Raw genomic sequence first — 288,358 nt, forward strand, 5'->3', positions numbered from 1 at the left:
CTTAATGCCCAAGTGGGCGTGTTTTACGTTAGACCAAGTGGGCGTTGTACAGAGGAGTGTATGACGCTGACCAATCAGTGACCAGTCAGCGTCATACACTTCTCCCCATTCATTTACACAGCAGCATCGCGTTCTTACTAGAACACGATGTGCAGCCACATACACAGACATTAACGTTAATCAAGTGTCCTGATAATGAATATACATTACCTCCAGCCAGGACGTCATGTGTATTCAGAATCCTGACACTTCTGAATCTTTTCTGTGAGATTCCAGCAAGCCACGCGTAATCTCGCGAGATTACTATGTAAACGAGATTTCTTTCCCTTGCCGGAAATCTCACAGAAAAGATTCAGAAGTGTCAGGATTCTGAATACACATGACGTCCTGGCTGGAGTTAATGTATATTCATTTTCAGGACTCTTGATTAACGTTAAGGTCTGTGTATGTGGCTGCACATCGTGTTCTAGTAAGAACGCGATGCTGCTGTGTAAATGAATGGAGAGGAGTATATGACGCTGACTGGTCACTGATTGGTCAGCGTCATACACTCCTCTGTACAACGCCCACTTGGTCGAAAGTAAAAACACGCCCACTTGGGCAATAAGAAACTCTTTAGCATAAAGCTAAAAATCGCTAATGAAGTGGTTTAAAATAGATCGTTTTTCTAAATAAAAAGCATCACTGTCACCTACATTATAGTGCCAATCTCCTTATATAGGAGATAGGGCACTTATAATATGGTGACAGAGCCTCTTTAATTCAGATCTAGTCTTTCTAGGATTGTTTTCCTTTTGCAATGTTTTACTATCCCCTTAATATAAGCACACTTTGTAAGCCATGCATTATCTATAGCCTTGAAATACATAGGCAACCCAGAAATAATTGAAAATATGTTAATGGTTAAACACGGACACCTCGGAAGGTAAATAAAAGTGATTGAAACGTGTGTACACAGCTTTACTCAAGAGATAAGGTTGGCTAAAAAGTCATATAAAGCATCACTAGAAAGACTACAGTGGGAATGAATGGTAGGTTTGTGAGAGTGTACTTTCTAATAAGCCTGTCTGTGTAGTCTTTGTCAACCTGTTTCCTACCAAGGGGCCCCTAATTGTTGAAAAAGTAATGAAGTGTCCCAACAGTGGTGTTAAAGGAAAAAAGTTATAACTGTGCACATCGGAAACCTATTTGACATGCACGATCGAGGTGCATAAAAAGCTGCCTCAATAGATTACCTATTGTTTTTTAATTTTCTGTAATGCAAGGTTTATTATAAAGACGAATCATGAACTCATCTTTCTCTATTTTATATGAATTCATCTTTCTTTATTAAATACAGTTAGGTCCAGAATTATTTGGACAGTGACACAAGTTTTGGCATTTTAGCTGTATAACAAAACATATTGAATATACAGTTATATAATCAATATGGGATTAAAGTGCAGACTCTCAGCTTTCATTTCACATCCTAATTTGAGGAAGGGTTTAGGATCTACAGCTCTTTAATATGTAGCTGCCTCTTTTTCCAGGGGCCAAAGGTAATTGGACAATTATCTCAAAAGCTATTTAATGGGCTGCATAGGCTATTTCCTCATTAATCCATCATCAATTAAGCAGCTAAAAGGTCTGGAGTTGATTCCAGGTGTGGCATTTGCATTTGGAAGCTGTTGCTATGAACCCACAATATGAGGTAAAAGGAGCTCTCAATGTAAGTGAAACACACCATCGTTAGGCTGAAAAAAAATGAAGAAATCCATCAGAGAGATGGCACAAATGTTAGGAGTGGCCAAATCAACAGTTTGGTACATACTTGAAAAAAAAGAGAGCACTGGTGATCTCGTGAATAGAGATGAGCGAACCGGGACAACCGAACCCGGTTTCGGTCCGAACTTCCGGTAAAGTTCGGTTCGCAGCGAATCCGAACTTCACCGGGTTCGGCCGAACCCGTTTTGACCGAACCCGGTCAAAAACATTATACAAATCGGCAGCCACTTATCTCTATCAATCACTGATAGAGAAAAGAGGCTGCTGATTAAAAATAAAATAAAAAGCATTTCATACGTACCCGGTCGTTGTCTTAGTGACGAGTCCCTCTTCTTCCTCCAGTCCGACCTTTTCTGACGCGGCAGCCTGTGATTGGCTGCAGAGGCCTCTGCAGCCTGTGATTGGCTGCAGAGGCCGCGGCAGCCTGTGATTGGCTGCAGCGCTCACATGGGCTGCATCGTCATCAAGGAATGTCGGGCCGGATGTCGAGAGGGACGCGTCACCAAGGCAACGGCCAGGAGACCGGACTGGAGGAAGCAGAAAGTTCTCGGTAAGTATGAACGTCTTTTTTTTTACAGGTACTGTGATCGGTAGTCACTGTCCAGGGTACTGAAACAGTTACTGCCGATCAGTTAACTCTTTCAACACCCTGGACAGTGACTATTTAGGGTATGTGCACACACACTAATTACGTCCGTAAATGACGGACGTATTTCGGCCGCAAGTACCGGACCGAACACAGTGCAGGGAGCCGGGCTCCTAGCATCATAGTTATGTACGATGCTAGGAGTCCCTGCCTCTCTGCAGGACAACTGTCCCGTACTGTAATCATGTTTTCAGTACGGGACAGTAGTTCCACGGAGAGGCAGGGACTCCTAGCATCGTACATAAATATGATGCTAGGAGCCCGGCTCCCTGCAGGATGTTCGGTCCGGTACTTGCGGCCGAAATACGTCCGTCCATTACGGACGTAATTAGTGTGTGTGCACATACCCTTACTGACGTCGCCTAGCAACGCTGCCGTAATGACGGGTGCACACATGTAGCCACCCGTCATTACGGGGCCTCATGCACACGACCATAAAAACACCCGTTATCACGGGTCGTAATTACGACCCGAAATAGCGGGCCCATAGACTTCTGTTAGCCACGGGTACCTTCCCGTTTTCTCACGGGAAGGTGCCCGTGCCGTTAAAAAGATAGAACATGTTCTATTTTTTTATTTTACGGGCCGTGCTCGTAATTACGACTCGTAACTACGAGCACGGCCGGCCGGCCACGGGCAGCCGGCCGCTTTTGCGAACCGTGCTGTCATTATAATTATAGCAGCACGGCCCGAAAAATAGAACATGTTCTATTTTTTTAACGGCACGGGCACCTTCCCGTGAGAATACGGAAAGGTACCCGTGGGTAACAGAAGTCTATGAGCCCGTTATTGCGGGTCGTAATTACGACCCGCAATAACGGGTATTTTTACGGTCGTGTGCATGATGGGAGCACGGCTCGGAAAAACGAACGGCTGCCCGTGCTCATCTCCTGAAATAATCTGTGCTGCCTTAAACTTTGTGGACAGGTCAGGATCCTGTTTCTTTTAAATGCTGCTAGGGAACCCGCTCGATCCACTATATAAGGCTACGCTACAGTGCAGCATTTAAAAGAAACAGGATCCTGACCTGTCCACAGAATTTAAGGCAGCACAGAGTATTTCAGGAGATGAGCGTGCAGATTCAGTGCTGCTGTGAACTCTGCTCTTACCATTACGTAGCTCTCAGTCTGTTATCTCTCCTCCACTCCTGTCCTCAAGAACACCTTCACATGATTGGCAAGTCACCACGTAATGGTAAGAGCAGAGTTCACAGCAGCACAGAGTATTTCAGGAGATGAGCGTGCAGATCTTGTGCGTGGTGGTGACTTGCCAATCATGTGAACGTGTTATAGAGAACAGGAGTGGAGGAGATGTAACAGACTGAGCTACGTAATGGTAAGAACAGAGTTCACAGCAGCACAGAGTATTTCAGGAGAGGAGCGTGCAGATTCAGTGCTGCTGTGAACTCTGCTCTTACCATTACGTAGCTCAGTCTGTTACCTCTCCTCCACTCCTGTCCTCAATAACACCTTCACATGATTGGCAAGTCACCACCCCGCACAAGATCCGCACGCTCATCTCCTGAAATACTCTGTGCTGCTGTGAACTCTGCTCTTACCATTACGTGGTGACTTGCCAATCATGTGAAGGTGTTCTGGAGGACAGGAGTGGAAGAGAGGTAACAGACTGAGAGCTACGTAATGGTAAGAGCAGAGTTCGCAGCAGCACTGAATCTGAACGCTCATCTCCTGAAATACTCTGTGCTGCCTTAAACTATATGGACAGGTCAGGATCCTGTTTCTTTTAAATGCTGCACTGTAGCGCAGCCTTATATAGTGGATCGAGCGGGTTCCCCAGCAGCATTTAAAAGAAACCGTGTTTGTGTATGTGTGTGTTTGGGTATGTGACTTTGTCTGTTTTTGTTTTTATATGTGTGTTTGTGTATATGTGTGTGTATATATGGGTGTGTTTGTGTATATGTGTTTTGTGTATATGTTTGTGTATATATGGGTGTATTTGTGTATATGTTTGTGTGTAGATGTTTGTGTGTGTTTTTGTATATGTGTATATGTGTGTATATGGGTGTGTGTTTGTGTGTATATATGGGTGTGTTTGTGTATATGTGTTTGTGTATATGTGTGTTTGGGTATGTGTGTTTTTGTTTGTATATGTGTTTGTGTATATGTGTTCGTGTATGTGTGTATAACTGTGTGTGTGTGTGTGTGTGTGTTTGGATATGTGTGTTTTTGTTTGTATATGTGTGAGTTCGTGTATATGTGTGTTTGTCTGTTTATGTGTGTGTGTGTGTGTGTGTGTGTATATCTTGTTGTGTTTGTGTATATATGTGTGTGTCTGTGTATGGTTGTTTGTTTGTGTGTGCGTGTATATATGTGTGTAGGTGAGTAGAAGTATTGGTATTGTTCACATTGATAACTGTTTTTTTATGTTGTTGCAGATTTTGATGTACCGATTGGACTACATCTTCAATTCGTTGGACTACTGCGTAGATCTGCGTTTTTTCAAATTTTAATAAAATGGTTAACGAGGGTTTTGTTGGGGATTTCTTATTTCAATAAAAAAGAATTGTCTTTGTGTTTTTTTTTCAAACTTTATTAGTGCCTAGATAATGGCAGTTGGCTGATTGACAGCATCCATTATTAAGGCGGTACTTAGTGTTAGCCGGTGCAGAGGCTAGCACTAACCACCCATTATTACCCCGGTACCCACCACCACCAGGGGTGCCGGGAAGAGCTTGGTACGATCCAGTACCCGACCATCTGTTGTGATGGTCGGGTACTGGGGCGGCCGTAGGCTGGTATTATGAGGCTGGGAAGGGCCAAAATCAGTGGACCTTCCCACCCTTGTAATGCTAGGCTGCAGCTGCTGTGTTGTATCGGGCTGGTTATAAAAATGGGGGGGACCCCCACGTCGTTTTTTTTTTTGAATTTAACAAATTTAGCAATAGACGGGTCCCCCACATTTTTAATAACCAGCCATATACAAGGCCGCAGCAGTCTGGCATTACATGGGTGGGAAGGGCCACTGGTTTTGTCCATTCCCAGGCTAATAACACTGTGTTGTATGTGGCTGGTTATGATAAATTGGGTGGAACCCCATGTCTTTTTTAAAAAAAAAATGTAAATAAATAAATAATTTAAAAAAAATGACGTGGGGTCCCCCCCACTTTTATAACCAGCCAGATACAACACAGCAGCAGCAGCCTAGCATTACAAGGGTGGGAAGGTCCACTGTTTTTGGCCCTTCCCAGCCTCATAATACCAGCCTGCGGCCGCCCCAGGGCCCGACCATCACAACAGATGGTCGGGTACTGGATCGTACCTGGCTCTTCCCGGCACCCCTGGTGGTTTTGGGTACCGGGGTAATAATGGTGGTTAGTGTTAGCCTCTGCACCGGCTAACACTAAGCCTCGCCTTAGTAATGGATGTTGTCACTCAGACAGCGGCCATTACTAAAGTGGTAATAATAAAATTTGAAAAGACAAAGATATAGATAAAATATTTTATTGAAATAAAGCACCCCCAACACAACCCTCATTAACCATTTTATTGTAGAAAAAAAAAACGTCATCTAAGTAGTCCTCGAAACCGACGTAGTCCAAACACCAAACCTGTAAAAAAAAAAAAAAAATGAAATAAAACATGTCGTAGGCTTAGATTCAGTTTAATGTGTGATACTGACTGTTATACCATGTATAGAAGCCTGCCGTGAAGTTGACTTAGATACAGGGCGCCAGCAGACAGTATCATACATGGCCATACATACATATATACAAATATACATACATACATATATACAAACATACATACATATATACAAGCATGCACATATATACATGCAAATATACATACATGCAAACATACACACATATATACATGCAAACTATCATACATACATGCATACACACACACATGAAAACATACATACAAACAAACATGCAAAGATACATACATACATATATACAAGCATGCACAAATATACATGCAAACATAAATACATGCAAACATAATTACATACATGCACATATATATAAACATACATGCAAACATACATGCAAAAATAAAAACATGCAAACATACATACATGCACATATATACATACATACATGACAACATACATACAAACATACATGACAACATACATACATGCAAACATACATACATGCAAACATACATACACACATGCAAACATATATACATGCAAATATACATACAAACATGCACATGTATACATACATGCCAACATACATGCAAACATACATGCACATATATACATACATACATGACAACATACATACATGCAAATATACATACATACACACATGCACATATATACATACATGCCAACATACATGAACATATATACATACATGACAACATACATGCATAGATGACAACATACATACATATATATATACACACATGCAAATATACATACAAACATGCATACATACATGCAAACATACATTCATGCAAACACACATACATGCAAACATACATACATACAAATATACATACACACATGCACATATATACATACATGACAACATACATACATACATGACAACATACATGCAAAAATACATACATGCAAACATACATACATACATACATACATGCAAATATATACATGCAAATATACATACAAACATGCACATATATACATACATGCCAACATACATGCACAGATATACATACATACATACATGACAACATACATACATGCCAACATACATACATACATGCCAACATACATACATGCCAAAAAATAATAATAATACGTTCATACTTACTTTCCTCCTGTCCGGCCTCCAGCGATGACGTTTCATTCATGTCGCCGCTGCAGCCTGTGATTGGCTGCAGAGGCGGTCACGTGGGATGAAGCGTCATCCTGACGTGCGTGACCGCCACTACAGCCTGTGATTGGCTGCAGCGGCGAAAGGGATGAAACGTCATCGCTGGAGGCCGGACAGGAGGAAAGTAAGTACGAACGTATAATTTTTATTTTTTTATTACATAAATAGTGTTTTCCGCGCGCCGAGCATGTACTGTGAAGGTTGCTGAAAGAGTTAGTGCAGCCCATTAACTCTATCAGCACCCTGGACAGTAGCATGCTCGGCGCACGTAAGTGACAGGTTCGGTCAGAACTAGTTCGGTCCGAACCGAACTTTTTTGTGAAATTCGGCGAACTAGCCGAACCGAACTTTTGATAAGTTCGCTCATCTCTACTCGTGAACTCCAATGGGCCGGACGTCCACGGAAAACTACAGTGGTGGATAGTCGCAGAATCTTTTCCATGGTGAAGAAAATCCCCTTACAACTTCTACCCAAGTGAAGAACACTCTCCTAGAAGTAGGTGTATCAGTATTTAAGTCTACCATAAAGAGAAGACTTCATGAGAGCAAATACAGAGGGTTCACCACAAGGTGCAAAACATTAATCAGCCTCAAAAATAGAAAGGGCAAATTAGACTTTGCCAAACAACATGTAAAGAAGCCAGCCCAGTTCTGGAACAGCATTCTTTGGACAGATGAAACTAAGATCAACCTGTACCAGAATGATGGGAGGAAGAACGTATGGAGAAGGCTTGGAATGGCTCATGATCCAAAGCACACCACATCCTCCATAAAACATGGTGGAGGCGGTGTGATGGCATGGGCATGCATGGCTGCCAAAAGCACTCGGTCACTGGTGTTTATTGATGATGGGACTGAAGACAGAAGCAGCCAGATGATTTCTGAAGTGTTCAGGGATAGACTTTCTGCTCAGATTCAACCAAATACAGCAAGGTTGATTGCACATCGCTTCACAGTACAGATGGACAATGACCGAAAACATACTGCTTTCACTCCTAAGCCCTGTCATATGTCCAGCCAAATGATAAATGCCTTGAGGGGTGTAGTTTACAAAATGGGGTCACTTCTCATGGTTTTACACTCTACTCTGGTACCTAAGAACACTCTGCAAATGCGACATGGCGCCCGTACACCAGTCCAGCAAAATCTGTGCTCTAAAAGCCACATGGCACTCCTTCCATTTTGAGCTCTGCCATGTGCCCAAACAGCAGTTTAGGGCCACACATGGGGTATTGCCGTACTCGGGAGAAATTGGGTAACAAATTATGTGTTGTTTTTTTCTCCTATTACCCCTTGTGGGAAAAAAAACTTGGGTGCAAAACTACATATTTTGGGGAAATTTTTTTTTTCATTTTTACTGCCTCATTCTAATACAATCTATGAAACACCTGTGGGATCAAAATGCTCAGTACACCCCTAGATGATTACCCTGAGGGGTAAAGTTTCCAAAATGGAGTCACTTCTCAGGGTTTTCTACTGTACGGGTACCTCAGGGGCTCTGAAAATGCGACATGGCGCCCAAAAAACAATCAACCAAAATCTACATGCCAAGTAGCACTCCTGCCATTCTGAGCCCTGCGGTGTATCCAAGCAGCAGTTTAAAACCACATATGGGGTATTGCCGTACTCGGGAGAAATTGCTTTACAATTGTTGGGGCGCTTTTTCTCATTTATTCCTTGTGAAAATGAAAACAATTCAACATTTTAGTGGAAAGAATATCGATTTTTCATTTTCACTGCATAATCCCAATAATTCAGCAAAAAAACTGTGGGCTTAAAATGCTCACTATACCGCTAGATAAATTCCACGAGGGGTATTGTTTCCCAAATGGGGTCACTTTTGCCGGGTTTGCACTATTTTGGCCCCTCAGTGGCTTTGCAAATGTGACATGGTGCCGCAAACCATTCCAGCAAAACTTGAGCTCCAAAATTCAAATGGCGCTCCGTCCTTTCTAACTTCCGCCATGTGTCCAAACAGCAGTTTATTACCACATATGGGGTATTGCTGTGCTCAGAAGAGTTTGCTTTACAAATATTGGGGTGTTTTTTCTCCTTTATCTGTTGTAAAAATTAAAAAATCTGAGCTAAAACTACATTTTATTAGATTTTCAATTTCACGGCATAATTCCCATAAATTCAGCAAAAACCGTGTAGCGTCAAAATGCACACTATACCCCTAGAAAAATTCCTTGAGGGGTGTAGTTTCCAAAATGGGGTCACTTTTTGGGAGTTTCCACTGTTATGGTCCCTCCAGGGCTTTGCAAACACGACATGGCACCGAAAACCAATGCAGCAAAATCTGCGCTCCAAAATCCAAATGGCCCTCGTTCCCTTCTGAGCCCTGCCGTGAATCCAAACAGCAGTTTATTACCACATATGGGGTATTGCCGTAATCGGGAGACATTGCTTTACAAATGTTGGGGTGCTTTTTCTCCTTTATTTCTTGTCAAATCTAAAACATCGTATGTTTTTTCAGAAAAAAAGTAGATTTTCATTTTTACAGACCAGTTCCAATAAATTTAGCAAAAAACCTGTGGGCTAAAAATGCTAACTATACCTCTTGAAAAATTCCTTGAGGGGTGTAGTTTCCAAAATGGGGTCACTTTTGGGGGGTTTCCACTGTTTTGGCACACAAAACCTCTTCAAACCTGACATGGTGCCTAAAATATATTCTAATAAAATAGAGGCCCCAAAATCCACCAGGTGCTCCTTTGCTTCTGAGGCCGGTATTTCAGTCCATTACCACACTAGGGCCACATGTGGGATATTTCTAAAAATTGCAGAATCTGGGCAATAAATATTGAGTTGCATTTCTCTGGTAAAACCTTCTGTGTTACAGAAAAAACAGTATTACAAAATGAATTTCGTAAAAAAAAAATTGAAATTTGTAAATTTCACCTCTGCTTTATTTCCTGTGAAACGCCGAAAGGGGTTAAAATAATTTCTGAATGTGGCTTTGAATACTTTGAGGGGTGCAGTTTTTAAAATGGGGTGTTTTATAGGGGGTTTCTAATATATAAGGCCCTCAAAGCCACTTCAGAACTGAACTGGTCCCTGCAAAAATAGCCTTTTGAAATTTTCTTGAAAATGCGAGAAATTGCAGCTAAAGTTCCAAGCCTTGTGAGGTCATAGAAAAATAAAAGCACGTTCAAAAAACGATGCAAACATAAATTAGACATATGGGAAATGTTAACTAGTAAATATTTTGTGTGGTATTACGATCTGTTTTACAAGCAGATACATTACAATTTAGAAAAATGCAGATTTTTGCAAATTTTCTCTAAATGTTGTTGTTTTTTACAAATAAATATTGAATTTAACGACTAAATTTTTTCATTATCATAAAGTACAACATGTCGCGAGAAAACAATCTCAGAATCGCTTGGATAGGCAAAGCATTCTGGAGTTATTACCACATAAAGTGACACATGTCAGATTTGCAAAAATAGGCTGTGTCCTTAAGGCCAAAACAGGCTCAGTCCTTAAGGGGTTAAAGGGGCTGCCATCTTTGGATAAAGCCTGCCCTTTAAAATAAGCAGATCATAAAGTGTCCACTGCAGCGCTACCAACTGGGAAATTAAGCATTCCACAGTGCCCATTCAAATCAATAGGCTGTCTGTGTAATGCAGGACAGGACAGGTCTTCCAGAGTTAAAGACACTCTTTGTAACTACTCTCCACTTTTTCCAAGAGTTGAGGATCCTGATTAGAGGACTTACCCTTCTATGATCTCAGAATTCCCTAATAGGGTTTATAGAAATTGTTTTTCTAATCTAGAAAACCACTTTAATTGACTTCATGTTTTGTAAAATATATCGTAATAATGGTGTGAGAAAAATAATTAAGCATGCACACATTAGATGAATGGACCAAAACGTTCCATCCCTTCCCAAGCATATTGTCAGCAAAGGACATTGATAGATAGATTCAACGCAAGAAAATAATTTGTAAATCCAAACAGTTGTCTGTTTTGAGATATGGCCCTTGAACACTAGTTACTGTATGACTTTGATTTTCAGATTAAGGGGCAATCCCGAGATGTGATACATCCTCTTTCGAATCTTCAACAAGCTTGGCGTTTTAAATCGGAGCCTTAAAATGAATTTGCAAGTTATATGTTACAAATCCAGCTGTTGTCATTGAGAGATTTTACTGAGAGGCTATCTCGCGTTATTAAAGTGTAATTTCTACTCACTGTAAATTCTCTTTCCTTTAGTCCAAGCAGCAGCACCAATGGGAATTTTATCCTCCTGGAAAATAGGACAGACAGTATCAATTAACTAATTATTGAATTAGGCATCCTATATATGATATCTGCTACTTAGCCACATTGTGTACTACCAAGTAATGTCAAAGTAAAACCTCAAAGCTTGCTGAGCAACACATAACAACCTTTATTGGGCGAGAAAGGAGTGCTGCTGCTTGGGCTAAAGGAAAGAGAATTTACGGTGAGTAGAAATTACACTTTCCTTTACGTCCACAGCAGCAGCACCAATGGGGATTTAGCAATTAATCAACTTTGGGTGGGTTACTATTAACCGCGGACTCTAACACCACTCGACCAAAGGCTGCTTCCCCAGCTTCTGATGTCTAGTCTGTAATGATTTACAAACGTATGAGGTGTACTCCATGGGGCAGTCCTGCAGATCTGGTCCATTGGAACATGATTTCTCTTGGCCCAAGATGTTGCATTTGCTCAATTTGAATGGGCTCTAATAGGCCATGGGGCCTGAAGACCTGCTTGGTTATAGCAGAGGGTAATCGCTTCCATTATCCATCTGGACAGGGTTGCCCTAGAGACCTTCTGGCCTCTACTTCTGCGATGGAAGGAGATACAAAAATTATCCGACCTCCTAAACGCTTCAGTGCGATTCAGATAGACTTCCAAAGTCCTACCGATATCCAAGCAATGGAGTTCTTCCTCTGAGGAGGGATCTGGGTAAAAGACAGGCAGTTCAATCTGCTGGTTAATATTCTGCGGTGAAGGCATTTTAGGGAAGAAATTAGGTAGGGCTCTGAGCAAGATTCGGTATTGAAGAAAAAATAAATAAACATGAAAGTACTTATAACATCCCCTATATAATTATTTTTATAAATACTAACCAGGTCATTAGGGGAACTGAACTGAATTACTTACACACATGCACTAAAAGGTTGAAACATAATGATACTCCTATTACAAAACCACCCTTCTCCTGCTCCCCGATAATCCACAGAGCAAGAGAAAAAGAAAACAGCATCCATACCTTCTGCTGCAACTATAATAGTAGAACCAACAGCCTGGCCAGTGGGGACGGTGGATGCCACAGAGGGTTTTTAAATACTGGCGCCTACTACACATGACAGGATGCCAGACAGACTCCAGGGAGTGTCAGGGGAAGGGGCAGAGAAGACACTCGGAGCCATGACAGATTCTGGCTATCAAAATGTCAGGGAGACCAGGATTCCTTACACAGGTGTGCAGAGGGAGGTGGATGCTGCAGGAAGGATGGGGGTGGGGGCTGTCAGAAGGATGAGAACTCAGACCAGCTTCCGTGGAGTCTGAATATCCACCCCGCATACACCTGGACCCAGGTTTACGCGAGATTGAAAGAAAACTCAGAAGAAGGAAATAAAGCAATACTTCCCAACATATACTGGATCTTCACTGTCTGACCTTCCAATGAAGACAGAAGAAAAAAACACAATGCGGCTAAGTAGCAGATATCCTATATAGGGTGCCTAATGAAATAATTATTTATCTGATACTGTCTGTCCTATTTTCCAGGAGGATAAAATCCCCATTGGTGCTGCTGCTGTGGATGTCAAGGAAAGCTAATATTAGAGTTTATTTTGCAAAGAGAAGAGTCCATAGATTCTGTTAAATAACTTTTCTTTTTAAATGCCACACAATTGAAATGTGTATACATGAACGAAAGGAGATCTATGACTCCAGGATAAAAAGTATAGTGTAAGTTTGCATATTGGTCACATTGAGTAGTTTTGCCTCTTTATAGCCACACATTGTAAGAACTCTATTGTTTTAAGAAACGTTGTGATTTATAGTATTGAAAAATAACAACTATAAACCTTTGTGTTTTCACATAGAAGTTTGGGTCACTTAGACACAATAAACCTGGCCATTAGCCCCTCACTCTCCTCAAATATTCCTCCAAGAGCAAGATTTTGACACTAGATTTATTTCCCTGTCTGTAGTGACTAGGAGAGGTCTAGAGAAGAAGCTGAACAGAACTACAATTGTTTCCGCACTGCTGGCACTGCATTCATAAATTACAAATGGTTTAATGCATTGCATATTTGTGACAAGCACTACAATCTTATCACAAATATCACAATGCTTATCACAAAATTACAAGTACTATATTGCTATACTGTGAATTTTATTGAGAAAATAGTCAAATGAATATTAGGCCTTTGTATTTAAGTTAGATATAAAAAAATATGTAAACAGACCGGTTCGCTTTAACCCCTTAACCCCTTAACCCCTTAGTGACCAACAATATGCCTTTTTACGTTCGTCAAAAAGGGGCCTTAGGCTAGGCTGACGCCTTTTCACGTTCGCCTAGTCTAACTCCTGCACGGGTCTCCCGTGCAGGCTGGAGCCGGGGCTCAGCTGTCTGATGACAGCTGAGCTCCTGCTCCAACGCCCGCGATCGAAGTTTTCTGCCCTGCGCCGGAGGCACGTCCTAACAGATTGCCTGTCAGATTTACACTAACAGGCAATAATGCTCTGGTATGCGAAGTATACCAGAGCATTATAGCAGCGATCAGAAGATCGCACAGTAAAGTCCCCTAGTGGGACTAATAAAATAAGTCATCAAAGTGAAATAAAGATTATTAATAAAAAGTACAGTAAAAAAATAAATAAAATTTTTTTTTCCATAAAAAGTGGTTTTATTTAGTAAAAGTAAAAAAAAAAAATAATAAAAGTACACATATATGGTATCGCCACGACCGTAATGACTCCATTAATAAAGTTAATATGTAATTTAAACTGCAAGGTGAACACCGTAAAAAAAAAAAAAAAAAAACAATGGCGAAATTGCTATTTTTTTCCATTGCCCCCCAAAAAAGTCATAATAAAAATGAATCAATAAGTCTCATGCACCCCAAAACAGTACCAATCAAAACTACGTCTCGTCCCACAAAAAAACAAGCCTAAAAAATCACTACATTGATGGAAGAATAAAAAAGTTACGGCTCTTGGAAAGCGAGGACGCAAAAACAAATAATTTTAATTCAAAAGTGTTTTTATTGTGCAAAAGTCGTAAAACAGAAAAAACCTCTACATATGTGGTATCGCCGTAATCGTACCGACCCATAGAATAAAGGTAACATGTTATTTACGTCGCAAAGTGAACGGCGTCAATTTAAAAACGCATAGAACAATGGCGGAATTTCAGTTTTTTTTTATAATCCCCCCCAAAAAAAGTTAATAAAAGTTAATAAAAAAATTATATGTACCCAAAAATGGTGCTATTAAAAAGTACAACTAATCCCGCAAAAAACAAGTCCTCATACAGCTATGTAGACGAAAAAATATAAAAGTTGTAGCTCTTTGAATGCGACTATAGAAAAACAAATAAAATAGCTTGGTCATTAGGGCCTAAAATGGGCTGGTCACTAAGGGGTTAAAGTGTAGCTAAACGTTTGACAAACTTCTGACATGTCATAGTGACATGTCAGAAGTTTGGATTGGTGGTGGTCCGAGCACTGAGACCCCCACCCATCGCTACAACGAAGCAGCTGAAAGGCTCGTGTGAGTACTCAGTCGCTTTTTGTCTGTTCGACTTTTTCTATGATTGGTAAGCGTCATACACTTCTCTCCACAACGCCCACTTGGTCAAAAAGTAAAACACGCCCATTTGTCTATTAAGAAAGTCATTAGCATAAAGTAGATAAACTCTGTCAAAAATGATAGTTTTTCTAAATAAAAACCACTGCTGTCATCTACATTACAGCGCAGATCAAATTATGTAGAAGATAGGGCACTTATAAAGTGGTGACAGAGCCTCTTTAACCGGTTAAGGACTAGGCTGTTTTACAGCTAAATGACCAGAGCAAATTTCACAATTTTGCTATGCGCTTCTTTACATGACTATAACTCAGCAGGTGAATAAAGTTCATCTTTGAATTTTACACTCTTTTTAAAGGACAGATAGGGCTTTGTTTTAGTGGCATTTGTCAGTATATATCATTTTTTTTTTTTTCACTAAAGTGGGCAAAATTGGAAAAAAATGCAAGAATTTAACAATTGCGTCGGTTTATGCTAGCATTTTTCACACACGGTATGAACCACGGCCAAAATTAATCTCCTTTCACGTTCTTCCACTTCTCCCGTGCATGGGGATACCAAATATGTGAGCCTTATTCACTGTGCGGGCATGTGCCAGGGCTTGGCATAAAAGGAGGCTTTTTGGCCTTTTCGGTCCAGGAATTTTGTATTTGATTTTAGAGCCGCATACTGTTTTCTGGGGGGCCTAATGCTGCTGAAACATTAGAAACACCCCATAAATGACTTCATTCACACAAGTAGACCCCACAAGGTTTCCTTCAAGGGGTTTATCATATTTTTAGACAGTCCAGTTTTCTTCTGAAAGTTTCTTGAATAAGATGGAACAAAATAAAATTACCTTTTTTTTTTAACAAATGCGTCAGTTTATGCTAGCTTTTTCACACACAAAATGGACCACGGACAAAATTCATCGCATTTCACATTCTTCCACTTCTCCCGTGCATGGGGATACCAAATATGTGTGCTTTATTCACGGGCATGTGCCAGGGCTTGGCATAAAGGGAGGCTTTTTGGCCTTTTCGGTCCAGGAATTTTGCATTTGATTTTAGAGCCGTATACTGTTTTCTGGGGGGCCTAATGCTGCTGAAACATTAGAAACACCCCATAAATGACTTCATTCACACAAGTAGACCCCACAAGGTTTCCTTCAAGGGGTTTATCATATTTTTAGACAGTCCAGTTTTCTTCTGAAAGTTTCTTGAATAAGATGGATCAAAATAAAATTAGCAATTTTTTAGCAAATGCGTCAGTTTATACCAGCATTTTTCACACACGGCATAGACCACGGTCAAAATTAATCTCCGTTCACATTCTGCCACTTCTCCCGTGCACGGGGATACCAAATATGTGGCCTTATTTATCACATAGAGATGTAGGAGGGCGGAGGATAGAAGAAGATTATTTCACAAATCGCTTTTTTTCAAAGCTGGTTTTACAAAACTCAACAGAGTTTCTATAACACTTCCAAAATATCTGCTCTTGAAGCAGAAATCCCAAAATATTCATCTAGGGGTATAATGGGAATTTATTTTTTGGGGTTTTCTAAAATAAGAAATTTCAGGTTAATGCAAATGGAGCTCTCCAGCAGATGAACTTTAGAAAACATCAAACATGACATCCACCCCCCACCCATTCCCTCCCTCACCCTTGGAGTAAAATCAGGGGAAAAATAAAAACGTAATGTAGGGCAAACATATTTTCAACAAATTAACTAAAATCTAATAATTCAGAACAGTGTGGTATTTTTTAAAACATGGCTCAATGCACAGGCCTGGTTGTGAGGGACATGAGGGACAGAAATATCGGGAATCTTTGCGGTGCCCGTCTTTTCTGCAGACGCGGCACTTTTTCTGGGGGTTGCTTCTGGTTGCTGTTGGGGGAATCCGACTGATGAAGTGTCTTTCAGTCAGTCGCGTGACATCCTCAGACTGGGGGCATTCTCGGGTGTCCTGAACATCAAAAATGAGGCCTTCAATAATTTTTTCCTGGAAATCCAGGTATGTGTCTCTGCCTCTGTTTTTTTTATAGAGCACAAATGAGTTGTGGATGGCCACCTGTAACAAATAAATGGCCACTTTTTTGTACCAGGTTTTAGTTTTGCGTTTTACTAAATAGGGCTGTAAAACCTGGTCGCTTAAATCCACCCCCCCCCATGTACTTGTTATATTCGGACACGCTCACTGGTTTGTGCTTGTCCGATGTTGCCCCTCTTTCCCTCACTGCCACTGTTCCTGCGGTATGAATCGTGCTTAGTACATACACATCTTTGCGATCCCTGAACTTGACCGCCAGCAATTCTTCAGATGCATAAGCACAGGAGTCCCCCTTTACCATGCGCTTCCCCACTAATTGCTGTGGAAAACCAATTCTGTTTTTGCGCATGGTACCACATGCCCCAGTCCTTGCAGCATGCAAATGCCTAAACAGGGGCACACTAGAATAAAAATTATCACAGTACAGGTGGTACCCCTTGTGAAGCAGAGGCTGCATTATCTCCCACACGATCTTACTGCTGGTGGAAAGATCAGGGGGGCATCCAGGAACATTTATTGTGCGGTCCCGCCCTTCATAAATCCTGAAGGCGGTGGTATATCCTGACCCGCTTTCACACAATTTGTAGAGCTTAACGCCATATCTTGCCCTTTTGGAAGGTAGATATTGGCGAAAGCTAAGTCTGCCATGAAAGTTGAGGAGGGATTCGTCCACACTTACATTCTGCTCAGGGGTGTAGAGTTGCAGAAATAAATTATTCAGGGAATTTATTAGCGGTCTTATTTTGAACAACCGATCCCGGTTTGCATCGGTACTTGGGGGGGCCTGTGCGTTGTCATTGAAGTGGAGGAACCTCATTATTGTCTCATAACGAGACCTGGGCATTACTGCAGAATATACTGGGGTGGCTTGGGCGGGTCTTGTTGACCAGTAAGACCTAATGGAGGGCTTTTTGACAATACCCATATTTAGGATGAGCCCCAAAAAATTTTTTAATTCCTGCAAATTGGTGGGCATCCAATCTCTGGCATGGGTGGATGAAGGTTTCTGCCTTATATATTGCGTGGCATATAAATTTGTTTCGTGGACAATCTGATTTAGGATGTCGTCCGTTATAAATAAATGGAAGTAATCCATTTGGACAAAATTTGTATTGTCCACGGTTATGCCAGGAGTGGCCGTAAATCCGTGGATTCTAGGCCCAAAAGATGGGGCAGGTGCCCATACAAGAGCCTGGACTGGAGGGACCAGGCTGTCCCGTGCTACAGCGCTACTTGGCCCTGCGCTTTCATGTTCTGCAGTTTCGACTGCATCAGGGACAACGTCCCCTGAAGATGAACCTGAAGTGACGCTGTCATCGTCACTACCTAAAACAGGTTCCATCTCGGACGCCATCTCTGATGCGGTCTCCGACTCAGACCACAGCATGGCGTATGCCTCCTCGGCGCTAAACAACTTCCTCGCCATAACGTAACTAACACTAACACTAACTAAACAAATTTTTTTTTTTTTAATTTTTTTTATAAAACACACAAACTAACTGCTATATATATCTACACTACCGCTAACAAAAAAATAAACCGCTATTGCTATATATATTATATATATGTGGATATATATATAATTATATACTCCCTACCTGCCTATTCTAATAGAATAAAAGAAAGAAAGGTAGATAGATAGAAAAAAAGATAGATGGATAGATAGATTGTATAGATAGATAGAAATCTATCTATACAGAGAATGTTTTAGTGTAACTGTATTTTTTTTCACTGTATTCTTCTGGCAGCAATTCTCTCGAGTCTCTTCTTCTCCTCAAACTGAAACAATGTTTGAGGAGAAGAAAAGAGGCAGGAGATTTACTGCCAGAAAAGTCAAAATAAAACAAATGTGGTCGCTGTGATAGGTTTTCACAGCGACCACATGATCAGGGACCATCAGATTGGTCCCTGATACTCTGCCCAGTGCCCAGAGCTGTTGGTAACAGCGAGGGCACAGGGCTGTGTGCACGCGATCGCGTGCACACTGTTTTCTATGCAGAAATGCATGTGATCGCTGTGATTGGTTGTCACAGCGATCACATGTTCAGGGGCCAAAAGATTGACCCCTGACATTCTGCCCAGTGCCCATGGCTGTTAGTAACAGCCAGGGCACAGAGCTGTGTGCACGCGATCGCGCGTGCACAGTCTCTGAAGTGCGGCCGTATATATACTATACGCCGGACTTTAGAGACCCTGACTGCTGGCCGTATATTTACGGCCAGCGGTCAGGAACCTGTTAAACGACCGGGCAATTTTGTGCGTTAATGACCAAGGATTATTTTTTGTTTTTTCACTGTTGCATTCTAAGAGTCGTAACTCCATTTTTATTCCGTCAACATAGCCGTATAAGGGCTTGTTTTTTGCGGGACGAGTAGTATTTTGCAATTGCATCATTTTTGGGTGCATATAAAATATTGATTAACTTTTATTAACTTTATTTTAGGAAATAATCTAAAATAAACGGCTATTCCAGCATTGTTTTTCACGTTATACATTTACGCCATTTACTATGCGGCATAAATAACATGTTACCTTTATCCTATGCGTCAGCACAATTATGGGGATATCAAATATGTTGCGGTTTTATGTTTTCTTACATTTGCAAAACAAAAACCATTTAAAAAAAAATTTACTTGCTTTTGCATCGTCGCATTCCAAGAGCCGTAACTTTTTTTTTTCTGTTGATGTAGCCATATGTGGGCTTGTTTTTTGCGGGACAAGGTGTAGTCTTCATTGGTAGGATTTTGGGGGTCATGGGACTTATTGATTAACTTTTATTTTATTTTTTATGGTGGGAATGGGAGAAAAAAAGGAATTTTGCCATTTGCAATTTTGTCTAACTCGACACTGTATAGTGCTGCTGCATTTATTGTTCAGGCACTTGCACTTTGCTGTATTTACCCATGCATTTTTTTCTATAGGAGGTTTTCAGTATTTATGTGAGGGGTCCTTGCATCATGGGTTTGTCGTTCCATTTTATATTCTGTATTGTATCTTGTATCTAATAAAGATGTTATATTTTGCATTATACTGGTTATCCTGCCTGTATTTTGTGATAGGAGTATTTGATTTGCTATTCAGGTGGGATCAATTATTGGTGGTTTTTGAGTCCTCCTTTGGGGGAACAGATTATCAGCAGGTCAAACATTTTTCTAATAGACATTTATTAAAACTTTTACTTTGTTTTTGCGCTGCAACGTCTATGTATCCACTTTCACGGCACGGGGTGTGGACCCACTGGGCCGTACCGCGTTGCAGGATGGCAGCTGGGCAAACAGATACAGTACAAAGTCTACAGTCCAGAAAGGGTACCTGAGGCAATGTAGACAGTAGCGGTGATTCAGGCTGAAGATAAGGCTCCGGCAGCAGACAGACACCCGGTGGGTGTAACACAGCAGATGCAGCGGAAGACACAGAACGACTCCAACTCTAGACGGCACAGAGGCACGGTAGCATGGGATACAGGGTACAGGCAGCAGGAACGTGTAACACTGGGAACTGGAAAAGACTAGGAGACCATTCGCAAGACAAACTTTAGGTACACAACAACGCTCAGGCAATGATCAAGAGGGCAGAACCATTTTTATAGTCCAGCAGCATTCTGGACTGATTGCAGACTTCCTGCAATTGTGCGCGCATTGGCCCTTTAAGGCTGTGCACACGGGGGCGCGCGCGCCCTGCGGGAGACAGTCTTGGATCCATTAAGTGAGTGCCGGCGTCTCACAGCAGAGAACTCACGTGTCCATGGCCGCGGTTGTCGGAGGGTAAGTCAGAACGACGGGCCGCGGCCATAGACGTAACACCCACTATACATACAAGATGCAGGATGGCACTGTAAGCTGAATTTGTCAGTCAGTGGACTGATAGCTCACCTGAAAGCGGCTCCTGTGTGTCTAAAACACACAATATAATCCTAATACCGATCAAAACTAAGTTCATGAACTATTATTTTTGCATCAACATCGCCAGGGTCAGACGTATAATGGGCTGGCCATGGGGCCTCCAAGCTGGGCTGACAGGAAATCTTTTCTAATGCTGCTGCCAATTCTAGCAATCGGCGGGGGTAATAGTGTTTAGACCTGCTCCGATCCAATATTAGTGGCATATCCTTGCAATATGACACCAAAGCCCATGATGAGACAACCTATTTAACGTTACTCATTTCCCAATTTCTTTTTCCTCCTCTGGTAAAATAACTTTTATTCCTTCTTTTGTAGATTTCGTTTAATTTGACTTATTTGTTCATATTATTATAAACTGTTCTTTTATAATGCTTCTGAGACAGAAGGTTAACCGACATTGTATTGTGTTGTATACAACCTTCTTTTGGAGAAATCTGTATGTCATTGTATAGTTCACATCCATAACATACTAAACTATGATACCAAAAACCATTACAATTTATTCTCTAAAATTACAAATTATTGACACCTTAATCAAACTGTCTACTTTCTAGCCCACCCAAATTGTATGAATATTTTTACACCTTCTATCACCTCATTCTAAAACAGTTCAGGGCATATGACAGGCTTGCAATTATTTTACTGTTTTCGTTAGCCTGCCAGTATGGTATATCACAATGTTCCACTAAAAAGGATTCTAGGCGGATTTGCTTTCTCTTGTTTCCTGAGCCCTGCATACTTGCATTGACCTAAGTAGATGTACAGCAGCTGGTCATGTCCATCATTCTAGCCAAGTCACAGAATTCCTGAGTGCACTTCCTGTCGCACAAACAGTCATTACTTTGCAGTACTTGAGCAAACCAGGGCTTAAAATGAAAGAAGCTTGGAATTTCCCTCTGGTTCTCTGAAGACGCCAATTTTTGGGAAATTAATCATGAAAGATTTACCACACATTCCACTTCTTTCTATCTTCACCGTGGCTGCTTTTGGCTTGGCTGAGAGGCTCCCCAAAGGTTTGAGCAACTTTATCTTGTAGCTTGGTCACGGCTATGCATTTTAAGAGGGATGAGGGAGGGCTGGAAGTTTTAAATGTTCAGCCCCACTATTTGTTATGTAGTTCTTCGGTCATTACGTTAAAACCTAGTTCATTTTTATGTGCAATAACTTTGTATATTTGGCAAAATTAACATTGAGTTATATTCAGTTGAAATTCGATTTGATGATCAGTTAGATATTGCATATGTTTCCAGTCTGTTAAAAAATTAAATATTTACAATTTTTTATTACATAATACTCTATTATTTTACCACACTTAACGTGTGAGTGTGTGTTTATATATATATATGTAGGTATTTATTACTTTGAAGGATGCATCAGATTTTCTAAGTGCCTATATTGTTAGTCCTTTATCTTCTCTGCCCCACATAATTTCTCAATTATTCTGTTATTAATCTCTGGTATCGAGAGAGATTTAACAAAGTTAAATCAGTCATCTAACACATTGTGGCTGCAATGTTCATTCATTGTGATAACTTATGGGTTAAAGGCTATGCACTTCTTTGAAATCTTTATTTATATATATATACATATATATATATACATATATATATATATATATATATATATATATATATATATATATATATATGTCTATCAGTGTGTTTTGTGCAACTTTCTAAATACTTTGTATTAAAAAATATTTTTACTTTTTGAGATACAGCTGCTTTGTATCTTGTATACAGAGCAGCTGTATCTTGTGCTGAGACCTGAATCTGTCAAGTCAGCGGCACTGACGGGTTCAGTGAAGGTGGGTCCTGCGTGTCTCTAACTCACAGGATTCACCTGTTATCGATCATATCTAAGTTGTGAACTCAGTTATGATTGGTAACAGTTCGATCCTGTGTGTCAGAGACGGATACAGGTTTCAGTGCTAGATACAGCTGATCTGTATACAAGATACAAAGCAGCTGTATCTCAAAAAGTAAAAATAATTTTTAGTAAAAAGTATTTAGAAATTGCACCAAACACGCTGATAGACATTTTTTTATAAAATGTTAAATTTTTATTGAATTTTCAAAGTCACAGAAAGAGAAAAAATAAAAACAGCAGTAAGGTCCATGCCAGAACCTTGAAGCATATACATCACTTAGTATATTATCATAATACAGGACCAAAGACATTATTGAAAGCATACAATAATTAATATAAAGAACAGTAAAACTAACAGTGTCCACATATAGCAGATTAATACCATAAAGACTGCATATAGAGAGATAAAAATAAAAAAGGATCCGAAGAGTAAGAATATGTTTAGGAAATTACCAAACCGCATGCTCAAATGAAATTACATTTCCACTTAAATAGGAAATAAAAAACAAAAAGGAATAAAATTTAAATCTCAAAGGGTTACACCATTATCACTAATACAAAATAAGAAAATAAAATATGATAACCAAGTACCAACATGTCCTAGCAAAAGTGGCATGAATCTGGTAACCTAAATTAAGAGCTTAAATAGCTGCATATTGTAACAGAAAAGTCAAACTATAGGTGGTAGAAGAGGTATAAGCTTAGCCCCCTGTGGAGAGGTGGAGAGATAATTGGTCCATGGATCCCATAATGAGATAATGTTAGGAAGCCTATGAGATCTCAAAGCAAACATACCTTCCATAGTAAAGGAGGTATTTACTTGATTAAATAGTTCAATTATATAAAAGTGAGTGTGTATTTTCCAAGATTTGGCTAAGAGCAAAAAACGAGCCGCTATAATAATATGACTGGACACCATTTGAGAGTGATATGGGATATTGTGAATATTAAGAAATTATAAGGCCAGAGCTGTATCAGGCTTAACAGTACAAGACGAAATGCGAGAGATGATATCAAATACCTGAATCCAAAAGGAGTAGACCTCCGGACATTGCCACCACATATGGAAATATGAACCTTTGCAGCCACATCCCTTCCAGTACAACTCAGAATAAGAAGTATCGGATTTTGCTAAATTTCAAGGCATCAAATACCCACGTAATAACAATTTTGGAGAAGCTTCCCAATGTTTAACCCCCCTGGATATTTTTTGGGTCCAAGAAAAGGCTATCTGCCAATCGGTCAAAGAAAAGGAGGATTTAAAATCCTCTTCCCATTTATCACAATAAGGAGGTCTGCTGGAAAGGAGATGCTTGCACAAATCACCATAAAATCCTGATATACCCTGTTTTTTACACATGGGCTCAATATATACCTGAAGAGCTACAGAAGGAAATGTTAATGTATTGACATCCAAGGAAGTAAATAAATGGCGAATACATAAATACTTATAAAAATCTCTATTAAGGATAGAATAAGCTTTTACTAAATCTGAAAAGGCCAATAATTTATGGTCGCTAAATAACATGTGGATGTGAGAAATTCCTGAAGTTATCCAATTGTCTAAAGAGACATCTGGTAATGATGTAAGCAAATATCGTAAGGGCAATTTCTTAAGCTGAATAAGAGCTAGTGAAGGAAGTTGGGAGGAGTATGTTTTCCAAACCTTCAGAGAAGCTGAGAAAGTCGGGGACGCAGAGGCATACGTTTTGGGAGAATCGTTCGGACAAACCCCTAACAATGAGATAAGTGGACGGTCTACTAGTGCCTGTTCAATATGTATCCACCTCTTCGAGGGAGATGGGACACACCAAGACTTTAAATGATCTAGTGAAACTGCCCAGTAATATATTTTGGACATCTGGCATCCCCATACCGTGTTGTCTCCATTGTCTAAATAATGTATGCATCCTCACTCTAGGTTTTTTGTGCGCCCATATAAAGTTATTGAGGATTCTCTGTAGATTTCTCAAAAAAGGACTGAGGTGAGGGATTATTACTGCACGGAACGTATAAAGAATAATGGGCAATCATTTTAATTATCGCTATCCCCCCCCCCCTGCCCAAGAAGTACAAACATTAGAGTATGTAGATAACAATTGAGGAATACTATGTAAAAGAGGAGTAAAATTATGTTTAAAGAGGAGATTAGTAGAATTAGTGAGATTAATGCCCAAATAAGAGATCTTAAGTGTATTCCATTGGAAAGGGAAGGAACTTCGAACTATATTCCTAACCCTTACAGGAAGTCCCACATCCAATAAGTGTTATTTACCAGCATTGATTTTATAATAGGCCACCTTTCCAAATAAGTCTGTGTTTTGCAGTTCCTTAAGGGAAGATAATGGGGTTGAAAGAGAGAGTATTACGTCTTCTGCGTATAAACCTATCTTATGCTGGACTTTACCGACCTGTATACCTGTAATGGAAGGGTTCCGTCTAATAGACATAGCTGGGGGCTCCATCACCATCGCAAAAATCAGGGGTGACAACGGGCACCCCTGACGAGTGCCATTAGAGATAGGAAACGAGGTAGATAAAAACCCAGAGGCCAAAACTCTAGCAGAGGGACTGGAGTACAGTGCCAAAATTGCAGATTTTATCCATCCGCAAAATCCAAATTTGTACAGAACTGCCTCCAAATATCCCCAGTGGACCCGGTTGAATGCCTTCTCCGCATCCAAAGCAAGAAGCACGGAAGGCACTCGACGGGTCCTGGCCCAATGATTCAAATTTATGAGTCTTCTAGTGCCATCCGCCGCCTGCCTCACAGCAATAAATCCCACCTGGTCCTCATGTATAAGTTTAGGGAGTAAGTTAACCAACCTACCAGATAATACCTTAGCATAAATTTTAATGTCTGTGTTCAATAGAGAGATTGGTCGAAAGTTAGCAGAAGAATCAGGATTTTTCCCTGGCTTCGGAAGGGTAACTACCGTTGCAGATAGCATTTCCTTTGGGAATGAGCCCGCAGCTGCGGCTCTATTAAACACATCAACCAATTTAGGAGCTAGGATATTAGCATACCCTTTATAATACAGGTTGGTAAACCCGTTTGGGCCTTGGGCTTTTCCTTGTTTTAACCGTTTAATAGCCTGTGATACTTCCAGTACAGTAAAAGGTGATTGTAAATTTGAGCTATCTTCTTCTGATAGGGAAGTGAGATTCAGGCCGCACAGAAAGTTATTTATGTCCAACGTTGATGGCTGGTAAGTGTCTTTATGCTCTCTAAGATTATATAAATTGTGATAGGAACTTCGAAACTGTTCACTGATTTCTTGGGGATGAGCAACCTTATTTCCGTGTTTGTCTATGAGAAATGCTGTTCTTTGCTTAGCGCTCTGTTTTTTAATCATTTTGACTAAGAGTGCCCCTGGTATATTACCATGAAGATGAAAAACAAATTGCAGTTTTTTAAATAAAGCCATGTGACGAGACATTAGATCAGTTTGAAAGTGGTCCCTAAGGACTTTAATTTTTTGCAACGTGTCTGGAGTCGCGTTAGTTTTATTGAGGGATTCCAGATTATGCAATTGGGCGAGAATATCGTTGGTGGTTTTCTGCCTATGTTTTTTCAGTCTGGAGGCGGCCTGAATCCCCATCCCCTGCATATATGCCTTGTGAGCATTCCACAAAGAAAAGCAATTATCAGAAGAGGGGGTATTAATGTCAAAATATGTTTGATGGTGGGTATCCATCAAATCTTTAGTAAGAGGATGATCTAGAACAAGATCATTTAATCTCCAGGAGGAGAAGGGAGGCGAAGGTACGTGATCCAAAACAACCATTGAGATAGGGGCATGATCAGACCACGATATGTCTCCAATAGAAGATGTAGAGATACAACGGAGGCTGATCCTGCTCACTAAAAACATATCTATCCGAGAGTATACCCTATGTGGTGCAGAGAAATACGTAAAGTCACGTTCATTACCATGATGACAGCGCCAAACATCATATAACTCTTCCAAATGTACTGTGTGATATAAATTGGAGCAGGGTCTATGGACATTGGAGGAGTCAATAGCTGGATGCATAAATTCATTAAAATCCCTCCTATGATCAATAGACCCTTCGCCACCTTATTAACCTTACAAAGTATTTTGTGAAAAGCCCTAAGTTGGTGAGAGTTAGGAAGATATATGTTAACTAATGTAAAAGTAATATTATTAATATCACCGACAAGTATCAGGAATCCACCTTGAGGGTCCGAAAAGACTTCATGTTTATGAAAGACAACCGTGTCTTTAATTGCAATTAATACACCCTTAGATTTGCTGGAGTTAGATGCCTGATATGTGAGGGAATTTAAAATGTGTACATTTGGGGGATTAAGTGAGGAGAAATTAGTCTCCTGGGCGAAGAAAATGTCGCTACGAAGGGCTAGAGCCTCTTTCCACATCTGCTGCCGTTTAAAAGGGCTATTTAGCCCCTTTACATTTAACCCCTTCCCAACATTTGACATATCCATATGCCAAAGTCGGGTAGGGGAAGTATGGAACGGGCTCACGGAGTGAACCCGCTCCATACGATGCCGGTGTCGGCTCTTTGTTACAGCCGACACTTCAGAGTAACTAGCGGCATCACGCTCGATCCCGCTCATTTAACTCGTTAAATGCTGCTGTCAATAGCGACCACAGCATTTAAGTTGTTAGAAAGAGGGGGGCGACCCCCTCTAACAGCTCATCACGCCCCCCGCAATACAATCGCAGGGGAGCGATTGTTGCTATGGCTGCCTGTGCACCTATTAAGCCCTGCTTTCGGCAGGGCTTAATAGATGCCTGTCAGAATCACGATATACTGCAATACATTAGTATTGCAGTATATCGTGCAAGTGATCTAACGATCGCTGGTTGAAGTCCCCTAGGGGGACTAATAAAAGAAAGTAAAAATTTGCTAAATAAAGTTTTATTTTATGTAAAAAAAAAAACTAAATTAAAAGTTCCAAAAACCCCCCGTTTCCCATTTTCCCCCTAGAGCATAGTAAAAAAATAAATAAATAAACATCATTGGTATCGCCGCGTCCGTAAAAGCCTGAACTATTACAATATATCATTATTTAACCAACGGAAAAATAAAAAAGTTATGGCTCTCGGAATTTGGCGACACAAAATAAATTTTATTTTTTACACTTAGGTTTTTACTTGTAAAAGTAGTAAAATATAGATAAAACAATATATATTTGGTATCGTCATAATTGTATTGACCCACGGAATAAAGTTAAGATGTTGTTTTAATTGCACAGTGAATTTCGTAAAAACTACGCACAAAAACCCATGGAGGAATAGTTTTTTTTTTTCATTTTCTACCCCACAAATAATTTTTTCCCGTTTCCTAGTACATTATATGGCTAAATAAATGGTGCTATGAAAAACTACAACTCGTCCCGCAAAAATCAAGCCCTCATAAGATTATATTGATGGAAAAATAAAGACGTTATGGCTTTTGGAAGGTGGGGAGGAAAAAACGAAAATGAAAATCTGAAAAAGGGCTGCGGCGGGAAGGGGTTAAAGATGATAATGTAAAAGGCATGAGGAAACATAAAGAAATGTGATACGACTAGCTTGGCATTGATCACTAAACTCTAATATGAAGGTATTATCTTGTGAAACTTGAAGTGGACAAAACAAATTGACCAAATACATTAACATAAACAAGAAAACAAAAATGTAGGAAACATGGCGCCTACTCTGCGCCGTACTAACCACCATGAAGAAGAAAGAAAGAAAATGTTAGAAACAAGTAGCATAATTACATGACCAAACAACCGGCATGAAGATCAGGTGATGGATTGTCCTTGTACCAATTCCCATTCCAGATGAAGACGTCTAGGTGGCTTACTGGCGGGTGCAGACTCTGTATTCTTGATAGGAATCTTCCACTGGCGAAGCAGAGTAACCCCATCAGATGGAGTAGAAATCACATGTGTAGAACCATACCTGGAAACTAAGATCTTGACCGGGAAACCCCACTTATATTTCAGATTTTGCTCTCTGAGTGCCAAAGTGATCGGTTGAAATTGTTTTCGTAACATCAAAGTAGAAGCAGATAGGTTTCCCCAATTTTCTGGATTCCTGAAGGATACGGTCCTTGGCTTGGTAAAAGTGTACCCTTGATAAAACATCCTTGGGGGCATTATCTGGTGCAGAACGGGATTTAGGAATCCTGTGTGTTCTATCCAAAGTCAAATCCAAGGGAGTGAACATAGGAATCAGAGATTTAAACATAACTTGCAGAAAGTTAGGTAATTCAGAGGGAGGATGTCTTCAGGAATACCTCGGATTTTAAGATTATTTCTCCTTGATCTGTCCTCTTGATCCATTCCGTTCAGCATGAGCATCCATAAGGTCATTGTGTGCTTTGGCATGATCCCTCGGACTGCATTCTATATGATCTGAATCCTAAGTCATCAACGGATGTGTGGAGTTGCGATAGCACTCTATCCAGTACCCCAGAGATGGAATTTTGCAGGGTATGCATCATTCCTTTCATGATAGCCGTGGTCAGAGGTGCGTCATAAGGTACATCAGTCAACCCAGATAAATCAGAGGTCGTGAGTTGAGCCTCATGGGGTGGCACCATTTGTGGGAAAAGTGCTTTTTTAAAAGCTGGGCCCTTACTGTTAGGTGAGGATGAGGCAGATCGGGTCACTCCCCATTTTACGGGGCCAGACACCTCTTCCATCCTGCCCTGTGAGTCACCATCCTCGTCCACAGACTGACCTGATACAGCCGAAGGTTGCGTCTGAAGCTGCCGAGCGTTCATCTCAGGCAGTGAGCCAGCGCCATGTTGGGAGCGGACCGTCGTGGGAAAATAATCAGGGAGCTTTTTTGGCTCCGTTTTCAACTGGCGTCGTCTGGTCATGGTCCACATCTATAGTGGGCAGTTCAGGGAACCTTCAGAGAAAAGTGGACCTCAGCAGAATGTCAGATGTCGCTGTGTGCCGCAGTATCGCTACCTGTGAAGCAGGAGAAAGTTCACTACACCGCCATCCCAGTCAGCGGCAAGCTCCGCCCCCCGCTGATAGACATTTTTAGTAGAAAACAAACAAACGATTTAAAAGGTGTACATCGTCTTTAAGATAATGCAATAGGTATATCTGCAGTCTTGTGAAAAACCATATAACACATCACTATGAGTTGAGTTATGCCAAATCACAAACTCAAATCTGTTACATCACTACTTGTATGGATGGTGTCTTAAATGTCCTGGATGCTACGTTATATTTACTTTTCTATACTAAACTATTCGGCAGCAAACTGAATATTTTTTTTTTCCTGCGTGAAGGAAGCTTAGCTATGATGCTGCGTTGAATATTATAAATAAAATATTAATAGTGTTATTTGTATGACCCAATCGTTTTCCCGGTATGTGTGGCATATGGTTTGCATACTGAGCAGTCAGAATTTGAGAGGAAAATGACACAATTCATTGATAAATATAGCATCCTTCCTGTGCCATGTTTCTGTACTTGTTCCATTTGTCTGAAATTGATACGAGAACTGATATATGTATACGTGCATTTATTGTTCTGCAGTTGCAACTGTTACACCACTTATCTAATCATGTTGTCTGTTGGGGTACAGTATATATATATCCAGGCTCATAACACACATTTAATAAAAGCCTCAGCAAACTAGGTTTGAGTAAATCAAACATTGGGCCACATGTATAACACCTATTGCAGCAAATAAGAGGAGCTGCTCCACTGTCTATCTACACCAGTTGTAATAAAGGGCCCAATATGTCTTCCTTTTATTTATTAAGACTCTGTTAAACACATTGGAAGAAATGATGACGATTCATCAATACTAGTATAAGGGAAAGTGGAGTAGCTTCCCATATAACTAATCAGATCCCAGCTCTCATTTTTTAGTGGCCCTTTGGAAAATAAAAGAGGCAATGTGATTGGTTACTAAAGACAACAGCTCCAATTTTCCCCTGGACTAGTTTTGATAAATTCACCCTATTATGTTAATTTTAAGTGACTGAGCATGGATCTTGGAGTTGCGACAGTAGGGGTTTTCTATTTATTACTTGCCTATGTCCATATATCAGTGTGTAAATATAGGCAAACAGTGTTCCTTTCACACATATTTCATCCATTTAGGCTACTATATGGACATTTCGAATTAAATAAATACAGCTCCCCTGCAGCCATGGTTTTTGAGTCTCACTCATGTACATTACTATCTCTATATATACTGTGTCCTTTTTAACACCTGTGTGAACATGACACAATCAATACCAGATATTATTATATAGATTCTACAAAGTTGGAGCAATGTAGAACATTTATCAATGGTGTGATAATAATGACAAAGGAAAAACAAGGCATCTAATGTATCAAAATCTTGGTAGAACATATTTTCCTTTAATAAAGCATCATGGCGAAAAGTACAATCTCCTCAATGAGAGAAGTCAATGCCTCTGCTTCGTGGCTTCCGAAATTTTGGGGGCCTGGAACCTGTGTCTCCAAGAATTGATTTCCAATTCTTGAATCACAGTTTTGGGTTGGAGTGAGGCAAAAAGAGCATCTGCAGAGTGTTGGATGTTGGTAAGGATGTTGGTATTACAGGCCGGCACCAGAAGGGGAGATGTGTTATAAAACAAATGTACCTACAAGCATTATTCAAGAGTGAAGAAAATAAGTAGAGTATAGAAAGAATTGACAGAGAAAGGCCTTGCTTATGGTGGTCTACTAAGATTTGAACCCATGACCCAAGTGTTCGCCAGCTCACCTAACTGCTGTGCCAGTATACCATGGTATATCTAATTCTAAATGATGGAGTAGGCATACAAAGTGATACATTGTTAATAATGAGTGACTGTGAGTTCAGGTCAAGGAGCTATTTCTTTAATATTTTCAGGCTGCTTCAGATAAGACTTTTATAAAGCTTAAAGCAAAAGTTCCAGTTTAAGTAATTCTGTAATATAGATTTATTTTATATATATATATATATATATATATATATCTATATATATATATATATATATATATCTATATATATATATATATATATATATATATATATAGATATATATATATCTATACATATATATAGATCTATATATATATATATATATGTAAAAAAAATGGCAGATAGATGGGGGTCCCCCCGCACGTATCTCTAAAACGGGGCTCTGTGTTGCGGCTGAATGAGGTGAATTCTAACCATGAAAAAGGTTATATGGTCGTGAGTTACGTAAACAGCGTAACTCGCTGAGCTACGCCTTTTCCGTAACTCAAATAGTAGTGAATGGCAGTTACAGAAGCAGCGTAGCATGCGAGCTACGATGTTTACGTAACTCATGACTATATAACCTTTTTCATGCTCAGAATTTACCTCATTCAGCTGCAACACACAGCGATTGAACAGGGTTTAGGGTGCACAGTTCTGGAGATAGTTGAGGGTCCCAGAGGTGGGACCCCCATCTATCTGACATTTATGACATATTCTGTGGATATGTCATAAATCTCTCTCATGGGGAAACCCTTTTAATGGTGTGTTTTTTAAAAAGTTTTTAGGTGCGTTTTTTACATTTTGATGCGGAAATAAATGCGGCTTTATGTTGCGGATTTTGGAGACTTTTTTTTACATGCGTAAAATTTTTGCAACGTATAGATAAGATTACTTGGAATCTCATTTACTTTGCTGTTACTGTATTATGCTGCAGAAAATATGCGCAGCAAATCCAAACGTAATACGCATCGTGTGCATTTGAACTAACAAGCATGTGAGGCTGCATTAAGAGGACAGCAGTGCAGTGACATTGTGGTGTCCGTATTATGGCTGTAAGACCTGGACCTGAACATAGGGTTTTATGGTGAACTAAGACCTGGACTTTAAACCTCGCATAGGAGATGGAGGATCCTGCGCCCATAATAGAAATGCTAAAATGCAGCTGACAATAATGTTGGGCCATCAAAAAAGCTATTCCGAGCTTAACACTTGGAACCTGTTAATAACAATCAGCCGGTAGAGACTAAACATCTTTGATGTATGTTGCAGCCCTTGGAGATTGTATTAACAGGTGACAGCAACTGTTTTTTGCCTCTACAAGGGACACATTATGCACAGAGATAAAATTAGCCAACTTGATTCGTTTGCTGGATTTCAGTGCATCATTAATTATAAAATAATACTAAATATAATATTATTATAATAGTAATAATAAACTATTTTTTCACTATAATTAAATGACATACTATGCTTCAGAAGGGCATTCTATAAATACAAATATTGTTCCTATAATTCCTTTAAATCTATTATATTTCATTGCAGTCATGCTATAGTGGGTACATGGACACAACAGGAATGTCCAGTACAGCAACACACTGTTAATGAATGCAAATTGGAAACCATCTGTGGTAAGTGGTGCCTAGCAGGTTCTCAATATCACCTTGGATGGTGCAATGCAGCTGTGACACTTGATGAGAAATGACATCATAGTAGTAAAGTATGTCCTTCTGGTCATAATGTGACACATATCTCTGAACATTTCAGATGCAAAAAAATGAAGGGGCGTTAAATGTTTACAATGCCTGTTTCCCTAAATAGGAGACATCTAGGGCCAGTTGGGCTGTCCTCACAGACATGACATTGCAGAGCCAATCTTCCAAAATCTGTGGGATCTGTTAACAAAAATGTCATGACTATAGGAAGCATTTACGGACATTGGCTCTTTGGAGCAAACCAATTTTTGTTTTCTTTTAACCTATTGTCATTCCAACACCTGATTTACATAGGTATATGACACCTTATGGCATTTTGAGGTACATATTCTTTTGTATACTATTTATATTGTGGGGAAGAAGGTAAAAATGCCAAATTACCAAATGTAAGCTAATAATTGTTTTGTTCTTTTATATGTGTTTTTCTTTTAATAAAAATGTATTGATTTCTACTTACTCTTATTAAAAAATGTCATCATATATCTAGGCTAATGCTAGGCACAGTAACCTATGCCTAAATAATATGCATTGTAAATGTGCAGAACTAGTGTCCTCGCTAAGAATCAACACTGTCCATTCATATTCGCATGGGTTTCTATGACGTCAAATAAGAGACCCTTTTTATCTCCCAGTTAAATATTGCAATCAGTATTGACCATGTCACTTAAAAGGTTAAACAGAGGAGGAGCTTATTCTGATCTCCCCTGCTAGGGTATGTGGCTGAATAAAGGGCCTTTTACACCTAGCCTCTGTATCTAACCACATGGTAGGCTTAGATACATGTCCCATGTGTGATACTGTCTGATGGACCCTTTATCTAATGCCTAGCACAAGGTAGGCTTCGATACAGGGTCCAGCAGACAGTAATCTTATACAGTATACAAACAAAACAAACGAAAATGAAAAACATTAGTGGTAAGCTTAGATACAGGCCCCATGTGTAATACTGTCTGTTAGACCCTGTATCTAAGCCTACCATAGGGTAGGCTTAGATACAGGGTCTAGCAGACAGTCATCTTATACAGTATAAGATGACTGTCTGCTGGGCCCTGTATCTAAGCATCTTACCATGACCACATGGTAAGCTTAGATACATGGCCCATGTGTGATCATGTCTGATAGGCCCTGTATTCAAAGTAGTAGGCTTAGATGCAGGGCCCATCAGACAGTATCATACATGGCCATGTATCTAAACCTACTATGTGGTAGGCTTAGATACAGGGCCCATGTGTGATACTGTCTGTTGGACCTTGTATCTAAGCCTACCTTATAATAGGCTTAGATACAAGGTCCAATAGACAGTATCAAACAGGGCCCTGTATCTAAACCTACCACATGTGTTACTAATGTTTTTGTTTTTTTATTTGTGTTTTTTTACAGGTTCGGTAGTTGTACTACGTCAGATTCGAGGACTACTTCGATGACGGCTTTTCTTGTTCTCAATAAAATGGTTAACGAGTTTTGTGTGATTTATTTTTTATTTAGATCAAAAAAAATTCTGTGTATTTTTTGGGAAACTTTATTACTACTACCTTAGTAATAGCCGCTGGCTGATTGACAGTGCCCATTAATAAGGCGGGGCTTAGCGTTAGCCGGTGCAGAGGCTAACACTAACCCCCATTATTACCCTGGTACCCACCGCCACCAGGGGTGCCAGGAAGAGCTGGGTACAATCCAGTACCCGACCAACTGTATTGATGGTCGGGTACTGGAGCCACCGCAGGCTGGTATTATTGGGTTGTGAAAGTGCAAAAACACCAGACTGCTGCTGCTATGTTGTATCTGGCTGTTTATGAAAAATGGGGGGGCCCCACATAATTTACAAGAATTTTTTTGGGGGAAAAAAACGATGTGGAGTACCCAGATTTTTCATAACCAGCCAGATACAACATAGCAGCAGCAGCCTAGCATTACCAGGGTGGGCAGTCCCATTGTTTCTGGCCTTTCTTAGCCTAAAAGTACCAGCCTGTGGCCACCCCAGTGTCCGACCATCACTACAGATGGTCGGGTACTGGATCGTACCCGGCTCTTCCCAGTACCCCTGGTGTCGGTGGGTACCGGGGTAATAATGGGGGGGTTAGTGTTAGCCTTTTAATCGGCTAACATTAAGCCCTGCCTTAGTAATCGATGCTGTCAATCGGCCATTACTAAGGTGGTAGTAATAAAGTTTAAAAAAATACAAGTACATAGAAAAAATATTTTATTGAAATTTTAAAAAAAAACACAACCATCATTTAACATTTTATTGAGAATAAAAAAAAAAAGCCGTCATTGAAATAGTCCTCGAATCCAAAATAGTTCATCTGAACCTGTAAAAAACACATAAAAAAATATATTACAGATTATATTTTCTTCAGATAAATTTTAACTATAGAGCTGGACTCTAAAAATGAAGTTCCAAAATTGTTGGAAATATTGGATTAGTCTGATTTACTTTTGATTGCATTACAGCAGGAAATAATACCAGTTATATAACAAGATTACAGACATTACAATAAATAAGAAATGGATTTCATCTGCTGTAGGTATTTGTTAGGGTGTTAAAATGTATTCAGCTTTAACTATTTGTTCTGGGCTCTTTCCTTGACCCAAAAATTAAAACCAAATCTCCCTCATCACAAGTAAATATGTAGCTATTTATGTATTTCAGATGCTTATGGAAAGATATGACTCAACCATAAACTGCTCCAGGCTCAGATTTTTTTGTGTTATCATGTACAAATATTTAAGCTTCAAGTACAATGCTTTTAGAAGCACAGATCATTGCCCATACATGGAACTTTTATAGTAGCCTAACATTAATGCGTTCTGGAAAAGTGAATTAGATATGATATCAAAGTGACCAGATTGATCTCATTTACACTATGCAAATCTCACACCATAGGAGATTCTATATCTGTTCCTCAAATGCTGACCATAGGAACAATGACTATAGGGAAGACATTGAGGGGGTGCATAGAAATGTGGCAAATGGCCCAAAAGTCGCAAATATTGTAGCGTTAATTTATTGCCGTAAAACATTGCGGAAATCTACCCAACCTCCTAGCTGACGAAGATTTTTATTCAGTGACTTTATGGACAGCAGAAAATGCAACAAATTTATTAAGAGGTTTGTGGGGAAAGTCATGGGGATCTGATAACTAAAATGCGGAAATATTTGTTTTCATTTAAATACACTTGACGGTGAGAGGAAAATGAGCAGATGGGGCAAATTTACTAAGACTGGCGTTTCATACGCCAGTCTTAGCTTTCTGCTCCGCTAGGGTGCGGAGCAGAAAGCTCCTCTTTTCTTCTCCCCTCCCAGAAAACTGGCGTAGAAATTCCCTCCTAGGGCTCTGTTTACATGGCTTTGATTTATAACAGAAGCCAATATGCTGTAACAGATCTATTTTAAGGGATCCAAACTGACACTGAGGAACCACATTGAATTTAACAACTAGAAGGCCAGGTTCACACGTAGCGAAAATACTGTGGAATATTCCATTGCGGAAAATCTGCTGCGTAATACAGTAGCAGCAGAGTGAATGAGATTTGAACAAACCTTATCAACACGCTACGTAAAAAAACCAACAAAAAAACATTAATAAATTGACCTGCGGTGCGTTTTTATTATTCACAGCATGTCAATTTATGCTGCGGATTTGCTTGCTTTTCTGTTGTGGGGTTTTCCCAATGAATTCAATGGGGAGGTAAAACCCACAACAATAGCAGATGTTGCGCTTTTTCAACGGAAAAGCTGTGATTCTTACCTAAAACTCTTTGCTCCAGCGTCCAACCCGGCCTCCAGGGATGACGTTTTATCCCATGTGACTGCTGCAGCCAATCACAGGCTACAACGGTCATACGGGATGAAATGTCATCCCAGGAGGTCGGGTTGCAGGACATCAGAGGGACGTCTGGCCATGGCTATGTGTAAGTATGGGCTTTTTATTTTATAGGCAGTTTTCCACAGTGGACATTCCAGCTGAAAAACTGCACCACAATTTAGTGTGGGTATTCGGATCGGATTCCCTGCGTAGACCAGGGCAGATACGATGTGTGCTTTTATGTAGGGTTTCCACCCTGTGTGAATATACCCTAATAGTGCTGCACACTATTCATGCCATCAAAATTGCCAGAACGAGAATATAGCCTTAGGCCCCATGCACACGACAGTAAAAACGCCCGTAATTACGGGCACATAGACTTCTATAGAAGAGGCTGGACGCAGCTGCAGGCTTGAGGGAAGCCGACATGACCGTCCTGGTAGGGAAAGGGTTAATGTTAAGAGGTGAGGGAAAGGTGAAGAAGCTGAAGGAGGGACGGGGAGGAGCTAGGGGGGACGGGGGGGCCGTTACTGCGCTTCCCGCTGTTTCTCGGCATTGAGCCGGAAGCAGCGGGAGGAGTAGTACACAAGAAGCAAAGCTCCCACCCTCCCACCCTTGTTTTGTTACTCCTTAGGTCTTCTGTACGTCCGTATATGAGCGTTGTGTTTTATTTTGTGTGTTTATTTAACATGTTTTTCTTTTTTCCGGAGTAGGTTCTGTTGTCATGGCAGCTGGCGGGGGGAGTCCTTGAGGCCAGTCAGTACAAAATGGTGGGGGGGTCGCATCGGGGGTATGCGTCCCCCAAAAAAGGTACATGGTTGAAGACTTCATCGGGTGTTATCCCTTTGAAGTGGTCTTCTGGTAGAAGGTATGTCACTTGAAGGCTTCATCGGGTGTTATCCCTTTGAAGTGGACTTCTAGTGGTCGGTATATCACTTGAGGGCTTCAACGGGTGTTATCCCCTTGAAGTGGACTTCTAGTGGGTGGAGCCATCTGCAGAGGTGAACGGTGCTTCCGAGCTGGTTTACGGCTGGAGGTAATTAGTGGTTTGCAGATGGCTAATTCGGTGTGTTCTTGAAAGGAACATCTGAAGGGGCTTCAAGGACTTCCTCTGCTCGGGTTAATGTTAACGTTTAATGGTTATTTATGATTCTGACCCATGTTGGGTCATGTGAATTATTAGGAGGAATTCTCTGGTGGATTCCTAACTAGTTATCCGAATGTTTCGGATTTAAATTGTTTTTATAAAACTGTGAAATTAATAAACGGCTGCTGTGGCCATTTCACATCCAACCTCGGTGTCATGTGTCGTTACTAAATGGGGGTGGGGGATAGTATGGTTTAAGGTTAACACACGACTCTACCTAGGCAGGTCATGGCCACGGGTACCTTCCCGTTGCTTATGGGAAGGTGCCAGGGCCGTTGAAAAATATAGAACATGTCCTATTTCATAGAAGTCTATAGGGCTCCCGTAATTACGGGTGGCTACGTGTGTGCACCCGTAATTACGGAAGCGTTGCTAGGCGACTTCAGGGGATAGTCACTGTCCAGGGTGCTGAAAGAGTTAAACGCTCAGTGCTGGATAGAGAGAAGGGGCTGCACTGATTGGCAGTAACTCTTTCAGCACACTGGACAGTGACTGCCGCTGGACAGTGAGTATCATGCGCAGCGCTCACAATATAGATTTCTAATGTTTCCTTCAAAAACCTGCAACAAAAAAAAGTTAATACTTACCCAGAACTCCCTGCTTCTTCCTCTAGTCCAGCCTCCTGGGATAACGTTTCATCCCATGTGACCGCTGCAGCCAATCACAGGCTGCAGGAGTTACATGGACTGACGCGTCATCCAGGGAGGTTGGACTGGATGTCAAAAGAGGGACGCGTCACCCAGACAACGGCCGGGGTATATATGAACTTATTTTTCTTTCTATCGCTGCGTTCGGCTGCGGAAACTCTGCCCGAAAGGGCTGCCCCATCTCTCTATCCAGCACTGATAGAGAGAAGAGGCTGGCGATCAGAGCTGGATAGAGAGAAGAGGCTGGCGATCAGTGCTGGATAGAGAGAAGGGGCTGCCCCTTCTCTCTATCCAGCACTGATCAGCAGCCTCTTCTCTCTATCAGTTCTGGATAGAGAGAAGGGGCTGGCGATTAGTGCAGTGCAATATGGCGGAGAAAACGGGTCCGTAAATACGGGTGGAATACGGGTGACAAAGGACCCGTATTTACGCCAGTATTTACGGGAGGGAAAAAATACGGTCGTGTGCATGGGGCCTTAGGGTGCAGTTACACTTGGCGTGAAATTATGACACAACAGTAATTCTGCAGTGGAACCGCTCTTTGCAAATTTTGTAGCGAATTTGCTGCATATTTGTGTTGCATATTTCAGTGCGGAATTTCACATGGCATTGAAGTCTATGATGGAATTCTGCATTCAAAATCCGCAACACATCCAGAGAATGCTGCGGAAGCTATTTCTGCAGTGGAAAAATTTGGGACAGAAATTTTAACAATGTATGTGTTATGGATTTTACTTCCACACATAGGAATACATACTTTAAAATTTTGCAGTGAGACCACTTTTTCTGCTAATACCACGTGTGGATGCACCCTAACTTTTAGGTTGTCAGGTATCCACAGTCTACTGCAGTAATAATTATTATCAGAGTACAGAATAATAACTATAGTAGAGAATAGTTCTGGAACGAGATGACATTCGCAAATTTGCGTACAATGTTCAGTCTGAATGTCACCTGCAAAGCAGTTAAAGACATTTTCATCTAAAAATTAGAGTAAGCACTAGCAAATATAAATCCCTCAGTTGTCCTATTCTGCCAAGCTGTTAAAAGTTATACTCAGGCATTATCTTGCTTCCATGCATAGACACTGAGAACTTCTTCATTTAAATATATACTGCAGAACTCTAATAATTCAGCACCAAGGTTTCATGTGACAGCAAATCCTGAACCATCAGATGCATGTGTGTATGTATGTATATATATATATATATATATATATATATATATATATATATACAGTGAAGGAAATAAGTATTTGATCCCTTGCTGATTTTGTAAGTTTGCCCACTGTCAAAGTCATGAACAGTCTAGAATTTTTAGGCTAGGTTAATTTTACCAGTGAGAGATAGATTATATAAAAAAAAAAAGAAAATCACATTGTCAAAATTATATATATTTATTTGCATTGTGCACAGAGGAATAAGTATTTGATCCCCTACCAACCATTAAGAGTTCAGCCTCCTCCAGACCAGTTACAAGCTCCAAATCAACTTGGTGCCTGCATTAAAGACAGCTGTCTTACATGGTCACCTGTATAAAAGACTCCTGTCCACAGATTCAATTAATCAGTCTGACTCTAACCTCTACAACATGGGCAAGACCAAAGAGCTTTCTAAGGATATCAGGGACAAGATCATAGGCCTGCACAAGGCTGGAATGGGCTACAAAACCATAAGTAAGACGTTGGGTGAGAAGGAGACAACTGTTGGTGCAATAGTAAGAAAATGGATGACATACAAAATGACTGTCAATCGACATCGATCTGGGGTTCCATGCAAAATCTCACCTAGTGGGGTATCCTTGATCCTGAGGAAGGTGAGAGCTCAGCCGAAAACTACACGGGGGGAACTTGTTAATGATCTCAAGACAGCTGGGACCACAGTCACCAAGAAAACCATTGGTAACACATTACGCCGTAATGGATTAAAATCCTGCAGTGCCCGCAAGGTCCCCCTGCTCAAGAAGGCACATGTACAGGCCCGTCTGAAGTTTGCAAATTAACATCTGGATGATTCTGAGAGTGATTAGGAGAAGGTGCTGTGGTCAGATGAGACTAAAATTGAGCTCTTTGGCATTAACTCAACTCGCCGTGTTTGGAGGAAGAGAAATGCTGCCTATGACCCAAAGAACACCGTCCCCACTGTCAAGCATGAAGGTGGAAACATTATGTTTTGGGGGTGTTTCTCTGCTAAGAGCACAGGACTAGTTCACCGCATCAATGGGAGAATGGATGGAGCCATGTACCGTCAAATCCTGAGTGACAACCTCCTTCCCTCCACCAGGACATTAAAAATGGCTCGTGGCTGGGTCTTCCAGCACTACAATGACCCGAAACATACAGCCAAGGCAACAAAGGAGTGGCTCAAAAAGAAGCACATTAAGGTCATGGAGTGGCCTAGCCAGTCTCCAGACCTTAATCCCATCGAAAACTTATGGAGGGAGCTGAAGATCCGAGTTGCCAAGCGACAGCCTCGAAAACTTAATTATTTACAGATGATCTGCAAAGAGGAGTGGGCCAAAATTCCATCAAACATGTGTGCAAACCTCATCATCAACTACAAAAAACATCTGACTGCTGTGCTTGCCAACAAGGGTTTTGCCACCAAGTATTAAGTCTTATTTGCCAAAGGGATCAAATACTTATTTCTCTGTGCACAATGCAAATAAATATATATAATTTTGACAATGTGATTTTCAGTTTTTTTTTTAATATAATCTATCTCTCACTGGTAAAATTAACCTATCCTAAAAATTCTAGACTGTTCATGTATTTGACAGTGGGCAAACTTACAAAATCAGCAACGGATCAAATACTTATTTCCTTTACTGTATATATATATATATATATATATATATATATATATACACACACACCGCGTTCCAAATTATTATGCAAATGTTATTTTTCGCTGATTTTCCTAAAAAGTCAATGCAAATGACAGTCAGTATAATCTTCAAGCCATCAACCGTTGGACTATAATGCAAATTTTATTGAACAAATCTCCTAATGATAACAGATTTTTTTTTAGAAGTAAAAAACTCAAAATGCAATGTTTCAAATTATTATGCACAACAGAGATCAAAACATTTTAAAGGTTGTAAAGAGAGCTAAAATTGTAATTTGTTGAATTTGCAGCATCAGGAGGTCATATTTACAGAAAACAAAAGCTCTTTCAATAAAAAAAAAACTTAACAGGCCAGGTTACATGTTAACATAGGACCCCTTCTTTGATATCACCTTCTCAATTCTTGCAGCCATTGAATTTGTGAGTATTTGGACAGTTTCTGCTTGAATATCTTTGCAGGATGTCAGAATAGCCACCCAGAGCTTCCGTTTTGATGTGAACTGCCTCCCACCCTCATAGATATTTTGCTTGAGGATGCTCCAAAGGTTCTCAATAAGGTTGAGGTCAGGGGAACATGGGGGCAACACCATGAGTTTATCTCCTTTTATGCCCATAGCAGCCAATGACACAGAGGTATTCTTTGCAGCATGCGATGGTGCATTGTCATGCATGAAGATAATTTTGCTACGGAAGGCACGGTTCTTCTTTTTGTACGACGGAAGAAAGTGGTCAGTCATAAACTCTAGTACTTTTGCAGAGGTTATTTTCACACTGTCAGGGACCCTAAAGGGGCCTACCAGCTCTCTCCCCATGATTCCAGCCCAAAGCATGACTCTGCCATCTCCTTGCTGACGTCGCAGCCCTGTTGGGACATGGTGTCCATTCACCAGCCATCCACTACTCCATCCATTTGGACCACCCAGGGTTGCACGGCACTCATCAGTAAACAACACGGTTTGAAAATTAGTCTTCATGTTTTTCTGAGCCCACTGCAAACGTTTCTGCTTGTGAGCATTGTTTAGGGGTGGCCGAATAATAGCTTTATGCACACTTGCAAACCTCTGGAGGATCCTACACCTTGAGGTTCGCTGGACTTCAGAGGCACCAGTGGCTTCAAATACCTGTTTGCTGCTTTGCAATGGCATTTTAGCAGCTGCTCTCCTAATCCTATTAATTTGTCAGGCAGAAACCTTCCTCATTATGCTTTTATCTGAACGAACCCGTCTGTGTTCTGAATCAGCCACAAATCTTTTCACAGTACGATGATCACGCTTACGTTTTCTTGAAATATCCAATGTTTTCATACCTTGTCCATTGGGCACACCTGGCAAACTCATTATCACAGGTGTCTGAGATTGATTACAATGATCCAAAAGCCCTAAGACACAATACCATACATGAGTTTAATTGAAAAACGAATAATTAAATGTTTATGACACTTAAATCCAATGTGCACAATAATTTGGAACACAGTGTATATATATATATATATATATATATATATATATATACATCTCTTTCTCAAGTACAGATCCACATTGTAGGTCCACAATGACTGATTCCACTATATTTCATATAATGTATATTTTGTTGATAAATGTGTCATCATAAAAGTTTAGCAAAATGTTCATTAATGACAGTGTTGGAGAGGGAAGATGAGATGTCTTCGACCCCTCAACCAGGGACTTCATGGACTTCACATGTTGGAGATATGTCTAGTGACAGTCTCATTCACAGTGTTGTATTAGGAGTGAAACAAGTTTTTTTCCATTTATACATGGGCAATAATGTATAGTTGTTAGACAGCTAGTCAGACATGTTAGACATTTCAAAGTATGTAGAAATGATGCTATACAGGTTTATGTTACCATATCACCCATGTGAAAATGCAACCACCCTCGTACAGGAAATGTATGGGCAGAAAATTACATATTAATTAAATCAAATTATCATTCTAAACATACTTTTTAAAACATTTTGGTGTTGTTATTTGTTTTTTTTTGTCTTACTATGTACATATTTTTTTTTTCCATGATATCATGCTGGACGCTAGAGCAGACACAATAGGTTTGCTGTATAGGCTGGGAATGGGTCAGCAATCATCTCCATTTTACTGCTGGAGACCTAAGCGGTAACTCTATACACTATATAAAGATAAGGCTCTGTATGCATCTCCCCTGTCACTTCCTAGTGACTGTAATAATCTATGACATTACTCTGTTAATTGAATCTCAGTCATTATAACTGCTATACAGCACACACTCACTGAGGTACTGTATATGAAGACAATACAGAAAGGAAGTGTGTGTCTCCAATATGGCCGCCCCAGGTAACATTTGAAAAATAAATAGCCATAACTTTAAAAAAATTTAAATAAGGAACAAACACTTAAATTCTCATCTACAGACTTAGATATCCGTAAAAAATGAAAAGTAGGACATGCGCCATAATTCCCGGCACGGTTTTACGGCATTGACACCTATCCGTAGCGATACGGAAAGGTGTCTGCGGCCAAGAGAACCGGACGGGTCCGTAATTGCGGACCGTATTATGGTCCGCAATTACGGAGATTGTTTACGGTCGTGTGCATCGAGCCTACAGCTGTATTTTGTTTCTACGCTACCATTTAGATGTTGTCCTGCCTATATTTTTTGGATCATTGCCTTGCTGCAAAACCCAATTATACTTTAGATTTAACACAGAAACATGTCAGAAGTTGTGATTATCTATGACCCATCTCCTAGGAGAGCCAACGGGAGTCAAAGGGACGCATTGCACAGTAAAACATCATAGCCACCCCTAATTTCTGACATGTCAGGAGTTAGTTGAAATGATAATGGCTGTTTATGAAATTTGTGACAGTGGCTCCTTTTTTTAAAAAAAATCTATCTGATCGCGCACACCCAGCTTCTTTCTCTCCCAGTGATCAGCTGTTAAAGCTGAGAAGCTGCCTCTAGGCTTATATTCCCATTGCAGCAGCCACTACATGTACTGTAAAATGTAGCAATAAATGGCGACCATTCAAATGGATGGCCAGAGTAGGAGACAGAGCATCTCTCTAGTCTGGCACATAGATGGACCCAAGCTAACCCCACTTTGGGGAACCCCCTCTATGATGGCCATATTCCCTGATACGTCAGATACGTGTAGAGCATCCGCGCACCATCACACTACCACCCCCATGTTTAACTGTTGGTATGACATTCATACTATGGTCTGCTGCTTTTTTCAAACAGGACATAATGAGACCAATGTTTTTCATAGCTTACTACTTGAGTCATCTATCCATAGAACATTATTCCAAATGCCTTGGAGATCATTTATTTGTTTTTGATGTTACTCTTGAAGAGTTGTGGATTTTCACCTTGTTAACCCTGGGGTAATTAATTATGTTTCAATAGGTCTGCTGGACATCTGATTATTGTGTCAGTTATAGTGCCGTTAAAATGTGGCCACACTGCAGCCCTCTGAAATGAGCCTTAATGTGGTGTCAAGTGGAGAGCCCTGCTGTCCTTTGCATGTTCTTTAGAGATACACAATAAGGCCAAAAGTATGTGGACACCTGTACTAATTATTGAGAAGGGATATCTAAACGCACAGAGTGGGGTGAGCTGTTATAGCTGTAAAAGAGGGAATGTGGACTGGAATGTACAACAAGCTCACATACAGTCAGGTCCAGAAGTATTTGGACAGTGACACAAATTGATAATTTAGCCGCTGTACACCAACACAATGGATTTGAAACAAAGTAAAGAAAATGTGATTCAAGTTTAGATTTTCAGCTTTAATTCACGCGGTATAACAAAAATATTGTTGGAGTTGGAAGTTTGGCTTACCAACTCCACAGCCCTGCTTACTAGCATTCACATTTTCTTTCCAATTTAGGCATAGATATTTTAACAGGCAAATACTGTTGCTAAAAATATTTTGAGAGTGTTGTAAATGGCATGTCTTTCAAAATTTTATAACATTGACACTTTCATAGATGGCAGCCGCTTTCCTTTGATCATTCTCTATATTTACTTTTACTATTTTAGGTATGGTATTATAGACTATCTTGTTTAATTTTATTTACAGTGAGCAGGGCAAAACAGGGAACAAATCTAAGTTATTGATAGAATAATAAGCCCAATGTTAATAAAATAATACTGGTAATATAAGTAAGTCGATAATAACATTGAAATTCCTTTTGCACAGTATGATTTATTCTGACTTCATGTATTGTAGGGTCACAGGAAGACCATCTAATATAAAATGTTACCTTTGATTGAAAAAATAAACGTATAAAAACATCTTATGTAGCCCGGTCACACAGGATTAACACTCAGTAGGACAGCTAGGGAATTAAATTGAAGGGATGGTATATTTGGAAAAAAGGGAGAAGAGGCCTCCAGCTCACCTTATGTGTAGACTTATACTGATAACCGCGCACGGGTCCTCGCGTCAGCACACGATGAAAAAGTAGTGAAAAAGAAATTGGATCCAGCGCTGATGTAGATAAAATGGAAACTTATTCCAAGTTTAATTCAGTCATATTAAAACAGGATCAAAAGGATAATGTCCTGAAGTGCAAGGAGAGGTTTCAAAAGGTATAGGGAGCCTATGCGTTTCAGACGCATCCTGCGTCCTTATTCATGGCGGATGGTATATCTGTTAGAATGGAAAATCTCACTCTATAGGCATCCCTATCTTAGAAACCCTGCCTGCAGCGGAACTGCCGCCCTGATATGGGCAATTCCACTATCTGGAACCTCCTAATTACACCCTATTAGGTCCTTATTAGATGGGATAGAGCAATGATAGTAGTAAATCTACTGTAGCTATATAATATCAAAAAATCAGGAATAGATACAAAGAAAAAAAAAAGAAAAAATGGAATATATGCCAAACAAAAATCTTCCTCTAAACTTGTTCTGATTCGTATAGTGCTCTATCAACAATGGCATTGTCAGCCCAATAAGGTAGATCCTACTACTGAACCTCCAAAAACCTTGATATTTCCCTCACCATGTAGTTGGCCTAAATAGATGTGGGTGTCTTATATAGAACAATCCCTCATGAAAAAAGCCTGGAAGCAGCCTGATACTATCTAAACAAGTAGTAGCTTTGTAAACAAATATAACCTATCGGTTTTGTGACTAATTGAATATGTCCTCAATTATAACTACTTCCTTTTTGATAACAAGTTCTTACATCAGCTCAGGGGCCCTACTTATGCAAATTTGCTCCTGGGCTGGTGGAAGGACAAGTTTGTGTTCTTGGACTAAATATTGAGTGGACTAAGTCGGTGGTTCTGTGGACGAGATATATAGACAACATTTTGGTGATCTGGTCAGGTAGAAAAGGGGACAACAACAACTACAACAACTGTGGATTACGTTTCACCTATGAAATTGACCAATCCTCTATTGCTTTCCTTGATGTGAGAATGTCTAGAGGTAAGAATAATAGCATACAAACTAGAAACCTACAGCAAGTAACAATTTTTTTAGCTGGGAGAGTTTTCATCCGACTGCCCTGAAGAGAGTCACCACTAAGGGATCATTTCTATGATTTCGCAGGAACGGTTCAACGGAGGACAGTTTTCAAAAGGAATCTAAGAATTTATCTAGAAGGTTTAGGTTCAAAGGTTATCCCACGGATGGGGATCATCAAGCTTTTCTCCAGGGCAGGAGATGGAGGAGTACTGGTGATAGGCTTGTACATAGTGACTTTGACCCACCGACGAAAGAACTTACGTAGCTAAGCAACAGTGGTAAGGGCACATTTCGATTTGGCCATTACAAAGCTTGTCCAGATGGGCTCTAAGTATAAGGAGCCAAATAGTGAAAGAGTCTGTGTGGCCAGGGTTTTCTCCAATTGCAAAACCTCAGGAATTGCCTATATCTGTCTGTGCGACTGTGGAATGAGATATGTTGGTAAAACCAAAAGAGAATTCAGGAGAAGGATCCTCGAACGTATTGGGAACATAAATAACAAAAGAGATAAGCCAGTATCATGACATGTTATGGATCTACATGGGGGTGATGCCCAAGTTCCCAAATATTTCGTCTTGGAGGTAGTAAAGGCTTCCATACATAGGGGGGATCTCGACATAATCCTTCTACAAAAGGAAGTACAGTGGCTACACAGACTGAATAAAGTACAACCCAATTAATTAAATGAGCAGATTAATTTGACATGCTTTATCTAACCCGCCAATATCAGGAATAATGAAGTGGGCTGTATGTCTATTTGCATTATGCATATATGGCCCTATTAATTACTAGATTTACTTAACCATCTTGCCATATTCCCTTGTCTTTCTTACTTGAATTGTCACTTAAGCCTGTGTAGCAGTGCAGCTACTGGACAGTGCAGAAACTGTCAGGTTTTAAACAACCAGGGAACATGTACAGCAGCGAGGGTTTTCTTTGCTGTTGCTTGGGTGTAAAGCCCGGAATAGGGCCTGGTTTGCTGGAGTGTGAAGGAGAAGGGCGGGCTTCCACTCCATATAGAGAGTCCATGTCTTGGGCTGTCTGATGAGCCTAGGTAGGCTTCACCTGAGTTGGCTCTTTAATTGAGGTGTGTGCTGTTCACACAGGGCTCTCAGTCTGGGGAAGACAGGCATGCTAGCCTGTGAGAGTCACCAACGTGTAAGGTACAAACTGCCTATGTTTTGAGGTGCTGGGCACAAGGCTCAGTGTCTCGTAGTGAGGGACACTGAATGTGTTAGTTGGAGGCTGGACAGCCTAGGGTTTATTTTGTATGTTTTTTTGTTGGAACACTGCTTGCTGTGGTGAAGACAATAAAGCTAGCTGCGGCTGGTTTAAACTTTTATTCAATGAGTTGGAGTGAACTTTATAAGTGTGCCAACCATCTCACCCTGGAGATGGCGATCCTGTGAGCTAAGTGGTCCCCAAAATGTCACACCTGATAATTTATTATATTATTATATATTTGTCGCTCCTGTGTTCAAAATCAGGATGGACACAATGTAAATTCTGGCCCCCCTTTTTTGATATTCTAGTTTATGATGGTGAACATGGCTATATGTTTAGCTACTGCATAGCAACGCGACATAACCGTCTATTGCGCCATTATATAGTGATTGATTGCTCTATGTGGGTTTCATTGTTGCCACTGCTCTAGGGTTGGCTGTTGAGGCATGTGTGGGCTCCGTTTCCCATTAAGACGGCTGTTGTGTTGGGAAAAAGAAAGAAAAAATGCAGTGCTGTGTTTGATTAAAAAGGAAAATTGTTCCCAATTTTATTGAAAAAATGGTTAAAAGTTGCACCGAGACGCAGTCTCAAGGTGTATATATAAAGCGGGCTGGATGACCTTGGCCTACGCGTTTCGAGCAAGCGTGTTGCTCTTAATCATGGCAAAAAGGATATGCTGCTGTGTTGATCGAGGGCAGCCCCACAGCTTAGCGAGTCAGTTCGGACTTAGTGTTGCGTCACCTCCAGTTTGACGTGGTGTCTGGACATCTCCGTACCTGTGCTGCCTGTGGTTGGCGCCACATATTTTTGGAACAGCAGCAGCATGGTTCCCTTTCGGCTGCCATTTATCTCATTGATTTTAATTTTAGTTGGTTGTCCGATCACGGTAGCTGATGGGCGGTGTCTAGGAGAGGTTAAAAGGCCAGGGACTTTGTTTTTGGGACAAAATTTATTACGTTGTTTAACGTCCACAACATCTATACCACATTAACAGCTGCTAGACTTTAGATATTTTGTTGCTGATATATCTATGTCATAACACTATCAATTATATCTAAGTGGATTGTTCTGTGGGTCGTTTGTGGTGACACACATGCTGCAACTTATCTTGTGAGATATTGAGGTGACTTGCATTATGTGTGACATAAGTAAAAAAAATCTTTATCATGTGTGAAATACTATACGTGCTGTTTCTTTACTCTGTATTAACCTATGTACATCCCCCCCTTCTTTTTAATATCAAGGTTCCGAATTAGGATCTCCCTTATTGGGGCGACAATCGCATTGTTTATAGAGCATTGTACGAATCAAGACAAGTTTAAGGGACAATTATTGTTTGGCATATATTTGATCTTTTCCTTTTTTTCTTTGCATCTATTCCTGATTTCATGATATTATATAGCTACAGTAGATTTACTATCATTGCTCTAGCCCCTCTAATAAGGACCTAATAGGGTGTAATTAGGAGGTTCCAGTTAATGAAATTGCCCTTATCAGTGCGGCAGTTCCGCTGCAGGCAGGGTTTCTAGGATAGGGGTACCTATAGGGTGAGTTTTTTTTTTCTACCAGATATACCATCCCTTCAATTTAGTTCCCTACCTGCCCTACTGAGTGTTTCTCCTGTGTGACCGGGCTACATAAGTCATTTTCATGCATTTATTTTTTTAATCATAGGTAACGTTTTATATTGATGGTCTTTCTGTGACTGCACTTATTGAAAGTGACCTCAATAGAGGTTAACGTTCTAGCTGCTGACGGCTTATTAGTGACAGTATTCATGTATTATAGTTGATGGAAGCCCAATTTTGATTTGCTAACTCTTAGGGTTTTTTTCTTCTAAGATATGTACTATATTTATGTATGTGATATTAATTGTTATGTGTTTCTCTATTTAGCTCCTTTCATCACAACTCCCCCTGAAACACTTGACGCATTAGTAGAAGATGTCGCCACTTTCATGTGTTCAGTTGATTCATATCCACAGTCAGAAATAACATGGACACGTAATAGAATTCCTATTAGGTAAGTAAAAGCCTTATATGTACAAAAGCTCATGATTATGTTTATACATTTTATCTGTGCTACGAGAGGCTTGGCGCAGACAGGTGGGATGACATCACTGCATTGCGCCTGTCTGTCCGAGACGCTCGCGGCTGCTTCACACAGTGGATGCTGAAGCAGGGATCTGACGGTTCCCTGCTTTAGCATTGGATCTACCTGTATCTGCGTCCTGAGGATGCAGATCCAGTTGAATCCGGGACATACCACCGGCCTCCCGGGACATCGGGACACTGCCCGCAAATCGGACTGTCCCGCTGAATTCAGGATGGTTGGGAGGTATGCCTTTAGACCAGTTGCAGTCATTAACTATAATAAATAAAAACGTACCACTTGCCTTACCTGTTTTGCCTCATTAGTCCTGTTTCACTCTTGGGTGTATTTGTAATGGTGTACAGCATTTTGTTTATAACTAGTGGATCCTGACTACAAATTCTTCTCTGTAGTCAGGCTCTATTTGCAGAAGCTACCCTTAGGCTCCCCAGCACACACACTTTTCTCTTTAGTGATTGATCCTACAGCTGCATTCTCTGTCAGATGTCACACAGCAGGCTACAATGACTTACCGTATTTCGGACTATAAAACGCACCTGACAATAAGACGCACCCAGGTTTTAGACCACAGAGAATAGGAAAAAAATAATTTGTTAACAAAAATTATTTATTCTGTTTCACCACATTCTGAGAGTCAAAACTTTTTTTATAATTTTCTTTATCGATTGAGCGGTTTGAGGGCTTATTTTGTTGCGGGACAAAATTATTTTATTTTTTACATTGTGCTTGGGGAAAAATGGGAAAAGGTTTTTGTTTTTTCACACTCCTAAAAATGTATCTAACATTTCTATTTATTTTTTTACACATTTTATTAGTTCCCCTAGGGGACTTGAACCAGCGGCCACTTGGTTACATGTGGAGTTACTGAAACAGCGTAACTACGCTGTTTCCCTAACTCCCATAGAAGTGAATGACAGTTACGGAAGCAGCATAGCATGCGAGCTATGCTGTTTCCGTAACTACTGTTCAGTTCCATGGGAGTTACGGAAACAGTGTAGCTCAGCGAATTACGTTGTTTCAGTAACTCCACGTGTATTCAAGTGGCCGGGAGAGCACAGAAAGCTAGAACGGGGTTTAGGGGGCCCCGTTCTAGAGATAGGTGTGGGTCCCAGAGGTGGGACATGCATCTATCTGACATTTATGATATATCCTGTGGATATGTCATAAATGTCCTTCATAGAAAAACCCCTATAAATGCCACGGTCGCTATTGACCACGGCATTTAACTAGTTAAAGGTGTTTGCCATAAAACACATGTATCCCCTATCCACAGAATAGGGGCTACATGTGAGATCGCTGGGGGTCCGACCGCCAGGACCCCCAGTAATAAGTCGAACAGGGGAGCGAAAGTCCCCCAAAGTGCTACATGAGAAGCCTGGACATCCGGGTTCTATGTCTGGCTTATCTGTTCTGTTGCTCCATAGAGATCAATGGAGAGCCGCTCGCGTATGCGCAGAAGAATCCCATTGATCTCTAAGAAGCTGCTGGACACAAAACGCGAAAGTCACATCTTCTCATGTAGCGCTCCTGGTAACTTTCGGTCCCCGTTCTCCTTATCGATCACACATGTATCCCCTATCCTGTGGATAGGGAATACATGTGTTTTATGGCACAAGCCCTTTAAACTGCCAGGAACAGCGAAATTGCTGTTCCTGGCCGCCGTTATAGCAGCGTGTCAGAAGCTGACACCTGCAGTGTATGGAGCGGGCTCAGTGCGTGAGCCCGCTCCATACATCACACCCCACCCTCCATGATGTGCCGGCATGTCATGGGTCGGGAAGGGGTTAAGTAATGAAGCGGTCATGGCACCCGGCGATGCCGGGTCCCTTGACTGCGTTTTATAAGACGCAGGGAATTTTTAGCAAGATTTATTCTTGCTAAAAACTGCGTCTTATAGTCCGAAAAATACGGTAGATAACAAAATTGATCAGCAGCAGGTATAAAGGGAGGACTGAAGAGACATTTAAATCTAGAGTGGTAAGGGTAGTAGGAAGTGGCGGCCTCAGTGTAGGAGATAATGATCCCACAATGCAGAAAAGGTAGAGAGTGTGTAGTATGTGCCACAATGTGTTTGCTGTAATAAGATAGTATTGCTTAGGCTTTGTTCGCATCTGCGTCAGGGTTCCGTTCATGGGTTCCGTCAGACCTTTCCGTCAGGGAAACTCATGAACGGAAACCATAGCTTTCCATTTACATTACCATTGATTTCAATAATAACGCTTCCATTGCTAATGGTTTGCATTTGTCTTCGTTCTGTAAGGTTTCCGTTTTTTGCGCAATCAATAGCGTAGTCCACTACGCTATTGATTCCGTAAAAAAAAACCTTATGGAACAAAGACAAACGCAAATCATTAGCAACAGAAATCAATGGTAATGTAAATGGAAAGCTGTGGTTTCCATTTGATTTCCATTCATGGGTTTCCCTGACGGAAAGGTCTGACGGAACCCATGAACGTAACTCCGACGCAGATGTGAACAAAGCCTTAGCAGGAAGAAGGGGAGTTTTTTTTTTTTCAAATATATTTTTTATTATTCAAAGCCAGAACAGTTACAAGTATGCAGTGTGTGTCACACATACAATAATACGTATATCAAATAACAATGTGTTCCAGCTTCAAAATTATTTTCCATTTTACTTGTCATCATTAAGTTACAAAGCAATTAATAAGGCAAAACAAAGCCAACAATTCCCTTCCCTCCCCCCAACTCTCCTCCATCTCGGTGAACATTTTCTTAACTAGCTATCAGCATGCCTAGCGTGCCCTGGATACTCTGTGAACTATACCATGATGTGTGTCGAAATGTGCGCATGAACACCCCTATCTCTGCTGTGGGATAATGTTGTTCAATGAATGTACGCCAAGTTTTAAAAAATTGTTCTGTAGACCTTTCTTTGTGTCTTTCTAGGTCCGTTTTATCATATCCCAATAAAGTCTTGAGAGTAGTCACGACCTCCGCAATTTCCGGGACCGATGCCTGTAGCCAGTGGCGCAAGATGCACTTCTTGATAGCCAATAATGCCATATGTATTCCTTTCCGGGCCACTATAGGTGGTCCCCCCCCCCCCTGGATCCAAGGGGATATAGTGAAACAACACTGCCTGTGGGTTTGCGTGCACCTCTTCCCCCCAGGTGTCTTTAATAAATTGTAGAGCAAGATCCCAAAACGTCCGAATTTGTGGGCACAACCACATCCCGTGAAGTAAATTAGCTTTGTGGAAGTCGCATTTAGGACAACTACGCAGATAGTGTGCTGGAGCGTCCCTATAGGATAAATAAATTAAAGGCGTATGTCGCTCTGTGCATAAGCCGGAAGTGCATCTCACGCCACTGTTCATTTACCATGACCTTCCTCACCCTCTCCCATCCATCTCGAATTTTGCTGGAGATTTCTGGATCCTCCAGCTCCACCTCCCACGTTCTAAAGCAGGAAGTACTAAAGGAATCAAGATGAGCATTCCGAAGTTTACCATATAAACTTGCAAGACTTCTTCCCGTACCACCCTGCGGCACCAACCCATCAAATGCTCCTCGCATCTCCACTACATCAATATTGCAGACTTTGGTTTTACATAGCTCTGTTACTTGAGCATATTGCAGATACTGATTTCCCCTCAGATTATATTTGCTAGAGACCTCCTGCCACGTAAGCCATCTTCCCTCCTCAACATTCATGAGTTGGCACAGGACATTGATCCCTTCATCTCTCCACTGCGAAAACAATTTATACTGACTCCCCTGTGGGAACATGGGGTTATCCCACAACGGCCAGAATTTAGAAAGACCAAAAAGCTTCCGCACCGCCTTCCAGGCGCCGATTGTATCTTTCAGCAACAGACTTGACTTAACATTAGTAGGCAGTTGAGCATATGGCAGATGTAACAGGGCCTGCAGCGGAACCGATCCCGCCAAATCCTGCTCCAGCTGAACATTGGAGTACAAATTAGTGTTATGTATCCAATCCCCTATATGCCTGCAGATGGCCGCTAAATTGTAATATCGTATAAGTGGTAGCTGAATGCCTCCATCCACTTTGGGCAGTGCCAATTTTTTATATGCAATCCTAGGTCTCTTCTTTTGCCACAAGAATTGTAGAAATGCTGTCTGTAATTTCTGGTTATCTAGATGCTTGATCAATATGGGTATGGTTTGCATTGGATATAGCAGACGAGCAAAGCTTATCATTTTTAAAAGAGCAGCTCTCCCAAACAATGACAATGGCAGTGACGCCCATCGATTTAGTTCCTTATGAATTTTTTCAAACAAGGGTGAATAATTTAGCTTATAGAGGGAAGAGGGAAATTTGCCTATTTTAATCCCCAGGTATGTGATATAAGATCTGGCTATTTCCACCGTACCCTGCAAGGGTGGTCTTGCCCCTGATTCCTTCAAGTAAAGTAATTGACTCTTTTGCGCATTGACTTTATAGCCTGAGAATGACCCAAAGTATCTTAGCTTCTCCAGCACCCCCCCCCCCCAAATGATCCCCAGGCGATTTTAGAAACAACAGAAGATCGTCAGCAAAGCATGTCAGTTTGATCTCCTGACTGCCAACCATTATCCCTTCAAAATCCCTGGAGGACAAAAGATGTCTCGCTAGCGGTTCCAAAGCCAAGTCAAACAGCAATGGAGACAGGGGGCATCCCTGCCTTGTTCCCTTCTGTAAATGTATCGGTGCTGACAGAAAACCTGTAGTGAACACCCTAGCTAGAGGTTCTGAATATAACGCTTCCAGGTAATTCCTAAACAATCCTTGTATCCCAAATCTATCTAGAACTAACCTCAGCCAATCCCAGTGGACATTATCGAAGGCCTTTTCAGCATCTAGCGTTAAAAGTGCTGGCGAATCATGTCCCTCCATATTAGAAGTCCTCATTGCGTCTTGTACCGCCAAAACCGTGCGTATGTTTTTGACCGCCGATCTCCCCTTAACAAAACCCACCTGGTGTGGCCCAATCAAAGTCGGGAGAAACATGGCCAACCTGTCGGCCAGTATCTTCGACAATATTTTAACATCCTGATTTATCAAAGAGATTGGGCGATAAGACCCCGGGTTAGCCAGGTCTTTCCCTTCCTTGTACAATACTTTGATATAAGCTACATTGCCCGATTTCAGGAATTCCTTATTTAACAGCATATGATTATACACCGGCAATAAAATGGGCGTGACTTCCTCCCTCATAAGTTTGTAAAAATCACTAGAAAATCCATCTGGCCCTGGCGCTTTGTTATTCGTCAATGATTTAATGGTCGATATGATCTCTTGTTCCGTGATCAATGCATTTTATGCTTCTCTATCAGAGTCCGAGAGAGATGGTAACGTTACGGAGTCCAGAAACTCCCTCCCCTCTGTCCTCTCCGAAGTGTCCTGTGCATATAGCGCAGTGTAATAATCTCCCAGTATATCATTGACGATCTTTGGATCTTTCTGTACTTCCCCGTTCCCATCTCTCAACCCCCCTATGTGAGTCGGGCGAAATTGTCCTTTCGCCATTTTGGCCAGCAGGGAGCCTGATTTGTTCCCATATCTAAAAAAATGCGCAGTTGTTTGCTCTCTCTGGAACCTTTCTTTTTTATCCAGCCACATTTCAAACTCTGCCTTAGCCGTGAGCCAGTCCCCCCTAAGCGCTAGTGTAGAGTTTGCCAAGTACGCTGTGTATTTCATGCGAAGATTCCTACTAGACTCGTTATAATGCTTGTTGGTTTTTCGTTTAAGCGACGCCACATAAGAAATGATCCTTCCCCTCAGCACTGCCTTGGCTGTGTCCCAAAACAAGTGGCTGTTCTCTCTATGAGCTTGATTTTCCTGACTATATTCCCATAACCACCCCTTCAAGCATGATTGAAAGGATTCATCAGTTGCCAAAAACGACGGAAATTTCCACAATATATCCGACCCCCTTTTAAATGTATCTGCCAAGATCAGAGAAACCGGTGAATGGTCTGAAATCACCAAGTCCTCTATTCGAGCACTAAGGATCCTAGGGAGGGGCACTGGAGAAGCCATAAAGTAGTCAATACGCGACCATGCGGTATGCGCATGAGAAAAATGAGTGAATTCTCTACCTAATGGAAATTGTGTTCTCCATACATCTACCATGCCCGTGGAAGACAGTAATGGGGCCAAGACTTTGTTGTGTGTTCTTTCAACCAATACCCTACCATCTCCCCTTCGCCTGTCATCTGTTGTGCATAAGACTGAGTTAAGGTCCCCTCCCAGTAGAATCTGAGGTTCTTTATCTGCTAAAAGTTTTCCTTACAGAAATTGAAAAAAGACCCGATTGTTGTCATTCGGTGCATATATACAGTACAAACTCACTCTCCCCATGGCGCCCTCTAAGATCACCTGCAAATATCTGCCCCCCTCATCCCGCTCAGAAGTAATCACAGAACATTCAATTCTTTTGTGTATGAGGAGTAAGACGCCCGCCTTGCCATTAACTGCTGGAGAACCCATTACTGTGCCCACCCATAATTTGCGCATTCTCTGGAAATCACGTTCCAATAGATGGGTTTCCTGCAAAATCGCTATATCCGCTTTCAGCTTTTTCAGGTGGCGAAGAACCACCATGCGTTTATGTGGGGACTGCAGTCCCTTCACATTCCATGTTATTACTTTAGGCATCTCACAGTAATGGCAAAGTAAACCTCATCCACCGAGACCGTTTCCCCCCCTCCTTCCCCCTCCCTAAACATAAAACAGAATTGAAGCCCCAACAACAGATCATTACTAGTTTCAGACTTTCCGTACATTCCACCACTAGAAACCCCTTGGTATACCATGAACCCCCTGTATACCCGGAAAGTATCAACAACACCTTACAATCCCACCCGACTCCTTGCAAAAATTTCCTCAAGCCTCACTTCAGCTGCACCCTCCCCTATCATTAACATCAGTAAACCTCAACCTCCGATGCACCGATAGGTATAACAATTATGTCTCAGACAATGCGAAACTTAAAATAACATGAGTCTCCTTCCATCACCGCCTGGGCATCTCCCTTCAATCCGGAGAAGAAGAGGTGAGACCCCTCCTGATACTCCTGTTTCTGGAACGTCCCCTGCGAGGCAGACCGTCCCTGTGTGTCTGGCTATCACCATTGTTGTCTTTGGACAAGCTTTCCACATATTTAGCCGCCTCCCCTGGAGAAGAAAACGATTCCACCCCACCACCGGGCTCGAAGATCCTGAGAATGGCGGGAAACATCAAAGAGAACCGAATGCGTTTCTGGACCAGTAGAGAGCACACCGTGCTAAAAGCCCGCCGCTTACGTGTAACCTCAGCCGAGTAATCTCCAAACATTAAGATTCTGTTGCCTCGCACTCTCACTTGTGCCGATGACCTTCGGTAGGCCTGTAACACATTCGTTTTATCCACATAGTCCAAGTACTTCACAATGACTGGTCGCGGCCGTGCTGGGGTGCCATCTTGGGTCACATTTTGCATCGGTCCCACTCTATGAGCTCTCTCCGCTCTCAGCGGGGCATGCAATCCCAGCGCCTGAGGCAACTCCACCGCACACAACTTTAGCAGCTGGCCTGCTGGTATAGACTCTGGGAGCCCAATAATACGTAAATTGCTCCTCCTCGAGCGATTCTCCAGGTCATCGACTTTATCAACCAGCTGTAGATTGCAAGCTATCACCTTCTTCACCTCCTCCTGTGTTCCCGCTCGCTCATCCTCCAATAAACCGTTGTTCCAAATCGTTAATTCGTTCCGCCTGAGCTGAAACATCCGACTGAATTTGGTGCAATAATTTCGACACCGTCACCTCCAAAGAAGCTGTGATATCTGGGGCTATAAGTTTCGCTACTTCCCTGGCCAAGACTCGACATGAAATGTCCATATTGTGAAACATAGACTCAGGCTCACCTTCTTCCACTTCTGGCTGCACCAGAGGAGGTTGTGATGCCGAGCGCGAGCTCGTACTCCTCGTGTTCCTGGCCGGCTCAGGCGCCATTTTCCCCAGCGGCAGCATGTCGTCAGTCTGCAGGGCCTGTGATTTTAATCCTGGGGTCCCGGTTTTCACCAGGTATCTCTCCATACGCCGGAGAGAAGCCTGTACGTAGGGTTGTCGGCCAGCAGCCTCAGGTCAGGTATCAAAGCCTCGGGACCCCGGTTTTTGAGTCGGGTTAACGGAGCTCTCCTTACTCGCGTCTACTCATGTGCGCGCCGGAACCGGAAGTCTCAAGAAGGGGAGTTTTTAACATATGTATCAATGAAAAGGAACAACTGCCATACTCTAATTTAAAACAAATTCTAAGGAGCCATCTTGAAAAGATACAAGTCAAAACAACATAAATAAAATAACAAAATATTGCAAAGAAAAAACAAATGCACCTTTTAAAGGTCCAGGTACTCTATAATCAATGTAATCCAAAAATAACATTTTTGAATGTAAAACTTAATCTTCACTTTAAATACTTTGCCCCATTTACCTCCTTCAGGCTTATAACAAGGTACTTAAATGGATCATTATACGTATTTACAATTTTATAACATAATGCATATTTTAAGAATGAATCTAGAATTTTATTAGGTGAAGAATACAATTTAATAGGTTTCACTAACATTAAGCACACAACTTTGCGATGATGTAAGGTCTTAACTGTATGCTTTAAGTGTCAAATCGGGTAACTGATTCTTAATCCAGTCCACCTTTACAAAAGCGTATGAATCTGCCAACTCTTCTATTTATAAGTGTCCCAACAATAGACGTTCCGCTCATGGATTACTCTAAACAGCCGCTGGATTATTTATGTAATGGATGAACATTTGGCAACGACTCTTTCAACTCTTGCACTCTGCATTATATTGTTATAGCAAATTACCACTGATCTGTCATGGATCATATTTTGGATGATCCTGAAAATGTGAAGCTTTAAATGTTTTCTTTAGTGATTTCAAAACGTTTTGCAATGCTTTGCAGTCCTTTAAGTAGACATTTCTGATGATGTAATGCCAAATGCTGGCTCCATTTAACAATCCCGGGAATGGAAATGAGGAAAGGGTATTGACTAGTTCCAAGGAAACACAATTGTTTCAATTGAAATGAACTCATGATTCTGTTTTTGTAAAAATAAAAATACAGCAATGTCATTTTTCTTAGTTTATGAACTCTACCTTCACTGAGATGTAGTTAGAGGTTGTTCTTTTTACAACCCCATATTAATTTTTAGGTTACCTTCATACCAGCTAATCATGGGTGGGGGGACTCTATTGCTGATATCACTGGGAAATCACTATGTCTTTGCAGGTATTTTGCGGCCCGTAAAGGAAAGAGGAGCTTCGAAGGGGGCACATTTAAATCAGTATGCATCCATTTTTGTCCGAGGATGCCTTCTGTCCTACATCACCTTCTATTTATTGTTGTTATTATTAATATTGCTGTTCATGATTTATAAAGCAACAAAATTTAACACAGTGCTGCACATTCAGGCTAGGGAGAAATTTAAAATTTGGTTATGTAACTGTAAAGGAAAGTGTGTCCCCCCCTTTAATGGAGATGGAGGGGGCATGTGTGTATATATATAAATGTGTATATATATATATATATATATGTATATATATATATATATATATATATATATATATATATATATATATATATATATATATATTGGCATGTCTTAATGTCCCATAAGCCAGGTCTGTAGAAAAACATGACAGGCCCGTGACAATTAGTCACTGTCCTGACTTGATGATCAGAGAGTGAGACAGGAGATACTACCTCTGATCTTCTGTCTCCACACTCGGCAGCGGGGCCGGAGAGGTAATTGGGGATGCATCCTGTGGTGCACTTGTGCACCACAGGACATCCCCCACTGATTGGACTTGCCTCCCGCCGCCGTGCGCTCATGAGCCAGCCGGTAACGTCATATCACCACGCCGACACATGTGAGCCGGGCGCGAGCTACACTATTGTGCCTGCACCTGGCTCAGGAGCGAGCGTGCCAGCGGGGACACATGTGAGCCGGGTGCGAGCGGCACAATTGTGCCTGCACCTGGCTCAGGAGCGAGCATGCCGGCGGGATTTAAATAGCCCTGCGCCAGTACGTTCGCTCTCTGTTTTCAGACATCTCCTCTACTGGTCTCCTCTTCCCTCCTGGTCTCCTCTCCCCTCGTGGTCTCCTCTCCCCTCGTGGTCTCCTCTTCCCTGGCTCACCGCTCCACCAATGTCCTCCACTCCACCAATGCTTCCCTGGACAACGAGCGTTATGTATATTTTCCCCTATACACCGAGCTAATACCTATACCTCCCCAGTAACCCTTTCTCCCCAGCTTGCAATCCTCACCTGCACATTCCCATACCCTGTTAACCCTTGTTGCACCGTGCTGTCCCTGAATAACCCCTTGCAGTAACCCTTGCTATCCCTGAGTAACCCTTGCAGTAACCCTTGCTGTCCCTGAGTAACCCTTGCAGTCCCTGAGTAACCCTTGCTGTCCCTGATTAACCCTTGCAGTCCCTGAGTAACCCTTGCTGTCCCTGAGTAACCCTTGCAGTTCCTGAGTAACCCTTGCAGTAACCCTTGCTGTAACCCTTGCTGTCCCTGAGTAACCCTTGCTGCCCCTGAGTCAACCCTTGCTTACCTGCATATCCCCTGGTACACGTTGTTAACACTTTTACCTGATTAACCCTTAGTGTACAGGGACAGTTATATTAGGAGGGAGTGGAACAGAAATAGTGAGCGTGTATTGTATTGTAACTGTATTCATATGTATGTTTAGGTAAGTGGGTGGTGGTATAAAGTAGGATTGTGATACCGTGTTTATACTGTACTACGTATAGTGTGAGTATACTCAGTATATATTGTTATATGTATTGGGGTATACTGATAATATACTGTGATCAGTTACTGTGTTCTGTGTATTTTATATGTAAGTGTGATTATTGTTGGTAATAAATATTATCTTTATTTACTGTACGGTCTTATTCCTTTAAGTAGCAGCAAAAGCAATTAGAGCGACGTTAACATAAAGGAAAGGTAGGGGAACTAGGCATAACCCTAGTGACCCTGATTATAAAGGAGGTAGTAATAGTGGGTGACACGAGTAGGTGAACCCCGCAATTGCATCAGCCCTTTAACAGTAACGTTTCTGTGACAGAGCATCCATAGAAGTTCATCGAGTCTCACAATTTGTTCTATCAATATGCCATAAATGTTGTTGCGAAAACCACTTTCATTTTAGCTTGAATGTATGCATTCTGTCATCAAAAGCGGTGAATTTTGAGTGCTCTGGAGTCCCTGGGCTGGAGCTATGAAATTACAGCAACTGAATTATGATGTAAGATACTGTGAGATGCTCAGCCGTTGAACTGTCTGAGTGTAAGGCTGGGTTCACACGACCTATTTTCAGACGTAAACGAGGAGTATTATGCCTCGTTTTACGTCTGAAAATAGGGCTACAATACGTCGGCAAACATCTGCCCATTCATTTGAATGGGTTTGCCGACGTACTGTGCAGACGACCTGTCATTTACGCGTCGTCGTTTGACAGCTGTCAAATGACGACGCGTAAATTGACTGCCTCGGCAAAGAAGTGCAGGGCACTTCTTTGCAACGTAATTTGAGCCGTTCTTCATTGAAGTCAATGAAGAGCAGCTCAAGATTACAGGCGTCAAAGACGCCTCGCATAATACGAGGAGCAGCATTTACGTCTGAAACGACGCAGCTGTTTTCTCCTGAAAACAGTCTGTCTTTTCAGACGTAAAAACCTCTCATCGTGTGCACATACCCTCAAAGTAGAGTTGAAAGCAATTTCATAGACAGCCCCAGCAACTTCATGGTTCCATTGCCTGTATGTAATGTAACAGGGGCCTATAGGCAACTCATCTGCCAGACCTGTGGGCAGCCTTCATTGACTCAAAACTTTTTTTTTTTTTTTTTATAATATTTTTTATTTGATTATTCCATTCTACAATTTTTTTTTCCAATAACATAATTCAATCATAAACAAAAAACAAAATAGAGTATCCAACCCCCCCCCCCCCCCACCACCCATCCCTTTCCATTCCTGATAAGAAAAAATAAAATAAAAATAAGGTAAATAAATATCAAACATGGGGCCTTTGGGGAATAGCTTTGTCCCTGGTATTCAGTCGGTCAATTCAACTTCTCCATCTATTGCAAAAAATATTCATACCTCCCTTTTGAGAGGTAGTAACATCTTTCATAGACTCGCACTCTAAATACTGCCTTTTGCCATTTGATCACTACCGGAGGATTTTTTACAAACCACTTTCTTAAAATCTGTAATCGTGCCAAGAATAACAACTTAATCACAAGATCACAGTCATTCCGCTGCTTCAGCCCCGGTACTTGTGAGGGGTCTCCCAAAATCATTAAGCCTTCGAAATTCCCCAAAGCCATACCTAAAATAGATTCAATGGTTTCAATTACAGAGGACCAGTATCGATGCAGTTTTGGGCATCGCCACATCAAATGGATGAGATCAGCCTGATCCATATTACACCAAGGACAGGTATCATCCTCTCTACAACCCATGCTGTACAGACATTTAGGAGTGAGGTACAAGCGGTGTATCAACATAAACTGGCTCAATAAATTGACTCAAAACTTTAATCTTCCCTTCTGGTCACAACTTTTATTGTGGCTACCACCTGGATCAGGAGTTTTTTTTTATGCTTTCAACGTTCATCCTTGCAAGGAAACAAAGAAAAAGTGGGCTACATCATTACCTTGCAAAGCAAACAAAAACTGGGTAATGGATGTACTAGTTATAGTGCAGCAAAATACTACCCTATCACCCACCTCCAAAACGGCTGGCTTAATAAGCAGCCCTGGAAGGACTATAACCATACAACAATAATCTTATCTCGGGATAGTCTCATAAGCAAAGCAAATGAGGCATAAAATAAATAAAATAAGTGACTCACTTGATGTTAGATAAAAAAAATTATATAGTGAAGGGTAGTTATATAAAACTATGATAAGATAATAAAGGTAATGATAAAAATTATAATGATGATGATGATGATGACACATATGTAGATACAAATTGTTTGATGTGCATTTTGCTTAAAGGGAACCTGTCACCAGCATTTCACCTATTGAACTTTACTCATCCCTCGCTGGCCGCTGCTGTCAAAAGTTAATTGCCGTTATCCCCTCTCCTAAACTCCTCCTCCGACCGCAAATAACGGTCTGCTAACATTTTGCGCCTTTTATGGTAATAATCCAGTGTCCCTTTGTGCGCACGCACCAGAACAGGACAACGATGCGCAAGTGCAGGATTTTGTGCATGCTGGGGGGAGACGAGGCCCTGTCAATCAAAAGTAAGGAGGCGGGGTTAACTCGGAAAGGCTTGAGGAATGAAAATATGACTCTTTTCAAATGAAGATTTGACTTTTTTATGCTCATTAGCATACGGTGCGGAAACACTAAAACACAGAATACTAAATGTACAGAGCCGACTTAGAAGATAATTATAGGTTACATAAAAATGATTTTTCACCCACTTCCACCAGGTATTGCTGGTTTAATAGGTGAAATGCTGGTGACAGGTTCCCTTTAAGCTTTTCCTAGAATAGAAAAAAAATATTCACATAAGTTTATCAAACACATTTTTGGCACTTATCATCACGTACATGTGTTTCCAATGAGTTTATCTAAATTGTGCTTGCACAGAACAGCTGAGCAGAACATTTTCCGTTTGCTCACCTTCTACTTGTCAAAACAGTTAAGTAAAAGCGCCATATCACTAGGAACTGAGGGATGTGTATAAATATGAAGTCATCCTATCCTATTTGACTGCTTCTGAACATAATACACACAGATCAAGCATCACTTGTGTATTAGTGAAAGTTGCAATGATAGCACAGACTCAACAAAACAAATGAAAGTGAAATCTGGTGCAAGCAAGGAAGGATAAAAAAAATATTAACTCCTTTCTCCATACACAGAAATTGTATCCAGATTCTTAGTAATTGTATTTATTACAGAACACAGGCACACAGGCACAGAACACAGGCACTAAAAATAACTTTTTGCCATTGTAAGTTTTAAATATATATTTACTAACCATACACTTGCTATTTTGTTACAGCTGTCTGTGAATTCTTCCATTCTTTTAACTGTAACAAACGGAATTTATGTACAGTAAATATATCTATCAATATAGATATATATATATATTTATATATATATATATATATATATCTATATATATATATATATATATATATATATATAGATATATATATATATATATATCTATATATATCTATATATATCTATATATATCTATCTATCTATCTATCTATCTATCTATCTATCTATCTATATATATATATATATATATACATAGGTATAGTGTAAGATATATAGTGTGATAGTGAGAGTAATAGATAAATTAATGTTATTATGTAATACTACCATGCTATGGCTCACAATAATAAAAACATTTATCTATATGGATTAAACAATATAATAATAAAGGCAGCTAATATGAATACAACTTATCCAGATATTAACCAGCAGAATTTACACTATACCTACAGGTTATTTGACACACGTTACAGCATTCGAGAAAATGGACAACTCTTGACCATTCTCAGTGTGGCGGAAGGTGATGATGGTATTTACTGTTGCCTGGCTGACAATGGTGTTGGAGATTCAGCAAATAGCTGTGGAGCTTTGCAAGTAAAAATGAGTAAGTGTCAGTGATAAGAAAAATGAGTTCCGTCTTTGCCAACAGTTGTTCACTCCTTAAAACCCAATTATCAGGTCTGTCAGTCTGTGAATGCTTTCTAAACATCTGAAACTGATCCAACTCTGAAATGTGTACATCAAGCAAAAAGAATGGATTCTCTGTGTCCCATTTCTAGTGAAGTTTAATTTAACAAAAGAGGACTTGGCAGAATTAGAGGAAACTAATCACCAATTGAATCACCAGTTTCATTAATTAGAGATATGTAGAAGAGAAATAATGTGTTGTACTAACGTGTTATTACATTTTAAATGTTGTATCTACAGTATATATCTATCATATCTATCATATCACTGTCCCACTAATGATAATGATATGATTTTTCTGATATGACCCCAGTCTACACAGCAAAGCTTAAAAGTGACCGGCATAAAATGTCAGCTTATTATGTGTGCTCCAGTGGTTAGTGTGAAAACTGGAATATTTGAAGATTTTTTTTAATATGAATAATCACATAATTATTATTTTTTTTAAATTGTGCAATGGAAATAAAATACAAACTAATAATTGCCATTTGTGTGTTTTATTTTATTTTATGAGGTTCTCTGGTAAATTTGGTTGAAATGAGCACAAGAAAAAAGAAACAGTTGATAGATTGCTGTTTATTCCAACACCTTTTTGTAAAATCTGGGTAAAGGATATTAGACAGAGGGAGTAAACAACCAATTTAAAAGGGATAATAATTAATGATGATTGATAAGGTTTTTTTCCCTATCCTAATTCGAGTAGAAACCAGTGCTATTCCGGTATTTATGTAACTTGGAAAAGAGGCCAGTTGCCCATATTAGAGCAGCATGTTGATTTTTGGAATCCTACTCTAACATGTTGCTTTTATACAGACAGATTTTCTCATTTATAAAAATATGAGATCGATTCTACAGGAATCAAATTTGTTGATTTCCCAAAAGTGTTGGATTTTAGCAAATGCAAAACTTTTAGGATTCACTCTTCATAAATCGGTTAAAATGGTGGCTGCTATTTTACAGATAAAAAAAAGACAAGAAGGCAGAGAAGAAGGATCTTATAACCCCAGGCAGCGGCCTGGCGGGCTTCCCCATAATGCCTAACAGGCATCCTTCCCTCTAGCACAGCCAATGGTATAAGGTGTGAGTTACTAATGACTAAGAGGATGGAAGTCATATCCACTATAAACAGCCCAACCAGGAAATGCTGCTACTTTGTGGAGATACAAAGAGGAAAGAGAGGACGTCATACAGAGAGTGGGAGGTGTGTAAAACACACAGAATACAGATAGATAGTGGAGTAGTGTCAGTGAGTGTGTTTTATAGTCAGGAGAAAAGGCCATGACACCAGAGGAGGAGGGTGTATATATTTTCTTTAAAATAACACCAAACCTGTTAACTTTGTACTCAACAAAAAGTGATCATTTTGGACCTCTTGTTATAAAGCCATTGCTTCTTTCTATATCACCATGTGTATAAACACCGGCAGGCAAAAAAGGGATAATTATTGCACTGCTTTTGAAGAAGCCTTGGCTTCTTCTGATAACATTGTGTGTATAGAAATACTGGCTGGCATCTGCCCCCAAAAAATGATAATTTCTGAACTGCTTTTAAAATACTGTTGCTTCTTCTGATACTATCTTGTGTGTATAAACACCAGCGAGCATCTGCCACGAAAAACAACAACATTTTTTTACCTCTTTTTAATTTTAACCCCTTAAGGACACAGCCTGTTTTGGCCTTCAGGACACAGCCGATTTTTTCAAATCTGACATGTTTCACTTTATGTGGTAATAACTCCGGAATGCTTTTACCTATCCAAGCGATTCTGAGATTGTTTTCTCGTGACACATTGGACTTTATGTTACTGGCAAAATTTGCTCGATACATTAAGTATTTAATTGTGAAAAACACCAAAATGTAGCGAAAAATTGCAAAAATTTGCATTTTTCTAAATTTATATGTATCAGCTTGTAAGACAGATGGTAATACCACACAAAATTGTTGCTAATTAACATCCCCCATATGTCTACTTTAGATTGGCATCGTTTTTTGAACATCCTTTTATTTTTCTATGACATCACAAGGCTTAGAACTTTAGCAGCAATTTCTCACATTTTCAAGAAAATTTCAAAAGGCTATTTTTACAGGGGGCAGTTCAGATGTGAAGTGGATTTTAGGGCCTTATATATTAGAAACCCTCGATAAGTCACCCCATTTTAAAAACTTCACCCCTCAAAGTATTCAAAACAGCATTTAGAAAGTTTCTTAACCCTTTAGATGTTTCACAGGAATTAAAGCAAACTAGATGTGAAATGTTCAAATTTCTTTTTTTTTTTTGCAGAAATTCATTTTTCATCTATTTTTTTTGTAATACAGAAAGTTTTACCAGAGAAACGCAACTCAATATCTATTGCCCAGATTCTGCAGTTTTTAGAAATACCCCACATGTGGCCCTAGTGCGGTAATGGACTGAAGCACCGGCCTCAGAAGCAAAGGAACACCTAGAGGATTTTGGGGCCTCCTTTTTATTAGAAAATATTTTAGGCTCCATGTCGGATCTGAAAGGCTCTTGCGGCACCAAAACAGTGGAAATCCCCCAAAAGTGACCCCATTTCGGAAACTATACCCCTTGAGGAAATTATCTAGGGGTATAGTGAGCATTTTGACCCCGCAGGTTTTTTGCAGAAATTATTGGAAGTAGGCCGTGAAAATGAAAATCTACATTCTTTCAAAGAAAATGTAGGTTTAGCTAATTTTTTCTAATTTCCACAAGGACTAAAAGGAGAAAATGCACCACTACTTTTGTAAAGCAATTTCTCCCGAGTAAAACAATACCCCGCATGTGGTCATAAACGGCTTTTTGGACACACGGCGGAGCTTAGAAGGGAAAGAGCGCCATTTGGCTTTTGGAGCTCAAATTTAGCAGGAATGGTTTGCGGAGACCACGTCGCATTTGCAAAGCCCCTAAGGGACCAAAACAGTGAAAACACCAAAAAAGTGACTCCATTTAGGAAACTACACCCCTTGAAGAATTCATCTAGGGGTGTAGTGAGCATTTTGAACCCACAGGGGTTTCATAGATTTTATTAGAATTGGGCAGTGAAGATAAAAAAAATCCTTTTTTTCCAATAAGACGTAGCTTTAGCTCAACATTTTTCATTTTCTCAACAAATAAAGGAATAAAGGAACCCCAACATTTGTAAAGCAACTTCTCTGGAGTACGGCAATACCCCATTTGTGGTCATAAACTGCTGTTTGGGCACACGGCAAGGATCAGAAGAGAAGGAGTGCCATTTGGCTTTTGGAGCACAGATTTTGCTGGATTGGTTTCTTGACACCATGTCACTTTTGCAAAGCTCCTAAGGTGTCAGTACAGTGGAAACTCCCCAAAAGTGATTCCATTCACAAAACTACACCCCTTGAGGAGTTCATCTAGGGGTGTAGTGAGCATTTTGACCCCACAGGTGTTTCATAGATTTTATTAGAATTGGGCAGTGAAAATAAAAAAAATCCTTTTTCTTCAATAAGACGTAGTTTTAGCTGAAAATGTTTCATATTCTCAACAAATAAATGTAAAAGAGCACCACAACACTTGTAAAGCAACTTCTCCTGTGTATGACCATACCACATATGTGGTCATAAACTGCTGTTTAGGCACAGAGTAGGGCACAGAAGGGAAGGAGCGCCATTTGGCTTTTGGAGTACAGATTTTGCTGGATTGGTTTCTGGGCGCTATGTCGCATTTGCAAAGTCCCTGTGGGACCAAAACAGTGGATCCCCCCCATTTTGGAAACTACACCCCTCAAGGTATTCACCTAGGGGTGTAGTGAGCATATTAACCCCACAGGTGATTGGCAGAAATTGGTGTGCATGTGATGTTGCAGAGTGAAAATGGTTTTTCAATAGATATGCCAATATCCAGCTTGTGCCACTGGGGAGACACACCCCAAAAATTATTAAAAGGGTTCTCCCGGGTATGGCGATGCCATATATGTGGAAGTAAACTGCTGTTTGGGCACACAGTAGGGTTCAGAAGGGAGGTAGAGCCATTTGGCTTTTGGAGCGTGGATTTTGCTTGTAGTAGTTTTGTTTGGAGTCTTACTGGTGTTTCCGTTTATAATGTGGGGGTACATGTAAGGCGGGCGGAGTATATAAGGGGCATAGTCAGGTGGTATAGTGGGGTAAAAAAAAACCAATAAAATAATCCATAGATGTGTGTTACGCTGTGACACAATCCTTTCTGCACAGGCCAGTGTCGCACTAATAAATGGTCTTTACTTATTCCCCTTTTGGTCCGCACTCGGCACCTTTGAAGTTTGGGGAATTTTGCTGGGAAGTGTTGTCCTGGTATAATACGAGCGCCCTCACTTCCAGCAGATATGTTTGGGCCCTCCCCTTCCTGGATCCCTAATTTTAGGGGCCTTGATAATTCGCCACTTGAAACAGAAGAAATGTTCCCCTCGGGCTGCACAACTGCATATTTTTATTTCCTGGCTTATTGGTGCCTTGACTAATTTTATTTTTTCATAGACGTAGTGGTATGAGGGCTGTTTTTTTTTGCGGGACGAGCTGTAGTTTTTATTGGTACCATTTTGGGGTACACGCGACTTTTTGATCACTTGTTATCCTTTTTTTTTTGGGAGGCCAGGTGACCAAAAAACAGCAATTCTGGCATATTTTTTTAGTTCTTTTTATACAGCGTTCGCCACGTGTTATAAATTAAATGTTACCTTTATTCTGCGGGTCAGTCCGATTCCGGTGATACCTAATTTATAGCACTTTTTATGTTTTACAACTTTTTGCACAATAAAATAACTTTTGTAAAGAGAATGGATTTTTTCTGTCGCCAAGTTGTGAGAGCCATAACGGTTTTAAATTTTTCGTCGGCGGAGCTGTATGAGGGCTTGTTTTTAGCGAGACGAGTTATAGTTTTTATAGGTACCATTTTTAGGTACATGCGACTTTTTGATCACTTTTTATTTCAATTTTTGGAAGACAAAGTGACCAAAAAATAGCAATTATGTCAGTATTTTTTAATTATTTTTTTTACGGCGTTCACTGTGCGGAATAAATAACATAATATTTTTATAGTTCAGGTCGTTACGGTCGCAGCGATACCAAATATGTATGGCTTTATTATTTTTTTCAATAATAAATGACTTGATAAAGGAAAAAGGGCGATTGTGTTTTGTGTTATTATTTGAAACTTTTATTGTATTTTTTACAACTTTTATTTTTACTTTTTTGACACTTTTTTTGACACTTTTCTTTAGTCCCACTAGGGGACTTGAAGGTCCAACAGTTTGTTTGATGTTCTAATACATTGCACTACCTATGTAGTGCAATGTATTAGAACTGTCAGTTGTTCACTGACAGCAAGCCGATCAGGCTCCGCCTCTGGGCGGGGCCTAATCAGCTTACGTAATGGCAGACAGGAGTCCATTGTTAGGGCTCCTGTTGCCATGGTAGCAGTCGCCAGCCTTGCCATCGCGTGGCAAGGCTGCCGATTTGCTACAAACCTCTAGGATGCAGCGATCACAATGGATCGCTGCATCGAAGGGGTTAATGCCAGGAATCGGAGCTAGCTCCGGTTCCTGGCGATAGATCGGGGTGTCCGCTGTAACATACAGCGGACACCCACTGCTGATGACGCCGGCTCAGCTTCTGAGCCGGAAGCTGAGCCGGCGCCATCTTGCCAATGGTACCGGAAGCCTCCTGGGCCCCGCCGACGACGGGGCATAGGAGGATTCCGTTGCTGGCGGACCGGGAGGTAAGCATTAGCCCTCCGATCGGCTTTGCAGCCACCGGCAACCCAGCGATCATGTTGCTGGGGCGCCGGTGGCTATAAACTCCTCACATGCTGCGATCGCTATTCAACGCAGCATGTGAGGGGTTAATCGGTCGGATCGGAGGCTAGCTCCGGTCCTGGCCGATACCTCAGGGTGCCAGCTGTAACATACAGCTGTCACCCAGCGGTGATGTCGCTGGCTCAGCTCCTGAGCCAGCTTCATCTCCATGACGTACAGTTACGTCAAGATGCGGGAACAGTCCATCTCCCATGAGGTAACTGTACGTGATTTTGCGGGAAGGGGTTAAAAAGCTCTAAAAAAAAAAATAAAGCGCAGTGTGTTTTTAAATAGGCTGTTTGTTATAACCGACACTGTCACTTTGACATTTCTAATGCTGTTCGGGTGTTATAGAGCTTAAAAGGGGTTGAATATAGTCCGAGAAGACCTCAGAGTGTTATACACGACTTTTCAGGGCAATCGGGGCACTTTCGATTCCCAACAAATTTATTCAGACCAAATCTAATCTGACGGCTGGTTCAAAAGAATCTGACCCGAAACGAATTTCGGGACATTCGCTTAAATCTCAAAAATATTTCACTGGGCCAACTAGAACAATAATGACGATCCACAGGTAGAGAACATAATCAATCATTTTTCATTTTCACATAAGGAAAAATACTGGTTTTAAAACATTAAATAAAATTCCTCTTTAACATACTGAAGACAGATTTTTCCTGTTAAAGGGGTTGTATCATGAAGACAACCCCTGTCCATAAACCCTACAAAAGGTATATGGACGTCACAAAGGGGGTACCCCATTTAGGACCCCCCTGTATGGGCCAGAACGGAGAATATGTTCTGGCATACTCAATGGCCGTTGTGTGATATTACATTGGCTGGCCAGAGAAGGCTTCGCCTGGCAAAATAAGCTTTTTTCTGGGGGTGCCGGGATCAGCTGATTTCCATGGCAGCTTCAACATAAAAGCGGTTGATACAACCCTTTTAATTGTTGTTGAAGCACAGAGAAATTTTGCAACAGCTTTTTTTATTGTCCATAAATGTATATACTATTTTTTTTCATTTTCCGCCTTCAGAGACTGCTTTTGTTTTTTTAAAATTTGTGTGTACAGCTAAAGGCAAACGAAATGTAGGAGGACGATGATGGATAAATTATTGTTTTAAATAATAACTTTAATGTTGCTGTTCTGTTCAGATTTACTTAACCCACTATTGTATACAATGGAGCAGATAAACTATCCAAAATACGCCAGAATTGTGGCTCAAATTGAGGCAGAATTCTGGCGTACATGCTGTGCGCCACATTTACATTTATTAACTGCTTTAAACACAGTTTTCGACTGGTATGACAATGGGGTGTGACTTAGCTGGAAAGAGGGAATGGTCTGACAGAAAGGTTGTGGCTTGAAATGAGACACCATGCATGGCAACATTTTGACGAAAAAAAAATGGTGTAAACTAAAACAACCAAGAGGTTGTACAAAGAAGAGAAAAGGGCCTGACATGTCTTACTAGATGCGCCAAATTTATCATAAAGCATGTTCCACTTTGATAAATTTGGCGCATTCTCTTGTCTAACTTTACATTGTCTAAAACTTAGGCCGGATTCACACGAGCGTGTTCGGTCCATGACATATGGACCGCATGTCAGCCGCATTTCCCAGACCGAACACACTGCAGGGAGCCGGGCTCCTAACATCATAGTTATCTATGACGCTAGGTGTCCCTGCCTCCCCGCGGAACTACTGTCCCAGACTGAAAACATGATTATGGGACAGTTGTCCCGCAACGAGGCAGTGAAACCTAGCGTCTTAGATAACTATGATGCTAGGAGCCCGGCTCCCTGCAGTGTGTTCGGTCCGGGAAATACTGCCGACATACGGTCCGTATATCACGGACCAAACACGCTCGTGTGTGGGAGGCCTTAGACAGTATTAGTAAAGTTATTACTGGGATCAGGCCCTCATAGTAATAGCCCAAATTATAACGTTAAAATAAGCACACAAGGAGTCAATTATGTTACTAAACCGGAGATTGCTGCAGCCGGAGAAAGGCCTGTGTAGCTTATTATGGAGTGGCCCTGACACGGTCGCAACACGGCCAACAACCGTGCTGGCACTATGTAGGAGCGGCTGTCAAATATCTCGTTAAGGGGTATTCTGGTTACATGCGCTCCATTCAGATAGCCGAGTGCAGTGTTCGGCTTTTTCCGGTCGCTGCCATAGAGAATGATTAGGAGGTAAGTTGTTGTAATTTGCAAAATCGTGTGGCTATAAAGGGTGTATTAATTCATGGCCACACGATTTTGCAGATAAAGGGACGGTTTACCCGCGTTAACATGCGGCCACTAACAGGCTTTTTGACAGTCGCACCGAACATGGTGCCGGCGCGGTTGTTAGCCACCTTGCGACCGTGTCAGGGCCGCTCAGTGTGGCCGTACCCTATCACTTCTTTGAAAAATGCCTTCCCGGCGTCCTGTGTCACAAAAAGAGTGTCCTTCTGGCATATATTGGTGGTATACATCAATATATATTTCGCTTTTTAACGGTATTGAAAAGCATAGTCGACTACACTTTTAAGTACAGGTGGAGCTCACAAAAAATGCCCAGTGTATGTTGTTTGTGTTTTTTTTTTTACAATGGAGTCAATGGCATATGTGTGCCACTGTATAGCCATAGTTGTATACGTTTAGTGCCACTCATAACAGGACTTTAATTAAAAATGATTTACTTAGAACAAATAAAAGAACATTATATCATTATTTAACTGGTTTCATTTATACATCTATACGATAGCTTCCAACCTGAACTTATTGTACATACCAATAAACAGCTACAAACTAAGAAGTACAATATCAAGTAAGAAGTAAAACATGATCTTTATTAATTAATAAATTGATTAAAACTCCTAGACGGAGCAACAGCAAAACACAGGTCGGGGCAGTGGGTGTTCTGGTCTGTATTTATCTATTAATTTATTCTTGGATTGCTATAAGATGTACTTTTATATTTTCTTTAGTTTATTGCAAATTATTCCTTGACGTATGATTAATACTCTCAACAATTATTTTGATTGTATATTCATTCTGTATACTCATATATTATAATGGATTATACACTTTCCCTCTGTGTTGTTGATGTCCCACAATATATTTTCTTAGGCATGTATTAATCTTTTATTAATAAAATGTTTTTTTTTTGTTTTTTTTGTTCAGTTTTAAAGGTGTATATTTTTATTATTTTTAATGTTTTCATTTATGTTTCTAGAACCAAAAATTACACGCCCACCGATGAATGTTAAGCTTATTGAAGGAGTAAAAGCAGTCCTCCCTTGCAATAACCTGGGAAATCCAAAACCCTCTATTTCATGGATTAAAGGAGAAAATGCTGTTAAGGTAAAAAACGGAATGTAAAATGATAAATATATTTTCATGATAAGTTGGGAAGATATTTAAAAAAACATGTCTTTTATTAAAGGGTAGGTCCGTCTTTGGGGAAATCAAACTGCATGTCAATGCTCAGCGTACGTCTGCTGAAGTTTCTGTTTGTGGTAGCCTGTGTTTTTTCTATACAGGTTTCTACAAAACGGACTAGGAAGCTGTCGGGAATATGAATCCCCCCCCCCCACTCACCTGGTCATTTATGAGGTCACTCATAAAAGAAAAATATGCTAGTTAATTGATGTAGGAGTGAGGTGAATCTAAACTTTAAAGTGTAAAATTGCCTATATATATAAAAAAAATCAAAGTAAAGAAATAACTCCACATTTTGATAGATAACTGAGTAAAAAAGACTAACAAGATTGTCCAAAATCTTGATTAATAAATAAATATGCCCGACTACTACCACGTTGTCTGCTAATAAAAAGCCATAGTCAAACAAGGTATGTTTCAAAGCAGTAAAGTAAAAAGGAGAAATCTTTGGACCTTTAGGCCACTTTTACACGCCAGTATTTTGGTCAGAATTTAGCTTTAGTATTTGTAAGACAAATCCAGGAGTGGGTCAAAATCACCCTTCAGCTAAGAAAGGGTAAAAGTCATGAACATAGTGCAAAACTGCAAGATACATAGATGACAACAATATGCGTTTATTATACTCACAAAAAAATCATGAGTAAAATGGCCTAGCGATAAAAAGTATGTAGTCCGACTCAGGGTCTCGCCACAGTAGCTTCTTCCCAGGCAAGTGCAGAAAACCTCTCTTTGTTCCGTGACTGTACTGCAGGATTACCAATGCTTACTGCGTATTACTTGTTAATATCATAGAAAGTAGGGCAAAAACTAAGGCATGCACATCCAAGAGATATCGATAATTGGAAAAAAAATTATTGACACCAAAAAGGCAAACAAGTTTAAAGCGTTGTATACTAAGATAACAAACAGTGATCCACAATAGGATACACAGTAAAGTATGCAGAACTCGCAAGCTGAATCAGATCTGCCGGACAATGTAAGAAGCACATGTAAAGGCACCACTTCAATACATATAGAAATTCTTAAAATAGGATAAGAACATCAGAGCCAGGGCCGGTTCTAGCTTTTCTGCTGCCTGAGGCGAAAATTTAAATGGCGCCCCTCAGATCTTGATTGACATCCCCCTGGCTGTTCTACATCACTAGGAGCCTTCTCCAACTCTTGCGGATGCGCCATTGCCTTGTACTCCCCTGACATGCACGGTGAAGCGATGAATCCGGGCAGAGTACACCTCGCTGCACGGTGGGTGCCCAAGTAGTACAAGGCAATGGCGCATCTGAGAAAGTTGAAGGAGTTTAGTAGTGATGTATAACAGCCAGGGGGATGTCAATCAAGCATGGAAAGGTGGCTTTGGATGTAGGACTATGTGACACTTCAGGATAGTGGCACCGCCCCATGAACCTTTAATGAGTAATTAGCATATATTGTGCACCATTTTAAAAGTTGATTTTTATAGTTTTTGCTGGATCTGAAATATTGTCAGGTCATGTATTACTGCATGGTGGCGGTTCAAGGGGTTAAAACTACCTGACAGGTTCTCATTAAATATACAATTAATTGAAAACAATTCCATCTGCTTTCAATTTTGTTATTCGAAATATATCCTATATAATTACAGATCCAGAACTAATCTCATACATATACACAGTACCAGCACCAAGCTCAATACATATATGCAAGACCAGAACAAAGATCAGTACATAAATACAACACCAGAATCAAGCTCAGTACATAAATATAACACCAGAACCAAGCTGAGTACATATTATACATCACCAGAACCAAGCTCAATACATATATACAGCACCAAAACAAAGATCAATACATATATACAGTACCAGAACAAAGCTCAGTACATAAATACAGTACCAGAACAAAGCTCAGTACATATACACAACTCCAGAACCAAGCTCAATACGTAAATGCAGCACCAGAACCAAGCTCAACACATAAATACAGCACCAGAACCAAGATCAGTGTCACAATCTGTGGGTATGTGGACCCACTGGGCCGCACAACCGTAGCAGAGTAGCAGCTGGCCCAACAGCAGTGTACCAAGTCAATATACAGTGCAAGCACAAGGGTACCTGTAATAGTCCAGACAGTAGCAATGGCTTAGGCACAGATCGGACCTTGGCGGCAGGAGATGCCAAACGTGACGGATGACACCAGACGTCGTGTAAGTTAGCAGGCAAAGTAGACGACACAACACGACTCCAACACTAGAGATGGCACAGGAACAAATACAGGATGGGACACAGGATACAGGTAGCACGGCACAGTAACACAGGGAACAGGATACGACTAAGGGACCATTTGCAAGACTAACATAGGAATACAAACAATGCTCAGGCAAGCAGTGAAAGGTCAGAGCCACTTTTATAGTCCAGAGCGATTAGGGCTAATTTGGAATTGGGGTTGAGTCAGAACGACGGTCCGCGGCCATGAACATTACCATCATGAATACAATACCAGAACTAAGCTCAGTACATATATACAGCACCAGAACAAAGCCCAATACATATATACAGTACCAGAACCAAGGTCAGTACATAAATACAACACCAGAACAAAGCTCGGTACATAAATACAACACCAGAACCAAGCTCAGTACATAAATACAGGACCAGAACCAAGCTCAGTACATAAATACAGCACCAGAACAAAGCTCAGTACATAAATACAGCATCAGCACATATACAGTTCAATTTAGTGCAACCCCTGCCGTATAGGTTTGTACGGAGAAAAACTACAGCTCCCAGCATGGCTCAAACAATGGTAAGGATATATTTTGTTTCACAAAAAAACAAAATAATACCACTCATCATCTCGCTGCAGATTATACAGTGTTCTTTTTCTGTTTTCTTTTCCATCCGGTCCAGAACTCTAGGACGACTTCTCCCGGCCACAGTCCATTTCTGCATTTTTCCGCTCAGATGTCTTCAGCTTCTCACTTTTCAAACATTTCTGCACCTATAAATTAAGATAAAATTCTCATGGTGCCACACAATATGCCCCTAAATAGAATAGTGCCATACAATGCACCTCAAATTATAATAGCACCATACACTGTGTACCTGATTATAATAGCAGCATACACTGTGTCCCTGATTATAATAGCACCATACAGTGTCCCACACACAGACAGAGCCCCTTGTAGATAGTGCCCCCCCATAGAGCCCCCTGTAGACAGTGCCCCAAATAGAGCCACCTGTAGACATTGCCCTACATACATACTGCCCCCTATAGAGCCTCCTTTAGATACTGCCCCATAGAGCCCCCTGTAGATAGAGCCCCCTGTAGACAGTGACCCACATAGAGCCACCTGTATACATTGCCCCACATACATACATACATACTGCCCCTATAGAGCCTCCTTTAGATACTGTCCCATAGAGCCCCCTGTAGATAGAGCCCCCTGTAGAAGGTGCCCCCCATAGAGCCCCCTATAGATAGTGCCCCCACAAGAGACCCCTGTAGATAGTGCCCTACATAGACCCCCCTGTAGATAGTGCCACACATACAGCCCTCTGTAGATAGTGCCCCACATATAGCCCCCTGTAGATGGTGCCCCACTTATAACCCCCTGTAGATGGTGCCCCACATATAGCCCCCTGTAGATAGTGCCCCACATATAGCTTCCCTGTAGATAGTGCCCCACATATAGCCCCCTGTAGATAGTGCCCCACATATACCTACCCCTGTAGATATTGTCCCACATATAGCCCCCTGTAGATAGTGCCCCCATATAGCCCCCTGTAGATAGTGCCCCACATATAGTCCCCTATAGATAGTGCCCCACATATAGCCCCCTGAAGATGGTGCCCCACATATAGCCCTTCTCTAGATAGTGCCCCAAATATAGCTTCCTTGTATATAGTGCCCCACATATAGCCCCCTGTAGATTGTGCCACACATATACCTACTCCTGTAGATAGTGCCCCACATATAGCCCCCCTGTAGATAGTGCCCCACATATAGACCCCTGTAGATAGTGCCCCACATATACCTACCCATGTAGATAATGCTCCACATATAACCCCTCACAATTTTAACAGAAAAAAACGTTACATATTCACCTGATCCTGTTTCCGCGCCGTCCTCTTGCAATGTAGGCCTGCTCTTTTCTGAGCACTTCTGCTGAGGCTGAACGACGCAAGCGGCGCGGTGACTTCCTCACGCCACTTGCGTCATAAAAAGGCACTGAACAGCAGGGCAAGGCATCCTGCCCAGCCAATCAGCGCCTTTCAATGACTAAAGCGGCTCCATGATGTCATCGTGCCGCTTGCATTTTTGAAAGGCGCTGCAATGATGTCATTGCGTCGCTTAGATCATTGAAAGGCGCTGAATGGCTGGACACTAAATGGTGCCCACCATTCAGCGCTTATGTGTGTAATTGTATCTGCGTCCTATAGATGCAGGTACAATTATAGTGCAGGAGGAGGTGACGGCGGCTGGTTTCAGGGGCACCACTGCCCTCTCAGAGAGGGAGATGCTCATCTCGCATCATAGATCAGAGCTCTGATCAGAGCGTATAATAACAATTTCTCAAATTGGACAGAACCATATCAAGAATGTGACAGGCAATACAATAAGGCACATAGTCATAAGTATCACAGAAATGTTAATTTTGTATATGTCCGTCAGGGGGGTGAACACTAAAAACCAGAGACCAGTCCCACGCGCATCGCCAGAAATTTTTTCCTATGGGGTATAGATAGGACTGGTATGGTGTCCTATTTATATATGCAGTATAGCAAGTGTGGATGATACAATATAATTATAATTACAACTTACTAGCACATGTGGCGGCGTCCCAGGCATTATGCTGCAATTGCATAGTGTTGAGAAATCAAACAATGAAGTACACCTGCAGGGTGTGGAGTATGTATGAGAAAAGTTTCAATGACGCGCAGACAACCCAGCGTACGCACCAAACACAGAGAGGAAGACATCTCTGCTGTTCTGGCCCCAGGAAGAGACATAATCCAGGGTCTGCACAGAAAGGCGAGAACCCTCTACGCTTAGTGGTTTACAAATAAAGAAAATGAACATGCGCCCAAGGGCATCGCATGCCCGGTAGAATTTCCTGCCCTACAAAATATGCCGGACATGAGGTCAATAAGAATCTGAAAATCCTCAGTGGCGCGCACGCCAGCTGGCATATGCGCCAAATGCAGAGAGGAAGTAAACCCTGTTGCGCAGGTGCAAGATGGAACATGATCCGGAGTTTGCGCAGAAAGACGGGACCCCTCAGACACAAGGTCAATAAAAATCTGTCAATATCTTATGTGCACCTGCGCTGGAGCCGAGCGCATGTGCAAAGGGCAGAGGCGCTGTCAGCCACACTGTGCAGGCGATGAGCATGAAACACAGCTCGGAGCCTGTGCAGAGGGTGAGGCACATCAGCCACACTGTCGAATGCAGCAGGATGCATGCACAACAGCGAAGGGGAGATTCAAAACCTGACATAGCAAAGGAGAGCGTCGCCCATATAGAGCACAAAAAATATAGCATATGCAAATATTTATAGAGAAAAAGCACAAAAAGTATATTGTAGGTGTAGTAGAACATATATATATATATGGATTAAACCTAGTATTGAATACACAGTCTCATTCATCCAAAATGGGTCTAAAGACACAAAGGTAACTATTGGGTTGCACCCATGGGTCAATAGAACATAAAAGTATCTAAGCCTCAAAAAAGTGATCAAATAATACAGTGTAAGAAATGAATAGATAAATATCCCAAAAATGTGATATGTAAAAATATAAAAGTTAATAGTGTATAGACCGGCTATATAACCACAGAGACACGCAGGACCTGCTGACACAGAACCTATCAGTGCTACTGACCTGATGGATTCAGGTCTCAGCGCTAGATAAAATGTAATTAGAAAGATACACCAAACAAACTGATATATGTTTTTATTTTTTTTAAGAAACACGTTTTAAAAGGTGTACATAGCCTTTAAATACTAACAAGACGAACATAATAAGAATATCCTTATTACTTAACTTCTTTTAAAACACTTACCCAGTATGGCTCTGTCTTTTTTTCGGTAGATGGCGTGTTAGCAGCGTTTTTTGTAAATAAATCAAAGGTTAGCGTAATAGCCAAAGTTTAGTTACTATGGCCCACATTTATTATGCAGTTTATAGCAGTCGATGCAAATGGTGACATAACAAATTTACAGTACAATTTGCCACTTTTCTCATCGCTCACCAAAATTAGAGAGTGAAAGGCATGGTCTCCAAGGAGACATGGTTCAGGAAACAATTATTTTTTTAAAAAATAGGTGAAAATGGAGCAAATCAACACCTATTTATATCAGGCATGCATTTTATTTTCTGACTGCCAAAATACATTTTGTGCAAATCACTCCAAATGTCTCCTTTACTTAGAATGTAAAGGAGACAGTAAATGTGGGACACATCTCTTTAATTCACAGAGATATTGTTATTTTCTAGAGATAACAGGAAATGCAGCTACATTGGTTGTCACCTTTGTATTAGCTTTTCAACAACTTGGTGGTAAAACTGTCACTTTGTAATTGATTGAACATAGTGACAGAATGAAAGTTGATGTCAGATACTGAGAAGCTAATGTAAAGGTGACAACCAATATGACAGCTCATCTTGTAAATAGGTAACAATTCATTTCTCCACACAGGATGCCCGAACCAAGCAGCAGTTTGTGGCCGAAGGATCTACACAGTTTTCTTTTATCCACTCTGATTTCGATCAGTCAGTACATGCCGAACATGATAGCAGTCTCTGAAACACACAATGAGGCATTAATTCATAGATGTTACATTTAACGCGTTCAATTAATACATATTATATAACTGTCTACTAATAATAACATATGCAAGGTAGGAAACAAAGGGAGAAATCCTCCAGCTCACCTGACACAAAGATTTGAGTGTCGCTGTCAGCGCCTGGATCTTTTTCGTGTCGGCACACGATACAGGAACAGAGGTAACAGAAAAAATGGTCCAGCGCTGGACCATTTTTTCTGTTACCAACATATGCAAGGGTTATAGCCCGGTATAAATAGGCAGATTAAGCATTCAGGAGTTTGGGACAGTTTGGTAACAATCTCTGTTAGAGCTTTCATAGGATTTATAAACTTTCATTTTATATTCAGCTCTATCTATGATATAAATATAAGACACTAAGTAGATGAGAAATAGTGGACACTGTAGTCAACACCATGGACTCCTAGGTATTCTCTTTAGCATTGCTGGGAAAAGATCATATCCATATGTAGCAGTAGTAGCGCTACATGAATGTGGCTAGAACAGAAGTTAATACACTTCTTCAGTTATAGAAATTATTTCTTGGCGCTTAGTGAAAAAAAAAAGTCACTACTTTCCCTAATAATTCAATGTGTATGAGGACGGTATATGGCTGTTTAATGAATGCATTAATATTATGGGAAGTTTCTCTTCAACCTTCCTACTGATTATTCCGAGCTGTACTCGGGCAGTAGGAAAAGTACAAAACTGTATTTACAAGAGAAACACACTTTCCGCTCATTTCTATTTGGAAATAATCTGTGCAGATCTAAAGCAGTTCAAGGACCATATGGATCTAAAATATGCTGTTTTTTTTTATCAACTGGGTGTTTGTCCTTGCCCCTGGTTCGCTGTTGGCAGAGACATGCAATCTTATAGATGGTGCCAAAATAGCCAATAATTGAACTGGGAAATCATCTGGAGTGCAGAAGGCAGCATAAACAATTTAAAGTTACAATGTCCACCATTTTTAATGTTTGCATAAGCTTTCAACTTACAGTACACAGAGGCACACTCCTCACTCAGGAAAGTTATCTCTGATGGTATCTGATCCTGTTCAAATTATATTGCTCCCATACAGACATAAAACATTCATCTGACTATGGCCATAGACTTAAACACTAAGTTGAAAACATACATGATTGTGTAAGTGTAACTTGTAGGCATCATGCACACTCATTCTGAACATACCCTATAAAAGTATTGGTATATGGTAAGAGTTGTAGACAATAGGGGATGTAGATTCAAGAGTGCAAAGAATGTATAAGTACAAATATTAAAAAATTATGCAAATGCTGTATATCTAACAAAGACTTTACTGATCACTGATCAATGATATTTTACAAGGACAAGATTAACACCATATGACAAGAAACATGTCACAATTTTCCTCCTTGAAATATTCACGTTCCTTAGCTTATTTTCTATATACTCTCATTGTACTACCTTTGTCTTTTTTCTATGACTAGTAACAAAATGTTTACTTTATTGTTCTTAATTATAATAATGGATATCTTTCATACATACCTGTTGCCTCTTTTTTATTCTTGCTTTAAAAATTAAAAGTTTATGTCTCTTGTGTAATAGTCTATATTATTTAATGTATTAGTAGATTATCTCAGTTTGAAGCAGACATACCAGAAGAAATGTATCAAAATATGTATATTACAAATTGGAAACCATAATATCTTATTGTTGTGCTGAAGTTATCTCAATATCTTAACCCCTTCCCTCTCTGGCCACTTTTGACCTTCCTGACAGTCTAATTTTTCTAATCTGATGTGTTTTACTTTATGTGGTAACAACTTTGGAATGCTCTTACCGATCCAAGCGATTCTGAGAATGTTTTCTCGTGACACATTAGACTCTATGTTATGGCAAAATTTGCTCGATACATTCAGTATTTAATTGTGAAAAACACCAAAATTTTGCCTAAAATTGCAAAAATTTAAATTTTTCTAAATTTGAATGTATCTGCTTGTAAGACAGGCAATTATACCACACAAAATTGTTGCTAATTAACATCCCCCATATGTCTACTTTAGATTGGCGTCATTCTTTGAACTTCCTTTGATTTTTCTAGGACGTTACAAGGCTTAGAACTTTAGCAGCAATTTCTCACATTTTCAAGAAAATTTCAAAAGGCATTTTTTTCAGGGACCAGTTCAGTTGTGAAGTGGCTATGCGGGCCTTATGTATTATAAACCCCCCAATAAGACACACAATTTGAAAAACGTCACCCCTCAAAGTATTCAAAACAGGATTTAGAAAGTTTCTTAACTTTTTAGACATTTCACAGGAATTGAAGCAATGTAGAGGTGAAATTTACAAATGTAATTTTTTTTGCAGAAATTAATTTTTATCAATTTTTTTGTAACACAGAAGACTTTAGAAGAGAAACACAACTCAGTATTTATTGCCCAGATTCTGCAGTTTTTAGAAATATCCCACATGTGGCCCTAGTGTGGTATTGGACTGAAGCACAGGCCTCAGAAGCAAAGGAGCACCTAATGAATTTTGGGGCCTCCTTTTTATGAGAATATATTTTAGGCAACACGTCAGGTTTTAAGTTTTTGCATCGTCGCATTCAAAGAGCTATAACTTTTTTATTTTTGTGTCGACATAGCTGTATAAGGACTTTTTTTCGCGGGACAAGTTGTATTTTATAATAGCACCATTTTGGGGTACATATAATTTATTGATTAACTTTTTAAGAACTTTTTTTAGCGGGGTACTGGAAAAAAACTTAAATTTTGCCATTTGTTTTGCATCTTAATTTTACGCCGTTTACCGCGTGGTATAAATAACATAATAACTTTATTACAATTGTGGCGATACAAATTTATACTGATTTGTTTATGTTTTCCTACTTTTACTACTTTTTTTTCAAAATTATTTGCTTTTGTGTCGCCATCTTTTAAGAGCCATAACTTTTTCCTTTTTTGACCGATGCAGCTGTATGAGTGCTTTTTTTTTGCGGGACGACTTGTAGTTTGTATTGGTACAATTTTGGAGTAGATGCGACGGTTTGATCACTTTTTATTAAATTCTTTTGAAGGCAGGATGAACAGAAAACAGTAATTCTGGCGTTGTTTTTTATTATATTTTTTACGGCGTTCACCGTGCGCAGTTAGGTTCGTTACGGACGTGGCGATACCAAATATGAGTAACTTTTTACTTTTTTTTTATAAAGTATTTTGTAAGGGGAAAAAGTGGGCTTTTTTTGTTATTTTTTAGTCCCACTGGGGGACTTTACTGTGCAGACTTTTGATTGCTATTATAATACACTGCAATACTTCGGTATTGCAGTGTATTATTGCCGGTCAGTGTAAAACTGACAGGCACCTGTTAGGTCATGCCTTAAGCCCCCAGGCTGCCATAGAAACCATCGGCACACCGTGATGCAGGCGGGGATGCCAGTGGGATGAGAGAGGGAGCCCCCTCCCTCTAAAATCACTCAGATGCGGCGCCCGCTATTCAGCACTGCATCTGAGGGGTTAAATATGATCGGAGAACACTGCTAGTGGTCTCCGATCGTTGCCCTGAAGCCCGAGGGTGTTACTGGGGAAAGTTCTTCTGAAGTGCCGACGTGGAAACGCGTTGCTTCAGAAGAACTACCCTGAACAGCCGACATAAAAACACTATACGCCGGTCGTTAAGGGGTTAAGGGGTGTAGTGTGCATTTTCACTCCACAGTCATTTCCATAAATGATTGCACTGCAGATGGTGCAAAGTAAAAATTTACTTTTTTCCCTAGATATGCCATTTCAGTGGCAAATATGTTGTGCCCAGCTTGTGCCACTCGAGACACACAACCCAAAAATTGTTAAAAGGGTTCTACTAGGTATGGCAATGTCATATATGTGGAAGTAAACAGCTGTTTGGGCACGCTGTAGGGTTCTGAAGGGAGGGAGCACCTTTTGGCTTTTGGAGCGTGGATTTGCTTCGTAGTCGTTTTGTTTGGTGTTTTACTGGTATTTTAGTTTAAAAACACCAAAAAAGGCCATACTTACAAATGGACACAGCCAGGTTAGAAACGCTGATGAAGGAGAGTGAGCAGGTGCTTTAAATAATAATAGCCACTTCCACTAGTCTTGAGGGGAGTGGTGTGTGTGGTGCATGGGATGTGTAGTAAGAAATAATAAATGATGGTATTTTGGTTTATAATGTGAGGGCATATGTAAGCTGGGAAGAGTACATCAGGGGCATAGTGAGGTGGTATAATAATAGGGTAAAATAATCCATAGATATTTGCTACGCTGTGAAACAATCCTTTCTGCACAGGCCGGTGTCAGACTGATAAATGTCTTTCCTTATCCCCTTTATGGTCCACACTCCGCACCTTTGCAGTTTGGGGAATTTTGCTGGGAAGTGTTGTCCTGGTATAATACGGGCACCCTCGCTTCCAGCAGATATGTTTGGGCCCTACCATTCCTGGTTCCTTAATTTTAGGGCCTTGATAATTCGCCTCTTGAAACAGAAGAAATGCTCCCCTCGGGCCTGCACAGCTGCATATTTTTCTTTCCTGACTTATTGGAGCCTTAACGAACTTATTTTTTAATAGACGTAGTGGCATGAGGGCTATTTTTTTTGCAGGACGCGCTGTAGTTATTATTGGTACCATTTTGGGGTACATGCGACTTTTTCGTCACTTTTTATCCTATTTCTTTGGGAGGCAAAGTGACCAAAAAACAGCAATTCTGGCATCGTTTTTTACAGGATTTTTTTTACACCATCTACCATACATTGTAAATGACATGTTAAGCTTATTCTGCGGGCCAGTACGATTCTGGTGATGCCAAATTTATTACACTTTTTTATATTTTACATCTTTTTGCACAATAAAATTTATTTTTTAAAAATAATGTATTTTTTCTGTCGCCATGTTGTGAGAACCATAACTGTTTAATTTTTTTCATCGACCGAGCTGTATGTGGGCTTGTTTTTTGCGAGATGAGCTATAGTTTTTATAGGTACCATTTTTGGATACATGCGACTTTTTTATTACTTTTTATTCCAATTTGTGTGGGGCAAAGTGACCAAAAAAAAAGAAATTCTGGCATTGTTTTTTAAGTTTGTTTTTTTTATGCCGTTCACTGCGTGGAATAAATAACATAATATTTTTATAGTTCAGCCCGTTACGGAAGCGGCGATACCAAATATGTATGGTTTATTTATTTTTTCAATAATAAAGGACTTGATTAGGGAAAAAGGGCAATTGTGTTTTATTTTATTACTTGAAACTTATTATATTTTTTACAACTTATTTTTTCACTTTTTTTTTTACACTTTTCTTTAGTCCTACTAGGGGACTTGAAGGTCCAACTGTCAGATTATTTTTCTAATACATTGCACAACCTATATAGTGCAATGTATTAGATCTTGCAGCGATCGCTTTTGAACGCTGCACTTAAGGAGTTAATGGTGGGGATCGGAGTAAACTTTGGTCCCCGCTATTACCCCACTATTACCCCAGGGTGTGAGCTGGAACATGCAGACAACACCCGGGGATGGTGGAGCAGACTCAGCTTCTGAGCTGGTGTCCACCATTTGTTGTAAAATGGTTTTCCATGACGTATCCATACGACAAATTTCGGGAAGGGGTTAAGGTCCTTTTACACTGTCCCACTAGGAGCTAGTATGGGGACGAGCGATTGTTACTCCGATCGCTTGTCCCTATACATTTCGATCATGTCGAGTCGACAACACATCTCCCTGGTTACACAACGACAACGATAATATTTTGGGCATTTAAAACGACAGAATCAGCCGATGTTTACACAGGGCAATTATTGGGAATGAGTGTTCTGTGAACGCTTGTTTGCCCGATAATTGACCGGTATAAAAGGGCCCTTATAAGTGCAGAATTAGTCTTTGGTCTTCTAACATAAAGCAGTCATCTCAGCATAGAAGTAGATTTTAACCCCTTAACAACCGGCGTATAGTGTTTTTATGTCGGCTGTTCAGGGTAGTTCTTCTGAAGTGTCGGCTTTTCACGTCGGCACTTCAGAAGAACTTTCTCCGCATCGTGCAGGGTGCTGCTGAAAACCGGGCTGCTGGTAACAGCCTCAGACTTCAGGGCAATGATCGTAGACCACTAGCAGTGTGTGAGCAACAGCCTTGGCTTCAGAGTGATGATCGGAGACCAATAACAGTGGTCTCCGTTCATGTGATCACTGTGAGAACCATTCACAGTGATCACAAAATGAAAAACTAAGTGTTTCTCCTACCTGTCTCTCTGTCTCTCCTCAGGGTATGTTCACACGATAGCAGGCATTTACGTGTGAAAAGACAGACTGTTTTCAAGAGAAAACAGCTGCCTCGTTTCACACGTAAATGCTCCTCCTCGTATTATGCGAGGCGTCTGTGACGCTCGTAAATCTTGAGCTGCTCTTCATTGAGTTCAATGAAGAACGGCTCAAATTACGTTGCAATGAAGTGCCCTGCACTTATTTGCCGAGGCAGTCAATTTACGCATCATCGTTTGACAGCTGTCAAACGACGACGCGTAAATTACAGGTCGTCTGCACAGTACGTCGGCAAACCCATTCAAATAAATGGGCAGATGTTTGCCGACGTATTGTAGCCCTATTTTCAGGCGTAAATACGCCTTGTTTACGCCTGAAAATAGGTCGTGTGAACCCAGCCTCACACTTGTTACTCTGTATGAGAAGAGACAGAGAGAGAATTTTACTGTGACACCAAAGACACAAAATTACAAAAAATGTAATATATACACTTTATATAAACTTCAATTGTATACCTAGGCTAGGGTTATCCTTATGGCACGTTCACACGTGGCGGAGTTTTTCCGCTGCAAATGTTGGTGCAGATTTGGGGCATTTACACAACGAATCTGCACCAAGAATTGCATATTTGACAGGTAGTTCAGACGATGCAGAAAACACAGCGAACTTGCCACAGATTTCAGTTTTTGCATTGCAAAGGCTGAAATCCGCAGTGAAATTCCGCCTCTTCTCCGCCACAGACAGTGCATGCTGCGGAGGGAAAATTCTGCACCGCAGCCTATGGTCCGCAGCTGAGTTTTCCGCAACGTCTGCACTAACTTTCCTAAAAATGTATAGGAAAAAATGTAAAAAACGGCCGCTGGAGAATTCCACTGCGGACTGTCCGCAGCGGAATTCCACAGCAATTCCGCCACGTGTGAACGTGCCCTTAGGGTTAGTCTAGGGTTATTCTAGGTTCTATTCTAGAGTTAGTCTAGGGTTAGCCTAGGTTTAGTCTAGGTTTAGCCTAGGGTTTTTGTGTAGCGTACGTGTGTGACGTCTGTGTATTTTTTTTTGTGCAAAAAAAAAAAAGTTTAAAAAAATACAGTGAAGGAAATAAGTATTTGATCCCTTGCTGATTTTGTAAGTTTGCCCACTGTCAAAGTCATGAACAGTCTAGAATTTTTAGGCTAGGTTAATTTTACCAGTGAGAGATAGATTATATTAAAAAAAAAACAGAAAATCACATAGTCAAAATTATATATATTTATTTGCATTGTGCACAGAGAAATAAGTATTTGATCCCTTTGGCAAACAAGACTTAATACTTGGTGGCAAAACCCTTGTTGGCAAGCACAGCAGTCAGACGTTTTTTGTAGCTGATGATGAGGTTTGCACACATGTTAGATGGAATTTTGGCCCACTCCTCTTTGCAGATCATCTGTAAATCATTAAGATTTCGAGGTTGTCGCTTGGCAACTCGGATCTTCAGCTCCCTCCATAAGTTTTCGATGGGATTAAGGTCTGGAGACTGGCTAGGCCACTCCATGACCTTAATGTGCTTCTTTTTGAGCCACTCCTTTGTTGCCTTGGCTGTATGTTTCGGGTCATTGTCGTGCTGGAAGACCCAGCCACGAGACATTTTTAATTTCCTGGTGGAGGGAAGGAAGTTGTCACTCAGAATTTGACGGTACATGGCTCCATCCATTCTCCCATTGATGCGGAGAAGTAGTCCTGTGCCCTTAGCAGAGAAACACCCCCAAAACATAATGTTTCCACCTCAATGCTTGACAGGGGGGACGGTGTTCTTTGGGTCATAGGCAGCATTTCTCTTCCTCCAAACACGGCGAGTTGAGTTAATGCCAAAGAGCTCAATTTCAGTCTCATCTGACCACAGCACCTTCTCCCAATCACTCTCAGAATCATCCAGATGTTCATTCACAAACTTCAGACGGGCCTGTACATGTGCCTTCTTTAGCAGGGGGACCTTGCCGGCACTGCAGGATTTTAATCTATTACGGCATAATATGTTATCAATGTTTTTCTTGGTGACTGTGGTCCCAGCTGCCTTGAGATCATTAACAAGTTCCCCCCGTGTAGTTTTCGGCTGAGCTCTCACCTTCCTCAGTATTTTTTTTGTGCAAAAAAAAAAAAGTTTAAAAAAATACAGTGAAGGAAATAAGTATTTGATCCCTTGCTGATTTTGTAAGTTTGCCCACTGTCAAAGTCATGAACAGTCTAGAATTTTTAGGCTAGGTTAATTTTACCAGTGAGAGATAGATTATATTAAAAAAAAAACAGAAAATCACATAGTCAAAATTATATATATTTATTTGCATTGTGCACAGAGAAATAAGTATTTGATCCCTTTGGCAAACAAGACTTAATACTTGGTGGCAAAACCCTTGTTGGCAAGCACAGCAGTCAGACGTTTTTTGTAGCTGATGATGAGGTTTGCACACATGTTAGATGGAATTTTGGCCCACTCCTCTTTGCAGATCATCTGTAAATCATTAAGATTTCGAGGTTGTCGCTTGGCAACTCGGATCTTCAGCTCCCTCCATAAGTTTTCGATGGGATTAAGGTCTGGAGACTGGCTAGGCCACTCCATGACCTTAATGTGCTTCTTTTTGAGCCACTCCTTTGTTGCCTTGGCTGTATGTTTCGGGTCATTGTCGTGCTGGAAGACCCAGCCACGAGACATTTTTAATTTCCTGGTGGAGGGAAGGAGGTTGTCACTCAGAATTTGACGGTACATGGCTCCATCCATTCTCCCATTGATGCGGAGAAGTAGTCCTGTGCCCTTAGCAGAGAAACACCCCCAAAACATAATGTTTCCACCTCAATGCTTGACAGGGGGGACAGTGTTCTTTGGGTCATAGGCAGCATTTCTCTTCCTCCAAACACGGCGAGTTGAGTTAATGCCAAAGAGCTCAATTTCAGTCTCATCTGACCACAGCACCTTCTCCCAATCACTCTCAGAATCATCCAGATGTTCATTCGCAAACTTCAGACGGGCCTGTACATGTGCCTTCTTGAGCAGGGGGACCTTGCCGGCACTGCAGGATTTTAATCTATTACGGCATAATATGTTATCAATGGTTTTCTTGGTGACTGTGGTCCCAGCTGCCTTGAGATCATTAACAAGTTCCCCCCGTGTAGTTTTCGGCTGAGCTCTCACCTTCCTCAGTATTTTTTTTGTGCAAAAAAAAAAAAGTTTAAAAAAATACAGTGAAGGAAATAAGTATTTGATCCCTTGCTGATTTTGTAAGTTTGCCCACTGTCAAAGTCATGAACAGTCTAGAATTTTTAGGCTAGGTTAATTTTACCAGTGAGAGATAGATTATATTAAAAAAAAACAGAAAATCACATAGTCAAAATTATATATATTTATTTGCATTGTGCACAGAGAAATAAGTATTTGATCCCTTTGGCAAACAAGACTTAATACTTGGTGGCAAAACCCTTGTTGGCAAGCACAGCAGTCAGACGTTTTTTGTAGCTGATGATGAGGTTTGCACACATGTTAGATGGAATTTTGGCCCACTCCTCTTTGCAGATCATCTGTAAATCATTAAGATTTCGAGGTTGTCGCTTGGCAACTCGGATCTTCAGCTCCCTCCATAAGTTTTCGATGGGATTAAGGTCTGGAGACTGGCTAGGCCACTCCATGACCTTAATGTGCTTCTTTTTGAGCCACTCCTTTGTTGCCTTGGCTGTATGTTTCGGGTCATTGTCGTGCTGGAAGACCCAGCCACGAGACATTTTTAATTTCCTGGTGGAGGGAAGGAGGTTGTCACTCAGAATTTGACGGTACATGGCTCCATCCATTCTCCCATTGATGCGGAGAAGTAGTCCTGTGCCCTTAGCAGAGAAACACCCCCAAAACATAATGTTTCCACCTCAATGCTTGACAGGGGGGACGGTGTTCTTTGGGTCATAGGCAGCATTTCTCTTCCTCCAAACACGGCGAGTTGAGTTAATGCCAAAGAGCTCAATTTCAGTCTCATCTGACCACAGCACCTTCTCCCAATCACTCTCAGAATCATCCAGATGTTCATTCACAAACTTCAGACGGGCCTGTACATGTGCCTTCTTGAGCAGGGGGACCTTGCCGGCACTGCAGGATTTTAATCTATTACGGCATAATATGTTATCAATGGTTTTCTTGGTGACTGTGGTCCCAGCTGCCTTGAGATCATTAACAAGTTCCCCCCGTGTAGTTTTCGGCTGAGCTCTCACCTTCCTCAGGATCAAGGATACCCCACGAGGTGAGATTTTGCATGGAGCCCCAGATCGATGTCGATTGACAGTCATTTTGTATGTCTTCCATTTTCTTACTATTGCACCAACAGTTGTCTCCTTCTCACCCAGCGTCTTACTTATGGTTTTGAAGCCCATTCCAGCCTTGTGCAGGTCCATGATCTTGTCCCTGACATCCTTAGAAAGCTCTTTGGTCTTGCCCATGTTGTAGAGGTTAGAGTCAGACTGATTAATTGAGTCTGTGGACAGGAGTCTTTTATATAGGTGACCATTTAAGACAGCTGTCTTTAATGCAGGCACCAAGTTGATTTGGAGCGTGAAACTGGTCTGGAGGAGGCTGAACTCTTAATGGTTGGTAGGGGATCAAATACTTATTTCTCTGTGCACAATGCAAATACATATATATAATTTTGACTATGTGATTTTCTTTTTTTTTTTTTATATAATCTATCTCTCACTGGTAAAATTGACCTAGCCTAAAAATTCTAGACTGTTCATGACTTTGACAGTGGGCAAATTTACAAAATCAGCAAGGGATCAAATACTTATTTCCTTCAGGCCGGATTTACACGAGCGTGTGCGTTTTGCGCGCGCAAAAAACGCTGCGTTTTGCACGCGCAAAAGGCATTTGACAGCTCCGTGTGTCATCCGTGTATGATGCGCGGCTGCGTGATTTTCACGCAGCCGCCATCATAGAGATGAGGTAGTCGACGCCCGTCACTGTCCAAGGTGCTGAAAGAGCTAACTGATCGGCAATAACTCTTTCAGCACCCTCATCAGTGAATGCCGATCACAATATACAGCAACCTGTGAATAAAAAAAGACGTTCAAACTTACCATGAACTGCCTGCTTCCTCCAGTCCGGTCTCCCGGCCGTTGCCTTGGTGACGCGTCCCTCTCTTGTCATCCGGCCCCACCTCCCAGGATGACGCGGCAGGCCATGAGACCGCTGCAGCCTGTGATTGGCTGCAGCCTGTGCTTGGCCTGTGATTGGCTGCAGCTGTCACTTGGCCTGAATTGTCATCCCGGGAGGTCGGACTGGAGGAAGGAGCAGGGACTTATCGGTAAGTCCGAACTTCTGTTTTTTTTTACACGTATATGTATATTGTGATCGAAAGTCACTGTCCATGGTGCTGAAACAGTTTAAGTCTTTGAGCACCGTGGGCAGTGACTGTCTCCTGACGTCGCGTACCCGAACATTTTTTGCCGGGTTCGGTCAAAACGAGTTCGGCCGAACCCGGTGAAGTTCGGTGCGCTCATCTCTAATTTGACACTCCGTTTGGATGTTTGTAACCAGAAAAGCACGTGGTGCTTTTCTGTTTACATTCATCCTTTTGACAGCTCTTGCGTGATTTTCGCGCATGCAACGCAGGACCGTTCGTGTGGCATGCGTTGTTTTCACGCACCCATTGAAGTCAATGGGTGCGTGTTGTGTGAAAAACGCAAGAATATAGAACATGTCGTGAGTTTTACGCAACGCACTCACGCAGCGCAAAATTCACGCATCGTCTAAACAGCCCCATAGACTATTATAGGTGCGTACGACACGCGTGAAAAGCACGCGCGTCGCACGCGCGTATAATACGCTCGTGTAAATGAGGCCTCACTGTATATGTAAAAAAAAAAGTTTTATAGTCTACGTGTTTGTTCGACATCAGTTTTATGCGAAGCGTGCTTTTGTGACGTCCGTGCATTTTTGTCTGTGAAAAAAAAAAAGTTAAGAAAAAATAATACAATTTGTCAGCGTTTGCGTCTGGTTACAGTCTTTGTCGTACGTATGTGTAATTACAATGGCCCATAGAAGGTTCACGGTGCAAGAGGCATACGCCATGTTAATTTATGACTCTGATGAAAGCGATACAGAAACCGCGTCCAAGGTAAAAATGTTGTCTACCAGTGATAGCGATGACAGTGATACGCTTTCTGAAAATGCAAGTGTCGCTGCAGAGTCCACAAGTACAGGGCATGCCGCAGAAGTACCACAAAACATGGCCCACTCTATTCCCCAAGAATATATTGAGTGGGTACCCTCAGAGTCATTTTCCCCTAATATCCCAGAATTTATTGCCACACCAGGGATAAATATTAGGGTATGTTCACACGCAGTGTTTTCAGGCGTATTTCGGGCATTTTACGCCTCGAATTACACCTGAAAAAACGGCTCCATTAGGCCTACAAACATCTGCCCATTGCCTGCAGTGGGTTTTACGATGTTCTGTTCCCACAAGCCTTTATTTTACGCGTCGCTGTCAAAAACTGGAGCGTAAAAAAACGCTCCGTAAAAAGAAGTAGCATGTCACTTCTTGAGGCGTTTTTTGGAGCGGATTTTCCATTGAACACTATGAAAAACGCCTCAAAAAATGCCTCAAAAAACGCCTGAAAAGAAGCCTCAAAAGAAGCTCCAAATTTAATTTTCAGCTTCAAAAACGCCTGAAAATCAGAGGCTGTTTTCTCTGAAATCAGCTCCGTATTTTTCAGACGTTTTGCTCACTGCGTGTGAACATACCCTAAGGCTGTGTTCACACAGAGTTATTTGCAGGAGGAAAATTCCTCCTGCAAAAACTGCTCCAGACGGTTTTTGCACAGTGGTTTGACAAAAACTCGTCAAAACACTAGTCGAGGCGTTTTTTTCCTCTTTCTGACTGATTGAAATGGGGTTTTGGAGGCGGAAACCGCCTCAAGATGGGTCATGACGCTTCTTTTTACCGCAACGCGTTTTTTTTACTCAGTGTGAACAGGGCCTAAATGTGGAAAATTTTACAGCCCTCGATTTTTTTAAAATATTCATTACAGATGAACTATTAGAGCTGGTTGTTAACCAAACCAATCTGTATGCTCGCCAATTCTTTGCTGTAAAGCCAACGTCGTCCTATGCAAAGCAGTGGCACCCCACAAATACTGGTATTTACTGGTATTTACTGTACATATTACTGTATATGTAAAAAAAAAAGTTTTATAATCTACGTGTTTGTTCGACATCAGTTTTATGCGAAGCGTGCTTTTGTGACGTCCGTGCATTTTTGTCTGTGAAAAAAAAAAAGTTAAGAAAAAATAATACAATTTGTCAGCGTTTGCGTCTGGTTACAGTCTTTGTCGTACGTATGTGTAATTACAATGGCCCATAGAAGGTTCACGGTGCAAGAGGCATACGCCATGTTAATTTATGACTCTGATGAAAGCGATACAGAAACCGCGTCCAAGGTAAAAATGTTGTCTACCAGTGATAGCGATGACAGTGATACGCTTTCTGAAAATGCAAGTGTCGCTGCAGAGTCCACAAGTACAGGGCATGCCGCAGAAGTACCACAAAACATGGCCCACTCTATTCCCCAAGAATATATTGAGTGGGTACCCTCAGAGTCATTTTCCCCTAATATCCCAGAATTTATTGCCACACCAGGGATAAATATTAGGGTATGTTCACACGCAGTGTTTTCAGGCGTATTTCGGGCATTTTACGCCTCGAATTACACCTGAAAAAACGGCTCCATTAGGCCTACAAACATCTGCCCATTGCCTGCAGTGGGTTTTACGATGTTCTGTTCCCACAAGCCTTTATTTTACGCGTCGCTGTCAAAAACTGGAGCGTAAAAAAACGCTCCGTAAAAAGAAGTAGCATGTCACTTCTTGAGGCGTTTTTTGGAGCGGATTTTCCATTGAACACTATGAAAAACGCCTCAAAAAATGCCTCAAAAAACGCCTGAAAAGAAGCCTCAAAAGACGCTCCAAATTTAATTTTCAGCTTCAAAAACGCCTGAAAATCAGAGGCTGTTTTCTCTGAAATCAGCTCCGTATTTTTCAGACGTTTTGCTCACTGCGTGTGAACATACCCTAAGGCTGTGTTCACACAGAGTTATTTGCAGGAGGAAAATTCCTCCTGCAAAAACTGCTCCAGACGGTTTTTGCACAGTGGTTTGACAAAAACTCATCAAAACACTAGTCGAGGCGTTTTTTTCCTCTTTCTGACTGATTGAAATGGGGTTTTGGAGGCGGAAACCGCCTCAAGATGGGTCATGACGCTTCTTTTTACCGCAACGCGTTTTTTTTACTCAGTGTGAACAGGGCCTAAATGTGGAAAATTTTACAGCCCTCGATTTTTTTAAAATATTCATTACAGATGAACTATTAGAGCTGGTTGTTAACCAAACCAATCTGTATGCTCGCCAATTCTTTGCTGTAAAGCCAACGTCGTCCTATGCAAAGCAGTGGCACCCCACAAATACTGGTGAACTTAAAAAAAAATTGGGGCTCATCCTCAACATGGGGTTAGTGAAAAAGCCCTCAATCCGGTCATATTGGGCAACAAGCCCTACACATGCCACACCTGTTTTTCCAGCCGTTATGACCAGAAGCAGATATGAAGTGCTAATGCGCTTCCTTCATTTTAAGGGCAGATACAGACGAACGTTGCGTTTTTGCGCGCGCAAACCACGCTGCGTTTTGCGCGCGCAAAAACCATTTGACAGCTGCGTGTGTCATCCGTGTCTGATGCGCGGCTGCGTGATTTTCGCGCAGCCACCATCATAGAGATGAGGCTAGTCGACGGCCGTCACTGTCCAAGGTGCTGAAAGAGCTAACTCTTTCAGCACCCTCGACAGTGAATGCCGAACACAATATCGAAAAACCTGTAGAAAAAAAAGAAAAAGTTCGTACTTACCGAGAACTTCCCGGTCGTTGCCTTGGTGACGCGTCCTTGGTGACGCGTCCTTGGTGACGCGCCTCTCTTGACATCGGGCCCCACCTCCCTGGATGACGCGCCAGTCCATGTGACCGCTGCAGCCTGTGCTTGGCCTGTGATTGGCTGGAGCTGTCACTTGGACTTAATTGTCATCCCGGGAGGTCAGACTGGAGGAAGAAGCCGGGAGTTCGGCCGAACCCGGTGAAGTTCGGTTCGCTTGTCCGGCTTCGCTCATCGCAAAGACACTCCGTTTGGATGTTCGGAAACAGAAAAGCACGTGGTGCTTTTCTGTTTTCATTCATCCTTTTCACTGCTGTTGCGCGAATCACGCTCGTCCCACGGAAGTGCTTCCGTGTGGTGCGCGTGATTTTCACGCACCCATTGACTTCAATGGGTGCGTGATGCGCGAAATACGCAGAGTTATTGAACCTGTCGCGCTTTTTGACAAACGCTGCGCAAAAAGCACGGACTGTCTGTACTGCCCCATAGACTTGTATTGGTCCATGCGTGCCGCGTGAAAACCACGCGGCCCGCACGGACCGAATACACGCTCGTGTGAATCCCCCCTAACAACAATCACCAGCCCCCCCCCCCCCCGTAGTGATCCAGGCCGTGACCGCCTGTATAAAATAAGGCCCCTGATAAAAATTTTGGCGGAGTCATTTATGTTTGGTGTACAACCCCGAAAAAAACCTAATGGTGGATGAATCGCTGATGAGTTAGGGTATGTGCACACGATAACTGCATTTACGTCTGAAATTACGGAGCTGTTTTCAGGAGAAAACAGCTCCGTAATTTCAGATGTAATTGCATGTACTCGCGTTTTGCGAGGCTTCAATTACGGCCGTAATTTGGAGCTGTTCTTCATTGGAATCAATGAAAAACGGCTCAAATTACAGCTCAAGAAGTGTCCTGCACTTCTTTTGACGAGCCGTCTTTTTTACACGTCGTCGTTTGACAGCGACGCGTAAATGACAGGTCGTCGGCGCAGTACGTCGGCAAACCCATTCAAATGAATGGGCAGATGTTTGCTGACGTATTGGAGCCGTGTTTTCAGACGTAAATCGAGGCATAAAACGCCTCGTTTACGTCTGAAAATAAGTAGTGTGAACCCAGCCTAACAAAGGCAGGCTCTCATTCCGCCAGTACATCCCCTCAAAGAGAGCAAAATATGGGGTTAAAATCTACAAGCTCTGTGAGAGCGGTACAGGCTACACATCTGCCTTTAGAATCTATGAAGGCAAAGACCGTGATATTACCGACATTATTAACTCATTTACTTTCACACTGTTTTTGTAGGGAGAACCAAAAGGGAGGGTTGCTTATTGGATTATGTTTCACTGTAAAAATGCAGCAATACAGTATTTTCTGGAAAAACCTATTTTTTATTTATTTCCACCTATTAAAAATACTCACTATACCCCTAGATGAATATTAGCAGGACATTTATACTTGTCAAAATGACCTGCAGTACAACGGCAAATATAGCGTGGTTCCCTAAAATCAGCTCTGGCGTAAAAAGGCCTCCAAAAGCCAAAATGGACTCCTTCAATGATGTGCCCTATAACGGGTTCATATAATAGATTAGACACACATATTTGGTATCGCCGTACACGGGAGAAGTAGCAGAATGTGGGAAGGTGTCAATTTTACCAGTATGTCATACGGTGTTTCAAAATGGCTTAAGAAAAGTGACACTTTTGTAAAAAAAAATGCTATAGAAATAGACTTTAGAGTGTCTAGTTTGTATAACACAATGTTTTTTTACTATTATTTATTGGACTTCAAGTCCATTATCCATACATTAATACCATGGTGTAAAAAACGAAATTAAGACATTTTAGTGCGCAATTGAAAAAAGGGGCACTTGTGTTTTATACTATATTTCTGGTAAAAAATAAATAAACTACACCTCCAAGTCAGGTGTCCTTATGATCAGGATAAATGAAAAAAATATTTCAATACATTTGTATGATACAATTACTTTTATTTTCCAACTGTTACAAATTATGAAAAATCTAAATTTTTCTTTTTTGTCTGTCTTTCCACGGCTATAAAAAAAAGTAACAAAAATGTTACCTATACATATATACCACAAAAAGGAAGCACTACATGTCCCAAGAAAACAGTGCAAAATTCACATGGATACATAAAACACATACAGAGTTAGGCTGGGTTCACACGACATATTTTCAGGCGAATTAAGCCTGAAAAGACTGCTTCAATAAGTCGGCAAACATCTGCCCATTGCTTTCAATGGGTTTGCCGACGTACTGTGCCGACGACCTTTAATTTTACGCGTCACTGTCAAAAGACGACGCATAAAATGACTGCCTCGGCAAAGAAGTGCAGGACACTTCTTGGGACGTAATTTGAGCCGTTTTTCATTGAATCCAATGAAGAACAGCTCCAAATTACACCCGTAATTGACGCCTCGCAAAACGTGAGTACGAGCAATTACGTCTAAAATGCAGGAGCTGTTTTCTCCTGAAAACAGCTCCGTAATTTCAGACGTAATGGTCGTTATCGTGTGCACATACCCTTATACTGCGTTACATCTGCGAATAGCAAAACTGCAAAAATTGCTCTGGTCACTAAGGTTTAAACACCTTCGGTATTAAGGGGTTAAAAAATGGTTCTTTAATGTACACTAAAGAGTTCACTACTTACAGTACATCACAAAAATGTCCAATGGTCCAAATATTCCCAAATAGACATTACATACATTTTTCTGTATGCGCCCCCTACATTATTTTTCATAGATAATCTTTAAAAATCTTTGGCTTCTTGATCCTAATAGACCCTTTTTTAGATCTGATTCTATACTTAAGTATTTGTTTTAACCACCTTCTTCAGTTTGACCTATTGACCATGTAATAGGCAACCTGAGTATTAACAATGCACATTATTTTCACACTTTTCACAATTCCTTTAAACTTAGGGTAGGACCACATGGCGCGGCCCTGACACGGGCGCAACGCGGCTAACAACTGCGCCGGCACCATGTTTGGTGCGGCTGTCAAACAGCCTGTTAGCGGCCGCATGTTAACGCGGGTAAACCATCCCTTTATCTGTAAAATCATGCGGCCATGAATTAATACACCCTTTATGGCCGCACGATTTTGCAAATTACAACAACTCATTCGTCATTCATTCTCTATGGCAGCGCCGGAAAAAGCCGAACACTGCACTCGGCTATCTTCGGCGCTCCCATAGAGAATAAATGGAGTGGCAGTGCGCATGCGCATGTAACCGGAATACCCCTTAACGAGGTATTTGACAGCCGCTCCTACATAGTGCCAGAGCAGTTGTTGGCCGCGTTGTGATTGTGTCAGGGCCGCCTCGTGTGGCCGTACCCTTATACTAGGAAAAACATATCATTGGTTATGATTATTGGGTTGTAGAAATGTTATAATGTCAGTTGATATTTAAAGAGCAGAGCTGACTGAACTCAGAAAATATTTGCATTGTAAATTATTTATATATATTTGCAGGAGAATGCACGTATCTCCATTTTAGATTCTGGAAGCTTGAGAATTCAGAAAGTACAAAGAGAAGATGCTGGTCAATACCGTTGTATAGCTAAGAATAGCCTTGGAACTGCAATTTCAAAACCTGCACTGCTGGAAGTGGAAGGTAAAACAAAATGTATTATTTATAAACAATATATATACATTATATATATATATATATATATATATATATACATACATGGCCGCCATCAGGAATTTCAGGGCCCCCTACAGCTAAATTTTCTGGGCCCCCCTACCGTGGCACCGCCTGTTAACGGTACTCCGTCCAGCACTATATCATGGTACCCAGGGCCGCCATCAGGGGGGGTATTAGGGGTACTGATGTGAGAGGCCCGGCCAAACCTAATTGAAAGGGGGGCCCGGCAAACTGCCGTGACTTGCCTTTGGTAGAAAAAAAACAGGCCCCTGCAATGGGGCCCGTTTTTTTCACCAAAAGAATGTCGTGAGCTGCGGGCCCCCCTTTCACTTAGGTTTGGCCGGGCCTCTCACATCAGTACCCCTAATACCCCCCCTGATGGCGGCCCTGGGTAGCATGGGGGTCGTCATGGGGGCCGTCAAACACCGCCGCCCGTGCGACCGATCACGCGCACCCGCAAACTCCCATGCATGCGCACCCGCGACCGCCTGGAACCGCGCACCGAATTTTGAGGCAGATTTTGACCTGCCCACACTATCTTGCCGCGTTTTTTGCCCGCGGCGATTGAGGACAGCAGACAAAAAACGCAGGGAAAAATGCATTTTCTGCCTCCCATTGATTTCGATGAGAGGTCAGAGGCGGAACAGCGGAAAGAAAGGACGTGCTGCTTTTTCTTTTTTCCGCGACTGGCTCCCATTGATTTCAGATTAAATCAATGGGAGGCGGTTTTGGAAGTTTTTTGGTGCTGATTCTAACGAAGAGTCAATATCAGGGCCCAAAAACTCTGTGAACTGGGCCTTATTGTTAGGGCTTATTCAGACGAACGTGTAATACGTCCGTGCAACGTGCGTGATTTTCACGCGCCTCGCACGGACCTATGTTACTCTACGGGGCTGTACAGACTGTCCGTGAGATTCATGCAGCGTGTGTCCGCTGCGTAAAACTCACGACATGTCTGATATCTGTGCATTGTTCGCGCATCGCGCACCCATTGAAGTCAATGGGTGCGTGAAAGTCACGCCCAGCACACGGAAGCACTTCCGCAGCAGTATAAACTATGAATGAATACAGAAAAGCACCACGTGCTCCAAACATACAAACAGAGTGTCATAATGATGGCGGCTGCGCGAAAATCACGCAGCCACGCATCATACGCTGCTGACACACGGAGCTGTTATGGACCTTTTGCATGCGCAAAACTCCACGTTTTTGCGCGCGCAAAAAGCACACGCTCGTGTAAATCCGGCCTTAGGGTAGGAACACACTAGGCATGAACACTGCAGATTTTATGCAACACATTTTATTGTGGAAAATCCGCAGCGTATTAGGGTATGTTCACACGAGGGCGTCCGTTACGGCTGAAATTACGGGGATGTTTCAGCCTGAAAACATCCCCGTAATTTCAGCCGTAACGGTATGTGCAGGCGCTTGAACGCCGCGTCAATTACGGGCGTAATTAGCGCTGCTATTCATTGGAGTCAATGAATAACGGCTCCAATTACGGCCAAAGAAGTGACAGGTCACTTCTTTGACGCGGGCGTCCATTTACGCGCCGTCATTTGACAGTGGCGCGTAAATATACGCCTCGTGTAAACAGACAAACGTCTGCCTATTGCTTTCAATGGGCAGATGTTTGTCAGCGATATTGAGGCGCTATTTTCGGACGTAATTCGGGGCAAAAACGCCCGAATTACGTCCGTAAATAGGCCGTGTGAACATACCCTTACAGTCGCAGCCGAGTGGATGAGATTTGAACAAATCTCATTCACACGCTGCAAAAAAAATTGACCTGCAGTGTGGCTTTTTTAGCCGCAGCATGTCAATTTATTCTGTGGAATCGCTGCTCCTCTGTTGTGGAAATGCTGCGGTTCTGCCGCAAAAATCACAAATGAGAAAAAAAAAAAGGCACTTTTTTAAATTTATAAAAAAATTTAGACTTGCCCCGGCCGTAGTCCTGGTGACGCGATCCTTGATATTGACTCGGACACTGCGTCAGAATCAGCACCAAAAAACTTCCAAAACCGCCTCCCATTGATTTCATCTGAAATCAATGGGAGCCAGTCGCGAAAAAAAGAAAAAGCAGCACGTCCTTTCTTGCCGCGGTTCCGCCTCTGACCTCCCATCAAAATCAATGGGAGGCAGAAAATGCATTTTTCGCTGCGTTTTTTGTCTGCTGTCCTCAATCGCTGCGGGCAAAAAACGTAGCAAAAAAACGCGGCAAGATAGTGTGGGCAGGTCAAAATCTGCCTCAAAATTCTTTAAGGAATTTTGAGTCAGATTTTTTTTCTGCCTGCAAAATACTCTGTGTGAACAGGGCCATACTTAAACAGCACTTTGAGACATTTTACTCACTGTGTTAGAAGAACTGCTCCCACTCCAGTCCTCTTCAGGCGATGTCTTCCAGGCGATGTCTTCGGTCCAGACGTCCAGTCCTTCACCTCCAGCCAGGCTCCAGGTAAGTTCTGTCCATGTGTGTCTGTCCATGTTGTCGCATCTGGGAGCGCCCGGGCTGTCGCATCTGGGAGCGCCCGGGCTGTCGCGGGTGCGCGCTTCCGGGCTCTCGCGGGTTCGCGCCTGCGCGGTCTCCAGTGCGGGCGCTCGTGGGTGCGCGCTCGCAAGTGCGCACGCGCGGGAGTTTCCTTGTGTGCGCGATCGGTCGCGCACGCGGGCGGTTCGATGGCCCCCATGACGAGAGGGGGGGCCCGCAGCTCACGACATTCTGTGGTGAAAAAAACGGGCCCCATTGCAGGGGCCCGTTTTCTTCTACCAAAGGCAAGTCGCGGCAGTTGCCGGGCCCCCCTTTCAATTAGGTTTGGCCGGGCCCCTCACACCAGTACCCCTAATACCCCCCTGATGGCGGCCCTGTATACATATATATATGAGGGGTTATTCAGACGAACGTATAATACGTCCGTGCAACGCGCATGATTTTCACGCGCCTTGCACGGACCTATGTTAGTCAATGGGGCCGTTCAGACTGTCCGTGACTTTCACGCAGCGTATGTCCGCTGCGTAAAACTCACGACGTCCTATATTTGCCCGTTTTTCACGCATCACTCACCCATTGAAGTCAATGGGTGCGTGAAAACCACGCACGGCACACGGACGCACTTCCGTGTGCCGCACGCGATGCACGCTACAGTAGTCAAAACTATGAATGAAAACAGAAAAGCACCACGTGCTTTTCTGTTTACAAACATACAAACAGAGTGTCATAATGATGGTGGCTGCGCGAAAATCACGCAGCCACGCATCATATGCTGCTGACACACGGAGCTGTTATGGAACTTTTGCGAGCGGAAAAACCCCGCGTTTTTTCCGCGCGCAAAACGCACCCGCTCGTGTGAATCCGGCCTAAAAGTGTCATATTTAACCCCTTGAGTACCCAGCTCATTTTGGCCTTGAGGACCAGACCCATTTTTTCAAATCTGACATGTATCACTTTATGTGGTAATAACTCTGGAATACTTTTACCTATCCAATTGATTCTGAGATTGTTTTCTCGTGACATATTGTACTTTAGTTTAGTGCAAAAATTTGGTCGATAAATTCATTGCTTATTTGTGAAAAACACCAACATTTAGCGAAAATATGAAGAAATTATGATTTTTCCAATTTTTAATGCATCTGCTTGTAAAACAGATAGTAATACCACACAAAATAGTTACCAATTAACATCTCCCATATGTCTACTTTATGTTTGCATTGTTTTTTGAACATCCTTTTATTTTTCTAGGACGTTACAAGGCTTAGAACTTTAGCAGCAATTTCTCATATTTTTAAGAAAATTTCAAAAAGCGATTTTTTCAGGGACGAGTTCAGTTCTGAAGTGGTTTTGAGTGCCCTATATATTAGAAACCCCCATAAGACACCCCATTTTGAAAACTGCACCCCTCAAAGTATCCAAAACAGCATTCAGAAAGTGTTTCAACCCTTTAGGCGTTTTACAGGAATTGAAGGAAAGTAGAGCTGAAATTTTCAAATTTCATTTTTTTTTACAAAATTCATATGTAATACATTTTCTTCTGTACCACAGAAGGTTTTACCTGAGAAACGCAACTCAATATTTATTGCCCAGATTCTGCAGTTTTTAGAAATATCCCACATGTGGCCCTAGTGCGCTAATGGACTGAAACACAGGCCTCAGAAGCAAAGGAGCACCTCTTGGATTTTGGGGCCTCCTTTTTTTAGAATATATTTTAGGCACCATGTCAGGTTTGAAGAGGTCTTGTGGTGCCAAAACAGTGGAAACCCCCAAAAGTGACCCCCATTTTTTAAACTACACCCCTCAGGGAATTTATCTAGGGGTATAGTTAGCATTTTGACCCCACAGGTATTTTGCTATATTTTCTGGAGTTAGTCTGTGAAAATGAAAATCTACTTTTTTTCTGGAAAAACTTAAAATTTTTTAATTTTTGCAAGAAATAAAGGAGAGAAAGCACCCCAACATTTGTAAAGCAATTTCTCGTGATTACGGAAATACCCCATATGTGGTGATAAACTGCTGTTTGGACCCACAGCAGGGCTCAGAAGGGAAGGACCCCCATTTGGATTTTGGAGCTCTGATTTTACTGGAATGGTTTTCAGTGCCGTGTCATGTTTGCAATGCCCTGGAGGGACCTAAACAGTGGAATCCCCCCAAAAGTGACCCCATTTTGGAAACTATACCCCTCAAGGAATTTTTCTAGTGGTATAGTTATCATTTTGACCCCACAGGTTTTTTGCTGAATTTATTGGAATTAGTCTGTGAAGATGAAAAGAGACTTTTTTTTGGAAAAAACACAGAATTTTCTAATTTTTATAAGGAATAAAGGAGAAAAATCACCTCAACATTTGTAAAGCAATTTCTCCTGATTACGGAAATACCCCATTATGTGGTAATAAACTGCTGTTTGGACCCACGGCAGGGCTCAGAAGGGACGGAGCACCATTTGGATTTTGCAGCTCAGATTTTGCTGAATTGGTTTCTGGGGGCCATGTCGCATTTGCAGAGTCCCTGAAGTACCAGTACAGTAGAAATTCCCCAGATGTGATCCCAATTTGGAGACTATACCCCTGAAAGAATTAAATTAGAGGTGTAGTGAGCATTTTGAGCCCTCAGGTGTTTTATAGATTTTATTAGAATTGGTCCGTGAAAATGAAAACATTTTATTTTTTCCAATAACCTGTAGATTTAGCTCAGAATTTTTAATTTCCACAAGGAATACAGGAGAAAAGACACCCCAAAATGTGTTACACAATTTCTCCTGATTACGGAAATACCCCATATGTGGTTGTAAACGGCTATTTGGACATACGGCAAGGGTCTAAACGGAAAAAGTGCAATTTCGTTTTTGGAGTGGAGATTTTACAAAATTTGTTTTTGACGCCATGTTGCATTGCGCTGAGGTACCAGTACAGTGAAAACTCCAGAGAAGTGACCCCATTTAGGAAACTACACCCCTCAAGGAATTCATCTAGAAGTGTAGTGAGCATTTTGACCCCCAAAGGTTTTGCAGAAATTAGTGCACAGTGGATGTTGCAGATTGAAAATTGACATTTTCCCCATATATGCTATTTCAGTGCCCAATGCGTTGGGCCCAGCTTGTACCACTGGAGACATACGCCCCATAAATTGTTAAGCGGTTCTCCAGAGTACGGTAATACCCCATATGTGGTCATAAACCGCTGTTTGGGCACACTGCCAGGCCCAGAAGGAGCGCCATTTGGCTTTTGGAGCGCAGATTTTGCTTGGTAGTAGTTTTGTTTAGTGTTTTACTGGTGTTTCAGTTTATAATGTGGGGCATATGTAATCTGTGCGGAGTACATACATTTTTTGCGTGACACACTGTCGTTTTTATTGGTACCATGTTTGGCTACGCGCGACTTTTTGATCACTTTTTATTCCATTTTTTTGGAAACAACGTGACCAAAAAAGGAAATTCTGCCATTGTTTTTTATGGTATTTTTTTTACGGTGTTCACCGTGCGGGATAAATAATATGATATTTTTTTAGGTCAGGCCGATACGAACGCGGCGATACCTATTATGTCTAGTTTTTGTCTTTTTTTTCATTTTTTTTCTAATTATAAAGGGCTTGATCAGGGAAACAAGGCGATTATTGTTTTTATTACGGTAAACTTGTATTTATTTATTTATCTAAAACTTTTTTTTCACTTTTTTTTCACTTTTTATTTTACACATACTAGGAGACTGGAAGATCTGATCTTCTGATCCCCTGCACAATACACTGCACTACTTCTGTATGTACTGATGTAGTGCAGTGTATTGTAACTGTCACTTTACAACTGACAGTTGAGCCTATTACGTCCTGCCTTGGGCAGGACCTAATAGGCTCCCGTACCTGGCAACCAGGAAGCCGTTGCTAGGCTTCCTGGTTGCCATTGCAACCATCAGTACCCCGCGATTTTTCGCGGGGGGGGGGGGGGCAATGGGGTGCAGAGGGAGCCCCCTCCCTCTGTATCAATCACTTAAATGCCGCTGTCGCTATTGACAGCGGCATTTAAGGGGTTAAACTACAGCGATCGGAGAGGACAGTGATCGCTGTAGTTGCAGTGGGATGTCGGCTGTATATTACAGCCGACATCCGATGAAGATGGAGCGAGCACAGCTCCTGTGCCCGCTTCATCCTCAGGGCGTTACTATACGCCCATTTTCGGGAAGGGGTTCATAAAAATAGTGTTTGTTTTTTTTACACCACTTTCTCTGATCTCCTCACGTATCTCACAGAAGTGAGGAGATCAGAGACAGTGACAGGAGCTTTCTCTTGCAGACGACGTCACAGACGGCTGTGATTGGTCAGTCTTCAGAGACTGACCAATCACAGCAATCGCCGGCATTGGGGACTGCTAATTGGTCCCCAGGCCGGTAGCAGAGACGGTTAGCTGTCAATGACAGCTGCCGCCGCTGTTCTGTCACTATGTGATTTCACATAGTGACAGTTTATTCCTGCGCCGTAATAGTACGTCGAAGGTACGCTGGAATAAGTGGCCAGCGACGTACTATTACGTCGAAGGTACGCAAGGGGTTAAATAAATGCAAAAACAAAGTCAATCCCACAAAGGAGTGTCTGACAAGATTGACAGGATGACTGCATTACAGCTACTGTACGTTGTTAGGAATGATTTGTACATGTATAAAAAATGTATTTTAGAAAAAGGTGGCTTTGTTGCCTGTAGCAATCTGTTTGTAAACTGCACTCTAGAAATTAAATGTGGACCCTGATTGGGTGTTATAGGTAATAGATAATGATATCCAACACTGCTCAGATGCTCTCTGGACATGAGACACAGCTGGGTTCGTGTGCACACGGGAAAACTGGACAATGTTTGCCCTGACGGAGTAAATACAGCAGATGGATAACAGCTCCGTGTACAATTTTCTGCAGAAGGCATTCTGAGCCCAGTGGTTCTATCTCCTACCACGTTTCGCAGAGTGGAAAAAAGGCCCTATTTCAGGCTAATAGAAAACTGCAATATTGCCGCACACTATTTAAAAGCAAAAAGGTACTTTATTAGAGCACATTCACACGTGGCGGAATTGCTGTTGAATTCCGCTGCGGACAGTCCGCAGTGGAATTCTGCAGCAGCCGTTTTTTACATTTTTTTCTATAAATTTTTAGGAAAGTTAGTTCAGACGTTGCAGAAAATAAGTGTATGTTCACATGGCAGCGTCCGTAACGGCCGAAATTACGGGGCTGTTTTCAGGAGAAAACAGCCCGTCATTTCAGCCGTAACGGCATCTGCAGGCGCTTGAATGCCGCATCCATTACGGACGTAATTGGCGCTGCTTTTCATTGGAGTCAATGAATAACGGCTCCAATTATGTCCCAAGAAGTGACAGGACACTTCTTTGGCGCGGGCGTCTATTTACGCGCCGTCTTTTGACAGCGACGCTTAAATATACGCCTCGTGTGAACAGACAAACGTCAGCCCATTGCTTTCAATGGGCAGATGTTTGTCAACGTATTCAAGCCGTAATTTCGGACGTAATTCCAGGCGTAAAACACCCGAATTATGTCCGTAATTTGGCCGTGTGAACATACCCTAACTGTGCGGAAATCAGGCTGCGGTGCAGAATTTTCCCTCCGCAGCATGCTCATTCCATTGTGGAGAAGAAGCGGAATTTCACTGTGGATTTCAGCCTTTGCAATGCAAAAACTGAAATCTGTGGCAAGTCCGCTGTGATATCTGCCACGTCTAAATTACCTGTCAAATATGCAAATGTTGGTGCAGATTCGTTGCATAATTGCCCTAAATCTGCACCAACATTTGCAGCGGAAAAATTCCGCCAGGTCTGAACGTGCCCTTCAACTCACAATAAGTATGATAAAAATCTGTATAAAAAATATCAAGCAGCACGCCAAACAGTAGCCGGACCCTGGTTTTCGCCCTATTTCAGCTTCTTCCGGGGCATGTTAGGCATGTCTTTCCCATGTGTTAAATAGCCATCAATCAAAGACAGAATGCATTACAGAGTGCTCGTTTAAGAGTTTTAGACATTACAAGTTTTTTACCAAAACAATAAAACATTTCAACATACATAAAAACTAGAATACATGCAGGAAGAATAAAAAATAGCAATACATGCAGAAAGTATAAAAATGTATATAAATAAAAAGGACCGATGATTACTAAAATTACAATATACTGCTTGAAAACAATATATATACAAAAAGGATTTTCTCCCTATTAATCCCATCATCCCAGCATATAGGTGTGTACAGGGACTTAAATTCGTTATTACTTTTTACAACGAGCAAAAGTATAGAATTAAGTTTTCATTTTTATAAATGTTTTATATATAGGCAAAAAAGCAAGTTCTATTAAAAAAGAAAAAATGTTGTTAGAAAAAGTTCAAACAGTCGGTTAGTCATGAAGGCAAATACCAAGGCCTTATTCAGACGAACGTGTTAAACATCCATGTGACGGCCATTGAAACAACGGTCGTCACACCGACCTATATAATTCAATGTGCCCGTTCACACGGCCGTCGTTTCATATCCTATTTTTTCACGCTTCACGCATCCCTCCATAGACTCTTATCTATGGGGGATGCGCGATAACGCATCCCGCAGCGCAGAGCACGGATGCACCTCGGACGTGAAAAACGCCCATTTTTCATGTCCGAGCTGCGCAATGCCCGTGTGAATCTAGCCTTACTTTGGATTAGGACATCCATTACTTATCATATCCAATGTGAATCTTAATCTTGTGATCACAAATTTATCATACTCTACCAAATATGAATGTCCCTATTTGGATATTAATATATATATATCACTATTTTTAATAATTTGTGTGGAATTATGTGAAAAATAAATAAAGGTTAAAGGATAAAATAAAATACAATATATATATATATTTGTCATGTTACAAAGTCAGTACAAGATGAATAATTTCCAAACTTTTTCCACCTTTAATGTCACCTATAATCTGTACAATTCAATTGAAAAACAAACTGAAATCTTTTAGGGTGGAAAAAAAATAATAATGTGGTTGCATAAATATGCACACCCTTAAAGTACTACTTTGTTGAATTACCCTTTGACTTTATGACAGCATTCAGTCTTTTTGGGTAGAAGTCTATCAGCATGGCACATCTTGGCAATTGTTGCCCACTCTTCCTTGCAAAAGCGCTCCAAATCTGTCAGATTGCGAGGGCATCTCCTGTGTACAGCCCTCTTCAGGTCACCCCACAGATTTTGAATGGGATTCAGGTCTGGACTCTGGCTGGGCCATTCCATAACTTTGATCTTCTTCTGGTGAAGCCATTCTGTTGTTGATTAGGAGGTATGCTTTGGGTGGTTGTCGTGCTGAAAGGTGAAGCTCCTCTTCATCTTCAGCTTTTTAGCAGAGGCCTGCAGGTTTTGTGCCAATATTGACTGATATTTGGAACTGTTCATAATTCCATTCACCTTGACTAAAGCCCCAGTTCCAGCTGCAGTAAAGCAGCCCCAAAACATAATGCTGCCTCCACCATGCTTCACTGTGGGTATGGTGTTCTTGTGGTGATGTGCTGTTGTTGGCTTTGCGACAAACGTACCTTTTGGAATTATGGCCAAAAAGTTCAACCTTGGTCTCATCAGACCATAACACGTTTTCCCAAATGCTTTTGGCAGACTTGATGTAGGTCTTTGCAAATCATAGCCGGGATTGGATGTTGTGCTTTGTTAGAAAAGGCTTCCGTCCTGCCACCCTAGACCACAGCCCAGATATATGAAGAATATGGGAGATTGTTGTCACATGCACTACACAACCAGTACCTGCCAGAAAGTTCTGCAGCTTATTTAATGTTGCTGTAGGCCACTTGGTAGCCTCCCGGACCAATTTTTGTCTTGTCTTTTCATCAAGTTTTGAGGGACGTCCAGTTCTTGGTAATATCACTAATGTGCCAACGGTAATCCACTTCTTGATGTCCGTCTTCACTGTCTTCTATGGTATATCTAATGCCTTGGAAATTCTTTGGTACTCTTCTCCTGACTGATGCATTCCAACAATCAGATCCCTTTGATGTGTTGTAAGCGGACATGGCTTTTGCTGTAACATGCAACAAGGAAAATGTCAGGAAAATCCTAATAGAACAGCTAAACTTTATATGGGGTTACTCAGAATCACTTTAAATAATGGCAGCTGTGTACTGACTACTACTTAACATGAGTTTGAATGTGATTGGCTAATTCTGAATACAACCACATCCCCAATTCACACTTATACATCCACATTATTTTTATTTTTTATTTTTATTTTTCCCCTCTATATGATTTCAGTTTGTTTTTCAATGGAATTGTACAGATTATGGGTCACATTAAAGGTGGAAAAAGTTCTGAAATGATTCATCTTGTACTGACTTTGTAACATGACAAAAACTGGCATTTTAACAGGGGTGTGTAGACTTTTTATTGTGAGACACAGGGTTTTGAAGATGTATGTACCCCTACTGTTCACTACTCCCACATATAGTTTATTGGTTTGCAGTAATTAATATTAGCAGATATATTATTTTCTGTTTTATTGGTGCCGTAAACGTGGGAGATTGCTCATCTGATAAGCTGTCGCTGGAGGCCTGGCGGTATTGCATCAGTGAATATTGAAAACCGGCCGGTACATAAGAAGCTTATTCTTACAAATCTTGTTCACTCATTCATTGCCGAGGCTGGAATTAGCTGTCATGACGTCACAGCTCCTGAAATGCAGTCTTTATCCAGCAGGTATGTTGGAAAGCTTTTAGTGCAATGAAAAAGATTGTCTCCACAGGAATTGTCTAACTGGGAGCGGAAGATGTGAAAACCAGATTCTAACAGAATAACGGATAAAGGAAGGTAAACCAGTAGACGCCAAGGCACTCTTGACGGCACTTGCATTGATGGTGTATGACCTCACATATGCCCCAAGACTGCAAGGATCGATTTGGTAAGATCTAATTGGTATGCCCCAGGTTTTTACAGCTGTTGCTGGTAAATTCTGTTAGAGCTGTTTGATTTGCCTACAGAACAGTCCTGGCAGACCGGTGCCAACTTTATTATACACGCCAACCACAAAGAAAAGATTACACAAGAGACCATGCTTGTATGCTCAAAATCCTTTTCTGATCTTTATTGATCCAAACAAGTATATAAGTATGATGACAGGAAAGGTGTACGCTTTGATTTCAGCCAATCATCTACAATATGATAATGACTCTGATTCAGCCAATGGGAATATTTCAATGCATTATAATGATTCTTCACACCTCAAGGCCCCCCCTCCCAGGTGGCCTGTCCTTTATCACATGGTGAAGACACACATTTCAGATACACAAGTTAATGTGTCTCTACTTCTTATCTGACTAGAGAATGGAGACTGCAAATAAGATGGCACAACATTAAATCATTTAAACAAAGCCCTTCTTCAAGGCTCACCCCTCCCTTATGGTAAACAATGTCATTCTTCCAGACTCAAGGACGATCAGCTCCTTACAAGAATAATAAAAATATTCAACATAGAATTGTTTCAGACAATGCTCACAGATATATTTTAGCTTTTTAACACCTCCCCGCCACAGCCCTTTTTCAGATTTTCATTTTAGTTTTTTCCTCCCCGCCTTCCAAAAGCCATAACGTCTTTATTTTTCCGTCGATATAGTACTATGAGGGCTTGATTTTTGCGGGACGAGTTGTAGTTTTTGTAGCACCATTTATTTTGCCATATAATGTACTAGGAAACGGGAAAAAAATTATTTGTGGGGTAGAAAATGAAAAAAACAGTGATTCCTCCATGGTTTTTTGTGCGCCGTTTTTACGGAATTCACTGTGCCATTAAAACAAGAAGTTAATTTTATTCTGTGGGTCAATACAATTATGCTGATACCAAATATATATAGTTTTTTCTATATTTGACTACTTTTACAATTAAAAACCTAAGTGTAAAAAATAAAATTTAATTTGTGTCGCCAAATTCCGAGAGCCATAACTTTTTTATTTTTCCGTCGATTAAGTGGTATGAGGGCTTATTTTTTGCGGGATAAGCTGTAGTTAATAATACAATTTTGGTGTACATTCGACAGTTTGATCACTTTTTATTTCATTTTTTGTGGGAGATTAGGTGACCAAAAAACAGAGATTCTGGAGTTTACAATTTTTTTTTTTTACGGCGTTCACCGTGCGGGTTAAATAATGATATATTGTAATAGTTCAGACTTTTATGGACGCGGTGATACCAATTATGTTTATTTATTTATTTTTTTACTATGCTCTAGGGGGAAAATGGGAAAAGGGGGGGGTCTTTGAACTTTTAATATATATATATATTTTTTTAAAACAAAAAAACAACTTTGTTTAACTAATTTTTACCTTTTTTATTAGTCCCCCTAGGGGACTTCAACCAGCGATCGTTAGATCGCTTGCACGATATACTGCAATACTAAATGTATTGCAGTATATCGTGATTCTGACAGGCAACTATTAAGCACTGCTGGAGGCAGAGCTTAATAGGTGTACAAAGATGGCGGACCTGGGGCCTTCATTAGACCCCCAGGCAGCCATAGCAACCATCGCCCCCCCCCCCCCACGATTGCGTCGCGGGGGGGCACGATAAGCTGTTAGAGGGGGTCGCACCCCTCTTTCTAACTATTTAAATGCTGCGGTCGCTATTGACCGCGGCATTTAACGACTTAAACAAGCGGGATCGCGCTCGAGTGCGATGCCGTTCGTTACTCTGAAGTGTCGGCTGTAACAAACAGCCGACACCGGCATCGTATGCAGCGGGTTCACTCCGTGAAAAACAGCTCTAAAAACGGGCGTAAAAAACGCTGCGAAAAACGCGAGTTGCTAAAAAAACGGCTGAAAATCAGGACCAGTTTTCCCTTGAAAACAGCTCCGTATTTTCAGGCATTTTTTGCTAAGCGTGTGAACATACCGTAATACATAGGTGTGTGTGTGTTTATACCTATACCCGCATGGTATTGTTTTGGTTACCTCTAAAGAAAAAGGAGAGAAATTTGAGATTTCATGATTTCTTGACATGCGCTTGTCAGGGAGTTGTATATGTATTGGAGTTCCCCTGTGGGCTTGCTTCACTATGTAGGTAAAACATGTAAGAAACTAAAAAAAGCAGAAAATGGATCATAGTGTCTCGGCACATTATGCATCAAAACAAAATAAAAACCCAAATGTACAACATTTTTCGTAGTTGAGGTTGTTGAGATGAGTTTAATGAAGAAAAAAAAATCGGTAAAAGGGAAGGTTTTTTTATTATTTTTTAATAAACTCTTCAGCACCTTATGGTATAAATGTTGATTTTTAATTAAAAGGCTTAATTTAATTTTTTCCCCCACATAATTTTACACATATTATTAAAGATAGGGATATAGTATTACAACATTTATTATTATCGAAATAGGGACATTCATTTTTGATAGAATATGGTTAATTTGTGATCACATGATTAAGATTCACTTTGGATGTGATAAGTAATTGTTGTCCTAATCCAAAGTTAGTATTTGCCTTCATGACTAACCCTCCCAGGTTGAACTTTTTCTAACAAAATTTTTTATTTTTTAATACAACTTGCTTTTCTGCCCAAGGAAAATTCCTTGCTTTATTGGCAGATCTCTCTGGCTATATATAAAATACATCTATATAAATTAAAACCTAATTTTATATTTTTGCTGGTGGTGAAAAGTAACAACGAATTTAAGTCCCTGTACACACCTATAGATGATGGGATTAATAGGGTGAGGAACATTTTTGTATATATGTAGTTTTCAAGCAGTATATTGTAATTTTAGGTATCATGGTGCTCTTTATTTATATATTTTTTTATACTTCCTGCATGAATTGCAGTTTTTATGTACATTGTTGAAATGTTTTATTGTTTTGGTAAAAAACTTGTAATCGCTAACGCTCTTAAACTAGCACGATGTAAGGGCTTGTCCACACATAACGGAATTGCTGCTTATTTTCCGGCCGGAATTGTGGACGGAAAATATGCAGCAAAATACTGTAGCAGTAAAGTGGTTGAAATTTAACAAATCTCATCCTCACGCTGCGTAAAAATTCCGACCAGAAATTGACCTGCGGTGCGTATTTTTCGTACTGCAGCATGTCAATTCCTGCTGCAGAAAGTGAACTGAATTGCTGCGTTTTCAGAGGAGATATCACCATCTCCCAACATTGAGAAAAACACAGCAAACTCTGCACCATTTTCTGCCGTAAAACACACAGGAAATATTGCAGTTTCGGAAATCCTGCTAGTTTCTGCGGAATTGCTGCAGACATTTTCTGTAGCAATGCCATTACGTTTTGGCAAGCCCTAATGCATTCTGTCTTTGATTGATGGCTATTTAACAAATGGGAAAGATATGCCTAACGTGCCCTGGAAGAAGCCAAAATAGGGCAAAACCCAGGATCGGGCTGCTGTTTGGCGTGACGCTTGAAATTTTATGTTCACATTTTTATCATACTTATTGTGAGTATAATAAAGTATCTTTTTGGTTTCAAATAGTGTGTGGCAATACTGCACTATTCTAATTTTCTATTAGCCTAAAATAGGGCCTTTTTTCCACTCTGCGACACGTGGTTAGGGGTAGGACCACAGGGCTCGGAATATCTTCTGCAGAAGATTGTACACACAGAGCTGTTTTCCATCTGTTGCATCTTCTCCGTAGAGGCAAACGTTGTCCAGTTTCCCCATGTGTGCATGGACCCAGTTTAGTCTCATGTCCAGAGAGCATATGAGCGGTGAAGTAATATATGTATATGGACTCATTTCTTAAAGTTGTGAAGACTCTTTAACTGTCACCTGCTCCATTCATCTACACTTGATTTGCTGTTTGTTCATAGTATTTATCATATCCAATGATATCCAACAGTTTTTTATCTTGAAGGTGACAGAAATACATTAATGTAAGTACATTGGTTTGAAGTAGTTGGCCTTATGATATTTTAAGAAGTTTTCGTATCATACTAAGTAATGTCATAATGCCAGGGTTTGTCATCACTATCTGATCGGTTGGGACCGAACGCTCGAAACCCTACAACACTTAAAAAAGAAAAGGCTGGTAAAGTCCAATTGCCTGTTGGTCTTCTACCAATCAGACAGTGATGTCATATATGCCAATACTTAGTATGGTGGGGAAACTTTTTTACAATTCTGTCAGATATTTCTTAGCTATAGACTGTAAATTGCCCATTTTAGTAACTTTACATGTTGACAAAGTACCAGCTTGCAGTCTGATTCTAAGAGGCATCTTCTAAAATGTTTTGACATCATGCAGCTAATCTCAGGGAAAGCAACATTTTCCATTAAAGCCTTATCTTCAGAATGAGATGGACCACAACCATGTTCTCTTGAACCAGAATAGAGAATATGGTTAATATGTAAATTATATGAGCCTACGAATAAAGTCCTAACAGAAAAATGCTAAATATATTTTAAATGACTTGTGGTCTTCTCCAGATCACCCTTGGATCTGTTCTAACTTTACTTCAACCATGTAAGGAGAGCAGCAGAGGTCTGCAGTCCTGACAGCTGTTTACACAAGCCTGAGAAAATGGGCTGAATGATCTCCTTCTATTGTTTCAATTTCTTTAAGCAGTAATGAAAATGCAAATGTCCTATTTATTTCTGTCACAGTTTTCTAGTTTCTCAGCGCTTCATCCACTCCAAAATGTCATGGTTGCACAATGGAGTAGGGTCCTTTCTGTACACTACCTTTCTGGTTCTAGGCAATAAACCTTCTCAAACCATTATTGGCATACTCTGCTCATTGGAATAAAAAAAGAAAATGTTAAAGGACAGGTAAACTTTTTAAAACAGTCTTAAATGAAATATCTTTTTGTTTTATGTTTATACAGTAGCCCCTATTCAGACCTATGTATCTCCAGGGTTACATGCCACAAACAAATTCTGTTTAGTCTGATCTTGCAGTCACGTGTTAGCCCCTGTTCACATCAGCATTGTCCTTCTGTTGAGGGGTTCCATAGGAGGTTTCCGTCGGGTTAACCACTCAACAGAAAGGCAAACTGAAGCCTTAGCTTCCGTTTCCCTCACCATTGACCTTGTTAAAGGTTTCCGTTTGTCACCGTTGTGGCAGGGTTTAGTTGTTTTGACGGAATCAATAGCACAGTTGACACGCATCCTAAAAAGGTTACATTTTTGCATTTTTATAGGTCTAAATTATAAAAAAAAATATTAAACAGAAACACATGAGAAACTCAATCTAAGTGTCATTATAATAACATGTCAAGAATGTATTGCAAGACGTAATATCAGTAATGGAAATTATTTTATACGTTTTTGTAAAATTCCACAGTTACATAATACCGTACAGAATCATCCAGACAGTTCTGATGTTCTAAAAGCAAAAATAGTGTAAATCTTTTTAGGCTCTTGTATGAAAAGTAGAACAAAGCAGATGCTCTTAGGGTTGTAACTATATAAGGGTTGGAGGCCATGTTACAGACTTTGCATTGGGGTCCAGGAGCTCAAGTTACCCTTCTGAGTGCCCTTCTTTGGCTTTCAGCCATCACATGCAAAATGTGAACTGTAGTCTGATTGGTTGTTATGTGGAAAATATCCGTTCTTGATAATATTGAATATATTAGTAATATACAATATTATGGTGTTTTGTAATTACATGTTTTCCCAAGCAACGCGTTGTACTCCATTTCCCGCAGGAATGTTCTGATCATAGTGATACTGTGTTCCCTCTTATGTAAGTTTTATAATTGTATAACTAAATGCAGAACAGCATCTCCTAATATAGACAAATAAATAAGTATATTAATTTACTCCAGATTTATGAGCATGATATATCATTTTTCTGTTAATATGTTATCTGCTTTAGGACTAAAAAAAAAAAGAGGTCAAGTTATGTGCTGATATTCACAACCAAAATCAGTACAGTGAGTATTTGACATTTCATGGGAGAATAAAGTTTCACTAAAGGTAGAACGGAAAGAGATAGAAGATGCCACACTGTCTTGGAATGACATGACCTTCCGTTTTGCTTTGGAATGTCAGTTTGCTCGATATAGCCTTAGGCCAATATTTGTTCTCAATATAGAAATGAGTTCTACTACAAATGGTTTCATACAGTGCCTCCGGATACAAACTATGGACTTGCATTTTTCTCACTGCTGGTTTGTGACGGAAAAAAAACATCTTTTTTTAGAATAGCATATTAGTGACGAGGCACAATTTATGACTTACATCATTGCTATCAGCCAATATGTATTACTGTGCAGTTGATACATTTTTTAAATGATTATCATATAGTCATTATGGACATTACCGGATTTCAAAACTGTAGGCATAGATTGTCTGGTACCTTATACTTCACCCATAAGCTAGGCTACACCCTAAGCCAGGCCTGGACAAATATTAGCCAGATCTGAAAGCCAGCTCCAAGAGTTAGGAGCCAGCAGTGCACCCTCCCTCCGTGCTTGGAGTAAAACATGTGTTCCCCACTCTCCTTTTCCCCAGTCATCAAGCAGGCCCTTCACTTCCCCATTAGGTACAGCCCCTTCCTAACTTCTCCAATAGTCACAGCAGGCATCCCCCACTTCTTCCGTAGCAACAGCAGCCTCTTTTTCACGAGTGATTACAGCAAGGCCACCACCTCCCTTCCAGCGGGCCGCTTCCCAACTTATCCAGCAGTCAAAACAGCCCACTCACTCCCCTAGTAGTCACAACAGCGCGCCACCACATTAGCCTAGTCACAGCTGGCCCCTGCCACATTCCCTCAACAGTCACAGCAGCTCAAAAGTCACAGCAGCTCTCACTCCCCACAATAGTCACAGCCGGACCACTTTCTACTAGTGGTCCCCTCAACTTAAACAGTAAAAAACAGCCCCCTACCCTCATATAGCAGTTACAGCATAGAATCCTGCTCAGGCCAGCTACCCTCATGCTGTACTTACCACAGGACAGCCCTTCTTAGCCTCCCCACACAGTAGTCGCTGCAAAGCCTTCTCTCTCCTCCACCACCTGTCCTCACCTCCCGACACTACTGGTAAGTATGCAGCTTTTTGCATCATCCTGTGCTAACAGTGACGATGTAGGTGAGGCTAAAGGTGCTGTCATTAAATAATAGTGTGCTCTCTCTGCCCAACAAGAGTAGTGTCTGCTATTGGCAGGAAGCTGGGTGCTGGCAGTGGCATCATACAGCTCTATTGCATTTGGCACTGGATAGAAGCACCCAGCAGTCAAATGTATAAGGGGTAGAAAGCAAAAACACCCACCTTATGGCATAAAATGTTTGTCTGCTCTAATAAAAATAAAGCAGAACAGCATTTAGCGTCTTCTGCAGCCCACCTCTTATCCCTCCTCTCACTCCCAAAGCACTGTGTCTACAATGAAACCTACCCAGAAGACCATCCCTTTGAGAAACCCCCCCCATCCAGACCAAATTTTTCTGTGAGCGATTTTTCCCACGATTATATTCTATGGAAGCTGCACCTTTATAAGCAGGCCACCCCTAATCCAACCAAATACTAATTTTGTAAGCAAATTTTTCAGTGGGAACTCATTTGAAAAGACCACAAGTTGGACTTAGATGGGCTGTAAATCATCGGGATGCGTGTGATTGCCTCGCTGCATCCCCAGACCAGAGGGAGCAGGAAGAGGAGACTTGCTTGGCACATCGGAAGAGAGAAGCTGCCAGAATTGTGCTGCATCATTAAGGGTTAAAAGGTCAGGAGGAGGAGCATTTATAGCACCATGGAGCATCATGAAAGGAGGGACGAGGAAAGAGGGGTAGGGAGGCTGTCAGAGAAGGGGAAGGTGCATCACATGTCATGCTGCACTGAACAGCCCATGGGATGGCTGAGCAAGGTAGCCTGCAGACTGCCACTGGGGTGTCAAGGTTAGCAGTGAGAGGTGATATAGGGAGGGGAGCCATGCTGGTGTACTGTACTGTATAAAAATGAGAGGGGTAGCAATGCTGGGGATTAGGAATGAGAAGGGGAGCCCTAATAGGGACCAGGATTGAGAGGGGAATAATGCTGAGGGACAAAGAGGGGAACCATACTGGAGAACATGATTTAGAGCGGGGACCAATAATAAAAGCGGAGCCATGCTGGGGAAAAAGAGGGGACCTATGTTGGGAAATGAGCGGGGAGCCATGCTGGTGTCCAGGAATGAGAGGCCTGTTTATTTGTGTGCTTTACATGTTTGCTAACTACATTACATACTATAACTTTTGTCTCGCTTCTTTTGGTGGGTATACCAGGTTGATGTTCACAAAAAAGTTTCTTTGTGCCAATTATGTGCCATAAACAAGACAACTCTAGAAGAACTTCAACCTCTTCCCATCTCTTCTTGTCACGGCGCTGGGTGTGGACCCACTGGGCCATACCACGTAGCAGAATAGCAGCTGGTCAAACAGGTATAGGCAATGTCTATAGCTCTGGAAAGGGTATCTGAGGCAACGTAGACAGTAGCGGTGGTTTCAGGCTGAGATGAGGCTCGGCAGTAGACAGACACCCGGTGGGGTGCAACACAGCAGATGCAGCAGAGAGCACAATACGACTCCAACACTTCAAGGCACAGGGGCACGGTAGCACGGGACTCAGGGTACAGGCAGCAGGAACGGGAAACACTGGGAACTGGAAAACACTAGGAGACCATTTACAAAGAAAAACTATGGTAACACAACAACGCTCAGGAAATGGATGGAAGGACATAGCCCTATTTATAGTCCAGAAGCATTCTGGGCTAATTTGCAGATATTCGTTTTTTCCACCGACGCATTCAAAGAGCTATAACTTCTTTTTCGTTTTCCATCAACATAGCTGTATGAGCTATATACTTGTTTAAAACTGACAGGCAATCTATTAGGCCATGTCTCTGACACGGCCTAATAGGTTTATAGCCAGGGTAGCCCTCGGGGCCATTGTTGGGCCCCCTGGCTGCAATGCCAACCCATTGGAAGCCCACAATCACATTTGCGGGCCGCTGATGGGTGACAGAGAAAGCACCCTCCCTCTGTAAACCTCTTAAATGCTGCGGTCGCTATTGACCGCAGAATTTAAGGGGTTGAACAGTCACGATCGAAGCAAGCAATGATTGCTACCATTAGAGCAGAAGTTGGATCTTGATTGACTTCCCCCTCCAACTCTTGCGGTTGCGCCGTTGCCTTGCATTCCCCTGGCATGTCTGGTGCAGCGATGAAGCCAGGTAGAGTACACCTCACTGCATAGAGTACAAGGCAATGGCGCATCTGAGAAAGTTGGAGGAGACTGGTAGTGATGTTAAGCAGCCAGGAAGATGTCAATCAAGCATGGATTGGTGGGTTTGGAGGCAGGATTATGTGATGCTTAAGGATAGCTTAAGGATAGCAGCACCGCCCCATGTCCATTTATAGGGTAAGTAGCATACAGCGTTTTAAAAGTTGATTTTATAGATTTTGCTGCATCTGAAAATAACATACTGGGGGCGGTTCAAGGGGTTAAAACTACCAGACAGGTTCCCATTAAATAGACAATGAATTGCAACAATTCCACCCCGCAATTTTGTTATTATAAATATATCCTATATAATTACAGAACTAGAACCAAGCTCAATACATATATACAGCACCAGAACCAAGCTCGGTACATAAATATAGGACCAGACCCAAGCTCAGTACATAAAAACAGCTCCAGAACCAAGCTAAGTACATAAATACAGCACCACAACCAAGATCAGTACATAAATGCAGCTCCATAACCAAGCTCAGTACATAAATACAGCACCAAAACAAAGCTCATTACATAAATACAGCACCAGAACCAAGCTTATTTTATAAATACAGCACCAGAACAAAGTTTAGTACATATATACAGCACCAGAGCAAAGCTCACTTTATATATATATATATATATATATATATATATATACAGCAGCAGGATCAAGCTCAGTACATAAATACAGCACCAGAACAAAGCTCAGTACATAAATACAGCTCAGTACAGAGATCATTTGCAAATTTAGTGCAACCCCTGCCATATAGGTTTGTACGGCGTAAAACTATAGATCCTAACAATGGTAAGGATATTCTGGCAGTTACTGTTTCACAAAAAAAATCATATCAACCATCATCTCGCTGCAGATCATACAGTGACTGCAGTACTGATTAAAGGCAGAATAAACATTTACATTGAGTGACTCACAGGTGACGTCTTCTTAGATTCTAGTCGTTATTTTTCTCTTTTCTTCTCCATCCGGTCCAGACCTCTATGATGACTTCTCCCGGCCATGGCCAATTTCTGCAGTTTGCCGCTCAGATGTCATCAGCTTCTCACTTTTGAAACATTTCTATACCTATAAACGAAGTTAAAATTCTCATGGTGCTACACACTACCCCCTCAAATATAATAGCGCCATACACTGCACCTCTGAAAATAATAGAACCATACACTGTGTTCCTGACTATAACAGCACCATACACTGTGTCCCACACACAAACACAGTGCCCCCTGTAGATAGTGTCCCCTGTAGATAGTGCCTGTCATAGAGCCCCCTATAGATATTGCCCCACATGGAGCCCCCTGAAGATAGTGCCTTTCATAGAGCCCCCTGTAGACAGTGCCCCTCATAGTGCCCACTGTAGATAGTGCCTATCCCGATCTGTGGGTATGTGGATCCACTGGGCCGTACCGCCGTAGCGGCATAGCAGCTGCCCAAACAGTGTACCAAGTCAATGTCTATATAGTCCAAGCACAAGGGTACCTGTAGCAGTCAGACTGTAGTAATGCCTAGGCTCAGATGAGTCCTTGGCAGCAGAGACCAGGCGTGGTGTAACACAGCAGGCGTGAACGGTGGCACAACATGACTAAGGCACAGGAACAAGGTAGCATGGGATACAGGTAGCAAGTACGGGAACACTGGGAACAGGATAACACTAAGGGACCATTTGCAAGACTAACACGGGTAAACACAACGATGCTCAGGCAATGAGAAAAGGGCAGAGCTCTTTTTATAGTCCTGGGTGATCATGGGTAAATTGATGATTGTTTTCATGTGCGTGCGCTGGCCCTTTAAGGCCAGGCACGAGCGTGTGCGCGCCCTACAGTACACAGCAGAAAGTAGCGGAAGTGAGCACTGGCGTCTCCTGGGGAGGAGTTGCAGGCCAGCGCTCACAGATACATGGCTGGGGTAATCCCAACGGTTCGCGGCCATGGACGCTACAGTATCCCCCCTCTTACGCCCCCTTTTCTTGGGACCAGAGCGAGAGAGGAACTTTTTAATGAGGGCATGAGCACTGAAGTTCTCTTTTGGCTCCCAGGACCTCTCTTATGGACCAAATCCCTTCCAATCCACCAAATAAAACCTTCTTCCTTAACCTCAAGAACCGCTGGGAACAACTGCAGAGCTAGGCGTTTTTGCGTAGCGGTTCAGGACCACAGGCTTTAGGAGGGACACATGAAAGGAGATGGGGATCCTGAGGGTAGGAGGCAACCAAAGCTTGTAAGAGACAAGGTTTATTTGCTGTAGGATCTCAAAGGGTCCAAAGGAACCTGGGAGCAAACTTGTATGACGGCACCCTCAGCCAGATTTTCCTTGGAGACTTTGGTTCCTGGAAGATACAGAGGTGGCTCTCTTCTCTTAGCATCTGCTTTTCGCTTCATGCGATCGACTGCCTGCAGAATAGAGGATCGGGTTTGCTACCAGACCTGTAGAAAATCTCCAAATGCAGAGGCAGCTGTGGGTATCAGGGATGTAGCCGGAACAGAAATAGGAATTTGTGGATGTTGGCCGTAGACAATGTAAATGGTCTGGAGGTGGTGGACTTACTTGTGTGGTTGTTGTACGAGAACTCGGCCCATGTAAGAAGCTGTACCCAATCATCATGCTGCATGGAGATGAAGTGGCGAAGATAATTCTCCATGATTTGGTTAATCCTCTCGACTTGGCCATTAGACTGGGGATGATAGGCTGAAGAAAAGTCCAACTTCACGTCTAGGAGTTTACAGAGGGCTCTTCAGAATTTTGAGGTGAACTGAACCCTCCGATCAGACACGATATGAAGAGGCAAACCATGCAAATGGAAGATGCGCTGGATGAGGAGATTCGCCAGCCGAGGAGCAGAAGGCAGGCCATTCAGCGGGATAAAATGAGCCATCTTGGAGAACCGGTCCACCACCACCCATACCATATTGCATCCTGCAGAGGAAGGAAGGTCAGTAACAAAGTCCATTGCTATATGCTGCCAGGGAACTTTGGGCAAAGGCAGAGGTTGGAGCAGACCTGCAGGCTTGGAGTGAGCAACTTTGTTGGAAGCACACACAGTGCAGGGCGAGACAAAGTCCACAATATCTTTGGGCAGCGTGAGCCACCAGAAATGACGGGCAATCAGATTTCGGGTCTTACGAGCACCCGCGTGCCCAGCCAGTTTGGAGCTTTGCCCCCAGTGAAAGATTCTCCTCCTGTCTGCCAACCGCACAAAAGCCTTCCCCCGAAGGGATGTCTCTAGCTTGCAGAGGATTAGCAGAAATAATACAGAATGGGTCAATGATACTTTGCGGAGGCTCCACGGTGTCCTCTGTTTCAAATGACCTGGACAGGGCATCGGCTCTCACATTTTTGTCCGCGGGCCGGTAGTGGAGCACAAACTGGAACCGGGCGAAGAACAGTGACCACCTGGCTTGACGGGGGTTCAGCCGTTGAGCCAACTGGAGATATGTAAGGTTCTTGTGGTCGATGTATATAAGGATGGGGTGGTTGCATGCATCCTCTAGCAGATGTCTCCACTCCTCCAGAGCCAATTTAATGGCCAGTAACTCCTGATCCCCAATAGAGTAATTGCACTCTGCGGAGGAAAAAAGTCTCGAGTAATAGCCACATATCACTCCCTTTCCTTTGAGGCCTCTCTGGAACAGAAGTGCACCTGCACCAACAGAGGAAGCATCAGCCTCCAACGAGAACTGTTGAGAGATCCGAGATGATGTAGCCCAGGAAGGGCAGAGAATTATTTTCAAAAGTGCATTTTTCCAACTAGGCATACAGGCGATTCTCCCTTAATCGCAGCAGGAATTGACGGACATCCCTCCAATGTGTCATCGGATCTGGGGAAAAAAATCAAAATTTCATCGAGATAGACCAAAACACAGACATAGAGGAGATCTCGGAAGATATCATTGACAAATTTTTGGAAGACCGCGGGAGCGTTAGACAGGCTGACGGGCATCACCAGGTATTCGTAGTTCCCGTCCCGGGTGTTAAATGCTATCTTCCACTCATCACCTTTACGGATTCGGATTAAGTTGTAGGTCCCATGCAAGTCTAGTTTAGAGAAGATCTTGGCTCCTTGTATGCGATCAAATAGTTCCGAGATCAGTGGCAAAGGGCAATTGTTTTGGACCGTGATCTGGTTGAGACAGCGGTATTCAATAAAGGGTCAAAGAGATCTGTCTTCTTTATAAAGAAGAACCCGGCACTGGCCGGAGGGGAGGATTTTCGTATAAAACCCCTCTCCAGATTCTCCTTGATATAGGCCGACATGTACTTAGTCTTTGGCAAGGAGAGCGGGTATACCCATCCACGGGGCAGTCAAGCAATAGGAACCAGTTCAATCGGGCAGTCGTACGCCCGGTGTGGGGGAAGCATCTCGGCCTCCTTTCAAAAGATGTCCACAAACTGTGCAAAATGAGTGGGTAATCCTGTCAAGGACTGAGACATAGGAGGCAGGACAGGCTGAATCTGTGACAGGCAGCGGTGGAGACATTTGGAGCACCATTGGAGAACTTCTCCGGAATTTCAGTCCAGAACCGGGGCATGAAGCCGGAGCCAAGGCAGATCCAGCAACACTGGATTGACGGCTTTGGGCAAGATGAGGAAAGTAATCTGCTCGGTATGAAGAGCTCCACTTGGAGCTTTAGTGGCTTGGTCTAAGAAACGATAGGGTCGGGCAGAGAAAGTCCATTCACCGAGGCAACAGCCAGTGGTGTCTCCAAGGGAACAGTCGGCAACTGGTGCTGATACACTAGGTCCTGTTGGATGAAGTTTGCCGCGGATCCGGAGTCCAGGTAGGCAGAGACCCGGTGCATCTTCTCACCGGACGCTATGGTCACAGGAATGGCCAATTTATTATTTTGTCCTTTTCCTGTTAGAGTTGTCTCTCCAACCAATCCTTGGTGCTGGAGTCTCTTTGGCTTTTGGGGACACAGATGCGAAAAATGGCATCCGAGGCCGCAATACAGACCGAGTTTTGAACTGCATCTGCGTTGTTTCTCTTGGACAGACAGCTTGAGACGGTCTACTTGTATAGGCTCCTCCTGTGGAAGCGCTGATGAGGACAGCAGGGGTTGCTGGAATGTAGGAGCCAGCCTAGGAAGTCTTCTGGCACCGGCGAACCTCTTGAGACCGTTCCTTGATCCTCATGTCAATCCGGGTGGCTAGAAAAATGAGGTCATCTAGGGTAGAAGGCAGATCTCGAGCGGCAAGATCGTCTTTGATATCGGAGCATAAACCCTGCCAGAAGGTAGCCACCAAGGCTTCGTTGTTCCAGGTCAGCTCTGCCGCCAAGGTACGGAATTGATTGGCGTACTTGCCCACAGAGGTGTCTCTTTGGTGAAGGGTCAGCAGGGATGCAGCTGCTGAAGAGACTCATCCAGGTTCCTCAAATACAGTGCGGAAAGTCTGTAGAAAACACTATAAGTCACATATCTCTGATCCCTGACGTTCCCAGATGGGGTTCACCCATGCCATGGACTTGCCAGTAAGAAGAGAGACTATGAATGTGATCCTTGTGCCATTGGAAGGAAATGCTCTGGCATGTAGACTGAAGTGGATCTGACATTGGTTCAGAAATCCCCTGCAGGTCCTCGCGTCTGCGTCGTAGCGAGGAGGAAGTGGCAGAGAGTATCGGGAATCAGTGATGCCAGGAGTTGTAATAGGAGCAACAGCAGGAGCTATAGGAGCAGGTGCCATGGCTGCAGCTTGCGTATCTAGCCGATGTGCAATTATGTTCACCGCCTGGAGGAGTTGGTCCTGTCGTGACCGGAGGTCTAGCATATCCGCCTGCATGACTTGTGATGTCATCTTGGTCTTGGTTTGACCTGCAGAGTCCATAGCCTGAAGGTACTGTCACGATCTGTGAGTATGTGGACCAACTGGGCCGTATCACCGTAGCGGGATAGCAAGTGACCAAACAGTGTACCAAGTCAATGTCTATATAGTCCAAGCACAATGATACCTGTAGCAGTCAGACAGTAGTAACGGCTAGGCTCACATGGGACCTTGGCAGCAGACACCAGGCGTGGTGTAATACAGCAGGCTTGACCGATGGCACAACATGACTCCAAATTTCTAAGGCACAGAAACAACGGTAGCACGGGATACAGGATACAGGTAGCAGCTACGGGAACACTGGGAGCAGGATAACACTAAGGGACCATTTGCAAGACTAACACGGGTAAACACAACAACGCTCAAGCAATGCAAAAAGGCCAGAGCCCTTTTTATAGTCCAGGGTGATCATGGATTAATTGATGATTATTTTCATGTGTGCACGCTGGCCCTTTAAGGACGGGAACGAGCGTGTGCGCGCACCCTACGGGACACAGCAGAACGGAGTGGAAGTGAACGCTGGTGTCTCCTTGGGAGGAGATGCGGGCCAGCGCTCACAGATCCATGGCTGCGCCCGTCGGGGGGTTAGTAATCCTGATGGTCCATGGCCGTGGACGCTACGGTGCCCCATATAGAGCCCCCTGTAGACAGTGCCCCATATAGAACCCCCTGTAGACAGTGCCCCACATAGAGCCCCCTGTAGACAGTGCCCCACATAGTGCACCCTATAGAGAGTGGCCCACATAGAGTCCACTGTAGACAGTGCCCCCATGCATAGTGCCCCCTATAGAGCTTTCTGTTTATAGTAACCCTATAGAGCCTCCTGTAGATACTGCTCCCCATAGAGCCCACTGTAGATAGTGCCCCCCATAGAGCCCCCTGTATATAATGCCCACCCTGGAGATAGTGCCCTACATAGATATCCCTGTAGATAGTAGCCCCCATAGATCCCTCTACAGATAGTGGCCCCCATAGATCCCCCTGTAGATAGTGGCCCCTATAAATCCACCTGTAGATAGAGGCCCCCATTGATCCCACTTTAATAGTGACCCACATACAGTCCCATGTAGATAGTGCCCCACATATAGCCCCCTGTAGATAGATCCCCCCTGTAGATAGAGCCCCCATCACTCACACTGGAAAAACAACTTTACATACTTACCTGATCCCGTTCCTTTGCCGTCACCTAGAAGGCCTGGTCTCTTCTGACCAAGTCTGCTGGAGCTGAACGACGCAGCTTGTGTCATTGAAAGGCACTGAGTGGCAGGGCAAGGCACATCCTTTCCCTGCCATTCAATGCCTTTTAATGACGCAAGCTGCGCAATGATGTAACATCATTGCGCTGCTTGCATCATTGAAGGTAGCTGAAAGGCAGGACAAGGAACTAATGTTCTGTCCTGCCAGCTCTAGTTTTCCATGTAATTGTATCTGCATCCTATATGTACAATTATAGTGCAGGAGGGGGTGGCAGTGGTTGTATTCAGTGGCGCCGCCGCCCCCACAGAGAGGCAACAGTCCGCCACCTGAGGCAAGACGCTCACCTAGCCTCATGGACGGTGCGGCCCTGCCACTACTGATAGACTGACTATCTAGCAACAAGTTCAATAGAGGTTGACAAAAACTTTGCATGAACCTCAAGATCGCAACAAGAGAGCCACAAATAGACATAACAAATATTTTTCCTATTATGGTGTAGGAGATAAGGTATTGCACTCTCAATAAGAAATTTGACGCTTAGAATACCTTAACCCAAATTCGGTCAGAAATTCATTGGACTATTTGAAATTGAGGCTTAAATTAATCCTGTAGCCTTGTAATGACAGGGATAGGGAAACAGACAAGTGAGCCCTAATCTACCCGCCACTCAGTCCCTGCCTACTTGCAACGACCCGCCCTAGGCGACGGGGTACAACTGGGCGACGGTCCCTACACTCAGTAAGTGCACGACAGACAACCAGACAAGGGAACACAGAACAAAGGCAAACGAGTAGTAAACGAGCCGAGTCAAACCAGGAGAGTATGAGGTGCCAAACGCAGAGCAGGAGAGTAGTGAACAAGCCGAGTCAAACCAGGAGTGTACGAGGTACCAAACGCAGAGCAGAAGAGTAGTCAGTAAGCCAGGGTCAATACGAAGCAGGGACAAGTAGTTCAAGAAGCTGCAGCAGGGCCAGGAAACCAACAGAGAAGAATCACAAGCAAGGAGGAACAGGAAAGGCAGGTATAAATAGCCGGAGGGCGGGAGCTAGCTCCGTCTGGCCAGGCTGTGATAGACTCTCCCACTCCTAAGCCTGCCATCCTGAGTGGTGGAAGATGGAGTCAGTCTCACAGACATAGAAGCAGGTGCAGACTGATTACCTATGGGCGTGGATACAGAAGCTGTGCCTGGCAGATCCTTAACAAGCCTTTTGTTTAAAGCTTTCAAACTCTATGAGATTAGATTTAAAGCTTCTAGACTCTATAAGGATTCATCCTGTTTTTCACTTTTCTCTACTTAAGCCTTTTATAAAGGAAGCTTTACCAGGATGTAATTTGCCACCCACCAGACCCGGTTACAGTTCTGGGAGAAGAGGATTATGTTTTTCAAAGAATTTTGGATTCTATAATTTTATGCAAATCAACCACAGTATTTGATTCAGTATCAAGGACATGGTCCTGAAGATAATTGATGGGAACCTGTGGGGAATATTCAGGCTCCACAACTGGTAGCAGAATTTCATTGTTGCCACCAAGACAAGCCTGGGCAGGTACCGAACGAGGAAAGAAAATAATGTCAACCGACGAACTTCCTGGACTTGAAATCTGCACTCTTGCTGCGCTGCCATGACTGCTCTGCTACAGAGAGCTATGCGTGTTCTAGCTTTGTCTCAGCCATGTGTTTGCTGCTCTTGATGATTAGTTATGAATTGTACCTGCCATGTAGCCAATCACAGTATTTTCGGCCCTATATTGACTCACAGCTTTCTACTTTCTGTGCCTGATTATTCTGGCTTGCGAGCAATCTAGCTGCCCCGTGCTTAACCGCCAAAATCCCCCCTGTGTAGCAACCTCTGCATTCAGATGACCATGGCTTATCCCTGTTTTAGTTGTACTTCTTCACCTGCATAACAGCGATCATTTAGGGACTATCTTCCGGATCACAACCTAGAAATCCACTTGCAGCAATGTCCATACCCTCATGAGTGTGGTTTAGGGTGAAGACCAAGGGATTCCTTAAACTCTGCACCCCAGGTTAGCCTGTGCTAACCCAATTAGGACTAATAATGTTTTCAAGCTTGCTGCTCTGCAACTCCTTGAAGCACAGCTCCTTGAAGTGCAACTCCTAAATTACTATTAATATGAACTGTGTCGTAGCCTCGTCTATTAGATTCCAGACTTGAGTACCAGCATCTTTACAATTATATTATTATTACAGGGATGGCTGCCTTGCTGACATTTAGGTATTTAACCTCTTAGTGACCAGCCTATTTTAGGCCTTAACAACTAAGCATTTATTTATTTATTTTTAGTTTTTCCATCGTTGCATTCAAAGAGCTATAACTTTTAGATTTTTCCATCGACATAGCTGTCTTAGACTAGTTTTTTGCGGGATGAGTTATATTTTTCAATAGCAGAATTTTGGTGTGCATGTAATTATTTTATTAACTTTTTTTGGGAGGGGAATAGAAAAAAAACAGCAATTCCGCCATTGTTCTTTGCATTTTAAGTTTACACCTATGCTGCATTAATTTCATGTTATGTTTACCATGTTTTCAGATGTTTTCCCCAATCTCTCCCTACTCACGACTACAAAACCAACACTGGGTATTATGGGAACACCCAGAAATTTTACTGGGGGGGCGTCTAGTAGATTGGGGAAAAAATATACATGCAAAGTATCAAGCATGTTTGATGTGCAAGTAAAAGTGATGTGAGGAATTTAATCATTAATTGCTTACATCACTTTTATTTCCACACCAAACTACCATGTAATGTATGAGGACATGCTTTCTTAGTGATTTGACAGATCACCATATTTGCCAACATTTGAGATAAGAAATCAGGGCCGCCAAAGAGGGCAAGAACAGCGTGCTGTGCAAACATATTTCCTTACGCCCACTAATTTATATAGGTCACGCCCACAAATGACAGTATTTGAATCACAAATAGTACATATGATCTCATTGAGCACACCCCATAATGAATACAGACCACACACCAGACCCCCTTAACACATACAGGCATTTGTGGCTGCATAAAATTATAAGGGAGGACACTGTAAATAATAATAAGGGAATATGCTGTATATAATTATAGCACATCACAGATAAGTATTCATACTCTAGTAATCAAATAAAACAATTACAATATTCCAAATACACCATATATTAATGTGAACTCTAAATAAATATTTTTGTATGTATTCTTGCTATAAACTTTACAAACCTGTGTGGCTTCCTGTCCAGAATGTTTAACTGAATTTCCACTTAATGTATATAATTGCATAAGCATATAATGCATACACACACCAGCTTTGTTCAAATCACCCATTATGTACATAGAACTATATGTGCACATGTAGTACCATAGTTATGCACAGCCCATGTTGTTTGGCTGTGCACTGTGAGAAGGGTGGGAGCACAACCCCCAAATACGAAAGTTTAGTGTACAGATACAGTATCAGATTCAAGCTTAATGCATATATGCGTCCCAGAAAACAAGGTCATAATATAAATACAGGACCAGAACCAAACTTAATACATAAATACAGCACCAGAACAAAGCTCAGTTCAAATACTGTATATAGCATTAGAACCAAGCTCTCTACATATACTGTATATAGCACCAGAACTAAGCTCAGTACATATATAGAGTACCAGCACAAATACAGCTTAATACAGAGATGATTTGCAAAGTCAGGTTAGCGCCTGTTATATAAGTTTGTACGGCGTTAAACTACATTGATCACACAATCGTATCACATGCTGTATCCCACACTAAGCCTCCATGAAATTAAAGCACCACACACACAGCACAAGCTAAAAATAGTGCAACATGTTGTGCCCCTTCTGAAAATAGTGCCACCCGCTGTGCCCCTTAAAAATTAAGTACCACACACCGTGCCCACTGTAGTGCACCACACACAGTGTGACACACAGACAGTGCCCCTGTAGAGTGTGCTACACGCAGTGCCCCCTGTAGAGAATGCAACACGCAGTGCCAACTGTAGATAGTGCCACACGCTTTGCCCCCTACGAGAGCGTTACACACAGTACCCCCTGTAGATAATACTACACGCTCAGTTCCCCCTAAAATAAATGAAAAATAGGTTGGTTATAGCCTCAAGACAATCTTGTTTTCTCAGCCTTTTTGCCCAAAGCTAGTGATGCAAATTATAGTGCTGAATTCTTCCAAATAGTTGTACAGCAGACTGTCGCCAACACTACTGTCACATAGTACCTACACAATGGTGCTACCTTACAGCCATAGGTTTTGCTCATGAAGAAGGGTAGGCCAAACAGTTGCATGAGTGCAGTCATACCATCAAAACAGAATCACCACTCTCATAGTGTGATTGATGAACTAATAAAAGAATGTATAGCATACTATGTACGGAAGGTATTCTATGTTAGTTATTACAGTCTAAGCACATTTAGACGTTATTTATTTTCAACACCTTATTAATATAATCTGATAGAAATAGTATTAGTGTTTTAGTAAGTGAGATTACAGGCCAGGTTTGAGGGTTTTTTTTTTTGCCAATAGTCCCTTTGAGTCCTGCTTCTTGCCATACTGATGACTTGTAATGGTTGTGTTGATATGAGCATAGATATATCATGCTGGTGTCTTGAGACCAAAAGCAACCATTACCTACTATGAATCAAATAAATTCCATCAGGAATTCAAGTAGAAGCCACCATAGCACTGGGCCAATGAAGCCTTTCCAGAAATTCATGACTACTAGGTTGTAAACCTTGAATGAACCCCCGTCTGTCATGACTGTGTCAACAATCCAAAGAAAACATTTTACCTAAAGGCTAGAATAAAGTAGAGTATGGAAAATGTTCTAATCTGATGACAATAACACGTGACAATCTCAAAGCACATTAATATGTCTATACTATAGTTTAACAGCTGGTTCTTATTGAATCTGTATTTTTTGTTATACGCCCAATGATCTTACTAATTCTGTCATGCATAGTAATAATTAATCAGATAAAATGTTATGCACTAGTAAAGGGTTATCATCGCCTGTTATCAAGTTCCACAAATATTTTAGTTTTGCTTGAAGAGGGCCAATAACATAAAAGATAACTTCTGAGCATAAACTTTAGTAAATAATCCAATGTCATCCACAGTATTAGGAAAGAAAAGGACCTCACATCTTGATATCGGAAGTGCATGTCTACTATGTAAATGATGCTAAAGTAAGGATTGGCAAATTTTCTTCCTAAAATGATGCTAGAAACGATTTTCTATGATAAAAAGGAGATCTTGCATGATTTATTATCATAAGTTGGCCTCCTAGCCTGATGACAAACTGGGATATGTTTATATATATATTTGTCTGTGTGTGTATACCCTTATGTAAATGTATTGCCTTTGGCAATAAAAGATGAAAGGAAACACATTTATCTTCAGGGAAGGGCTGGTGTCGATTTTCAGATTGCTCCAGAGGCTGACTTTAATTATGACAGCACTCCAGATGTTTTATTTATGTTCCTTGCAGGAAATTACATTGGACAGCTACATACAACCAAATGACCTCATAGAACAATTAGGGCTTAGCTCATATTTGCTACAGTGGTGTACATGAGATTTCTTAGCTCATTTCTTTTGTCACAATAAAAAAAGTTAGCAATGGAAATTTTTTATAAATGATATTCATGTTGCAATTAAAATACTAATTATATAAATTTTTTAACTACCGTATTTTTCGGACTATAGGATGCAGTTTTTAGGAAAAATAAATCTTGCTAAAAAGTCCTTGCGTCTTATAGTCCGCAGTCAAGGGATCCAGCATCGCCGGACCCCCTGACCGCATCATTACTTAACCCCTTCCCAACCCATGACATGCCGGCACATCATGGAGCGGGGGGGATGATTTATGGAGCGGGCTCACGCGCTGAGCCCGCTCCATACACTGCAGGTGTCAGCTGTCTTTTAAAGGGGTTGTGTCATAAAACACATGTATCCCCTATCCACATGTGTGATCGCTGGGGTCCGACCCCCAGCGATAAGGAGAACGGGGACCGAAAGTTACCAAGAGCGCTGCATGAGAAGCTTTGACTTCAGCGTTCTGTGTCCGGCAGCTTCATAGAGATGAATGGGATTTTTCTGCGCCTTCGTGAGTGGCTCTCCATTGATCTCTATGGAGTTGCCGAAGAAATAAGCCGGACACAGAACCCGGAAGTCCAAGCTTCTCATGTGGTGCTCTGGGTGACTTTCTGTCCCCTGTTCTCCTTATTGCTGGGGTTCCCAGCGGTCGGACCCCCAGCGACCCCACATGTAGCCCCTATCCGGTGGATAGGGGCTACATGTGTTTTATGGAAAACCCTTTTAACTAGTTAAATGCCGCGGCCAATAGCAACCGCGGCATTTATAGGGGTTTTTCTATGAAGGACATTTATGACATATTCACAGGATATCCAAAAAATACAATATTTGAAGCAGCACAAATCCCGTTATCAGGAGCGGTGTCATGCTGTAAAATCAGACAAACCCAGTCTGACGTAATGTTATCTTCAGATAAAGCGTGGTGAACAGCAGCACACGTCTCCCAAGTTTCAATCAATAAGTTATTTTATTGGTCAAACATCCAGTAAAAAATGGCAAGTGACAAGTGACAAGTGGAGTGTCTTTCTCAAGCCTAAGTTAGGCTTGAGAAAGACCCTCCACTTGTCACGGGTCGAAACGTTGCCATTTTTTACTGGATGTTTGACCAATAAAAGAACTTATTGATTGAAACTTGGGAGACGTGTGCTGCTGTTCACCACGCTTTTTCTGAATATCCACAGGATATGTCATAAATATCAGATAGATGCAGGTCCCACTTTTGGGACCCGCACCTATCTCTAGAACGGGGCCCCCTAAACCCCATTCTAGCTTTCTGTGCTCTCCCGGCCACTTGGTTACATGTGGAGTTACTGAAACAGCGTAACTCGCGGAGCTACACTGTTTCCGTAACTCCCATAGAACTGAATAGTAGTTATGTAAACAGCGTAGCTCGCATGCTACGCTGCTTCAGTAACCGCCATTCACTACAATGGGAGTTACGGAAACAGCATAGCTCAGGGACTTATGCTGTTTCAGTAACTCCACATGTAACCAAGTGGCCGCTGGTTCAAGTCCCCTAGGGGAGCTAGTAAAATGTGTAAAAAAACGTTAGATAAATTTTCAGGAGTGTAAAAAAAAAATTAAAAAAAATTAAAAGTGCAAAAAAAATACCTTTTCCCATTTTTCCCCAAGCACAATGTAAAAAATAAAATAATTTTGTATGGCTGCGTCCGTAAAAGTCTGATCTATTACAAAATACCATTATTTAACTCGCACGGTGAACAGCGTAATTATTATTTTTTTTTTAAAGCATCAGAATAGTTTTTTGGTCACCTTAGCGCTTAAAAAAAGGAAATAAAAAAAGTGATAAAAAAAATCCGCAATTGCGGGTATCCGATGGGGTGCCATGGCAGCCATGGGGCCTAACAAAGTCTCCCAGGTCTGCCCTGGCTATATGCCAGAGGCACGTCCTAATAGATGCCTGTCAGTTTTACGAAGTATACCAAAGCAATATATCTGCAATCTAAAGATTGTATAGTGAAGTCTCCTAGTGAGACTGAAAAAATAATTAATATAAAATAAAAATTTATAAAAAGGTACACATTAAAAAAAATAAATGTTTTTTTTAGTAAAAGTGTAAAAATAAAATAAAAACTACAAATATATGGTATCCCCACAATCATAATGACCCAAAAAATAAAGTTAGACTATTATTTAAACCGCAAGGTGAACGGCATAAAAATAAACGCAAAAAAACATTGCTATTTTTTTCCCATCCCCCAAAACAAACAATAATAAAAGGTTAATCCATAAGTCCCATGTACCCCAAAATGGTAGCAATGAAGTCCTGCAAAAAACAAGTCCTCATATGGCAACATTGACGGAAAAATAAAAAAGTTATGGCTCTTGGAAAGCGACGATGCAAAATAAAATAATTTTAGTTCAAAAGTGTTTTTATTCTGCAAAAGTAGTAAAACATAAAAAAAACTCTACATATGTGCTATCGCCGTAGTCGTACCGACCCATAGAATAAAGGTAGCATGTTATTTACGCTAGACAGTAAATGGTGTAAATGTAAAATGCATAGAACAATGGCTAAATTGCAGGTTTTTTTATATCCCTCCCAAAAAAAAAAGTTTATAAAAGTTAATAAAAAAATTCTATATACCCCAAAATGGTGCTATTGAAAAATACAACTCATCCCGCAAAAAAACAAGTCCTTATACAGCAAAAATAAAAAAGTTATAGCTCTTTTAATGTGACGATGGAAAAACTAAAAAAATTGCTTGGTCATTAGAGCCCAGAATGCAAGCAGGGGGAAGGGGTTAATTTAAACTCTACTTAAGCGTCTGTCAACAGTCTTGATGAACAAGGCGAATTATGAACACTGTTCTGGATTATAATATAGATAGCAGCCAAAAGTGTAATTTAAAGCTCCTGTGCCCCTATGAAAAATCTATCACAAAGCATCCACCTACTATGTGTCATTTTTATAATACTGGTGTCTTCTTAGACCTTGTACGCTTGTTCCGTCTCGGAATCAGTGTGAATTCCGCTTGTAAAAGCCTCCCTTTGCTTTTAATGGTAAACCACCCTTGTAGTTTATACAGGGCTGAATTTTCAGCAGATGGAATAGCAAACAGCTTTGCTGAAAAAAAGAAGTGACATGTCACTTCCTGATGAAGTAACCGCTGCAGAAACAGCTTTGGGTAGCCACACGCAGATTAATACCTATTGAATATGGCTAATATATGTGCAGAAACGCGACTGTTGGTACTTCGACACTACTGCAGAAATACGAGGGTCAGACTTGGATTTCTGCCATGGAATCTCGGCCAAATCCATGTGAGCAAGGCCTTATGTGGCAAGCGGGCCTTTGAGCCCTCTGAGGCACCAAGGCTCGGATGCAACTCCTACCTCTGAACCACCTATAGTTATGCCTCTGGCTGTAGGTCACGATCTGTACAAGATAAGTAATGTCATGTATTTTAAAAAAACGTAAAATGGCGCCAATAAATACCATTTAAAGGGTTTATGAAATATCTGACTAAAATGAGCAAAATCAGATACAAAACACATCAATCTAAAATCACTTCTTATTACTATGAATGTCTGAATGATACTTAAGATTGCCACACAATAGTGACCTTGTGAGACGATCCTTTTTTTCGCAGTGCTTGCCAGGATCACAAAAGCTCCAGAGTCACAGAATGTAACATTTGGTTCGAAAGTGTCTCTGAGGTGTACAGCGTCTGGCATTCCAGTACCTTCCATCAGGTGGTTTGAAAATGGAAAAGCTGTGAGTATATTTTATGTATATACATTTATATTCATATATACACAGTCATATATCTAGCTAAAAATGTAATGGCCCTAAAAAAAAATGTAATGACGTTTTTCCAGTAAACGTTTCTAAAAAATAACAGTGCAAACAATAACAATAAACACATTTTTTATAATACAGTTTATTAAATAAAGATCACAAAACAGTAAATAACATGTATCCACGTAATAATACCAACAACAAAATAATAGTTATAATAAATGAAGAGCTTAAATATGTGTACAGCAAATGTCGCGTAAGAAATACAGCTACAGTACGTCAAAGTCAACAAAAAAAAGTTATGGCTGTTAGTATGTGAGATGGCAATAAAAATAAAAAATTATTCTAGCCACCTAGACAAAAACAGTATCCAAATATCTGACAGTAAAATGGTTAAATTACAAACTCAGCGACATTTAGCTGCCTCTCTCCCTTTTAGGGTATGTTCACACATGGTGTATTTGCAGCATTTTCTTATTTTCTTTAGTAAGGCTGACAAAAAAATAAATTCATGTCATTTTCACCAAAAAAAAAAAGAAATTCAAAAGAAAAAACTCAATAAACGCAGCAAAAAATGCTATATGTGAACATACCCTTGCGGCATTATATTTGTATGGTAAACTGGATGGGTGAAAGAAGTTGAGGCAAAGGGGGGTCCACTGTGTCTCTATCAGCCAAAGGCCAAACATAATGCTGGAGCCGGCCCCTACACTGCACATGTGCTAATAATAGTTAGAAATGAACATTTGCAAGTTATTTATTTTTTTCTTTTGACTAGGTTTTACCAGAGTCTGTTGAAGAAAACATCAAGGATGGAATCATTTTCTCCAAGTTGCACATTGTGGCGAACAGACCAGGCCTGTTTACTTGTATGGCAGATAACAAGCATAGTGGGAGTTTTGGCACAGCAAAAGCTGCAGCAACAATTAGCATATCAGGTTTGTCCAGAGATAGTTAAAAGAATATATCAAACTTAGGGCTCATTCAGACGAGTGTGTATCTCGTCCGTGTGATGGCTGTTAAAACAACGGCTCTCACACGGACTCGTGTATTTCAATGGGGCGTTCACACGACCGTTGTTTCAACGGAGCACGTGAAGGGTCCGTGAAAAAATAGGACATTTTTCACGCATCCCTCCATAGAGTCTAGTCTATGGGGGATGCGTGATAACACGGCTCGCACGGGTGCACCTCGTACGTGAAAAACTGCAGTTTTTGGTGTACTTTTTGATCCAGCTTTTCGAGCCAAAAGCAATAAATGGATCCAAAGGAAAGGAAAAGTACTAAGCAAAGACTTTTACTTCTCTTCTCTTTGGTATACTCTTTGGTATCTTTGAACGGCATAAAAAAAATTACACTAAAACCCACATCAAAAACTGCGCATGTCAATTCAGCCAAAGGTCACCATCTTTCTGGTGACGAGTGAGTGTGACAAAGTGAGAGTGAGGGCAGTCACAGCAATTCTCCGGGTTTGAGTGGAGTTTGACTTTGTAGTTCATCTGTATATCACAAATATGTCTGTGTATCTTTGTTGGTTAAACCTTTGTAATGTGTAATATTGATAGCAAAAGGTAAAGTCAGAATTGAACTACCTCTGAGTCCATTAGCAGGAAAGAAAAAAATCCTAATTGATGATCAGATGTAGCAGACTTATTTTCAAGCCAACACAAAGCAAATGGAAAAGCTGTTTATATAGTGACCACTAGATGGCGTCATGTTATTATAACATGGCTCTACTTTGTGGCTCATAGTTGGCATATTGACAAGAAAAGTTGGTATCAGCTTATCTGTAACTAAATAACAAAATACAATAATATTTTTTTTTGTTGGTTGTTTTGTTTTTTGTTTTTTATTTGGACACATACATCTAGGAACAGATAGAGACCTTGTTGAATAGTACAACTTTTTCCATTAGGCTAGGATCACACACACACAGTTTTGATGCAGTTTTGGCTTTTTTTAGCCAAACACAGGCATGGACACAAATGAAAGGAGATGCATTTGTTTTTTCTTTCTACCTTCGCATCTTTTTGGATCCACTTTTGGCCTCTTAGTAAAAAAATAAATAAAAAAACTGTGCCAAAAACGGCATCAGAACTGTGTGTGTATGATTCTGGCATTAAAAACAATGTCTCCTCTACATAAACTGACATCCTTTTCTCCGAGACATTGTGTTTGCTGCACAGAAGGAAATATTGACTCTATAATAGGCATGATGCTACACTGCTTAACAATGGCGTATACAATGCCTAAAAAAAACCTTGTAGGAAACTGAGACTGTTTGCAATGTTATTTGTTGGCTCTTCTCCAATTTCACACAATTAATTGTAATAAATACGAAAAGCAGCCCATCTAAATTGTCATCACCATCATCATCATCATCATCATCCAATGCTCAACTGGGGCAGTATTCTGTACAGCATGTACTATAGGATAAGGAAAGAATGACAGACTCAGGACTGATGGAACCATTTATTCATATGTTACTAACAACGTCTTTTCTTTTCTTTCCAATGTTATTTTCTGGGACTGGACAATGACTATTTCCTAAAGAATGGAGGTAGGACTTCAATTTTTAAATACATATCAAGGCAAAGGTTCAAGTAAATGTTATTATCAATATATTGTAGACTGGTAGAGCACATATTAATATGGCACAAATATATCTAAACCTTCAAATTCTACGCCGGCGTGATCTGTGCTAGTTTTGCATTTCTTAGGGACAGATATTTTCTATAAATACACAATCTCCGAAAGATAGTTTGTGAGTTTTAGTTGTGCATGCTACTTTAGAGGGTTTTCCACTTTTTATTCTCTTTTGTCATGTCATCTCAACCTCTTTGAAGATAACATTGATGTGGGTGCTTCAACTCCCACCTACCCTCAATTCTCAGAAACAAGGTAATGCGCCTAAATCCCTTTAGTGCTGGTTGGAAATTTCCAAAACTCAAAATGTAGCTTTAGAATTTGATATTGATTTCAACAGCACCTTTATACAAGTATCCAACACTATGACACTGATAATAATGGCACTTCTGACCAGTGCTGAAGGAGTTTGCTGCATTTATGAGTGATTGTCCCTTTGTTCTGTGTCCTAGCTCATAGACCTCCACCAATATTATCATTTTAGAAGATCACTAAATGTGGAAAAACACTTTAATGCAATATGTAAAAAATTCACCATGGAAATGTGAGTCTCTCTCACATTACGCCACATATACATTACATTAAACAGAAATTTTAGGAGGCTTCAACTTAATCTAATTTTATAAACTGTCTTTGAAATTCAATTACGGTATATGGACATAATATAAGGGGGTCCCCACTTAGGAGTTGTCTATGAGTCATAGTGGAGAGCCATTAGCAAAGAGCGACTCTTGCTGTGGAGGACCTCGCCTCGCTATGTATTACATGGTCTGCCCTTCATTTTAATAGCCGTCATGTAGTAGTTTATTTGGGGAAATGTAGGGTAAGACATTGCTAGCTGAAGCCATTACAGATCATTGTTGGGGGGCTTCCAAAGCTGAACCCACAGTGATCAGCTAATCGATGGACCGACTTCTACTTAAAAAATAGTTATCTTCATGAGACAACTCTTCAAAGGAAAATGTTTGGACTATTTTGGTGGAACCAGTAGCATAAGGGACCAATCTATAACTCCCATGTATCTGCAAGGCTTAAATACTGCTTTGTTGTACCTGATTTTCTTTCTGTCTGTAATGAAGTTTTAGGAATGCTTTTAATTTTGTAGAATCACAAAGACAGTGCCGTTCAGACATTTATGTTTGGGGAGGGAGAGGGGCTGCATAAGAAAGAATGATTTTACATGCAGTTAGGCCCAGGGATCTTGTAGCTTAGTATATTCCTATTTATTTTCCACGGTTATGACAACTTCTCTTTACTCTGTTCTTAGGCTTTATAAAGGGGATGTGGGCTACTGCAGTACCTACAGAGGGGACATATGTAATGCAGTGCTCACAACGGATTCCTTGGTTTTCTTCAATGCATCTAATGCTGAGCCAGAAGAAAGTCAAGAGATGCTTGCTGAAATAGCTTGGACTGAACTAAAAACTGTGAGTCCATTTTGTCGATCTGCAGCTGAAGCCTTACTCTGCAACTACTATTTCCAGGAGTGCTACCCAACAGGAGATGGTCCAGCTCCAAAACCATTATGCAGGTACTACAGGAAAATGAGTGTCCACAAATGATCTTAATCATAAATTGGCTAACTCGGATATATCAGCAATGGCTGCTAATTTATAAAACTTAAAGGGGACTACGCAATCATTGTATAAGAACTTTCCAATGTACAGTTTGATTACATACTTCACCATTTTCAAGATCTCTACTTGATGTTGATGAATGGAAACAAAATCAGTTCTGATCATGTTCAACTGACGCAGGTGAATGGCTCAGAACTAGAAAGAGCTCTGATACTGTTAATATCTACAGTGAAACCTCTCCTAAATACACCGTCTTTGAAAAGATCCCCCCCTTATTCAGAAAAGATATCCTGTGACATATACTATGCAAACTGGCCATCTTCTTTGAGATGACCACCCGTCTAGAAAACCATTGTTTAATTCAATTTGGGTGGTCACCTTAAAGAGGTTTCACTGTATATCTATATTAACCCCTTAACGCAAAATCACGTAACTCTACGTGATAAGGGTTAAGGGGAAGTATGGAGCGAGCTCACGGGCAGAGCTCGCTCCATACACAGCGGGTGACAGCTGTTACACGCAGCCGACACCTCACTGCAATGGGCGGAATCAAAGTTTACTCTGATTCCGCCCGTTTTACACCTTAAATGGCGTGGTCAATTGCAACTGCTGCATTTAAAGTGTTAGAATCAGGGGGGCGCCCCCTCAAACACGCCATCGAGCCCCCCCCCCCGCGGCACGATTGGCCGGTAACAATGGTTGCTATAGCAGCCGGGGGCCTAACAAAGGTCTGCCATCTTTGTACTCCTTTGAAGCTCTGCCTCTGGCAGGGCTTCAAAGGAGACTGTCAGAGTGACGATATTCTGCAATACATTAGTGTTGCAGTATGTCATGCAAGCGATCCAACGATCGCTGTTTCAAGTCTCTGAGGGGGACTAATAAAAAAGTAAAAAACAGTTAAATAAAGTTTTTTGTTATGTTCCAAAAAAAAAGAAAGTATTAAAAGTTAAAAAAAAAAAACATTTCACATTTTTTCCCTAAATCAATGTTAAAAAAAATATAAGTTAACATAACTGGTATCGCCGCATCTGTAAAAGTCCGAACTATCTCAATTTAGTGTTGTTTAACCCGCTCGGTGCATTTCATAAAAAAAAAATATATATATAAAACACGCAAATTGATGGTTTTTGGTCACCTTAGCGCTCCAAAAAAATGAAATAAACAGTGATCAAAAAGACGCATATACCCCAAAATGGTATCAGTAAATCTACAGCTCGCCCCGCAAAATTATGCCATCACATCGCTAAATTGATGGAAAAATGAAAAAGTTATGGCTCTCAGAAAATGGCGACACAAAAGATTTTTTTAAAAGTGGTAAAACATAAAACAAAACATATAAATGTGGTATCACCGTAATCGTATCAACCTGTAGGATAAGGTGAATATGTCGTTTTTACCGCCTGATGGATGCAGTAAAAACAAATCCCCCAAAAAGTGGCGTAATCGCTGTTTTTTGACCATCTTACCCCACAAATATTTTTTTACAGCTTACCAGTACATTGTGTGGTAGAATAAATGGTGCCATGAAAAACTATAACTTGTCCCGCAAAAAACAAGCCCTCGTATGGCTATATACACGGAGAAATAGAAAAATTATAGCTTTTGGAATGTGAGGAGGAAAAAACAAAAGTGAAAATCCTAAAAAATGGCAGAGGAGGGAAGGGGTTATAATATGAAGCATATATTAGGAAGCAACTAAAGTTGACCCAATCGAATTCGATCCTAATTTCACTAAAGTTTTATATTTAGAAACTTGGGGTTCGCAGAGCATGAATTTCGGAAAATTTCCTGCCACCATTTTAAAGGTTAGAAAAAGGATCACATGACCTTGGGTGGGTCCCTCCATAATGCCTTGCAGATAGCCTTCCCATAATGCACTATTATTATCCCTCACTCTACCCATATATGTTGCTGTCACTTTGACATTACTAATGCTGGCTTGGCACTAAAAAGCTTGAAAAGGGTTGGATATAGTGCTAGAAGACATCAGAGAGTCAGACACACGTTTTCAGGGCAATTGGGGTAGTTGCGATTTGTGGCTAATATATTTGGACCAAATCGAATCGGACCTGAAACTAATTTTGGGAACTTCGCTCATCTCTAGAAGCTACATAACAAATCATTACACAATTTGATATAAAAGCTGAAAACTGATTGAACTTATAAAACATGGTAAACATGAATATACAGTGAAAAAAAATGAATATGCCATCCACCATAAATAATATTTTAGGCAGTAAATTATTACTGGGGAAACAAGGTCATCCATAACATCCATAAAAAGGATATTTTGTGCAGTTCATAATTATCGAGAGGACAATTTCTCGGGCAGATCCTCAAACTCCAAACCGATTAGACACTGTGAGATTTCCACAATCAATAGATTTCCTTGGAAAATAAAAACCAAAGCTGTCAGATGCATTTGGCGCTAATAATTCTATTTAGTAACTGCAATGAGAAGGAAATTCGGAATGTCCGGAGCATTATTTAAATATTGTAAGACTTGCCAGGACTTTTTTTTAGCAAATGTCAAGATCTGCATCTATAGAGAAATGATGAAGCTCCAAGGATGAGACGATATGAAATGTTGGCTGAAATTTCCAGTCCACATGTAGATATGATAGATGTGTTCGTCTAAGATTCATCCCTTTTCATCAGTTCTGAAACTTCTCCTTATGTCATTAAAGGAGCTATTTGAAATATCATGAGTAGCCAAAACAAGAAGCCTTAGATTAATGTGGCGGTGAGTGCATTTATATTTTAATGTTGACAGCTGCTGTTTGACCTTCAAGAAATAAGGTGTTGATGTCAGTCAATTGGCCAGTGGGCTGAGTTCCATGACTACATAAGCTGGTAAATCAGACCCAAGTCGTTCCAGCATATTCCAAATAATTTAAGTACATGTTCACAATTTAGTGCAAATTATTGTAGTACTTCACTGTGAACTAATAAAACAATATTTCCCATTGCTTATATAGCACCAACATATTTTACAGCGCTGTACAGAAATTGTCACCATTCACATTAGCTCCTGTCCACAATAAAGTCCTTTTAAATGGGCGAAAGAAGAGGGAACGGAATGCTCATTCCTGATCATCGGCTAGTGTAAAAGGGCCCAGCGATCCTTGCATTGCATCTTTTATGTGGCAGTAAAAATCGTTATTGGCTGTACGTCTCCCCGTGTAAGCAGGAGATATGCTGTCGATAAAGATGCAAACTGTATGTGCTCGAACAATCCCATTGGTCACCTATACTGTACAATAATTGCTCCATGTAAATGAAGCTAAACGAGTGCAGTTCGCCATCCTATATCGTTGATCCGCGTTCGCTTACCAGCAGAAATCTGCCAGGGCCAAAATGACCCTATGCCTGTCTCAGACACACACATGGGTTAATTTCATAGCCAATTAGCCTATCATTATGTTTTTGGAGGACCATACATATACAACTTGTAGTCTTCCATGTTGTTCTGGTTCTCATGTACACTTAGTTAGGACTCTTGCAGTACCTACGGGTACATGATATGTAAGGATTCCAAGTACATTTTCCATTAAACTGGCTATGTTGTGTGTATGGACCCTTATTCAAAGTTCAACCAGTAGTATTGACAATTATCTGTGATGTAAGATGGAAACTTTTAGATGTTGAGATTTTGCAGCCTTGAAAAAAGCATATATTTTTAATTATAATTTGTGGGTGACTTATATTCAGTTATGTATCATATACAGATGATCTGTTTCGTCTAAGTTTTAGATGTCAGAATGGGACTATGTACAAATCTCATGAAGTTGTTGTTAGCTGCCATATTACAAATCACTTTGCCAGTTAATAAAATAGCAGGGTTCTGACTTAAAGGCTATGGAAACTTTTTTTTTTTTTCCGAAAAACAATGTATTATAGTGTTTAGTGCAACCTTGTAATTAGTTTTTATGTCATTTTTTTTTTACTTTTTGAGATACAGTTTCCATGTATCCTGGATACTGTCACATAGGGTTCGTGGACCCACTGGGCCGTACCGTCTTGGCGGTATGGCAGCTGGCCAACAGGGCGCAGGTTAAAGTCTATAGTTCGTATAGGGTACCTGTGGCAGCTTGGACAGTAGCAAGGCAGGCTCGGCTGGGACTAGGCAGCAGGCAGACGTCAGGCGTGGTGTAGTAGGACAAGCGTGGTAGACAGCACAGCATGACTCTGGCTCAGCACGGCACATGACCAGGATAGCACGAGATACAGGAACAGGAACTTGAACATTACCTGGAACAGGAACAGGAACACACTAGGAGACCATCGCATAGACAAACTTAGGGTACGACAACAAAGCTCAGGCATAGAAGCAAGGGGCTGAACCCCTCTTATAGTCCAGAACACTCATGGGCTGATAATTAATTAAAGTCCGGTGAGCGCGCTACCCCTTTAAGAGCAGGTACGAGCGTGCGCGCGCACCCTACGGGATCCGGCCAAGGTGAGTGGAAGCGAGTGCTGGCGTCTCCTGAGGAGGAGACTGGGGCCAGCGCTCGCTGACCCATGGCTGCGGCCATCAGTGGGAGAGAGAACCTGACGGCCCGCAGCCACGGACATGACAGATACATAGAAGCTGTACCTTGCTCTGAAACCCGAATCAGCAGGACTGACGTTTGTTTCGGTGACAACGGGTCCGGATCCACCTATTATCGATCACATCTAAGTTATGAACCTAGATGTGAACGATAACAGTTTGGACCCATGGTGTCAGAGACACGCAGGACCAGCTGACACTGCATGACCCGCCAACACTTAACCCGTCAGTCCATCTGACCTGACGGATTCGAGTTTCAGCGCAAGATACAGCTTCTATGTATCCAGGATACATAGATACTAAAACAGAGTAAAAAGGACATGGCGCCACATCGTGCAAATCAATTTGTAATATGCAGGAGCAAAAATGATGATAATTGCTCACCTTGTGGTTGCAAAATACTGGTGGCTATATGCAATATGATACGATGGAAAGCTGCTGCCAATCCCAAACGCAAACACCCGGAGGAGTTGCCAAAGTAGTGCTTAGTGGGAATAAAAACGGGATTAAAAGGCGCTGCTTGGATATATTGATGAAAATAATTTATTGAGTAGTCATAGTACAGATGCTACGCGTTTCAACGCCGAAGCACAGGATACATAGAAGCTGTATCTCAAAAAGTAATTTTTTTTTAAATAAAAACAAATTACAAAGTTGCACTAAACACTATAATACATTGTTTTAGTAAAAAAAAAAAAGTCTTCAAAGGTTTCCATAGCCTTTAAAGTTGCATTAAACAGGGTCTCTTTAAAATAGACCTGAGGAGCTGTAAAATTACTTTTGACTGAAGAGCCTGCACTGTGGTAGATAAATCTTGGCGTCTGAGTCTTCCTTGGCAGGAACAACAAATTGTAACAGAGGAAGTGAAAGCAGCACAGATAAAATCCATCACAAAATTCTTATAGCAAACAGTGACAGAAATATGTACTGACAAAATATTGATTCTAAGTAGAATTAATGGTGATTTTCCTAGACCTCTGGGGCGTGTAATTTTGTTGATATTTTGAGAATTCAGTCCCTGTCTACTATAGTTGGAACTCACCTGCAGTCTGAATATCATGCTGCTTACCACGGAAGCTGGCACAGTACAGCGGGTACATTAATAAGATCAACAAATCTTCATGCAACAGTTTATTGAGTAGTCATAGTACAGATGCTACGCGTTTCAATGCCGAAGCACAGGATGCATAGAAGCTGTATCTCAAAAAGTACATTTTTTTTAAATAAAAGCAAATTACAAAGTTGCACTAAACACTATAATACATTGTTTTAGTAAAAAAAAAAAAGTCTTCAAAGGTTTCCATAGCCTTTAAAGTTGCATTAAACAGGGTCTCTTTAAAATAGACCTGAGGAGCTGTAAAATTACTTTTGACTGAAGAGCCTGCACTGTGGTAGATAAATCTTGGCGTCTGAGTCTTCCTTGGCAGGAACAACAAATTGTAACAGAGGAAGTGAAAGCAGCACAGATAAAATCCATCACAAAATTCTTATAGCAAACAGTGACAGAAATATGTACTGACAAAATATTGATTCTAAGTAGAATTAATGGTGATTTTCCTAGACCTCTGGGGCGTGTAATTTTGTTGATATTTTGAGAATTCAGTCCCTGTCTACTATAGTTGGAACTCACCTGCAGTCTGAATATCATGCTGCTTACCACGGAAGCTGGCACAGTACAGCGGGTACATTAATAAGATCAACAAATCTTCATGCAACAGTTTATTGAGTAGTCATAGTACAGATGCTACGCGTTTCAATGCCGAAGCACAGGATGCATAGAAGCTGTATCTCAAAAAGTACATTTTTTTTAAATAAAAACAAATTACAAAGTTGCACTAAACACTATAATACATTGTTTTAGTAAAAAAAAAAAAGTCTTCAAAGGTTTCCATAGCCTTTAAAGTTGCATTAAACAGGGTCTCTTTAAAATAGACCTGAGGAGCTGTAAAATTACTTTTGACTGAAGAGCCTGCACTGTGGTAGATAAATCTTGGCGTCTGAGTCTTCCTTGGCAGGAACAACAAATTGTAACAGAGGAAGTGAAAGCAGCACAGATAAAATCCATCACAAAATTCTTATAGCAAACAGTGACAGAAATATGTACTGACAAAATATTGATTCTAAGTAGAATTAATGGTGATTTTCCTAGACCTCTGGGGCGTGTAATTTTGTTGATATTTTGAGAATTCAGTCCCTGTCTACTATAGTTGGAACTCACCTGCAGTCTGAATATCATGCTGCTTACCACGGAAGCTGGCACAGTACAGCGGGTACATTAATAAGATCAACAAATCTTCATGCAACAGTTTATTCTTGTTGTCAGGATGATGATCCTGGTTTGCTGCTGTCACTCTGGTCAGGTCTTGCAGAGTGTGATAAATGGGACTCTTGGGCGTGAATAATGTATGAGTGCAGTTTATTCTGCACAAGATTGACAGGTTGTTTTTAGGCTTTATTACTTTCCTTGCTATGAAGAGAATGACGTACAGTTTTTCTTGTGGTCCTTCTGAAAATTTATCTTAAGTAAAAGTCATTTTAGATCAAAGGTCCCTAATATTTTTTACCTTTTAAGACACATTTCGCTCTGGAAAATGATTGGAAGTCACACCAATGATCCCAAGATCTGCTCTGTCCTCTTTTGCCAGGCACCCTTCTCTCCACTCTTCCTTCTCTTGTAGGTGGCAATAATTCAGTGAATGAGTACTGCTGTGTTTAATGATAGCCAAATGCCAAAGTCGTATGCACTTTAATGTGTAACTTTCATTATAACTAAAGGACATGTCTTGTCAGGTAATCATGAAATATAAGGGCATCCTCCTTGTATAAATCAAACAGGGTGTACTCACTATAGGCACTCAGAGAGGCTGGATGAGGAGATGACTCATGTTAACTTTGTAGTTGCCTTAATGTGCTTACTAGCCCAATTTGGCTATCTCCACGGTCGATTATAACAAGTTCTTTAAGGTTTCAGATCATTGAAATTATTTTTGTGCCTAGCAATTTAGCACATTTCTTAGCTAACAGCACATTTAAAAAAAAAAATGCTTGGTGGTGGCTCACTATAAAGCAGATATAATGACCTACTAGTAATATTTATGCAACAGAAATTGACACATTAGAATGACCAATTTGTAACATTTCTTTATTAGAGGTTGGTTATGTCTAAAACAAACATGGTATACCATAATAAACCATACTGTAATCAGAAAGTATGGATGAAGGATGACACAAGCCCGATGACCTTTCCCCCACCACCTGTCACTGAACCCTCTTTTAGAAATCTATCTTAGAAAGTGTTGGCAATTTGTCCTCTGCAGTCAGTATTGAGGTTATACATTGTTCAGCCATAACATTACAACCACCTGTCTAATATTGTGTAGGTCCCCCGAGTGCTGCCAAAATAGCTCCGACCCATTGATGCATGAACCCCACAAGACCTCAGAAGTTGTCCTATGGTATCTGGCAGCAGACTCCTTAAGTCCTGTAAGTTGTGAGGTTAGGCTTCCAAGGATCTGACTTGTTTTTCCAGCTCATCCTACAGATGCTCAATCAAATTGAGATCTGAGGAATTTGGTGACCAAGTCAACATTTTAAATTCTTTGTTATGTTTTCAAACCATTCTTGAACAATCTTTGCTATGTGGCAGGGTGTGTTATCCTGCTGAAAGGGGCCACTGCCTTTAGTTGAGAACTACTCCGCTTTTTTTAACTTTACTATGTGGTGAGTTCATCCTGATACTGAAATACTCTTATCTTCACATGTACCAATATCCTACTTATAGATTTCAGTTGAGGTAACCATGTACGATAATAGTTCTATGTTTTGAAATGTTTCTGTTGCTTATGTTATGGCATTCAATATGTTTCTTTATTTAATAGTTGGTTTGTACTTGTTAACATACTAAAACTTTGAAGATTTTGTGACAAATGTACTTATATTCATTTTATTTGTTATCAAACAAGAAAACCAATAAAAATATATTTGAAAGAAAGGGGCCACTGCCATTAGAGGATACTGTCCCCTTAATTAACTCACAAATAATTCTCAAATAGGCACGGTGTAGTCCCCTCAAAAAAGGGCCTAGGCAGTGAAGTCATGTAGACATAGTTAGCAGCAGAGGCGGAACTGACAGCAGAGGCGGAGCTATTGGGTTAAGTCATATTTGTTGACGTGCTCATGAAAATAAAGGGCTTGGTTATGTAAATAGGGATTGTGGTAAGGTATTGCATTATACCACCAAGAAATGGTAGATAATGGCTCTACACAGGTGCTCTGCAGACCATATTAGTGATTACAGTACAGCTAAATCCAGTGACTCACAGGTGATGTATTTTCTGATTGTAGATATTCTCTTTCCTTTTTGCTCCATCCGGCCCAGACCACTATGATGACTTCTCTTGAGGACTGCAGAGTTTATTGCTAAAATATCTTTGGCCCTTTGCTTATGCACACCCTCTACAGCAACACAGACAAATTCAGACTTCCCAAGGCCAGATACCAAAAAATAATTCAGACCCCAGTTCAGACCCCTAAATTAATTCCCCTTAGGTAATCTTCCTTTATATATGGACAAGGTTTAAGTATATGGAAATTAAGATATAGTTATAACGGATGGAAATGAGATGCTGTCAAACTACTACTGGCCAGGAAATGCTGGGAGTAATAGTTTCAGAAGTTCCAGAAAAATATAGGTTCTGCCATCACGACCTGACCAGTTTGACAGCCTCTGGAGAGCCACGGACTGCAGAGCGGCCACTGACCAAACCAATGCAAAATGGAGCAGCATGCTCATAAATTATCATTCCTGAGACTTTATTATTATTATTCACCCTTACGTCTAAGTAGATAAAATTGTCTGGCATGTTGTATGACTACTAAAGCCTAAGAACGCACAATACTGTAGCATTCAGCCACAATGCCCCCAATACACTAGCATTTAGCCCTAGTGACCCCAATACAGGTTCACCTAGCCATAGTGCCCCCAATATACAATCATCTAGCCATAGTGTCCCCAATAAAGTATCATCCAGACACAGTGCTCCCAATTCACTATCTATCATTTAACTACATACTGTATGAGGTAATCAGTGAATTATGCACAGATATACCGCTGTAACCAAGATATGTACAGTGTCAGACTTACAATAGGCTACTTATTGGTCACTAGCAGGAACATTGATAATGGCACAGTGGTTTTCTTTTCAACTCTCTCTTTCAGCCCGCTCAAACTGTTAATTTAGCTGCTTGCCAAAGAGACAGTTCTGTACCCTGCACAACTTTCCATTGGCTGCGAATAAGGAGCTTTCTTATTGGCTCTCCTGTCCAGGCTACACGCTGTTGGCGCTTCTGTCTCGGGACTAAGTCTCATGCATAGAAATACAGATAAGCGAGAGATTGCCTGCACAGTCGTCAATGACGCCTGTACAAGAGTAATTGCAAGCGACTTTATTTTTTTTTAAAAACACGTCTAGGGTGCAATCGGGCCTCTATTCAGACTTGCCAGTCTACGCCTAATACTGTAGATCTAATGTATTTTATTTTTTTTAAATATTTGTTTTCATTAACTTTTTTTGCCAGGGAGAATGGAAGTTGTTCCATTTATTGATGAAATGTTGGATAATTATAACACCTTTGAACATGAAACTATGCCAGGCCAACAGAACAGGGACATTTGGTATTTACTCAGCATTACTCGAAGACATCGTATAACTCATGAGTATTTAATAATAATTGGTGTTCATAAATAACTGTGTAGTTCAGATAGTACTATGCTTAACTGAATCACTATAGCGGAGTTACCACGCACACCTACACATACACAGTATTTACTTTATAAATTACACATTACTTTCTCAGTAGCACATTACAACTTTTATTGCTGCCATGCGAAGCAAAGTCCAACAAGTATAAGTATGTTTGTGCTATACAAGCAAATGTCACTAATAAAAGGAATATTTCAAGCAACAAAGTAAACTTTTTTAGTGTTGAGATGGCTTTTGACTTATAACTGCTTGGTCAGTTTTTTTTTTATTTAGGCAGTGTAAGGGCGGGTTCACACATGGCGGAATTTCACTTAAATTCCGCTGCGGACACTCCGCAGCGTTAATCCGCAGCGGAGCCGTTTCTCCATTGACTTTCACTTTAATTTAGCAGTGTTCGTTTACACGATGCGTACAATTCCGCTGCGGAGCATAGGCTGCGGAGCGGAATTTGGTGTCCGCAGCATGCTCTGTCTGTTGCGGAGCAGTGGCGGACTCATGGCGGAATTTCTCCATTGACTTCAATGGAGATTCAAAGTTCCGCAATGAAGTCCGCAGCTGTCATGCACATGTCATGTGTGCTGCGGATGCGTCTTGCTTTTTTCACTTGACATTTCTTCATTCTGGCTGGACCTATGTATTTCTAGGTCTACAGCCAGACTGAGGAAGTCAATGTGGCTCCCGTAATGACGGGAGCGTTGCTAGGAGACGTCAGTAAATAGTCACTGTCCAGGGTGCTGAAAGAGTTAAGCGATCGGCAGTAACTGTTTCTGCACCCGGGACAGTGACTACCGATCCCAATATACATGTATCTGTAAAAAAAAATGAAGTTCGTACTTACCGAGAACTCCCTGTTTCTGTCTCCAGTCCGGCCTCCCAGGATGACGTTTCAGTGTAAGTGACGGCTGCAGCCAATCACAGGCCAAGCACAGGCTGCAGCGGTCACATGGACTGGCGCGTCATCCAGGGAGGTCGGGCTGGATGCCGAAGGAGGGACGCGTCATAAAGACAACGGGCGGTAAGTATGAAATTCTTTTACTTTCACTAGGGAAAGTGCTGTCCCTTCTCTCTATCCTGCACTGATAGGGAGAAGGGAAGCACTTTTCCCGCAGTCCGCAGCAGCTAGTCCGCATCAATTTTCTGCACATTTTGTGCAGATCCGCAGCCGTAATCCGCAACCCGGATTAGGTGCGGCATTGATGCGGACAGTTGCGGAGGAATTCCGCCATGTGTGGTCATGCCCTTACTTGTACACTCCCCATAGATATTCGATTGTTGTCAGAAGATCCCATCATAATCATCAGAATCCAAAGACAAATAACTAATGTCTATAGCAAGCAGAGATGAAGCATATCCTAAAAGGTTGCAAATTCACAAAACAGTGAATTTCAAAATTTTTAACTGTATTTGTTTCATCTAGGGCATTGGAGGCTTAAACTAAATAACCACTTTTTAACGCTGTGTTGTTTGGATTTCAACATTCTGTGTTAAATAATATCCTAGTCCCCTGTACAGACATAGAGCTTAATGGCTATGTAAACCTTTCAAGACGTTTTATTTTTTATTTACATTTTTTTAAAATGTATGTGTCTGTGCATCTTTTCTCTAATATACATCTATGAAAAATTTTATTTCGTTTTAGCTCTGCAGTTTCTATGTATCTACTATACATAGAAGCTGCAGAACGCTGCTGCAAGGGGAAGGAGCACAATTAGGTTTTTGGAGTGGAGATTTTACAAGATTCGTTTTCGGACACCATGTTGCATTGAGCTGAGGTACCAGTACAGTGGAAATCCCCGAAAATTGACCCTATTTTGGAGCCCTCAAGGAATTCATCTAGATTTTAGTGAGCATTTTGACCCTGCAGGTGTATTGCAGAATTTAGTACGCAATAGATTTTGCAGATTAAATATTTTCATTTTTCCACAGATATGCCATTTCAGTGGCCAAAATGTTGTGTCCAGTTTGTGCCACCATTGACACACCGCCCATAAATTGTTAAACGGGTCCTCCAGAGAACAGTAATACCCCGTTTGTGGTCATAAACTGATGTTTGCCCATACTGCCAGGCTCGGAAGGACCACCATTTGGCTTTTGGAGTGCAGATTTTGCTTGGTAGTGGTAGTGTTTGGGTTTTCACTAGTGTTTTAGCTTATAATGTGGGGGTGTATGTAAGCTGCGCGGAATACATCAGGACATAGTAGGGTGATGTAATAATGGGGTAAATGAATAATAAAATGAATAATCCATGGATTGGTGTAGTACACTTTAAACCAATCCTTTATGCACAGGCCAGGTTTATTGGAGCAGGGGTCGCACTGATAAATGGTGTCTATTCTTATACCCTTTTTGAAACACATTGTGTATTTTTTGGGTCCTTCCCTTGTTTGCAGTTTGGGGAACTTCGCTAAGAAAGTGTTGCCCTGCTATAATAAGGCAGCCCCGCTTCTAGCGGAGATGATGATGTTTGGGGCAGACATTCTTGGGCCCTCCCCAGTTCCCAAATATTAGGGCCTTGATAATTACCTCTTAAAACTGAAGGAATATTCCCAACTGACCTTCACATCGGGACAGCACGTAAGCGTTACACAATACCATCTGTACTATGTGCACGGCCAGCTTTATGTACCATGGGACACTACTATGTGGTAAATCCGAGTATCTGCGCTCCAGTATTGCCTAATCTTTGACTTTTTCACTAGCCCCATAAGCAGCATAAGGCCCTAAAATGTCCTCATCTCAGCTGCATCTACGGGGTCCACATGTTGGGTCTAGCAAATGATGACGTATGGTTTTTGGTGAAAAACTACTGGACCTAACAAATTAGTCTGGGCCATTATTTTGCATCATTGCATTCCGAGAGTCATATGGCTGTGTGATGGCTTTGTTTCTGTGGAACGAGTTGTAATTTTTATTGATACCATTTTTGGGTACATGTGATTTTTTTAAATCACTTTTTATTCAATTTTTTGGGAAGCACGGAGACCAAAAAACAGCAATTCTAGCACTATTTTATTATATTTTTACAGCGTTCACCGTGCAGTATAAACAACATGTTAACTTTATTCTGCGGGTCATAATCGTCAGAACCCAAAGACAAATAACTAAAGTATATAGCAAGCAGAGATGAAGCATATCCTAAAAGTTTGCAAATTTACGGAACAGTGAATTTCTAATTTTTGAACTGTATTTGTTTCACTTAGGACATTTGGAGGCTTAAACTAAATAACCACTTTTTAACACTGTGTTGTTTGTATTTCGACATTCTGTGTTAAATAATTTTATAATATTATATTTCTTTATAGCAGTCAGAACTTCATGTTTCTGATACAGAGTTCCAAGTCCCATGTACAGACATAAAGCTTAACCCCTTAAGGACGCAGCCTAGTTTGGGCCTTAAGGCTCAGAGCCCATTTTTCAAATCTGACATATTTCACTTTATGTGGTAATAACGTCGGAATGCTTAAACCTACCCAAGCGATTCTGAGATTGTTTTCTCGTGACACATTGGGCTTCATGTTCGTGGTCAAATTTGGTCGATATATTCAGTGTTTATTGGTGAAAAATTGCAAAATGTAGAGAAAATTTAGAAAAAATAGCATTTTTCAGAATTGAAATGCATCTGCTTGTAAAACAGACGGTTATACCACCCACAATAGTTACTAGTTCACATTTCCCATATGTCTACTTTAGATTGGCATCATTTTTTGAACATTCTTTTATTTTTCTTGGACGTTACAAGGCTTAGAACATGAACAGCAATTTCTCATATTTTTAAGAAAATTTCAAAAGCCTTTTTTTTAAGGTACCTCTTGAGTTCTGAAGTGGCTTTGTGGGGCCTATGTATTAGAAACCCTGATAAAACACCCCATTTTAAAAACTAGACCCCTCAAAGTATTCAAAACAGCAATTATAACGTTTTTTAACCCTTCAGGCATTTCACAAGAATTAAAGCAAAGTGGAGGTGAAATTTGCAAATTTCATTTTTCTTGCTGAATTTCAATTTTATTCATTTTTTTTTCTGTAACACAGAAGGTTTTACCAGAGAAACACTACTAAATATGTATTGCCCAGATTCTGCAGTTTTTAGAAATGTCCCACATGTGGCCCTACTGCGCTCATGGACTAAAACACAAGCCCTAGAAGCAAAGAAGCACCTACTGCATTTTGAGTCCTCTTTTTTATTAGAATATATTTTAGGCAGCATGCCAGGTTTGAAGAGGTGTTGAGGTGTCAAAACAGTAGGAATCCCCCAATAGTGACCCCATTTTGGAAACTACACCCCTCAAGGAATTCATTTAGGGTTGTTGTTACCATTTTGACCGCACAGTTTTTTCACAGCACGTATTTGAATTGGGCTCTGAAATGAAAAAAATGTCATTTTTTCCAATAAAATGTCATTTGTGATCAAAATTTCTTATTTTCACAGGGAACAAAATACCCCATTTTGTTGCCCAATTTGTCCTTAGTGTGGCAATACCCCATTTGTGGTGATAAACTGCCGTTTGGGCCCATGGGAGGGCTCAGAAGGAAAGGAGCGCTATATGTTTGTTGGAGTCCAGATTTTGCTGGATTGGTTTTCGGGTGCCATGTCGCATTTGCAGAGCCTCAGAGGTATCAAAGCAATGGAAACCCACCAAAAGTGACCCCATTTTGGAAACTACACCCCTCAAGGAATTCATTTATGGTTGTTGTTAGCATTTTGACCACACTGTTTTTTCACAGCACCTATTTCAATTGGGCTGTGACATTAAAAAAATGACATTTTTTCCAATAAGATGTAATTTTTTACCAAAATTTCTTATTTTCACAGGGAACAAAATACTCAATTTTGTTGCCCAATTTCTCCTGAGTGCATCAATACCCCATTTGTGGCAATAAACTGCCGTTTGGGCCCATGGGAGGCCTCAGAAGGGAAGGAGCGCTGTGTGTTCTTTGGAGTGCAGATTTTGCTGGTTTGGTTTTCGGGTGCCATGTCGCATTTGCAGAGCCCCAGAGGTATCAAAGCAATGGAAACCCACCAGAAGTGACCCCATTTTGGAAACTACACCCCTCAAGGAATTCATTTATGGGTAATGTGACCATTTAGACTCCATAGTTTCTTCACAGAACTTATTTGAATTGGGCTGGGAATTAAAAAAAAATATATTTTTTCCAATAATATGTCATTTTAGCTCAAAAATTCTTATTTTCACAAGAAATAAAATACTCCATTTTGTTGCCCAATTTGTCCTGAGTGCGGCAATAACCCATTTGTGGTCATAAACTGCCGTTTGGGCCCATGGGAGGGCTCAGAAGGAAAGGAGCGCTGTGTGTTCTTTGGAGTACAGATTTTGCTGGTTTGGTTTTCGGGTGCCATGTCGCATTTGCAGAGCCCCAGAGGTATCAAAGCAATAGAAACCAACCACAAATGACCCCATTTTGGAAACTACACCCCTCAAGGAATTCATTTATGGGTGTTGTGACCATTTTGACCCCATAGTTTTTTCACAGAACTTATTTGAATTGGGCTGGGAATGAAAACAAAATTATTTTTTTCAAATAATATGTAGTTTTGGCTGAAAATTTCTTATTTTCACAAGAAACAAAATACCCCATTCTGTTGCGCAATTTGTTCTGAGTGCCGCAATACCCCATTTGTTGTGATAAACTGCCGTTTGGGCCCATGGGAGGGCTCAGAAGGAAAGGACCACCATTTGGCCTACTGGGGATTTTCTAGTGCGAAGTCATGTATGCAGAAGCCCCTGAGGTACCAGTACAGTTGAAACCCGCAAGAAGTGACCCCATTTTAAAAACTACACCCTTAAGGCATTCATCTAGAGGTGTAGTGAGCATTTTGACCGGAGACATACAACCCATAAACTGTAATGTGGGTTCTCCCGGGTATGGCAATACCCTACATGTGGCTGTTATCAGCTGCCTGGACACACAGCAGGGCCCAGAGGGGAAAGACGAGGGGGGATAAACTGTGTGGAGTGCATCAGGGTAAGTAAAATTGGGGTAAATTATAAACCAAGGGATGTATGATAAATTTTAAAACACTTTCATACAGAGCTCTGGTTATTCGGGACACGTGTCACATTGATATATTGTGTCATCCATTATCGCCCTCTTATAGCAGACTTTGCACCTCTTTTGACTTTTTCCCTTCTTGCCAGTTTGGGGAACTTCTCCTGGAAAGTGTTGCCGCCCTGGTACGATGCGTGTGGGCTCGCTTCCAGAAGTACTGGGTGCCCCCCCTTCTTGGTCCCTAAAGATTAGGTTCTTGATAATCACCTCTTGAAATTACAGGAAAGTTCCCGTCTGGCCTGCACATCGACGTAGCACGTACGCATTGTACAATGCCATCTGTATGATGTGCCCGGCTAGCTTCTTATACCACACTGCATGGCGCTGTAGGGCTTCAGGGCTTGATCTTACAAGTCCATCCCTCCCATGTACCTATTGTAGTCCAGGATGCAGTCTGCTTTGGGGGTGGCCTTTCCTTCATATATCCTAAACCTGTAGGTATACCCTGATACACTCTCGCACAGCTTATACATCTTCACGCCATACCTTGCCCTCTTACCCGGCAGGTACTCGCGGAATTGAACCCTCCCTTTAAAATGTACCAGGGACTCATCAATAGAAATACACGTCTCGGGGGTGAATGCTTGGGAAAACCGGGCACTGGAACGGTCTAATAGGGGTCTCCGTTTATCCAAACGGTCAAAACTGGGGTCATCTCGGGGTGGGCACGGCTCATTATCAGTATAATGTAAGAAATGAAGTATTGCCTCATTTATTTATTTTTTTAGGTTCCAGTTCAGGTCTGAAGTTGCTTTGAGGGGCCCATATATTAGAAACCCCTATCAAACACCCCATTTTAGAAACTAGACCCCTCAAAGTATTCACAACAGCATTTAGAAAGTTTATGAACCCTTTAGGTGTTTCACAAAAATTTAGAGCAAAGTAGAGGTGAAATTTACATTTTTTTTTTGTCAGAAAATCCTCTTTATACCATTTTTTTTATAACACAAAAGGATTTATCAGAGAAACGCCACTTAATACTTATTGCCCAGATTCGGCAGTTTAGAGAAATATCCCACATGTGGCCCTAGTGCGGTAATGGACTGAAGCACCGGCCTCCGAAGCAAAGGAGCACTTAGTGGATTTTGAGGCCTCCTTTTTATTAGGCACCATGTCCGGTTTGAAGAGGTCTTGTGGTGCCAAAACATTGGGAACCCCCCAAAAGTGACCCCAATTTGGAAACTAGACCCCTTGAGGAATCCATTGTAGTTTTCTTGGGGTGCATGCGGCTTTTTGATCAGTTTTTATTCTATATTTAGGTGGCGTGGTGACTAAAAAACAGCAATTCTACTATTGTTTTTATTTTCTTTTTTTTTTACAGCGTTCACCGTGCGCTATAAATGACATGTTCACTTTATTCTGCGGGGCGATACGATTACGGCGATACCAGATGTTTATAGTTTTTTTTTATGTCTTATGGCGTTTGCACAATAAAATACGTTTTGTAAACAATCACTCACTTTTTGTGTTACCTTATTCTAAGAGCCAGAACGTTTTTATTTTTCCATCAATAAAGCCGTGCGTGGACTTATTTTTTGCGTAACGAACTGTAGTTTCGATCAGGACCATTTTTAGGTACATGCGACTTTTTGATCTCTTTTTATTCCATTTTTTGGGAGGTGAAGTGACCAAAGAATTGTGATTGTGGTTCGGTTTATTATTATTTTATTTTACGGCGTTCACCGTGCGGGATAAATAACGGAATAATTTTGTAGTTCAGGCCGTTACGGACGCGGCGATACCAATTATGTATAGTTTATTTGTTTGTTTATATATTTTTATTAATAATAAAGGACTGATAAGGGAAAAAGGGGGATTTTTACTTTTAATACTTTTAAATCTTTTATTTTCTTATTTTTACACATCTTTTTTTAACTTTTTTTTTACTTTATTACTTTGTCCCACTAGGGGACATGAGGGCAGGAGGCCCTGATCACTATTCTAATACACTGCACTACATGCGTAGTGCAGTGTATTAGAACTGTCAGCTACTCACTGACAGCAAGCATAGTGGGTCCTGACGTTGTCAGGACCCACTAGGCTTCCGTCTATGGCATAGCCGGACGCCATTGTTTGGTGTCCGGTTGCCATAGTCACCATCGCCGGCCGCTGTCGCGTAGCAGGCCGGCGATGGCAGCTTAACCCCTAAAAAGCCGCGATCTCTATAGAACGCGGCTTTTAAGGGGTTAATCAGCGGGGACACAGCGATCAGTCCCCGCTGTAGGAGCTGTGACAGCTGCTGAACAAGACAGCAGCGTCACAGCTCCTGTATGTGTCGGGAGGACGGCCGAAACGGCCGTTACTCCCGTGACGTACTATTACGGCATGGAGCGCGAACGATACAGCTGCCATGACGTAATAGTACGTCAAGGAGCGGGAAGGGGTTAATGTCTATGTAAACCTTTCAAGCCATTTTATTTTTTATTTTATAGTTTTTTAAGTAACGTATGTGTTTGTGTATCTTTTTCTAATATACATCTATGAAAAATTTTATTTTATTTTTTTACAGCGTTTACCGTGCAGTATAAACAACATGTTAACTTTATTCTACAGGTCGATACGACCACAGCGATACCAAATTTATATATATATTTTTACGTTTTACTACTTTCCGACAATAAAAATACATTTAAAAAAAAACATGTTTTAGTGTTGCCATAACTTTTTAATTTTTCAGTTGATAGAGCTGTCGGAGAGATTTTTTTGTGTGTGACTAAGGCCTTATACATACAAACGTGTTTAACGTCCGTGATACGGGCATGAAAATCACGCACGTCGCACTGACCTATGTTAGTCAATGGGGCCGTTCAGACATTCCGTGATTTTCACGCAGCGTGTGTCCGCTGCGTAAAACTCACGACATGTCCTACACTTGGGCGTTTTTCGCGCATCATGCACCCATTGAAGTCAATGGGTGTGTGAAAATCACGCGCAGCACACGGAAGCACTTCCGTGTGTCGCGCGTGATTCGCGCAACAGTAGATAAAGAAATGAAAGAAAAAATAAAACCACTTCCTTCATTTCTTTTTCTAAACATCAAAACCGCGTGTCATAAGGATGGCATATGCGTGAAAATCACGCAGCCACGCACCATTCACTGATGACACACGCAACTGCAACGCGCGCAAAACGCACATGTTCGTGTGAATAAGGCCTAACTGAAGTTTTCATTGGTATCATTTTGGTGTACTTTTTGATCACTTTTTATTAAATTATTTTTTTTTCTTTAGACAAGGGGACTAAAAAAAGAAATTCTGTCATTGTTTTTTATTTCACGGTATTCACAGTATTTTACGGTATTCACTGTGCGGGAAAAATAATTGATAAATAATTATATTTTTAGAATTTAGGCCGTTACGAACACAGTGATACCTATTATCACTTGATCAGGGAAACATGGCGATTCATGTTTTTATTACTTAATACTTTTATTTATTTATTTTTCTAAAACGTTTTTGTTTTTTTCCACTTACTTGGGGTTTTGAAGGCTTGATCTTCTGATCGCCAGTACAATACACTGCACTAGTAGTGCAGTGTATTGTAATTGTCATTTTTCAACTGACAGGAGGGCCTAAAAGGCTTCTGTACATGGCTAACCAGGAGGCAATTGTTAGGGTATGTTCACACACTTAGCAAAATACGTCTTTAAATACGGAGCTGTTTTCAAGCGAAAACAGCTCCTGATTTTCAGACGTTTTTGTAACAACTCGCGTTTTTCGCGCCATATTTTACGGTCGTTATTGGAGCTGTTTTTCAATGAAGTCAATGAAAAACGGCTCCAAAAAGTCCTAAAAATTGTCCTGCACTTCTTTTTCGCGGGCGTCTTTTTATGTGCCGTATTTTGACAGCGACGCATAAAATTAAGCCTCGTGGGAACAGAACACCGTAAATTCCATTCCAAGCAATGGGCAGATGTTTGGAGGCGTAATGGTGCCATTTTTTCAGGCGTAAATCGAGGCATAAACGGCCCGAATTACGTCTGAAACCACTGCGTGTGAACATACCCTAAGGTTTCCTTAGCAAACACCGGCACCCTGCGATCTCTCGCAGGGGGGCGATGGGGTACCAAGGGAGTCCTCTCTCTCTTTCAACCACTTAGATGCCACAGTCGCTATTGACCGCGGCATCTAAAGAGTTAAACAGCGCCGATCTGAGAACTCCATTCTCCACCGTCGCAGCTAGATGTCAGCTGAATATTACAGCTGACACCCGCTGCAGATGACGCGGGCACAGCTCATTTGCCCACTTCATCTTCAGGATGTGACTGTGCACCCATTTGCGTTAAGCTATCCTTTACTTGGACGTACAGTCACGTCTTTTTGCGGAAAGGGGTTAAAGACCGAGATAATTTTTTTTTTTTATTATATTTTTTTATTTGTATTGGTATAAAGAAAGAAGCATCAAATACAACAGTGTAAGCACAAAGAGATAAGACAAGAAAAAGTTCAGTACAGTATAACAACAATAGAGAATGAAGACACATTTAACGGAGTTTCCAAGGATGTCCTTTGTGGTATACAAACATTGATGTGGCTACTTTCAGCCCGGAATGTACAGTAATGAAGAAGGAGCTTCACTTTATGCTACCTCACACCGGTATCCTCTGCCTACTTAAAGTAGGAAAGATTTTTAAACAGTTTTAACATGACAATAGACAGATACACAAGGGTAAGGAGAAGGTAAGGGAAAGAGGAACCTAGGAGATATTGTAGTCTAACTATTGTATCGAAAAGGTATACAGTGAGAGCATTGAACAAGATCATGGTGGTCTAGAAGTATCATACATGTCCCACGGCATCCACACACTGGTGAACGAGATCATTTTGACCCTAGAGGGGTTATACTGTTTAGAAAAAAACATTCTATTATATCCTATTAGGAAATTCTAAATTAAATAATTATAATTAAATAGAGGGGGTCCTCTGTTCAGGATCCTCATCTATGACAAATAGCAGAGAGTGGTAACAAGGACTGTCAAGTCCTACATTACACAAACAACTTTTAAACATTGTTTTAAATTGCACTATATAATGCTTAATTTTCCCTGTGATGGCGCTGCAGGGAAATGAAACATTCCCTACCAAATTTACAGCAGAGGGACACTGTGTGATCAGCTTATTGTCAAGAGACCATTCTAACAAGTACGGATTATCCAAAGCAACAACTCCCTATGGACCAAGAGAAAGTTTTAATTTTTTCCTCCTCCCATTCCATCAGCCATAACTTTTTCTTTTTCAAACTGTTTGAGGCCTTGTTTTTTGAGGGATAAGTTGCATATTTTGAAGGCATTCTTTTTATGTATATATTTAGTAGTCAGGGCCATATTTGCCACTAGGAACTGGGGGTGCAGTGCCTAGGGCGTCCAGCAGGAGTGGGCCTGCTGCATTTTTTTTTTTTGTAAATATTAATTAAAATAAATAATAAGCAATATGGGGTCCCCCCCATTTTTCTTAACCAGCTAGATACAATAAAGCAGCCGTAGCCTGGCATTACCAGGGTTGGAAGGGCCATTGTTTTGGGCTTTCCCAGGCTAATAAAACAAGTCTGCGGCCGCCCCAAGGTCAAACCAACACTTCAGATGGTCAGGTACTGGATTGTACCCGGCTCTTCCCAGCACCCCTGGTGGAGGTGGGTATCGGGGTAATAATGGAGGGGTTAGTGTTAGCCTCTTCACCGGCTAACACTAAGACCCGTCTTAGTCAGTGGCGGATTGAGTAAACCATGGGCCCTGGGCTGTTTCACAAGCTTGGGCCCCCTTCTCCACCACCGCCCTGCCACGTCGTGTCTATATTAAACACCACCTTTTTGTACAAGCATTGACAAATGAGTGCTACGATTCCCCTTGTCAAAGGGCTGTTTCCCTACATACTGACAGTCTCCAACCATCGCTGACAGTATCACACTGTGTAGGGACACATCCTCCTGACAAGGGGAATGGTAACACGCATTTGTCTATTAGTCCTGGGTACACAAAGACTTTATGTGGAATACAAGGATTTCCGATAACAGACATGTCAGGAGAGGGGACAGATCTATAAATGCAATGACTCACAGGAGATGTCTTCACTGATGGGTCGTTCTCTTTTATTCTCCATCTGACACAGACCGTTATGGCGACTTCTCCTGATGACTGCAGAGTTTCCTGATGAGAAATTTTCTCCCCTTGATTCTGTAACCATTTTCAGCGTCTATAGCAACATAAAAATTCAGAAATAAACACCATAAATTGTCTTATACCCCAGACCCCTATGCAAATTAAGACCCAGGCCCATACATTAACTCAAACCAATAAATTCAGTCCCCAAGAGGTAACTAAACTTTTAAAAAACATTTGGCGTGTCATAGTGAGAGTGATATCTCAGAAGTTTTGATCGATGGGGGTCCCAGCATTGAGACCACCCCCGATCACTAAAACAAAGCAGCAGGAGTGCCCGGGTGAGCGCTGTTCCACTTAATTTCTGATTGTCTTTCCTCGGCGCGGTGTACGGACTCATAGACTTTCTGTTGTGCCCGTACACCGCTTGCTCGGCTATCAGAGGAAAGACGATCAGAAACAAAGTGGCACAGCACTCACCTGAGCGCTTCTGCCACTTTGTTTCAGCGATTGGTGGGGTCTCAGTGCCCGGACCCCCACCGATTAGAACATTTGACATGTCACTATGACATGTAATTTTAAAAAAAAAGTTTCGTTAGTTACCCTTTAAGGAGTCAGACACCCCTCCCCAGTGCATTTGACTGACTGCTGAGTGCCCTATGGGAAGGTCTAAGCGTCTGACACTTAGGGCGGATTTACACGAGCGTGTGCGTTTTGCGCACGCAAAAAATACGGCGTTTTGCGCACGCAAAAGGCACTTAACAGCTCCGTGTGTCATCACCATATGATGCGCGGCTGCGTGCCTTTCGCGCAGCCGCCATCATTATGACACTCTGTTTGTATGTTTGTAAACAGAAAAGCACGTGGTGCTTTTCTGTTTGCAATAATAGTTTTACTGCTGTTGAGCAAATCACGCACGTCCCACGGAGGTGCCTCCGTGTGGCATGCGTGATTTTCACGCACCCATTGACTTCAATGGGTGCGTGATGCGCAAAAAACGCAGAAATATAGGACATGTCGTGAGTTTTACGCAGCGGACTCTTGCTGCGCAAAAATCACTGACAGTCTGCACTGCCCCATATACTTGCATAGGTCCGTGCGACGCGCGTGAAAAGCACGCGCGTTGCACGGACGTATTACACGTTCGTGTAAATCCGCCCTTATGGCTCTGGGGGGGAAGGAGTTATTCCCCTATAGAACCCTCAACAGTCAATCAAACGCTCTGACAACCCCCCGCCAGTATAATAACTACTGAGGGCTCTATGGGGGAGATTATACTGCAGCAGGGTTCTGAGCATCTGACTTACTGCAGAGGGCTCTATGGGTGGGAAATTATTTCGCACACAAAAAATGTGATATTAAACACCCTATATACAATTCACACTAACACCACACACTATATATTCAAACCACACACACTACACGCACACACTATATAGACTTACATTATAGACACTATAAACACAGCATACACTATATACACAGCACACACTATATAGACTATATACACAGCACACACTATATAGACTTACATTATGACATACACACACACACACACACACCCACACACACACACACACACACATAAACACACACACACAAACACACACACACACACACACACACACACATAAACACACACACACACACACACACACACACGCACACACACTTACCAGTCTCTTCCTCTGCGGTGCTTGTCTCTGGCAGCCTCCAGGACCTTAATCATGTGACTGTGACGTCACCACAGGTCCTTCACTCTCTAGTTTCAGTTTTGCCATTATCAGGCAAGCTGCTGGAGATTTAAACAGGAGGGACAGTGTACAGCAGCACAGAGGAGCAGACTGTCAGGGAGACTCCAGCACCTGCCAATCACAATCTCTGACAGTCTGCTCTCTACAGCTGATGTGCTGTGCCCCTGTTCCCTGGCCACAATTGACTCCCCCTGCACATCCCCCCCCTCCTCTTCATCAGCACGTGGGACCGATGACCGCTAGAATGCGGCCGGCAGCAGCCCTGGAGAGTTTTTTTTCACTTGTGTGCGGTTTGGGCAGCTATGGGCCCCCTGGGAGCCTTGGGCCCCGGGCGGCCGCCCGAAACGCCCATATGAGGATCCGCCACTGGTCTTAGTAATGGACGCTGTCTTTCCGACAGCCGCCATTTACGAAGGCAGTAGTAATGAAGTTAAAAAAAACACAACCACAGAAAGAATTTTTCATTAAAATAAAAGCGCCCCACACAACCCTCGTTAACCATTTTATTGAAAATAAAAATGCTGTCATCAAAGTAGTCCTCGAATCCGATGTAGTCCAACGACCGAACCTGTAAAAATAAACACACCAAAAAAAAAACACATTAGTAACATTAATAACGAAAAAATCAAAACCATTATTATATTTACTTTCCTGGGTCTGTGACAGTAAACTAAGCAGTGACAGCTCTAAGCTGTCATTGGTTAGTCTATATCACATGGTCCCAGGTTGCCTCCGTTCATTGGTCTACTTTTAAAAGTAGGACGATGTACTGAGGTAACCTGCAGGTGTTTTTTGCCTCAGTCGGGAAGAGGCAGGAGTGTTGTTTTTTTCTAAAAAATAATAGACTGTGACATGATCAATAATAGGGAAAATGTGCCCCAATATTGATGTGGGGGGCAGTGGAAGGAATGTTAATGGGGTTGCACTGAGCATTTCCGCAATGGATTTTATTGCGAAAAATCTGCAGCATTTCAACAAATCTCATCCACACGCTGCATAAACAACCCAACGAAAGACCATTCATAGAATGAGCTGCAGTGCGTTTTTTTTAATCTGCAGCATGTCAATTTATGCTGTGGGATCCGCTGGCTTTCTGTTGCAGGTTTTCCCTATTGAACTCATTGGGGAGGTAAAACCCGCAACAAGTAGCACTAGTTGCGATTTTTGCAGCGGAAAAGCTGCATTATCGGGGGCATCAGCCCTAAAAGTGCCTGTGGCAGCATAAACTCCAAATACTGCCCTGCTAGCAGTGTATATTTTATATGATTCTTTTTATAATGGCGGAATGCGATAAAAAAGCTATTCTGCTATTGTTTTGTTTTTTTCCCTTTTATATTTACAATGTTAATTATTAAATTTAGTAGATAGCATAACTGTATTGTACAAGTCATTCGAAGTGTGGGTCTACCTATTATGTACAGTGAAGGAAATAAGTATTTGATCCCTTGCTGATTTTGTAAGTTTGCCCACTGTCAAAGACATGAACAGTCTAGAATTTTTAGGCTAGGTTAATTTTACCAGTGAGAGATAGATTATATAAAAGAAAAAAAAGAAAATCACATAGTCAAAATTATATATATTTATTTGCATTGTGCACAGAGAAATAAGTATTTGATCCCCTACCAACCATTAAGAGTTCAGCCTCCTCCAGACCAGTTACATGCTCCAAATCAACTTGGTGCCTGCATTAAAGACAGCTGTCTTAAATGGTCACCTGTATAAAAGACTCCTGTCCACAGACTCAATTAATCAGTCTGACTCTAACCTCTACAACATGGGCAAGACCAAAGAGCTTTCTAAGGATGTCAGGCACAAGATCATAGACCTGCACAAGGCTGGAATGGGCTACAAAACCATAAGTAAGACGCTGGGTGAGAAGGAGACAACTGTTGGTGCAATAGTAAGAAAATGGAAGACATACAAAATGACTGTCAATCGACATCGATCTGGGGCTCCATGCAAAATCTCACCTCGTGGGGTATCCTTGATCCTGAGGAAGGTGAGAGCTCAGCCGAAAACTACATGGGGGGAACTTGTTAATGATCTCAAGGCAGCTGGGACCACAGTCACCAAGAAAACCATTGGTAACAAATTACGCCGTAATGGATTAAAATCCTGCAGTGCCCGCAAGGTCCCCCTGCTCAAGAAGGCACATGTACAGGCCCATCTGAAGTTTGAAAATGAACATCTGGATTATGCTGAGAGTCATTGGGAGAAGGTGCTGTGGTCAGATGACACTAAAATTGAGCTCTTTGGCATTAACTCAACTCGCCGTGTTTGGAGGAAGAGAAGTGCTGCCTATGACCCAAAGAACACCGTCCCCACTGTCAAGCATGGAGGTGGAAACATTATGTTTTGGGGGTGTTTCTCTGCTAAGGGCACAGGACTACTTCACCGCATCAATGGGAGAATGGATGGAGCCATGTACCGTCAAATCCTGAGTGACAACCTCCTTCCCTCCACCAGGACATTAAAAATGGCTCGTGGCTGGGTCTTCCAGCACGACAATGACCCGAAACATACAGCCACGGCAACAAAGGAGTGGCTCAAAAAGAAGCACATTAAGGTCATTGAGTGGCCTAGCCAGTCTCCAGACCTTAATCCCATCGAAAACTTATGGAGGGAGCTGAAGATCCGAGTTGCCAAGGGACAGCCTCGAAATCTTAATGATTTACAGATGATCTGCAAAGAGGAGTGGGCCAAAATTCCATCTAACATGTGTGCAAACCTCATCATCAACTACAAAAAAACGTCTGACTGCTGTGCTTGCCAACAAGGGTTTTGCCACCAAGTATTAAGTCTTGTTTGCCAAAGGGATCAAATACTTATTTCTCTGTGCACAATGCAAATAAATATATATAATTGTGACAATGTGATTTTCTTTTTTTTATTTTTATATAATCTATCTCTCACTGGTAAAATTAACCTAGCCTAAAAATTCTAAACTGTTCATGTCTTTGACAGTGGGCAAACTTACAAAATCAACAAGGGATCAAATACTTATTTCCTTCACTGTTTATGTTTTAACAGTTTTTTGCATTTATTGAATATAATAATTTTTTATATTTTTTTATGTTGTGGGCATAGTTTTTTTATTGTTTGTTTAATTTTTTTTTACATCTTTTTATGTCCCATTATGGGATTTGGAATTTTAATAATTTTAAAATTAACCCTTTCAAGACCGAGCTCATTTTGGCCTTCAGGACCAGCCCCATTTTTTCAAATCTGACGTGTCAATTTATGTGGTAATAACTCTGGAATGCTTTTGCCTATCCAAGCGATTCTGAGATTGTTTTCTCGTGACATTGTACTTTATGGAAGTGGAAAAATGTGGTCAATAAATTCATTGCTTATTTGTGAAAAACACCAAAATTTTGAGAAAATTTGCAAAAATTATGATTTTTCTAATTTTAAATGTATCGGCTTGTAAAACAGATAGTAATACCACACAAAATAGTTACTATTTCACATATTCCATATGTCTACTTTATATTTGCATCGTTTTTTGAACATTATTTTATTTTTCTACGACGTTACAAGGCTTCGTACATTAGCAGCAATTTCTCACATTTTCAAGAAAATTTCAAAAGGCGATTTTTACAGGGACCAGTTCAGTTCTAAAGCGGCATTGAGGGCCTTATGTACTAGATAGACCCCATAAATCACCCCATATTAAAAACTGCACCCCTCAAAGTATTCAAAACAGCATTCAGAAAGTTTCTTAACCCTTTAGGCGCTTCACAGGAATTAAAGCAAAGTAGAGGGGAAATTGACAAATTTTATTTTTTTTGCTGCAATTAATTTGTAATACATATTTTTCTGTAACACAGAAGGTTTTACCAGAGAAATGCAACTCAATATTTATTGCCCAGATTCTGCAGTTTTTAGAAATATCCCACATGTGGCCCTAGTGTGATAATGGACTGAAATACCGGCCTCAGAAGCAAAGGAGCACCCAGTGGATTTTGTGGCCTCCTTTTTTTAGAATATATTTTAGGCACCATGTCAGGTTTGAAGAGGTCTTGTAGTGCCAAAACAGTGGAAATCCCCCAAAAGTGACACGGTTTTGGAAACTGCAGTCCTCAAGGAATTTTTCTAGGGGTATAGTTAGCATCTTGACTCCACAGGTCTTTTGCTATATTTATTGGAGTTTGCCTGTGAAAGTGAAAATCTACTTTTTTTCTGAAAAAAGATATAAAAAAATAATATTTGCAAGGAATAAAGAATAAAAAGCACCCCAAAACTTGTAAAGCTACTTCTCCCGATTACAGCAATACCCCATATGTGGTACTAAACTACTGTTTGGATCCACGGCAGAGCTCAGAAGGGAAGGAGCGCCATTTGGATTTTGAAGCACAGATTTTGCTTGATTGGTTTTCAGTGCCATGTCGCGTTTGCAACGCCATGGAGGGAGCAAAACGGTAGAAACCCCCCTAAAAGTGACCCCATCTTGAAGACTACATGCCTCAAGGAATTTTTCTAGGAGTATAGTTATCATTTTGACCCCACAGTTTTTTTTGCTGAATTTAGTGGATTTAGGCTGTGAAAATGAAAATCTACATTTTTCTGAAAAAACATAGAAATGTTGAATTTTTACAATGAATAAAGGAGAAAAATCACCCCAAAATTTGTAAAGCAATTTGTCCTGATTACAGCAATACGCCATATGTGGTAATAAACTGCTGTTTGGACCCACGGCATGACTCAGAAGGGAAGGAACAATATTCGCTGTTCCTGTCCATTAGTCCCGGGTGTCAGCTGTAATACACAGCTGACACCTGCAGAATATGGAGCGGGCGCAGCGCATGAGCCCGCTCCATATATAACCTCCCGCACCACAACATGCTATTAAGTCGTGGTGCACGAAGGCGTTAATGCGCAGCGGATGGTGCAAAGTGAAAATTAAAATTTTCCACTGATATGCTATTTTAATGCACAATATGTTGTGCCCAGTTTGTGCCACTAAAGACAAATACCTCGTACAATGTTGAGCGGTTTCTCCCGGATATAAAATATCATATCTGTGGACGTAAGCTGGTGTTTGGGCACGCTGTGGGGCTCAGAAGGGAGGGAGCGCCATTTCGCTTTTGGAGCGCAGATTTTGCTTGGTAGTTGTTCTGTTTGGGGTTTTGCTGGTATTTCAGTTTATAATGTTGGGGGCATGTGTAAATTGGGCAGAGTACATCAGGACATAATAAGAGGGTATAATAATTTGGTAAATAAATAATAATCCGCAGATATGTGGCCGATGTCGCACTGATAAATGGCGCCCGATCTTATCCGCTTTTGGACACTGCACAATTTCTGTCACTATATTCTGAGAGCCACAACTTTTTAATTTTTTTCTTCACCTGAGCTGTGTGAGGGCTTATTTGTTGCGGAACAATCTGTAGTTTTCATTGGTACCATTTTAGGGTACATGTGATTTTTTTATCACTTTTTATTAGATTTTTTTGGCAGCAAAGTGACAAAAAAACATAAATTCTGACAGTTTTTTTTTTTGTTTTTTTTTACACTTTTCACCGTGCGTTATAAATGACATTTTAATTTATTCTGCGGGTCGATACGATTACGGCGATACCAGATGTATATAGTTTATTTTATGTTTTGTGGCGTTTGTGCAATAAAATCACTTTTCGATAAAATTATTTATTTTTTGTGTCACCATATTCTGAGAGCCATAAGTTTTTTATTTTTCAGTCAAAAAAGCTGTGTAAGGGCTTGTTTTTGCGGGATGGGTTGTAGTTTTTATTGGTACTATTTTGGGGTACATGCAACTTTTTGATCACTTTTTATTCTATATTTTTGGAGGGTTGATGACCAAAAAATAGTGATTCTGACATTGTTTTTTAATTATTTTTTTTGCGGTGTTCACTGTGCGGGAAAAATAATATTATAGTTTTATAGTTTGGGTCGTTATGAACGCGGTGATACCAAATATGTGTACTTTTTTTAACATTTTCATTTTTTTCCTATAATAAAAGACTTATTATAGGAAAAAAAGCATTTTTTGTTTTTGTAACTTATAACTTGTTTTTACACTTTTATAAAACACTTTTATTACTTTATTTTTCTTTATTTTTTACTTGTTTTACTTGAAGACTGGCAGCACTGATCGCTGCTATAATACATTACACTACCTAGGTAGTGTAACGTATTATAAACTGTCAGTGTGACGCTGAGAGTCACACTGACAGGAAGCCTATGAGGACCGGCCTCCAGCTGGTTCTCATAGGCTGCTGTGCATGGCAGACCCGGGGGCTGTTGTATGGCCTCCGGTTTTGCCATGTAACTGACTGCAGCACCCGGAATCGGTCCCCGGGAAAGTTTGTTTCCAGTTCGTTGCTACAACAAACGTTCCCTGCGATCACATGACCGGGACCTGAACCAATTAGGTCCCAGTCATGTCTCCGGGACTAGAGGCAGGGGATAACAGCACGATCCGGGTGTCAGCGCTACTCTGAGACACCCGGATCGCGCTTTTAACACCCACCGTGAATTCATGTTGGCGCCGCACAGAGCCCAGCAAGTGCCGACATGAATTTACAGTGGGCGGTCGGGAATCGGTTAATGTACTGTTATATATCTGTTAGGGCAGCAGTCCCCAACCTTTTTTTTAACCAAGGACCAGTTTCATGCAAGGCAATTTTTCCAAGGACTTTGCGGGGGTGGGGGTTTAGGGGTCAGTTCACATATTGCGTAACTACTGCAGCATAATACAGTAGCAGCAAAGTGGATGAAATAGAACAAATCTCATCGACACTCTGCGTAAATAGTGAACGCAAAAAACGCTCAGAAAATGAAATGCTGTGCAGAGTTTTATTCTGCAGCATGTCAATTGTATTTGCGTAAACACTGCTTATTTGTTGCGGGTTTTCCCCAATGAATTCATTGGAAGGTAAAACCCACAACAAATAGCAGTTGCTGCGTTTATTGCGATTCAGCCACATAAACCACAACTCAGAAAAAAAAATCTTATACTTAGGCCGTATTCAGACGAACGTGGGGAAATTCAGACGTGAAAAACGGCCGTTTTAAACATCCGAGTTGCCTCGGTGCGGGTCCCGTTTTCACAGATCCCCATAGACTTGAGTCTATCAAGGGACCGTGAAAACAGAACAAAATAGGGCAGGTTCTATATTTCAACGAACCCTTCACACGGTCTGTTGAAACAACGGCCGTATGAACAGCCCCATTGAAATACATTCATCTGTGTGAAGGCCATTGTTTTACGTATACGTTTTATGTCAGACGTATACCACGGTCGTCTGAATTCAGCCTTACTCAGAAGTCTGTTTCTTCCTCCAGGTCGGCCTCCTGGGATGACGAGTCCTCTCATATGACTGCAGCAGCCAATCACAGGCTGTAGTGGCAGTCACATGGGATGAAATGTCATCACAGGAGACAGGCCTGGATGACGTCAGATACCGCCGCTGCAGCCAATCATAGGCTGCAGCAGTCTCCTGGGATAAAACATCATCCCAGAAGGCCGGCCTGCTAGCAGGCCAGCTGAATGCTCAGCAGTTTTCCGCAGCGGACTTTCCGAGTGAAAAACTGCAGCACGCTTTGTTGCGGTTTTTCGTCCGGATTTCCCTGCGGCCACTGGGGCGGATACCAGACACCGCTGCCCGATACCAAATGATCCACGGCCCGGTATTGGTCAGCGGCCCGGTGGTTGGGGATCACTGTGCTAGGGCATACTTAAAGTGACAAATACTAAGTAGCACTGCAGGAACTAATACTGAACAGTTTTGAATGTAGAATTATGGTTCCTTAATAGAAATAAGTGATTGTCGCTGATAGGCAAATCAGTGAGCAGCTGACCTCTAAGGCCGGGTTCCCACGTAGGGTAAAGGCTGCGGAATTTCCGCAACGGAATTGTGTGCGGAAATTCTGTATCATTTACAGTAGCAGCAAAGTGGATGAGATTTACTAACTCTCATGCACACGCTACAGAATAAAAACACAGTGTAAACGTTAATAAATTGACCTGCAGTGCGGAAATTAATTCCGCAGCATGTTAATTTATGCCACGTTTTCGTTGCTTTTCTGTTGCGGGTTTTCCCCATTGAATTCAATCAGGATGCCAACAGAAAGCCAAGTGTTGCGACTTTTGCGGCGTAATAGCAGCGAATATACGCTGCAAAAATCGCAACTTCGGAGAAAAAAAATCATATCTACCCAGCACACTCTGCTTCTTCCAGCAGTCCGGCTTCCTGGGATGACGTTTCATCCCATGTGACCGTGCAGCCAATCACAGGCTGCAGCATCACATGATCTGCAACGCCATCGTAGGAGGCGGACTATGCACAGAGAGGACCGAGGGGGTAAGTGTGAGCGGTTTTTTCCGCAGTGGAAATTCAGTTAGAGAAAACGCACCAATGTGGTGCATTTTTTTTGGAACGAAAGTGCTGCGGGTTCCAGGTCTGATGCGCTGCGCAGTTCTTACACAGCGTATCTGACCCGTAGGAACCCTACCTAAGGGCATGACCACACATGGCGGAATTCCTCCGCAACTGTCCGCATCGATGCCGCACAGAATCTGCGTTGCAGATTCTGCAGCGGATCTGCACAAAATGTGCAGTACATTGATGCGGACTAGCTGCTGCAGACTGCGGGAAAAGTGCTTCCCTTCTCCCTATCAGTGCAGGATAGAGAGAAGGGACAGCACTTTCCCTAGTGAAAGTAAACGATTTTCATACTTACCGGCCGTTGTCTTGGTGACGCGTCCCTCTTTCGGCATCCAGCCCGACCTCCCTGGATGACGCGCCAGTCCATGTGACCGCTGCAGCCTGTGCTTGGCCTGTGATTGGCTGCAGCCGTCACTTACACTGAAACGTCATCCTGGGAGGCCGGACTGGAGACAGACGAAGGGAGTTCTCGGTAAGTATGAACTTATATGTTTTTTTACAGATACATGTATATTGGGATCGGTAGTCACTGTCCCGGGTGCAGAAACAGTTACTGCCGATCGCTTAACTCTTTCAGCACCCTGGACAGTGACTATTTACAGACGTCTCCTAGCAACGCTCCCGTCATTACGGGAGCCCCATTGACTTCCTCAGTCTGGCTGTAGACCTAGAAATACCTAGGTCCAGCCAGAATGAAGAAATGTCAAGTTAAAAAAGCAAGACGCATCCGCAGCACACATGACATGTGCATGACAGCTGCGGACTTCATTGCGGAACTTAGAATCTCCATTGAAGTCAATGGAGAAATTCCGCCATGAGTCCGCCACTGCTCCGCAACAGACAGAGCATGCTGCGGACACCAAATTCCGCTCCGCAGCCTATGCTCCGCAGCGGAATTGTACGCATCGTGTAAACGAACACTGCTAAATTAAAGTGAAAGTCAATGGAGAAACGGCTCCGCTGCGGATTAACGCTGCGGAGTGTCCGCAGCGGAATTTAAGTGGAATTCCGCCATGTGTGAACCCGCCCTAATAGTCAGGTTCTGACATTAGTTTAAATTAGTTTTTTTTTTACTTATTATGCTAAAGCCATTTATTGTGAGTGCTGTCGTGTTGCATGTCCTATGCAATGTTAAAAAGTATAACTGCACTTAAATAAAAGTAAAAATTACAAAATTTATACAATATACAGATGTGTCCTTCCTTACCTTTCCTCTTATCTTGAGATGTGTGGCACCAGAAGACATGATTTTGCGATACTCTATCACAAGATGTCTATGCTACATGTGTCTATGGTTGTTATGTAAATTGCAGCCTGTCAGGTTTTTAATATCATGTCACGATATTGTATTGAATTTGTTTCATGAGAAAATGGATTCATTAACAAAATGCCTACTTAATATATCTCAGGCAAATAAATTAGGCTTACATTACAACATAAGAGCCTTGCTGATCTGGACAGGTGCTGTTGCCTATATCTGCCTATAGGGTTTCTGCTTTGCCATACTATGCGGTACTGGAGATTAGTGTCATTTGCAAGTTCCTTACAGAATTTCTTATATCTTCTACAATTTTGCCTAAGGGATCTTAAAAATGACCTGATAATTTTCCTTCTCATTCTGTTATCTTGACAATATCTCTGTTGGTGTAACACTCTCTCCACCTATTGATGGTATCCAATATAACAGTGTAGGCAGCACGTTTCCAGGAATTCAATAATGTGTGCATATTCTTGGATCAGCTGGCCAACCAATCCCAATGCTTCAAAACTCTAAAAAATAGAACAGCACTTCTCAATAACCTGTGGCAGGGGCGTAACTAGGAAAGACTGGGCCCCATAGCAAACTTTTGACTGGGGCCCCCCCTCCCCTGGGTGTCACACAACCCCCCCCCCCTTGTAGATAGTGCCTTTTTTACAGCCCCCTGTAGATAACGCCATACAGCCCCCCCTCTGTAGAGAACGCCATACAGCTCCCCCTGTAGAGAACGCCATACAGCCCCCCCTGTAGAGAACGCCATACAGCCCCCCCTGTAGAGAACGCCATACAGCCCCCCCTGTAGAGAACGCCATACAGTCCCCCCCTGTAGGGAACGCCATACAGCCACCCCCCCCTGTAGGGAACACCATACAGCGTTCCCCCCCCTGTAGGGAACGCCATACAGCGTCCCCCCTCCCAAAAAAATGCGACCTACAGTGTGTCCTACAAAATACATGTATCCCCTCTCCACAGGATCTCCACAGGATAGGGGTTACATGAGTGATCGCTGGCAGGGATAGGGAGAACGGAGGACTGAAAGTCCCCTGAACTTCTCCATCACAAACCTCTGACTTCCGGCGTCTGCACAGCTCAATAAAAATGAAAGGAGCGCTGGTCACGCATGCGCACAAGCGAGACCGGCGCTCCATTCATTTCTACGGAGCTGCCGACACAGACCCCGGAAGTCCGAGGTTTGTGATGGAGAACTTCAGGGGACTTTCAGTCCCCCGTTCTCCCTATCACTGCCAGCGATCACACATGTATCCCCTATCCTGTGGAGATCCTGTGGAGAGGGGATACATGTCCTGTGGAGAGGGGGATACATGTCCTGTGGAGAGGGGGGGGATACATGTCTTTTGCTCTATTTTGCGCCTTCAGGACCAGACACCATTTAGCCATTTTTAGCACGTGTTAGTTAAATGGCTATAACTTTTTTATTTGTTGGGCTAACGACGTGATTTTTGCGACATTTTTTCCGTAGACAATGCAGGTTTCAATTTTTTATCGTTTTTATACACACCTTTTTTGCTATTTTAGAATTTTTATTCATAAAGTTTGAAAATAATAGTAAAAAAATAAGCTTTTTTACATTTCAGCTATTTTTTTTTTGGTAATAACATAGTTTTACCCTAAAATAGACCTGTTATTTGTGATCGTCATTGTCTACCGTATATTTCTATATATTACATGTCTATATTAGGGTAATTGGGTCAGCGCTAGCGTTACAACAATGATTGGCGGGGGGGGAACGTTTTTTTTTTGGGGTGGGTATTTTATGTGTATTTATTATTTAATTTTTTTTTGCACTTTACGTTATTATTTTTTTATTACTATGGTCTGTCCCCCAAAGGTGAAAGAAGACCTTTGGGGAACTTTATATATTTTTTTTCTTTCTTTAAGGCCTCATGCACACGACCGTATTTTTTCACACCCATAAATACTGGCGTAAATACGGGTCCGGTGTCACACGTATTCCACCCGTTTTGCACCAGTATTTACGAACCCGTGCTCGTAAATATGGGTCCGGTGTCACACGTATTCCACCCGTATTTACGAGCACGTTTTTGGCAGCAAAATAGCACTGCACTAATCGGCAGCCCCTTCTCTCTATCAGTGCAGGATAGAGAGAAGGGACAGCCTTTTCTGTAATAAAAGTTAAAGAAATTCATACTTACCCGGCCGTTGTCTTGGTGACGCGTCCCTCTCTTCACATCCAGCCCGACATCCCTGGATGACGCGGCAGTCCATGTGACCGCTGCAGCCTGTGATTGACCTGTGATTGGCTGCAGCGGTCACATGGCCTGAAACGTCATCCAGGACGTCGGCCCGGATGTCGAGAGGGACGCGTCACCAAGGCAACGGGCGGGAGACCGGACTGGAGAAGCAGGAAGTTGTCGGTAAGTATGAACGTCTTTTATTTTTATTTTTTACAGGATAGGGGATACATGTCTTTTGTTTATGGCAGAGCGGGGAGATACCTCCCCGCTCTGCCATAGTTTTCATTGTAGTCCCGGCGGTAGTTACGCCACTGGGCTGTGGCCTGCAGACCGGGTAGTCCCCTGACCTCGCCTCACCTCGCAACGCTCCCGTAATCACGGGTGAACACACGCAGCCACCCATGATTACGGGAGCCCCATAGACTTCTATGGGATGCCCGTGCCGTTATTACGGCATGAAATAGGGCATGTTCTATCTTTTTTAACGGCACGGGTACCTTCCCGTGAGCAAACGGGAAGGTACCCGTGGCTAACAGAAGCCTATGAGCCCGTTATTGCGGGTCGTAATAACGACCCGCAATAACGGGTGTTTTTACGGTCGTGTGCATGAGGCCTTACACCATGTTTTTCCACTGTAACTGGAGCTGCACAGCAGCCCCAGTTAGGCTGGATTCACACGAGCGTTGCGTTTTTGCGCGCGCAAACAACGCGGCGTTTTGCGCGCGCAAAAAACATTTGACAGCTGCGTGTGTCATCCGTGTCTGATGCGCGGCTGCGTGATTTTCGCGCAGCCGGCATCATAGAGATGAGGCTTGTCGACGCCCGTCACTGTCAAAGGTGCTGAAAGAGCTAAATCTTTCAGCAGCCTCGACAGTGAATGCCGAACACAACAGCGAAAAACCTGTAAAAAAAAAGATAAAGTTCCTACTTACCGAGAACTTCCCGGCCGTTGCCTTGGTGACGCGTCCTTGGTGACGCGCCTCTCTTGACATTGGGCCCCACCTCCCTGGATGACGCGGCAGTCCAAGTGACCGCTGCAGCCTGTGATTGGCTGCAGCCTGTGCTTGGCCTGTGATTGGCTGGAGCTGTCACTTGAACTGAAGTGTCATCCCGGGAGGTCGGACTGCAGGAAGGAGACAGGAGTAATCGGTAAGTTAGAACTTCGGGTTTTTTTACAGGTTCATGTATTTTGGGATCGCAAGTCACTGTCCATGGTGCTGAAACAGTTTAACTCTTTCAGCACCATGCACAGTGAATGTCTCCCGACGGAAATTTTTTTGCCGGGTTCGGCCAAAACGAGTTTGGCCGAACCCGGTGAAGTTAGCTTCGGTTGTCGGGGTTCGCTAATCGCAAAGACACTCCGTTTGGATGTTCGGAAACAGAAAAACACGCGGTGCTTTTCTGTTTACATTCATCCTTTTGACAGCTGTTGCGCAAACACGCAGTTCGCACGGAAGTGCTTCCGTGCGACATGCGTGGTTTTCACGCACCCATTGACTTCAATGGGTGCGTGATGCGTTGAAAACGCTGAATCAACAGACATGTCGTGAGTTTTTTGCAACGGAGCAACGCTGCGCAAAAAACGCTGCCATGTCTGCACGGCCCCATTGACTAATATAGCTACGGGCAACGCACATGAAAATCACGCGCGTTGCACGCGCGTAGTTTATGTTCGTCTGAATAAGTCCTTACAGGGGAAATCAGCCCTCTCATAGTGACGATTGTCACTAACTGGGCTGTGCTGGGTCTAGTAAGACCCAGCAGCAGTCTGCCACTAACGGCACCCGGCGATCATGTGACCCGTCACATGATCACTGGGAGGAATAGAGACAGCGCCACGGCTGTCTCTATTCCTGTACACAGCGCGCATTCAGCGCTGTGTACAAGTGATCAGAGAAGACAGAAGCAGCGAAAGCTGCTTCTATCCTCTCCTCAGGGTCCCCGGCAGTCACTGACAGCCGGAGACCCGACATTCAGCTGCCCGATCGCGCGGGCAGCAAGTTAAAACCCGAGCCGTAGAAAGTCTATGGCTCCGGTTTTAAGGACCCTGACCGCTGGCCGTAAAAATACAGCCAGCGGTCGGGAACCAGTTAATGGCAGAGCGGGGAGATACCTCCCTGCTCTGCCGTAGTGTTCAGTGGCGTCCCGCTGTAGCAGCCATAGCGGCTGCTAGCGGAGCCTCCGGCCATGGTGGGGGCCTGTGCCGGTGGGCGACACGGGCCCCCTCATGCCGCGGGCCCCATAGCAGCCGCTACTGCTGCTACGGCGGTAGTTACGCCACTGACCTGTGGTCCTCTTCTTCCACCACTGACAGAACCTAAAGGAGAGATTTTTGCCGGAAATGCTACCTAAATTTCACTTTCTTGGACTCGAGTGCTTTAATAAAGTATTGCATGAAGTGTACCACCTGCCTGGAGTGCTGTTCTATTTTCTAAGGGTATGTTCACACGGCCTATTTACGGACGTAATTCGGGCGTTTTGGCCCCGAATTACGTCTGAAAATAGCGCCTCAATAGCGCTGACAAACATCTGCCCATTGAAAGCAATGGGCAGACGTTTGTCTGTTCACACGAGGCGTATATTTACGCGCCGCTGTCAAATGACGGCGCGTAACTAGACGCCCGCGTCAAAGAAGTGACCTGTCACTTCTTTGGCCGTAATTGGAGCCGCTATTCATTGACTCCAATGAATAGCAGCGCTAATTACGGCCGTAATTGACGCGGCGTTCAAGCGCCTGCACATGCCGGTACGGCTGAAATTACGGGGATGTTTTCAGGCTGAAACATCCCCGTAATTTCAGCCGTTACGGACCCCCGCCGTGTGAACATACCCTTAGGTGTTTTCCCTTGTTGCTGGTATTCACAGTTTTCCAGGCTCCAGAAATCCGTAATATGCATCTTCTGAATAGTTTCTTTCAACAATGAGATAATTTACAGATGTGTCCTTCCTTACCTTTTCTCTTATCTCAACATATTTTGAGATTTGGGGTATGAGATGAACAGCTTTAAAAGAAGAACATGATTTTGTGATACTCTGTCACGAGATATCTATGCTATAGGTGTCTGTGTGCCCAACCCCCCAGTGGTTCTGATATAAATTGCAGCCTGTCAAGGGTTTTGCTAGCATGTCACAATACTGTATTTAATTTGTTTCATGAGTACTTAACCAAATTCAAGCAAAGGTAAGTGTGGACACATCTGTAGATGTTTTACAAGGTCTTTGCAAACCAAAATTATCCCAATAGGATGCAACCAATACAATTTCAAGGAGAATTTATAGGAACAGCTGATCATTATTTAGTTGATGTGCAAATTTATTCAAGTAGTGTGTTATGTTTTTTGTTTAACCTTATATATATATATACATATATATATATATATATATATATATATATATATACACACACAGACAGTCGAGACACATTATTATGACCACCAGCTAATATCCAAAGTAACCACCGTGTGCAGCACGGACAGCAGTTAGACGGACTGGGAGTGACTCAATAAGGTGCCGGTAGGTTGTCTCAGGTATCTGGAGCCATGCTGACTGCAGTGCACCCCACATTTTCTGGAGGGTGCGTTGGGGAGGATCTCTAGAGCGAACAAGACAATTGAAGTGGTCCCACAGATGCTCAATTGGGTTCAAGTCTGGTGAATTAGGGGGCCAGAGAAGTACTTGGAAGTCTTGGTTGTGCTCCTCCAACCACTGTCGGACATTTCTAACCTTGTGACATGTCGGATTGTCTTTCTGGAAGATTCCATCTGCCCCAGAGAAGACAAACACCATGTTTGGGTGGACGTGATCTTCAACGATGGATTTATACCCAAATCGGTTCAGAGTGCCTTCCACATGGATGCGTGAGCCCAGAGAATGCCATGAAAAAATTCCCTAGACCATAACGCTGCTGCAACCAGATTTTGTTCTTCCAGCAATGGTTGCAGGGTGTTTGTTCTCTGATGTTTCTCGCCTGACATGCCAACGTCCATCCATTCTATGAAGCAGAAAACGTGACTCAACGGAGAAGGCAATCGGTGGTCCAATTCTGATACTGCCGTGCAAATTGAAGCCTTGACTATCCATCTGCTTTGGAGCCCCATACGCAGTAGGACCTGCTGAACTGTTGTTTTAGACACATGTCTGGTAGGCCCGTGGTTGATTTTCACAGTGAGCTGCTCCACTGTGGCGTGTCATTCGGCCCTCGCGCACCTTCGCAGCTGACGTTGACCTCTCACATCAATGGCACATGGTGCTCTACAGTTTCCACGTTGGTCAGTCCCAATGGTGCCATTTGTCCACTCACGATACACTTTTACCACAGCAGCGCGCAACCAGTTCACAAACTGCGCTGTTTGAGAAATACTGCCACCCTTGGCCTGAAAGACAATAATCATCCCTTTTTGCAACTCTGATAAATCGCCCCTTTACCCATTGCAACAACGAGTGATATGTGTTCAGACAGCCTATCGCACACCTTATATACCCAGCAAGCCAGCCCACGAAACATCACTTCCTTCATGGGCTACGCGCTGCCGACCTCGAAAGTAGGAGGTGGTCATAATAATGGGATTCGACTGTTTATATGTGTGTGTGTGTCTGTGTGTGTGTCTGTGAGTGTGTGTGTGTGTGTGTGTGTGTGTGTGTGTGTATAATACATGATTATTAAACTTAGTAAATTTTAAATGTTGATGGTTCTTTGTTTTACAGGGAACACTGCCTTGCAGTAAAGGATATGTACTGCGTTAAAGAATGGCTGTCAATAGAGGAAAATAAAGGGATTTATAAACCTGGATTAATGCTATTGACACTACCTGACTGTGAAAAGCTTCCCAGCCTGCAAAATAGTCCAGGGGCTTGCATCAAGATTCAATACTTTGGTAAAATATTGATTTATCAAGGATAAGTGGATATCAATTTGAATTTTTTTTATATGCTGTAAATCCTATAGTATAACAAAAATACATTTAGAGCTCATCATAGTAAATAGTAGAGATATAATATAATATAATACATATAATGATAATTGAGTTCTTTTGCATAGCATTGTTGAGACTTTGCTACTATATGAGGCCTCTCATCACAACTGATTGACAAAAGGGCACAGTCCGGGTTATTTGTATATCCCACAGGAAAAATTGGGGTGTGGATGATCATGTTTGGTGGGTGCAGTCACAGCTTGTATGTATTAGGTAATCTAATAGATGCCCTAACGCATGCTTGCTTACTTTCCCAATCTGTTTGGGAGTCTGCCAAGAGAGTCAAATCTTGAACAAAGGCTGTTGGCAGCCACCACTAGGGGGAGTTTCCACTCGCCCAGCGTTAGCACTATGACGCTAATGTTTATGTGGTCAAGGCCCCATTCACATCACGTTTAAGCCCTCCGTTGAAGGTATATGAAGACCCCTGACGAATACCTCTGACAAAAGGCCAAACGTTTCCCACTGTATAGCATACAGTGGGATACGTTGCCCGGGGACCAGCTCTGGGAAACCTCCTTAAGTCGCGGTCCATATATGGACAGTGACATCAGGAGCTCTACTGGAGTCCTGGGGGAGAGTACTAGCTGATGCTCTGCTCAGGGACTCCAGCGATAGAAAACTCCTGATGTCACTGTCCATATATTGTTTATTGGGGGCACTCTGTTGATCCTGTTTATATAGGATACTCTGCTGCCACTATTTTTTATTGGTAGCAGACTGCTGGCACTAAAATTTATGCCATTTTGTCTATCATTTTGTGGACATGATCAGTATTCTTACTGCAGTTTACCTAGAAAAAAGTTCTGACAAAAACTAATGATTATGGGAGAAAACATTTCAGACCATTGCAGTCAGCTTCTTCTCAGCCCCAGTACTGAACAAAAAAAGAATGAAGATTTGGCAGATGTATTAAGATTGGTTTTTCATAGCTATCTGCTAAAGTAAGATGCAACAAATTTATTAAGAGGTGCACTCCTCTTAATAAATCTGCATCTTTTTCCATCAATTGTGGGGCAACGACTGCGGCTGTGCGCCATTAATCCCCCCCATCGGACATAAAATGTAAAAAAGTATACTCACTTCACTGCTCTTCTTCTCCCCTCCAGGTCCTCTCAGGCTCTCTCAATGTGTTGCAGCTCCTACAAGGTCCTGACTCCGAGCAGTGTCAAGGCCTTATATGTGTGGCGGCACTTAATGGTGCTGCATTGTATGAGCTGAAGGAGCCTGAGGGGACCTGCAGTGGAGAAGAGGAGCAGTGAGGTGAGCATAAATAATGTTTTACTTAATAAATGGGGTGTAATGGGGTAAGGGGATAGTCCAATCTGGTGGGCAAGGTACAGGGCGGGAGAAAAGGCTGCAATAGCTGTGAATGGCCGCTAAATATGCGTCGAACATTCACAGTAAGCAAGAAGAAATGAAGGGGAAGCAGAGCCTGTACGAGCGCTGCGGCCCATTCAAAACAGCTGATCGGCGTGGGTCCCGCGTGTCGAACCCCGACCCATCATGCCAGCCAGATTAGTTATTGGAAAGCAAGGGACCTATTTACTGTTTTTGCACTGGGAGCTTTCTGCTGTCTATGTCCACTTCTACTGTCTCAGTTTACTCTAGGCTAAACTGGCAGGGAACTGAGGGCAAGGAAGGGGCAAAGGGCTTTGGCACTGGTAAAGCTTTTGCATGCTTCTTATCTATTGCTGTCATATTCACAAGATTTACCGTATTTTTCGGACTATAAGACGCCGTTTTTAGCAAGAAAAAATCTTGCTAAAAAGTCCCTGCGTCTTATAGCGTCTTAAGTCCCGTTCTATCTTACTCACTCCGAAGTCTCCCGGCCAGTTCCTGGTTATGTGGTTGGGAGTTATGGAAACAGGCGTGTGCTCGCTGAGCTATGCTGTTTGCATAACTCCCAGAGAAGTGAATGGGAGTTACGGAGTCTGCATAGCACCGCAAGCTACGCTGTTTCTGGAACTCTATAGCTCCGAAAACAGCGTACATGGTCGAGTTATGGAAACAGCATAAATCGCTGAGCTATGCTGTTTCCGTAACTCCCATAGAACTGAATAGTATTATGCTATTCTGCTTCTGTAACTGATATTCACTACTATAGGAGTTACGGAAACAGGGTAGCTCAGCGAATTACGCTGTTTCTGTAACTCATCCATGTATTGCAGTGTATTGTACCAGCTGGTTCAAGTCTCCTACGGGGAACTAATAAAATGTGTAAAAAAAAAAGATACATTTTCAGGATTGTAAAAAAAAATATTAAAAGTAAAAAAAAAAAAACTTTTACCATTTTTCCCCAAGCACAATGTAAAAAATAAAAAAAAAGGAATGAAATAAAAAGGGATAAAAGAAATTGTATGTACCAAAAAATGTCTCTTAGAATGTGGCGAAACAGAACACATTTTTTTTTTTAACAAATAGTTTTTGCTTTGTAAAATTAGTAAACATTTGTTATTTTTTTCCAATTTTTTGTTGTCTAAAACCTGGGTGCATCTTATAGTCAGGTGTGTCTTATAATCCGAAAAACACGGTATGTAAAAATGCATTAAGATGGAGAACATTTTCAAATGTCATATTTATTTACAAATTTTATTTAAAAAAAAAAGGGGTTCTCCTGAATTTAAAATAAAGGCTGTTTCTTTTATTTACTCTTATTCTCACTCACTTGTTAATCTGAATGAAAAATATTAGAAATATATCAAAACCCTAACCAGTTCAATTCAGTACATGAGGATAATGTTAACATTTTGTAGTTAAACAGATATACAATGACACCCACTTCCACCTTCTCATAGTTATTTTTTAATTCAGGCATTGCTATTTCCTGCATCACCAAATGATTCAATAGAGCTTTTTAAAAAGTAATATTTAGAAATTCCATGTAAAATGGGCACATCTTAAAATGTATTTTTTTTCTTTTTTGTTGTTTTCCAGAATCACATAAGGAAAATATTACCAGTAAGTTATAAAAATGCATTAAAAATTTCTTATAACGTATATTGAATGACTTACATCTACTAAATGGATATTTGTGTTCCTAGATTTTTTAAGATTTACTTAAAATTTACAAGATTGCATATAAATGCTGTTGCTAGCGACGGAGGAAATACCATGTAAATTTATTTATGGTGTCAATTGTTTTCAGTGAGAACCAAGTGGACCTCCATTTGAGCTCCAAAGACTTAGACCTCCATCTATTAGCTCAACATATCCTCTAGGTATCGAGACATTTCTATTATAGACAATCCCTCTTATTTCTGACTGTAACGGCCATTACTCCCCATGGTCACCATATACTTACTTCTCCATGGAGTCCACCGTCTCCTTCCTTCACTCCGGACTGGCTGAGCTCTCCTCCTGCACTTCCTAGTGCACGCATGCGCTGACTCCCCCTGTCTTAAAAAGTCAGGCAAGTGCCAGACTATCTAACTTTTCCAGGGTATAAAAGGCCTATCCGCCTGTCCACCATTGCCTGAGCAATTAAGTTCCTCCTACCTGACTAGAGATACTGTCTGCCCTGACCTATGCTATACCTGACCTTGCATTCCTTATGCTGTTTCTGTCCCACACTTGTTAACGCCGACCGTTGCCAAGGGAGACTACTCTGGGAGTAGCCAATTGGGTTTCCCTATCAGTGAAGTCCATATCCTTGTATAGGAGTTAAAAGGTGAATACCTGGAATTACCTTAGATTCCACTCCCCGGTTTAGCCCCACGTCAAATCCCTTGGTGACACAGCAGGATCACACAATTCTCTGTAGGCCCTAGGGCCAGTTCTAACTTTTCTGCTGCCTGAGGCGAAAATTGGTGACCCCCAGATTTTGATTGACATCCCCCTGGCTGTTCTACATCACTAGCAGCCTCCTCCAACTCTTGCGGATGCGTCGTTACCTTGTACACCCCTGGCATGCTCGGTGCAGTGATGAAGCCGGGCAGAGTACACCTCGCTGCAGGATGCGTGCTCAAGTAGTGCAAGGCAATAGCGCATCCGAATCCGATAAAGTTGGAGGAGGCTGGTAGTGATGTATAAGAGCCAGGGGGATGTCACTCAAGCATGGAAAGGTGGGTTTGGAGGCAGGACTATGTGACTCTTTAGGATAGTGGCACCATCCCATGACCCTTTAATGAGTAATTGGCATATAGCATGCGCCGTTTTAAAAGTTGATTTTATAGATTTTGCTGCATCTGAAAAAAACATACAAGAGAATCTTTGGAAATATTGTCAGGTTATGTATTACTACATGGTGCCGGTTCAAGCTTTAAACTACCTGACAGGTTTCCATTAAATATGCAATGAATTGAAAACTATTCCATCTGCCCTGCAATTGTGTTATTATAAATATATCCTATATAATTACAGCTCCACAACCAAGCTCATACATTTATACAGTACCAGAACAAAGCTCAATACATATATACATCCCCAGAACCAAGCTCAATACATATAAAAAATCCACAGAACCAAGCTCAGTACATAAATACAGTACCAGAACAAAGCTCAATACATATATACACCCCCAGAACCATGATCACATATGTAAAGGATCTGCCAGACACAGCTTCTGTGTCGACGCCCGTGGGTAATCAGTCTGCACCTGCTCCTAAGTCTGAGAGAGTGACACGATCTTCTACCAGTCAGGCTGGGAGGCTGAGGAGTGGTAGATCCTATCACAGCCTCGCCAGACGGAGCTAGCTCCCGCCCTCTGTCTATTTATACCTGCATTTCCTGCTCCTCCTTTGCCTGTGATTCTTTTCTGTTTCCTGGCTCTGCTGCTCCTGCTATGATTTTTGACCTTGCTTCATTTTTTACCCTGGCTTTACTGACTACGGTCCTGCTCTGCGATTTGTACCTCGTGCACTCCTGGTTTGACTCGGCTCGTTCACTACTCTTGTTGCTCACTGTGTTGCCGTGGGCAACTGCCCCATTTCCCTTAGCTTCTGTGTGCCCTTGTCTGTTTGTCTGTCGTGCACTTATTGAGCGTAGGGACCGTCGCCCAGTTGTACGCCGTCGCCTAGGACGGGCCGTTGCAAGTAGGCAGGGACTGAGTGGCGGGTAGATTAGGGCTCACCTGTCTGTCTCCCTACCCTGTCATTACAACATATATACATCCCCAGAACCAAGTTCAGTACATAAATACAGTACCAGACCCAAGCTCAATACACATATACACCCCCCAGAACCAAGTTCAGTACATAAATACAACACCAAAACCAAGCTCAGTAAATATATACAGTACCAGAACAAAGCTCAGCACATACATACAGCACCAGAACCAAGCTCACTACATATATATAGCACCAGGCCAAGCTCAGTACATAAATACAACACCAGAATCAAGTTCAGTACATAAATACAACACCAGAACCAAGCTCTCTACATAAATACAGCACCAGCACAAATACAGCTCGATTTAGTGCAACCGCTACTGTATAAGTTGTACGGCGTAAAACTACAGCTCCCAGCATGGCACGAACAATGGTAAAGATATGCTAGGAGTGGCTGTTTCACAAAAAATAAATCATACCAACCATCATCTCGCTGTATATCATACATTGATTACAGTACTGATTAGAGGCAGAATAAAATTTTGATTGAGTCCCTCACAGGTGATGTCTTCTCAGATTGTAGTTGTTCTTTTTCTTTTCTCTATCCGGTCCAGACCTCTATAATGATTTATCCCGTCCACAGCCCATTTCTGCAGTTTGCCACTCAGATGTCTTCAGCTTCTCACTTTTCAACATTGCTGCACCTATAAACGAAGATAAAGTTCTCATGGTGCCACACATTATGCCCCTAAATATAATAGCGCCATACATTGCACCTCTAATTCTAATAGCACCATACACTGTGTCCCTGATTATAATAACACCATACACTGGGTCACACACACACACACACACACACACACACACACACACACACAAACAAACACAAACACACAGTGTTCCCTGTACACAGTGCCCCACATAAACCCCCTGTAGACAGTGCACCACATAAAGCCCCCTGTAGACAGTGCCCCACATAAAGCCCCCTGTAGACTGTGACATAAAGCCCCCAGTAAATAGTGCCCCACACATAGCCCCCCTGTAGATAGTGCCCCACATGTAGCCCCCCCATAGATAATGCCACTCACACTTAGAAAAAAAACCTTTACACTCTCATCTGATCCGTTCCGTGCCGTCCTCTTGCAATGCAGGCCTGCTCTCTTCTGAGCAGGTCTGCTGGGGCTGAATGACGCAAGCGGCCGCTTGCATCGTCTTTGCGCCGCTTGCATCGTTAAAAGGCCATTAAACTACGCAAGCGGCGCGATTGTGCTTGCGTAATTGAAAGGCGTTGAATAGCAGGGCACAGAATGTTATCCAGTGCAAGTAATCACCTGAACTGCTGCAGGGGCATAACTATAGGGGGTGCAGATAATGCGGTTGCAGTTGAGCCACAAGAGCTTCAAAGTACACCTCTGACTGCTCATATAGAGAAAGAAGCTGAAGAAAAGTTATTTGAGAACACTGTATGTATATCAATGTGGCCTACAAGTGACTTATATTGCCAATCCCACCTGAAAGATATTTTAGTGGATTCAGCAAGGGCACAGTTATGGTCTATCTGCTGCATTGTCTTTTGCTTTGAAATTGGGTTTCATTTAATATTCTTAATAACCATTAATTCTTAGTGAATGAATCATGGGTACTATTATGGACAGTATCTATTTTGGAACTTAGCAATATTTAATAAAAAACAATCCTGTCTTTTCTAGAAATATGTTATAAAGGCGATGGCAGACATTACCAAGGGACTGTCAGCTTGACAGCATCAGGAATTCCTTGTCAAAAATGGAGTCAACAGGTAATATATCTGACATTGTAATAAATATTACATTATACAGTCCAGGAAACCAAAATAACTCATCAAGAACAGGTCAGAAGTTGTAATATGAACATTTGTTGAATTATTTTCTCGCTGCTCTCAGGAGGAATGGCAGGTTTCAAACGTGTTATCTTAACATGGGAAAAGAGCTTATAAAATACGTTATTATTCAGCTGAGAACTTTGAAAAGTATTTACTATTCCATTCAGGCAACTGTATTCTTCTTTGCCAAGCCAGAGACAAATTTCCAAACGCTTTATTTGGTTTGGAAATGAGAAACTTGAGATATAAACAAAGTCTTTTCAAGAGCTGTAAGAAAGGAAAAATCTGTACAGCTGTAAGTCTAGATATAGGTTTTTTTTGTTTTGTTTTTTTAAAAAACACCTTTTTGAATATCATATATTTTTTATTTCAAACTAACTTTTGCTTTACGAGTAGTTAAAGGTTTTGTTTTTTTTATGCAGAATCAGATAAAACGGTTTGCTTTTCTTCTGGAAACAGCGCCACTATTGTCCATTAGTTGTATCTGGTATTGCATCTTAATCTCTTTTAAGTAAACGGGGATGAGCTGCAAAACCAGACACAGTCCATGTAAGGGTATGTTCACACGTAGTCAACAAAAACGTCTGAAAATCCAGAGCTGTTTTCAAGGGAAAACAGACCCTGCTTTTCAGACGTTTTTTTACCAACTCACATTTTTCGCGGCGTTTTTCGCAGCGTTTTTTACGTCCGTTTTTGGAGCTGTTTTCATTGGAGTCTATGAGAAAACAGCTCCAAAAACGTCCAAAGAAGTGTCCTGCACTTCTTTTAACGAGGCTGTATTTTTACGCGTCGTCGTTTGACAGCTGTCAAACGACGATGCGTAAATAACAGGTCGTCTGCACAGTACGTCGGCAAACCCATTCAAATGAATGGGCAGATGTTTGCCGACGTATTGGAGCCGTATTTTCAGACGTAAAACGAGGCATAATACGCCTCGTATACGTCTGAAATTTGGCCGTGTGAACATACCCTTAAAGAGATGCGCTGTTTATGGAAGAAAAGCAAACCCTTTTTGCTAATCCCATACTCTAACTAAGTAAATGCACATGCAGACTATCCAGTTCCTGAGAGTTATCTTTTTGACTGAGATAGTGGGACTTGGGGCCGGTCTCCCGGCTGTGGCATGTCCCAGTCTGAACTGTATCTGCGTCCTCAGGATGCAGATACAGTTGAAGCCAATGCTGTAGCAGGGAGCTGACGGCTCCTTGCTCCAGCATTCATTATGTAATGCCAGCTGTAAATGGCTCGACGCAGACAGGCACGATGTAGTGAAATCATTGCGCCTGTCTGTGCAGAGCCACACACTGCACAGAGCGGAGGAGCAGAGGGATGTGCTCCAATCGTCGTGGGAACTGGGATAGGTAAATGTTTATTTTTCTTTTTTTAGGCACTATGGGGCATTATACTATGTGGTGGTTGCTAAGGGGGCATTATACTGAGTATGGGGGGGCCACAATAGGGAAATATACTGTATGGGGGCAGCTATAGGGGCATTATACTGTGTAGGGGCAGCTATGGGGGCATTATACTGTATAGGGAATGTATGGGGGCATTATACTGTATGAGGGCAGCTATGGGGGCATTATACTGTATGAGGGCAGCTATGGGGGCATTATAATGTATGCGGCCAGCTATGGGGCTTTATACTGTATGGGGACAGCTATGGGGGATTATACTGTGTGGGGCAGCTATGGGGCATTATACTGTATGGGGGCAGCTATGGGGATTTATACTGTGTGAGGGCAGCAATGGGGGCATTATACTCTGTGAAAGACACTATGGGGCATTATATGGTGTGGGGACAGCTATGGGAGCATTATTCTGTGTGGGGGCAGCTCTAAGGGCATTATACTGCGTGGTGGCCACTAATGGACATTTTACTGTGTGGGGGGCACTAAGGGGTCATTATACAATGTGAGGGCACTAAGGGGTTATTATACTGTGTGGGGCCATTATGGGAGTATTATACTGTGTGGGGGCAGCTATAGGAGCATTATTCTCCGTGGGGGCAGCTATGGAAGCATTATTCTATGTTAGGGCAACTATAGGGGCATTATACTGTGCTGGGGCAGCTATAGAGGCAGGCATTATCCTGTGTGGAGGCAGCTATAAGGGTATTATACTGTGTGGGGGCCACAAAGGGGTTATTACACTGTGTATGGAGGCCCACTAGGTTGGGCCCCACTCAGATGTATTTTACCCCCCCCCCCCACGCCTGTGCTAAACTCCTAGCTACGCCAGTTTTGGATAAGTATCACAGCACAAAGAGATGCTTTTATGAATCTGATGCCCATAGTATCAGGTCTGCCACTGACCAGATGTTTTTTATTCAGCAGGTTAGAAAATGTTAAATGTAACCTGATCACTTAATTTTATGTCGATAACTCTACATTTTGTAGTTTTTTTTAACTAATTTTATTATGCCCTGGTGGCCTAGTGGTCAGTGAAGTTTCTTCATAGCACTAAGGTCATTATTATTTATTTGCTGTTATATATGTAATACTGATATACTCTGTACACAGAATATACTTGTTTACATCAGCCCCTGTGCCTGGTGGGGTCCATAGTCTAACTTCTCAACACACATTTGTATAAAGCCATGTTACCCATGTGTAAGTAAAATACCCACAAAATCTATGCAGCTAATGACCTTTTCAGATTCACACCATAGTGCTACAAGGCAGAAGTACTGACTACTGAGCGACCATGCCTCCCACAAGGTTAGTTTCTGAGTACTGTACCATCAGCATTTCTTTTAGGTTTTTATTGTGGTTGTCTCCTACCATATACCTGAAATTGTAGGCTGGTAGGCCAATAGCTCTATATTGTATGCGTGTGTGTGTATATATGACATGATAGGGAAAATAGGTTGTAAGCTCTATTTGGGTACGACATTAAATTATTATATTCTCTTTACAGCACTGCAGAATATCTTGGTAATAAATTAATATTTCACCTGAATTCTTCACAAACATGATAGGCACAGACGCTTAAATGGAAATAAAATTTTAGTACAAGCAAATATAAAAAAAACTGTGATATATATCATTAGCAAAAAATGCCCCCTACTCCACTTATCAGGCTCTGCCCCTCACTCCTAACTGTTCACTTACTCTGAATTGACTCCTTTTTCTTTAAAGATGGAAGAGAACAGAGGGGAGATGAGGTGGGAGGAGGGAGCAGAAGTAGAGTGAGAGATTGACAGAGAGACAAAGATGCTGCTGCAGCTCACTAGTAAGTGTTCTATCTCACCCCAGTGCTGGATGTACATGTAAAGGATCTGCCAGACACAGCTTCTGTGTCGACGACCGTGGTTAATCAGTCTGCATCTGCTCCTAGGTCTGATAGAGTGACTCGATCTGCTACCACTCAGGCTGGTAGGCTGAGGAGTGGGAGAACCTATCACAGCCTGGCCAGACGGTTCTAGCTCCCGCCCTCGGTCTATGTTTAACTTCATTTGCTTCTTGTCTTTGCCTGTGATTCTCTCTTGTTTCCTGGCTCTGCTGTTCCAGCTATTACTATTGACCTCAGCTTCATATTCACCCTGGCTTCACTGACTACGCTCCTGCTCTGCGTTTGGTACCTCGTACACTCCTGGTTTGACTCGGCTCGTTCACTACTCTTGTTGCTCACGGTGTTGCCGTGGGCAACTGCCCCTTTCCCCTTAGCTTCTGTGTTCCCTTGTCTGTTTGTCTGTCGGGCACATATTGAGCGTAGGGACCGTCGCCCAGTTGTACGCTGTCGCCTAGGACGGGTCGTGCAAGTAGGCAGGGACTGAGTGGCGGGTAGATTAGGGCTCACCTGTCTGTCTCCCTACCCCGTCATTACATAATCACAGGCCCATATACCTTTTCTACCCTGGTTCCTACTACTATGGACCCCCTTAAGACCCTGGCTCAGCAAATGCAGGGTCTCTCCCTACAGGTCCAAGCCCTGGCTCAGAGGTGCGACCAGCGTGATGATAACCAGCTAGTGCCCTCCACCTCACCTCTTGAACCCCATCTCAAGTTGCTTGACCAGTTCTCAGGGGACCGGAAGATTTTTTTCTCCTTTCGGGAGAGTTGTAGACTCTCCGTCTAAGGCCCCACTCCTCAGGTTCTGAGAGCAAGCGAGTGGGTATAATTGTCTCCCGGCTCCAGGACGGCCCCCAAGAATGGGCCTTCTCCTTGGCTCCTGACGCCCCTGAACTTTCCTCTGTTGACCTTTTTTTTCCGCTCTCAGGCTCATCTATGACGAGACTGACAAGACTGCCTTTGCCGAGAGTCAGCTGGTGACCTTACGTCAGGGTAAGAGACCCGTTGAAGAGTACTGTTCTGACTTTAGGAAGTGGTGTGTAGCTTCTCGCTGGAATGACCCTGCCTTGAGGTGCCAGTTTAGATTGGGTCTGTCGAACGCCCTGACAGACCTATTAGTTAGCTACCCCTCTTCTGACTCTCTAGATCAGGTTATGGCTTTAGCGGTACGTCTTGACCGACGTCTCAGGGAACGACGACTTGAACATTTTTGTACCTTCTCCTCTGGCTCCCCCATGATGGCTCCCGAGGTTCCGTTGCTTCGTTCTTCCACGGAAAACTCGGGTGAACCAATGCAACTCGGGGCCTCCGGGTCTCCACAACAACGTAGAGAGCACCGCAGGAAGAATGGTCTCTGCTTGTTTTGTGGGGATGACAAGCATCAAGTGAACAACTGTCCTAGGCGTAAGAATAAACAGCCGGAAAACTTCCGCCCCTAAGTGACCATCGGGGAGGTTGCTTGGGCGCACAGGTATTTCCCGTAAATATGAAACCTAATAAGATCTTGCTTCCCTTTCAGGTCTCTTTTGAGGGTAGGTCTGCCACTGGCAGTGCCTTCGTGGATTAAGGGTCTTCTGCTAATATTATGTCTGTGGAATTTGCTATGTCTCTAGCTATGCCATTGATTGATTTGCCTAAACCTGTCCCGGTAGTGGGTATCGACTCCACTCCACTTGCTAATGGTTATTTTAAGCAGCATACCCCTGTTTTTGAACTCATTGTTGGCTCCATTCATTTGAAGCCGTGTTCTGTACTGGTGATGCAGGGATTATCGTCCGATTTGGTTTTAGGCCTTCCCTGGTTGCAGATGCATAATCCCACGTTTAACTGGAGTACTGGGGATCTTTCTAAATGGGGTAATGAATGCATGACGTCCTGTTTTTCTGTTAATTTTATTTCTCCCCCTGAGGAGGTGAACACTCTACCTAAATTTATTCAGGACTTCGCTGATGTTTTTTCTAAAAAGGCCTCCGAAGTGTTACCTCCTCATAGAGAATACGATTGTGCAACCGATTTGGTACCAGGAGCTAAGCTCCCTAAGGGTAGGATATTTAATCTCTCTTGTCCCGAACGTGAGGCCATGACAGAATATATCCAGGAAAGCCTGGCCAAAGGGTTACATTCGCGCCTCTACTTCTCCGGTAGGTGCTGTCTTCTTCTTCGTAGGGAAGAAGGATGGTGGTCTTAGGCCGTGCATCGATTACCGAAACTTGAATAAAGTCGCTGTAAGGAACCAGTATCCCCTTCCTTTGATTCTTGATCTCTTCAATCAGGTTCAGTGGGCCCAATGGTTCTCTAAGTTTGATCTTCGGGGGGCTTATAACCTTATCCGAGTCAGAGAAGGGGATGAGTGGAAGACTGTGTTTAACACACCCGAAGGTCATTTCGAATACCTCGTCATGCCCTTTGGGTTGTGTAATGCTCCTGCGGTCTTCCAGAATTTCATAAATGAGATTTTAAGAGACCACCTGGGGGTATTTATTATTTATTTATTTATTTCAGTTACTAATATAGCGCCAACATATTACGCAGCGCTGTACAGAGGTTCTCTTATTTACTGTCCCCATTGGGGCTCACAATCTAAATATTTCTTGTAGTGTACCTTGATGACATATTTGTGTTTTCTAAGGACTGGTCCTCCCACATTGAGCATGTCAGGAAGGTGCTCCAGGCCCTTCGGGAAAACAAACTCTTTGCTAAATCCGAAAAATGTGTGTTTGGGGTGCATTTTTGGGGCAAATCCTCACTCCTAATGAATTCCGCATGGACCCTGCCAAGGTTCAGGCTGTGACTGAATAGGTCCAATTTGTCCCTCTGAAGGCTTTACAGTGCTTCCTGGGGTTTGCTAATTATTACAGGAGATTTATTGCTAAATTCTCGGTCATCGCTAAGCCTCTTACGGATCTTACTCGCAAAGGTGCTGATCTCCTCCACTGGCCTCCGGAGGAAGGTCCAGGCTTTTGAGATCCTTAAGAAGTTCTTTATCTCTGCCCCAGTGCTGACTCAGCCTAAGCAAATGGAGCCATTCATCGTGGAGGTTGACGCCTCCCAGGTGGGACTGGGTGCTGTCTTGTCCCAGGGTACCAGGTCCCTCACCCATCTCCGTCCCTGTGCCTACTTCTCCAGGAAGTTCTCACCCACTGAGAGTAACTATGACGTGGCAACCGCAAACTCTTAGCCATTAAATGGGCATGGGTTAGGCACCAGGTAACGGTCTTTACCGACCACAAGAATCTTGCCTTCCTAGAATCTGCCCAGAGGCTAAACCCGAGACAAGCTCGATGGCCGTTGTTTTTTACTAGATTCAACTTTGTGGTCACCTATAGGGCTGGGTTTAAAAATATTAAAGCTGATGCACTGTCGCGTAGCTTCATGGCCAGCCCTCCTTCGGAGGAAGATCCTGCTTGTGTTTTGCCCCCAGGTATAATAATATCCTCTGTTGATTCTGATTTAGTCTCCGTAATTGCGGCTGATCAAGGTTCAGCTCCCGGGAACCTTCCTAAGAACAAGCTGTTTGTTCCCCTGCAGTTCCGGCTAAGGGTACTCAGGGAAAATCATGACTCTGCACTATCTGGCCATCCATGCATCCTGGGAACCAAGCACCTCATTGCTAGAAACTATTGGTGGCCTGGGTTGCATAAAGACGTTATGGCCTACGTCGCCGCTTGTGAAATTTGTGCCAGGTCCAAGACTCCCAGGTCCCGACCAGCAGGCTTACTATGTTCTTTGCCCATTCCCCAGAGACCTTGGACCCATATCTCCATGGATTTTATCACAGATCTGCCTCCATCTCAAGGCAAGTCGGTGGTGTGGGTTGTAGTAGACTGCTTTAGTAAGATGTGCCACTTTGTGCCCCTCAAGAAACTACCCAATGCCAAGACGTTAGCTACCTTGTTTGTCAAACACATCCTGCGTCTCCATGGGGTTCCTGTCAATATTGTTTCTGACAGAGGGGTACAATTTGTTTCATTGTTTTGGAGAGCCTTCTGTAAAAAGTTGGAGATTGATCTGTCCTTCTCCTCGGCTTTCCATTCGGAAACTAATGGCCAAACTGAGAGGACTAATCAGTCTCTAGAACAATATTTAAGGTGTTTTATCTCTGGCTGTCAATATGATTGGGTCTTCTTCATTCCTCTCGCCGAATTTTCCCTTAATAACCGGGTCAGTAACTCGTCAAGGGTCTTCCCCTTTTTCTGTAATTCTGGGTTTAATCCACGGTTCTCCTCCGTTTCACCTGGTGGTTCCAACAATCCCGAGGTAGATGTCGTTCATCGAGAACTGTGCACAGTCTGGGCCCAGGTTCAGAAGAACCTAGAGGCGTCCCAGAGCATACAAAAGACTCAGGCAGATAGAAGACATTCTGCTAACCCCTTGTTTGTGGTCGGGGATCTGGTGTGGCTGTCTTCAAAAAATTTGCGCCTTAAAGTTCCTTCGAAAAAATGCCATGGGCAACTGCCCCTTTCCCCTTAGCTTCTGTGTTCCCTTGTCTTTTTGTCTGTCGGGCACATGTTGAGCGTAGGGACCGTTGCCCAGTTGTACGCCGTCACCTAGGACGGGTCGTGCAAGTAGGCAGGGACTGAGTGGCGGGTAGATTAGGGCTCACCTGTCTGTCTCCCTACCATGTCATTACAGTACAGCTAAACTGCTCATTACTGCTGTATGATGTCTTCCATGTTGCTGCAGTTTCCATATATGTAATAGATAGAGATAGGAGAGCAGGATTTTTACTCTTCTCTGTGTATAGAACACATGATAGCAGTTAGGCTCCACTCACTAGCTCATGGAAAACTTAGAATTAGAGAGAGAGCCCACAGAAGTGAAAACGGCAAAAAAAAAAACAACAGAATACAGGTCATATAATGTCCAGAAATAGTGTTATTCCTTGTGTACACACATATGACAGCTGTTCACTAATGTTCAAGGAAATGTTTAATTTGTTCCAGCTACCTCACTTACACAGAAAAATACCTACTCTGTTCCAAGAGCTATCCAATTCAGAAAATTCTTGTAGAAATCCCGGAGGAGAATATGAACGTCCTTGGTGTTACACAATGGATCCTAACGTTCGATGGGAATATTGCAGCATCCCAGCATGTAGGGCAGGTAATACAATGTGCTTCATTGTCTGGAATTAATAACATTGTAAATTGTTATTTTGCACAACAAGTATGTCCCTTATCTGGGATATTATAACTGTAGTATTATTTCAGCATATTATATCTGAACAATTTATTTTAAGAAGGCCATACATGTTGAGGGTGGTCTAATTGCATTTAAATACCTACCATATTAAGGAAGTTCAAGGGGTAGCATATGATATAAACTTCATTGTAATGTCTTCCTTAAAATCAGAGTTATGTGCCTAACAGATTACCATAGACATTGGATTGCAGGTGGATACCACTTAATAGTATTGTAAGATTATGTAATGATGCTGTAATGTTGCTGGACTAGAAGTGAAATCCACCACCTACCATTGTTTTGGGTTGTCCATCACTCCTCAGTCACAGGTAGTCCTAAAACCATTGGACTCCATTTAATAATCATTACACATTGAGGTGAAACCTTCACTCCAGTCCATGACCCAGCAAAAGCACTACAGTCTAGCCATAACTTTAGAGGGGGTAATCTTACAGCAGTTCAGATTCATCTCTCACATTTTAATATTGTAGTGTTATAGTACTAAACCCATAAGTACAAGAGTCATCACCCAACATATTGATGAAATAACTGATGAAATAACTGCTTTTTGGTCTTTTAAATACAATTGTCTTACAACAATAACTTATTGTCTTCTATAAAGGTACACCACATTTACCAACAACAATAAAAACAGCACATGAGCCACCCATAATGCCATCAACATCATCATCTTTCTTTCCAACACACTCTATGATGGTCATCATATCAACAATCTGCAGTTTTGCTGCCTTGACATTACTGATAATTATCGCCCTTATTTGTTGCCGGAGACAGAAAAAAATAAAAAGTATAAACAGGTTAGTATTTCTGTGTCTCTGTCCACATATTTCTATGATGCATCTTGCAGCTTGCGTATTGAAATCTGCCTTCTGTTCTTAGTATTTTATGGTTGTTATCTCATGTCAGTCTCATTGCCTAAAATTTTTTGAATAAAATGGCCAATCATGATTGAGATGATGTAACGTTCTTCTGTAAAAGTTTCTTAATACTCCATAATCTAAGAAGTCTGACATTAGGACACATGATTATATTGGTGGTCCTTTCATCGGTAAAGCTTGTAAAAGACCAGTCAGACGCTGCAAATGTTGTAATATGTTCTATCTTTTACGTGATATTTTTAAATTATTACGCCATCAATAGGAATTTATGTTCTATGCAAGGAAGGGAAAGATTAAGGATTAGGAAAAAGCAATCTAATAAATACAATTTGAACTTTATTTATATACCTTTAAATATGCTTTTAGTAACAAATAAAATATATCACCAACAGGATTATCGGTACTATTGTATGTTAGCCCAAAGGACGAATGGGCTGAAAGTCCCCATTGTAGAGGTCATATTGTTGTTAGAGTGTATACGTCACCTTACCATAGAAGCAGGTCTCAGCATTTAATGCATTTTCTATTCAATGTCTGTAGATTTATATAGCTTTTTCAGGCATTATTATTTTCTAGTGATGCCTTTATAATACAGCCTCGGTTCCCACAACTTAATTATAGGAGAAAGAGAGCTATGTACAAAAGAGGTTTTGGTACTTTGTAGTCCTATTCTTTGTGGCTAATACTGGATAACAGAGAGCGCAGCATGGTCTCTCAAGTCTTTCCGCGGTATGATTTATGCTCCGCACAGTGGAATGGTACATGCGGTTGGGAAAAGAGTCGGTCTCAGGTTGCTGTTGTCAGACCTCTTCTATGTATGTCCTAAGCTGCTAGATTAATGTCTGACCCTAGTGGCAATTTCTATTTGTCCATATTCTAATGCAATGTGTCCATTTCGACGCACTTTTTGCCAACTGTAACCACTGGGGCCAGGAAGAATATGGAAAGAGTTTTTCCTCTCGTTTTGGTTACTGCCTCATAGGGTTTGTTTTGCCTTCTTTGCAATTAATACTGTAAGATAGTAGGTTAAACTTGATGGACTTAATGACTTTTTGCAACCTTACTAACTATGTAGCTATGTTACTTTAACACGTTGGTAGTGATAAACATGTGATATCGTGGTGGAGAATGTGTATGATAATAAGTGGCTGATAATAAGTGACAGAACTTCTACTTACTGTATGTATACAAGAAGTTGGGTAGCAGATGGAAGTGAATATGACTGCAGGATCAGACCACACAAGTCTTGTTTATAAGACTGTAACCATGGAGATATAAAGGTCTGCGTAGGAGCTGTAGAAAGAAAACAAAAAGAGGTTTTTGATCAAGTTGTTTTATTTTTGACTCATTGGAACTGTAAAAAGTTCTGAATTTCCTTTAAACTCCAACTCTTATAATTATTCCAATCTATTCTAGCTTTCGCTACATTACTCACAGATTCTAGTTATCATTAATACATTTTATCAACCATAAATGAAGTCATATACTAATAACTTTATTAATTTAATATATTACATATTCTGATTTCTTAATATACATGTAATGTTGCTCCTTACGGGTATTAAATGGATCATGTTAATAATTGATAGCTGAAAATGTGAATTATTTATTCCAGAGAAACGAATGCCTCAACACTTACAGCTCTTCCGTCAGAGCTTGTACTGGACAGATTACATCCAAACCCCATGTATCAGAGAATGCCTCTTCTTCTGAACTCTAAACTCATATGTCTTGAATATCCCAGGAATAATATTGAGTATGTTAGGGACATTGGGGAAGGAGCCTTTGGACGGGTCTTTCAAGCCAGGTAAATAAATCCTAGTTTTCTCCTGGTTGTTTCCTACAATGTTTGTTACCCTAAATACATGATAAATTCTCTTTAACTCATCATCAGTCATTTGCAAGAGTGGAATGACATAGATCCTCCATCCTCTGCTGACATGAAGACTGTTTGTTACTAAGTCTTAGATTTATATGGTATCACTTCTCTACCATATGTTCATCTCCATGAAACGTGACATTTATCAACACAAGTTGAAACATCTCCTTCTGCTCTTATTAAAATATTTGTCTTGTCGTATGTTAAACACATGCCTGTTTCTAAACTTAGCAACCTTCTTCTCTCCCCCAGCGCAATGTTTCAGCTCTTGAGACATAATTCTTCATTTAGTGCCAATAATATGTCAGCTAACAACATTCTGTTTATTCTGTTTAGGTTTAAAGCCTCAATGTAGTGAAGAAGTTTGTCAACTGCAGGAAATGAGGGTCATGCTATTTACTGAGCCTGTGGAGGGGGGGTATGGATATGTTCACACTCAGTATATAACTGTATGGGTATAACTGAATGTGGGTTCACTCATTTAGGATAAATGGAACCTAAATTGATGTTCTACTCTAATAATATATAGCAAGGAACATCAGTCTTTATAACAGCAGTCAGATAGTTGAGATATTTGTGCTAAACATTATAATTGCTTATACAATGTACAATATATCCTTTAGTTAAGGAAATTACATCATTAGGGACAGGGACTGAGTGAGGATAATCTTTGCACAACACGGAATATGTTGAGTCCATTTAGGCAACAGGAAATATATAAATTGTGGCCTACTAGTTCATCTTTTGATTGTTCATTGTACAAATGTTGTAGTCTAAAGGCCCTCTACCTAGTTCCATGTTTTGTTTTTTATTTAGGCCAGTTTCACACACATCATCTTTATGCATTTTCTGTGGTGCTTTTCTTTGTATTTTATTTTTGCAAATTTTTTGGGGTAAAAAATGCTACAGGCATTTCACTGGTTCTCGACCTGTGATATAACTATATGTCAAGGGCTGCTGTCAGTTGCCGCTCCATTAAGTACATCTAATTTTGAACTAACTCCAGCATGAAGTAAGATACCATAACAAACCTCCCCTGTGTCATCTGCTAAAGGATCATACAGCTGCTTGTAAAGGGTTAATCTGCATCTCTTACTACATACACACAGAGCCAGCAGTAGTCACCCACTGAGAAGAAAGCTGTGACAGGATTTACCTATGCTGCTGCTGTTTCTGCTAATTCTAGTCTCCTCCTGCTCCATAATACGTGTATGAATTAAATCTTACGTTGCTGCTAATATAACTACAACTGATATTAAATAAGATAACAGTACAGACATCCCCTGTGTTATCTGCTGGAGGAGGACACAGCTGCTTGTAAAGAGTTAATCTGAGTCTCTCACTACGTACACACAGAGCCAGCAGCAGTTACACACTGAGGAGAAAGCTGTGATGGGATTTACCTCTACTGCTTCTTCTTGTCTCCTCCTGCTTCATAATACACAGGAATCCATCTTACATTGCTTTTAATATAACTACACGCAGCAGGAAGTAAGATAGCATTACAAATTTCCCCTGTGTCATCTGCTAGAGAAGGATACAGCTGTTCGTAAAGAGTTAATTTTTCTACTCTTACTACATACACACCGAGCCAGCAGCAGTCACACATTGAGGTGAAAGTTGTAAAAGGATTTACCTCAGTTACGGATTTATGTATCCTCCTCCTGCTGCTCCATAATACGTAGGAAACCATCGTACATTACTAGTAAAATAACTAGATCCAGCATGAAATAAAATAGCAGCAATCACTGAGGAGAAAGCTGTAACAGGATTTACCTCCACTGCCTCTTCTAGTGACCTCCTCCTGCTCCATAATACACAGTAATCCACCTTGCATTGCTGCTAAAATAACAACATCCAGCATAAAGTAAGATAGCAGCTCACATCTTCTATAAGAGAATACTGCTTCTTGTAAAGGGTTCTCTTACTAAATACACACAGAGCTACCAGCAGTCACACACTTAGGAGACTCTCGATTCTGTTAAGTAGGAGTTACAGGAACTGCCGAGCAAGCGCTGCTCGGCTGTTTCCATATCTCCTATACAACAGAATGGTGAGTGCTGAGTGCATGTGCAGCCCTTTCTCCACTAGTCTTCGCCTGGAATTAGAGGCTCCAGGCAAAACAAGATTTGGATGACCCCCTTTCTCGATATAGGTGTGGGTCCCAGAGCTGAGAACCGCATATATCAGACATTTGTGGTATATCCTGTGGATATGCCATAAATGTCTAAGTCAGGAATACCCCTTTAATCTTCGGCATTATCCCTCCTTCTTTTAGGGGTAGTTTGCACAGCAATTTTGTCACGCTGATATATCACCCTCAGTTGATTTCAATGGGAAGTAGAGGCGTTTTTTTTCCCCGGGTGGCTTTTGGTCGCTTATGGAAAAAAAAGTGGCATGCTATTTATTCAAGCGGTTTCCACCCATGACCTCCCATTGAAATCAATGGGAGGCAGAAAAACCTGTGCTTGTTTTGAGCATTTTATGCCGCTAAAAACTCGAAAAACACGAAAAGATTGCGTAAAAAAATGCTGCCAATTCAAAATCTGCCGTTTTTTTTTCTGCGTGATAAAAAAGGTTGTGTGAACTCCCCGTTATAATCTTTGAAAATATTTGTATTTCTGTTAATTCTGTTTGCTGCTGTTTATAAAACCACTATAAATATAGAAACATACATTGAATTTTTTCACCAGCACATTCAGCCAAGAATAGCAGCTATACTTGTAATGTTTTACAAATACTACTTCACCTTCATGATGAAAATATATATAAAAATAACTATATAAATATTCTTCTATTGCTTTCTAGGGCACCAGGGTTGCTTCCTTATGAACCTTTTACAATGGTAGCAGTGAAGATGTTAAAAGAAGAAGCCTCTGCTGATATGCAGGCAGACTTCCAAAGGGAGGCTGCACTTATGGCAGAGTTTGATCACCCCAACATTGTAAAGCTTCTGGGTAAGAAAATGTTAGGTTTAACCCCTTCCCCCTGCTTGTATTCTGGGCCCTAATGACCAAGCCATTATTTACGTTTTTCTATCGTCACATTCGAAGAGCTATAACTTTTTTATTTTTGCTTCGACATAGCTGTATAAGGTCTTGTTTTTTGCGGGACAAGTTGTACTTTTAAATAGCACCATTTTGGGGTACATATACATTTATTCATTAACTTTTATTAACTTTTTTTGGGAGGGGGGATATAAGAAAACCTGAAATTTCACCACTCTTTTTTTGCGCCCTAAATCTACGTAGTTTACCGTGTGGTATAAATAACGCAATAACTTTATTCAGCGGGTTGTTGCGATTGCAACGATACCAAATTTGTATAGTTTTTGTATGTTTTACTACTTTTACACAGTAAAAACGCTTTTTTTTCAAAATTATTTGTTCTTGCGTCTCCATATTTGAAGAGTCATAACTATTTTATTGTTCCGCCGATGCAGTTGTATGAGGGCTTTTTTTTTGCAGCACGACTTGTAGTTTTTATTAGTACCATTTGAGAGTAGATTCTTTTTGATCACTTTTTATCACATTTTTTTTAAGTCAGGATTAACAGAAAACAGCAATTTTTCCATTGTTTTTTTGTTTTATTTTTTACGGCGTTCATCCTGCGGGTTAAATAATGTAACAGCTTTATAGTCGGGGTCGTTACGGACGCGTCAATACCAAATATGTGTAACTTTTTTCTTTATTGTGTTTTTTTAATAGTAAAGCATTTTGTAAGGGGAAAAAGTGGGTTTTTCATTTTTTTTTTCTTCAAACATCACCAGGACAAATCCCTTTAGGCAGGACCATATTCAGAGTTTGTGCTGCCCTAGGCACTTTCAGTGCTGACGCCCCCAATAACGCAGCTTTTCCGCCAGAAAAATCACAACATGTGCTAATTGTTGTGGGTTTTACATCCCCATTGAAAACAATAGGGAAAACCTGCAACAGAAAACCAGCGATTCCACAACATAAATTCACATGCTGCGGATTAAAAAAACGCACCGCAGGTCAATTTATGAACTTTTTTTCGGTGGGTTATTTAGGCAGCGTGTGGATGAGATTTGTTCAAATAGCATCAACTCTACTGCTACTGTATTATGCTGCAGATTTTTCGCAATGAAATCCGCAGTGTTTAGACTATGTGTGGACATACCCTGAAAGAAATGCTCAGTGCTACCCCATTAACATTACCTCCCCTTCCCCCCACATGAACACTGGGGCCCATTTCCCCTATTATTGATCAGGTCACATTTTATTATTTTTTAGAAAATTTATTATTTTCAATAAAATGGTTAATGAAGGTTTTGTGGGGGCTTTTATTTCTATAAAGTATTTTTTCTGTGAAGGTGTTTTTTTAACTTCATTACTACTGCCTTAGTAATGGCAGCTGTCTGAAAGACAGCGTCCATTACTAAGGCGGGCCTTAGTGTTAGCCGGTGAAGAGGCTAACACTAACCCCCCCATTATTACCCCAGTACACACCGCCACCAGGGGTGCTAGGAAGAGCCGGGTACAATCCAGTACCCGACCATCTGAAATGATGGGTACTAGGGCAGATGCAGGCTGGTATTATTAGCCTGGGAAAGCTCAAAAACAATGGCCCTTCCCAACCTGGTAATGCTAGGTTGCAGCTGCTTTATTGTATCTGTCTGGTTATGAAAAATAGGGGGACCCCAAGTTGTTTATTCACTTATTTATATTAAAAAAACGACGTGGGGTCACGCCTATTTTTCATAACCAGCCAGATACAACATAGCAGCAGAAGCAGCCTAGTTTTACCAGGGTGGGAAGGCCCATTGTTTTTGGGCTTTCCCAACCTAATAATACCAGCCTGCGGCCACCCCTGTCCCCTGCCATCACTTCAGATAGTCAGGTACTGGATCATACCTGGCACTTCCTGGCATCCCTGGTGGCTGTGGATACTAGGGTAATAATGAGGGGGTTAGTGTTAGCCTCTGCACCAGCTAACACTAATCCCCGCCTTAGTAATGGTTGCTGTCTATCAGACAGCCACCATTACTAAGGCTGTAGTAATATCGTTTTAAAAAAAAGACACAGAAATTTTTTTTTTAAATAAAACCCCCTAGACAACCCTCGTTAACCAATTTATTTAAAAAAACAAAACACTGTCATCAAAGTGTTTCTCGAATCCGACGTAGTCCAATGACCGAACCTGCAAAAAAACCAAAACATTAATAACATAGTAACATTAATAAGTACAAAAGCAAAACCATTATCATACTGACCTTTCTGGGTCTGTGACAGTTAACTAAGCGATGACAGTTTTTAGCTGTCATTGGTTCATTTACATCACGTGGTCCTAGGTTACCTCAGTACATTGAAAAAGAAAAAGAAAAAAAATGATCCAGGAATATAACTAGGCACTCTTGGGTTGGATAAAATTTAACAAAATATTTTATTTATGAATCCAGATAATACCGGCAGTATAAATTTATACAACAACAATTTAAAACATTTTTCTCCTGGCCAGGAAAAGAGACATATAATAGCACCTCTATGCTTCTATAATATCACCTCATAAGTATGTATGTAAACATCATATATGCACGGAACAAATTTGAAAAGATAACAATTTTCAAAGCAAAACCGCTGGGTTATGTTCACACTTGCGATTTTCAACCATATATGCTGTTTTTGTCACAAAGTGGCCAGAGTTCCTATGTAGAGTGATTGGTAATGATGTTTTAAAGACATTCTTTTTATAAGAAGTATAAATCTCAAAATAGGAAGACAGTCCCATATGTTAAGGGGATATAATTTGCAGCATATCTTTTTCCCTCCTAGGCGGATCCTGATTTTTATAAATCTTATGGTGATAGAGAGTCCTTTCACAGACCTGTTAAGGTCAATATGTAGCATATAAATCTTATGGTGATAGGTGGTCTTTTCACAGACCTTTAGGGTCAATATGTAGCCCTTAATCTTGAGCCTTAGAGGTTTTTACCTTGAATAGCCAGCGAATGCCAGGAATCCTTGCATGAAAGCAGTCGGTCCAATAGATGGAAGGGCAAAATCTTCACAAAAGGCAAAATTCACCTGTATGGCCATACATTTCATTTAAGCCTCCAAATCTCCATCATCATATCAGTTGAGAATTTTCTCCTCGGTCTCCACGGGCATTCGCCACTGCACTCCGAGAGACACGGGCCCGTCAAGGCAGGATCACACGCTGGCAGCCAGGTAAGTTTAAAATTCTATCGTATGTCTCCTTCCACGTGGTATCTCCAACACTGGACAGGAATTCACAGGGCAGAGTGTAGACGTCACTACCCGCCCTGTCTGATTGAGACAGCTGACGCGTTTCATCCAATACAGGATTTCTTCAGAGCCGTTTGACAGATACTGCCAAACCTGATACCTTTATAGTATCCCAAAGTTCATTCATTGGTTCCATGGTTGTACAGGTAATCTTCCATGGGAATAATCCAAAAAGCATTATAGGAGTCATATGTAGATCTTTCATAAAGTGCCATGATCAATTTCAATAGAAAATAGAGGTATTTTTTTGGTCAAGTAAACAGTACATTTGTCCATTAGTTTATATATATATATAGAGAATGTATTTAGTGCTCTCATAGGGAGGGCAATTAATATTGCATCCCCATACAGTTTTAACAATAATATTAATTGAGTATGAATCCTCCATAAAAATATTGATATTACCTAGGTCTAATTATCAATATTAATTTATCCAAGAACATAATTAGCCAAAATTGCTATTATTTAAACCTTGTGGCGGAATTATGGAGAAATAAGTTTTTTAACATAAAATCCCTTGCTACGCAGTTTATGTAATTATGCTATATCATAAGTTATATACAAAAAGAAAAGTGATCAGCTAAATTGATCAGTATTTCAAAACTGAACAAATAATTTGTTCATTTTGCAGCTATCTTTATATATATATATATATGGAATTCATAATGTATTTCAGGGGAAGCAGGGAGAAAGGGCCCATACCCGTTAAGGCATCAGGACCTGAGTCCCCACTTCAACCCAGAAAATGTTCAAAAACAATGATCCATCAATATAGTGGCAGGATCCTATAGGAACACTTTTACCACTAGATCTCGTGATCATTTTGTTAGATATATATAGCTGTTACTCATGAGAGGAGCCACCAAGGAACCCTAGGGGGGGCAGGGAGAGGGATCATATGCCCAAGGGATGCCCGGAGGGCACTAGGTCCCTAGTCCCCACCACCCACAGCGGACCTATAAGCAACCCCTCCCACTGCAAAGGATTGCAAGGGGTGGATAGTATATTATTTTATTACATTCACCCAATTGATTGAATATTTTATATTGAGAGAACACCATTCACATTCATTCTACAAAGAACAGATCCCATTATGTAAACGAAATGGGACATCCAGACCAGAGGCACACTGTTGACATTAATGTCCGATTCCAAGGAAGAGTTTTTTATATATAAAGTCACCTACGAGCTTCAAATTCGATTTTAATATGGAGCTCTCAGAAGAATACATATATATATTTATATTGTTTGCTAATGCTATGTAGCTCGGAAAATACAGAAAATCGAAGGGGGAGCACCGTACCACAAAGATAAGACCGCTCAACATACTTGTACCAAGATCCAAAAGGAGCAACTGGAGACCACTACGGACGCTGGTAAAGCAGCCATCCCAGTGGAAGTCCATTAGCTCCCAATAGATAGGGTCTCAGAGGAACATATTAAATTTTATTTCATTATTAAGTCCCCTAGGATTCAAAGTTCCCAATGTATAAATCCACATGGTTTCTTTTTGAAGAAGTATTCTGTTAAGATCACCTCCCCTTCTATCTTGAAATAGTTGGTAGATCCCCATGAATTTTAGGCCAGTCGGTGATTGAGCATGATATGTTTTAAAATGTGCAGCTAGGGGATTTGTTATTTCACCTTTAATAATGTCCCGGACATGTTCATTGATACGAATGTGTAACTCTCGCTTCGTTTTACCAATGTATTGTTTCCCACATGGGCAGACAATGGAGTAGACGACCATAGTCGAACGACAGTTAATGAAATTAAGGACTTTAAATTCCCTTCTGTGTTCACTATCGAAAAAGGTGTCTGATTTTGACACATACTTACAACATTTGCAAGAGCCGCACATGAACATTCCTTTTGGACGTTTTTGTAGCCAGTTCTCATTCCCTGGGGTCCTTCTCTTAAACTCCGAGCTCACCAACATATCCCTCAGTGTAGGGGCCTTTTTTGGGACCATACTCGGTACATTCCCTACTATTGACTTGATTTTTTTATCCAAAGTCAAGTGTGGCCAATTTTTTATCATCAAGTTTCGAAGTATATCCCAATGGGACCCATATCTCGAAATGAATCTAACTCTGTTGTCACTGTCGTCTTTTTTACCTCTCTTGAGGATTTCCTCTCTATTTTGTCTGGATGCCCTATTATATCCTTTCTTAATCAATTTTTTGGAGTATCCCCTATTTTCAAAACGAGAAGACAGATCTTGTGCTTCACTTTTGAAATCCCCAAAATCAGTACAATTGCGACGAATTCGAAGAAATTCACTTATCGGGATCCCCTTAATTTGAGATGGAAAATGATGGCTACTTGCTGCCAACAGGGTATTACCTGATGTTGGTTTTCGATATGTGGTCGTTTTTAGTCTATTTCCCTCCCTGTGGATATTCAGATCAAGGAAACTAATATGGTCTTCACTATAAGTGAAGGTCAGGAGAATATTTAGCTTATTGACATTTAGATCTCTAATAAAACTTTCCAACAAATCCAATGATCCCCTCCAACATAAGAGAACATCATCCATGTATCTAAGCCAAGCGGAAGCACATTTTCTAAAGAGGGGGTGTGGGTATACTATAAATTCTTCCCACCATCCCAGATGTAAACAGGCATAAGATGGTGCACAAGAGGATCCCATGGCTGTTCCACGGATCTGGCGATAGAATTTGCCATCAAAAGAAAAACAATTATAATTCAAAACAAATTCCAACATTTCAATAATAAATTCATTCTGGTGAGCCCAATCTCCTCCTCTCCTCTCCAGAAAATGTGCAACCGCTTTTAGGCCAACATCATGTGGGATGGAAGTATACAATGACTCCACATCCAGACCTACCAGAATGAAATCCTCCTCTAGGGTCAATTTGTCAATTTTATTTAAAAGATCTCCTGTATCCAAAACAAATGAGGGGAGTGTACGAACAAAGGGTTTCAATTTTTCATCTATGTATTTCCCAAGGTGATCTGTTGGGCCATCACACCCCGAAATAATAGGTCTACCCGGAGGTGAATTTCTATTTTTATGCACCTTGGGAAGCACATATATAGTAGGCATGCGAGGTTCCCTTACTTCCAGATATTGGAACTCATGTTTGTTAATTAAGCCCTCATCCAATGCAAAAATCAATTTTCTATTTAAAGTTGTCATTATATTATCCGATGGATTGTCATTCAAAAGAGAATATGCATCTGTTTCCAATTGTTTTTTAATTTCACTGACATAGTCCTCCTCTCTGAGGAGGACAACATTTCCACCCTTATCACTGGGCTTAATTACGATGTTTTTAATATTCTGCAATTCTTTTAGGGCTTTCCGTTCCCTTCCAGTTAAGTTGTCCTCACACAGGAACGAGGACCAATCAATAACACTTATATCTCTGAGCATAGCCTCCAAAAATGTATGTGTGTATCTATTGGAGTATGCGCTTGGCATGGTACTACTTTTTTTCCGCATTAAGCGAGCTCAGCATTTTTTTCTCCTCATCTATGCCCTATTAAATTGTGAAATGAATAAAAGTACTGAGGATTTTGGAGGAGACATATATGTTTTATTTAAAAATCATCGGAGATTAATTTTGAGTCATTTAAGACGTAAATGGGATATCCAGAGCTTAGAGGCATACAAGATGTCCAAAATAACCCCAAGAGGACTACGCAGACGTACAATACCTGCATCACACTTCAAAAGTGAGTTATTTTTGGAGAAATGGGATGAGGAGTGTTTGAGACACTCAAGGAACCTGATGGATTTACTCATAGATGAGGAGAAAAAAATGCTGAGCTCGCTTAATGCAGAGATTGAAGAGAGCGTTAAAAAATTGGATGTTTTCTGTAAGGATCCTGAATTTGAAAAACTAAATGATAATCTTAAAAAAGAGGTGGAAAAGGAACTTCGAGAAATATCGATACGTAAAAGGAAAAAATTTCAAAGGGATACCTTTGATTTTGAGCAGAAACAAATTTTCTCCTTCTCAAAAAATAGAGAAAGACAAAATAAAAGTAGACTACGAGTAAGAAGGAATACCTTTATGTCAACAGATGGGGAAACCACAAGTGACCCATCTAGTGACAATGAGATGGGAAAATACACTAGAGTGGAGGAATCACAGCCAAAGGTATCTTTTTTAGGGGATCGAAACAGAGGGAAATTCGGAGAGGAAAGAATAGTAGAGAAAAAAGGAGGACCCAATACAAGACAACGCAGGGGAAGATAGAAAATAATGCTAATAATATAATAAATTTAACAGATTTTCCCTTATCAATACATCACATATCCTTATTGAACCGGGGATTGGGTTTCTCACCAGTTACCCCTGGAAAAGAATTTGAGATATGCAAAGATCTTCACCTTTTTCTCAGAAAGATTCTTTTGAGACTTTGGCATGGGGAAAAAAACGAGGGGAATAGTCAAAATGAGAATATTGCATCTCAGCTACAGAAAGACATAATGGAATTTGGTATGACCCCTAACTTAGAAATGTCTGATTTGGATACCTTGGCAGATTTAAATGAGTTATGGAGAGAAGGTAACACATTGGAGAATACAAAAGATCCTGAGGAGGATCCTATTGATATAATCCCAGAATATACGGGTCTGCGGAAAAAAAGTAGTACCATGCCAAGCGCATACTCCAATAGATACACACATACATTTTTGGAGGCTATGCTCAGAGATATAAGTGTTATTGATTGGTCCTCGTTCCTGTGTGAGGACAACTTAACTGGAAGGGAACGGAAAGCCCTAAAAGAATTGCAGAATATTAAAAACATCGTAATTAAGCCCAGTGATAAGGGTGGAAATGTTGTCCTCCTCAGAGAGGAGGACTATGTCAGTGAAATTAAAAAACAATTGGAAACAGATGCATATTCTCTTTTGAATGACAATCCATCGGATAATATAATGACAACTTTAAATAGAAAATTGATTTTTGCATTGGATGAGGGCTTAATTAACAAACATGAGTTCCAATATCTGGAAGTAAGGGAACCTCGCATGCCTACTATATATGTGCTTCCCAAGGTGCATAAAAATAGAAATTCACCTCCGGGTAGACCTATTATTTCGGGGTGTGATGGCCCAACAGATCACCTTGGGAAATACATAGATGAAAAATTGAAACCCTTTGTTCGTACACTCCCCTCATTTGTTTTGGATACAGGAGATCTTTTAAATAAAATTGACAAATTGACCCTAGAGGAGGATTTCATTCTGGTAGGTCTGGATGTGGAGTCATTGTATACTTCCATCCCACATGATGTTGGCCTAAAAGCGGTTGCACATTTTCTGGAGAGGAGAGGAGGAGATTGGGCTCACCAGAATGAATTTATTATTGAAATGTTGGAATTTGTTTTGAATTATAATTGTTTTTCTTTTGATGGCAAATTCTATCGCCAGATCCGTGGAACAGCCATGGGATCCTCTTGTGCACCATCTTATGCCTGTTTACATCTGGGATGGTGGGAAGAATTTATAGTATACCCACACCCCCTCTTTAGAAAATGTGCTTCCGCTTGGCTTAGATACATGGATGATGTTCTCTTATGTTGGAGGGGATCATTGGATTTGTTGGAAAGTTTTATTAGAGATCTAAATGTCAATAAGCTAAATATTCTCCTGACCTTCACTTATAGTGAAGACCATATTAGTTTCCTTGATCTGAATATCCACAGGGAGGGAAATAGACTAAAAACGACCACATATCGAAAACCAACATCAGGTAATACCCTGTTGGCAGCAAGTAGCCATCATTTTCCATCTCAAATTAAGGGGATCCCGATAAGTGAATTTCTTCGAATTCGTCGCAATTGTACTGATTTTGGGGATTTCAAAAGTGAAGCACAAGATCTGTCTTCTCGTTTTGAAAATAGGGGATACTCCAAAAAATTGATTAAGAAAGGATATAATAGGGCATCCAGACAAAATAGAGAGGAAATCCTCAAGAGAGGTAAAAAAGACGACAGTGACAACAGAGTTAGATTCATTTCGAGATATGGGTCCCATTGGGATATACTTCGAAACTTGATGATAAAAAATTGGCCACACTTGACTTTGGATAAAAAAATCAAGTCAATAGTAGGGAATGTACCGAGTATGGTCCCAAAAAAGGCCCCTACACTGAGGGATATGTTGGTGAGCTCGGAGTTTAAGAGAAGGACCCCAGGGAATGAGAACTGGCTACAAAAACGTCCAAAAGGAATGTTCATGTGCGGCTCTTGCAAATGTTGTAAGTATGTGTCAAAATCAGACACCTTTTTCGATAGTGAACACAGAAGGGAATTTAAAGTCCTTAATTTCATTAACTGTCGTTCGACTATGGTCGTCTACTCCATTGTCTGCCCATGTGGGAAACAATACATTGGTAAAACGAAGCGAGAGTTACACATTCGTATCAATGAACATGTCCGGGACATTATTAAAGGTGAAATAACAAATCCCCTAGCTGCACATTTTAAAACATATCATGCTCAATCACCGACTGGCCTAAAATTCATGGGGATCTACCAACTATTTCAAGATAGAAGGGGAGGTGATCTTAACAGAATACTTCTTCAAAAAGAAACCATGTGGATTTATACATTGGGAACTTTGAATCCTAGGGGACTTAATAATGAAATAAAATTTAATATGTTCCTCTGAGACCCTATCTATTGGGAGCTAATGGACTTCCACTGGGATGGCTGCTTTACCAGCGTCCGTAGTGGTCTCCAGTTGCTCCTTTTGGATCTTGGTACAAGTATGTTGAGCGGTCTTATCTTTGTGGTACGGTGCTCCCCCTTCGATTTTCTGTATTTTCCGAGCTACATAGCATTAGCAAACAATATAAATATATATATGTATTCTTCTGAGAGCTCCATATTAAAATCGAATTTGAAGCTCGTAGGTGACTTTATATATAAAAAACTCTTCCTTGGAATCGGACATTAATGTCAACAGTGTGCCTCTGGTCTGGATGTCCCATTTCGTTTACATAATGGGATCTGTTCTTTGTAGAATGAATGTGAATGGTGTTCTCTCAATATAAAATATTCAATCAATTGGGTGAATGTAATAAAATAATATACTATCCACCCCTTGCAATCCTTTGCAGTGGGAGGGGTTGCTTATAGGTCCGCTGTGGGTGGTGGGGACTAGGGACCTAGTGCCCTCCGGGCATCCCTTGGGCATATGATCCCTCTCCCTGCCCCCCCTAGGGTTCCTTGGTGGCTCCTCTCATGAGTAACAGCTATATATATCTAACAAAATGATCACGAGATCTAGTGGTAAAAGTGTTCCTATAGGATCCTGCCACTATATTGATGGATCATTGTTTTTGAACATTTTCTGGGTTGAAGTTGGGACTCAGGTCCTGATGCCTTAACGGGTATGGGCCCTTTCTCCCTGCTTCCCCTGAAATACATTATGAATTCCATATATATATATATATAAAGATAGCTGCAAAATGAACAAATTATTTGTTCAGTTTTGAAATACTGATCAATTTAGCTGATCACTTTTCTTTTTGTATATAACTTATGATATAGCATAATTACATAAACTGCGTAGCAAGGGATTTTATGTTAAAAAACTTATTTCTCCATAATTCCGCCACAAGGTTTAAATAATAGCAATTTTGGCTAATTATGTTCTTGGATAAATTAATATTGATAATTAGACCTAGGTAATATCAATATTTTTATGGAGGATTCATACTCAATTAATATTATTGTTAAAACTGTATGGGGATGCAATATTAATTGCCCTCCCTATGAGAGCACTAAATACATTCTCTATATATATATATAAACTAATGGACAAATGTACTGTTTACTTGACCAAAAAAATACCTCTATTTTCTATTGAAATTGATCATGGCACTTTATGAAAGATCTACATATGACTCCTATAATGCTTTTTGGATTATTCCCATGGAAGATTACCTGTACAACCATGGAACCAATGAATGAACTTTGGGATACTATAAAGGTATCAGGTTTGGCAGTATCTGTCAAACGGCTCTGAAGAAATCCTGTATTGGATGAAACGCGTCAGCTGTCTCAATCAGACAGGGCGGGTAGTGACGTCTACACTCTGCCCTGTGAATTCCTGTCCAGTGTTGGAGATACCACGTGGAAGGAGACATACGATAGAATTTTAAACTTACCTGGCTGCCAGCGTGTGATCCTGCCTTGACGGGCCCGTGTCTCTCGGAGTGCAGTGGCGAATGCCCGTGGAGACCGAGGAGAAAATTCTCAACTGATATGATGATGGAGATTTGGAGGCTTAAATGAAATGTATGGCCATACAGGTGAATTTTGCCTTTTGTGAAGATTTTGCCCTTCCATCTATTGGACCGACTGCTTTCATGCAAGGATTCCTGGCATTCGCTGGCTATTCAAGGTAAAAACCTCTAAGGCTCAAGATTAAGGGCTACATATTGACCCTAAAGGTCTGTGAAAAGACCACCTATCACCATAAGATTTATATGCTACATATTGACCTTAACAGGTCTGTGAAAGGACTCTCTATCACCATAAGATTTATAAAAATCAGGATCCGCCTAGGAGGGAAAAAGATATGCTGCAAATTATATCCCCTTAACATATGGGACTGTCTTCCTATTTTGAGATTTATACTTCTTATAAAAAGAATGTCTTTAAAACATCATTACCAATCACTCTACATAGGAACTCTGGCCACTTTGTGACAAAAACAGCATATATGGTTGAAAATCGCAAGTGTGAACATAACCCAGCGGTTTTGCTTTGAAAATTGTTATCTTTTCAAATTTGTTCCGTGCATATATGATGTTTACATACATACTTATGAGGTGATATTATAGAAGCATAGAGGTGCTATTATATGTCTCTTTTCCTGGCCAGGAGAAAAATGTTTTAAATTGTTGTTGTATAAATTTATACTGCCGGTATTATCTGGATTCATAAATAAAATATTTTGTTAAATTTTATCCAACCCAAGAGTGCCTAGTTATATTCCTGGATCATTTTTTTTCTTTTTCTTTTTCAATATTCTTTATCAGGAATGGCACCGTGCTATATTATATTGCAATTTTGGGTATGTTTAGGTATGGTTTTGAATAACCACATCTTTTTTCTATAAATACCTCAGTACATTGGCCTACTTTTAAAAGTAGGCTAATGAATTTAGGTAACTGGCCACCACGTGATGTAAACTATCCAATGACAGCTTAGAGCTGTCACTGCTTAGTTTACTAAGCCTTGTATGTGACACAGGTCATCCGAGATGTGCCAGAATTTTGGCGCATTTCGGGTGCGTGTGCCACTATAAACCTAGTGTGGGCACTCCCTTAGATACAAAGGAATCCCCGCACTAAGAGTTTCTCAGCAATAAAGTTTCTGTTGATGCAGGCCTGGTCTTTTCTGATCAGGCCTGCTCCAGTGGAACGTCGGCAGGCGGAGTGATGACGTCATCACACCACCTGCGCCACAAGAAAGAGTCGAATAATGAGGAAGGGAACTAATTGTTCCTTTGCTATACCTGCGCTTTCAATGGTATCCGCTTCCTAAGGACACGAATACAATTGAAGACAGCACTTTACATTAGGGTTGTCACGATACCAGAATTTGGACTTTGATACCGATACTTTGTGTAGTATTGCGATTCTTGGTACCAAAATGATACTTTGCCAACAATAATAAAAAAGTTCTTCCATTTTCTGATGTGAGGCGCATGGTGTGATGAATATTGAACCTCCTTGTGCCTGACATTAATAGTAATTAACCCATCATGTTTCTCAGTCATAATGGACAACATTGGGTTAATGTGTGAGGTACATGATGGGTTAATTACTATTATTGAGAGGTACATGGCGGTATAAAATTCATAACACCACGTGCCTCACATTAATAAGTGAAAGAAAGTAGTTTTCATTAGATTTTTTTTATACTATACACATCATAAATGACGCTATAAATTTGTTGTGCAGGTTATTACGGTCGCGACAATACTGAATATGTGTATATTTTATGTATTGGGACTTTTATTTTATGGTTTATTGTAAAAAATGTGTGTGTGTTTTTTTAATTTTTTGTTTATTGAACATTACTTTATTTTTACTTTTTTTATTTTTAAACTTTAAAGGGGTATTCCAGTTACAACAAGTTACCCCCTATCCATAAGGTAAGGGGTAACTTGCTGATCGGTGGGTGTCTGACGGCTGGGACACCCACCGTTTACGAGAACGGGGGTCCCACACCTCTCGTTTGAACCGAGCAGCAGGTCGCTCATGCGCACTGCCGCTCCATTCATTCTCTATTGGAGATAGGCGAGTGCAGCGTTCGTCTATTTCCGGCGTTGCCATAGAGAATGAATGGAGCAGCATTGTGCATGAGCATTGTGCATGGTGGGGGTCCCAGCTGTCGGACACCCACCGATCAGCAAGTTACCCCCTACCCTATGGATAGGGGGTAACTTGTAATCGGAATACCCCTTTAGTGTATTGGCATATATCTATATGCCAGTACAGTAGCCTGTGTACTGATCGTACACAGGCAGTTGTTAGGACATACCTAAGTATGCCCTAACAACAGGAAAGATGTTCAGACAGCCCTGGGGTCCTTCAACGGACCCTGGGCTTTCTGCCCATATATGGTATGTCCCTCAGTCGCATCATAGGGATTCCCTGTGATGCGATCCAAGGGACATCCCCCTTCGCGTTTTCCCCTTGAATGCCGTGGTCAGCTTTGATCGCAGCATTCAGGGGAATAGCGGTGGAGATGGGAGGTTTCTCTGATCTCCGCTGTTAGAGCGTGGCTACGGTTGTGTTATACAGCCATTGCCCTGCTCCTGACAACAAGTGCTCGTGCGCGGTCAGCATAAGGCGATGTGACCAGCGCTGCACTAATGAGCGGTGGCGGACGCACAGCTTAGTATCGCAATAGATTATTAGCAACCCAACACTACACTACACTACATTAAACATGTACCAATACTTACCTGACCTGCTGCGGTGTTCTCCTGTCCCGCTCCCTCTACAGCGCTTCTTAGACTGAGTGTAAGACACGCCAACTGTTCTCGGATTGGCCACAGCTGTTCTGGCCAATCCATTAACAGTGGGCATGTCTTACAAACTAAGGAGCGCTGTTGAAGCGCACACACCCCCCCCCCTGCCCTGTGAGTGACCTGACCGCTGGCCGTTATAAATGAAAAAAATAAAAATTACGATCCTCCAGCCACGCCTCCCCTGGCTGGACGTCCTAGGCACTGCACCCCCTGTGCCTAGTGGTAAATACAGCCCTGCCTTTAGGTAGAGCATCTACTAGATGCCCTAGAAGAATTACAGCAGCGGATGCTATTGCTCCTGCTAAACAATGTCCTGAATTTGGGCCTGATTGATATCCACTACTTCTTAAAGGCTATGTACACCTTGACAATGTTTTAGTTTTTTTTTAAAATAAAATTGTATATCAGTGTGATTGATGCAACTTCCTAAATACATTTTATTAAAAATTCTTATAAACTTTTTGAGATACAGCTGTTTTGTATCCTGTATACAGAGCAGCTGTATCGTTCACTAAGGCTCTATTCACACGACAGGGTCCGAGTGGTCCGCTTTGCATCTGTTTTCCATCCATTCCGTTTCTGTTCCTGGCCGTGTTTCTGTTTTTAACAGCCGATTATGACCCGTTTTGCATTCGTTTTTTTCCCTGTCCATTTTAAAAACTGATGAATTTCATTTGTAAATTTTTTGCCACACACTTCCCTATGTAGATAATGCCACACACTGCCCTCTGTAGATACTGCCACAGCCCCCCTCTAGGTAGTGCCACACAGCCCCCTTGAAGGTAGTGCCACACAGCCCCCCTTGAAGGTAGTGCCACACAGCCCCCCTGTAAGTAGTGCCACACAGCCCCCTGTAGGTAATGCCACACAGCCCCCTGTAGGTAATGCCACACAGCCCCCTGTAGGTAGTGCCACACAGCCCCCTGTAGGTAATGCCACACAGCTCCGTGTGGGTAATGCCACACAGTCCCCTGTAGGAAATGCCACACAGCCCCCATGTAGGTAAGGCCACACAGCCCCCTGTAGGGGGTTCTACACAGCACCCTTTTACATAGCACACCCCCCATAGATGGCACCCACTACCTTTCTGTAGATAGCGCCACTGTAGGGGACCGTTCCAGGAGAAGTCTCTGACTTCAATGTCCATATATGGGGCTTCTCCTGGAGCGGAAACACCGGCCACAGCGCTGGGGATTCTGCTTCAGAAGTCCCTGACGTCACTGTGTCCATATATGGACAGTGAAGTCAGGGACTTCTCCTGGAGCGGAATCCCCAATCCCCAGCCACAGCATTGCCAAAGCTGTGGCTGGGGATTGCGCTCTTACAGGTGAAGGAGATTGGGGATTCCGCTCCTACCCTCCTCCTCACATGCACTTCGCACTGTGAGGAGGAGACAGCGAGCAACAGAAGACACAGCCGTCACTCGGAACACATTCAAGTGATGGCCGTGTATTGCCCCATAGAACAGCCGAAAATAGGGCATGTCCCATTTTTTGAAGGCCCGGTTTCCTGGGCCGTCAAAAAATCGGTCGTGTGAATAGCTCCATTTGGGGTCTATTGTTCCTACTGCGGCCGTGTGACGGACGTTTTTTGAACGGCCGTCACACGGCCGGGAAACCCTGTCGTGTGAATAGGGCCTAATACCTGAATCCGTCAGGTCAGCGGCACTGATGGGTCAAAGACACGCAGGACCTGCTTTCCCTGAACCAGTCAGTCCTGCAGGCCTGACGGGTACAGGATTCAGCGAAAGATACACCTGCTCTGTATACCGAATACAAAGCAGCTGTATCTCAAAAAGTAAACATTTTTTTAATAAAATGTAATTAGGAAGTTGCATCAATCACACCTTTAAGGCACTAAAGTGGTATGGCTATAACCATATGGTACCTCAAAAATATGAACTTATCACTGCAAATAGTTTTCGGCTATTTTTTATTTTATTTTGTTCAATGTGAACCAGTCCGTAGAGATTGTAGACTCGTATGAGATTAATAGTATTCCAAGAAGACATCTAGATAAATCCATAAATATCCATATAAATGTAAATATATGTTTGGAATAAAAATGTATTTAAGTATATTTGCTTTTTCAGTTCTGTCAGTTTGTACTAGCTTGGTTTCAATGCTATGACACTGCACAGGTCTGTTATCTATCTTTCACTGTGCAACCCTCACGTTACATTGTATCTAAACAATTCGTAGAAGGTCAAGGGAATATTAAGGTCATTCTGTCCATTATTTTCTATTGCTATTGTCGTGTGATTCAGGACGTTCTGCCTTCAATATCAGGGTATGTGCACACACACTAATTACGTCCGTAATTGACGGACGTATTTCGGCCGCAAGTCCCGGGCCGAACACAGTGCAAGGAGCCGGGCTCCTAGCATCATACTTATGTACGATGCTAGAAGTCCCTGCCTCGCTGCAGGACAACTGTCCCGTACTGTAAACATGATTATACTACGGGACAGTTGTCCTGCAGCAAGGCAGGGACTCCTAGCGTCGTACATAAGTATGATGCTAGGAGCCCGGTTCCCTGCACTGTGTTCGGTCCGGGACTTGCGGCCGAAATACGTCCGTCAATTACGGACGTAATTAGTGTGTGTGCACATACCCTCACAGGTAATTTGTAAAGTGCAGAGAACAGGCTGGTCTCAAGTAGAAAATAGATGGAACAGTCCTACGGACAGGTCAGTCCTCACTCGTCTACAGTAATTCCAGAAAAGAGGCAATGGATGTCAGCCTCACTTTAAGTTTTTTTTATTCAGGCATAAAACTTTCTCAAGTCATCTGCCAATATCTCTGGTTTGTGGCCACATTTTGCTGCTCAGTGATAATGAATGGACGAAAATGATCACATTGGTATTTGTGGTGCTCAGATGCACAGCAGTAGTTGTATACTACAGGCCTTCACTCCAACGTTACTAAGCAAAAGCTGCCCACATCTATCTTCATGATACCTTAGGCTGGGTTCACACGACCTATTTTCAGACGTAAATGAGGCGTATTATGCCTCGTTTTACGTCTGAAAATAGGGCTACAATATGTCGGCAAACATCTGCCCATTCATTTGAATGGGTTTGCCGACGTACTGTGCCGACGACCTGTCATTTACGCGTCGTCGTTTGACAGCTGTCAAACGACGACGCGTAAATTGACTGCCTCGGCAAAGAAGTGCAGGACACTTCTTTGCAACGTAATTTGAGCCGTTCTTCATTGAAGTCAATGAAGAGCAGCTCAAGATTACATGCGTCAAAGACGCCTCGCATAATACGAGGAGCAGCATTTACGTCTGAAACTAGGCAGCTGTTTTCTCCTGAAAACAGTCTGTCTTTTCAGACGTAAAAGCCTCTCATCGTGTGCACATACCCTTACAATGCTCCCATAGGTTCATCATAGTATCATCATTCATCATTTACTCTGAAGCCTTAAATCAACTTTATTATTTTAACGACAACCCACTTTATAATCTGCTTTATATACTATATTGTATATTTACATAAGAAACACATTCCAGTTGGCTAGTACCAAATATATATTATTACCCATTTCCTAGGACCCAGTAATGCATTGAATGTACATATAGTGTCCAGCTTTATAAACCGAAATATCACATACTGTAGCTGCTTAGAATCTTTAACTGCTGCCTGTTTTCTTCGAGTAAATGTACAGTAGCAGCCAATTTATTGGAGTAGAGTAAGTTCTTAGCTATATCACACATCCAATTTTGACATGTATTTTCCTTGGATGATATGTTTTGACAATTGGAGTAAATTCCCATTAGGGTATGTTCACACGCAGAGTCGAAAACGTCCCAAAATACGGAGCTGTTTTCAAGAGAAAACAGCTCCTGATTTTCAGACGTTTTTTTTGTGCCACTGGCGATTTTCACAGCGTTTTTTACAGCCGTTTTTGGAGCTTTTTTTCAATGGAGTCTATGGAAAACGGCTCAAAAAACGTCCCAAGAAGTCTCCTGCACTTCTTTTTCGCGGCCGTTTTTTTTACTCTCGGAACGCTTCTGTTTTTTCGGCCGTTTTTCGGGCGTTTACGGCATGAAAAACGGCCGAAAATAGGCCGTGTGAACATACCCAAATTTGGGTCTGACCTTTTCAGTACCATAGACATACAGCTGTAGCCATCTTTATCTTGACTTTTAATGCATTAAATACACAGTGTCAGTAAACTTTAACCTGTACAGTGAAGGGGTGAAAACTCGGATACCCTTCACCCCTTCACTGTACCTGTTCACTGATGGAGCCCTGGGGGCCTCGGAACGGATCATCAGCAGCAGTCTCTTTCTCTCTACAGGTATACACTTTAGGGTGTTGTGCTCCAAGCACGACACCACTAGGTGAGCACATCTGCCTCCCTCACTTGTGGTTTCACCCATCTCCACAGTTGATGCACTATGTGCGTTGGGCGTTTGTCTTTTTCTTGTCTTTTTCTCTAGTAAACTTTAACTTGTTGTTTGATATCACGCTGCAGCACATTATCAGAGTCAAGATAAACTCGGCTACATCTGTAACACTTAGGGTATGTTCACACGGCCTATTTACGGACGTAATTCGGGCGTTTTTGCCCCGAATTACGTCTGAAAATAGCGCCTCAATAGCGCTGACAAACATCTGCCCATTGAAAGCAATGGGCAGACGTTTGTCTGTTCACACGAGGCGCATATTTACGCGCCGCTGTCAAATGACGGCGCGTAAATAGACGCCCGCGTCAAAGAAGTGACCTGTCACTTCTTTGGCCATAATTGGAGCCGTTATTCATTGACTCCAATGAATAGCAGCGCTAATTACGGCCGTAATGGACGCGGCGTTCAAGCGCCTGCACATGCCGGTACGGCTGAAATTACGGGGATGTTTTCAGGCTGAAACATCCCCGTAATTTCAGCCGTAACGGACGCCCTCGTGTGAACATAAGGACCATTTAATCATTTGCATCATTAATGATGTTGTACATACAACATAGAATTATAAAATTGCATCTTATTTAAATCAGTTTTTTATTGTAACCATTTTTGTTAAATATTTTATTAGAATTTTTTTGTTATTATTTAAGTGAATATCCACATCAAATGACATTTTGAAATATTTTATACACTGGCCACTTGAGCCGTCACAATATGAGGACACTTGCTGTTTTTTTCTATTTTGCTTGTCATCTTTGCTGCGTAGATGGAGACAGAAGGTGATGTGTCATCTCATTATGATTATCATTAGGGGGTGGGTGAGTTAGTGACAGCTCTATTGTACTGGTAGAGGTCTATAAAAAGCAGGATAGTGACACTATACACAGAGATAAGACTCTTTATGCTGATCCCCTGTCACTCTATGGGGAGGGGACTGTACTCAATTGACAAACTTTCTTGTGATTCCACTATCTACTTATCTACTTATACCGCCATCTCAGTGTGTGGCACTACCATAACTAATAGGCAGCACGCCCGCTGTTTTGGGGTATATTTGACTCAGATCTTTCCTTTACTACTTATAGTCAAACCCTTACACGCTCATGCCACCTGACAACGCAAAGACATCTCTAGAATCTGCCCTTTTCTTATTGTGAAAACAGCCAAAACTCTCATTATCTCATTGTCGCTCTGATTTACTCTCGTCTTGACTTCTGTAACTCCTTACTATTCGGTCTCCCCTCACTAAACTCTCCCCTCTCCAATCTATCCTCAATGCAGCAGCCAGGCTCATGTTTCTGACCAACCACTACACCAATGCCTCTACTCTGTGCCAGTCACTGGCACCTTCTTACATCTCCTCCCTCATCTTTGTCTATTACCCTACCCGTGCTCTAGGTTCTGACAACAACCTTAGATAAACATCCTTCATAATCCAAACCTCCCACTACTGTCTCTAAGACTTTGCTTATGCTGCACCAGTCCTCTGGAATGTGCCACCTCAAATAAATTGTGCCCTAAAGACACATGTTTCCATGCAGGTCTGTCACTTTCCCTAACCTAACTCCTTTCCTTTACCCCTCTACACCCCCCTCCCCCCGCCAACTACATTAGTCCTCAGAACCTGATCCCTTCATTCAACAGTATCCCTCTTACTCCTTGCCCCCTAATGCACTTTATACTGTATCTGTGCGTACACAGATACTAGTGGGGTGACTGACCCATTATCTTTAGCGGGTGATTTTCCGATCTGTGGGAAGGTAGGACATGTCCTATGTCTCCATGGATCACGGACGGGACCCGGCCGGCGCACGCTGTCGTGTGCATGAGGTATTATATTGTCAATACAGACAATACATTAAGGAAGTGTGCATCAACAATAGTGCAGCCCCAGGAAAGTTCTTAAAAGTTGAAAATAAATAGCTTTATCATTTTAACCCCTTCATGGCCAAGCTTATTTTGGCCTTCAGGACCAACCCCATTTTTCAAATCTAACATGTGTCAGTTTATGTGGTATTAACTCCGGAATGATTTTACTTATCCAAGTGATTCTGAGATTGTTTTTTTGTAACACATTGTTCTTTATGTTAGTGGTAAATTGTGGTCACTATGTTAACTTTATTTATAAAAAAAAATCTAAAATGTGAAGAGAATGTAGAAAAATTAGCATTTTCCTACATATGAAATCCTCTACTTCTAAAATGGATAATGGTACCACAAAAATTAGTAAATAAATACGGTTTACAATATGTCTTCTTTATGTAGGCTTCATTTTTTTAAATTTAATTTTATATTTTTCAGGACGTTATAAAAGGCTTATAAATTTACTAGCAGTTTTTCAAATTTCAACAATATTTGCAAAATATACAGTATTTTTTTAGGCACCACTTCAGTTTTGAAGTGGCTTTGAGGGGATCTATATATTAGAAACCCCTCATAAGTCACCCTGTTTTAAAAACTGCACCCCTCAACGTATTCAAAACAGCATTCAGAAAGTGTGTTAACCCTTTAGGTGTTTTACAGGAATTAAAGCTAAGTGGATTTTTTCAGGCAGATTTATTTCAGAAACACAGCAGGTATTAACAGAAAGCACAACTCAATATTTATTACCCAGATTCTGCCGTTTTCTAAAATATCCCACATGTGGCCCTAGTGTGCTACTGGACTCAAACACAGGCCTCAAAAATGAAAGAGCACCTAGTGGATTTTGTGGCTTCCTTTTTATTAGGATGTATTCCAGGCACCATTTCATGTTAGAAACAGCCTTAAGGGGGACAAAACATTAGATACACCACAAAAAAACACCCCATTTTGGAAAATACACCCCTGAAGGAATTAATCTAGGGGAGTAGTGAGCATTCTAACCCCATAGGTTTTCCATAGAATTTATTAGAAGTGAGAATTAAAAAAAAAAAAAAAAAAATCCAATATGTAGTTTTTAGCTCAAAATTTTTAATTTCCATAGCTTTTGGAGCGCAGATATTGGTGGAATGGTTATCTGATGCCATGTCACATTTGCAAAGCCCCCTGAGGTACCAGTACAGTGCAACCCCCAAAAGTGGACCCATTTAGGAAACGACACTCCTTAAGGAATTCATCTGGGGTGTAGTGAGCATTTTGACCCCACAGGTGTTTTAGCAAATTTATTAGGATTGGAAAAATAGAAATTTATTTTTTTTGGCAATAGTATGAAGTTTTAGCTAAAAAAAATAATTTTCACAAGGACTATAGGAGAAAAAGCACCCTGATGTTTGCAGAGCATTTTCTCCTGAGCACAGAAATTACTCATATGTGGTAATAAACTGCTGTTTGGGCACACGGCTGGGCTCAGAAGGGAAGGAGCGCCATTTGGCTTTTGCCGCGCATATTTTGCTGCCGCTAAGTACCAGTACAGTAGAAATTCCCCAGGTGTGATCTTATTTTGGAGACTATACCCATCAAAGAATTAAATTAGGGGTGTAGTGAGCATTTTGACCCCTCAGGTGTTTTTTTGTATTCCTGAGTAAGGAAATACCCCATATGTGGTTGTAAACGGCTGTTTGGACAGATGGCAAGGCTCTGAGGTACCAGTACAGTGAAAAACCCAGAGAAGTGACCTTATTTGGGAAACTAAACCCGTTTAATGAATGTATCATGAGGTGTAGTGAGCATTTTGACCCCATATGTTTTTCATAGATTAGTACACAATGGATATTGCAGTTAGAACATTGCCAATTTTCCACAGATATGCTATTTCAGTGCCCAATATGTGGTGCTCAGCTTGTACCACTGGAGATACACACCCCATAAATTGTTATGTCCTCCGTAATACAGTAATACCCCATATAGGATCATAAACTGCTATCTGGGCACACTTCCAGGCTTGGAAATGGGGGCATATGTAAGCTTAGTGGAGTATATAAGCGCATAATAAGGTGGTATAATAATGGGGTAAACAAATAATAAAATGTATTATCCATGGATATTGACATACGCTTTGAACCAATCCTTGCACAGTCCAGTTTTTTTGGCGGCAGGTATCGCACTTATATAGGGCGTCCGTGGTATTGTACAAAATATCTGCACTTCAGTATTGCCTAATCTATGACTCCTTCACTATCCCCATATTCAGCACAAGACCATAAAAAGTCATAGTCTCCGCTGCATCTACGGAGTCCACCTATGGGGCATAGCAAATGATGACGTGGGGTTTCAGGTGAAGAACTGATGGACAATTGTCTGGGCCGTCGTTTTGCATCATTGCAATCTGAGAGTCATAACTTTTTATTTTTCCGTTGACTGAGCTGTGTGAGGGCTTGATTTTATTGGTACATGCTGTAGTTTTTCTTAGTAGAATTTTGGGGTACATGCGATTTATTGATCACTTTTTTTTTCAATTTTTTTGGGCAGTTAGGAGACCAAAAAACACCAATTTTGTTACAGTTTTTTCTATCATTTTTTACGCCATTCACCGTGCAGTATAAACAACATGTTTACTCAATTCTGCGGTTCGATGTGATTATGGCGATAACAAAATATCCATCGTTTTTAAATGTTTAATGACTTTTACACACTAAAAATACTTTTTTCTCAATAAAATAATGTTCTGGTGTTACCATATTCTGAGAGCCATAACTTTTTTAATTTTATGTCGACGAGCTGTGTGAGAGCTTGTTTTTTGTGTGACAAACTGTAGTTTTTATTGGTACCATTTTGGGGTACTTGCAATTTTTTGATCACTTTTTATTACATTTTTTTGGAAACAAAGTGACCAAAAAAAGGAACTTCTGCCACGGTTTTTGATTTTATTTTCTTACGGTGTTCACCATGTAGGATAAATAATATGATATTTTTATAGTTCAGGCCGATACGAACGCGGCGATACCTTTTATGTATAGTTATTTTTTTTTCATTTTTGTCCAATTATTTTTAAACTTTTATTTATTTTTTTAAAACATTTCTTTTTACTTTTTTTTGTACTATTTTTGGCCTGTTCTTCTGATTACCTGTACAATACACTGCACTTCTTATGTAGTACAGTGTATTGTAACTGCTATTTTTCAACTGACAGTTAACTAGGTCCTGCCTTTGGCAAGACCTAATATGCTTCCATACATGGCCAGCCAGGATGCCATTGTTAGGCTTCCTAATTGCCATACCAACCATCGACACCCCACGATTGCTCGCACGGGGCTGATGGGGTATAGAGGGAGCCCCCTACCTCTGTGTCAACCACTTAAATGTTGCCGTCGCTATTCACAACAACATTTCAGGGGTTAAACGGCGGCAATCGGAGATAACTGATCGCTACCGTTGCAGCTGGATGTCGGCTGTAGATTGCAGCCTACACGCTCTGCAGATGGCACGGGCAGAGCTCCTGTGCCCGCTTCATCCTCAGGGTGTAACTGTACACCCATTTGCGTTAAGGCACGGTCAAAATGGGCGTGCAATTAAAAAAGGAATAAACACAATAATTATCTTCTAATTAATGAAACTAGAATAAAATACATGAGATATTCCCTTTGTGGGGCTGAGAAAGACTGACTTGTGTGCCGTTACGGTCCTGACTGAATAAGCTATATTTTTCCCACTTTCGCAATACAGGGAACCATTTTGTGGGTACAGTTGCACCCACTGACTTTATTATGGTGTCTCATAGTTGCCCTAATTTGAAGGGCTTTTTGTCTTGTGATACAAAAATTCCCTTTAAATGAGATTCCGTTCTAACAGTTTATTATATATAAAATTATTATATAACATTTCAATAAAAAAAGAATTACTGAATAAACAAGACACTTAGATCAATGTCAGAATTACATCTATCTTCTATCTTGGGTCACTATGCTGTCCTAGAAAAACTAGAACTAGTCTGAACTAAAAAAGAGGCGAATACAAAGTCAAGCAATACATTGTCCAATATTAATGCAGTTATCTCATAATATTTGGCATGCTTAAGTGCCAGCAATATCTGGGATAGTTTGCAGCTTGTAAATTTGTTTTTTGCTGACTGTACTTTCAGCTTTTCCCTTTCCTTGTTAAAAAGTTTGAACATCTCTTTTAACCACAAATTCTTTTTTGAGATGACATTGTACTGTATTCCTCCGTGTATAGCTCAGAACAATCTGTTCAGAATACTTCATCTGGCACAAACGTTAGCACAAATTCTTGATTTAAGCAATAAGGCCAAATCTTTGTATTTATAAATCCTTATGGTCGACTCAAGCTATACTAGTAAACTATATGGACAAAAGTGTTAGGACACACTTCTTAAACAATGGATTCAGGTTCTTTCAGTCCCATTGCCACTGGTGTATAAAATCCAGCACCTGGCCATGCAGTCTGCCTTTACAAACATTTGTGAAAGTATGAGTTGTTCTATAGAGCACCATGAATTTGAGTGTGGTACTGTAATAGGATGCCACCATTGCAACAAATTATTTCATTAAATTTTATCCCTCTTAGATATTCCACGATCAACTGTGAATGATATTATTACAAAGTGGAAGAGTTTAGGAACCAAATGAACTCAACCACGAATTGGAAGAACACGTAAAGTTACAAAGCGGGGTTGCCAAGTGTTAAGCGTGCATAGTGCGTTAAAGTTGCCAACGCTCTGCTGACTCAATAACTGCAGAGATCATTAAAATCAACACAAAAACTGTACGCCAGAAGGATCAACTGCATGACAGCCTTACATCACCACGTTTAGTGTCCCACTAGGACACTACTGGTGAATAAATGGTTAATGTTTTATACGTTTTTGACATGATTATACATATTTACAGAAAAGTGCCTGATGGTTGCCAGCCAAGACACTGTTTTCACTGTTATTTGCACTATTTAAAGAGCATCTGTCACTAGTTTAGTAATGCCCAATCTCCTAGTTAATCTAATAGGCGCTGCCACACTGATAATGCTAGTGAAAATTGTGTCCCAAAATGTTTATTACTTTAATAGTTATGAGCTTTTTTCTAAATATGCAAATTAGGCTATACTAGACAAGTGGGTCTCAACAGCAGCGATTCTCCTGAGGTGCAGCCACCTCACAGCCTCTGACGCTGTCCTATCAGCATGAAGCTGCTTCACACCGTGTGAGAGACTGAGGCTGGAGGGAAGGGGGATCACTTCAAACAGCTGTATCTCGAGCTGTGGACCACCTAGAACATCTGTTTTGGTGGCATATGAAAGATGAGATATCACCAGTTGAAAACACAGTCGGCAATGGAAGCTGTATACTATATGATCACGCTGTGTTGCTGGGCTGGGAGGAGAACTGTATGCTGATTGTACAGAAAACATTACACCATCCAGAGTGAAAAGAAAGTGTATCCTCCCATTTGGCAAGTATAGCCAAACTAGCATATTTAGAAAAAAGCTCATAAGTTTGCAAATATTAAAGGGAAGGTGTCATGAAATGTTTTTTTTTTTTTTTTTTTTATTATATTGCTTTTAGTATGATAAAAAAAATGTTTTATTTATTTGTGTTCGTGTATTCTACTTTTTACTTTTTTTATTTTTACTTCTCTATGGGGGCTGACATTTTTTTTTTCATCTCTGTATGTGTCGATTAACGACACATACAGAGATGGAATACGGCACATACATCCCCATAGAGAATGCGAACGGGAGGCGTTCCATTCACTACAGCGTACGCCGTCTGTGTGGGAACGGCGCATGCGCCGCTCCCATACAGACCAAAAGGAAGGTCTTTGGCAGAGCGAAATCCGGCGCCATTTTCATGTGGACCGGAAGCTGCGGCCGGACAGTAAGATGACCACTTCCGGCCGCGGCTTCCGGTCATATGTTCAATGAAGCGAAGGCGCAAAGAATAGGAGCGGAGGCGGCAGGAGCAGGTAAGTTATGTTCGTGTATGTGATGTGTGTTTTACGTTCGTGTATGTTTGTGTTATACTGTATGCTGAGCACTGTATCTAATCCTCCTACACTGTGCAGTCGCTCAGAAAATGGTGGCACACAGTGTAGGAGGTTTGACGATTCAAACCCTGCCTTCTCCTGGCACTAGCCAGAATAAGGGAGGGGGGATTGTGTGAGGACACTAGAAAGTGTGTCTACCCCAAATTTGCAGCATAAAGCAATGAGGTTGCTTTACCACATTGACCATGCTGCAATTTTGGGAAGTGCTCCCTCTAGTGCCCAGCACATGGAAATGTTATAAATTAGAATCTAATTTATTATATTTCCGGACTTGTGAAAAAATTAAAAAAATTAAAACAATGTGTAATTACTCAAATAATAATTGTTTAACTAAAAAAAATAAAAAATTCTAGCGACACATTCCCTTTAAACACAAACTACACTCTAGTTATCAGCATCATAGCGACTATTAGATTAGTTAGGAGATGGGGCATTAATAAACTAGTGACGGATCCTATTTAACTTTATTTGCTGAGAAATAAAGTAATGTGCCTTAAGATGTTTTGGGTCTGAATTGCTGTGGCTGGAGCAGGTCCTTATCTTTTCTATTGAGCATCTCTGGATGCTACTGGAAGAAGGGTAGAGCTAAACTAGTATGGGTTTGCCCCCTCCCTGTCCAGTGATCAGTTGAGTTTAGCTTAGGATGGACTGAGGAGAGGATAAATTCTCTGAGGTGTACAGAGTAAGAGTCTGTGAGGAGAAGTTTTCCCTGGGCCTCACAGCCACGACTGGGTCATAGGCTTTTGGCCTGAAAGATCTGCGCCTCGCAGTTAAGCATCACAGTAAAATTGAGATATTTGTGCATCCCCCAGTTGGGAACTGCATACTACAAGAATCACTATTTGAAAATTTACATTAGGGTAATGGATTGCTGCAGTCAAGAGAAAACTAGAGAGATTTAAGAAACCTTTTTCTAGCTCTAGCTCAGCCAGCCCATTGTTGGAAGACTGCCTTGTGACATTGTGTACCTCCATCATGGAAGTGTTCTGCAATTTACGAACAAGTAAAGAAATCGTGAGTTATCTGTTTAATTATACTACGTCTCCTGCCTATAATTTCCCAAGACACCCCACCTTCCACCAGCCAGGAGACATTTACACAGGGTGTGCCCGGGGGAACAACTACCGCCATCATGAAAGTGCAACCCCCTCATCACTGTGCCAGCCCTTGGAGTATGAGCGGTCTAGTGGAGAGGGGCCGTGCCACCCTAAACACTGTGAACAGACAATGATAGAGGACTACTACTCCCAACGTCCTGCCTGCCAGCTGTCCCACTGGGTCAAACTGCACTCCCCATGGTTGCTACACAATTGTCGGATGGAGTGTGTAGAAGCACACCACCACCACTGGACTGTGGAGCAGTGGAAATCTGATCTGTGAAGTGACGAATAACCCTTCTCTATCTGGCAGTCTGATGGATGAGTCTGGGTTTGGCGAAGGCCAGGAGAATGTTACCTGCCTGACTGTATTCTGCCAACTGTAAAGTTTGGTGAAGGAGGGATAATGCTATTGGGCTGTTTTTCAGGGGTTGGCCTTGGCCCTTAGTTCCATTGAAGGGAATTCCTAATGCTTCAGTATACACATATGCTTTTTACTTTATGGGAACAGTTTGGGGAAGTCTCTTCTCTGTTCTAGCATGACTGTGCCCAGTGCACAAAGCAAGGTCCATAAAGGCATGGTTGAGTGAAGTTGGTGTGGAAGAACTTGACTGGCCCGCACCTTAACCCCATCAAACACCTCTGGGATGAACTAGAACGAAGATTGCGAGCCAGGCCCTCTAGTCCAACATCAGTGTCTGACCTCGCAAATGCTCTTCTGAATAAATGGACGAATATTCCCACAGACACACTCCAAAATTTTGTAGAAGCCTTCCCATGAGTGGAAGCTGTTAATGTCTATGGATTTAGAATGGAATGTCATAAAAGCTTCTGTGGGTGTCCCAATACCTTTGTCCATATAGTGTACTTTTAAGTGAGTACTTGCATGTGGAACCTAAAGCTTAAGGGTATGTTCAAACCCAGTGTTTTCAGGCATTTTTCGGGGAGTAAACACCTCGAATAACGCCTGAAAAAAACGGAAGCTGAACATCTCCAAACATCTGCCCATTGATTTCAATGGGAAAAACGGCGTTTCATTCAGACAGGGCGTTTTTTACGCGGCAGTTTAAAAAAACGATGCTAAATAAAACGCCCCGTAAAAAGAAGTGCATGTCACTTCCTGAGCCGTTTTTGGAACCGTTTTTCATTGGGTCAATAGAAAAACAGCTCCAAAAAGGCTCCACAAAACTAATCAAAAAACGTTTGATGCCTTAAAAATGGCCATTGCAAACAGCTCCGTATTTTACAGCCGTTTTTACTTTAGCGTGTGAACATAGCCTTACTTGACTGCAGTAAGTGCATGAATAATGTTTAGTGTAACGTCCATTATTCACCCCTCGACAGCTGCGGCCGTGGTCTAGTGAGCGCTGGCCCGCATCTCCTCCCCAGAAGACGCCAGTGCTCAATTCCACTCCACTATGCTGTGTCCCGTAGGGTGCGCTCGCACGCTCGCGCCCGGCCATAAGGGGCACATGTAAAACATCATTAATTAGCCCATAATCACCCTGGACTATAAGAAGGGCCCTGTCCCTTTGCTCTTTGCCTGAGTGTTGTTAGTATTCCTCTGCTAGTCTTGCAAATGGTCCCCTAGTGTTATTCTGTTCCGGTTGTTCCCGTGCCCTGCTACCTGTATCCTGTATCCCGTGTTGTAGTTGTTCCTGTTCCCGCTATAGTGTTGAAGTCAAGTTCTGATGTGTTACACCACGTCTGGTGTCATCTGTCTCATCTGCATCACCTGCCGTCAAGTTCCCATCTGTGCCTAGCCGTTGCTACTGTCTGGACTATCACAGGTACCCTTGTGCTTGGACTATATACAGTATATTAACTTGGTGCATTGTAGTTTAGCCAGCTGCCGTCCCGCTACGGCGGTGCGGCCCAGTGGGTCCACACACACACACAAGTCGTGACAGTACGCTCAGGCCATGGACCCCGCTGGTCAACCTAAGACCATGACGACATCACAAGCCATGCAGGCAGACATACGGGAACTTCGATCACGATAGGACCAACTCCTCCTGGCGGTGAATTTCATTGCACTTTGGCTGGATGAGCAAGCCGCAACCGTCACAGCGCCTGCTCCTGTTGCTCCGGCTGTTAATCCTTCTACACCTCCTGTCAGTGCCGATGCTGACTTCCGATTCTCGCTGCCTCTACCTCCTCGCTACGATGGAGACGCGAGGTACTGCAGGGGATTTCTCAACCAGTGCCAGATTGACATGAGGATTTCAGGAACGGTCTCAAGAGGTACGCCGGTCCAGAAGACTTCCTAGGCTTGCTCCTACATTTCAGCAACCCCTGTTGTCCTCATTTGCTACTCCACCTGAGGAGCCTAAGCAAGTAGACTGACTCAAATTGTCTCGGGATCCCATGGAGACGGATCGAAATGTTGCCTGCCTGGGGTGAATAAACACATCACCTTTTCTCACCATTTTTGCTGGAGTGTTGCCTCTTCATTTTTTTGGATTATATGTATATATACAGTATATCTCCCCCTTTAAATAGTGCTCTACATATAGCCCACCCCTGTGTATAGTGCCTCACATATAGCTCCCTCTATAATGCTCCACATATAGCCCACCCCTGTATATAGCCCCCCTGTAGATATAGCTCACCCTTGTATATAGTGTCCAGCATATAGCCCACCCCTGTAGATAGTGCCCTACACATATCTCCCTCTATAAATAGTGCTTCAAATATAGCCCACACCTGTATATAGTGCCTTACATATAGCTCCCCCTATAGTGCTCCACATATAGCCCACCCCTGCATATAGCCCCCCTGTAGATAGAGCCCCCCTGTTCATAATGCCACTCACATTTTTAAATTACATTTGTAAAAAAACAAAAAAGCTTTACATAGTCGCGTTCATCCCGTTCTCGTGCCGTCCGGTGGCAACAGATTGAACTACTTGACCTGTAAATCGGCGCTGTTCAACGGCGCAAAGAAGTAATCGTGCCGCTTGCATCTTTGAAAGTCGCTGAATGGCCGGTCACGGAACATACACGGCCATTCATCTATTATTCCTAGGAGAGGGTGGTGGCGGCTGGTTTCAGTAGGACCGCCTCCCGCTCAGAGTGGCAGCAGGCCGCCCTTATGGACTGTGCAGCCCTGGCACCCCCCCCCCACCTTCCCTTTTAGTTGTGGCCAGGGCACATGCCCCGCCTGTCCCCCCTAGCTATGCCGATAGATAGATAGATAGATAGATAGATAGATAGATAGATAGATAGATAGATAGATAGATAGATAGATAGATAGATAGATAGATAGATAGATAGATAGATGATAGATAGATAGATAGATAGATAGATAGATAGATAGATAGATAGATAGATAGATAGATAGATAGATAGATAGATAGATTGCTAATTCCTCATTTTAAATTTTGAAGTTCTAAATTTCTCATTATGGTGAATGTATAACAAATGTAATAAGTCCCGATAAACCTCAATGAATATTCAGCTGTCACCTTTATTATAATAACTCATCAGAATAGGTCAGAAATTTGTAATACTCCACAATTTGATCATGCACATTCCATTGTTTGTGGTCTGCTGTCCTAGTAATCACATTGTTATTATCGTCATTCCCCTTGAGAACTCTAAACAGCAGCTGGACAGGCATGTCATCTATTTCTACACCAGCTTGGGCAATTTCACAAAACGGGATTAGAACAAACTGATTTCACCTATATAAATAGAAAATAAGATGGACAGTTGCAGGGGTGGACACAGACAGGGGCCCCTGTGCAAAATTAGTATATGGGCCCCTTGCTCTACAAAATGTCATCATAGATCACCCACTTACGTCTCTCTAACAATCCATCAGTAATTGTTAGCCATAAAATTCATAATCTCGGGCATTTACATGCAATCTAACAGGCTGCTTTACGGTGACAGTTGGCCCTCTTACCTACTGGGCCGCTTAGCAGCTGCACAGGTTGCACCAATAGTATGTCCACCCCTGGACACCTATGTCCTAAATTAATTTAATCCGTCCGAGGTGTTTTTCAGACTACTTTGTTTTTGTAATTTTGTATTTGTTTTTGTAATGCACATCCTTAGTGGGGGAACATCTTCATAGAGTTATAACTAGCAAAAAAAGGGAAACTAGACAAGAACAAGAGTAAAACTCTTGAGACACAAAAGAAAGGTGGAAATTCACTTGTACATAGTGGAGGAGGCTTTTCTACTTTTCTCTGTTACAACCCCAACCCCATTCCAGATATAAAGATTAATGTGGACTTTCAGGTTTTGGATGGGTCTACTTACATTTTAGTGTGTACGGGATGGCTGCCAGACCCCCTAGGGTTTGAAATCTTGAGGGAAATAACAGAACAGCCATTTTGCTTTTATTCAACCAATTATTTTTCTATCCATAATTTAGTGTATTAGTTTTTCCTGGAGCGTTGCTTATCGAGTTGTCACCTTAGGAAAGCTGCTTATTTCCTGTACTAAAAGGATGCTTGCTGTCTCATCTCACCTCCTAGTAAAGTGTATGCTTTGCAGATGGGCACTGGACCAGTGATTTTTTACTCATTAGGAGCTCACAAGATATCATGTACTGCCCAAAAACACTCTCAATGATAGTAGCAAAAGTTTATGGAGATGTGGCAGATGAGGCAGACGATGTTGTGACCAGTTTATGCCACCGAAGACAAATACCTCATAAAATTTTAAGCGGGTTCTCCCGAGTATGGCGATGCGAGAAATGTGAATGTAAACTGCTGTTTGGGCACGCTGTAGGGTTCAGAAGGGAGGGAGCGCCATTTGGCTTTTGGAGCGCAATGTTAAGCTTGGTAATAGTTCTGTTTGGGGTTTTGCTGGTATTTCAGTTTATAATGCGGGGCATATGTAAGCTGTGCGGGGTACATCAGGGTATAATAAGAGGGTATAATAATGTGGTAAATAAATAATAATCTGCAGATATGTGGCCGGTGTCGCACTGATAAATGGTGCCCAATCTTATTCGCATTTGGAACACTCTGCACATTTGAAATCGTCATATACTGAGAGCCAAAACTTTTTTACTTTTTCTCCACCGGAGCCGTTTGAGGGCTTATTTGTTGCGGGACAATCTGTAGTTTTCATTGGTACCATTTTGGGGTACATGCAATTTTTTGATCACTTTTTATTCCATTTTTTGGCAAGCAAGGTGACCAAAAACCATCAATTCTGCCAATGTTTTTTTATTTATTTCTTTATGGCCTTCACTGTGGGCTATAAATTACAATTTTACTTTACTCTGCGGGTGGATACGATGATGGTGATACCAAATATATATTGTTTTTCTAAGTTTTGCTGCGCTTGCACAATAAAATCACTTTCTTTTTATTTTTCTAGCAACCATATTCTGAGAGCCATATCTTTTTTATTTTTTATGCAAAAAAGCTGAGCAAGGCTTTTTTTTTTTTCCTTTGCAGGACCGGTTGTAGATTCTATTGGTACTGTTTTGGGGTACATGCGACTTTTTCATCACTTTTTATTCCATATTTTGGGAGGGCTGGTGATAGAATAAATAGCAATTCTGGCATAGTTTTTGATATTTTTTTTGCGGTGTTCACCGTGCAGGAAAAATAACATTATAGTTTTATAGTTTGGGTCGTTACGGACTTGTCGATACCAAATATGTGTAATTTTTTTAACGTTAATTTTCATTTTTTTTCCTATAATAAAAGACTTATTATATGAAAAAAGGCAATGTTTGTTTCTACTAACTTGAAACTTTTATTTTTACACTTTTATTCAACTTTTTTATTAACTTTTTTCAACTTTTTTTTTTGTCCCACTAGGGGACTTGAGGGCCTGCACCTCTGATCTTTTCTGTAATGCATTGCACTACCTACGTTGTGCAATGCATTAGAGCTGTCAGTCATGCACTGACAGCACGCCTATTAGGTCCCATCTCTGGGCGGGGCCTAATAGTCTATCGTACGTGGCAGACCAGGAGGCCATTGTTAGGCCTCAGGTTGCCTTAGTAACGATCGTCAGCTTCACGATCACATCGTGTCGATGCCGATCGCTACAAGCCACTAAGATGCCGCAATCGCTTTTGATCGCGCCACCTAAGGGGTTAATGGCAGGGATCGGTGCTAGCTCCATTCCCTGCCGTTACAGCACAGTGTCAGCTGTCACATACAGCTGACACCGGCGACTGATGTCGCAGGCTCAGCTTCTGAAACTGCAACACCATCATCGTTAGGCCTCCGGTCTGCCAGAACAGCCATCGGAACCCCACGAGTGGCATTGCGGGGTTCCGATCTGCTAGGAAACACCATAGATGCAGCGCTCGCTATAGAGCGCTGCATCTAAGGGGTTAATCGGCTGGATCGGAGGCTAGCTCCGGTCCTGCCCATGTAGCAGGGTGTCAGCTGTAATATACACCTGAGACCCGCTGGCGATGGTGCGGACTCAGCTTCTGAGCCCGCATCAGCAACACAATTCATCAGTACGTTGTATTGCGTTAAGTCCTTAACGACAACAACGTACTATTACGTTGGGTGTCGTTAAGGACTCCAATTTCTCATGAAACCAATTCAATACAATATTGTGTTATGCTAGCAAAACCTTTGCAATTCACATCACAACCACTAAGTGGCCACACATAGACACATATAGCATAGACATCTCATGTCAGAGTATCATGAAATCATGTTTTTTTTTTCAAAAATGGTCATCTGGTGCCATACATCTCAGGATTTGTCGAGATAAGTGGAAATATAAGAAAGGACATCTGTACCTATGTAACAGGACAAATGTACAATCATTGAAGAATGACCTGTTATACTAAACTAAGTGTTGACAATAGTATCATTAACACAGATGTTCTTACTTTCCTTTCAGGAGTGTGTGCTGTTGGGAAACCAATGTGTCTTCTTTTTGAATATATGGCCCATGGAGACTTAAATGAATATTTGCGTCATAGATCACCACGTGCTTTAAGCAGTTTAAGCCACAGTAGCCTTGCAACCAGAGTCAGACTCTCGGACCTAAATCCATCTCCACTATCTTGCACTGATCAGCTGCATATTGCCCGCCAGGTGTCAGCAGGGATGGCCTACCTCTCAGAGCGGAAGTTTGTCCATCGGGACCTGGCCACCAGAAATTGTTTGGTGGGTGAGGACATGGTGGTTAAAATAGCTGATTTTGGTCTTTCTAGGAACATATACTCAGCAGATTACTACAAAGCGAATGAAAATGATGCTATACCGATCCGTTGGATGCCTCCAGAGTCCATATTTTACAATCGTTATACAACAGAATCAGACGTTTGGGCTTATGGCGTTGTCCTGTGGGAAATATTCTCTTATGGCATGCAACCTTACTATGGAATGGCTCATGAAGAAGTCATATATTATGTTAGAGATGGTAACATTTTGTCATGTCCTGAAAACTGTCCGCTAGAATTATACAATCTTATGCGTCTCTGCTGGAGCAAGATGCCTACTGATCGTCCAAGTTTTGCATGTATTCATCGCATTCTGGAACGTATGTATGACAGAGCTGTCTCCGCTCAAGTGTGAGGGATACATAATTCAGTGTGACATTGCAACTTGATATATCCTTTGAAAACAGGCTTCGCTTTTCCACAATCATGGTTTGTGTTACATGGAAGCACGTAATGGCATAAAACACATCCATGGACTGACAATGGATCTACAGCCCCATCACTGACATAATGTTTTGTTTTTTGGAGAAAAAAAAAATCAGTGACTAACAACATGGTTCTTAACTTAAGGACATTTTTATTTAATGAATAAATAAATTATATTGGGGACATGTCAAATAGGTCCAAGTCTAGTGCACATTTGTCATGTATTTCACCACTAAAGGTTTACAGGAACAGAAGTAAGTTGCTTGTCAGACAAATACATCTTGTAAAATGCATCATTCATTCCGAGTATTGTGAACGCATTGTGAATCAAAACTGTATCATAAAAAAAGGTGGCAATGTATGAGTTTAGAAACACATGGCTGCTTTTTTTCTAGAAACTACTTCACTCTTGTCCATAGGATGTGTCTGCTAATGCAAATGAATGAAAGTAATATATTCAGGTGAATGGAGATGCAATACCAGAAATACCACGTGTATAAGAGTGGTGCTGTTTCTGGAAGAAAACAGCCATGTTTTTATAATCGTATTCAATCCATTTAAGAACAAACTATAAATGACTTGCAGCATCCAAGGGTAATGTACCGTCATTAAAGAGTATGTACCTTTAACAATTTGTTAAAGGGGTTTTCCCACAAAACACATGTATCCCCTATCCACAGGGGGTCCCCCATTCTCCTTATCGCTGGGGTTCCCAGCGGTCAGACCTCAGCGATCACACATGCTGTGGATAGGGGATACATGTGTTTGTAGGAAAATCCCTTTAAGTAAAGTTGTTTGCAAAAGTTAAGATGACATATCGGTTCTTGATGAACATCCCGTTCAAATTATTTTCAAACTACATGTACAAAGTCCATGGTCCAAAACTTAAATGCAAAAAAACATACCATACATACGCAGTTCTTTTAGTGTGCATTATATTGTAATGAAGTAGTTTTCATTTCTTAGGGTCACATTTAGAAGATCATTTCATTTCATAGTGAGTATTATTGTTCCGAATAATTTGAACATTAATATTATTATCATTTACTGTATGTTTATTTCAATATTTGTAATTTTTATTTCAGCTCATTTGAAACGTTGTCACTTCTAACAATTTTTTTTAAATAAACAGCTGATATTTAATTAAATCTATTTTCCTATCATTATTTTATTTTCAGTTTTTATTTCAGCTGTAATGCTCACACTGCAATAACATTTTTGTTGTAGGTAAAACATTATAATAGTAAAAGAATATGAAAAGAATACTGAAAAACAAAGGGTAAAAGGTTTAAATTCAGGGGTTCCTCAATTAACAGTACTCATTTATTCCTGTATGAACACCCATTGCATTTTGAAAATATTGTAACTTGAGACCATAATGCTATGAAAAACTGGTTATTAACTCCAAAGCCCCAAAAATGTCACCCCCCACTCGAAAAAAAATTATTAAAAAAAGCACTTAACATATGGCAAGTACACTATATAGCCAAAATTCTGTGGACACCTACAGTATAGGAGCTCATTGGACATTTCAATACAGAACTATGGGTCTTAGCATGGAGTTTGGCCCCCTTTTTGCAGCTATAACAGCCTCCACTCTTCTGGGAAGGCTTTCCACAAGATTTTGGAGTGTGTCTGTAGGAATTTGTGAGGTCAGACATTTATGTTAGTTGAGAAGGTCTGGCCCAATCTGTGTTTCAATTCATCCAAAAAGTTGTTCAATGGGGTTGAGGTCAGGGCACTGTGTAGGCCACTCGAGTTCCTCCTCACCAAGCTCATCTAACCATGTCTTTATTGATCTCACTTTAGGCACAGGGACATAGTCATCCTAAAAAAGTGATGGGCCTTACCTAAACTGTTGCCACAAAGTTGGAAACATACAATTGTCTAAAATGTCTTTGTATGCTGTAGCATTACCATTATCCTTCACTTGAAATAAGGGGCCAAGGCCAACCCCTGTTTGTATGTAAGTGCAATGCGAGTGGCAACATTGGACCCTTATAAGAGTGTTGGTCACATCTTCTGCTACTAATAAGTGGTCAAAATATACTAATGTAGCTAAACACTTAGTCTTTAGTGATCCTCAAAGATTACCTCATGAATATTTGCAATAAGCAACTCAATAATAAAAAAAATAAGATCGTGTGACAGTTTTGAAGGTGCTAATATGTCTTAGTAAAAATACACTTGTAAAATATTAGACCTGCTGTAATTAAATGCTTGTTTTCTTTGGCAGAATAATGTTGCAGTCTGTCATTTTATAGTACTTAGAAAATGCTCGATCTTCTAGCATAAAAAACAAACGGGTCTATATAGATATGTTGTTGAGATGTAACCCTCTTCAATCTTTCTGATACAACATTCTAAATACAATTGTTTTGTTATTTAAAGGGGTTGTCCCAAGATTAACTTTTATGACCTATCCACAGGATAGGTGATAAATGTCTGGTTGCTGTCGGCCTCACTGCAGGGAACCCTACGATCACTAGATCAGGGGTCCCGAACCACCTTGAATAGAGCGACAGACAAGCATATGCCCTGACGCTCCATTCAAAGTCTATGGAATTGACAGAGACAGTCAAGTATAGTGATCAGCTGTTTTTGTCAGCCTCGTAGACATTGAATACTCTTCCTCATCTCCATTCAAGCTCCTCCTAACTGCTGGACCCTGATCTGTGGGGATTTCGGCGGTGGAGCCCCCAGAAATCAGATATTTGCAGAAAGGTCTTAAGTAGGAAACTGCATAAAGATTTCTACCTATTTGTTCTTAATTTGGCCAGTGAGACTACAAGGAAAGGTGAACATTTTTTTGTGGTGTTGTGTGGTGGTCTTTGGTGCAGTGGCATTGGTGTCCATGCGATACTGCACTTGATAGAGTAGGGACCCACTTTAAAGAGGTCGCCATGAAGTGGTAAGTGGGCCTATACAGTTTGATCAAAATATAAACTAAGAACTTCAGGTTCATACATTTTTTTTATTTTGCTGAGCCGCAATAGATCAAATATAACAAAGTGGATCTGCATTCCATGTTTTTCTCTCTCCCGTTTTGTATGTAGAAGGTCTCAAGTAGTAGCTTCAAGATATTTATATCTTTGTAAGCTTGTGTTAAAGCTGTGTTAAAGGGATTTTCTCACCTAAGCAAATAATGTCATATGCCATCATTTGCTGATCCGAGGGGTATGCCCGCTAACCACATAGATTCTGAAAACAATGGAGCCGAAGCTACTTGGCAAGTTCTCTGCACAGAAAGACATGTGCTGCCTTAGTCTGCATGTGATAGCACCCCAGAGAAACCACAATCTGAATGAAGCCATTATGAAGGACCTACCTAGGTAGGTATTCCTAATAAAGTGTAAGGTACATTTATGTATACATTATATGTGTGTGTACATATTTGTACACCACTATATGTACAGCATTGTAAAATATGTTTCATTTATTTAAACAAATTCCAGAAATACACATTACATTGGTATTACTAATCTCTTGGTAGCAACAGCACTTAATGCAAATAAATAGAAAAGTTGGGGAGGTCCTATGACCCTGTTCCTCATAATACATAAGCAGAGACGTTAACACTTAATCACTTATGTGTAATTGACTTCTTTTTTTTAAGATGCTCTTTCCATTAACTCAATGGATAGTGGTTAGGATTTTATGCTCAGGGAGATGGACGGAACAAGACTCAGTTTTCAAAAATAAAGCCAAATATGCTTGCAATGAGTAAAAATCGTAATGTTTTTATGACCTATGAGATATTGCTGCCGAACCTCATGATTCATCAACAGATGGTAAAAGTTATTGGACAGGGACAACAATTTATCTTTAACTCTTTGGTTAACTGGTGTTAAAAAAATGAGGAATTATTAAGATATTTCCTGTACGTTATCCTGTTTCAGTATATAACGTGTACAAAAACATGAAAGCCCAGGTTAAAGGGGTTATCCGAGTTTCAAAATAGTTTTTAGTAATGGCTGCAAATGACCTGAATTAAAAAACAACAACTAGTATTTGCCTATCCATTTCCCCAGTGATCCAGCGCTAATGCTTTGGCGGCACTCCCAGGTAATTGTTTACATGAGGGCAGCATGTGACGATTGCAGAAAATCATAGGGCTCTGTGGTCGTGTGTTGTATTTCTTTCATTATGCCAGAAATACGATTTGCACCCTGATTGGCTACAGTGGTCACATGTTGCCCGCAGGTAAACAATTACCAGGAGTGCTGCCGGAGCATCAGCGTTGTATCACCGGGGGAAAGGATAGGTGAGTACTATATGTTTTTTTTTAAAATTCAGGTCATTTAGAAAAAGATTTTAGGAACCCGGATAACCCCATTAAGAATAATTGACTGGTCAATTTACTCAACTTATTTATGCTTTCCTTCAAAGTTCTTTACAACTATTTACAATATTTTATTGTGTTAATATATTTCAGGAAATTCAGCAAATTCCTGAGGAAGTTTTATTCGAAATATTTCAATGTAACAGGGCAGAGTGAACATGTACAGTAAAAATTTACTTATCTTGAAAAACTTCATATTATTTGTGTGTGGTATTGCAGCAAAGTCCAATTCTCTTCAATACAGCTGAGTTGCAATACCAGACACAACCTGTATACCGGTGTGGCGCTATTTCTGGAAGAAATCAGCCATGGTTTTCTATTCCTGGACAATCCCTTTAAAGTGTATGTCCACCCTTGAACACCATTTATACATATACAGTTCATGTAGATTAATCTAAAAAATACACAGCAATATTTATCTTGTACTGTTAAAGTACAGAGCTGCATTCATATTTCTGAAGGCTTTATAGCTGAAATCTTCCAGCATTTCTAGCTGTCACAGTGTCCGCACAGAATTTGCTTTAGTAATTTGCTTTCTGGGAAATGTCTTTTTTACACCAGGCTTTTTACAGTAATCTAATGTAGGAAAAACTAATTGTCCCACTGCATTATAGTAGATCAGACAATATATTTGTTGATGGTTTTCAATGACAACAAGTAGAATTATAATTGTGCCTCTGGATTATAATATATATAGTACAGACCATAACATAGGACCAGTACAAGATAACTAATGCAATGTATGTACAAAGTTACATAACTTTTTATGTAGATGAATTTTATTTGTAAACTGTAATCTGAATTCTCCGCACAGGAGATAGACAAGTGCCAGTTTTACTCTGAAGATGCCAAATCAGAGCGGGTTTTCTGCATCATCGTAGGGCTGTTCGCTCTGATTGGACAGCGTCACAGTGATTCAGAAGGCGACGCCTACTGAGGAGGGATGAGGTCTCCTCCTCTCTGTACCTTTACTCAAAATTAGCATATTAGGCGCCAAGCGAAGTAGGGGCCGTAGCATGACAACGGGATGGCCAATGGAAAAAAAATTAGTCCTGAAATCGAGAGGACGCCAGGAATAAGCCCTCTTTAAATAAGCCCTGTTACCACCATATACTAATACACAATGGTATCCTTAACGCTAAGGGTATGTTCACGCGGCTTATTTTCAGGCGGATATTGGAGCGTAAACACCTCATTGTACGCCCCAAAATACACTTGAAATAAGCCTGCAAACAGTTTCCCATTGATTTCAATGGGAAATACACTGTGCTGTCCACATGAGGTGTATTTTTACGCTGCTGAATTAGAAAACGGCCTAGTAAAAAGAAGCTGCGTAATAAGAAGTAGCATGTCTCTTCTTGAGGCATTTTTGGAGCTGATTTTCCATTGACACTATGAAAAACTCCTCAAAAAACAATTCACATGAAGCCTCAAATTAAAAGAAGCTTCATTTTCATCTTCAAAAACGCATTGAAATCAGAGGCTGTTTTCCCTTGAAAACAGCTCCTTAATTTCCACCCACTTGTTTTTGTACGTGTGAACATACCCTAAGGCTTTGTTCACACCTGCGTCGGTGTATTCCGTTGTTCTGCTCTGTCAGAGAAACAGAAAAAGGGAATAACTGAAGCAAAGGTTCCGTGGCACAACGGACACCGCCGGCGACCGACAAAACCCATTGACTTTAAAGGGATACGTCGGCTTTCCGTGGAGGTGTCCGTGACTTTACCAGAGACAATAGCGCAGAATGCTACGGAAATCTCGTCTGGATCTGCGACAGAGGCCCCTAACAGAGCCTCCAATGCAGAACTGAACAAGGCCTTAGTTGTAAATGTATGTGTGTTATTTTTAAAACAGAAATATTAGATATATGTTAGCTTCCAGTGCTATATTTGAACTCTGACTTACGGTGGGTAAGGAGATGTGCTCTAATGTTTTTAATATGAAGCAAATAATATATTTCAACATGAATGCAGATGGGCGCTTTGTTATGGAAGCAATATGTGATAAGGAGTGGAAACAGCATGATGACAAATCGCTCACACGACAACACCTGCTGGACTCTGTGTTATAAATATGTTCTTTGTTTTTGTGAATCAAACTGGATGTGAAGAATAAAACAAGACAATGGTTTTCCTGGATAAACAATAAAAACAATAGCAGCTCTGGATGAACATGAACAATATCACAAAAACAATAGCAGCTCTGGATGAACATGAACAATATCACAAAAACAATAGCAGCTATGGATTAATCCATAAACAGAGTGAGAAACACGACCCTGTCCCAGGTCAGGGGAGATGAGAAGTCCACCTTAGAGGATTATAATATATTTGTATTAAATGAAAGCCAATTAAAGTCACATGGATAAAAGATAGAAATCAGGACCGATCCAGTTCAGGACCGATCCATTCTAACCCTTCAAGACCAGTCACCGTTCAGCCCATTTTAGCACTCGTTAGTTAAACGGCTATAACTTTTTTATTTGTTGGGCTAGCGAAGTGATTTTTGCGTTGTTTTTTTTCGTAGACAATGCAGGTTTCTTGTTTTATCACATCCTTTTTGCTATTTTAGAATTTTTAGGCTTAAAGTTTGAAAAAAATAGTAAGAACATAAGCTTTTTGACTTTTTAGCTATTTTTTCTGGTAATAACATAGTTTTACCCTAAAATAGACCTTTTACTTGTGATCGTTGTTGTCTACCGTCAAATTTAATATATTACATGTCTATATTATATAGTATATATTATGTCTATGTATAATTGGCTCAGGGCTAGCGTTACGGCAATGATTGGTGGGGGGAAAGTTTTTTTTGGGGTGGGTATTTTAAATGTATTTATTATAAAAAATGTTTAAACTTTATTTTACTTTTATGTTTTTATTACTATGGTCTGTCCCTCTAAAGTCAGAAAAGACCTTTGGGGACTTTATTTATTTTTTCTTTCTTTCTTTTACACCAGGTTTTCCACTGTAGTTACAGGAGAAATCAGCCCTCTCATAGTGACTATTGTCAATAATAGGGCTGTGCCAGGTCTAGTAAGACCCAGAAGCAGCCTGTCACTAACAGCACCCGGCGATCATGTGACCACTCACATGATCACTGGGACCAATAGAGACAGTGGCGCTGCCGCTGCCTCTATTCATATACACTACGCTCATTGATCGCTGTGTAAAAGAGATCAGAGAAGACAGAAGCAGCGAAAGCCGCGTGTAATGTCAGGACAGGGAGCCAGACAAGTGAGCCCTAATCTACCCGGCACTCAGTCCCTGCCTACTTGCACAGCCCATCCTAGGCGACGGCGTACAACTGGGCGCCGGTCCCTACGCTCAATAAGTGCACGAAAGACAAACAAGACAAGGGTACACAAAAGCAAGGGAAGTGGGGCAGTTGCCCATGGCGACACCATGAGAAACAGAGAGTAGTGGATGAGCCGAGTCAAACCAGGAGTGTACGTGGTAACAAATGCAGAGCAGGATAATAGTCAGTCAAGCCAGGGTCAATATGAAGCAGAGGTCAATGGTAACAGCAGGAACAGCAGAGCCAGGAAACAGGAGAATCACAGGCAAAGGACAAGCAGCAAATGAAGGTATAAGTAGACCAAGGGCAGGAGTTAGAACCGTCTGGCCAGGCTGCGATAGGCTCTCCCACTCCTCAGCCTACCAGCCTGAGTGGTAGCAGATCGAGTCACTCTAGCAGACCTAGGAACAGATGCAGGCTGATTAACCACAGGCGTCGACACAGAAGCTATGTCAGGAAAATCCTTCACAGTACCCCCCCTTTTATGAGGGGCCACTGGACCCTTCCTAGGTGGATGTGGCTTGTTGGGGAACCGAAGATGGAACTTCCTGAACAATAACCCGGCGTGAACATCCCGGGCGGGTACCCAAGTCCTCTCCACAGGCCCGTATCCTCTCCAATGGACCAGGTACTGGAGGGAGCCTTGGACCATCCTGCTGTCCACAATCTTGGCCACCTTGAATTCTACCCCTTCAGGGGTAAGAACAGGGACCGGAGGTTTCCTCGAGGTAGCCAAGGATGGGGAGCAGCGTTTAAGGAGGGAGGCATGGAACACGTTGTGTATTTGAAAAGATGGGGGTAACTCCAGCCGGAAGGAGACAGGGTTAAGGACCTCAATGACCTTGTACGGCCCTATATACCGGGGAGCAAATTTTTGGGACGGAACTTTAAGGCGCAAATTTTTTGAAGACAGCCACACCAGATCCCCGACTACAAACAAGGGGTTAGCAGAACGTCTTTTATCTGAAAGAGTCTTTTGTATGCTCTGGGATGCCTCAAGGTTCTTCTGAACCTGGGCCCAGACTGTGCACAGTTCCCGATGAACAAGTTTAAGCAACCCAGGCCACCAATGACTAAGTCAGAATCAATAGAGGATATGATTATACCTGGGGGCAAGACACAAGCAGGATCCTCCTCCAAAGAAGGGCTGGCCATGAAGCTACGCGACAGCGCATAAGCTTTAATATTTTTAGACCCAGCCCTATAGGTGACCACAAAGTTGAATATAGTAAAAAAACAACGCCCATCGAGCTTATCTCGGGTATAACCTCCGGGCAGATTCTAGAAAAAACTGATTCTTGTGGTCGGTAAGGACCGTTACCTGGTGCCCAGCCACCTCCAGGAAGTGTCGCCACTCTTCAAATGCCCATTTAATGGCTAAGAGTTCGCAGTTGCCAATGTCATAGTTACTCTCAGTGGGGGAGAACTTCCTGGAGAAGTAGGCACAGGGACGGAGATGGGTGAGAGACCTAGTACCCTGGGACAAGACAGCACCCACTCCCACCTCGGAGGCGTCAACCTCCACGATGAATGGCTCCATCTGGTTAGGCTGAATCAGCACTGGGGCAGAGATAAAGCACCTCTTAAGGACCTCAAAAGCCTGAACCGCCTCAGGAGGCCAGTGGAGGAGATCGGCACCTTTGCGAGTAAGGTCCGTAAGAGGCTTAGCGATGACCGAGAAGTTAGCAATAAATCTCCTGTAATAATTAGCAAACCCCAGGAAGCACTGTAAAGCCTTCAGGGAGGCCGGTCGGACCCATTCAGCCACAGCCTGAACCTTGGCAGGGTCCATGCGGAATTCGTTGGGAGTGAGGATTTGACCCAAAAATGGTATCTCCTGCACCCCAAACACACATTTTTCGGTTTTAGCAAAGAGTTTGTTTTCCCGAAGGACCTGGAGCACCTTCCTGACATGCTCAATGTGGGAGGACCAGTCCTCGGAAAACACAAGTATATCATCAAGGTACACTACAAGAAATACCCCCAGGTAGTCTCTTAAAATCTCATTTATGAATATTCTGGAAGACCGCGGGAGCATTACACAACCCAAAGGGCATGATGAGGTATTCGAAATGACCTTCGGGCGTGTTAAACGCAGTCTTCCACTCATCCCCTTCTCTGATTCGGATAAGGTTGTAAGCCCCTCAAAGATCAAACTTAGAGAACCATTGGGCCCCCTGAACCTGATTGAAGAGATCAGGAATCAGAGGAAGGGGATATTGGTTCCTTACAGTGACCTTATTCAAGTTTTTGTAATCGATGCACGGCCTAAGACCACCACCCTTCTTCCCTACGAAGAAGAAGCCAGCACCTACCGGAGAAGTAGAGGGACGAATGTAACCCTTGGCCAGGCTTTCCTGGATATATTCTCTCATGGCTTCTTGTTCGGGACATAATTATATCCACTCACTGGCTCTCAGAACCTGAGGAGTGGGGCCTTAAACGGAAATAGAGCCTACAACTTGATTGTTGAACTTGATGGACATGTGTCTTTTTTCAGCCGTACTAACTATGTAACTATGTAACTATGTAACTTTCCCGAAAGGAGAAAAAAGTCTTCCAGTCACCTGAGAACCGGTCAGGCAACTTGAGGTGGGGTTCAAGAGGTGGGTTGGAGGGCACTACCTGGGTAGCATCACGCTGGTTGCACCTCTGAGCCAGGTCTTGGACCTGTAGGGAGATACCCTGCATTTGCTGAACCAGGGCCTCAAGGGGGTCCATAGTGTGTCAGGGACCAGGGTAGAAAAGGTATATGGGCCTGTGATTATGTAATGTCAGGATAGGGAGAGAGACAGGTGAGCCATAATCTACCCGCCACTCAGTCCCTGCCTACTTGCACAGCCCGTCCTAGGTGACGGCGTACAACTGGGCGACGGTCCCTACGCTCAATAAGTGCACGAAAGACAAACAAGACAAGGGTACACAAAAGCAAGGGAAGTGGGGCAGTTGCCCACGGCAACACCGTGACCAACAGAGAGTAGTGAACGAGCCGAGTCAAACCAGGAGTGTACGTGGTAACAAATGCAGAGCAGGAGAATAGTCAGTCAAGCCAGGGTCAATATGAAGCAGAGGTCAATGGTAACAGCAGGAACAGCAGAGCCAGAAAACAGGAGAATCACAGGCAAAGGACAAGCAGCAAATTAAGGTATAGGTAGACCAAGGGCGGGAGCAAGAACCGTCTGGCCAGGCTGTGATAGGCTCTTCCACTCCTCAGCCTACCAGCCTGAGTGGTAGCAGATCGAGTCACTCTAGCAGACCTAGGAACAGATGCAGGCTGATTAACCACGGGCGTCGACACAGAAGCTATGTCAGGAAAATCCTTCACACCTCGTCTATCTTCTCTTCAGGGTCCCCGTCAGTCACTGACAGCCGGAGACCCGACATTCAGCTGCCCGATCGTTCTGGCAGCAAGCTAAAACCCGCGCCGTAAATACACAGCCAGCGGTCGGGAACTGGTTAAGAAACAACACGTTACGGACCCAAAGTTATTGTCCATCCAGGAACTGAAAATTTTCTCTGAAGTGTGGCCCAGTGCTTCACATCTCACATCAAACCACTCTTTTCTTCTCAATGTGTGGCAGGCAACAGTTACATACAGTATATCATTCTTTACACTGTACACCTGTTCCATGTACACCTGCCACGAATCCTTAATGGATGTCTAAAGAGCCTTCTCTGAGAAGAACCTGACAAGTTGTAATTGTGATATGGCAAATAAGAGCTGGCTGTTTTTTTTTTACTTTCGTATGTCATTCGTTTTTCTCATCTGTAAAAAGGAACGGAAGGAAGTCTGTTTTTTTAAATTTTGCCCCAACCCACTAAAAACACTAATAGCAAGGGCACATGATCCATCAAACATCATTTGCTATTGATTTTACAGAATCAAGAGCTTTGTCTGTTTCCTCTGCTTTGTCTGTTTGTTTTTTGGCTATCTTTTGATATCTAAACATGTCATTTAAAGTTGTGGACCATGTTCTGTTGACCTAACTCATCATTCGGAGATTTGGAGAGTGGTGTGAGATGTTGGAGGAACCGAGGAGGTTTAGGAAGCTTTAGGTTTGTCCTATTGTCTCACAACGGGCCTGAAAATGCCACTTACACACGCTGTATCAGGAATTTCGACTCCACCAAGAAAAATGTAAGTATTTCTGCTGTATTTCCATCCCTACATACAACCACTTGACCTGTGACCTAGACTAACTTTCCAGGACACTAACATGTGATGCTGCATTTCTCCCTAGGAATGGCTCATCGTCACCTCGAGGTAAGAACACATACTGTCCCCTTTCCACAATGCCACCATGTCACCCTGATAGATCTAGCATGACCGTAAAATCCCCTTTTACCCAATGCCGCCATGTCCCTCTGATAAAGTTAGCACTACCATAAATGCTCCCATTACCACAATGTGGCCAGCTTATTGCACAAATGCCATATAAACAAATAGTAATAGCAATAGGTTGCTAAAATCGAGGGTAGCTGTAGGTCACTGAAAAAGGGGAAAGTGGCCTGTTAACTGGGCCGTTTTTAGATAAAGTGTGGCCCTTGGCAAAGTTAAAAGTGGAGGCCCAAATGCTGAATTAGGGCCTGTTCACATCTGCGTCGGGGTTCTATTGATGGTTTCCGTCAGACTTTTCTGTCAGGGGAACCCATGAATGCAAACCAAAATGAAACCATAGCTTTCCGTTTGCATTACCATTGCTTTCAATGGTAATGTTGCTAGTGCAAATGGTTTCCTTGGTCTCCGTTCCGTAAGGTTTGTTTCTTTGGTCGGAAACAATAGCGCAGTTGACTGCGCTATTGATTCTGTCCAAAAAACGAAAACCTTACGGAACGGAGACAGACGGAAACCATTGGCAATGGAAACATTACCAATGAAAGCAATGGTAATGCAAACGGAAAGCTATGGTTTCCGTTTGGTTTGCGTTCATGAGTTCCCCTGACACAAAGGTCTGATGTAACCGATGAATGGAAGCCTGATGCAGTTGTGAACACACCCTTACTGTATCAATAATGCAGTCAATTCAGAAGGCGGTGTGCAGAGAACTGCATCGCTGACTTCTAGCGTATTCAGGAGTGTTGCAAGACCCAAAGCATATGTCCCCCCTCTCGAATAAGAAAAATATCTATATACATATACAGAAACAAAAAAGGTTCCAGCAGCACCGGTTAAAGAATGTGGGTGCAGGCCTCAGGGAGCAGACCAAAACTCTCAATATCAACAGCGATCAAAAAAGTAGGCAGCACACCATCGGATTTAGTGAAAAAGAGGGTACTTTATTAACCCTAAGTGCGACGTTTCAGCTCTATCCACTAGAGCCTTTCTCAAGCAAATGACAAGTGGAACAACAGTGGTATAAAACAGGTTCACAATTGAGACAATTAATAACGGTAATCAAATACAAATCAGAACATACTGTATAGAAATGTAAATATGGTGTAAACAAATCAATAGTGGTGATATATCGATGCACACATAGACAGAGAGCAATAGTACAGAAGGTGCTGAAGGATACATTAACGCATTAATGCATCTAATAAGTGTAAATAGTGATAATATCCACACATGTGTACATAATCATGAAATCAAAACAAGTTAAAACAAGGGGATATCACCTGGGGATGTTAGATCATACAGCCGCCATAGCGGCGTCCACGAGGCGCATCCGCGCATGCGCGGACATGTGACTGAGGGCAAAGGTCACCCAAAACGAGTGACATACTAGGCGCATGCGCACTTCGTAACTGAGTGTATAGGCGCTATCTTAGGTACTGGCTGTAAAGAGGTAAAGGCGATTTTGTAGGCAATATGCCTACAAATCAGACAGATATTGGTGAGCCGAAAAATAGACTAAGGTGGTAGACATAGAGGTCCACAGATATCACGGACCCCGACATTTAGAAGAGCTCTTATCCAGTAAGGGGAGACACCGTCCACAACCAGCTAGAAGGAGGGCAGGAGGACATAGATCAGCAGTATGCCGATCCCTGTCACTCACATATAGGGAAGGCACCGTCACAAGTGCGTGTAAAAAACACACAAATGCATATAAGTGCAATCCCAAACCTCCCCAATAGCAACATGGGACGTGTATAGGGAGCGCAACCGGAGAGCACTTATGTCCAAGACGGACCATGGTCACATGGAAGCATATATGTCAATAATCACCACCAGGCATCTTCGGACCCAGACTGCATAAATTTAATAAAGCAGTACCATACAGCATAACACCAGAATAATCAGTCATAAACACGAAGTAAAACAATGATCCAACCGATCCACATAAGTGATATCCCAAAAGATGAATCTTCATCTACAAAAAGGAGAGAAATAGAGTTAGTATATATTCAATAAAACATTCTTGTCAAATATACGGAACAGGAGGTCAGAGCATATCACCCCTGGGACCCAGTGTAAGGGGTCTACATCAGACCACCTAATGCGAAATCAACATTTAAACCCCTTGGTTTTAAAGTATCAAGTTTCCCAATCCATTGAAGTTCTCTTAGTTTCAGGAGTTTAGTCCTGTCACCGCCCCTTCTAGGTAGTGGAATGCGATCTAGAATTGAAAATCTAAGATGCTGTTCGGTATGTCCAAGGTCGGAAAAATGTTTGGATACAGGAATATCCAACCTCTTTTTCCTGATGGTATACCTATGTTGGTTGAGTCTGGTCTTTAAATCTAAAGTGGTCTCACCCACGTACAGAAGTTTACACGGACATTGTAATACATAAATAACAAAATTACTGTTACATGTTAAGTAATGCCTAATTTGGAATTGTTTGCCTGTGCCAGGATGTTCAAAGGTTTGCCCCTTACACATAAGGTTACAATTGACACAGCACAGGCACGGATAGCATCCTAGTCTCGGTTTGGACAGAAACATTTGTTTCTTGGCTCTAATAGGGCCAATATCGGCTTTGACTAACCTGTTTTTAAGACATGGTGGTCTACGATATGAGAAGAGTGGAGGTTTGGTAAATTCATTAACACGGGGAAGACATTTGCCCAATATGGGCCAATGTCGCCTGATCACATTAGCAATCTCCTTGCTACTTTCCGTGTAGGTCGAAACAAAAGGAATACGACCTAATTCCGTTGCTGAATCCGTTGATTCTAAAAGTGTCGTCCTGTCCATTTTGTCTACTCTGGCTCTATGTTTGTCCAAGAGTCTCGTCGGATATCCGCGTTTTTTAAAACGGTCCATCATCAAATCCAGTGTCCTGTCAGAACTATCTGTGTCACTGACCACCCTTTTAACGCGCATAAGCTGACTAGTAGGTAAGCTTTCCACCATTTTGCGTGGATGACTACTAGAAAAGAGGAGTAAATTATCACAATCAGTGGGTTTAACAAACAATTCAGTACTGAAATGATCACCTGTGATCCTGACCAATACATCCAGAAATTGAATCTCTGACTCAGACTGCACCAGTGTGAATTTAACTCCCTCGTCTACCGAGTTTAGAAAGATGTGAAAATCAGTCAGCATTGTGTAGTCTCCAGACCAAATTAAGAAAATATCATCGATGTAATGCCACCACTTCACAACATGTTTGAAGTGATGGGAAACATAGATGAAGGTTTCTTCTAGAGTACGCATATAAATGTTGGCGTAAGTGGGGGCAATGTTCGACCCCATTGCAGTACCTCGCAGTTGTAGGAAGAAGTCATCCCCAAACAGAAAATAGTTGCATCTCAGAATAATATCTAACAGTTGTAAGAGAAAAATGCAACAATCAGGTGAGAAATCAGACCGTTGCAAAAAATCTTCCACGGCCTGCAGGCCCCTGACATGATCAATGACGGTATAAAGGCTCGTAACATCAAAAGACGCAAGTATGATATTTCTATCATTAGGTATAGAGACTCCCTGCAATTTCGTTAAAAAATCAGAGGTATCCCTAATGTATGAATCGGCCCCTATGGCATAGGGTCTCAGAATTTTATCAAGAAAAATAGCCACATGGCAAAAAATGGAATCAGTACCGGACACAATAGGTCGACCCGGTGGATTGTTAAGGGTTTTGTGGATTTTGGGGAGTGTGTATAAAACCGGAGTTCTAGGGTGTTCAATAATCAAATAATTACTCAAATTCTCATCAATAATCCCTCCTAATTTAGCTTTGTCCAGTACCATCCTAATTTTTTTACTGATCTCAAATTTGGGATCATATGAGATCCGCCTGTATACAGAGGGATCACTCAATTGTCTCCGTATCTCACTTACGTACAGAGTAGTATCCATAATAACAACCGCCCCACCCTTGTCAGCTGGTTTAATTGTAATATTCATGTCTTTAGTGAGCTCATTAAGTGCCTCAAATTCCGCTGTAGTTAGATTGGGGTGTGCATGTCTACTATCAGAGCTAGGACCTACTTTAATAGCTTCAATATCATTCCTAACTGCAGTACTGAATGCCTCAATAGCCGGTATACTCGAAGGAGGCATGAAATTACTCCCTTTAAAGAGACCCACACATTTAAGATTCAATTCAGAACTTTGGATTGGTGTATCAAAAAGCTTCTCAGAGAACCACCATTTTAATTTAATGGATCTAAAAAAGCGAAATAAATCTTTTTCAATAGAGAACCAATCAGTGCATGCAGCAGGACAAAACGATAAACCCTTATTAAGAAGTGAAGATTGAGCAGCAGTCAATACCTTGGAGGAGATATTTATGATTATCGTTTCCTCAACTCCATTGGACCCCTCCTCATCTGTGGTCTGGGCCTGTTCACTCTCTGGTTTAGACCGCCAACCGTGCCTTCTGCCCCCTCTCCTAGTACGCTTCCTGCCGGTAAGGAAGTGTCCGGGGTCTCCCCTAAAAAAGGAAAGGAATTATCCATCCCAACTTTGTTGGGTGCAAAAGATCTCCTGCGTCTCCGATTATCCTTGGATCCGGTCCCATCCTTGTAGTCATCTCTCTGCCAGCTGTATACCTTCCCCTTCTGATAGTCATCCGAATCTCTGTTCCACTTCCTTCTCTTTATTTCCTCCTGTTCGGTTTTTAACCTCTGTACTTGTAAGACCAAATTTTCAGAAAATTTCTCATACTCCTGATTATCAAGAGCTGATTTCAACACAACATCAACCTCCTGAATGGTGTCTTGAACTGTCCGTATTTCTTGCTGTAAAAATTCTAGATTCAATAAAATGATATCAAGGGCAAACTTGTTGGAAATTTGTTTGAAGCGATTGCAAAAAAACTCGTTTTGCGTAAATAGATTCGGTCTGAGGTTAGATCGCATCCCTCTCGGTATTCTTTGATGTTTATAATACTCTCCAAGAGTCGACATGTGTAATTGTAGTGTAATAGCCCTTTTGGACTCATTCTCCAATTTCCTCTTCAAATCAGTAGAAGAGGGGGTGGTAAGATAGCCCACATCACCACTGAGACCCAGCAGTATCCGCTCGACATCCCCCTCCGTATATGCAAAAACTTCGGGTAACAGAGTACCATTGGTGCCATTCATAATAAAAATGGAGTGTAGAAAGATAGAAAAAAGCGAAAAAATATAATATTACCGTGCAGGCTGGCGGGTCTTCAGTATATACATATACAGTTATTATATCACACCACTATACTAGATGAAATATTAGCTGCATACTGTTACTGAATAATATCCCCATACTGTTACTGAATAATACAGCGACGCCATAACCACATAGTGACTGAATAATACCTCCATACTGATAGGGAATAATACCGCCACACCATAACCACATAGTGACTGAATAATACCCCCATACTGTTACTGAATAATACCACCACACCATAACCACATGGTGACGGAATAATACTCCCATACTGTTACTGAATAATACAGCCACACCATAACCACATAGTGACTGAATAATACCGACATACTGATAGGAATAATACCACCACATCATAACCACATAGTGACTGAATAATACCCCCATACTGTTACTGAATAAAAACCACTGTACAAAGATCAATCTTACCATCATGTAGTAACCTTATAGCGGTAGATGCCTGTTATACACAGGACCTCTGCAGACGATATAAGTGATTACAGCACATTTATATCTAGTGACTCATAGGTGATGTTTTCTCTGATAAGAGTCATTAACTTTCCCTTTTTTTCTCCATCCGGCCAAGACCACTGTGACGATTTATTCCAGCCACAACTCGTCGCTGCAGAATTTGATACACAGACATGTTGGTTTCTCACTTTTTGAAGAATCCTCCCCACCTATACCCCATCCTCTAAACAAACTCGTAATCCACAGTGCCCCAGGTGGTAATAATGATCCCTCAGTGCTCGATACAATAAAAGTGCCCTATCAGTAACCGTTCGCCCTTTGTGCCACTACAGTAATAATGCCCCCTTTGTGCCTCCTGTAGATATTGCCACACACAGCCCCTCTGTAGATAGCGCCACAGACCCCCCCTTATATATAGTGCCACACAACCCCCCCTTAGTAGTACCATACAGCCCCTCTTGTATATAGTGCCACACAGCCCCCTCCCTTGTATATATATATATAATGCCACACAGCCCCCTTCCCTTGTATATAGTGCCACACAGCCCCCCTTACTTGTATATATATATAATATATATAGTGCCACACAGTCCCACTTGTATAAAGTGCCACACAGCCCCCCTTGTATATATTGTCACACAGTGCCCCCCTTGTATACAGTGTCACACAGCGCTCCCTCCTTGTATATAATGTCGCACAGTGCTCCTCCTCCCTCTTGTATATATTGTAACAAAGCACTCCCCCTTGTATATAGTGTCACAAAGCACTCCCCCCCTTGTGTATAGTGACACAAATCGCTCCCCCCTTGTATATAGTGTCACACAGCGGTTCCCCCTGTATATCGGCCCACAGCCCCCCGCAAAAAATTGTACTTACCCTGCCCAATTCCCGCGACAGACGGAGCAATGCAAAGTCTACAGGCTGGACGCATGCGCAGACCGCCGTGATGCAGTGACGTCATCACGTCGGCCTGTGCAGGGATTCTTCTCAGTGCCTTATAGGCTGCAGGCCTAACGTGGCCTTCAGCCTATAATATTCATTTGCATCTGCGTCCTGAGGATGCACATACAAGTGAATATGGCTTTCGCTACCACCATTATGGGCTGGGTGTCACGGAGCCCTAATTGGATGGGGGCCCTGGGCAATTGCCCAGTTTCCCCCCCCCCCTAATACCGACCCTGCCTGTTAAAAAGGCTGGAATGGTGATGATTTACAGCTCTAATTTTTTATCTTTACTTTTCAGATTCCTGGCAACTGGAAATACATTTGCAACCCTCCATTATGAATTTCTACTGGGGACGTACATCTTCGAAGAAATCGTGATACAAGGAGATGTCTCAGCCCATGGCAGTACAGTGGCTGTGAATTGCGCATGGGTTTTTGGACATTGCACAGTTTCCCAACTGCATCGGGGCGCTGGACAGGAAACATATCCGTGTCTACATGCCGCCGCACGATTTCATAATTACAAGCAGTATTTCTCAGTATTGCTATTGGCATTGGCTGACAGTAATAACCGGTTTGTAATTGTGGAAATCGGGTCTTATGGAAGCATTACTGATGCTTGCTTCTTTAGGGCTCTCAGAATGGGTCAGCGGCTTCGTAACAACCAGCTTGCCCTCCCTGAATTCCGCCTACAGCCCACATTTTTTGGACAATCCAGCCCTTTTTGTCCTAGTGGCAGATAAGGGTTTGGGACGCTCCATCCATATCATGTGCCAATTCCCCAGATGAGGCTTGGACTTCCAGAAGCGATTCGATCGGCTCACCAGGGACCGTCAGTTTGTTGAGTACACCTTTGTGATTATAGAGATGGGTCCAGAGAATATGAAATGTGAGATCCAAGCCTGAATAATCCTTCACAATTTCACCAGGATTCATGCTGATGTATTTAATGGTGATGTAAACCAACAGGTGACCACATCACCAATCACTGCTGATTAAACTCCGCAAAGGAAGACCATGAACATCCGAACTCCAAATACGGGACCTCTCTGCGGACTGTTTCATGAGCCCTGAGGGAGCTGTTCAATAGCTATATCGACGAAGGTAGTAAATTTAGTTGCGCTTCTGGATATACAGTTTGTTTCTGCATCAGTTTTCACATTTTGTTAACATAGTTTTTGATTTGTTAGGTTAGTGTAAGGAGGTTTTGTATTTTGGAAATAATGTCATCTAAAAATTCATATTTATCATTTTGCTTGATGCAGTATGATTTTGTGATACATGGGGAGGATGATGTGTTGCTACTAGGAGGTGCTGGTCAGTCATACTAATAATAGTATAAATAGTATAAACCTGACCAATAGGCTGTAAGCCAACTCGTAACATTGTGACTAGAACCCTATAGAAGATTTTTTTTTTATCTAGCCTATTTTGGACAAAGTATCAACAAATACCACATTTTTATCTAGATTAATATTTTTTCTATTCAAAATATAAAATAAAAATAATTCTGCGGTGTATTTTGTACCTGTAAGGAGGCTCACTGATTCAAATATCTAACAAATTAGATGCCAGTTCTTATCTCCAAGTGCATGGAAAGCGGCCGGCTTGCAGAAAATTCATTCAATCCAAAGATACGAAAATCCAGTCCTTGCTGATTAAAAATTTTTCATTATTTGCATATTGTTTAAGTATCTTGCCAAATGGAATTATAGAGAAGTGCGCAATTTGAATTTTAAAGTTAATGTGGAGCTGTGAACAAAGCACATAATGTTTAAAAAGCATCCGGAGTTCTCTTTTGCAAAATATCTACTATATGCAAATAAAATTTTAGTTTTAACCAATAAGTACTGGATTTTCATAATTATTTCTGTAAAAATTAGCAGGAGCCCTGCTATAAATAAACAATATTGTGGAATTATCTTACCCTCTCTATTGCTAATGTAGTTTCTCTACACAGGGGAATCCGAACTGGTTCTCTATCGCTTGGCCTCACCCACCTCTGGATATTATTATTTTTTTGTTTGTGAAAATTTAAAAATTCCTATACTGCAGGTTAATCCTGTATTATTGTTCTGCTGTGCTTAACATCTGCACCTTTAAAACCCCCCTTCCTGAAAATTATATAGATTGAACTTTTTTTTAAATATAAATTAAAGATACAAAAGGGGAGAGTCAGTTGTTCCACTAGACGTTTCTGAACAGTCAAAGAACTGCTGACCGCATGGCTGAGACCCAAAGGAGCCATTTGGTTGCCTACTGTAGGAAGAGCCAGGTGCAGGAGGGACATAATAATCTTCCTGGCATCCATGCCCATATTGGGAGCCCCCATAATGTGGCTTACCCTACAAGAAATGCACAGTGGAACAATTAGGTTGTGTCAAACCATGTGGCGTGGATGAACTGGAGTTGGTGGGGCTGGCGAATGGGCAATGAAGGTGGGCTGACTCGCCACTGCTCGAGTGCCGAGAAGCACTCATGGGGTCATTTGGAGGAGTGAATGCCTCCAAAAGGATTAACATGTTTAACTGAGTACGCAGCCGCTGCTCCTTCAGGACCGGTCTGGGGTGTGTCCCCGATTTGTCTTTCTCCACATTCCAACTCAGGTAGTAGAGCACCTGGGAATCTGCCTGGGCTGCTGTTGTGGGTTCAACCCTACTACTCCTGCGGGCTCGCCTTCAACCTGATGACTGGACTGGTCTGGGTGGAGGAGGGAAGTTGTCAGTTGCCTGTAAGGTAGGGCCTGCCTCTGCTGTCTCCTCCTAATCGGCCGTGTTGTCACCCTCTAGATTGTCCTCCGTGCTAAAAAAAAACCAACATATTTTATATATACATTTTATTTATTCATTATTCATTTATTTTTATTGGGCAGTTTGATTATCTTTTTCTTAAGAGCATGGTCAAATTGATTTCTTTTTTCTTTTATTTTGAAAAATATTTTAACAAAACATAAAAACATAAACAAAAACTTACTGTTGCAATTCAAACACATCACACAGGAACATGAGCTTTTGTGTGTATATGTAGAGGGGCTACTTTGTGGATCCAGCTCTGCTTTTGCCCTTTTGTGTTAACTCCCTCCGGAATTGGTCCCGACAGCTGCGCCAATGAGTCTTAACGTCTTAGATTACAAGAAAAAAACATACAAAAATTACATATGAAAACATTTGGAAAAATTGCCATTTAAGTTGTCAAAATCAGGCCCATATGGCAGCAATGGGTAAAAGGGTAAATTACCAATAGCACTAGCACTATCAGGCCCACATAGCGTCAATGGGTAAAGGTAGGATTTAATTATAGCACCAGAACTATCAGGCCCATATGATGTCAATGGGTAAAGGGGGCAATTACAGGTAGCACCAGCACTATCAGGCCCACGTGGCAGCAATGGGTATAGGGGGCAATTACAGATAGCATCAGCACTATTAGGCCTACAAGGCCGCAATGGGTAAAGGGGGCAATTACAGGTAGGAATAGCACTTTTGGGCCCACATGGAAGCAATGGGTAAAGGTGGCAATCATTTGGGGCACAGCTATGGCTGCACTTACCAATGTTCTCTTAGTCCAATGCTGTGTTTTTCTCCCCATTGGTATTGGAAGAGTTTTTTGCTACCAACTCCCAACCTGCTTTTTTTTCAGACAGTCGTGATAGCTGTCTTCCCTGGTGTCCCACAGCTCAGGCCTGTCCTGCACCATGGTTATCGGCCACTCCACATCCAGTGACCATGGCATATTTTTCTGCTTGCAAGTTTAGGGATACTGCAAGGCTCTGTGCTTGGCTGCTCTGGCATTACTTCCTGGTTTGACATTTTTTCTTTCATTGCTTAGCAACCGATCTGTGAGAAACGGACAACTAACAAATGTCGTCCATGTCTGTCTTTTTCACACACACACCCATAGACTTTAATGGGCGAGTCCGGTCTGCAAAAACGGACCAGAATAGGGCTTGCTTTAATATTCTTGTAACAGACACATGCTTAGTGAAAAAAAAAGCATGTGTGAATAGCACCAATGAATTGCATTGGTCAGTGTACTGTTCGTTGTTAAAATGGACAGCACACTGGCGAGAAATACGTTAAAGATAGGTAAAAATACCAAGTGCTCATTTAAAAAAAATGCAAGTGGGAGTATTGCACTATTCTCATAGCAACCAACAAAATATTTTGCACATATGACTATGAGAGGATCTAAAAAGCATGTTTTAAAATGGATGCATCCAGAGATGTAACTTGTTGCTCAGGGCCCTCACCTACCATGTGCCATATATAATATGGTTGTCTTCTTATGTATCAATAGGGCTTTTGGGCCCCCTCAGCCGCAAGGGCCTGGTAGCGACTGCTAGCTCTGCACCCCCTATATCTACGCACCTGGATGCACCGAAAATTGGAGACCTCCGCGTTATATAAGGCTGCAATAGGTCAATATCTACTTACTAGTGTTTCCAAAAAATATATAAAGATCAACTTGGTTTAGAAGTGGCTCTGAGGTCTGCACTTAAAGGGGTAGTCTTTGTAGAGCTGATGGAGGGGGGGGGGCTTGATGAATTATCTAGAGAAGAAAACAAAATGGAAAAAGTATAGCTTTGGAGGACCACTAGTGTTCGTGTACGCTAGCACCCAATGATTTCTCTCACCAAGCATTTCCTCTGGGTAATGGATCACAGCTGCTTCCACTTGCATGAATAGTTGCTGGGGACCTGCTCATCATAAAGGGGTTGTGTAAAAGCAATTACCCCACTGTATTAGGTGATATGACTTAGTTGGCCTGTGTCAAATACTTGATATCTATCTATGTCTAATTAAAAAAAAAAAATTGTCATGTTTGGAATTTGACCCAAAAAAGGAAGATTTGGAAATCAAAAGGAAGATAAGGTAAGGGAGCATAAGGGTATGTTCAAACAGCTTATTTTCAGCTGTTTTTCGGGCCATAAATGCCCCGAAAAATTGCTGAAAATACGGAGTCTAAAAGCCTCCAAACATCTGCCCATTGATTTCAATAGGAAAAACTGTGTTTCGTTCCCACGGGGCATTTTTACATTTTTTACACTGCCTTTTGTAAAAATAGCCCCGTAAAAAAGAAGTGCATGTTCCTTCTTGAGCCATTTTTGGAGCCATTTTTCATTGGGTCAATGCCATGACTAAGGACAGGTGATCTGTCTGAAACGTGTAGGCTTATTGCTGAGGCAAACACCCTCATAAGTATTGGATTTTTTTTAAAATCTGAAATAAAGTTGGAATACTATTTCCTTTTTAAAAAAATCAGCGCTGGATTGCATCTTTTCTGTTTGTTCCAAGCACAAGGTTAGTATTTTCTTGAAAGACATGTAAAATAGACTGGTAAGAATGGATAGTATTTGATTGAGGAACGCATAGAAACCATTATTTCTGCAACCATTACCCTAGAATGATAATTAGAGGCATGAGGTAAATGTCAAACAGCAAGCATTTAATAGGATCATGTTTATACACAGCCAGAAATGATGATGACATTTGGAATCTCTGGAATGTTACAACTTATTAGTGTGAGACCATTATTAATGAAAAATGTGATACAAAGCTTTGGTATTTTGCGCTTGAGATTCTTCAGCTATTTCTCTTTTAATTTCTTATAAATATTTTTCCTGAAATGTTTACATTGAAAATAGTTATTCTCTATTAATTATAGGATAACATTTACACTTTTAAAACAAAGCAATTAAAGTTGTTTTTTTTCCACCATAGCAGAATATGACATAACTTACTGGTTGGTAAGAGTCGGACCTGTCGGATCCCTATGATACAGGGGCAGATTCAGTATCAAATCTAGAGGGGGTGCAATTCATTTTTACTTTTTTGGTTAAGCCTTTTCGCCATTTCCTTAAATTTGTAAGTCACACTGTTAACACAAGAAGGTAAATAAAAGTGGAAAACAAAAACATCTAATCACACATTCAGGTATTGGCGTACACATAATACTGTAATAAAATAATAGTGCTTGAGGATGGGGATGCAGTTAAAGACATGGGGCTACCACCCAGAGCATTTTTAGCGTGAGGGCACAATTGCCGGCTGAGTCATGGTAAAAAAAAAAAAAAACATTTTCCATAAATGGACAACTACAGCATGAACTGACGAATGATTAAAGCATGTTGGGAGTTATAGTTCCACAAACAATGGTATAACACACAAACAATATCAACCACTCAGACACAAATAAAAAATGCAGGATGGGGTTCAGGGGAAACATCAAACCCCAGAAAAAAATTGCATTAGGTGATCAGACCCCTAAATCAATTGAGACCCCTGATTGAACCCCTAAATTGAGACCCCCAGACCAGACCACAACATTAATTCACACCCAGATCAGAACAAAGGGTCGCTACAGCGCCAGTGTCAGGACAATGCTAGGTGCTGACCCTACATCGACACACACATGTCCTGACGCTGGACAGATTAATCTACTAGATATCGGCACATTAAAAAAAACACTGCCTCATTACATGGAACCAGTGATTAGCACTGCCTTGTAACACCAGAGTCCTGGGTACGTATCCGGTCAATGCAAGTTTGTATGTTCTTCGTGTTCTCCTGGATTTCTCTGAGTCCTCTTTTTCTTTTTCTTGCAAAACATACTGATAAGTTAATTGGCTTCCTATGAAAATTGGCCTTAGCGTGTGTTTGTCTAAGATAGGGAATTTATGACCAGTAGGACAAGCATAAAGATGAATAATTGTAATAAAATAACCAAACAACCATTGGTGAAGGTGACTGTTTCACAACCATGATGATACCATGACAAGGGAGGACAAAACTTTGGGTTTGGTGGCCCCCGACAGCTTGATAATATATTAGTAAATAAGAGTAGAAATGTCAGCTCACCCTCCCATGTGCACGAAGTAAACAGCGATCTCCACGCCACAGAAACAGTATTCAGGAGGACAGGATCAGCACTCCTTGTGGAATGTAAAAATAACTCTCTCTAATTAGAATAGCCAGTGGATCAATCCAAGCAACATGAAGTGGACAGATTACATAAAGCGTCTATCCCCTCTGACGCGTTTATAGCTCCCAAGAGCCATTACTCATAGATAGGGGAGGAAGTGGAAGTGTGTGGCTGAAATTTTAGCCCAAAACACCCACTTTAACCCCTTCCCTCTTTAGCCACTTTTGACCTTCCTGACTGCTTAAACCTATCCAAGCGATTCTGAGATTGTTTTCTCGTGACACATTGGACTTTAAGATAGTGGTAAAATTTGGTCGATACATTCAGTATTTAATTGTGAAAAACACCAAAATATAGTGAAAAATTGCAAAAATTAGCATTTTTATCAATTTAAATGTATCTGCTTGTAAGACAGGGGGCAGTTCAGTTGTGAAGTGGCTTTGAGGGCCTTATATATTAGAAACCCCCAAAAAGTCACCCAATTTTAAAAACTGCAACCTCAAAGTATTCAAAACAGCATTCAGAAAGTGTTTTACCCTTTAGACGTTTCACAGGAATTAAAGCAATGTAGAGGTGAAATTTACAAATTTCGGTTTTTTTTGCAGAAATTCATTTTGAATCCAATTTTTTTGTAACACAGAAAGTTTCACCAAAAAAATGCAACTCATTGCCCAGATTCTGCAGTTGTTAGAAATATCCCACACGCGTGCTACTGGACTGAAGCACCGGCCTCAGAAGCAAAGGAGCACCTAGAGGATTTTGGGGCCTTGTTTTTATTACAATATATTTTAGGCACCATATCAGGTTTGAAGGACTCTTGCGGTGCGAAAACAGTGGAAACGCCCCACAAGTGACCCCATTTTGGAAACTAAACCCCTTGAGGAAATTATCTAGGGGTATATTGAGCATTTTGACCCCACAGGTTTTTTGTAGAAATTATTGGAAGTAGGATGTGAAAATGAAAATCTAAATTTTTCCCAATAAAACGTAGGTTTAGCTAATTTTTTTTCATTCCCACAAGGACTAAAAGAGAAAAAGCACCACAAAACTTGTAGAGCAGTTTGTCCCGAGTAAAACAGTACCCCACATGTTGTCATAGACTGCTGTTTGGACACACGGCAGGGCTTAGAAGGGAAGGAACGCCATTTGGCTTTTGGAGCTCAAATTTAGCAGGAAGGGTTTGCGGAGGCCATGTCGCATTTGCAAAGCCCCTGAGGGGACAAAACAGTGGAAACCCCCCACAAGTGACCCCATTTTGGAAACGACACCCCTTGAGGAAATAATCTAGCGGTATAGTGAGCATTTTTACCCCACAGGTTTTTTGCAGAAATTATTGGAATTAGGATGTGAAAATTAAAATCTACATTTTTCCCAATAAAACGTAGGTTTAGCTAATTTTTTTCATTCCCACAAGGACTAAAGGATAAAAAGCACCACAACATTTGTAGAGCAGTTTCTCCCGAGTAAAACAAAACCCCACATGTGGTCAGAAACGGCTGCGTGGACACATGGCAGGGCTCAGAAGGGAAAGAACACCATTTGGAGTTCAAATGTAACTGGAATGGTTTGCGGTGGCCATGTAACATTTGCAAAGCCCCTGAGTGGTCAAAACAGTGGAAACCCCCAAGAGTGACTCCATGTGGGAAACTACACCCCTCAAGGAATTTATCTAGGGGTATAGTGAGCATTTTGACCCCACAGGCTTTTTGCAGAATTTATTGGAGGTAGGCCGTGAAAATGAAAATCTAAATTTTAACCAATAAAACGTAGGTTTAGCAATTTTTTTTTTTCATTCCCACAAGGACTAAAGGAGAAAAAGCACCACAACATTTGTAGAGCAGTTTCTTCCGAATAAAACAGTACCCCACATGTGATCATAAACGGCTGTTTGGACACACGGCAGGGCTCAGAAGCGAAAGAACACCATTTGGAGTTCAAATGTAACTGGAATGGTTTGCGGTGGCCATGTCACATTTGCAAAGCCCCTGAGTGGTCAAAACAGTGGAAAAGCCCCCAAGAGTGACTCAATGTGGGAAACTACACCCCTCAAGGAATTTATCTAGGGGTATAGTGAGCATTTAAAGAAATGTTTCAATTAAAATCCATGGATGTGTGATAAACTTTGAAGCACTCTTTTATGAACAGGCCAGGTTTGTCGGGACAGGTTTCACAATGATAAGTTGTGTCTCGTCTTCTCCCCCTTTTGTAACACACTTTACACCTCTTTTGGCTCCTTCCCTTTTTACCAGTGGAGGGGATTTCGCCAGGAAAGGGTTGCCCTGGTACAATACGTGGACCATCGCATCTAGAAGTACTGGGGCCCTCCCCTTCCTGGTTCCCAAATACAAGGGCCTTGATAACCGCTTCTTGAAACTGAAGGAATGTCCCTGTCCAGCCTGCACATTGGTATAGCACGTAAGCGTTATACAATGCCATCTGTACCATGTGCACGGCCAGCTTTTTGTACCACGCCTTTGTTTTACGCATCAGAGAGATCAACACCTCCTATGTAATTATTGTAGCCGAGGATGCAGTCTGGCTTGGGGGTCATTGTGGTGCTACCTCGGACAGGGACAGGGGTGCTGCCACTACCGTGTATTGTGGTCAACATAAGGACATCCCTCTTGTCCTTATACTTGACCAGCAACAAGTTTTCGCTGTGTAGTGCCCTGCTTTCTTCTTTTCTTAGGGGTTGCCCAGTCAGATTTTTAGAGAGGCCTCTCTGATTTTTGCGCACGGTGCCGCATGCTACAGTACTTCTGGTGGAGAGGCATTTAAATAGTGGGATGCTGGTGTCAGGTCCGTATTTCACACCGAATAACCACCTCTGTAAATTGAAAGCTGAAGGCATGCCTGGAGAGAAGTACACCACACAGAGTAATGTTTGGTACAGCTTCCCTCTCAAAGCCAGGAGGAAGACTGAAAACTTTTTATTCAGAACAAAGAAACACAGAAAGAGACACATGCCTCCTCCCCAGAGATGTCGGAGTGCCCAAGCCCCCACCAGTTTCTCAGACTCACTCTTCTTGCATTCCAGGGGGCGGTGTCTTCCATAGGTGTGTCCAACATGAACAAAGAACTTGTTATATATATATCAGTATATTACACAAAGAACTGAAATGTATATACATATGTGTGAGGATAATATTTTTCAAACAATATACATAGTAATGATCCCTGACAGTCCCTGACACTGGTATAGAAGTTATCAACGTAAAGGTGACCCAGGACAGGGGAGCATTCTGAAGGTTCTATCCTGGTGTCCTTCCCTTCATAAACCCGAAACCTGTAGGTGTACCCTGAGCTGCTCTCGCACAGCTTGTACATTTTAATTCCATACCTCGCCCTCTTGCTTGGCAGGTATTGGCGGAATTTTAGTCTCCCCTTAAAATGTACAAGGGACTCGTCTATTGCTATGTTCTTTTCGGGGGTGTACACTTCCTGAAATTTGGTGCAGAAACAATCAATCATTGGCCTGATTTTGAATAGGCGGTCGTATGTGGGGTCATCACGGGGCGGGCACTGTGCATTATCATTATAATGCAAAAATTTCAGAATAATTTCAAATCGTGCCCGGGTCATTGCCATGCGGTATAATGGGGTGCTGTAGAAAATGTCCGCAATCCAGTATTGCCTAATCTCAGTTTTTTTTACTAGGCCCATATGTAGGACAAGGCCCCAAAATTTCATCATCTCCGCTGCCTCTATGGGGATCCACCTAGCAAATGATGACGTGGGGTTTTGGGCTAAAAATTGTTGGGCGTATAAATTTGTTTGGGCCGCCATTACATTAACAAAATCCTCAGTGAAAAAGAGCTTGAAATAGTGAATTTCTGCGAGGCCTACAGTCTCAAATCGAATTCCTGAGCTCCCTGTGAAATCTGGAATTAAAAAATTACCACGGATGCTGATCAGTGATGGCGGTCACTCAGTGGCCGCAGGGCGCACACAGGGAGGTGCAAAAATACAAAAAAAAAGAAAGTCCTGTGCCAAAAATTGGCGGTCAGTGATGGCGGTCCCTGATCCGCACTCAGTGGCCGCAGGACGTAAAAAGGGAAAGAGGGAGAGAGGGGGGGGAGGGTACAGGGATAAGAAGTTTAGGAAAAAACAAGTGCTGCTGCTGCTAAAAAAAAAATCAGCAGCAGCACAGATGATGATGATGACGGTTCACTCTTCTGCAGGAAGCAGTCGGATGAAGACGTCACAGCAGGATCGCAGCACAGAAGGTCTCAGATTCGGTAAGTATGGCTTCACAGACGGTCACACCAGCTCTGTTCACCGTTCCCAACCGGAATGAGGTGGGCAGGGCTGGTGGAGGGTGTTTCAAACACCCGCCATGGCTGCGATTGGTCGATCAGTGCTGACCGACCAACCGTAGCAATCCCCCCGCATCACCGCCATTTTTTACATGGAACATGGTAGTGATTGGTGCTGTCCTAGACAGCACCAATCACCACCATATCACTGTGCCCTGTGGCACAGTGATTGGCGAAAGCCGCAAACAGCTGCAATTGGCCGGTCTGAATTGACCGGCCAATGGCGGCGATCGCCGATGCGGGGGGAGGCGACACCCCCCTAGGCATCGTGTACAGATGGCCTGCTGTTATTAACAGCAGCCATCTTTACTTTAAAACTTTTATTTTTGACACGGTAACCCCTTCTGCATGGGTACGGCAATTTGCGGGAAGTCATAGCTTTCCATGGCATACCCATACGGCAAATGTCGGGAAGGGGTTAATCAGGCGTAAACAATAATGGAAAAGTGGATGACATATAAAACATACAAAAATATATAAGATCTCAAAAAAGTTACAAAATTTGTACAAAGCATTAGTAGTTCATAATAAGATCACTTCTTACATTAAGATCATTAGGGACTATAGTATTTAACATGAGAATCCAGTATCCCTCACAATTTAGTAGTGCTCTTCTATGATCACCATCTCGCATTGGTTTGTAAACCCTCTCAATTCCTGAAAACTGAAAGCTGCTGGTGTTCCCTTGATGCATATGAAAACAATATCTAGCTGCATTAGAAGGGTTTCTAACTTCGGGATTAGTTGCTCCGTTAAGATGTTCTCTAATTCTGACTTTAAGGGGGCGACTTGTGCACCTAATGTAAGATAAATTACAAAGAGTGTAGTTTATCTGGTATACCACATGTCGTGTATTGCAATTAATAAATTGTTTAACCCCTTCCTGCCCAATAACGTACAGTTACATCGTCAGTGCTAATGTGTTAGTGCCTTCTCACGTAACTGTACCATGAGCCAGCACCATCACCAGCGGGTGTAAATTGTATATTACAGCTGACATCCTGCTGTAACGGCCAGGACCGAAGCTAGGCTCCGATCCCTCCGATTAACCCATTAGATGCAGCGATCAAGCGATCGCTGCATCTAGGTGGCTTCTAGCCTGTCGGTATCCCTGCGTCGTGGTCGCCGGGATGCCTAAAATGCTTACTATCAGGGCTAAGAAGATGGCACAGGCTCAGAAGATGAACCTGCGCCATCATCCGCGGGTGTCAGCTGTATATTACAGCTGATATCCCCCAGTAACGGCAAGGACCGGAGCTAGCCTTCAATCCAGCTGATTAAGCGATCGCTGCATCTAGGTGGTTAGATCGCACCCGATGGTTGCTATGGCAACGATCAGCACTCCTGGTCTGCCTAGTACGGAAGCCTATTAGGCCCCACCCACAGGCGAAGCCTAATAGGCTTGCTGTCAGTGAATAACTGACAGCTCTAACACACTGTACTATGTACGTAGTGCAGTGTCTTAGAATAGCAAACAGGGCTTCATGCCTTCAAGTCAAAGTTAAAAGAAAGTTAATAAAAATTTAAAAAAGTCAAAAAGTTTCAAGTAAAAAAACAATAACTGCCTTTTTTTCCCCATAATAAGTATTTTATTATAGGTAAAAATGGAAAACATTAAAAAAAGTACACAGATTTTGTATCGCTGCGTCCGTAATGACCCAAACTATAAAGATTTCATTATATTTTCCCTGCACGGTAAACATCGTAAAAAATGTAATAAAAACCAATTCCAGAATCGCTGTTTTTTGTTCACCACCTCTCCCAAAACATGGAATAAAAAGTGATCAAAATGTTGCATGATCCCAAAACAGTACCAATAAAAACTACAGCCTGTCCTGCAAAAAACAAGACCTCCCCTCAGATTTTTTGACGGAAAAAAACAAACATATGGCTCTTAGAATATGGTGATACAAAAAATAAATGATTTAAAAAATAAAAAAGTGATTTTAGCATGCAAATGCTGTAAAATCTATAAAAAACTATATACATATAGTATCGCCGTAATCGTATCGACCCGTGGAATAAAGTAAATATGTCAATTATAGCGCACAGTGAACGCCGTAAAAAAAAAAGAATACAAACATTGTCCGAATTTTTGTTCTTTGGTCACCTTGGTTGACAAAAAATGGAATAAAAAGTGATTAAAAAAATGGCATGTACCCCAAAATAGTACCAATGAAAACTACAGATTGTACCGCAACAAATAAGCCCTCACACAGCTCCGGTGGAGAAAAAATAAAAAAGTTCTGGCTCTCAGAATATGGCGATGCAAAATGTGCAGTGTTCCAAAAGCGGATAAGATTGGGCACCATATATCAGTGCGACACTGGCCACACAACTGCGGATTATTATTTATTTACCCCATTATTATACCCTCTTATTATGCCCTGATGTACTTCGCACAGATTACATATGCCCCCACATTATAAACTGAAACACCAGCAATATCCCAAAACAGAACTACTATCAAGCTAAATCTGCGCTCCAAAAGCCAAATGGCGCTCTCTCCCTTCTGAACCCTACAGTGTGCCAAAACTGCAGTTTACGTCCACATATATGGCATTGCCATACCCGGGAGAACCCACTTAACAGTTTATGAGATATTTGTCTGCAGTGGCACAAACTGAGCACAACATATTGGGCACTAAAGTGGCATATCAGCGGAAAATTTAAATTTGAACTTTGCACCATCCGCTGTGCGTTCATTTCTTATAAATAAAAGAAAACCCTGTGGGGTCAAAATTCTCACTACACCGCTTAAAAATGCATTGAGAAGTGCAGTTTCCTAAATAGAGGTAACTACTTGGAGGTTTGTTTTGCTATTTGACCTCAGAGACCTGCAATTGTGGGTCAATGCTGTGAAAATCACCAAAATAGACTTAAAATGTACATTGTGCTCTTCAATACTGAGCCCTGTCATATGTCCAGGCAAATGATAAATGCCTTGAGGGGTGTAGTTTCTAAAATGGGGTCACTTCTCAGGGGTTTCTACTGTACTCTGGTACCTCAGGGATCTCTGCAAAGGCGACATAGCCATGTGCCCAATCAGCAGTTTAGGGCCACACATGGGGTATTTCCCTACTCGGGAGAAATTGAATAAAAAGTTGTGTGGTGTTTTCCTATTACCCCTCGTGAAAATAAAAAATTGGGAGCTAAAACTACATATTTTTGGAAAAAATTACATTTTTCATTTTTACTGCCTAATTCTAATAAAATCTATGAAACACCTGTGAGGTAAAAATACTCACTACACCCCTAGCTGAATGCCCTGAGGGGTATAGTTTCCAAAATGGAGTCACTTTGCAGTTTCTACTGTACTGGTACCTCAGGGGCTTTGGAAATGCGACATGGCGCCTAAAAACGAATCAAGCAAAGTCTGCATGTCAAGTATCACTCCTGCCAATTTGTTCCCTGCGGTGTGTCCAAACAACAGTTTATGACCACATATGGGGTATTGCCGTACTCGGGAGAAATTGCTTTACAAATTTTGGGGTGCTTTTTCTCCTTTATTCCTTGTAAAAATTTGAAAATTCTATGTTTTTTGCAGAACAAAAAGTAGATTTTAATCTTCACAGATGAATTCCAATAAATTCAGCAAAAAAACTTTTGGGTCAAAATGCTAACTGTACCCCTATAAAAATTTATTGAGGGGTGTATTTTCCAAAATGGGGTCACTTTTGGGGGTTTCCACTGTTTTGGTCCCTCCAGTGCACTGCAAACGTGGCATGGCACGGAAAACCATTTTAGCAAAATCTGTGCTCCAAAATCCAAATGGCGCTCCTTCCCTTCTGAGGCCTGCTGTGTGTCCAAACAGCAGTTTATGACCACATATAGGGTATTGCCGTACTCGGGAGAAATTGCTTTCCAAATGTTGCTTTTTCTCCATTATTTCTTGTCAAAATTTGAAAAATCCATGTCCAGAAAAAAAAAAGTTTCATTTTTACAGACTAATTCAAATAAATTTAGCAAAAAACTGTGGGGTCAAAACACTAACTATAGCACTAAATACATTCCTTAAGGGGTGTCATTTCCGAAATAGGCTCACGTTTGGGGGGTTTCCACTGTTTTGGCCCCACAACACCTCTTCAAACCTGACATGGTGCCTAAAAAATATTCTAAAAAAAGGAGGCCCTAAAATCCACTAGGTGTTCCTGTGCTTGTGAGGCAGGTGCTTCAGTCCATTGCCACACATGTGTGATATTTCTAAAAACTGCATAATCTGGGCAATAAATATTGAGTTGCATCACTCTGGTAAAACTTTCTATGTTATAGAAAAAAATGTATTACAAATGAAATTCAGCAAAAAAATGACATTTGTAAATTTCACCTCTACTTTGCTTTAATTCCTGTGAAACACCTGAAGGGTTAAAACACTTTCTGAATGCTGTTTTAAATACTTTGAGGGGTGCAATTTTTAAAATGAGGTGTTTTATACTGATTTCAAATATATGGGCCCCTCAAAGCCACTTCAGAACTGAACTGGTCCATGAAAAAATAGCCTTTAGAAATTTTCTTGAAAATGTGAGAAATTGATGCTAAAGTTCTAAGCCTTGTAACGTCCTAGAAAAATAAAAGGACATTCAAAAATCGATACAAACATAAAGTAGACATATGGGAAATGTTAATTAGTGACTATTTTGGGTGGTATTACTATCTGTTTTACAAGTAGATACATTAAAATTTAGAAAAATCTTAATTTTTGCTAATTTTCTCTAAACTTTTGTGTTTTTCCACAAATAAGCAATGAATTTATCAGCCACATTTTTCCACTAACATAAAGTCCAATATGTCACAAGAAAACTATCTCAGAATCGCTTGGATAGGTAAAAGCATTCCAAAGTTATTACCACATAAATTGACACATGTCAGATTTGAAAAAATGGAGCTGGTACTGAAGGCCAAAATGAGCTTGGTCCTAAAGGGGTTAAAGGGTTCTCCCGGGTATGGCGATGCCATATATATATGGAAGTAAACTGCTGTTTGGGCAAGCTGTAGGGTTCAAAAGGGAGGTAGCACCATTTGGCTTTTGGAGCATGGCTTTTGCTTGGTAGTAGTATTGTTTGGATTATTACTGATGTTTCCGTTTATAATGTGGGGCATATGTGAGCTGGGCAGAGTACATCAGGGGCATAGTCAGGTGGTATAATAATAAGGTAAAAAAATAATAATAATAATCCATAGATGTGTGTTATGCTGTGAAGCAATCCTTTCTGCACAGGCCGGTGTCGCACTGATAAATGTCCCTTCTTATCCCCCTTTTGGTCCACACTCCTCCAAACACCTTTGCAGTTTGGAGAATTTTGCCGGGAAAGTGTTGTCCTGGTATAATACGGGCACCCTCTCTCCCAGCAGATATGTTTGGGCCCTCCCCTTCCTGGTTCCCTAATTTTAGTGCCTTGATAATTCACCTCTTGAAACAGAAGAAATATTCCCCTCGGGCTGCACAACTGGATATTTTTCTTTCCTGACTTATTGGAGCCTTAACTTATTTTATTTTTTCATAGACGTAGTGGTATGAGGCCTGTTTTTTTGCGGCACGAGCTGTAGTTATTATTGGTACCATTTTGGGGTACATGCGACTTTTTGATCACTTTTTATCCTTTTTTTTTGTGAGGCAAGGTGACAAAAAAGCAGCAATTCTGCCATAGTTTTTTTTAGTTTTTGTTATACAGAGTTCACCATGCGTTATAAGCTACATGTTAACTTTATTCTGCGGGTCAGTTTGATTCCCGGCGATACCTAATTTATGGCACTTTTTATGTTTTTTGCGAGACGAGCTATAGTTTTTAAAGGTACCATTTTTGGATACATGCGACTTTTTGATCACTTTTTATTTTAATTTTTGGAAGACAAAGTGACCAAAAAACACAGCAATTATGGCAGTATTTTTCAGGTTTTTTTTTTACGGCGTTCACTGTGTGGGATAAATAACATAATATTTTTATTGTTCAGGTCGTTATGGTCGCAGCGATACCAAATATGTATGGTTTATAATTTTTTTCAATAATAAATTACTTGATAAAGGAAAAAGGGCGATTGTGTTTTATTTTATTACTTGAAACTTTTGTTGTATTTTTTACAACTTTTATTTTTACTTTTTTGACACTTTTATTTACACTTTTCTTTAGTCCCAATAGGGGACTTGAAGATCCTACTGTTTGATGTTCTAATACATTGCACTACCTACGTAGTGCAATGTATTGGAACTGTCAGTTGTTCACTGACAGCAAGCCAATCAGGCTCCGCCTCCGGGCGGGGCCTAATCGGCTTCCATAATGGCAGACAGGAGGCCATTGTTAAGCCTCCTGTTGCCATAGTAGCAGTCGCCAGCCTTGCCATCGCATGGCAGGCTGCCGATTTGCTACAAAACCGCTAAGATGCAGCGATCGCAATGGATCGCTGTATCGAAGGGGTTAATGGCAGGAATCGGAGCTAGCTCCGGTTCCTGCCTATACAGCGGGGTGTCCGATTGTAACATACAGCTGACACCCACTGCTCATGATGCCGGCTCAGCTTCTAGAAGCTGAGCCGGCGCCATCTTGCCAATGGTACTGGAAGCCTTTAAGGCCCCGCCGCCGAGCAGGGCATAGGAGGCTTCTGTTGCTGGCAGACCGGGAGTTAAGTATTGGGCCGCCCATCGCCTTTGCAGCCACCAGCAACCCAGCGATCACGTTGCTGGGGTGCCGGTGGCTAAAAACTCCTCACATGCTGTGATCTCTATTGAACACAGCATCTAAGGGGTTAATCGGCCGGATCGGATGCTAGCTCCGGTCCTGGCCGATACCTCAGGGTGCCAGCTGTAACATACATGGAGCTATCTCCATCTCCTTCACGTACAGTTACGTGGAAATGCGTTAAGACACCAGTTTCCATCACGTAACTGTACGTGATCGGGCGGAAAGGGGTTAAATTGTGAGAGATACTGGATTCTCATGTTAACATTTTATTACTTTTTTGAGATCTTATATATTTTTGTATGTTTTAAATGTCATCCACTTTTCCATTATTGTATACACCTTGTCACGGTCACAGGGTATGTAGACCCACTAGGCCCCTCCGCCGTAGCGGAGAGGCAGCTGGCCTAGTCACAGTCTATACAAAAGTCTATAGCAGTTCGTAACACACTAGTTCCTGAACTAGTCCAGACAGTGGCCGAGGCTTCAGCACAGATGGAGGTGGGTGCAGCAGGTTGCGTCAGATGTGGCGGACAGTACTAGACGACACTGGACATTAGGAGACACTGAAAGTGGCAAATGACAGCAGGTGCAGTAGGGCACGACTCTAACCCTAATAGGCTCAGAAACTAGAACACAGCACGGGATACAGGATATGGGTAACAGGGCACGGGTAACAACTGGAACGGGAAAACACTAAGGGACCATTTGCAAGACGGACATAGGATACACTAACACCGCTCAGGCAAGGATCAGAAGGGCAGGGCCCTTCTTATAGTCCAGGAAAACATGTGTAGTTGATGATGATGATTGTTCACATGTGCGCGCGCTGGACCATTTAAGACCGGGCACGAGCATGCGCACACACCCCATGGGACACAGCGGACCAGAGCAGAAGTGAGCGCTGGCGTCTCCTACGAAGGAGATGCGAGCCAGTGCTCACTGATCCATGGCTGCGGGCATCGGGAGGTGAGTAAACCCGACGGCCCGTGGCCATGGAAGCCACAGTATCCCCCCTATTACGCCCTGTCAGGGCACAGAGTGTGGACCCACTGGGCCGTGCCGCGTAGTGGGGTAGCAGCTGGCCAACAAGGTACAAAACAATGTCTATAGTTCGAAACACGTACCTGATTCAATGTAGACAGTAGCGGAGGCACGACTTGACTTTCACAGTATACGATAGCACAGGATACAGGGTACAGGCAGCAGGAATGGGTAACACTGGGAACTGGAAAACACTGGAAGACCATTTGCAAGACAAACTTAGGTATACAACAACGCTCAGGCGAGGAACAAGTGGTCAGAGCCCCTTTTTATAGTCAAGCAGCCATTTGGGCTAATTATTGGTTGATGACAGCTTGGACGCGTACTGGCCCTTTAAGGCCGTGCATGCGCGGGCGTGCGCGCCCTGCAGGAAACAGTCCGAGCACCCGGAAGTGAGTGCCGGTGTCTCCCTGGAGTGAGCTGACACCGCGAAGACAGATGTCCATGGCCGGGGGCGTCAGAGGGTAAGTCTGAACGACGGCCCCCGGCCATAGACGTTACAGTATCCCCCCTTTTCCGCCCCCTCCTCTTGGGACCAGAGCGGGAAAGAAATTTCTTCAAGAGGACAGGGGCATCGATGTTACAAACCCCCTCCAATCCACCAAATAAAACGTCCTTCCTCCCACTTTCTTGGTGGCCAGGATCTCCCTCACTTTGAAAGTTCCGGATGAACCGCCAGGAGCCACTGCGGAACTAGGAGTCCTGGAGTAGCGGTTCAGGACCACGGGTTTCAACAAGGAGACATGGAAGGAGTTAGTGATCTTGAGGGTAGGAGGCAGTCGAAGTGTAATGACAGGGATAGGGAAACAGACAAGTGCGCCCTAAAGTACCCGCCACTCAGTCCCTGCCTACTTGCAACAACCCGCCCTAGGCGACGGGGTACAACTGGGCGACGGTCCCTACACTCAATAAGTGCCCGACAGACAACCAGACAAGGAAACACAGAACAAAGGGAAACGGGGCAGTTGCCCACGGCAACACCGTGAGCAACAAGAGTAGTAAACGAGCCGAGTCAAACCAGGAGAGTACGAGGTGCCAAACGCAGAGCAGGAGAGTAGTGAAGTAGCCGAGTCAAACCAGGAGTGAACGAGGTACCAAACGCAGAGCAGGAGAGTAGTCAGTAAGCCAGGGTCATATGAAGCAGGGTCAAATAGTACAGAATCTGCAGCAGGGCTAGGAAACCAAACAGAAGAATCACAAGCAAAGAGGAACAGGAAAGGCAGGTATAAATAGACAGAGGGCGGGAGCTAGCTCCGTCTGGCCAGGCTGTGATAGGCTCTCCCACTCCTAAGCCTGCCATCCTGAGTGGTGGAAGATGGAGTCAGTCTCACAGACATAGAAGCAGGTGCAGACTGATTACCTATGGGCGTATACACAGAAGCTGTGCCTGGCAGATCCTTAACAGTACCCCCCCTTTTATGAGGGGCCACCGGACCCTTTCTAGATGGACCTGGTTTATTGGGGAAACGAAGGTGGAACCTCCTGACCAATACCCCAGCGTGAACATCCCGGGCGGGTACCCAAGTCCTCTCCTCCGGACCGTATCCTCTCCAATGGACCAGGTACTGGAGGGAGCCTTGGACCATCTTGCTGTCCACAATCTTGGCCACCTCGAATTCTACCCCTTCAGGGGTGAGAACGGGGACAGGAGGTTTCCTCGAGGGAGCCAAGGACGGGGAGCAGCGTTTAAGGAGGGAGGAATGAAACACGTTGTGTACTCGAAAAGATGGGGGCAACTCCAGTTGGAAGGAGACAGGATTGAGGACTTCAATGACCTTGTACGGCCCTATAAACCGGGAAGCAAACTTCTTGGACGGGACTTTAAGGCGCAAGTTCTTAGACGATAGCCACACCAGATCCCCGACCATAAACAAGGGGTTAGCAGAACGTCTTCTATCTGCCTGAGTATTTTGTATGCTCTGGGACGCCTCTAGGTTCTTCTGAACCTGGGCCCAGACTGTGCACAGTTCCCGATGAACGACCTCTACCTCGGGATTGTTGGAACTACCAGGTGAAACGGAGGAGAACCGTGGATTAAACCCAAAATTACAGAAAAAGGGGGAGACCCCTGACGAGTTACTGACCCGGTTATTAAGGGAAAATTCGGCGAGGGGAATGAATGAGACCCAATCATATTGACAGTCAGAGATAAAACACCTTAAATATTGATCTAGAGACTGATTAGTCCTCTCAGTTTGGCCATTAGTTTCAGGATGGAAGGCAGAGGAGAAGGACAGATCAATCTCCAACTTTTTACAGAAGGCTCTCCAAAACAAAGAAACAAATTGTACCCCTCTGTCCGAAACAATATTGACAGGGACCCCATGGAGACGCAGGATGTGTTTGACAAACAAGGTAGCTAACGTCTTAGCATTGGGTAGTTTCTTGAGGGGCACAAAGTGGCACATCTTACTGAAGCGGTCTACTAAAACCCACACCACCGACTTGCCTTGAGATGGAGGCAAATCGGTGATAAAATCCATGGAGATATGGGTCCAAGGTCTCTGGGGAATGGGCAAAGAACGTAGTAAGCCCGCTGGTCGGGACCTGGGAGTCTTGGACCTAGCACAAACCTCACAAGCGGCGACGTAGGCCTTAACGTCTTTAGGCAACCCAGGCCACCAATAGTTTCTGGCAATGAGGTGCTTGGTACCCAGGATGCCTGGATGACCAGATAGTGCGGAGTCATGATTTTCCCTATGTACCCTTAGCCGGAATTGTAGGGGAACAAACAGCTTGTTCTCAGGAAGGTTCCCGGGAGCTGAACCTTGATCAGCAGCAATATCAGAGACTAAATCAGAATCAATAGAGGAAATGATTATACCTGGAGGCAAAATACAAGCAGGATCTTCCTCCGAAGGAGGGCTGGCCATGAAGCTACGCGACAGTGCATCAGCCTTAATATTTTTAGACCCAGCCCTATAGGTAACCAAAAAGTTGAATCTGGTGAAAAATAACGCCCATCGAGCTTGTCTCGGGTTTAGCCTCCGGGCAGATTCTAGGAAAACCAGATTCTTGTGGTCGGTGAGGACCGTTACCTGGTGCCTAGCCCCCTCCAGGAAGTGGCGCCACTCTTCAAATGCCCATTTAATGGCTAAGAGTTCGCGGTTGCCAATATCATAGTTACTCTCAGTGGGTGAAAACTTCCTGGAGAAGTAGGCACAGGGACGGAGATGGGGGAGGGAACTGGTACCCTGGGACAAGACAGCACCCACACCCACCTCGGACGCGTCAACCTCCACGATAAATGGCTCCATTTGGTTGGGCTGAACCAGCACCGGGGCCGAGATAAAGCACTTCTTAAGGACCTCAAAAGCCTGGACAGCCTCAGGAGGCCAGTGGAGGAGATCAGCACCTTTGCGAGTGAGGTCTGTAAGAGGCTTAGCGATGACTGAGAAGTTAGCAATAAATCTCCTGTAATAATTAGCGAACCCCAAGAAGCACTGTAACGCCTTCAGGGAGGCAGGTTGGACCCATTCCGCCACAGCCTGGAGCTTGGCGGGGTCCATGCGGAATTCATGAGGAGTGAGGATTTGACCCATAAATGGTATCTCCTGCACCCCAAACACACATATTTAGGTTTTAGCAAAGAGTTTTTTTTCCCGAAGGGCCTGGAGCACGTTCCTGACATTCTCAATGTGGGAGGACCAGTCCTTGGAAAACACACGTATATCATCAAGGTACACTACAAGAAATACCCCCAGGTAGTCTCTTAAAATCTCATTATGAAATTCTGGAAGACCGCGGGAGCATTACACAACCCAAAGGGCATGACGAGGTATTCGAAATGACCTTCCGGCGTGTTAAACGCAGTCTTCCACTCATCCCCTTCTCTGATTCGGATAAGGTTGTAAGCCCCCCGAAGATCAAACTTAGAGAACCATTGGGCCCCCTGAACCTGATTGAAGAGATCAGGAATCAGAGGAAGGGGATATTCGTTCCTTACAGTGACCTTATTCAAGTTTCGGTAATCGATGCACGGCCTAAGACCACCATCCTTCTTCCCTACAAAGAAGAAGCCAGCACCTACCGGAGAAGTAGAGGGGCGAATGTAACCCTTTGCCAGGCATTCCTGGATATACTCTCTCATGGCTTCACGTTTGGGACAAGAGAGATTAAATATCCTACCCTTATGTAGCTTAGCTCCTGGTACCAAATCGATGGCGCAATCGTATTCTCTATGAGGAGGTAACACTTCGGAGGCTTCCTTAGAGAAAACATCAGCGAAGTCCTGAACAAACTCAGGTAGCGTGTTCACCTCCTCAGGGGGAGAAATAGAATTAACAGAAAAACATGACGTCAAGCATTAATTACCCCATTTGTTAAGCTCCCCAGTATTCCAGTCAAACGTGGGATTATGCAACTGCAACCAGGGAAGGCCTAAAACCAAATCGGACGATAATCCCTGCATCAACAGTACAGAGCACTGCTCCAAATGCATGGAGCCAACAAGGAGTTCAAAAACAGTGGTATGCTGTGTAAAATAACCATTAGCAAGAGGAGTGGAGTCGATACCCACTACCGGGACAGGTTTAGGCAAATCAATCAAAGGCATAGCTAGAGACATAGCAAATTCCACAGACATGATATTAGCAGACGACCCTGAATCCACGAAGGCACTGTCGGTAGCAGACCTACCACCAAAAGAGACCTGAAAGGGAAGCAAGATTTTATTACGTTTCATATTTACGGGAAATACCTGTGCGCCCAAGTGACCTCCCCGATGATCACTTAGGCGCGGAAGTTTTCCGGCTGCTTATTCTTACACCTAGGACAGGTGTTCACTTGATGCTTGTCATCCCCACAATAGAAGCAGAGACCATTCTTCCTGCAGAACTCTCTACGTTGTTGGGGGGACACGGAGGCCCCGAGTTTCATAGGTACCTCCGAGTCTTTAGTGGAAGAACGAAGCAACGGAACCTCGGGAGGCATCATGGGGGAGTCAGAGGAGAAAACACAAAAACATTCACGTTGTCGTTCCCTGAGACGTCGGTCAAGTCGTACCGCTAAAGCCATAACCTGGTCTAGGGAGTCAGAAGAAGGATAGCTAACTAGCAGGTCTTTCAGGGCGTTCGACAGACCCAACCTAAACTGGCACCTTAAGGCAGGGTCATTCCACCGAGAAGCTACGCACCACTTCCTAAAGTCAGAGCAATACTCCTCAACAGGTCTCTTACCCTGACGTAAGGTCACCAGCTGACTCTCGGCAAAGGCAGTCCTGTCAGTCTCGTCATAAATGAGTCCGAGAGCAGAAAAGAAAAGATCAACGGAGGAAAGTTCAGGGGCGTCAGGAGCCAAGGAGATGGCCCATTCTTGGGGCCCTTCCTGGAGCCGGGACATAATTATACCCACCCGCTGGCTCTCAGAACCTGAGGAGTGGGGCTTTAAACGAAAATAGAGCCTACAACTCTCCCGAAAGGAGAGAAAAGTCTTTCGGTCTCCTGAGAACCGGTCAGGCAACTTGAGGTGGGGTTCAAGAGGTGAGGTGAGGGGCACTACCATGGTAGCATCAGGCTGGTTGCTCCGTCTGGCCAGGCTGTGATAGGCTCTCCCACTCCTAAGCCTGCCATCCTGAGTGGTGGAAGATGGAGTCAGTCTCACAGACATAGAAGCAGGTGCAGACTGATTACCTATGGGCGTATACACAGAAGCTGTGCCTGGCAGATCCTTAACACGAAGCTTGTACGACACAGGATTGATGTGTAGCAGAATCTCAAAGGGTCCAAGGAACCTGGGGGCAAACTTGCAAGATGGCAACCTCAGCCGGATATTCCTGGAAGACAGCCAGACCTTAGTACCTGGAAGAAACTGGGGAGGTTCTCGTCTTCTAGTGTCTGCCTTTCTCTTCATGCGGTCCACCGCCAGCAGAATATCTGCAGAAAGTCCCTGAAGGTAGAGTCGGCTGCAGGCACCTGGGACATAGTAGAGCTAGGCAGGGGTATTTGAGGATGTTGGCCATAGACTATTAAGAACGGACTGGAGGTGGTGGACTTACTGGTATGGTTATTATAAGAGAACTCCACCAACGGGAGCAGCTGCACCCAGTCATCATGTCGTCTGGAGATAAAGTGCCACAGATAGTTCTGCATAATTTCGTTAACCCTTTTGACTTGTCCATTGGACTGAGGATGGTAAGCTGAGGAGAAGTTAAATTTTAAACCGAGTAGGCCGCAGAGTGCTCTCCAGAACTTTGAGGTGAACTGGACCCCTTGATCCGAGACAATATGCAGGGGCAAGCCGTGCAGACGGAAGATGTGTTGTATGAAGAGGTCAGCCAGTCGAACAGCAGAAGGCAGGCCAGTCAGGGGAACAAAACGAGCCATTTTAGAAAAATTATCCACCACCACCCACATCACACTGCATCCCGCAGAGAGAGGCAGATCTTTGACAAAGTCCATAGCAATATGCCGCCAGGGGGCATCGGGCACAGGGAGTGGTTGGAGCAGACCGGCTGGTCTGGAGTGGGCAACTTTGTTTGCTGCACACACCGTACAGGAGGAGACAAAGTCCATGACGTCTTTGGGCAGCATCGGCCACCAGAACTGACGCGCAATTAGGTCTCAGGTCTTATGGGTACCCGCGTGACCTGCCAGCTTGGAACTGTGACCCCAGCAAAGGATTCTTCCTCGGTCAGTCAGACGTACAAAAGTTCTTCCCGGAGGAATGTCTCTAACCTGCAGAGGGTTAACAGAGTAGATGCAGGAAGGATTGATAATATTCTGTGGGGACTGCACAGTGTCCTCTGTCTCAAATGACCTATACTTGGCATCGGTCCTCACATTCTTGTCGGCAGGTCAGTTCAAACCGGAACCGTGCAAACTACAATGACCACCTGGCTTGACGAGGATTCAGCCGTTGAGCCGTCTGTAGGTAGGTCAAGTTCTTGTGGTCCGTGAAGACCAGGATAGGATGAGCTACGCCTTCCAGTAGGTGTCTCCACTCCTGCAGGGCCAGCTTGATGGCCAGTAACTCCCGATCTCCAATCGAGTAGTTGCACTCTGTGGGAGAAAACAGCTTGGAGTAGTAACCACATACCACCGTCTTGCCTTTCGAACCTCTCTTGAACAAAAAATGCACCAGCACCAACAGAGGAGGCGTCCACCTCTAACGAAAACTGTAGGGATACATCAGGATGATGAAGAATAGAGGCTGACGTGAAGGCCTTTTTCAAGGTTTTAAATGCGAATTCTGCCTTTGGAGTCCATACCTTGACATTCATACCCTTTTTAGTGAGGGTGGAGATGGGGGCTGTCAAAGAAGAGAAGTTGGGAATGAACAGTCTGTAGAAGTTGGCGAATCCCAGGAAGCATTTTATGGCCCTTTAGCCTTGGGGATGTGGCCACTCCAGGACAGCCTTGACTTTCTCAGGGTCCATCTTGAGACCCTGATCAGAGATAATATAGCCCAGGAAGGGTAGAGGCTTCTCTTGGAACACGTACTTCTCCAACTTGGCGAAAAGATGATTCTCCCTTAATCGAAGCAACACCTGGCAGACATGGCACTGATGAGTCACAAGATCTGGGGAAAAAAATCAAGATATCATTGAGATACACCACAACACAGTGTCACAGAGGGTCTGTGGACCCACTGGGCCGTACCGCCTTGGCGGTAAGGCAGCTGGCCAACAAGGTGCAGGACAATGTCTATAGTTCGTATAGGGTACCTGTGGCAGCTCGGACAGTAGCAAGGCGGGCTCGGCTAGGACTAGGCAGCAGGTAGACGTCAGGCGAGGTGAAGCAGGTCAGACGTGGAACAGCACGAAAAGACTTTGGCACAACACGGTGCTAGACAGGGTGGTATGGAAATGCAAGGAACAGGAACAGTAGCTGGAACATGTACAGGAACTGGAACACACTAGGAGGCCATCACATAGACAAACTATAGGGAACAACAACAACGCTCAGGCATAGAAGCAGGGGGTTTGACCCCTCTTATAGTCCAGTGTACTCACGGATCAAGGGTCATCAGAATGTCCGGTGCGCGCTGCCCCTTTAAGAGCGGACCCTTCGCGATCCAGCTGTGGTGAGTGGCGTCTCCTGAAGAGGAGGCTGGGGCCAGCGCTTACCGAGTCGTGGCTGCGGCTGTTAGGGGGAGGTTGGAGCTGACAGCCCACAGCCACGAACATTACACACAGACATAGAGGAGATCACGAAAAATGTCATTGCCAAATTCTTGAAACACTGTGGGGGCGTTACACAGGCCGAAGGGCATGACCAAATATTCGTAGTGTCCATCACGTGTGTTTAATGCAGTCTTCCACTCGTCACCCTAACGGATCCGGATTAGATTGTAAGCCCCCCGAAGGTCTAGCTTGGAAAAATTTTCGCCCCCGTATGCGATCAAAGTGTTCCGAAATCAATGGCAATGGGTACCTGTTCTTCACCATGATCAGGTTGAGGCCTCGGTAGTCAATGCAGGGTCGAAGGGATCCAACCTTCTTTTTGACAAAGAAAAACCCGGCTCCGGCCGGGGATGAAGACTTTTGTATGAAGCCCCTCTCCAGATTCTCCTTAATGTAGGCCGACATAGACTGGGTCTCTGGCAAGGAGAGAGGGTATACTCTACCGCAAGGATGAGACGAATCAGGAACCAAGTCAATAGGGCAATCATATTCTCGATGTGGTGGCAATGTCTCTGCTTCCTTTTTGTTGAAGACATCAGCGCACTGAGAGTAACAAGGAGGCAACCCTGCCAATGACTGATGCGGAGAAGGCTGGGACAGATGGACATGCACCAGACAGCGGTCGAGACACTTGGGGCCCCACTGGAGAACGTCTCTGGAGTTCCAATCCAGGACTGGGGCATGTAGACGGAGCCAAGGCTACCCCAGCAGCATGGAGTTGGCGGCCTTGGACAGGACATACAGGGAGATGAGCTCATAATGAAGAGCTCCCACTTGAAGTCTTAATGGCTTGGTCACAGACAATACTGGGTCAGGCAAAGGCAGTCCATCTACCGAGGCAATGATCAACGGTCTCTCCAGCAAAACAGTGGGCAATTGAAGAAGATCCACAAGGTCTTGGCAGATGAAATTGGCTGCGGAGCCAGAGTCCAGGTAGGCAAAGACTGGCTGAGGTCTCTCGCCATCGACGATGGTCACAGGAATAAACAGTTTGGAAGAGAGTTCTCTATAAAACGCCGTAGCGTCCAGGGTTGTCTCTCCAATCCTAGGCGATGAGGTTTCTTTGGCCTCTGGGAACACAGACGCACTACATGGCCAGTGAGGCCGCAATATAGACAGAGTCCAGAGGTGCGCCTGAGCTGTTTTTCTTGAACGGACAGTTTAAGCCGATCTACCTGCATCGGAACCTCGGGCGCAGCAGGAGAACAAGGCAAGAGGGGTTGCTGGAAGTTGGGCGCCAGTTTACGAAGCCGTCTCTCCTGTAGAATCTCTTGAGATCTCTCCCTGCGCCTAATGTCCACACGTGTAGCGAGTAGAATCAGGTCGTCCAAGGCAGCTGGGAGATCTCGAGCAGCCAGTTCGTCCTTGATGTTGGGCGATAGGCCATGCCTCATTGTTCCAGGACAATTCTCCTGCCAGAGTCCGGAACTGGATGGTGAATTCGCCCATGGAGACATCCTCCTGATGCAGGTTAAAGATAGCAGTGGCTGCCGACGAGACTCGTCCAGGCTCCTTAAATACGGAACAACCGCACGAACCCCTGGAAGTCTCGGGTTTCTGTCATTCCCAGATTGGATTCACCCATGCCAGGGCCTTGCCGGCAAGTAGAGATATAATGAAGGCGATCCTGGCTCCGTGACTTTCACAGTTGATACGATAGCACGGGATACAGGGTACAGGCAGCTGGAACGGGTAACACTGGGAACTGGAAAACACTGGGAGACCATTTGCAAGACAAACTTAGGTATACAACAACGCTCAGGCGAGGAACAAGTGGGCAGAGCCCCTTTTTATAGTCCAACAGCCATTTGTGCTAATTATTGATGGGTGACAGCTGGACGCGTACTGGCCCTTTAAGTCCGTGCAAGCGCGGGCGCGCGTGCCCTGCGGGAATCGGTCCGAGGACCTGGAAGTGAGTGCCGGGGTCTCCCTGGAGGGAGCTCACGCCACGAAGACAGATGTCCATGGCCGGGGCCGTCAGAGGGTAAGTCTGAACGACAGCCCCCGGCCATAGACGTTACACGCCCCCTCTTCTTGGGGCCAGAGTGAGAGAGAAATTTATTAATGAGAGCAGGGACACTGAGGTTCTCTTCCGGCTCCCAGGACCTCTCCTCAGGACCAAACCCTCTCCAGTCCACCAAATAGAAGTCCTTCCTCCTACCTTTTTGCAATCCAGGTTCTCCCTCACCTCAAACACATCAGAAGAACCGCTGGGAGCAACTGTGGAACTGAAAGTCTTACTGTAGTGGTTCAGGACCACTGGTTTCAGGAGGGACACATGAAAGGAGTTGGGAATTTTGAAGGTAGGAGGCAGCCGCAGCTTATAGGGGACAGGGTTTATCTGTTGCAGAATCTCAAAAGGATGGAGAAACCTGGGCGCAAACTTGTATGAAGGCACCTTCAAATGAATATTCCGTAAGGACAGCCAGACTTTGGTACCTGGAAGATACTGCGGCGGCGGCGGCCTTCTCTTTGTATCCTCTTTGTATCCATGCGATCGACTGCCAGCAAAATAAAGGACCGGGTCTGTTGCCAGATTTGCAGAAAGTCCCCAAATGCAGAGTCAGCAGCGGGTACCTGAGAAGTAGTTGACACAGGAAGAGGGACTCTAGGATGTTGACTGTACATAACGTAAAACGGAGTGGAAATGGTGGACTTACTTGTGTGGTTGTTATACGAGAACTCGGCCCATGGAAGAAGCTGTACCCAGTTATGATGATGCAAGGAGATGACGTGGCGGAGATAATTCTCCATGATCTGGTTGATCCTCTCAACTTGCCCATTGAACTGGGGGTGATAGGCTGAGAAAAAGTCCAATCTCACATCCAGGAGTTTACAGAGGGCTCTCCAGAATTTTGAGGTAAATTGAACCCCCCGATCGGACACAATGTGAAGAGGCAAGCCAGGCAAGTGGAAGACGTGCTGAATGAAGAGACTCGTCAGTCGGGGAGCAGAAGGTAGGCCGGTCAGCGGGATAAAATGTGCCATCTGCGAGAACCGGTCCACCACCACCCAGAGAGTGTCCCATCCTGCTGAGGGAGGAAGGTCTGTGACAAAGTCCATCGCAATGTGCTGCCAGGGGGCATTGGGTACAGGTAGAGGTTGGAGCAGGCCGGCAGGCATGGAGTAAGTAACCTTGTTAAAAGTACACACCATGCAGGAAGAGACAAAGTCCACAACATCTTTGGGTAGCATGGGCCACCAGAAGTGACGAACAATCAGGTCCCAGGTCTTAGGAACACGAGCGAGCCCAACCAGTTTAGAGCTGTGTCCCCAGCAGAGAATTCTTCTCCTGTCCGCCAACCGAACAGAAGTCCTCTCCGGAGGAATGTCACTAACCTGCAAAGGATTGGCAGTTACAATGCAGTACGGGTCTATGATACTTTGAAGGGATTCCACCATGTCATCCGTCTCAAATGACCTGGACGGATGACATCTTGTCCTCGCATTCTTGTCAGCGGGACGGTAGTGGAGCACAAATTGGAAACGGGTGAAGAACAGCAACCACCTGGCTTGACGGGGATTTAGTCATTGAGTGGACTGGAGATAGGTGAGGTTCTTGTTGTCGGTGTAGATCAAGATGGGGTGAGCTGCGCCATCTAGAAGATGTCTCCACTCCTCCAGAGCCAATTTGATGGCCAATAGCTCC

The 288,358-nt window shown here is 42.0% G+C and overlaps 1 protein-coding gene across 1 annotated transcript; it reads left to right on the forward strand.

Annotated features, from left to right (window-relative positions):
- The first annotated feature begins 21,871 nt into the window (after positions 1-21,871).
- MUSK (muscle associated receptor tyrosine kinase) lies at positions 21,872-240,032 on the forward strand. Its single transcript, XM_075851610.1, has 17 exons — positions 21,872-21,965; positions 50,320-50,446; positions 65,058-65,209; positions 74,306-74,433; positions 99,976-100,117; positions 137,106-137,230; positions 138,033-138,192; positions 139,807-139,813; positions 141,167-141,430; positions 182,294-182,463; positions 185,500-185,523; positions 189,320-189,408; positions 197,708-197,867; positions 198,568-198,763; positions 200,460-200,651; positions 203,532-203,680; positions 238,287-240,032. Exons 1-17 carry the CDS (start codon positions 21,887-21,889, stop codon positions 238,964-238,966), a joined length of 2,844 nt encoding a protein of 947 aa, XP_075707725.1. The 5' UTR covers positions 21,872-21,886; the 3' UTR covers positions 238,967-240,032.
- Positions 240,033-288,358: the final 48,326 nt, after the last annotated feature.

The sequence above is a fragment of the Rhinoderma darwinii genome, chromosome 1, assembly GCF_050947455.1.
Source record: "Rhinoderma darwinii isolate aRhiDar2 chromosome 1, aRhiDar2.hap1, whole genome shotgun sequence".
Lineage (NCBI taxonomy): Eukaryota > Metazoa > Chordata > Amphibia > Anura > Rhinodermatidae > Rhinoderma > Rhinoderma darwinii.

Coding starts and splice junctions, on each gene's coding strand:
- MUSK (XM_075851610.1), top strand. CDS start 21,887: ATGAAAGATTTACCACACATTCCACTTCTTTCTATCTTCACCGTGGCT. Junction 65,210..74,305: donor AGCTTTGCAAGTAAAAATGA/GTAAGTGTCAGT, acceptor TTATGTTTCTAG/AACCAAAAATTACACGCCCA. Junction 137,231..138,032: donor GGTTTGAAAATGGAAAAGCT/GTGAGTATATTT, acceptor TCTTTTGACTAG/GTTTTACCAGAGTCTGTTGA.